This window comes from Pongo pygmaeus, chromosome 3 (assembly GCF_028885625.2).
Source record: "Pongo pygmaeus isolate AG05252 chromosome 3, NHGRI_mPonPyg2-v2.0_pri, whole genome shotgun sequence".
In the NCBI taxonomy this organism is placed as follows: Eukaryota; Metazoa; Chordata; class Mammalia; order Primates; family Hominidae; genus Pongo; species Pongo pygmaeus.
The window spans coordinates 111,976,903-112,265,260 of NC_072376.2; the positions used below are offsets into that span (position 1 = coordinate 111,976,903).

The 288,358-nt window shown below is 38.1% G+C and overlaps 4 protein-coding genes across 8 annotated transcripts; 2 read left to right on the plus strand and 2 right to left on the minus strand.

The window, feature by feature from the left end:
• Positions 1 to 46,818: 46,818 nt before the first annotated feature.
• C3H4orf17 (chromosome 3 C4orf17 homolog) lies at positions 46,819 to 82,726 on the plus strand. The gene is made up of 9 exons (XM_054485413.1): positions 46,819 to 47,093; positions 48,800 to 49,019; positions 58,218 to 58,427; positions 60,237 to 60,301; positions 65,544 to 65,687; positions 78,148 to 78,229; positions 79,630 to 79,837; positions 80,833 to 80,876; positions 82,334 to 82,726. The coding sequence occupies exons 2-9, from the start codon at positions 48,893 to 48,895 to the stop codon at positions 82,540 to 82,542; spliced, it is 1,089 nt and encodes a 362-aa protein (XP_054341388.1). The 5' UTR covers positions 46,819 to 47,093; positions 48,800 to 48,892; the 3' UTR covers positions 82,543 to 82,726.
• A 4,394-nt stretch (positions 82,727 to 87,120) lies between these two features.
• Positions 87,121 to 104,403, minus strand: TRMT10A (tRNA methyltransferase 10A). 3 transcript variants are annotated; one of them, XM_054485414.2, is made up of 8 exons: positions 104,246 to 104,403; positions 99,540 to 99,747; positions 98,435 to 98,597; positions 97,738 to 97,809; positions 96,535 to 96,609; positions 94,176 to 94,325; positions 91,283 to 91,388; positions 87,121 to 89,752 (listed from the first exon to the last, which is right to left on the minus strand). In XM_054485414.2, exons 2-8 carry the CDS (start codon positions 99,722 to 99,724, stop codon positions 89,484 to 89,486), a joined length of 1,020 nt encoding a protein of 339 aa, XP_054341389.1. In that variant the 5' UTR covers positions 99,725 to 99,747; positions 104,246 to 104,403; the 3' UTR covers positions 87,121 to 89,483. The 3 variants fall into 3 exon arrangements, with proteins under 3 accessions (XP_054341389.1, XP_063519999.1, XP_054341390.1); XM_063663929.1 differs by having other exon boundaries at positions 99,540 to 99,736; positions 104,246 to 104,372; XM_054485415.2 differs by lacking the exon at positions 104,246 to 104,403 and adding an exon at positions 103,890 to 104,082.
• A 13-nt stretch (positions 104,404 to 104,416) lies between these two features.
• Positions 104,417 to 163,814, plus strand: MTTP (microsomal triglyceride transfer protein). Of its 3 annotated transcripts, none has more exons than XM_054485417.1 (18): positions 104,417 to 104,570; positions 122,035 to 122,222; positions 123,505 to 123,648; positions 129,432 to 129,539; positions 131,009 to 131,125; positions 131,421 to 131,560; positions 134,518 to 134,668; positions 136,848 to 137,005; positions 140,330 to 140,498; positions 141,367 to 141,474; positions 146,518 to 146,730; positions 148,526 to 148,737; positions 150,910 to 151,007; positions 151,096 to 151,217; positions 152,673 to 152,900; positions 158,737 to 158,861; positions 160,828 to 160,998; positions 162,482 to 163,808. In XM_054485417.1, the coding sequence occupies exons 1-18, from the start codon at positions 104,429 to 104,431 to the stop codon at positions 162,651 to 162,653; spliced, it is 2,766 nt and encodes a 921-aa protein (XP_054341392.1). In that variant the 5' UTR covers positions 104,417 to 104,428; the 3' UTR covers positions 162,654 to 163,808. The 3 variants fall into 3 exon arrangements, with proteins under 3 accessions (XP_054341392.1, XP_054341393.1, XP_054341394.1); XM_054485418.1 differs by lacking the exon at positions 104,417 to 104,570 and adding an exon at positions 115,165 to 115,311; XM_054485419.1 differs by lacking the exons at positions 104,417 to 104,570; positions 122,035 to 122,222 and adding an exon at positions 123,006 to 123,098 and having other exon boundaries at positions 162,482 to 163,814.
• Positions 163,815 to 176,334: 12,520 nt separating this feature from the next.
• Positions 176,335 to 197,625, minus strand: C3H4orf54 (chromosome 3 C4orf54 homolog). The gene is made up of 3 exons (XM_054485420.1): positions 197,292 to 197,625; positions 189,014 to 194,471; positions 176,335 to 181,007 (listed from the first exon to the last, which is right to left on the minus strand). The coding sequence occupies exon 2, from the start codon at positions 194,438 to 194,440 to the stop codon at positions 189,050 to 189,052; it is 5,391 nt and encodes a 1,796-aa protein (XP_054341395.1). The 5' UTR covers positions 194,441 to 194,471; positions 197,292 to 197,625; the 3' UTR covers positions 176,335 to 181,007; positions 189,014 to 189,049.
• Positions 197,626 to 288,358: the final 90,733 nt, after the last annotated feature.

A 288,358-nucleotide genomic window follows, 5' to 3' on the forward strand; every position in this document is an offset into this window, starting at 1 on the left:
TCGACCATACATATTTGGATTTATTTATTTCTAGGCTCTATGTTCTGTTCTATTGGTCTATGTGTCTGTTTTTATGCCTGTATCATGCTATTTGGGTTGCTATAGCTTTGTAGTATATTTTGAGGTCAGATCATGTGATACCTGTAGCTTTCTTTCTTTTGCTCAGGATTGCTTTGGCTATTGAGGGTTTTGTAGTTCTATACAAATTTTATAATTTTTTTCTATTTCTGTGAAGAATGGCATTGGTATTTTTGTAGGAATCGCATTGAATCTGTGGATTGCTTTGAGTAGTATGGTCATTTGAACAATGTTAATTCTGCTGATCTGTGAACATGGGATGTCTTTACAGTTGTTTGTATTCTTTTCAATTTCTTTAACTGTTTTATAGTTTGCCTTGTAGAGGTCTTTCACCTTCTTGGTTAAATTTATTTTTAAATATTTTATTTTATTTTTTGATGCTATTGTAAATGGGATTTTTTTTTCAGCTAGGTCATTATTTGTATATAGAATGTCACAAATTTTGTATGTTGATTTTATATCTTGCAACTTTACTAAATTCATTTATTATATTAATGGTTTTCTGGTGGAGCCTTTGGGGTTTTCTACATATAGGATCATGTCATCTGAAAATAGAGATAATTTTACTTCTTTGCTTCCAAATTGGATACCTTTTATTTCTTCTTCTTGTTTAAAAGTATTATCAATAAAAATTAATTAGTTTTCCCCCATTGATTAGGATGTTAGCTGGGAGTTTTTATAGATGACCTTTAAGTTGAGGAAGTTTCCTTTTATGTCTAAACCGTTAAGAGTTTTTATCAAGAAAAATCTCGAACTTTGTCAAATGCTGTATCTGCATCAATTGATAAGATCATTTGATTTTTGTCCTTCAGTCTGTTAATGTGATGTATTGCATTGATTGATTTCCATACGTTAAACCATCCTTGCATACCAGGAATAAATCCCCCTGTGTAGTTAGTTTTGGCTGTTTTGACTTTTAATCTTTATACTAGAGATGTACAAAGTACCATAACAGTACTGGCATATTCTGAATTTGACTATATATTTAATTTCACTAGTGAATTTTATATTTAATCTTTAATTTTCTAGTTATTGCATTATAAAAAGCAAAAAGGAACAGGTGAAATTAATCTCATTAACATATTTAATCTAACCAGGTATATCCAAAAATATTATTTCAACATGTAATTAAGATCAAAAAGTATGAATCAAATATTTTCCATTACACGTATAACACAACTTAATTGGGGCTAGCCATATTTCAAGTGTTTAATAGCCACATATGCCTAGTGGCTACCTCATTTGACAGTATGCTTCTATAGTTTCTATATTCTCTACATTTATATGATTTAAATTTTTATAATGAAAATTTATTCTTATATTACTTTTACAACTAAAAAATGAATAAGAAAGGAATAAAAATTAAAGAAACAAAAGTTTTTGCTGTACAATCTAAAAATAAATTTTTAAAAAACAGTAAATACTCATGGAGGAGTGTTAGAAAATAAAGACTAAAATAAATCAATCAAATTAGCTGTCCTCCTTATGCCCAGAAAAACCACATTTAGGCTTGGCACTATGGTTCACATCTGTAATCTCAGCACTTTGGTTGGCTAAGATGGGAGGACCACTTGAGCCCAGGAGCTTGAGACCAGCCTGGTCTCAAGACCCCGTCTAAAAAAAAAAAAAAAAAAAAAAATGGAAGAAAAGAAAATAAATCAGAAAAAACAGATTTAACATTTTGGAGAATTTTCTTTCAGGCCTTTTCCAATAAGGTATATAATATATATAGTACCCTTTATTTTAAGGAATTTTCTCTCTTCCATTTATAGGAACATGTTGCATCTGTTGATGATTAAATACCCTTGGGTGTCCTGGCTATTGAAAAATGATTATAAAAGCTTTAGTGGCTGAAAGAAAATTATGATGAAGTCTAGAAGAGACTCCTCTGACTAGAAGAGATTTGGAAACTATATGTGAACATGTAGCCACTTTTGCTTTTCTCTTTTATTTTTAAGACAGCCAAAATGTGTGTGTGTGTGGGGGTGTGTGTGTGTGTTTGTCTGTGTGTTAACCTTCAAACAATTCACCCCACCAAAATGTTTTAAGCCTTGATTTTATGTTCATCCTTGGACTGCTGATGGGTTATTTCCCTTTGTTTTAATTCTTGGAGGTGTGGTAGTGGAGGCTGCTTAAACCACTGTGTTGGCACATCTTGGAGATGGGAGTTGGTGAGGAATTCTCTTGACACTGAGTGCAGCCAGGCGTGAAGATGAATGGTACTCACAGTGGCTAAAATCTCTCCTTCACATTTTACTGTTTTGTGTTTTGTTAGTTTTGTTTTTTAAACTTTTTAAAAATACTTTTCATGAGGTAAAATAGCAATCTGGGTTTTGGAAAAACATCAATTATGTACGGCTATGTTCACATTTATACTAGAAATTATTGTCTTCTTATCTCCTTACCTCCAAAAAGGGAGCCTTTCTATTTATTTTTCCAAAAAAGGGCAGCATTGGATCAAATGAAATGTGTTCCAAAAGGAGCTATTCCATTAATCATACATTTTCCATAATTCTTATTGCAGGATTTCAGGGCAGTCAACTTGTTTAAGGGCAGAGAATGAAAAAGAGAGACGTTTTCTTATAAAGACAGCATTTAAATATGGAGTCAGATTTGCTTCTGCTTAGCAATCCCTGGCAAAACCACTCTCCTCCCACTAGTTAAAATGATCTCTTTTTATCACAATCTGTCCATTAAAATGACACCCTTTTGTGAGAAAATTACTTACAAATAAAAATAAATGTTCTGTGCACCTAAAAGATCCCCATGAAGTTTCAATAACTGGGTTTAAGTGCAGGGGAAAGCACTTCAACAAAGAATCAAAAGGCAAAATAAACCCTAGAGATAAGGCTCAGTGATGAATAGCAGTGCTGGAGATTAACTGAATATGTGCTGGAAGTCTCATTTTGCTTTTGCTTTGCTGACTGCTGCATTTTCCAACCAACTCAAAGAGCAATGAAGAGAACTCTTTTTCTTGACTGAACTCTATGCAAGTAGGGAACGTTATTTGGTAGTAAGATGAAGGATGGAAATGACCATGTCATCTTACATGATTTCCTTCCTAATCATCAAGGAAGCAACACTAAGAAGAATCAGACTTATATTTAAGCTTTGGAAAGGCCAAATTTTTTAAAGTTTAGGAAAAATAGGTTAGAGCCCATGGCTATGTACTCAAGACAATAAGTTGTTTAAAAGGGGAGGAATATTTGAAGTATGAAATTCCGACAATGGATTCTGCAAATGATCTCTGTGAGGAAGAACAGGGATACACATGTAATGATTCCAACATGGCTGCACTAGAGCTCTTAAAACAGACTTCTCAAAGAAGAGAACAACAAATTAAAAGAGAGCCCTGCTATCCAGGATAATAAAATTGAGTCTTGGGACCTACAACAACAGTGTCTCAAAGCTAAAGACCAAAAGAATGACTTGAGACTTTCTTTTTTTAAAAAAAAGTTAAGGGCAAATAAGGAGGCTTTTAATGTGGTTAATGTTATAATGCTATGTCTTAAACAAGGAAAAAGGAAGAGAAAAGAGTAGATAGAGAAAGCAGAATTACTCAGGTCATTTTTCTTACATCTTTTCAATAAGGAAAACTCCGGTAGGTCGATCATGGGTAGACTAAACATTAAGAAACAAATGCTAATACAGGTCAAATGATGGTAAAATAGCAAGATGCAGGTTTGAATGCTGGCAAATTATATTCTGGGATACTAAAAGAACCTATCTTTGTGGTTGTGGATACATTGAGGAAGGAGAGAGCTATCTAAAGGGTGAAGATGAGAAATTGCCACTTTTCTGAAAGGGCAATGGCCGCCTTTTCTTGTGTGACATTTCCCCTCACTGGAAGTGTTAATGTAGCAACAGCAACGTGGGGATTCCCTGCTCTTACATAATGGCTGGATTAGATCATCTTAAAGGCCTCATCCCAACTCTGAGAGGCTATTAAAAGCCAGATTCCCAGCAACTGATGGGTTGCTGTATTACTCCATTCTCATGCTGCTAATAAATACATACCAAAGACTGGGTAATTTATAAAGGAAAGAGGTTTAATGGACTCACAGTTTCACATGGCTGGGAAGGCCTCACCATCATGGCGGAAAACAAAGGAAGAGCAAAGAGACGTCTTATATGGCACCAGGCAAAGAGAGAGCTTGTGCCAGGGAACTCCCCTTTATGAAACTATCAGATCTCATGACACTTATTCACTATCACCAGAACAGCCCAGGAAAGACTTGCCACCATGATTCAATTACCTCCCACTGGGTCTTTCCCATGACACATGGAATTATAGAAGCTAAAATTAAAGATGAGATTTGGGTGGGGGGACACAGCCAAATCATATTGGTTGCCCAACCATAAAATCTGCAATCTTAAAAATTACAGGGGAGAGTACACCTTCGTTTTAACAAGGCCTGTAACTTCAAATACCATGTTGTCACTCATTTCAATGAGCACCTGTCAGATAGGCTTCTCAAGATCCCTGGAACTGATAACATTCAGCAGCTCCCAGAGATATGGCCTTCTTAAATTTGTCTCTGTTGATGTCAATACCAATGATCCTGGAAGCACCAGCAGCTTTGCAACCCATAATAATAAAGAGACCGACTTCACCCAGGCCAAACACAACACAAGTTAGAAAGAATTTGACCTAAATTATCAGAAGACACAGATATCCAAAGGCAATGCGGCTGAGAAAATGAGTGGACCCCATTCCACTGGGAAAGGGAGGTGATGTTTCTGGTCAATTTGTCTTTTTAAATTATTAAATCTTCCAAATAACACTTTCCTTTGAAAGGAACTTGAGAGCTTTATATGATGTACTACCAATCTCTAGACAACAGAGGAAAAGATTTCTTATAGGAATGTCAGACACTAATATTAGAATTGTCAAAATTATGATTCCCCTAAGGGCTTGGAAAGCAGTTTCCAATTTTTCTTTTTTAGGTTGAAGACCAGATGAATAGCAGTAGCTGTAGATGTAACTTTCTCCCTTCGGGCATTATATTTACATGAAGGAAGCTGCAAAATTTTTATTTTACCCAGCCACTGTGATTCAGTTTTTGGCGTCTACTTATGAGGTCACCATGCATAAAAAACAGAAATATGTGGCTAAGAATTTCCTAGGAATGCACATAAAAATCTGTACTGACTGCATTTCCTTTAACCAAGGATACACATGTAATGATTCTAAATGATTCCATTCTAATGATTAGGCTAAACAATTCTAATAAAGTACGCATCCATAGAATCCATTTAGTAACTCTCATTTCTTATAAAGCCTTTATTCTCCTTTGAAATAACTGGAAGGGGGTAGGAAATGTGACTAAGGCTCATAAAAATGAGAAAGGGCAACAAAAGGTAGCTGAAGAACAAAAGGTACCTGAACCTACTTACCTTTGTTTAGAAGAGGACAACACTTAGGTTCCATTATTACACTAAAAAAAGCCAGTTAACTTATGCAATCTTCCTGAAAAGGGTGTTTTCTTAAAAAAATAACTTCTTGACTGAGAAGCCCTTGGCCCTTCAGGCAATTTCTGTTGAGACAGAAATGGTCAGCACCTTCAGTCATTAGTTCAATGTCACTTCTTTTGGGGGATTGTCTATTCATGGTAGTCAACTGAGCATACACAATGCGCAGTTACCAAGGCAGTTTATAAAGTTATGAATTTGTGTCAGACTTGAGAATTGCAAAAATCAGTAGTATTAGGGGGTTTTATTTCTTGATAGATTTATTTGGGCCTTTAAAATTTGGCCCCACATGTTTTAAGCAGAAATTCTTGTAGACAAAGGGCAAATGGAAGAGCTGTCTTCTTTCCCTTTCTGTTCTCCACTTTAAAATATCTCAGACTAGTATTTGAGGGTATTTAAATTTCCTAAACCAAAAGAGAAGACCAGCAAACTCTTTACTTTTCATATTCCAGTTTTCTTCAAAAAGCAAACTTTCTAAATGATAATCTCCTAAAAATACCAGTTAAGAACAGATGCTACCATTTTGCTAGTACTTTATGAGATAACTCCAAGAATCCTAATGAGTTGCTATCCCACTCTCAACACTTCCCTTTACTCCTGTTTTCCATGCATTCTTTTTTATATGCAAGAAAACAAAGAACAACACAATAAGTAAATGTAAAATACTAAGTGGTATAAACTAAGTTGTGTATTCTCAAATGTGCTAAGCAACAAGGAAGCCTGACTTGTAACATTATGTGTTTGTTCCTTCCTTTCATTTTGTGACAATTTATAAAACCATTAAACCTAGAATGGGGGAAAAGAAGGCAACCATAAAAGTTGAAAAATGGCAGTCTTGAGCATACATCCATACATCTCTTCCTCCTACCCCCCTTTCTTTTGTGCCTTGAGCTTTTTAAACAGGATGGCCTGAAGGAGGCATCACAGAGATGAGCTTGGTTTACTTCTTGTATACATTAAATGCAAGGGCCTATGATGGAGGCTTTAAAAGACTGTGATGGAAAAAAGCCAATCTAAATCCTTACCTTTGCATTATTTATTCCTCCCCTCTTCCTGCAAGTAATCCACAGCCTATCAAACATACTTTTTCTAGTGGAGCATCAGGATCAATTTTGAGAAATGCACTTTCTCTTAACACTGTGTATTCAGTGAAGGTGCTTGTGTTAGGGAGTTGGTAGATTGGTTTTCTTTTACAGGTAAATCTGGTGGTGTCATCAGCCATGGTTTCACAAATACCATCAAAGCTTAGTAAAGCAAACCATAAAAGCACGTATGAGAGATGAATGGAGGTATAGGATGAAATTTTAGTCAGTAATTAAAGAGACCTACTTGAATAGATTGCATATATTTCCTTTAGGGATCAAACGAGGGTCAGATTTTCCATACTGAAGGATGACTTTGTCTCCTGGAGAGAACAATGCAATCATTCATCAAAAATTCTCTCTGGAATGTTGAAAGGAGAAATATATACAAAAGACTACGATGTACTTCAATTAAAACCTCTCACAACACATGCCCAAGCTCACTTTTAACAAAGTTAGAAATCCTTTATCCTCCTGATTAAATTTATCAAAGAACTGGGTTTTGAGCCATGTACTTACTATTTCCTAGCTGTGGTAAGGCACTTGATTGTTCTGTCAGTGTTATCTAAAATGTACAGTTTCTCAAAAATTACAAGACATGCAAAAAAATAAAACCAGAAATTATGACCCATACACTGGAAAAAAAAGCAGGCGAAAGAAATTGCCTGTGAGAACAACCAGACATTGAATTTAACACACAAAGCCTTCAAAGTAGACATTATAAATATGATCAAAGAACTAAAGAAAACCATAATTAAATAAAAGAAGGTGGCTTAGTCTGTTTGTGCTGCTATAACAGAATACCTGAGACTGGGTAATTTATAAAGAACAGAAATTTATTTCTCACAGTTCTGGAGGCTGGGTAGTGCAAAATCAAGATGTGGGCATCTAATGTGGGCCTTTTTATTGCATTCTCACATGACAGAGTGTGGAAGGATAAGAGAGAATAAACCCACTTTTGCAAGCCCTTTTTATAGCAACATTAATTTATTCATGAGTGCTCCACCCTCATGACCTAATCATCTCCCAAAAGTTCTCACCTCCCAACACTGTAACATTGGGAATTAGGTTTCCAACACATGAATTTTGAAAAGGACACATTCAAACCATAGCATTTGACCTCTGGTCCCCTAAAATTCATGTCCCCCTCACGTACAAAATACATGCATTCCACCCTAATAGCCCCCAAAGTCTTAACTAGCTCCAGTGTTAAATTTTCCTCTACCGTGAGCCTGTGAGCAAACCAGCTATGCACTTCCAGAATACAATGGTGGGACAGCTATAGGAAGGACATTCCCATCCTAAAAAGGAGAGACAGTGAAAAAAAGAAGAGCAACAGGTCCCAAGTAGGTCCAAAACCCAACAAAGCAAACAACATTAGGTCTTAAGGCTTGAGAATAATCCTCTTTTACTCCATGTCCTATCTTCTAGACACACTGGGGTGAGGGTTGGGCCCCAAAGGCTTCAGACAGCCCTGCACCTATGGCTTTGCTGGGAACAGCTCATGCTTCAGCTCTCATTCATTGAAGTCACATACCTGAGGCTTTTTCAGGCTGATGCTGCATGCTGGTGGTTCTACAGTTCTGGCATCTCGGAAGCAGCCGCATTCCCACAGCTCCACTAGGCATTGTCCTAGTGGGGATTCTCTGTGGTTGCCCTGACATCACAGTTTTGCTTGACATTGCCCTAGTAGGGGCTATTTTCATCATCCTTTGAAACTGCCTACACACCCACTAGCATGTGGCAAGAATCAAAAGATGAGGATGTAGCAAAATAAGAGCTCTCCTATGCTGCTGGCGGGAACGTAAAACAGTATGGCAGTACTCAAACTACAAAACATAGAGTTACCCAGGAAAAATGGTAATGTATGTCCACACAAAATCTTGTACGTGAATATTCATAGAAGCATTATTTACAACAGCCAAAATGTAAAAAAAAATCCAAATCCTCATCAACTCATGATTGGATAAACAAAATGTGGTTTCCATTGGAAAATTATTCAGCCATAAAAAGAAATGAAATACTGATACATGTTACAGCATGAATGAACCTTCATGCTAAGTGAGAGAAGCCAGACAGACTACATATCATATGATTAAATGTATGCAAAATGTTCAGAATAGGCAAATCTACAGAGACAAAAAAGAAGATTATACATTTCTTAGGGCTTGGTCAGAGGGGGAGGAATGGGGGTAGCTAAAGAGTACAGAGTTTGTATTTAAGGTGACAAAAACGTTCTAAAGCTGACTATGGTGATGGTTGCACGTATTTGCAGATATACTAAAAATCATTGAATTGTACACTTTAAATGGGTGAATTGTATGGTGTGTGAAATACACATCAATAAAGTTCTTAATGAGTTCAATAAGTTAGTGGTAAAGATAGAAAGCATTTAACAGCTATCTCTTATTGGCACTTGGCAATTTTATACATTAGCCATAGTAGCTCATGAAATATTTTTTTCCTAAGAAGAGAACTAGGAGAACTCTCTTATTGTTTATTAAGAATCCTGAGAGGGAAAATATTTCTGTTACAATATTTACATCTTGATGATAACTGAGGAAACCGCTCAAGAGGTGAAATCTAGTTTTGAAACACAACACTGGGGACATTGGAGATGATGGGCCTGGGAAGAACTGGCGGTAGAGAGGCCATTTAGGGGCCCCCACCTCAGATCTCACCCAGTAGTCTTGTTACCTTCTGAGTGAGGCAAGGTTAAAATTAAGAAGAAGGAAGAAAAGCGAAGACAGTGCTTCAAAGAAAGAGAGGCCTTTTATACCCAAAGAGGAATAGAAATTTAACCTGTGAGACACATTGTCCCTAGTCAAGTGAATACTAGAACCTCAAATGGCCATGCCTCAGGTCACTTTAGCCAGACTTACTCACTTCACTCCATTTGTCAGAAACCCAAAAAGCTGACACCTCTAATTTTTAATTTCATCTCTATGATACTGGTAAAGTAAAATCTTATTAAATCACAGGGAATTTCTTCAACTTTCCGAAACTTGGTTGAAATTAGGATGGATCATTGAACCTCTATCTGACAAGCCACTTCTTTGGGGGAAGTTTTACTGGATGACCATGGAATTGAGTTACTATAGTAACTATGTCATATGGGTATAATAAGGGCTGTGTTATTTCAACTTCCAAGATTATCTGGCCTCAGTTTAGAGGGAAGAAATCTAATATTTTGACAACATCTGAAAGAAAAAACTATTAGAAGTAAAGAAAATATAGAGGATATTTCTGATTTAAGATGATAAACTGAGCTTACATGTCTAGCTCTTCTCCAAGAGCAAATGAATTTTTAAAATATCTATATATTAATATATATTAATTATATATATTTATATATAATATATATAAATATATGTACACACACATGTATCTCCACTGTAATGAAGACATAAGGAAGCTCTCATCAGACACCCTAAATATAACCTGGCCAAATTCAAGCTCCCTATAGTGCCTCAAAATCTATGCTTTCCATAGCCTTCTTTTCTGTAAATTGCAATCCCAATCTACTTACTAGGCTTTCTACCCAAACTTTGAAGTCATCCTTGATGCCATTATTTCTCACACCTTAGCAAGTTCTGTTGACTCTGTCTTCAAAATATACTTAGAATCCAATCACTTTTCACTACTTTCATACTATCATCCTGGTCCAAGCTATCATCACCTCTTGCGTTTACTGCTATAATAACATCCTAACTTGCCTCTTACTTCCACCTTTATGTCCTCCTCATCTCTTTTTTTCAATATGGCAGCTGAGTGTTCCTTTTAAACATATAAGAACACTTATCATCTTTACTCAAAATCCTTTACGAGTAAAAGTCCTTGCAGTGTACTACAGTGTTCTACTTCATGTCCATTTAAAACATACTATTTAATTAAATGAGGCTTTATGTGTATCTTCATTGTTTAAATTTGTATCTGTCATTTTCAATTTATTCTTTTTTAGTTTAACTTTTATTTTAAGTTCAGGGATACATATGCAGGTTTGTTAAATAGGTAAACTTGTGCCCTGGGGGTTTGTCATACTTATTATTTCTTCACCCTGGTATTAAGCCTAGCACTTGTTAGTTATTTTTACTGATCATCTCCTTCCTTCCACCCTCCACCCTGCAATGGGCAATTGAAGATACTTTTCAAAAGAAGACATACATGCAGCCAGCAATCATGAAAAAAACTCAACATCACTGATCATTAGAGAAATGCAAATCAAAACCACAGAGATACCATCTCGCACCAGACAGAATGACTGTTATTAAAAAGTCAAAAAATAACAGATTCTGGTGAGACTGTGAAGAAAAATGGATGCTTACACACTGTTGGTAGGAGTGTAAAATTAGTTTGACCACTGTGGAAGACAGTTTTTGTGATTCCTCAAATTCCTAAAGACAGAAATACCATTTGTTTCAGGAATCCCATTACTGGGTATATACGCGAAGGAATATAAATTGTTCTATTATAAAGACAGAGGCACACGTATGTTTACTGTAGCACTATTCACAATAGCAAAGACATGAAGTCAACCTAAGTCAATGGTAGACTGGATAAAGAAAATGTGTTACATGTATACCATGGAATACTGTGCAGCCATAAAAAAGAACAAGATCATGTCCTTTTCGGGGAACATGGATGGAGCTAGAGGCAATTATCCTTAGCAAAATAACTCAGGAACAGAGAACCAAATACCACATATTCTTTCTTATAAGGGGGAGCTAAATGATGAGAACACATGGACACATAGAGGGGAACAATACACGCTGGGGCCTAGCTTTCTTTTTATCTTGTTCACTCTCACCAGAATGTAAGTTCTGTGAGAGGAGAGATTTGGTTCTTTAATTTTTAAAAAAGATTCAGCAGAAAACTACTACTTAGCAGATAGCTGGCACTAAATAAACACTAGTCAAATCTATGATAGGATGAAGATGATACTGGAATTCCTCCTTCCAATCTGTAAACTGTCAGAAACCACCGCCCCCCAACACTATTTGACAAGTCTCTACTTTTGTGTTATTTTACCTGGTTTTACCTTTCTCACTCCTTTTCCAATACTCTCCACAATTCCAGCTGCTTCGTGTCCTAGAAGAAATGGATATTTAGTTTTTAATTTTCCATTAATTGCATAGTCATCTGTGCCACAAAAGCTGATGGCCAAAATCTGTGAGGAGATAAAACAAGAAAGATACACAAAATTCATTAGTATTTTATGAAGTAGGTAATATTTCTCTCAAGACAGTTCAAATAGAGTGACAGAATTTTATTTTTATTTTTTCTGGTTATAATCAATTATAAAAGTATAGAATTATATAAATAACGTTGTATCATTCATTTAAGTCAAAAGTTTAAAATGTATTAGCTCAATTTACTTGCCTATCCTAAAATACAATAGCAGGTAATCCTCAGTCCTTTGAGATCATTCTACTGGCTCTGCATTTATTTCATCAATCCCACCAAAATTGCATGCTGTTAATTTTTTCTATGTATGTTCTTGGATTATTTATTTAATCTCAATAAACTATACTACCTCATTAATATTGTTCAATAGCAGAGTTTATTCTTTTTTAAAATTTTTGTTTTGTTTTTGTAGAGACAGTGTCTTTTTTTGTTGCCCAGGCTGGTCTCAGACTCCTGGCCTCAAGCTGTCCTTGCACTTCAGCCTCCCAAAGTGCTGATATTACAGGCCAGAATTTATTCTTAACATGATATTTTAAAGAAACCGTTATAAACACAGAATGATCTTATAATAGTACAAACCCAGTTGTCTAAATGTTTTACAATATTCTATGGGAAAAACAGAAAATTCTTAATGCCAGAATATGATAGATTATAGCACTTCATTTTTTGTTTTGTTTTGTTTTTCTTAGTGGCAATTAACATTTTCTCCTTCCCAATAACCCTGCAGAATAGGACAATCTCCCAATGTTTGCTAGTTCTCCCAATTAATTGCTTATTATGCAATAATGGATAGAGTATGTAGTAGAGGAGAATTGGTGGATTGAGCATCCAGCTACTCAACATTTACCTTGTTCAGCTTGCAGACAGTGAACGGGCTGCCCTTGGTGACTCACTAGCAATTTTTTTTCTTCCTATCCCAAAAACCTAATGCTCTGCTGACCTAGTGGTCTTAGTTCCAAAGGGAAGAATGATTTCACCAGGAGACACGATTCCACTGAAGTGGAAATTAAGACTGCAATTCAGACACTTTGGTCTTTTATGCCTCCCTTCTTTAGGCAAAGAAGGGAGTTACTGTACTGGTTGGAGTGACTGATCCTGATTATCAAGGGGAAATTAGGCTACTATTGCATAATTAATTTAAAAAGAATGTGTCTTGAGTAGAGGAGATCCCTTAGAGCATCTTTCAGTACAAACATGTCCTGTGACTAAGGTCAATGGAAAACTACAATTCAATTCTGGCAGAACTACCAGATCCTTTAGGATGAAGGTTTGTGTCATTTTGCCAGGAGAAAACCATGACCAGCTGAAATACCTGCTGAGGGCAAAGGGAATACAGAAAGAGTAGTGGAATATGATAGTCATAAATACAAGCTACAATCATATGACCAGCTGTAGAAATGAGGACTATAGTTGTTATGAATATTCATATTTTGGAATGAGTCTGTTTATATATATATATGTATATATACATATATATGCCTATATAAAAATATTTTCCTTTGCACACTTATCTCTTTATCTTTTAAAATGTATTAATGATAGTCAATTTTCCATTACAGTATATAAGTTAGAGAAGATCAATGAGAAGAATGAACATCACTCAAGGACTTTGCATATTTTTTGGGGGAAAGTATTAGCACATTTTTTATTGTACACAGAATAGTTACATCTGTTAAGTGAAAATACAATTTTATTATTGTCCTTATTTTTTAAAAAACTTTTATTTTAGGTTCGGGGGTACATGTGGAGGTTTGTTATAAAGGCAAATCGCATATCACAGGGGTTTGGTGTACAGATTATTTCATCACCCAGGTAATAAGCATAGTACCTCATAGGTAGTTTTACAATCCTCTCCCTCCTCCCATCCTCCATCCTCAAATAGCCCCCAGTGCCTGTTGTTACCTTCTTTGTGTCCATATGTTCTCAGTGTTTAACTCCCACTTATAAGTAAGAACATGTGATATTTGGCTTTCTGTTTTGTGTTAGTTTGCTTAGGATAATGGCCTCCAACTCCATCCATGTTGCTACAAGGGACATGATGTCATTCTTTTTTTTATGGCTGTGTAGTATTTCATGGTACCACATTTCTTTATCCTGCCTACTATCAATGGGCATTTAAGTTGTTTCTGCATCTTTGATATTGTGAATAGTGCTGCTATGAATATACACATGCATGTGTCTTTATAGTAGCATAATTTCTCTTCCTTTAGGTGTATACCCAATAATGAGATTGTTGGGTTGAATGGTAATTCTGTTTTACGTTCTTTGAGAAATTGCTACACTGCTTTCCACAAGCATTGAACTAATTCACATTCTCACCAGCAGTGTGTAAGTGTCCCATTTTCTCTGCAACCTCGAGAGCATCTGTTATTTTTTCATATTTTAATAATAGCCATTCTGACTGGTGTGAGATGGTAATCTCGCTGAGGTTTGATTTGCATTTCTCCAATGATTAGTTATATTGAGCATTTTTAAATAAGCTTTTGGCCACATGTATGTCATATTTTGAGAAGGGTCTTGTGATGGTTAATACTGAGTGTCAACTTGATAGGATTGAAGGATGCAAAGTATTGACCCTGGGTGTGCCTGTGAGGGTGTTGCCAAAGGAGATTAACATTTGAGTCAGTGGGCTGGGAAAGGCAGACCCAGCCTTAATCTGGGTGGACACAATCTAATCAGCTGCCAGTGAGGCCAGAATAAAAGCAGGCAGAAGAACATGAAAAGGCTAAACTGGCTTAGCCTCCCAGCCTACATCTTCCTCCCATGCTGGATGCTTCCTGCCCTTGAACATCAGACTCCAGGTTCTTCAGCTTTGGGACTCAGACTAGCTTCCTTGCTCCTCAGCTTGCAGATGGCCTATGGTGGGACCTTGTGATCATGTGAGTTAATACTCCTTAACAAGCTCCCCTTTAGATATACATCTGTCCTATTAGTTCTGTCCCTTTAGAGAACCCTGACTAATACAGATCTGTTCATGTCATTTGCTCACTTTTTAATGAGATTGTTTGTTTTTTGCTTATACATTTGTTTAAATTCCTTATAAATTCTGGATATTAGACCGTTGTTGGATGCATAGTTTGCAAATATTTTTTCCCATTCTGTAGGTTGTCTGTTTATTCTGTTGATAATTTCTTTTGCTGTGCAGAAGATCTTAAGTTTAATTATATCCCATTTGTCAATTTTTGTTTTTGTTGCAATTACTTTTGGCATTATCATGAAATCTTTTCCGGGGCCTATGTGAAGAATGGCATTTCCTATGTTACATCCCAGAAATTTTTTTAGTTTTAAGTTTTACGTTTAAGTCTTTAATCCATCTTCAGTGGATTTTTGTATACAGTGCAAGGAAGGGGTCATCTCAGTCTTCTACATATGGCTAGCCAGTTATCTCAGCACTATTTATTGAATAGGGAGTCCTTTCCCCAATTTATAATTTTGTCAATTTTGTCAAAGATCAGATGGTTGTGGGTGTGTGGCATTATTGCTGGGATCTCTATTTTGTTCAATTGCTCTATGTATCTATTTTGGTAGCAGTATCATGCTGTTTTGGTTACTGTAGCCTTGTAGTATAATTTGAAAATGGGAATGAAGTCCAGCTTCTTCTTCATTTTTTTTTTTTTTGCTTAGAATTGCCTTGGTTATTTGGGTTCATTTTTGGTTCCATATGAATTTTAAAATAGTTTTTTCTAATTCTGTGAATAATGTCATTGGTAGTTTGATACGAATAGCATTGAATCTATAAATTGCTTTGGGCAGTATGGCCATTTTAACCGTGTTGATACTTCCATCCCATGAGCATGGAATAATTTTCCAATTGTTTGTGCTATCTCTAATTCCTTTCAGCAGTGTTTTGTAACTCTCATTGCAAAGATCTTTCACCCCCTGGTTAGCTGTATTCGTAGGTATTTTACTCTTTTGTGGTGATTGTGAATGGAATTGTTCTTGATTTAGCTATCAGCTTGGACGTTGTTTGTGTATAGAAATACTACTTAATTTTGTACATTGATTTTGAATCCTGAAAATTTGCTTGTTTATCAGATCTAGAGGCTTTTGGGCAGCAACTCTGGCATTCTCTAGGTATAGAATCATATTATCTACAAACAGATGATTTTGATTTTTCTCTTGCCTGATTACTCTGGCTAGGAATTCCAGTACTATGTTGAATAGAAGTGGTGAGATAGGGCGTCCTTGTCTTGTGCCAGTTCTCAAGGAGAATGCTTCCAGCTTTTGCCCATTCAGTGTGATGTCAGCTGTGGGTTTGTCATAGGTGACTCTCATTATTTTGAGTATGTTTCTTTAATGTCTAGTTTTTTGAGGGCTTTAAACATGAAGGGATCCTAATTTCTATTGAAAGACTTCTGCATCTACTGAGATACTCATGTGGGTTTTGGTTTTAGTTCTGTTTATGTGATGAATCACATTTACTGATTTGTGTTTGTTGAACCACCCTTACATGTCAGGAATAAAGCCTACTTGATTTTGATGGGTGAGTTTTTGATGTGCTGATGGATTTGGTTTGCCAGTACTTTGTTGAGGATTTTTTTATATCTATGTTCACCAAGGATATTGGCCTAAGGTTTTCTTTTTTTGCTGTGTCTGATAGCAGATTTTGGTATCAGAGTGATGCTGGCCTCATAGAATGAGTTAATGAGGAGTCCTTCTCCCTCAATTTTTGGAATAGTTTCAGCAGGAATGGTACCAGATATTTTTTGTACATCTGTTGCTGTGAAAGTATTCAGCTGTTAATTTATTTGGTCCTGGGCTTTTTCTGGTTGGTAGGTTTTTTTCCTTACTGATTCAATTTTGGAACTCATTATTGGTCTGTTCAGGGATTCAGCTTCTTCTGGTTCAATCTTGGGAGGTTTTATGTTTCTAGAAATTTATCTATTTCTTCTAGGTTTTCTAGTTTTTGTGCTTGTAGGTGTTTATAGTAGTCTCTGAGGGTTTTTGTATTTCTGTGGGATTTGGTGATAAAGTACCCTTTGCTATTTTGGATTGTGTTTATTTAAATCTCTCTTTTTTCTTTATTAGTCTAGCTAGAAGTCTCTCAATCTTACTTATTCTTTCAAAAAACAAACTCCTGGATTCATTGATCTTGTGTATGGTTTTTTGCATCTCCATTTCTTTCCATTCAGCTCTAATGTTGGTTACATGTTGTCTTCTGTAAGTTTGGGGGATAGTTTGCTCTTATTACTCAAGTTACTTTAGGTGTGACATTAAGTTGTTAATTTTAAATCTTTCTAACTTTTTGATATGGGCATTTAGTGCTGTAAACTTCCCTCTTAACACCACTTTAGTTATGCCCCAAAGATTCTTATATGTTGCATGTTTGTTCTCATTAGCTTCAAAGAATTTAATTTCTGTTTTAATTTTATTATTTACCTTAAAGCCATTCAGGAGCAGGTTGTTGAATTTCCATATAACTGTATTTTTAAAATTATTTTCTTAGTATTGATTTCAATTTTTATTTTACTGTGGTCTGAGAGCGAGTTTGGTATGATCTGGGTTTTTTTTGAATTTGCTAAGGATTGTTTTATGGCTATTTATGTAGTTAATTTTAGAGTATGTGCCATGTGCAGATGACAAGAATGTATACTCTGTTGTTTTTGGGTAGAGAGTTGTGTAGATATTTGTTAGGCCCATTTGGTCAAGTGTCGAGTTCAGATCCTGATTATCTTTGTTAGTTTTCTGCCTCATTGATCTGTCTAATACTGTCAGTGGGGTGTTGAAGTCTCCCACTATTATTCTGTGATTGTCTAAGACTCTTTGTAAGTCTCTAAGAACTTGCTTTATCAATCTGGGTGCTCCTGTCTTTGATGTATACTTATTTAGCATAGTTAGATCTTGTTGAATTGAACTCTTTACCATTATGTAATGCCCATTTTTGTCTCTTGTTATTTAGTTAAAGGCTGTTTTGACTGAAGTTAAAATAGCAACCTCTGCTTTTTGTTTATTTGCTTGTTTTCCATTTGCTTGGTAGATTTTTCTCCATCCTTTAACTTTGAGCCTATGGGTGTCATTGAATGTGAGACAGATCTCTTGAAGACAGCATACAGTTGGGCCTTGCATTTCTATCCAACTTACCACTCTGTGCCTTTTAATTAGGGCACTTAGCCCATTTACATTCAAGGTTAATATTGATATGTGTATATTTGATGCTGTAATCACATTATTAGCTGGTTATTATGCAGATTTGGTTGTGTGGTTGCTTCATAGTATCAATGGTCTGTAGACTTAAGTAAGTTTTTGTGGTAGCTGGTAATGGTCTTTTGTTTTTATATTTAGCACTCTCTTAAGGACCTCTTGTAAGGCAGGTCTGATGGTAACAAATTCCCTTAGCATTTGCTTGTTTGAAAAGGATTTTTATTTCTCCTTTGCTCACAGAACTTAGTTTGGCTAGATATGAAATTCATGGTTGGAGTTTCTTTTATTTAAGAATATTTAATATAGTCCCCCAATCTCTTCTGGTTTGTAGGTTTCTGCTGAAAATGTGCTGTTACCCTAATGGGTTTCCCTTTATAGGTGACCTGTTCCTTTTTTCCAGCTGCCTTTTATATATATATATTTTTCATGTCGATCTTGAAGAATCTGATGATTATATGTCCTGGGAATGGTATCTTATATAGTAACTTGCAGGGGTTCTCTGGATTTCCTGTATTAGAATGTTGGCCTTTCTAGTGAGGTTGGGGAAATTTTTGTGAATGATATCTTCAGACATGTTTTCCAACTTGCTTGTTTTCTCTCCCTCTCTTTCAAGGACACCAATGAGTCATACATTTGGCCTCTTTACATGATCTCATATTTCTTAGAGATTTCATTCATTCTTTTTTATTCTTTTAAATTTATTTTTGTCTAGCTGAGTTAGTTCAGAGAACCTATTTTTGAGCTGTGAGATTCTTTCCTCAGCTTGGTCTATTCTGCTGTTAATACTTGCAACTGTATTATAAAATTATTGTACTCTTTTTAAGCTGTATCAGATCAGTTTGGTTCTTTCTTATAAAGTCCATTTCATATTTCAGCTCCTGTATTATTTTATTGTAATCCTTCTATTTCTATGATTGAGTTTTGACTTTCTCCTGAATCTTGATGATCTTAGCTTTTATTCATATTCTGAATTTTATATCTGTCATTTCATCCATTTTAGTCTAATTAAGAAATTTTGCTGGGTGGCTAGTGTGGTCGTTTGGAGGAAATAAGACAATCTGGCTTTCTGAGTTGCCAGATTACAAGTTGCACTGGTTCTTTCTCATCTATGTGGGCTGATGTTCCTTTAACGATGGTGGAGTAATTTGAGTATAGTCAGTTAAGTTCTTTTCTGGATGTTTTCAGAGGGCTGAGGCTTTGTGTAGGGTCGTATTTGTAGCTGAATTCTTATCCTTGGTTTCATGTTGTGGGGGGCATATTAGTAAAATATTTTCATGTTGAAGTTTGGGCTGTGACCCAGTAGATGGTGCTTAAGTTTAATGGCCAGTAGGTAGGCTCTTGGTCAGCTACATTGCTCCTCTGTGTTTCCTCATGATTGCAACCATGCTCCCTCTCAGTATTCTGAAAGTGTGGGCTCCTTGCCCCATTGAGTTCTGGCTGCAGATATTGGCTTGGCACTCCTGGGCTGCACACCACAGCTGTGGGGTGAAGCTCAGGCTTTATGCTTACTCCCCAGCTTGGAGGCAGGAGGGGAAGAAATCTTGGCCGTCATTGTAGCAGAGAGCCTTTTACTTGTCTCTTGGGGCTCCACCAGAGAATTGCAGAGCCACTACCAATTGACATGATTGGCTTGGAGTGGGGTAGCTGTGTTGTGGGCTCAAGCCAAGATCCTCTGCCTGATGATAAACAAGGGGAGGAGGGGGATCATGAGGGAGAGAGACTGGCCTCTTCTTAGGGTAGTGGTAGCTTACTGGAGGTGTGGGTAAAGCTCACAGGATCTTTCTTCCTTCCCTAGCCCATGGGCAGTAGGGGTAGTGGCAAAGAGGCTTTCAGTTGCCTCTAGGAGGTCCACCTCAGAGAAATGCAGAGTCACTCATGTGCCTGAATGGCAGCTTTGCTAAGACTCCACAAACATTTTCATGTCAATCTGGAATCCTCAGAGTGAAGGGTAATAGAGTTAATGGAGGATTTTCTGAGCCTAGAGTCACAAAGGTTCATGGCATAAGTGTGGGTCCCTGGGAACTCTCACTCACCATTTCACCACAGTGGGAAGCCTCCCTTGGCTCCGCACCACTCCCAGGTCAAAGGTTGTCCTGTCTTGCTCTTCTCCATTCCCTGTGGGTTGCATTGCTTTCTTGATGATTACCAGTGTGTCCACCTGGATGATCCAATTGAAGAGTTAGTGTTGACTCACCATTCTTTCTTCTCTCCATGAGAGTGGTGTACACTAGCTTCCCTCAGTCAGCTATCTTGGTGGGAATTTATTGTTGTCATTTTAAGATTATGTACAATTTAAGATGTGTGTGAATGCCATGCTGATGGGAATGTACTATGATGGTTAGTTTTATGTGTCACCTTGGCCAGGCTATAGTGCCCAGCTATTCAATTAAAGTAGGTGCTACGATCTGAGCATGCCCCTCAAAGTATACATTTTGGAAACTTAGCTTAATCCTCAATGCAATAGTACTGGGAAGTGAGATCTTTTAGAGGTGATTAGACCATGAGGGCTCTGCCCTCATGAATGGATTAATGCCATTATTGTGAATGTAGGTTAGTTACTATGTGGGTGGTCTGTTGATAAATTCAGCCCCCTTTTCTCTGTTCTGTGCTTGCTTCTGCCTTCTACCTTTGGATGACCCTCATTAGATGTGGGCACCATGCTTTTGGACTTCCCAGCCTCCAGAACTGTGAGCCAAATAAACTTTTATTGCTCATAAATTACCTAGTTGGTGGTATTCTGTTATAGCAGCAGAAAATGGGCTAAGACACAAGGTGTTGCTGTGAAAGTATTTTGTAGATGTGGTTTACATCTGCCATCACTTGACTTTAAGTAAAGGAGATGATCTTCAACAAAGTAGGTGGGACTCATCCACTCTGTTGAAAGGCCTTAAGAGTAAAACTGAGGTTTCCCTGGTGAAAAAGTAATTCCACCTGCAGACCATAGCATTGGCTCCTGCTCTAGAGTTGCTAGCATGCCAGTCTGCCTTACATATTTCTAACTTGCATAGTCAGATCTCACAATCATAAAGAGTGCATAATCAAATTACAAACAATAGCTTTTTTTATTAGGGATACCAATATACTGCAGGAATTTTATTAGAGTGATAAACAAACATTAACTGAGTTCATGCCGAGACCAGCTCACCCACATTTGGCACCACTTGCCAAGACCAACTCAGTCGAGGAGACTCTAACCCAACAGCACTAGAGGAATTAAAGACACACACACAGAAATATAGAGGTGTGGAGTGGGAAATCAGGGGTCTCACAGCCTTCAGAGCTGAGAACATTGAACAGAGATTTACCCACGTATTTATTGACAGCAAGCCAGTGATCCAGTGATAAGCATTGTTTCCATAGATTATAGATTAACTAAAAGTATTCCTTATGAGAAACAAAGGATGGGCCAAAATAAAGGAATGGGCTTTGGCTAGTTATCTGCAGCAGGAGCATGTCCTTAAGGCACAGATCATTCATGCTATTGTTTGTGGTTTAAGAACACCTTTAAGTGGTTTTACCCTCTGGGTGGGCGAGGTGTTCCTTGCCCTCATTCCGGTAAACCCACAACCTTCCAGTGTGGGCATCATGGCCATCATGAACATGTCACAGAGATTTTGTTTATGGCCAGTTTTGGAGACAGTTTATGGCCAGATTTTTGGGGCCTATTCCCAACATGTCCCCCTTCTTTGATTTGCAAAGTGATAAAAGCAAAAGCAGCTTTGCCACAGTGAGCTACTTCTCGCAGGAGTTGGGATCCATATCTGCAGACTATACAAAGACAAACAACACAGATTAAAAGCACAGTCATCATTGAAATCACAGAGCTTCCAAGTGTTTTTGTCCATTTTAATGGGTTAATAGCTGCTAATCTGTCTGCAGCTCCTTCAAGCACTCTGGTTCCTGGCATTAAGGTCAGGTGTGCCTGGGATGCTTTAAATATTTGTTCTTTTAATTTTGCAATATTCAAAAACAAGTTTGTAGAATGTCCTTCTAGATGCTTTTTTATTCTTTCCCAAATTTTGTTCTTATTAAGAGCTATTAATAGTTTCCATAAATCCTTGTGTTTAGCTCCTACAATGGGCCATATCATTTGAGGTTGAGGTGCCACTATACCACCATGGTTCCAGATAACAGGAACTCTTGCAGTACTTCTTACCATTTCTACCATCTGACCATTTTGTTCAGACCAGCTGAACATAGTATGACCGTGGCATGCAGTCTGAGAGGTGCAATTTAAGCTAAACATCCCCTTAGGGGACCAATTAATAATGTTTCCATAGGAATCATCATGCAGCACCTCTGCCTGTTCCGCAATGCAATTTTCCTAAACAAGTACGTTCATATTTTCTGGCCAGGTTCAATTTTGTTTACAAATAGGTTTTTGAGGGTGGTATGCCTCAATTATAGGAGCAGATTTATTATGGTAAATACTGAGATCAGAAAGCATGATTACAGAAAGAATGATTACATCCAGGCATTATTGCCAGCCAAGATTGATAAATATGCCCAATAAGTATAATTGTTCTCTGTGTCAGCCCTTGTTGAAGGAATACTCATGGCAATGATGATCACTGCTATCATAGCTACCGTTAAATTGCTTATTGTGACTGGTTGTCCTGCTTTCCTCAGGTTTTCTTCTGCCATCTGTGACAGCTTCTTGATCTTCTCCCGGTGGGTTGCTGTGTTCGATGAGTGTTGCTCATGACAGCTGGGGTCCTCCTCAGTGTCAGTCTCAATGTGGCTGCCACTGGGGGGATCCTCGGGATCCCCCAGAATCTCTTCCTCGGCAACTGGCTCATGATAAGGTTTTCAGGTGTCTTGATGGTATCCAAATATGCTGTTGATTTTGGCCTGGAGAAACACAAGCATAACCTCCACCCTAAGTAATTATATTACCTATTTCCCAACTTTTTGTTATTGGCTCTCTCCAGCAAACCAGTTGTTCTACTTCCATCTTTGCAGCTGGTTTCTGTAGATGCTGTTCAGCTGCTAATAACATCTGGCCTTTGGGCAGGCTCAAAAAATTTAAACTTAATAATGCTTGATTCAGTTGCATCTGCAGTGTTCCATAGTCACTGTTTTCTCGCCTCTGCTTTTGCAACTGCTGTTATAGGGAGAGATTTATTCTTTCCACTATGCCTTGTCCTTGAGAATTATATGGGATACCAGTGATTGCTTAATATTCCATATAGAGAAAAATGTAGCTAGAGATTGGCTGGTATAGCCTGGGGCATTATCTGTTTTAATGGAACCTGGAATGCCCATCACTGCAAAACACCATAAAAGGTGATGTTTAACACAGGCAGAAGATTCTCCTGATTGGCATGTAGCCCAGACAAAGTAAGAAAAGGTGTCCACACATATGTACATAAGCTAGTCTCCCAAATGAGGAAACATGTATGACATCCATTTGCCAAAGAGAATTATGTTCCAATCCTCAAGGATTAACTCCTCCTGTAAAAGATGAGGAATGTACCATTTGGCAAGTTGGGCATTGCTGGATAATAACTTTAGCTTCTTTCCAGGTAATGCTGTATCTGCGTTTGAGACCAGTGACATTAACATGGGTTAAATTGTGAAAATGTCTAGCATTAGATATTGCATTGGCAACTAGGTGATCAGTCACTTGATTCCCTTCAGTCAAAGGTCCTGGAAGAAGTGTATGAGCCCTAATGTGAGTGATATAAAAAGGGTTCATTTTACTCCTAACTGCTGTTTGCAATTGGGTAAATAAACTCATCAGTTGCTCATCTGTATGAAATCATAACTGAGCATTTTCAATTAACTGTGTGGAATTAACCATGTATGAAGAATCAGAAATCACATTAATAGGCATATCAAAAGCAGTCAATATCTCAATTACAGCTACAAGCTCCGTTTTTTGAGCTGAAGTATAGGGCGTCTGAAAAACTTTACCTTTTGAGCCAGAATAAGAAGCTTTACCATTACTAGACCCATCTGTAAAACAATGAAAACACTTAGCAGGCTGCAGATTATTTACCACAGGAATTGTAAATGCAAACCTGTTCACAGTCTTGCTCAGCTAAGGGAAACAGTCTTTTAAATCTATGACTATTAAAGGCCAATTTTAAGTCCTCTAAAGCCTCCAGTTTCTCTTTACTCAGTGGCCATTGTTCTATCTAAATTGGCTTATATGTTAACCATTTTAAAGTTATAGGTACTGGAGGCTTAACAATGGCCGTCATCAAAAATGATATCCTAAACCTTGGCGGGAACTTTGTCTTTCTGCTTGAAGCGGTTCTTTCAAACCTTGCAAATTTTTTCCTAGTCCCATACCAGGGACATACCCCATTTCATGCATCATATGCTGACTTTGAGGGCTATATAATTATTCAGGAATTAGAACTTATGCTCCCCATTGTTGTAATAAATCTCTCCCCCATGAATTTATAGGTACAGAAGTTATAATTGGTTGAATATTCCCAGGTAGTCCATCAGGCCCTTCACAATGCAAAATATAACTACTCTGATATACTTCAGGGGCTTTACCAACTCCATCTATGTTAAATTGAGTGGGTTGAATTGGCCACATGGACAGCCAGTGCTGTAGAGAAATGATTGCAATGTCTGCTCCTGTATCTACCAAACCTTTAAATTTCTTTCCCTGAATAGTTATTTCACAGGTAGGACATTTATCAGTAATTTGATTTACCCAATAAGCTGCTTTGCTTTGTTTATTTGTGCTTCCAAATCCTCCTGTTTGTTTAATTTCACTTTTCCCCATTTCTACATATGGCACAATCAGGAGCTGTGCTATGCACTCTCCTGGCTCTGCTTTCCAGGGAACAGAAGTAGATATAACAATTTGAATTTCCCCATTGTAATCTGAATCAATGACTCCTGTATGTATTTGTACCCCTTTTAAATTTAAAATAGACCTTCCTAAAAGTATCCTATGGTCCCTGCTGGCAAGGGTCCACAGACCCCTGTTGGGACCTTTTGTGGGGTTTCCCCAGGCAGAAGGCTCACAGCTTTTGTGCAACATAAATCTACTGCAGCACTACCAGCTGTGCTGGGGGACAGATATTGTATAGGCGTGAGTGAATGGCCTGAGCTGGAAATGCCCTGGTTTGGAATGGGGCCCAGGACGGGCCCCTCATGGCGTTTCCTGAAATCGGGTTCCCATCTTTACCAAACTTAGAGTGAAACTGATTAGCCCAGTGTTTTCCTTTTTTGTATTTTGGACATATTTCAGGCTCAGCAGTTTTCCTTTTTCCCCTATCCGGCAGCCTGACTCACTGATTTTTTAAAATTCTTTTTTAATATGACCATGCTTCCCATAGTTAAAAATAGATCCAGGAAACAGAGTATTTCCTTTATCCACTCTCATTCCTGCCATTGCCTGTGCCAACAAAGTAGCTTTATGTAGATTACCTCCAATACCATCACAGGCCTTGATATAATCAACTAAATGTGCTTTCCCTCTAATAGGTCACAGAGCAGCCTGGCAATTGGGATTAGCATTGTCAAATCTAATAACTGCAACACTATATCCTGAGTAGCCAAATCTGCAATCACATTTTTAAGAGGCTCTTGTAACCAAGCTATAAAATCCATGTACAGTTCTTTTGGTCCCTGCTTTACAGCACTAAAGGAAGGGTATGGTTCTCCGCTGAAGAGATTTTTTTCCAAGCTCTAATGCACATTCCTCTAAGCTGTTCTATGGCATCATTTTGCATGGCCACTTGTGCATCTAAACCAGCCCAGCCGCCGATCCCCAAAAGTTGGTCTGCAGTCATATTAATTTGAGGTTGGGCCTGGGGGTTGTGAGCAGCCTGAATGGAAGCTTCATCTGCCCACCAAGTTTTAAATTGTGGTAAGAACTAAGCAGGAGTTAGACAAGCTCGAGTAAGAGCGTCCCAGTCAGTAGTAATCATCTGACTGGAAACAGCAAAATTCTTTAAGAGTCCCATTACAAAAGGAGAGCCTGGTCCATACAGATTAATAGCTTGTTTAAATTCTTTGAGTAATTTAAAAGGAAAAGGCCCAAATGTAGTTATAATATTTCCCTGTTGATCTGGGGTTGTATTCTAACAGAGAACTGTCAAGCCTCTAAATTACCCTCTCGTCTAGCTTGCTGAATTCCTGCCTGAATAGAACTGAGAGTGGTCACTCGAGGCGCTGCTTGAACAGTCACTGGGGCAGCTACTTTTCACTCAGTGTCCTCCAGAAAAGAAAGATCTGGAGGGTCAGGACACTCTTTTTCTTCAAAATAATGAGGGAGTGCAGAAGGGTAGGGATGAAGCTCTTCCTCCTTTGCCACTTTAGCTTTAGCTGGCAAACAAACCTGCTCTGTCACCTCTTTCTTTCCTCCTCATCATCGGTGTGAAAAGGTTCCAAGATGGAATGAACCAGAGCCCACACTTGTCCCATTGTTACCCTGATGCTTCCGAGCTCCCCTTCTTACTCACCACGGGGATTGCTTAAGAGTACTTGTGTGTCCTCCAGCTTCTTCCACATTTTCCAACCATCTCTCTGGTGACCCTTCAACCCAGGTTCAAGCCCCCATATTGGGCACCACTTGCCAAGACCAGCTCAGCCAGGGAGACCCTAACCCAGTGGCACTAGAGAAATTAAAGACACACACACAGAAATATAGAGGTGTGGAGTGGGAAATCAGGGGTCTCACAGCCTTCAGGGCTGAGAACATTGAACAGAGATTTACCCACGTATTTATTGACAGCAAGCCAGTGATCCAGTGATAAGCATTGTTTCCATAGATTATAGATTAACTAAAAGTATTCCTTATGAGAAACAAAGGATGGGCCGAAATAAAGGAATGGGCTTTGGCTAGTTATCTGCAGCAGGAGCATGTCCTTAAGGCACAGATCACTCAAGCTATTGTTTGTGGTTTAAGAACACCTTTCGATGGGGGTGGAGTCAATATGGCCGAATAGGAACAGCTCCAGTCTATAGCTCCCAGTGTGAGTGATGCAGAAGATGGGTGATTTCTGCATTTCCAACTGAGGTACCAGGTTCATCTCACTGGGGAGTGCCAGACAGTGTGTGCAGGACAGTAGGTGCAGTGCACCATGCCAAAGCAGGGCGAGGCACCCGGGAAGCACAAGGAGTCAGGGAATTCCCTTTCCTAGTCAAAGGAAGGGGTGAGAGACGGCACCTGGAAAATTGGGTCACTCCCACCCTAATACTGTGCTTTTCCAACGGGCTTAACAAACGACCCACCAGGGGATTATATCCCGCACCTGGCTTAGAGGGTCCTACACCCATGGAGCCTTGCTCATTGCTAGCACAGCAGTCTGAGATCAAACTGCAAGGCTGCAGCAAGGCTGGGGGAGGGGCACCCGCCATTGCTAAGGCTTGAGTAGGTAAACAAAGCGGCTGGGAAGCTCGAACTGGGTGGAGCCCACCACAGCTCAAGGAGGCCTGCCTGCCTCTGTAGGCTCCATCTCTAGGGGCGGGGCACAGACAAACAAAAGACAGCAATAACCTCTGCAGAATTAAATGTCTCCATCTGACAGCTTTGAAGAGAGTAGTGGTTCTCCCAGCACACAGCTTGAGATCTGAGAATGGGCAGACTGCCTCCTCAAGTGGGTCCCTGACCCCCAAGTAGCCTAACTGGGAGGCACCCCCAAGTAGGGGCAGACTGACACCTCACATGGCTGGGTATTCCTCTGAGACAAAACTTCCAGAGGAACGATCAGGCAGCAGTTTTGCGGTTCACCAATATCTGCTGTTCTGCAGGCACTGCTGCTGATACCCAGGCAAACAGGGTCTGGAGTGGACCTCCAGTAAACTCCAACAGACCTACAGCTGAGGGTCCTGACTGTTAGAAGGAAAACTAACAGAAAGGACATCCACACCAGAAACCCATCTGTACATCACCATCATCAAAGACCAAAGGTAGATAAAACCACAAAGATGGGGAAAAAACAGCAGAAAAACTGGAAACTCTAAAAATCAGAGCACCTCTCCTCCTCCAAAGGAATGGAGCTCCTCACCAGCAATGGAACAAAGCTGGATGGAGAATGACTTTGATAAGTTGAGAGAGGAAGGCTTCAGAAGATCAAACTACTCTGAGCTAAAGGAGGAAGTTCGAACCAATGGCAAAGAAGTTAAAAACTTTGAAAAAAAAAATAGACGAATGGATAACTAGAATACCCAATGCAGAGAAGTCCTTAAAGGACATGATGGAGCTGAAAACCACAGCACGAGAACTACGTGATGAATGCACAAGCCTGAGTAACCAATGCGATCAACTGGAGGAAAGGATATCAGTGATGGAAGATTAAATGAATGAAATGAAGCATGAAGAGAAGTTTAGAGAATAAAGAATAAAAAGAAACAAACAAAGCCTCGAAGAAATATGGGACTATGTGAAAAGACCAAATCTACATCTAATTGCTGTACCTGAAAGTGATGGGGAGAATGGAACCAAGTTGGAAAACACTCTGCAGGATATTACCCAGGAGAACTTCCCCAATCTAGCAAGGAAGGCCAACATTCAAATTCAGGAAATACAGAGAATGCCACAAAGATACTCCTTGAGAAGAGCAACTCCAAGACACATAATTGTCAGATTCACCAAAGTTGAAATGAAGGAAAAAATGTTAAGGGCAGCCAGAGAGAAAGGTCGGGTTACCCACAAAGGGAAGCCCATCAGACTAAGAGCTGATCTCTCAGCAGAAACTCTACAAGCCAGAAGAGAGTGGGAGCCAATATTCAACATTCTTAAACAAAAGAATTTTCAACCCAGAATTTCATATCTAGCCAAACTAAGCTTCATAAGTGAAGGAGAAATAAAATACTTTACACACAAGCAAATGCTGACAGATTTTGCCACACTAGGCCTGCCTTACAAGAGCTCTTGAAGAAAGAGCTAAACATGGAAAGGAACAACTGGTACCAGCCACTGCAAAAACATGCCAAATTGTAAAGACCATCAAGGCTAGGAAGAAACTGCATCAACTAACGAGCAAAATAACCAGCTAACATCATAATGACAGGATCACATTCACACATAACAATACTAACCTTAAATGTAAAGGGAGTAAATGCTCCAATTAAAAGGCACAGACTGGCAAATTGGATAAAGAGTCAAGACCCATCAGTGTGCTGTATTCAGGAGACCCATCTCACATGCAGAGACACACATAGGCTCAAAATAAAGGGATGGAGGAAGATCTACCAAGCAAATGGAAAACAAAAAAAGGCAGGGATTGCAATCCTAGTCTCAGATAAAACAGACTTTTAACCAACAAAGATCAAAAGAGACAAAGAAAGCCATTACATAATGGAAAAGGGATCAATTCAACAAGAAGAGCTAACTATCCTAAATATATATGCACCCAATACAGGAGCACCCAGATTCATAAAGCAAGTCCTGAGTGACCTACAAAGAGACTTAGACTCCCACACAATAATAATGGGAGACTTTAACACCCCACTGTCAACATTAGACAGATCAATGAGACAGAAAGTTAACAAGGATATCCAGGAATTGAACTCAGCTGTGCACCAAGTGGACCTAATACACATCTATAGAACTCTCCACCCCAAGTCAACAGAATATACATTCTTTTCAGCACCACACCATACCTATTCCAAAATTGACCACATAGTTGGAAGTAAAGCACTTCTCAGCAAATGTAAAAGAACAGAAATTGTAACAAACTGTCTCTCAGACCACAGTGCAATCAAACTAGAACTCAGGATTAAGAAACTCACTCAAAACCACTCAACTACATGGAGACTGAACAATTTGCTCCTGAATGACTACTGGGTACATAACGAAATGAAGACAGAAATAAAGATGTTCTTTGAAACCAACGAGAACAAAGACACAACATACCAGCATCTCTGGAACACGTTTAAAGCAGTGCGTAGAGGGAAATTTATAGCACTAAATGCCCACAAGAGAAAGCAGGAAAGATCTAAAATTGACACCCTAACATCACAATTAAAAGAACTAGAGAAGCAAGAGCAAACACATTCAAAAGCTAGTAGAAGGCAAGAAATAACTAAGATCAGAGCAGAACTGAAGTAAATAGAGACACAAAAAACCCTTCAAAAAAATCAATGAATCCAGGAGCTAGTTTATTGAAAAGATCAACAAAATTGATAGACCACTAGCAAGACTAATAAAGAAGAGAGAGAAGAATCAAATAGATGCAATAAAAAATGACAAAGGGGATATGACCACCAATCCCACAGAAATACAAACTACCATCAGAGAATACTATAAACACCTCTATGCAAATAAACTAGAAAATCTAGAAGAAATTGATAAATTCCTCGTCACATACACTCTCCCAAGACTAAACCAGGAGGATGTTGAATCTCTGAATAGATCAATAACAGGCTCTGAAATTGAGGCAATAATTAATAGCTTACTAACAAAAAAAAGTCCAGGACCAGATGGATTCACAGCTGAATTCTACCAGAGGTACAAAGAGAAGCTGGTACCATTCTTTCTGAAACTATTCCAATCAATAGAAAAAGAGGGAATCCTCCCTAACTCATTTTATGAGGCCAGCATCATCCTGATACCAAAGCCGGGCAGAGACACAACCAAAAAAGAGAATTTTAGACCAATATCCCTGATGAACATTGATGCAAAAATCGTCAATAAAATATGGCAAACCGAATCCAGCAACACATCAAAAAGCTTATCCATCATGATCAAGAGGGTTTCATCCCTGGGATGCAAGGCTGGTTCAACATATGAAGATCAATAAGTGGAATCCAGCATATAAACAGAACCAAAGACAAAAACCACATGATTATCTCAACAGATGCAGAAAAGTCCTTTGACAAAATTCAACAACTCTTCATGCTAAAAACTCTCAATAAATTAGTTACTGATGGGATGTATCTCAAAATAATAAGAGCTATCTATGACAAACCCACAGCCAATATCATACTGAATGGACAAAAACTGGAAGCATTCCCTTTGAAAACTGGCACAAGACAGGGATGCCCTCTCTCACCACTCCTATTCAACATACTGTTGGAAGTTCTGGCCAGGGCAATCAGTCAGGAGAAGGAAATAAAGGGCATTCAATTAGGAAAAGAGGAAGTCAAATTGTCCCTGTTTGCAGATGACATGATTGTATATCTAGAAAACCCCATTGTCTCAGCCCAAAATCTCCTTAAGCTGATAAGCAACTTCAGCAGTCTCAGCACACAAAATCAATGTGCAAAAATCACAAGCATTCTTTTACACCAATAACAGACAAATAGAGAGCCAAATAATGAGTGAACTCCCATTCACAATTGCTTCAAAGAGAATAAAATACCTAGGAATCCAACTTACAAGGGATGTGAAGGACCTCTTCAAGGAGAACAACAAACCACTGCTCAAGGAAATAAAAGAGGATACAAACAAATGGAAGAACATTCCATGCTCATGGGTAGGAAGAATCAATATCGTGAAAATGGCCATACTGCCCAAGGTAATTTATAGATTCAATGCCATCCCCATCAAGCTACCAATGACTTTCTTCACAGAATTGGAAAAAACTACTTTCAAGTTCATATGGAACCAAAAAAGAGCCCGCATTGCCAAGTCAATCCTAAGCCAAAAGAACAAAGCTGGAGGCATCACGCTACCTGACTTCAAACTATACTACAAGGCTACAGTAACCAAAACAGCATGGTACTGGTACCAAAACAGAGACATAGATCAATGGAACAGAACAGAGCCCTCAGAAATAATGCCATATATCTACAACCATCTGATCTTTGACAAACCTGACAAAAACAAGCAATGGGGAAAGGATTCCTTATTTAATAAATGGTGCTGGGAAAACTGGCTAGCCATGTGTAGAAAGCTGAAACTGGATCCCTTCCTTACACCTTGTACAAAAATTAATTCAAGATGGATTAAAGACTTACATGTTAGACCTAAAACCATAAAAACCCTAGAAGAAAACCTAGGCAATACCATTCAGGACATAGGCATGGGGAAGAACTTCATGTCTAAAACACCAAAATCAATGGCCACAAAAGCCAAAATTGACAAAGGGAATCTAATTAAACTAAAGAGCTTCTGCACAGCAAAAGAAACCACCATCAGAGTGAACACGCAACCTACAGAATGGGAGAAAATTTTTGCAAACTACTCATCTGACAAAGGGCTAATATCCAGAATCTACAATGAACTCAAACAAATTTACAAGAAAAAAACAAACAACCCCACCAAAAAGTGGGCAAAGGATATGAACAGACACTTCTCAAAAGAAGACATATATGCAGCCAAAAAACACATGAAAAAATGCTCATCATCACTGGCCATCAGAGAAATGCAAATCAAAACCACAATGAGATACCATCTCACACCAGTTAGAATGGCGATCATTAAAAAGTCAGGAAATAACAGGTGCTGGAGAGGATGTGGAGAAATAGGAACACTTTGACTGTTGGTGGGACTGTAAACTAGTTCAACCATTGTGGAAGTCAGTGTGGCAATTCCTCAGGGATCTAGAACTAGAAATACCATTTGACGCAGCCATCCCATTACTGGGTGTATACCCAAAGGATTATAAATCATGCTGCTATAAAGACACATGCACACGTATGTTTATTGCGGCACTATTCACAGTAGCAAAGACTTGGAACAAACCCAAATGTCCATCAATGATAGACTGGATTAAGAAAATGTGGCACATACACACCATGGAATACTATGCAGCCATAAAAAATGATGAGTTCATGTCCTTTGTAGGGACATGGATGAGGCTGGAAACCATCATTCTCAGCAAAGAATCGCAAGGACAAAAAACCAAACACCACATGTTCTCACTCATAGGTGGGAATTGAACAATGAGAACACATGGACACAGGAAGGGGAACATCACACACCGGGGATTGTTGTGGGGTGAGGGGAGAGGGGAGGGATAGCATTAGGAGATATACCTAATGCTAAATGACAAGTTAATGGGTGCAGCACACCAACATGGCACATGTATATGTATGTAACAAACCTGCACATTGTGCACATGTACCCTAAAACTTAAAGTATTAAAAAAAAAAAAAAAAGAATGCCTTTAAGCCGTTTTCCACCCTGGGTGGGCCAGGTGTTCCTTGCCCTCATTCCAGTAAACCCACAACCTTCCAGCGTGGGTGCCATGGCCATCATGAAGATGTCACAGCGCTACAGAGATTTTGTTTATGGCCAGTTTTGGAGGCAGTTTATGGCCAGATTTTGGGGGCTTATTCCCAACAAGTTCAGCCATGGAACCAAAGGTATTATTTAAGCGGAAAGTTTTAAGAGGCCATTCTGTACGTTTTCACGGTGCTGGGGTATAGGTGCCTCATGGTCCAGCCTAGTCCTCAGATATGCAGTATGCACTGTGTCTCTACTCGAATCTCATGATTCTTGAGATGGACAACTCAGCTCCTCAATAAAAATGGGTATGTTTCGTTCCCACACCACAAGTGCCTTGCATTTAATAACTGGAAGGCATCAAAAGAAAATGAATGGTATTATCATGTGGGTTCATGTTAGTTTATGGGTAGGCTGATTAAACTACAGCAAGCTCCTATGATAAAATACATTATATTCACACAGATTTTACCACACAATGTAGAAGAATCTTATAATGTGGAGTCTGTCTTTGATCTACAATGAAGATACACCTTAAGCAGAGAATAGGTTTGAAAATCAGAACCATCCTTGAAATTCTTTTAAATCATTCATAAATTATAGCGTTCAGATACTCAGTTTCTCAGTTTATTAAGAGCTAGTTTTCTACCAGCTTTTAAACGGATTTTCTATTTCTTCATTTGGGCACAAGATCATGAAGTTAACTTCTATTTATGATCATGCTACAAAAAAAATGATTGATCTTTAAACACCAGAACCAAGGAATGAAGCAAGAGGATCTCCCCATGGGAGCTGCAAGGTAACTGAGATCTGCTCAGTGAAAAACAGATTCATATCTCTCCCGTCACTCTCACTCCAGGGCCAATGTTCATTAGCAGAAGGGCCGCCAAATTGCCCCATCTATCTATAGTGTCAGTTTTCTCATCCAGGTCCCTTTACTACTCACCCACACTCTCAACACCTGTAGCTAAAACTGATTGAATGCTCATATAATGCTACTCCCCTATGTCACACTACTAGTAAATTATAGGCAACCTCTATCAAATATGATAAAAGTGACCTAGAAGATATTTTGATTCAAAACTAACAGTAATCAACAGTGAGAAAGAGGCCAAGGGCTCCCTTTTATAACTGCTCATACCTTTTTGATTCTTCTTTCCAAGTCCATAATCTATGTTCTATTCTTGTTCATAAGTGGTTGTCAACTAAGCCTTCCCATAGAGTAACTAATAATTAAAAGGATAACTAAAATGGTTTAAGGTTAAAAGGCTACCAGGAGTGCTTACGTTTCCTTTCCTCTGATTTCATGTCTTTGCAGGGATCTGAATAAATATAAATTCGATACATGCTACTTGTGAACAGTTATCTACTTTATCCTTAGAAAAATATTTGATTCAAAAGAATCAACCAGTGGTAAATATTGCTATATATTAAGTAAGAGTTTTCTCTGTGCCAGTCATTGAATACTATCTCTTTCAGTCTTCATGGGTTCCTTATCCAACAGGTTTTATTATCCTGTATCTAGTGAAGATCTAACCCAAAGAGGATTTACATAATTTTATAAGACCAGACATTTAGTACAAAGCAGAGGCAGGATTCAAATTCAAGATTGTCTAATTATAAGGTCTATGCTCTTAATCATTAACCATGCTTCCCTCACAGCTTTACTGTGCTCTGCAGCCAAGCCTGTTGAGTTGTTATATCATCTGCCACCTCTAATCAAATTCAGCATGTCATAGTAACATCAAACTTTCCATATTGCTTTGTCATTTGCAGAGCACTTTTACATCCATTATTAATTTGGCTGATGCTTAAATCAATCCACAGGAATCTGAACAATTACTCCCTCTGTGGAACAGAGGCTGGGAATAGAATATGAGTGTTAGTTCAATAAGCCTTAGTTGGAATTTCAACTCTGACAAGGTCTGTGTGACCTTCGATAAGTCCCTGGATTTGTCTAGGTCATAGGTGTCTTGTATGTAAGCTAGTATATTAAATAAAATGATGTGTATATTCTATGTACTTGGTTTTGTCATTGCCAATAGTAGTATTCAGGAAATATTTAAGTGACCAGATACACTTCTTCTGTAGTTTCCTATTCCAAAGAGCAGATAACATGTAAATTTATCACACCAATTTTACTACTAGGTGTCTACCTAAGAGAAATGAAAACATACTTTTCCACACAAAAACTGGCACAAAAATGTTCATAACAGTTTTATTAATCATAATCAAAAACTGGAAACAATTCAAATATTCATCAACTGGTATATGAATAAACAAATTGTGGTGCATCCCAGCAGTGGAATACTACTCAGCAATAAAAGGGAGATAACTACTATATAATCAGCATCACAGATGAATCTCCAAAATAGTGTGAAAATATAAGAAGCCATATCCAAAAGTTACAAACCATTTGTGTAATATTCTCAAAAATGTAAAATCATGTGAACAGAAGAGATTAGTGGTTGTCTTTGTCGGTTAGGGCTACTATAACAAAACGCCATAAATGGAGTAGTTTATAAGCAACAGAAATTAATTTCTCACAGTTCTGGAGGCTGGGAAGTCTAAGATCAAGGTGCTAGCAGATTCATTGTGTAGTGATGGCTTACTTTCTGCTTCACAGTTGATGTCTTCTTGCTGTGCCTTCACTTGGTGGAAGGGACAAGGGATCTCTCTGGGGTTTTTTTATAAGGGGACTAATCCATTTACATTTTAATCACATTTCAAAGGCCCCATCTTTTAACATGATCACCTTGGGGGTTAGAATTTCAACATATGAATGTTAGCAGAGCACAAACATTCAGTCCTAGCAGTGGTTGCACAGTCATAGACATGAGGGAAGGGAACTTACTGCCAAGGAAAGGGAGGGAAATTTGTGTTAAAGGACACATTCTATATCTTGATTGTAGTGGTATTATATGACTGAATACATTTGTCAAAACTCATTATTGAACTGTGCACTTATAAAAAGATGAGTTTTATGTGCAAATTATATTTCAGATAAATAAGTAAAAAATTTAAATCTATAATTCACAATGAGATACCACTAATCACCACCTAAACTATCTAAAATTTAAAAAGACTTATAATACCAACTGTTTGTAAGGATATGGAAAAACCAGAAACCTCTTACACCACTAACAGGAACATCAATTGATACTACTGGATTGAAAAACTTTTGACCTTATCTACTAAATTGAAGATACGCAACCTATGACTTAGCAATCCATTTCTAAATATGTGTCCACTTAAAATGCATGCACAACATTTTCATAGAAATATTATTCATGACAGCCAAATTTATACACAATCCAAATGTCCATCAACATGAGAATGGATAAATACATAAATTATGGCATATTCTATAATGGGATACTATGCAGAAATGAAAATCAACTAAAACTGCCCCCAACAGCCGGGGTAAATTTTACAAATATAAGGTTGAGTTAAAGAAGTCAGACACAATACAGTAAGAAAAAGAGGAGAAGCATTTAGGGATCCCACTCCCTGTTCTGTCTGGCCACAATATAATTGGAAGAGGCACTTCCTAAACTCTCCCACATGATTAGAGAACAGTAATGATATTACTGAGTACCTGTCCTGGTGTTCAAGGAACAGTTCCTAGCCTCCCTGTTTGGTGTTTGTACTCTGCCTGTTCTCTCAAGATCTACTTCAACTCTTCCTACGTTGTCAAACTCCGTTTTAGAGGTAAGCACATTTTCTTGGTCTATTGCAAACCCCAAATTGGCTACAGCATTCTACACATTTTCCCTTTAATTTGGCCTTATTGACTGTGCTCTGACCTAAACTCAGGTGCTCAGGTTCCCTTCCCAGACCTGCAGCCCCCACAGAGCCTATTGACTTCCTTCTATAGACTATGGGAGGAAAAGTTTATAATATTTATAGTGGCCCTGTGTTGAGCAGGCTATGCACTAAGAACTTTACAAACACTGGCTTCTCTGCAGCCAATGCAATGAAATAGGTCCTCTCAGATCCTTCTTTTATTGATAATAAAACAGATGTACAGTGGCCAAGCGCTCAAGTCAAAGGTCACATGTAACTGGCAGAGTCAAAGCTCCAATGTCTCACTCTGATGGCCCTGCTCTTTACTGTATAGGATTCTTAGCATGAGGAGAAAGCTGTGAGTAACAAAAAACCCTGCGCTACTCTCAGGAGGTACTTTCAGAGCTGCATTCAGACAGCATTATCAATTCTTCCCACCAGAGCAGAATCCGGATGCGTGGGTCTGGCAGCAGTTCAGTGTGCACTTGTTACCGGTAAGAGCACTGGATTTGGAATCTGGTTAACCTCGGTTTAATGCATTTGCTATCAGGGCAAATTACTTCACCTCTTTGAGTGCCCGTTTCCTAATCTCTACAATGTAGATAATAGCTGCTTCATAAATATTTTAAAAATTAGATGTTATGATGGAGGTAAAAGGTTTCACACAGATTAAGCACCATGAGTAACAACTATTTGCTGTGGGTTCCATTTCTATCGGCTCTGGGGCAACGGTCTAAGGGGCACACAGATCCAGCAACCACATCTACACTCTCCTTGCTTTCTCTCTCTTTGTCCACTACTAACTGGCTCTTCTGGATCTCAGTCTCTGCTCTACCTCTATTTCTGTCATTGTCAGTTCTTTTTCTTTCTCTTCCATTCTTTCATTAAGGCCTTTCCCTTTCTTCCTGCTTCAAAATTGACCCCTCTCCCACTGCCCTGCCTATCTCAGAATTCTCCCATCTTTCTCCTTTTATCAGAGTCTTCTTTAGGACGTTCCCTTTTCGGACCTCAACTAACTGACATGCAGTATGTGCAGTGCTGTCGTGTGTAGATCACAGCGAGGAATACGAAGGTGTGTAAGACGCAGGGCCTGGTATTCAGAGGCTCACTATCTAGTGTGAGAAAGAACACATGCACGACACACATCAGCCTGTGTCAGCCTGTCCCATCCACTCCTAGGGTTCAATGCCCTCCTCAAGCAATCCCTTCTCTCCTTTCACCTAGTTATCCAGGTTTAATGCCATTTTCCCCAGCCTTTTCCCATTTTGTCACATGACTATTCAGAACAAACTGGTCCTATGTCACAACAAGTCTTTGTCCTTTCCAAGATCTTAACTAGCTATTCCAATGAGCTAATTTTCCATAGTGTGCTCAAGATAGACGGTTAAATGTGAGGACCCAGGTTCTTTTGTATTTGACTGTGATGTAAAAAAAAAAATCCCCCTTGAGGATGTGACTTTAATGTTTTTAGTTTAGGGTAACCTAGTTCAGCTCTGAGTGCTTTCAAGGGTGGAGACTCTAAATGAGTTCGTTGGTTATATACAGTCTTGTGGCTTCTTAGATGCTGGTTGTAATAGTAATGTGCTTAGTTCGTGTGCAGGTTCACTGTCTCCTGTGGGGTTGGAAGGGCAGAGGTCTCTTGAAGCTCATCTCATTGTCCAGTGGTAGGTACTTTGTTTATTTATTTTCCCCCAGCATTTTACTTACTGGGTTGAAAAGTTCAGGCTTCAGGCCAGGAGGGGAGGTAACCATGGGTTAAAACCAGCTGTGGTTAACGCAGGTTGGCAAACTCAATACCCAATGGTAGGCAGAGGTCCCAGCCTTGACAGAGACAGCTGGGGGAGCTCTTTGTGAAATGCACTAAGGTTTTTTCAGGGGAAGGGAGGGAGCCACCTCAGCTCCCCTGCCAGTTCAGCAGGAAGGCAATCCACTTCACAGTCACACTCCTGATGCAGTGTCACGGCTATTCAGATCAGGCAGGCACCTCTTTTCATTTTCAGGAATGCTGATGTTCCATGTAGAGAGGGATTATGACTCTACCCCTCATGCAAGCCTGCACCTGGAAGGCACTCCCCTTGTGAGGTTGCAGACACCCTGAAGTGTTCCAGAAAGGCTGTCAACAGGCGCATCCATGCCGAGCTCCTGTGGGACGAGCCCCAGTTGTATCTGCAGTAGTGGATGAGGGGGAAAAGAAGTCCCATTCTCCAAGACCCTTCAGGAGCACCAGGACTGCCTCATTGCTGGAGTGGAGCTGTAGATTTTCTCCACCTAGCCCAGCACTGCACCTCTGCCTCTGCTGAAAGAAACTTCCCACAACTAGAAAATTCTAGAACTCAAGGCCTACCATCTGGATTTTTTTTTTTTTTTTTTTGTCCCAAGAGGTGCTCCCTTGATGTGGTGCACTTCCTCTTCCCCTAGGAGTAGGAGTCCCTTAGAGCCAGACTACTATGAATGTTGCTGCTCTTCCGGGTCTAGCTGCCCAGTGGGGCTGCCACACTCCAGAGTGGTGTTGGGGAATGTCTATAAGGGGTCCAGTGATGTGATCTGTATTCAAGGTGCCCAGCAGTGGGTATCAGCGCAGCTCTGAAAAGGGTGGCAGGGGAGTGACATAGAGTTTGTGAGATTCCTTGAATACAAGTTGCCTTACTGTATTGTTGGCTTTCTCAAATGTCAGTTGTATTAGTAAGGAACCGGTCGTGTGGACAGACTCAGGACCTCTTGGTTAGCCAGGATGATACAGGCAATGGTGATAGCTGAGGTTACACACAAATTTTCTCCATTTTGCACACTGTTATTGTGCCTGTAGAGACTATAATGAACTGTGGCACTTGGCCTCCAGCCAGGAGGTGGCGCTTGCAAGAGAACACCAGCTGCAGTGGTAGCAGTGGGATTTGAGTTTGCCTTATGTTATCCAGAAGATGTACTCTGGTGACTCAGGAAATGGATGAGGCCACACAGAACCCACAAAAGTTTTTATCCTTTGTTGAAGCTGTCAGGGTGGTTGGAAGGGCAACAGCAAGTGGGAGCTGGGTCAGGCAAGTCTGTGCTCGGGCCCTCCACATGTGAGCAAAAGCAGTGGCCTCACTGAGGATTATAGAGCAGTTCTCTGGCTACCAGGGTAATGTTCCAGGGAAGAGCACAGTTGCCTCTGCTGTACAGAAGAGTCCACGTGGAGAGTGGAGAGTAGCAGGTGGCAGTAAGCACCACGCAGCTCCCACTCACTGGGCAAGGCCAGTCTCACACTTGCAGCATTCCACTAGCAGCATTCCACTAGCAGCAGCTAGCTAGGTTCCACACAGTCTGTGCTCAGAACTCAAAAGTGCCCCAGGCCATATTTCTTCCCACAAGGAGACAGCAACCATGGCTTTCAGGCCATGCCTCTCCTCGTTTGCCTGTGAAGCAGGGGCGCCCAGCTCCTGTGCCTGTGGCTGCAGCACACTTCCCACTCAACCCTCAGTTCTGGCCAAGGGGGTTTGTCTCCACTGTATATCATGAATCTCAGATGGCAGCTTCTTTCTACCTGTGACTGCCACCTGAATTAGCTGGTAGATTTTGGCAAAGTCCCCTGTGAGGTAGGATCGGGAATGGCTTCCCTCCACCCCTGCTGGAGACTGAAAATGAATATAAAGGCTGTCCTAATGTCAATTCTTCTCATATACTCCCCACCACTCACTAAGTCAGCTCCAGCACTGGGTAGAGTTAAGGCCTTCCCCCATGGCCTGAATTGCCAGGTTTCCCAGTGGGAGTGTATGTTACAGAGGTAGTCTATCCCCTTTCACACACTCTGGGGACTTAACAGTTTTCTAGTTGGCTCACAGTGTAAGCTACAGCCCAATGCTTCTTTCAAATAGTCTGTGGCTTTCAATTTTCTTATTACGTTCCTGTGTTTGCTTCTTGGAAGAAAGTTCACGTATGAATCTCTACACACTATTTTGTCTTTCCAAGTGGGAGAGGCATGCTAACAATGCCTCCAATCGGATATCTTGGGGAAAAATAACAAACTCTCCGAGCACTTCGAATATATCATCCCACTCCTTCCTAGTCTGCAAGTTTCTACTGGAAAATCTGCTGATGGACTTAGGGAGGCTGCATTGTACATCATGAGTCACTTTTTTTTTGCTGCCTTCAGTATTCTCTTTCACATTTGAAAATTTGATTATATTGTGTCTTGGTGTGGATTTGCTTAGGTTTATACTGTTTGGGATCTTTTGAGCTTCATTCATCTGGATGACTATTTTCCTCTCCAGATTTAGAAGTTTTCAACCAACCTTCCTTCTTTGTTTTGCCACTTTGTTTCTTCATTCTGTTTTCTCCCTTCCTTCCTCCCTTCCTCCCTCCCTTCCTCCCTTCCTCCCCTCTTTCCTTTCTTTCTCTCTTTCTTTCTTTCTCTCTGTTTTCTCTCTCCCTTTCTTTCTCTTTCTTTTTCCCTTCCTTCCTTCCTTCTTTTTTTTTCTCTTTTCTTTCTTTTTTCTCTCTCTTTCTCTCTCTCTTTCTCTTTCTTTTCCTTTTTCTTTCTCATTTTCTTTCTTTCTTTCTTTCTTTCTTTTCTCTCTTTCTTTCTTTCCTTTCTTTCTTTCTTTCTTTCTTTTCTCTCTTCTCTTTCTTTCTTTCTTTCTTTTTCTTTCTTTCTTTCTTTCCCTCTTTCTTTCTTCTTTCTTTCTTGATGAGATCTTGCTATGTTGACTGGACTGGAGTGCAGTGGCTCCTCACAGACATAATCATAGCACACTACAGCCCTGGGCTCAAGCCATTCTCCTGTCTCAGCCTCCTGTGTCCTGGGACTAGAGGCATCCACTGCCACACCTGGCTCAATCATTATTCTTCTGCCTCTTTCTTTTTCACTTCTCCATCTGGGACATTCATAATTCATATATTAATTTGCTTGATGGTGTTTCATAAGTCCCTTTGTCTTTCTTCACTCTTTTTCATTCTTTTTACCTTTGTTCCTATGACTGGATACTTTTAACATTTTTTTTATTTTTTTGAATTAGGGTCTTACTCTGTTACCCAGGCTGGAGTACAGTGGCACAATCTTGGCTCACTGCAGCCTCCACCTCTCAGGCTCAAGCAATTCTCCCACCTCCTTCCCACCCAGGAGCTGGGATCACAGGGGCACCACCATGCCTGGCTAATTTTTTGTATTTTTGGTAGAGACAGGATTTCACCATGTTGCCGAGGATGATCTCAAACTCCTGAACTCAGGAGATCCAGCTGCCTCAACCTTCCAAAGTGTTGGGGTTATAGATATGAGCCACCATGCCCAGCCTGACTGGATAATTTTAAATGACATGTATTCAAAAATTACTGAGCCTTTCTTCTGCTTGATCTAGTCTGCCATTGAGTCCCTCTAGTAAAATTTTCAGTTCAATTATTATATTCTTTATCTTTAGAATTTCTGTTTGGTTCTTTTTTATAGTTTTTAAGTTGACATTCTCATTTTGTTTATGTTTTATTTTTCTGGTTTCATTTAGTTGTTTATCTGCATTGCCATATATAACTAATTGAGTTTCTATGAAATGATTATTTTGAATTGTCAGGCAATTCACAGATCTCTCTTTTCTTAAGACCAGTTGCTAGTGCTTTTCTTTCTTCTTTGTTTGTGTCATATTTCTGCAACTCATTATATTTCTTGTAGCTTTGTGTTGGTGTCTGTATATTTGAAGAAATAGCCACCTCTCCCATTCATTAGGCCTGGGTTCAACATGGAAAGCCCTTCACCAATCAGCCTAGCTAGAGATTTTGGGAGCCTCTCATTTTTTTTCTAGGGATATGTATACTTCACTTCCCTCCTTTCCTCCTGGGGAAGATGTTTAAGGGTTATGTATCTTTTCCCAATCTTGCAGAATTGTGCCAGCTGCGGTGAGCTACTCACCTCTTTTCCTTATTCTTGACTTCCCCTAGGAATTTAAACTATTCTGATTCTCTCAGTGTTCTGAGCGAGGCATGGCAGAAAGAAGTCCCTTGGGCACTGTGCCAAAATGCCAGGAATGATGAATATATGCTCCACTCTCTTTTTTACTCGTGAATGGAGCATCCACAAGCTGAGGCAATTACTCCCAGCTCAGAGCTGTGCCAACTTGGGGGAGGGGCTGATGGTAAAGTAAAATTGCTCTTCTAACTCATTTCAGTGTGGCCAATATCAGTATTTTTGCTCATCTGGGGGTACTTCTTAACTGCAATCTGAAATATGTGCAAAGATATTTTGCTCTGCATATCATTGTTAACTTATCATTGTTAAGTATTTCATTGTTTCTATAGGGAGATGAGGGCTTAAAACTTCCTGTTCCATCATCTTTTGATATCAAGGAATTATAAATTTCAAAGGTAGTTTTGTTGTATTTTTATTTTTTTGTGTCTGAAAATAATATTCTTCTACCTCACAGAAGAAAACAAAATCAAATCATAGTGCCAGAAGAGACTCTAGAGATAATCTTAATCCATCTAATTATATAACTTCTGAGAAGAACAGAAAAGTCAATGTTATCAGCAAGCGAATGTTATAAGCCACAGGACTCCTATGCCTGCCAAAAGAGGCTCTCAGATGATCATATGGGGTTGGTTATGACTGGACAATAACAAGGTAAGCAACTGGGCTTAGGAGTTTTGCTACAGTGCTCTTCTAACAAGAAACTATATTTTCTTTTTTAAAAATGTTATTGTAGCGACAGGGTCTTCCTATGTTGCTCAGGCTGATCTTGACCTCCTGGCTTCAAACAATCCTCCCACCTCAGTCTTCCAAAACACTGAGATTACAGGTATAAGCCACCATGCCTGGCCTGAAGCTTTATATTTCCTACCTATCCAATGTGAGCCCAGATTTTACCCCATGAAGAGAACTCTAAGGGTGTATTCACCTTTTTTGAAGAGCTTCTCTTTAATTCTTTTGAAGTTTTGAGTTACTCATATTCTTAGAGGAAGGTATGAATAACAGGAAGTCTTTGGAAAAGGCTGGGTGAGAACTGTCAAAAGGCTGCAATCAAGGTATGTGCTGTGGCTTGGGTCTTCTTCTGAGGTCTTCTCCCAAGCTGTCATGGTTTGCAGGTTCATTTCCTCTCAGCTTTAGAACTTGTAATGCCTTGTTTCTTTAAGGTAAGCAAGAGAGCATCTCTGATAGTGGGGAAGGCCTAAATCTTCTTTTAAAGGGCTTATTTGATTAGGTTGGGCCAGGTCAAAATAATCTCCTTTTGATTAACAGACATTGATAAACTCAAAGTCATTCTGATTAGGGACTTTATATCTGTAAAATCTCTTCATCTTTGCCAGAAAATGCAACCTAATTGCAGGAGTGACATTTATCACATTAACAGGTCTACACACACTTCAGAGAAGGCGATAACACAGAGTATGTATACCATGGGGAGGAAATCTTGGCGGCCATTGTAGAATTCTTTCTATGATACTTATGTCAGCATTTTTGTTGTGCTCTGGAGATCACAGAGTGAAAAGTACTGTTTTCTGTGATTGTAGATATTTGTTACAAATTCGAGACTGAACCATATGCTTTCAAAATTGACAGAACAGAATATAGGGTGGTCAAGGCACCAGATGAAATTAAATTTTATTCTTCCATTATGTTAAATTAGCATCTTTTCCTATCAGAAATCACTTACATTGCTTTCTCATATGTTAATCAGACACCTGTGGCATTTTTATAGTAAATGCAAAGTGAGGATTTTAGGTGATCAAAATGAATAGGCCTAACTAGTTCACAGCTCTGAAATGTGGCCACACTGCTTATTCATGGAGAGAACAGACCTTACAGGGTATCCTTCATATTTACACTTGTATACGTCAGCTTGTGCTGCCATTACAGAATACAATAGACTGAGTGGCTTCAACAACACAAATTTATATGTTCAAAGTTCTGGAGGCTGAATGTCCAAGATCAAGGTACTGGCAGGCTTAGTTTTTGGTAAAGCCTTGTCTTAGTCAAATTGGGCTGCTATAACAAAATACCCTAGACTGGGCAGCTTAGAAACAATAGAAACTTATTTCTTACAGTTATGGAAGCTGGTAAGGTTAAGAACAAGGCACTGGCAGATTGAATGTCTGCTGAGGGGCCACTTTCTGGTGATAGATGTCCCTTTCTTGCTTTGTCCTAACATGGCCAGCTCACGCAAGGAGACAGAGAGGGCTCTGGTGTTTCTTTCTTTTCATATAAGGACACCAGTCCTATAAGATTAGGGTCCAACCCTTATAACCTTATTTAAACTTAATCATCTCCTTGAGGGCCGCATCTGTAAACACAGTCACATTAGGGGTTAGAGATTAAGATACAAATTTGTTGGGGGACACAACTCAGTCCATAACAATTTTCAAAATATCTGTGGGCAATGAAAAACCTGTGAATTTCCTGCTTATCATGACCCCAGATAATGTTTAAAAATCACTAATTACCATTCATAAATATATGCACATATTCCAAAAAAACTTTCCATCTATTTTCTTTGCTAAAATAATAGAATGTCCAAGGCAACAAGGATACCTGTGCTACCCTGAGTGCAGCAGAGCAACCTCTATCTTTTTGATTCTGACAAAATTAATGCAAACAAACCAGTTGTATCATTTTTTCCTAGTAATGAGACAGGAAAATTCCCCATGGGGCTTCATAAACGGAAAATAACATAGTTACATAGCCAAGTACGTGTTTATCTCTAGTGGCCCTCTCTAAGGGAAAGCACAGCACACAGTGTAGACTTCTCCTACCCAGAGTTAGGTATTAATGTCAGGATCTGTGGTTGAGATTGCTTTTTATAACCCAATATACACTTTCTCCATCTCTTGTTAGAGCCCCTGTTTTAGAATGGGGTGTCAATGTGCCCTGTTAAGAAACTACATTTTCTATCCTTCCTTGTAGCTATAAATGGTCAATGCAACCTAGATTATTGTCTGAGACTCATGAGAAGGCTCTTACAAAGAGAGCAGATAGCTAGCATGTGCCCTTGTCAGCCCTTACCTCCCCAACCTTCCTCTTGTTTCCTGCTTGGAGTACAGATTTGATATGTGTAAATATAGCAGCCATCTTGGATGACTGGAACTTCAGGAACCATCTTGAACAAGGGATAATTTCAAAAATGGAAGCCTAATATTAAGAAAGATGGACCTAAAACATAGATGAAGCCGAGGTCCATAATGATGCTTCATAAAGTTTCCGTACCAACCCTAGACGGCTGAACTCTTTCATGTGAGGAAGTAACACATGTCTATCTTACTTAAAACACTATTTCTGCTCTCTGTTATTAGCTGTGTAAAAAAGTTTCTCAACTGATACAAAGTGAAAACTAAAAATCTCAGAATACAAAAAATTACCTTAGAAAGTCAATTAGATCTCCCATAAAATTCCCCATAAACTGCAGTAAAACAGGGAGGCATAAGGCATAAGAATGGGTTATAGGCAAAGGCAATTAAGCCTTTAATTCTTGGGCCAGTCAAGAAAATAGACAAATTAGGTTATATCCTTGCATTGTTTTAAGCTAGTATTTGCCTTTCAGAAATTGTCTGTATTGCTCTTAGAGATTGTAATTCAGAAATTCAAAATCCTATGTATTCTGAAAAGTCTTGTGAAGCACCGCATGTACGTGTGTGTGTTTCTCTATGACTTCTAATTAACATTTCAATATTTTTTCATGGCCGTTGAACAAGTCATCAGCACAGACATCCTGACTACCAGAGCAGTATATTCCATTCACAATTATTAGAAACTCCTTAAAAGCATGTATACCTTCTCCCCGTTGGTTTTGGATTAAGCTATGTTTGGTTATATCATAACTGTTCTTTAAGCAGAATTGTGGGAAAAACTATAAATTTGATTTATATTGTTCTCTGTTTTATTTTTCTTCTTTTTCTTTCTCTTGCATTGGATTTAATTCTATTATATGTCCAAAATTGAGGAAAGCCATTTGTGGCCACATGGTTTTGTCAAGTGGGTAACTGGAGGTCTGAGAAGAATAGTGGGTGAGAGGTTCTAGAACTTAGATTTTTCTAAGGAATGTTACCACGTTGCTAAGCTATGTAACGTATCTTAACAACCAGGGAACCACACAGGCTCCTTGGAGTAAGAGCGTGAGAAACTGGATGAAGACAGCTGTATTCTTTTGGAAGCGTTTGAGATTGGTCTGTCTCTACCAACTAAAAACTTCTAGCTTAAGTGCAGAGATTTAAGGAGATCAACAAAAATTCAGTCTAGACGTAGTATGAGGCTGGGAGGGTATCCACAGACTTGAGTTCTTGTCAGCAAGATCGCCTGCTTTTAATATTGTCCTCAGGTATAATTTTAAATTCATCATTAGAATAATGTTCTACAATTTTAGGTATGATTTAGTTAATAGTCCTAAAGTTTATTCTTTTTTCAAGAGTATGTAAAAGCCAAATAAGTCTGTTTTAAGAAAACGAAATACACATTGTTTTCTTGTTAACTTTTTTTTTTCAAAATTTAAAGTGTATCATTACCCTTTAATCTAAGAGAATTGATGTGGGACAGACACATATAGAATAACTGAATAATATCAGCTAACATTTGTCAATTTCATCAGGTTATAGATAAACAGACTGAAATCTAGACAATAAAACAATTAATCTGTGGTCACTTTGCTGGTTAATGGCAAATCTGGGACCATGAATCCTATCTTTAAATTTCTGGTTTAATGTCTTTTTCACTCTCCAAATTGTCTGTGTACTCTTTTCCCCTCAATACAAGTAAAAAGCAAATTTACTGGCTTAATTGTACAAAAGGTCCCACACCAAAAGAATAAGTCTAAAGTGTGATTTAAACAAAGAGGTTAGAACTAGCTCCTCACTGTGATATTCATAAACAGCAATATGAAAATATACTTTTTATTGCTAGATATTTTCTGCATTTAATGTCTACATATATTTTACCCAACCTAGGATAATTTTAGTATTTATATATATCAAACTGAAGTTCCTGAAAACCAGATGTTCTGTGGCAACAAGTCTGGGAATTTATACACCATACAGTCTAAGTATATAGCATGAAACACTTAAACATAGATTGCTTTGGTCTAAAAAGATAGTCAACGATGTAAAAGCATCCATCCCAACAAAATCCTGAGATCAATTTCTAGAATGTGAACATTTTTTGACACTGCAAATTATTCTAACCCAAAAAGTATCTGCCATGGTTATAAATAAAATGTGCATTTCCCAATTCTGCTATGATGAATAAGATTTCCATGTAAGATAGAAAAAATACAACAGGCACTAGAAAATCATCCTTCTTAGATTTCAAAAATATACTATTTTCAAGAAAGTTTAAATAATGACTTTCTATGTTCTTAATCCAGAAATGTTCTTTCTCACATGGTTGTGAATTCACCAAGATACATAACATTATCTTTAATCTCCCAGGTCTACAACACCGTAGGTGTCTAAAAATGTTAACTGTTACTCAATATTGCAAACAACAACATGGCAAAGGTTCTCTGCTTTATCATCTCCAGATACATCACTCTTTTGGATTTTTTTCGTTCTTTGGGTTTTACCATTCTCTCTGAAGATTATATACATTTTAAGATGCTGGGTTTTAAAAGTACAATATGAAGGGACTTAACTTAAAATTAAGTCAATGTGAAGTGCATTTGTGAGTATTGTATAAAAGTCATCATTTAAATTTACTATATCAAAATTGATAATCATGTAATACTTTTTTTGTTGGTAAGTCAACCAAGTGAGCTCAAATGAAATTAAAAACAATATACTTTATACTTTTTACAAATATAATATAAATATTTCAAAATAAAACACTTTGATTTTCCCCTAGGTAAATGTTTTATGATCCACCCATGCCTATACTTTTCAATGTTTACAAAAATTTGGTCTGAAAACAAAATAGCCTCACACTGCTGTAACAGGAGAAACAATTTAGTTCAAGCAAACAAGATGGAGAAATGTTTGATATATAAGAAAGTGACAAGAAACTCTTGTCAGAATGTTTGTCATTTTGTGATTTTAGGGTCTGAGCACATCTGGAAGTGAGGTCAATCAAGTTAGACTCCAAAAACTTTTGTGACAGCAGTGAAGAGGGGAAAATAAACACGCCACAAATATGAACCTCAACCCCCCGACATCTGCTCTTCAGATCGAGGGCAAAGGCAGCCATATTATGGCTAGAAATGTAAACTGCTTTCTAGTCAGGCACACCCCTCATCCCAGAAGAGTCTGCCACATCAAAGGTAAGGTGACTTAAGGTCCTAGTATGTGTCTCTATTCTCTACACTTGGACTATTTGATAATTCTGGCAGGTAAACACAACGCTGCTATTCAAAATATTTAACCACTGGAGAGGTATGGGCATTGACTAGATGCCAGCACTGGAGTGAGAGCAGAGGCCTGCAGTCCCTCTCTGTGTTGGACAGTAACCCTTAAATTGCTCGATTGTTAGGACAGGGGCCTGGAGAGGGGCCAAAGTGGCCAGGAAAATGGGGACCACTCAGGGAGCTCAGGGCAGCCTTGACCAATTGATATAAAAATATTTCAGTATTTTAACAATCCACACATCCATGCTAGCATCTGCTTGCTAAATATCATCTCTAAGGAAGCATATGTTTTACTCTTGCTTCCTTCCCTTCTGTTTTGTCTTTTCTCCCTCCCTCCTTGCCTCCTGCCCTCATTCCCTCCCTTCCTTCCTCCCTTTCTTCTCTTTACTTCCTCTCTCTCTTCCTACCTTTTTCTTTAACTTTATACAATAGAATTACTTAAAATTAGACATTAATAACAGCATTTCCCTTTTGAGGGAGGCAGTCCAATTGAGGTTGGATTGAAGAATTTTAAAAGTATACAGTTTTTAAACACATCTTGCATTCTGAGATGTTTTGAGAGGTACAAAGAGAAAAGGGTCCTGATGTTTTGAGAGGTACATTTCTCAAGGTTATGAAATATATGGAAAACAAGCAGAATTGTTTGGACTTCATAGGGTGAACCAGCCAATTCACCTAGGATGGGGTGACTGTGTGATACCACCCCCAACAAAGTAGCATATCAACACTGGCTATTGGGTGTAATCTAAATAGACCCTCACACCCATTCCTGAGATTCTTATCCCCAAGAGAAATGCTGCCATAGTGAGCTCCAGCAGATCGAAATGTGTCATATTCCTGAGGTCACAGAAAAAGTGATATTAAAAACCAGTGTCATTTGGCTTAGGCAAATAATTCATGACTAAGACCACAAAAGCAAATGCAACAAAAACAAAAATAAATAAATAAATGGAATCTAATTAAACTAAAAAGCTTCTCCACAGCAAAAGAAACAATCAGCAAACAGACAACCTGCAGAGTGGGAGAAAATATTTGCAAACTATGCATCCGACAAAGGACTAATATCCAGAATCGGTAAGGATCTCAAACAAATCAGCAAGAAAAAAACAAATAATCCCATCAAAAAGTGGGCAAGTAACATGAATACAAAATTCTCAAAAGAAGATCTACAAACAACCAGCAAATGTGAAAATAATGCTCAATATCACTAATTATCAGGGAAATGCAAATTAAAAAACAATGAGATATCACCTTACTCCTGTAAGAACGGCCATAATTAAGTCAAAAAACAATAGATGTTGGTGTGGATATGGTGAAAAGGGAACACTTTTACATTTATGGTGGAAGTGTAAACTAGTATACAACCACTGTGGAAAAACAGTATGTAGATTCCTTAAAGAATTAAAGCTAGAACTGCCATTCAATCCAGCAATCCCACTACTGGGTATCTTCTCAAAGGAAAATAAGTCATTATATGAAAAAGACACATGTGCATGCATATTTATACCAGAAGAGTTCACAATTACAAAGATATGGAACCAACCTAAGCGCTCATTAACCAAGTGGATTAAAACAATGTGGTATATATACACCATTGAACACTACTCAGCCATAAAAAGGAATGAAATAATGTCTTTTGCAGCAACTTGGATGGAGCTGGAGGCCATTATTCTAAGTGAAGTAACTCAGGAATGGAAAAACAAAGATCATATGCTCTCACTTACAAGTGGGAGCTAAGCTAGAGGATGCAAAGGCATAAGAATGATATAATGGACTTAGGGACTCAGTGGGAAGGTTAAAAAGGGGGTGAGGATAAAGGACTACATACTGGGTTCAGCGTACACTGCTTGGGTGATGGGTGCACCAAAATTTCAGAAATCACCACTAAAGAACTTATCCAGTAATAAATCATTCTGTTATAAAGACACCTGAACCTGTATGTTCACTGCAGCACTATTCACAGCAGCAAAGACATGGAATCAACCTAAATGCCCATCAATGATAGGCTGGATAAAGAAAATGTGGTACATATACACCATGGAATACTCTGCAGCCATAAAAAGAATGAGATCATGTCCTTTGTAGGGATATGGATGGAGCTGGAAGCCATTATCTTCAGCGAACTAATGCAGGAACAGGAAACCAAATATCACATGTTCTCCTTTGTAAGTGGGAGCTAAATGATGAGAACACAGGGACACATAGAGGGGAACAACACACACTGGGGCCATTCAGAGGGTGGAGATTGGGAGGAGGGAGAGTGTCAGGAAAAATAACTAGGCTTACCACCTGGATGATGAAATAATCTGTACAACAAGCCCCCATGACACAAGTGTACCTATCTATGTAACAAACCTGCAGTTGTACTCCTGAACTTAAAATAAAAGTTAAAAAAAGAACTTATCCATGTAACCAACAATCACCTGTGTCCAAAAACATTGAAATAAAAATAAAAATTAATTATTAAAAAAATTAAAAATAAAAAAACAATGTCATGATACAAATAAACCAAACTTTATTGAAAAAAAGGGCAGATCCTGGAGATAGAGAAGAGAATTAGGAGGCTGTTGCACCTATGCAGATACGTGAGGACAAACATCCCTGCTATGCTCTTGGCAGCAGGACCAAGCAATGGCAGAATATGAGGCTAGAGAGAGTTTGTAGGGAAGAAATGAAAAGGTCCTAGTAACTGATTAGTATAGAAGGTGAAGAGGAACAAATCACATATCCTTTGCACCTTTCTCCACCCGTAGTTATTATAACTAAAAAATGATGAAACAGGAAAGCTGAAAGGGAGAAGGTGAAGTCATTTCATTCAGCAGATATTTATTCAATTTCGAACATATAAGAAACTTTGTTCTAGATGTGGGAGACAGACCAAAGTTTCTGAGGGAGGAAAAAAATGTCCCTACCCTCATGGAGCTCACATTCTTGTCAGACAGTAAAATCAATTCAGTGGTATACATACTGCATGTGTAGTAACATCAGGCATCCAAATGGAAATGAGCTGCCCACAGTCCCAAACCTAGAATAGAAATCTATGTCTGAGTCTCAAATAGGAACTTAGGAGTAGAGATGCACATTGGGAATCATCAGCATAGAAATGATATTTAAAGGCATGAATACTGATCATCTGTTTACTCATTCAGCCATCTATATGTTTATTCATTCATTCAACAAACATTTATTTGGAATGAAAATACAGCCAAGAGCTTGCCCTCAGGAGCTGGACTATCTGGCTGGTCAAGCCACTCTGTAAAATGACATTAGTAACAACAATATCTACATCAGGGTTAAGTATACAAACAAGGAAGGCAAAGAGAACAGCGAAAGAATATTAGGAAACTTTGTAGAAGAAGCTCCATAGGCCTGTTATGGAGCATGTGGGGAGGAGGGAAGGGATAATGGGAAGTTGGGGTGGAGAAGTGGATAAGAGGCCAGATTTAGGCAGGCTCTGGATATCATGCTAGGGAATTTATATTTCTTCACAATCAAAATAAATGTCTACATTCATGGTTTTTACTTCCTCTCCTCGGAGCTACTCTTCAGCCCACCGAAGCCTGGCCTTTTCATCCACCATTCCGCATAGGCTGGGCTTGCTAAGGTTACCAATATCCTTCAGTTAGACGAATCCAATGCAAAGAGGATCTATTGGCTCAAGTAACTGGAAAGTCCATCAGGGAGGTGGGCTTTAGGTTTGATTTGATGGCTCGCTTAAACAACCTGCTTTTTAAAAGCTCTTCTCTCTGTCTTCCACAATTCCAGACTCAACCTAGAGCTGGCTTGCTCCTCTCCTAGTGGCAAGATAGCTACATCAGTTCTTAGTTTCACATCTGCATGCCGCTCTGACTTCTTTCCCAGCAGATTTCAGCAAAATTCTCTTTACATTTTCATTTCACTAGCACACACTAGGTCTCATGATATCCTTGAATGAATCCTCATGGACAGGGAAGTGGCGTGCACAGATTAGTAGGCCATGGTTCAAATAACCAATCACTACAGCAAGGGGAATGGGTTCAATCTTCCCCAGAACATATGGCTGCAGGAGCTGCAGGGGCTGCAGAGTGGTAGATAAGGGGAGGATAATGAAGCAAAATAACCTGGGTACTGTTGTAAAGGAAAGATAGAAACAGGTCCTGGGCAGAACTGACAGATATCCACTACACTGCAATCCTCATCTTGACCCCTTAGCTGCATTTGGCACAGCTAACCACCCCTCCCTTCCTCTCTCTCTTTCTTTCTTCACCTTTAAAAAAATGTAGATTCTGTAACAATATATGCTTCAGTTGTTTTTCCTATACCTCTGTGCCTTCTCCTTCCTAGCTTAATTTTTGTTCTTCAGTAAATGCTGGAGTCCCTCACTGCTCAGTCCTTGGCTGTTTTCTCTTTTTAATCTGCACTGGGATGCTAGGCAAATACGTTCATTCACAAGTTTCAAATACCCTCTATAGACCAAATATTTTTCAAGTATGTATCTCAGACTCAGACACCTCTTCAAAAGTTTAGACCTGTATATTCAACTGTCTACTTGCAAGGCACGGAATGCCTCATGGGCACCTTGAACTGTGCTCTTCAAAACTGAACTCTTGATCTTCCTTCAAAAGCAAGGTCCCCCAACCAGTGTATCCTAACAAATAAATGGTGTTGTAAATTTGAAGTCTGTAAAATTGAAGTTCTTCTTTAACTCCTCTCCCTCATTCTCTGCCCCTCCCAATACTTCACTTGATCTTGTCATTTTCCTTCTAAATATTTTGTAAATTAAGCCACTTCTCTCCATGGCTACTGTCACAGCTCCATTCTAGGCCACTATTATCTCCTGCTTTGACTGCTACTTTGCAATTTGTAGCCCTCATAGCAGCTTTACTTCCACTCTTGCCCTCTCTCCAGTCTATGCTCCATAGAACAACCAGAAAGATCATATTAAAATATAAATTTGACTGTTTAGGCCAGGTTCAGTAGCTCACACCTGCAATCCCAACACTTTGGGAAGCCAAAGTGGGAGGATCGCTTGAGGTGGGGAGTTGGTGGTGCACCTGTAGTTCTAGCTACTCAGAAGCTGAGATAGGAGGATCACTTGAGCCCCGAGTTCAAGGCTGCTATGAGCCATGATTGTGCCACTGCACTCCAGCTTGGGTGACAAGCAAGACTCTGTCTCTTTAAAAAAAAAATATATATATATAGAGAGAGAGAGACAGAGAGAGAGAGAGACTGTTTATCCTACACAAAATCCTTTGGAGGCTTCCCATGCATTTAGGATAAAGTGGTTAATTTTGACATAGGCTAAAATGTTCCCTATTATGTGGCCTCATCTCCTATCAACTCCCTCCCCCATTATGCATATGCCACAGTGGACTTGTCTAAGTTGCTTGAACATGTCACAAGCCCTTTCCCACCTCCGTCTGGATTTCCACACATACTCTTCCCTCTAATTATAAACCTCCCCTCATTATTTGTGGTTCCTCATTTTGGTTTAAATATCATTTCAGAGAGACTTTTCAGGCTTCACATCCTCAATCTAAATTAGATTTTCTTATGGTATTTTTTCATAGTACTGTATATTTTTCTTTAAAGTAATTGTCTTAGTTAGACTCTGAGGTGGAGATTTGTGTGAAGGAGCTTTATTTGGAAGTGCTTTTGGGAACAACACTGATAAGAAAGCAGTAAGTGAAGGAAGAAGAACTGGGTAGAAGGGGAAGTGGAACTGCGGATACAATAGGGACCTCAGCCAGTTGCACAAGGAGCAGTGGAGCTGGGATATCCCTTCAGAGGTGTCTCAATTCCAGGTAAGGGGGCCAGGCCTTTGTAATTCCCACCAACCAGTCACTATATACAAGAGCTCTCACTGTGTACAAGAGCTCCCTTCAGCCGAGAGCAATTCCTGGAGAGGGACTCAGAATGAGCCATAAGTAACTGACATATGTGGAGCTGGGGAGCTGAGAGCCTAGGTGCTGAAGGCATGATCTAGGTAGGTGGTGGATGTACTACAGCAATTACCACACCTTATGATGTGGTAATAGTTATTTTCTTCATTATTTGAATAGTTTCAGAAATTCTCCACTAAGCTGTGAGCTCCATGAAGGTGTGTCTGTTTTGTTCATGATTTACCTCAACTTCCTAAGGAGTAGTGGCCACAAGTGAGGTGCTAGATAAATTATTGTGGGAGGAAAGGAGTTTAAATTGCATGCAGATAAAATTGTAGAGTTATTGACAGATTTTAAATAGGATTTACATTCTACATCAGCAGTCTCACAGTTCTGTGTCCCTGAGCAATTGATTTCTTTCAAAAAATCATTCTAGCTGCATTGTAGAAAGTGGAAGATGAGCAGGACCTCACTAGACATTGGGAGATCAGTTAGAAGACTGATTCAGTCATCAAAGTGGGAAGGAATGAGGGACAGGCCAGGGCAGAGAGAGGAGCAGAGAAGGTTGAACTTGGGGTAGAGTGAGGAAAGCCCAGCTAAGCAGCACAGAAAGAACCAGCAGAGGGAAACAAATTCAAGGAAAACGGCTAGGTGACGAGCAAAGTCATATTCCTAAAGGAGATTAGGAAAATGAAGGCCAAGGGGAAGCAAACGGATGTCACTGTAAAGAAGTCATAGATGGCCTTGGAATACATTGTCTTGGCCAAACCTGAGGGCACAGTTTTTCACAACCTACATGTGGGAAAAAACCCCAAAACCCACATTTAATTTTTTTTTTTTTTTTTTTTTTGAGACGGAGTCTCGCTCTTTCGCCCAGGCCGGACTGCAGTGGCGCTATCTCGGCTCACTGCAAGCTCCGCCTTCTGGGTTCATGGCATTCTCCTGCCTCAGCCTCCCGAGTAGCTGGGACTACAGGTGCCCACCACCGTGCCCAGCTAATTTTTTTTTTCTGTATTTTTAGTAGAGACGGGGTTTCACTGTGTTAGCCACGATGGTCTTGATCTCCTGACCTCGTGATCTGCTCACCTTGGCCTCCCAAAGTGCTGGGATTACAGGCGTGAGCCACCACGCCCAGTCAACCCACATTTAATTTTTAATTGAAACTGTTTTTTTTCCTATGAAAAACAAATAGTATTAAATTGAATAATTTTTTTCTGGCTTTATATACTTTAAAGCACTTTATATACTTTAAAGCACTTGATATACCTCTTCTATATTTTATTTCACATTCTGCTTCAAATTTTCTTATCATATACTATAAAACTATTGGCAGGCAAGGGACTAATTTTTATGTCTTCAACTCTCTTCTAATGCCTGCCACAAAGCCATGCTCATAGTAATATATGTTCAATTGAAAGAAAATTTTCAATTCCAACATTATTTGTCTGCCTTAGAAATCTAGCAAATTTTAACACTAACTTCTTGGTGGGGGGGAATCTTTGATTAACATTTGGTCACATTTACAAACTTTGTTAATACCTTTGAAAGCTTTAAGTGGCACTTACTCATTAAATATACTTGATTTTTAAAAAGATTTTATGTACTTAACAAATTCTCACTAAGCTGTAAATAACTCCTGTAAGTTAAATAAATTATACTTGTGGATAGATTATTTAAGCCATTTCTTTACTGTTTACCAACTTAATAATATTTTCATAGTGTTCTACTTAAAATCAGAAATGTAAAATCATTTTAACATTTTAAACTGTAATTCCAAAGCTAATTTGTTAGATATTCTAATATTCCAAATTAGCTAATAAGCATTAGCTTAAATGTGTATTTAAGATGTAGATGGGGCCAGGCACGGTGGCTCAGGCCTGTAATCTCAGCACTTTGGGAGGCTGAAGTAGGCGGATTACAAGGTCAGGAGTTCGAGACCAGCCTGTCCAACATGGTGAAACCCCACCTCTACTAAAGATACAAAAAATTAGACGAGCGTGGTGGTGCACATCTGTAATCCCAGCTACTCAGGAGGCTGAGTCAGGATAATTGCTTGAACCTGGAAGGGGGAGGTGGCAGTGAGCGGAGATTGCGCCATTTCACTCCAGCCTGGGCGACAGGGAGAGACTCTGTCTTCAAAAAAAAAAAAAAAATTGTGGCCATTGCATATTGTGTATTTAAGATCTATATCTTAAATAATTTAATCTTACGTTCTAATGCAGCTCAGAAAAGCAATGTGCAAACAGATGTATTATGATATGTGATAAATGCTGTGGAAAAAATAAAAGCACATAAGGGGACAGAGAGTGATTGGGCACATTTCAGACAGAGTTGCCAGCAAAGATGATTTTGATGTTATGTGAGAAGACAATTAAGAATGAGGTGAACCAGTGGTACTGGAGAGAGATTTGGAAAAATGAGCAAGTGTAGAAAACATTATCCAGAAGCTTGCCTGGCAATTTCTGGGAAGACAACACAGCCATCTCTTACTACCTGTCATAACTCATTGATTAACAGAAAGCAATGCCCAGCACACCCCCATTTCCTAAGCTGTCCAATTCCACATGACTTAGCATTGATATTGTAAAGAGAACCTGTCTATAACTTATTATTTGAACCAAATCCTATATTTGAGCCAAAAGCGAATAGTTATTTTTAGGAGAGTGACTGAACCCAGAAATCTCATATGAGGAAGGAGTTCCTTTCATACCAATTTCTCCTTCCTCCTTCTGTCACAGTCCACCTTATCCTGTCTCCTATTTCCAGCTCCTACAGCTCTTTACCTTCTGCCAGGACAAAGGGGGAGCCAGTGTATCTCTTCTGGAAGACCTAGTTACATTGAGGCATTCTGGATGCTTTAAAAAATTTAAATCTGACATTCATGAAGAGAGGTAACACAAACCCTCTTAGTCATTATCAAGCTTTGGGAAGTGAGAGATTTGTCTGGGATAGAAGAAAGTCTACTCCACTTGAATCCCAGAACAAGATGGACGATGTGGTCTGGCTCTCAAGACTGACAAAATGGCAGGAGAGTTTAAGGAAACATGTAATTGGCTACACTGACTTTCAAAGAATGTCTACCTTGCACTGGTTCATAATACAAATTTTTTTTGGTTTATACAATTTGAAGTCCAACATTTTGCATAGATTTAATGATATTTGGTTGGGAAACTGTTGATCATTCAAAGAAAACCTTTCAAACATCTAATCTGGTTGTTTGATCTGTCTCTTTTTTTAATCTTTACTCACCTAGGCTTGAATAACATTCCAATCTGTACTGTGAATGATGATGAGAATGCTTTTGGAACATTGTGGGGAGTTGGCCAGTCTAACCACTTAGAGAAGAACAGGATACCATTTGCCAAGTGCAGTTACCCACCCAGCACTGCAGTCCAGGAGAGCCCTGTAAGAGGAGTGTCGCCAGCCCTAAACAGTGCCAAAGTGCCTCCACGGCCTCATTCTGGTGAGTTGAGTTACAACTGATGAAATGTTTCCTTACGCCTCCTGCAAACAAGGGTGTGGGGAGTCTGTATGATGCTAAAATAGCTGCAGTGGTTTTTACATCAAGTTTCCTCACTGTGAGGAACATACATTTTGTTACATAATTTTTTTTCACTCTTCTAATCTCATTTCAGTAGCACAGTGATGTCAAAAATGTTATTACCATTATTATTAATAGTGCCTAAGACATATTTGGTGTGGTCCTAGTCTTCAATCCCTACAAAACTAGCTAAAAGATGCCAGAAATGAATGTTGTTCCAACATTGATAGGGAAACTATGTCAGACGAAAATCGAGTCCAGGAAACGCAGTAAGAATGAAATTGCATGTTTACATTGTCCTCATGAGACTGTCGTCTCCTTAAGGTCAGGCCCTGTGTTATTGCTTTCTGTGTTTTTGCCATCCTTCCTTTCTCCCCAGGTCCCAGCACAGTGCCTGGTCCTTAGTAAACAATTGAATTAATTTTTACTGATTTGAAGGAAAAAGGCATTGATCAAAAGTAAAGTGTGGAAAAATCCAAAGAGCAAGGTAAAATAGAAGAAAGGAATTCTGCATGGTAGAAATTATATCCAGTTCTCTTTTTCTTGCCCCATACAATTTACATGCTATTACTAAAACTGTCAGGATACATGAAAATTATTATGGCATAATGTAGTAAAATATATCTCTAAAGATAGCAATAAGAGTGGTCAATTATAGAGTACTCACTATGTGGACATATACCATTCTAAAGTCTTCATACTTAATTCATTTCATCCTTTCAAGAATTTCTCTTCCCTCCCTTCTGCTACCAATGAAGAGTTGAAGCCCACTTATTTTCCCTTATTTCTTGTGTCCCTTTTTATACTGTAGAACCTAGAAACTTAAAAACTACATTTGCAAGAAAGAGGCCTTTGATGGGAATCAGGTGTCACCACCTAATAAGATTTCTATAGCAGATGTGGGAAAAGCTCATCTTTTTCTTTTATCTATAAATTAATGTAAAGGGAAATTAAGTAAAACTTTAAGTGGTTTTAGGGTAACTTAGGGGGATTTAGTTATATGACTGAGTATGAAATGGGTAGGGTTGAGAGGCTGATAAAAGAAGAAAGAAAATAAACAATGTAATTGTAATTCAGCACAAACCATCTTTCTGTCTAAAGGTCAAATAACAAAAAAATTCTCTTTAATTAGATAAAGTGACATTTATATGGACAGGAAACAGAGAAAAATATGTCTTACACTAAAATATATACTTTTTTTTTTTTTTTTGAGACAGAGTCTTGCTCTGTCGCCCAGCCTGGAGTGCAGTGGCACAATCTCCACTCACTGCAAGCTCCACCTCCCGGGTTCACGCCATTCTCCTGCCTCAGCCTCCCAAGTAGCTGGGACTACAGGCACCCGCCACCACACCCGGCTAATTTTTTTGTATTTTTTAGTGGAGACGGGATTTCACCGTGTTAGCCAGGATGGTCTCGATCTGACCTCATGATCCGCCTGCCTCGGCTTCCCTAAAATATATACTTTTTAAATCAGTTTAACCAGATCAAGAAAGCATTTGCCGTGTGTTTTTATATCATCATCTTGGGCATAGAACTAGTTTTTAAATGCAAATACTTTATGTTATTATAATGCCATTTACCTGCAAATTTCCTAATATTTATAAACAGATTCCTGAATTGACCTTAAAGTCAGAAATACTCTCATCTATTTCAGCAATTGACACATATATCATGTGATATAAATTCTTTTTCAGTTTAATCTAAATACATTTTTCCTCAATTTTATTTCAGAGCCCAGTAGAAAAATTAAAGAGTGCTTCAAAACTTCCAGTGAGAATCCCTTAGTAATTAAAAAGGTAAGGAACAGCTATTTACCACTATCTATTTAGTTTGACTTCTATGAGTCCCTCTCCTTTTCTTAACATACCTTTCCGAAAAGTCACCATGTTTCACAATATTTTTACAGCTTTAGTAAAGTCTAATTAACATAATATAAGATACACATATTCAAAATGCACAATTTAATGAGCTTTGACAAATACACACCTGGGAAACTACCACTGCAGTCAAGAGAATGCACGTCCTCATCACTCCCAAAAGTTTTCTCACGATTCTGGCCCTCCCACAGGCAAATCTTTGTCTGCTTTCTGTCACTAAACATTAGCATGGACTTTTTTGGATTTTATAAAAATAAAGTCATATGGTGAGTTCTCTTTCTAAAATCTGGTTTCTTTAACTCAGCATGATTATTTTAAGATTCATCCATGTTTTTATGTGCATCAATAGTTCATTCCTTTTTATTGCTGAGTAGTATTCAATTGTATGGTTATCCTACAGTGTGTTGATCTAGTTACCTGTTGAGGGACATTTAGGTCGTTCCCAATTTCTGGCAAAGCTAATATGAACATTTGTGTACAAGTCTTTGTTTGGATATATACTTTCTTTTCTCTTGGATAATTCCTATGAGTGAAATAACTGTGTCTTATAGTAGTTGTATGTTTAAGTTTCTAAGAAATAGCCAAATTGTTTTCCAAAATGATTGTCCCATTTTACATTCCCACCAGCAGTGTATGAATTTTTTTCCTCCATGTCTTCCCCAAGCTTAGAATGGTCAGTCTTTTTATTTTTAGCCAACCTAGTGGGTATGTAGTAGTATCTTATTGTGGTTTTAATTTGCATTTTCCTCATGATGTTGACATCTTTTCCAATTCTTACTTGCCATGTATATATCTTTTTATGGGAAATATATTGTTAGATCTTTTGTCCACTTCTTAAACTGGGTTGTTGGCGGGGCGCAGTGGCTCACACCTGTAATCCCAGCACTTTGGGAGGCCGAGGCAGGCAGATCATGAGGTCAGGAGATCGAGACCATCCTGGCCAACATGGTGTAACCCCGTCTCTACTAAAATACAAAAAAAATTAGTCGGGCGTGGTGGTATGCACCTGTAGTCCCAGCTATTGGGAGGCTGAGGCAGGGGAATTGCTTGAATTCGGGAGGTGGAGGAGGTTGCAGTGAGCCGAGATGGTGCCACTGCACTGCAGCCTGGTGACAGAGCAAGATTCCGTTTCAAAAATAATAAAAATTGGTTGTTGACTTTTTAATTATAATGTTGTAAAAGTTCTTCATATATTCTAGATTAAATCTTTTGTTACATGCATGTTTTTGCAAATATTTTCTTCCAGTCTGAGGATGTTCTTTTTTTGATAAGTGTCTTTAAAAAATTTATAATTTTTTCCATCATAGTTTCACATCTGCATGCTGTTTATCTCTGTATTGTGCTTTATTGCTATGGCTAGAACCTCTAGTACAATGTTGAATAGAAATGATGAGGGCAGACATCCTTGCCTTGTACCTGATCGTAGGAGGAAAGCATTCAGACTTTCACCATTAAATATTATGTTCATTTACTTTATTAGTGGATGACCTTTATATGGCTGAGAAAGTTCCCTTCCATTCCTCGTGTGCTAAGAGTTTTAACAGAAATGGGGAGAGATGTATTTTGCCAAATGCTGTTTCAGTATCTAGCTGAGATGATCAAATGATGTTTCTTTTTTAGTCTGTTAATATAGTAAATTACATTGGCTAAGTTTCAAATTTGAACCAACCTTGCATATCCAGTAAAAACCTCACTTGGTCATGATGTATTATCATTGTCATACACTAAAATTTCATTAAAAATTTTTAGCATTCTTGTGTCTATGAGGAATATTTGTTTGTAGTTTTCTTATAAAGTCTTTTTCTGGTTTTAATATCAGCATAATGCTGGCTTTAGAGAATAAGTTGGGAATTCCTGTTTAATAGTCTGGAAGATTTTATGTAGAATGGACATTAATTCTTCCTTAAAAGTTTAGTAGAAATCTTCAGTAAAATATTAGGCTAGATATCTCCTTTGAGTCAAGGTTTTTAACTACAAATTCAATTTCTTTTTTTTTTTTTTTATAGATATAGGCTATTTGGGTTGTCTATTTCTTCTTTAGCCAGCATTGGTAGTTTGTATTTTGCAAAGAATATGTCCATTTCATCTAAGTTGTTGACTTACTGATATAAAGTTTTTAAAAATATTCCGTTTATTATTTTATAATGTTTAATGTTTGTTCTCTCATTCCTGATTTTGGCAATTTGTGTCTTGTTTTTTTCCTGATGTGTCTAGCTAGAGGTTTGTGAGTTTTATTGATCATTTTAAAGAATCAGTATTCCATTTCATTGAGTATCTCTATTGTTTTGCTTTTGTGTTTCCATTTCATTGACTTTGGCTCCTATCTTTATAGAAGGTAAAATCTTAGGTCATTGATTTGAGACTTTTTTTTTCTAATATAAGCATTTATTATTACATTTTTCCTATAAGCATTACTTTGGCTGCATCCCCCAATTTTACTGTGTTGAATTTTGATTTTCGTTATGTTCAAAATACTTCCTAATATCGTTTTTAATTTCTTCTTTCACCCATGGGTTACTTAAAATCATATTATTTACTTTCTAAATATTTGGGGGATTTTCCAGATATCTTTATGTTATTAATTCCCACTTAATCCCATTGTAGTCAGAGAACACACTTTGTATACTTTGTAATGTTTTAAATTTATTGAGACTTGTTATATGGCCTAGAATAGTGTTGACTTTAATAAATTTTTCATCTACCCATGAAACAAACATTCACTCTGCTGTTGTTTGGTAGAACGCAATATAAATATCAATTAGGTCAAGTTAGGTGATACTGTTGTTCAAGTCTTCTACAGCAGCAGCTCCCAAACTTTTTCGGAAGACTATTTTTCTACAGACCTGTGGTGGGGTGGGGGAAATGGTTTCAGGATGAAATTATTCCACCTCAGATCATCAGGTGTTCCATTCTCATAAGGAGCACACAACCTACATCCCTTGCATGCGCAGTTCACAAGAGGGTTTGCACTCCTGTGAGAATCCAATGCCGCTGCTGATCTGACAGGAGGCAGAACTCAGGCGGTAGTGCTCACTTGCCCCTCCCACTGCTCACATTCTGTTGTGCAGCAGGTTGTGGTCCAGGGATTTGGGGACCCTCGTTCTATAGCCTTACTGATTGGCTACTTTTTCTGCCAATTATTGAGGGAGAGGTGTTGAAATCACTGATTATAATTGTGGATTTTTAAATTTATCTTTCCATTTCTACCAGTTTTTAATCATGTATTTTGAAGCTCTCTTATTAGGCATAAAACTGTTTAGGTTTGCTATGTCTTCTTGATAAAACGACCTTTTTATCATGATGAAGTTACTCTCTTCATCCCTGACACTATTCTTTGCTTTGAAATCTATTTTTTATAAAACTGTTCAGATTTTCTATTTCTCCTTGAATCAGTTTTTGGTAATATATTCTTTTCTGAAAGTTGTTTATTCAGTCTAAATTCAGATTTATTGACAAAGTTATTCATAATATCCTTATATTCTTTTAAAAATATCTGCTGGTTCTGTAAGAAGTACCCTTTTACATATTAGTTGTGTTAATTTGTGTCTTTGCTTTTCTCAATGAAAAGAAGTTTATAATTTTCAACAAAAGTTTATTCAGTAAGTTTATTGATTTTATTAGTATATCAAAGAATTGATTTTCATGATTTTTTGATTCTCTATGTTGTATATTTTCTATTTTATTAATTTCTGCTGTTGTTAGTTTTCTCTTTCTATTACATACTTTATCTTATTGCTGTTTTTCTAACTCATTTTATCTTTCTAATATATGTATTTTAAAGCTATAAATTCCCTGCTGAAGATTGCTTTAGCCACTCTCACAATTTTTGTATATACCATTTTCACTGAGTTCAGTGTATTTTCTAATTCTCATTATTATTTCTTCTTTGACTCATGACTCAATTGCTGGACTTTATTTGTGTGACATATACAAGATTGGGTAATTTATAAGGAAAAGAGGTTTAATTGACTCACAGTTCTGCCTGGCTAGGGTGGAGTCAGGAAACTTACAATCATAGCAGAAGGCAAAACTGGCATGTCTTACATGGCAGCAGGCAAGAAAAGCGAGAGCCAAGTAAAGGGGGAGGCCACTTATAAAAACCATCAGATCTCATGAGAACTCACTTTCATGGGAACAGTATGGGGGAACCTGACCCCATGATTCAATTAACTCCACCAGGTCCTGCCCTTGACACATGGGGATTATCACAATTCAAGGTGAGATTTGGGAGGGGACACAGAGCCAACCATATCAGTTGATGAGAAAAAAAACTGGATTTGTTATACATCATCTCACATAAAGTCAGTTTCTAAGAGCTATCAACAACATTAAGGACTTACTGTGTTATTATTTTTCCATAACGAAGTCTGTATAATAAACTTAAAAAAAGAATGCCTCAAATATAATGTAGATTTATTTTTGCTAAACATAAAGTTAAATATTGTTTTATCAATTCCAATCATCAAAATCCCAGGTTGTTGACTCATTTAGGCACTAGGTTCTATGTGTTGTTATAAATCAGTCACTTCTGAAGGGTAGAAAGCCTTTCCTGGAACAGACCCATGGATCTAAGGCTTCTGTAACTCTTCATGGACTTAAAGCTCCCAGAACCTTTTAATTTTTAAAAATTGCAAACAGTGTACTTACCTCCCAGAATGGGAAAATAACCTTTCTATTTCCCTTCCAACTGATAATGGAAGAAATTTAGTTTGCCTTTCTAACTCTCAGCTGTTAGCTGTTACTTGGAGCAAGGAAGTAGCAATTTGCATCATGCAGTTGCTTCACAGACAAAGCATAAAACCTCTCAGCTGTCTTTTCCTGGCCATAAAAGAGAAATCTTCCCAACTTAACAGCAAATTTCATGTGTCATGAGTTGGCTGTTATCTGGAACTGCAATATAAAAGGTTATACATTGCATATTACAAATTTGTTATCTTGTTATTTAGCCAAGAGTTTAAAATGATTTCATCAAAAGTTAATATCACTATTTGTTTTGTCTCCAAATATAAATATTTGATAGCTTAAGATAAAACTAACCTTTTTTTACTTTCATGTATCTCTCTTATTATCCACAATATTTCCAATTCATTTTACATTGAATTTTCATAGAAAATATAGGTGGATGCAAATGTATATTGGTTATATTATACCTTTGATTTAGGAAGAAATTAATGCCAAAAGATCACCATCACCTCCAAAGGCATGCTCTACTCCTGGCTCCTGTTCTTCAGGGATGATGAGTACCAAGAATGATGTGAAAGCAAACACCATTTGCATACCAAACTATCTGGATCAGGAAATAAAAGTAAGTATCAGGTTTATCAAATCCTTAACTTGGAAACAGCATGATATACAAAAAAATTTATACCACTAACATCCTTAAAACTCTTAAATGATTCCTTACTGATAACTGAATTGATTTAAGACTGCTTAGCCTGAAATCCAAGGCATACTCCTATTTTCATTTCCAGTCTTACCTTTCCCTGGAATCTTGCCACTCTCAGATAAACACAATTATTGATTCAGATGTAATGAAAAGCTTGTTGTTTATCTCACATACCCAGCCCTATTCTTTCCATCTTTCGTTATCATCTTTCTAATACTTGAGAGACACTACTCTTAATGTCTTGCCGCAATCTATACATTTACTTCTCATATTTTAAAGCATAGATTCCTCCAATCAACATTCATCTCTTCCTCTTTTCTTTGCAAAACTATGTCTTCAAACTTTCTCTGTCTGGGGTTATAAACTTAGTTATATTAATAGTAATATGTCATACCAGCTTCCTGAAAGGCCCTCCCCAGCCACAGTTATTTCTGAGAATGATATAAAATCAAGAATACATCAGTCAGCTGATATTTGTCATCTGCCATTTTTTTTCCTTCTTTTAATCTCTTTGGTAACCTCCATATTGAACTACCGTTAAGTCCCACTACAATGAACTAAGGGTTAAAAGATTGTAAGATGCCTCTAACTGGAATTTTAAGTAATCAGTGTCTGTAGTTACAATTACAAATAACAGAGCATGTTGTAGAGATGGTTATTGAATAAGCCTAACAAAGAAGTATTTTAAAAGTAGAGCACAGACTATGATAGTGACATTAGTGTAATAATTTATGCTGATAATTAAACTTGAGAAGGAGAACAAAAGGAAATGTATAGAAAGGAGAGTATCTACATATTTGACTTATGCTTATACATTATTTCCTGATGATTCTGGCTAAGACTTTATATTATACAGAGTCTTCAGAATCACTGTTTCACCTGCTACACTCTGGCCACTTTGATCTTTCTAAAATTTTCTCATTCTCACCTTAAGAGCTTTCCTCTAAGAATTATCTTTCTCTTTATTGGCTCAGTGATCACCTGCCATTAAGGTCTCAGTTTAAGTATTGCTTACTCAGAAATACTTTCTCTAACCATCCAATCTAAAGTAGCTAACCAGTCACTCTATATCCCATTACCCTTGGTAATTTTTTGCATAAATATGCTATATATGTATGTTCAGACTTATTTATTTAGTTCAATATTTTCTCTCTCTCCTCTCCCTACTCCCACTAAAATTTAAATCATATAAGATCTCACACTTGTCTGCCTTTGCTACTGCTTAATCTTCAGTGCCTAAGTGAGTGCTAGACACCTAGTAATTGTTAGATAAGTATTTGTTGGATATTGAATAAATAAATTAAAAGGAAAAGTGAACTCAAAATCAAAAGCACAACTGTAGAAAATCAGCTAAATACATAGTTCTCAACTCAAATAATCCATAAAATGAATGCAGTTTTAGTAAGACTGTCATTCTTCCTTGGGCATATGAATAGAACAGCATGATCCTATAGAGCTGGCTTTCTGGGCATCTATGAAAGAGCCCTCCTCTCAAAAGCATCTTCTATCTTACAAAAATCAACTTAACTGGACATTGGTTGATATAAAACACACTAAAATATAAACTCTTTGAAGGCAGGGATCTTGTCTGCCTTGTTCACAACTGATTTCTTAGCACTCACCACTTCGCTTTAAAAATATTAACTGGCACACAGACAATGGCATTTTGCCAAATAGTTGTTGACTATTTGCTAAATAAATGAACAGAGAGGGAATAAAGTGATAAAGTAGTTTTTATCAAGATTTTTTTGGCTTGTATAAAAGAGCCCTGGAAATACTGCTCATCTTGGAGGCATTCTATTCTTCCATGTTTCCTACAAAAAAAATGTGGAATATTTTCTAATTTCCTACTATCCGTTGAGTAACTCTAAATGGGCTGTGAAATCAGGAAATGTTTTTGCAGGGGTATGTGTGAAAAGGTATGCAGTTTCATGATTATTACTTTAAAAGGAAAGAGAAACATAACTCCATGTCTATTATCTATTAGCACCATGTTTTAAGCCTTCCTTCCAAAGATCTTTATAGACATAACACCAAAATGTCTTCCAAACTCTTATAAACTGTTGGTGGGACTATAAATTAGTTCAGCCCTGTGGAAAGCAGTTTGGAGAGTTCTCTAGGAACTATAAATAGAATTGCCATTCAAACCAGCAATCCCATTACTGGGTATATACCCAAAGGAAAATAAATTGTTCTAAAAGATAAAAAGACACCTGCACTGGCATGTTTATCACAGCAATACTCACAATAGCAAAGACATGGAATCAACCTCAGTGCCCATCAGTGATGAATTGAATAAAGAAAATGTGGTACATATACACCATGGAATACTACACAGCCATAAAATATGGAATAATACATTTTGCAGCAACATGGATCCAGCTAGAGGTCATTATTCTAAGTCAATGAATACAGAAACAGAAAACCAAATACTGCATATTCTCACCGGTAAATGGGAGCTAAACACTGGGTACATGTAGACATAAAGATGAGAACAATAGACACTGGAAACTCCAAAAGGTAGGAGGAAGGAAGGAAAGCAAAGAATGAAAAACTATCAGGAACTCTCTTCACTATTTGCGTGATGTAGTCAACGAAGCCCAAAGCTCAGCATTATTCGGTATATCCATGTAACAAACGTGCACATGTACCCGCTGAGTCTCAAATTTAAAAAGAAGAGTCGACCAAACACATCCATTTATTCTGTAAATATTTAATGTCAAGCTACAAAATACTAGAGTATGATACAATCAATTTCTTCATTCATAGAGGTTATGAAATAATAGTGCAGCTGTTATAGGAATATGTACCAGGAGACTTTGTAGCTCGGAGAGCCTTCAAGGAGAAAGGGACATAAAGAATATTTAGGATATAATTAGAAGATAAAGAGAAGTATGGAAGAGATCTTTCCCAGTCAATTGACCTTCGTATCTTAAGACTAAGGAGTGAGAGCATTGCTTATTTAAAACAACGAACAACAATTAATATGATTGATGCAGACAGTGCTTGGAGAAAGTGGCAAGAGATGGGGCGGGGGACTTAAGAACAGACTGGATAATGTAGTACTTTATAAGTCCTATCAAGGTGTCCAGATTTCATCCCAAGGGGTGTGGGAAGCCAATAAAGAATTTTAAGCACTAAATGATACTGAATTACTTTGTAAGTATAAGAATTACATAGTTAGAACTGTACTTTAGAAAAATCACTCTGGATACAATATGCAGATTAATTTGGGGAGATAAGGGGTGACAAAGTTGCAAACAAGGGACTCTGGTTCGAAAATGATAGATTAGGCTGGACCCTTAACCTCCTGCTGTAAAAAACTATATAATTCAGCAAAATATATACAGAAACGATTTTCAGGTACTGGGCAACAGACACTACAGATTGGACCATTGAGAGAAGAGAAACAATTGGGGTTATTTCCATGTTCAACCCAGACTTCTGCCTGGGGCACATGCCTAATCATGGCACAGAGAAGTGGAGCCTGAACAGAGAGCAGCAGTTTCACTAGGTACAGAAAACAGAGTTTAGTATTTGGGGATGCTGAGGTGGCTGGAACTTGCAAAGTAAGATCTGAAGAAGATAAATCTGTGCAGAGAATGAGCTCCAGAAATTTAGGGGTACCATTAAGTGTTCAGTCCAATATGAAGCCTCACATGTACAGGGCGATTCTGAGACCTGGCAAGGAGAGCTAATGGAAGGTATCACAGAGCTTAGAGTTGCTGGAGTTCTAAGAAACCTTGAAAAGACCTCGCCAGAGTGAAGATACCTTGCGGAACATACCAGGACTTCAATTCAGACCACAGAAAAGTTACACCTTAAAAATAGCCCTGCAATAGAGGCTACTCTAGGCTAGATTCTCAAATCCTAAAATAAAATTTCAAGACATCAAGTTCACTTGCCAATATATTAATTACGTTCAAGAACCAAACACTATTTTTTCCCTCAACTTTTATTTTAAGTTCCGGGATAGATGTGCAGGATGTGCAGGTTTGTTACACAGGTAAACGTATGCTCTGGTGGTTTGCTGCACAGATCATCCCATCACCCAAGTATTATGCCAAGCATCCATTAGCTATTCTTCCTGATGCTCTCCCTCTCCCCCAACCCCCCCCGACAGGTCCCAGTGTGTGTTGTTCCCCACCATATGTCCGTGTGTTCTCATTGTTCAGCTCCCACTTATAAGTGAGAACATGTGGTGTTTGGTTTTCTGTTCCTTCATTAGTTGCTGAGGATAATAGCTTCCACCTCCATCTATGTCCTTGCAAAAGACATGATCTTGTTCCTTTTTATGGCTGCATAGTATTCCATGGTGTATATGTATCACATTTTCTTTATCCAGTCTATCATTGATGGGCATTTAGGTTGATTCCATGACTTTGCTATTGTGAATAGTGCTGCAGTGAACATATGCATGCATATATCTTTATAACAAAATAATTTATATTCCTTTGGGTATATACCCAGTAATGAGATTGCTGGGTCAAATGGTATTTCTGCCTCTAGATCACTGAGGAATCACCACACTGTCTTCCACAATGGTTGAACTAATTTATACTCCCACCAACAGTGTAAAATTGTTCCTTTTTCTCCACAACTTTGCCAGCATCTATTGTCTTTTGACTTTTTAATAATCACAATTGTGACTGGTGTGAGATGGTATCTCATTGTGGTTTTGATTTGCATTTCTCTAATGCATTTAGCCCATTTACATTTAAGGTTAGTATTGCTATGTGTGAATTTGATCCTGTCACCATGAATGCTAGCTGGTTATTTTGCAGACTTGTTTATGTGGTTGCTTCATAGTGTCACTGGTCTGTGTTCTTAGCTGTGTTTTTGTAGTGGCTGGTAAAAGTTTTCCTTTCCATATTTAGTGCTTCCTTCAGGAGCAAGGCAGGCCTAGTGGTGACAATTCCCTCGGCATTTGCTTGTCTAAAAAGGATCTTATTTATCCTTCTCTTATGGAACTCAGTTTGGCCAGATGTGAAATTCTGGGTTGGAAACTCTTTTCTTTAAGAATGTCGAATATGGGCTCCCAATTTCTTCTGGCTTGTAGGGTTTCCACTGAGAGATCTGGTGTTAGTCTGATGGACTTCCCCTTGTAGGTGACCTGGCCTTTCTCTCTGGCTGCCCTTAATGTTTTTTCTTTCGTTTTGACCTTAGAAAATCTGATGATGATGTATCTTAGGGTGGATCTTCTCATGGAGTATCTTACCAGGGTTCTCCAGATTTCCTGAATTTGAATGTTGGCCTGTCTTGCTAGTTTGGGGAAGTTCTCCTAGATGATATCCTGAAGTATGTTTTCCAACTTGGTTCCATTCTCCTCATCTCTTTCAGGTATTCTAATCAGTTGTTAAGTTCAATCTTTTTACATAATCCCACATTTCTCGGAGGTTTTGCTTATTTCTTTTCATTCTTCTGTCTCTATTTTTGTCTGCCTGTCTTATTTCAGAAAGATATGCTTCAAGTTCTAAGATTCTTTCCTCCACTTGGTCTTTTCTGCTATGAATACTTATAATTACATTGTGAAGTTCTTGTGTTGTGTTTTTCAGCTCCATCAGGTCAGTTATGTTCCTCTCTAAACTGGCTATTCTTGTTATCAGCTTATGTATTATTTTATCATGATTCTTAGCTTCTTTACATTAGGTTACAACATGCTCCTTTAGCTTAGCAAAGTTTGTTATTACCCACCTTCTGAAGCCTACTTCTCTCATTCAGCCATCTAAGCCTCAGCCCAGTTCTGTGCCCTTGCTTGAGATGTGTTGCAGTCATTTAGAGGAGAAGCAGCACCCTGGCTTTTTGAGTTTTCAGCATTTTTGCATTGATTCTTATTCATCTTTGTGGGCTTATCTACCTTCAATCTTTGAGGTTGCTGACCTTTAAATGGGATTTTTGTGGCATCTTTGTTGTTGTTGTTTTCTGTTTGTTTGTTTTTCTTCTAACAGTCAGGCCACTCTTCTGTAGGGCTGCTGCAGTTTGCTGGGGGTCTGCTCCAGACCCTGGTTGCTTTGAGTTTTCCCATACCTAGAGGTATCACCAGTGAAAGCTGCAAGACAGCAAAGGTGTCTGCTTGCTCCTTCCTCTGGGATCTCCATCCTAGGGGGTTACTGAGCTGTTGCTGTCTCGAATGCTCCTATAGGAGGTGTGTAGAGGCTTCTATTGTGAGGTATTACCGGATCAGGAGGAATGGGATCAGGGACCTACTTAAAGAAGCAGACTGGCTGCTTTTGGGAAGAGCAGGTATGCTGCATTGGGGGGAACTCTTCCTTGTCCAGACCTGAACTCTCCAGTGCTGGCAGGCTGGAATGGCTGAGCCAACTGAAATGCAGAGACAACAGCTGCCTCTCCCCCAAGGGGCTCTGTCCCAGGGGGAGATCAGAGCCCTGTGTGTATGACCCTAGCTAGAGTTGCTGAAATTCCCACAGGGAGGCCCCACCCAGTGAGGAGGAATGGATCAGGATCCCACTTAAAAAAGCAGTCTGGGCATGATCTGGCACAGCAGCTGTGCTGTGTTGTGGGGGACTCCTCCTTGTCCAGATGGCCTGCACTCCTGGAGCCAGCAGGCTAGAACAGCTGAGTTGACCAAAACACAGATATGCTGGCTGCCCCTTCCCCTGGGAACTTGGTCCCATCACAGGCAGTCTCCAGCCTGTTCCCACTGGCTGGCTGGAATTCCAAGCCAGTGGGTCTTAACTTGTGAGATGCCCTGTAAGTCGGGCAAACAGAATGACACTGCTTAGCTCCATGGATTCAGTCCTCTTCCTAGGGATATGTACAGATGGATTTCCTGCCTTGCCAGGATTCCTGAGCTGGAGTATATAAAACTCTCAGGTTTCTGTGTGTGCCTGAGTGGCTATTCTGCTGAGACTCCACACAGCTCTGTGTTTCAGGCCCAGGACCCTGTGGCGTGGGCTCATGAGGGCACCTCCTGATCCACAGGTTGCAAAATATAGACTCTCCACAATGTAGCATATATAAAGTCGCTAAAATAATAGTTATTAGACATGCAAAGAATAGCAAACTACAACCCATAAGCAGAAGAAAAAAAAAGAATTGATAATAACAGACACAGAAATGGCACAGATGTGGAAATTAGTAGAAAAGGCTGTAAAAGAGATTGTTTTTAAAGATTTTCAAGGATTTCTAGGAAAAAAAAAGACACACTGAGTGAATAGATGAGGCATCTCTCAAGAGAAATGGAAATTAAAAAGAGACCAAAAGGAAATTTTAGAATTGAGAAATACAGCTATGCACTGCATAACAATGTTTCCACCAATAACAGATCATAAATATGACAGTGGTACCATAAGTATGTAATATGGTATCTTTACTGTACCTTTTCTATGTTTAGATATGGTTATATACACAAATACTTACCAATGTGTTACAATTGCCTACAGTGTTTAGTACAGTAACACGCTGTACAGGTTTGTAGCCCAGGAACAATAGGCTATACCATATAGCCTAGGTGTGTAGTAGGCTGTATCATCTAGGTTTGTGTAAGCACACTCTATGATGTTCACACAATGACAGGATCATTAATGATGCATTTCTCAAAACATGTTCTTGTCATTAAGTAATGCATGACTGTACAATATTTGAAATCAAAATTTCACTGGATGTGATTAGCAGCACACTTGGCACTGCAGAAAAAAAACATATAAGTGGAGTTAAAGAGAGGGCAATAAAAAATCCAAATTAAAGTAAAAAGACTTAAAAAATGTAAACAAAACCTTATTGACCTGTGAGAATACATTGGGTGGTCTAACATATGTGCAATTGGAGTCTCAGAGGAAGAGGAAAGAGAGATTAGAGCATAAAAGTTATTTGAAGAGCTAATATCTAATATTTTTCCAATTTTGACGAAACCTTACAAAACCCAAGAAAGATAAACACAGAAGTTACATCTGGGCACATCATAATAAAGTTGCAGAAAACCAAAGAGAATATCTTGAAATCAGCAAGAGAAAAAAGACGTATTACATATGCAGTCATGCATCACTTAATGACAGGAATACATTCTGAGAAATGTGTCAGACAGTTTCATTGTTGTATAAACATCACAGAGTGTACTTACATGAACCTAGATGTTACAGCTACTACACACCTAGGCCATATGGTATAGCCTATTGCTCCTAGGCTATAAACCTATATAGCATTTTACTATACTGAATACTGTAGAAATTGTAGCACAATGGTAAGTATTTGTGTATCTAAACAGGAAAAGCTACAGTAAAAATACAATATGACAATCTTATTGGACCGCCATCATATATGTGGTCCACTGTTGACTGAAACATTGTTATATGGTGCATGACTGTAATGATAAAAATGACAGCTGACTTCTCACTGGAAATATGCAAGCCATAAGACAATGAAATGACACTTTAAGGCTCTTAAATTTTTTTTAAAAAGCTGACATTTTATAGTTCTGTCATTCGGAAGTAAAGGAAGAGGTGAGAGGGAGATAAGTGTGGTTATAAAGAAAACAGAGTGGTAAAATGTAAAACAATAACACAAAGTTCGGGTGAGAGATAAATGGAAGTATAACTCATAAGGTTCTTACATTATACATTAAGTGGTATAATATTAATTCAAGGAACACTATATTAGGTTAAGGATGCATATTTTAATCCCTTGAACAACAAAAAAAGTATAGCTAAAAAGCCAATGGAGAGGATAAAGTGGAATACTAAAATACACTTGATTAATCCAAAAGGAGGCAGAGATAAGAATAAGGGGAACAGTAAGAGAAGGAAAAAATAAAAAACAAATAGCAATACGGTACACTCAAAACTATGCAAAAGGACAAATAGACTAAAAACTCCAAGAAAAAGATAAGGATTGATAGGTTAGATAATAATTTTTAACAAGGGCCATTGTTTCAGCTTCTTTAAATGTTTGGAGTTGATAGTGAACATATTTAGAATTATTTATTTTAATACAGATGTGCAGAGTAAATGGTAACTCCTTCATTTCAAATGTTAAGTAATCAGCAAACAAATAATTTAACATCTCTTTTAAGGGAAAAATATGAATAAACAATGTCAGATAGTTCATGCCTAGGTTTTCAATTTTAAAAAAAAGTTTGGACAAACATAGGGATAGAAGTCTCCTATTCCAGAACCTGGCAAAACCAGTTTTCTTTGACCAGAGACGACAGTTTCTTAGAAATCCAGTTCATTGCCATTCAAACCTCGAATCCCAGGACTGGTTTGGGTAGTTTCTTCTGGTAATGTGCATTAATACCACCGATTTTTTCCCCTGTGACCACTCCTTACAGAGATTCGAAGTCACTAAATCCTGCCAGACCTGACCTTTTACCACTCGGGAGGGCAAATATATTGTTAAAGAGGGCTCAACCATGTTCTTTGCACACTCCATTTCAAGCCACAACACACAAAAACTGAGGATGGATCCTTGACTCTGATTTCTAATTGAATAGGTCCAATGACCAGGGAGCTCCCCGCTAGTGGGAGTAATTGAAAAAGTTCCATTTCAAGTTTCAGGAATTTCCCCATGTGTTAAAATTTGCACTCATCCTTACAGCACATAGACTTGTGAGTATAGAATAATGCCAATAAAGATGAGAAGATATGAATCATATACATTATGCCATTTCATGAAATATGTTCAGGACAGGCACTCAGAACTCAAGGTCAGGAACCATTTTGGAAAATATGATTGTTAGAATGAGAATTGCAAAGTCCTGCAAAGACAGGGTGTCAGGACAACTTTTATGGTAGGTACCAAGGCTGGAATCCCCAGAATCTTTGCTGGACAATGGTGGATATCTCTGATGCTGAGCACCTATCCTCTGAAGTTGGAAGAGAAGTTTTCAATTCCAGAAGCCTTCCTGGTAGTCTGCTCTGAGTTTTTGCCAACCAAGATGATACAGAGAACCCTACATGTAATTTTTCAGTTACTCCTATGGCAAAAGAAACATGGGGTTGCCTTGAGGAATTAAGGTTTCTCTGCCCCTAGAAATCATGAGATCATTGACAAAAAGTATTTGGAGGGATTCCAAAGAGTGAGTTCAATAAACTTCCACAGGTGGAATCACAGAGAGAATCTACGCATTGGATACTTTTCCATTTCTCCAGATCTGATCAAGACTCGATTTGTGACCCTTTGGAAAAGCTATAACGTCTCTAACACTCAAGAAGCCTGGTTTACAGGCATAGTCATCCCTGCCCCAAGCTGCAGAAATAAATGTTTTTCTCAAGGGATTGGAAGCTACTGTGTTCATTGTGCATCTGCGTAGGTTTCTGTAACAGAGAATGCAGGAGATTTCCCAGGAAGACATATTCTACATCCTCTCACTAAAAGGATAATTATATTCTCTAGGATGTTGTCGATCAATTAGTGATGTATGACAGAAGAAGCTAGGAGTGATGTGCAATCACTATATTGATGAAAAATCTATAGAGGCAGAGTGGCTTGGAAAATACTGTGAGGCTTTTTTTCTATTTTCGCCACAGTTGTTGATTTGTTGTGAAATTAGGAGCAAATCTAACTTTCTCTCTTTAGGATATGTCATTATCAAAGACAGAAATCTTAACATAATAACAAAGTTCAATACAGGGCAGTTGATTTTTCAGCCCTTTAATTTTGCTTCTCTATCTTCAGCATCTAGATCAATGACTAACACAAATATTTGTTAAATTAATAATAATTTAAGACTTCAGGCAGAAATACTAAGAGAATAAATGTTGCAGTAGTTCAAACCAGATTTGATGTTGCTTTAGGCAATGGGGATGAAGACAAAAGGAGTGATTTAAGAAATATTTAGAAGGTAGACTTTACTGAATTTGTTTAACATTATGTTTTAGAAAAGGGCAAGGGAGTTGTCCAGGATGAATCTCAGCATCTAGTTTGGACAATTTAATGTATGTTGGCGCTGTTCATTGAGATAGGGGAACCAGGAGGAAAAGTAAGTTTGGAGCACGTTTTAGGAAGAGAAATGTGGGTTTTGTTTTATATATTTTATGCCCAAAATATCTATAGTATAGCTAAGTGAATACATCTGGTAGGCAGATGGATATATAGCACTGAAGTTCAGGAGACAGATATGAGTATCAGATATGTCTAAATTCTAACAGCAGACACAATTAAGACTCAGTCTGGAAACTTCATTACCTGCGCTTATTTAACACATTGTACTTTTATTTTAATGCTTATTATAGTCAATTTTTATGAGAATTATTCCATATTTCTATCTCTACTGTCACCTACATTTAAGCCTGTAGCTCCAGAGTTTTTTTTAAAAAATCTCAAGGAAGCATTCTGAATAAATACAGGGAATTATATTCCTATCCCATTGGGCCAATTGCTGTGTTCAGGAAACTGAGGTACAATAACTCCAGCCCAGATCACATCCCTCTGTCTCAGACTATGTAGAGGAGCAGGGCAGATGGGGTCAGTTCTGTGACTGATGGATTCTCATTAGAACCCTATGGTACAGTGGGAAGGATAAATTCACCAAAAGTATGTTCCTACTAGAAGATGTTGGTACTGAACAGAAAAACAAGACAAATGTTGGGATTCACTCAGGATGGTGGCAGAAATATTAAAGGGAAATATTAGGGAAAGTTATAGGGAATAGTCACGAACCTTTTGGAAGGCCAAAAGGTTACACAGCTTGTAATAATTGAACAGGCTGGAGGCAGCCCGTTCTTACCTCAGAACATTAGGTCACAGGGTAAATACTAGGGACAATAGAGGCTTCCCCAGTTGTCTGTTTACCCCACCTGCATTAACTAACCTTTGACCCAGATGGCCTTCTTGGTAGGAGGCTGACTAGGGATATTGCCCCCTAATGGTATTTACCTTAGACCTCGGTACCTGAGCTTTAATCATTCCTAGAACTACTCTCTTAACCATGTTAATTATCTGCAAGTGTGTTTACTCAAAGCTTCTGTTGTTAATTGTATATCAAATAAATGCCTGGAGTGCGAGCTGCTCAGGGCCAACCACAGTGACAAACCTCTCTTGGTGCGCAGGCGGTTGGACACTCAGCTGGACTGGCAAAACAGAATATCTGTGTGTCAGTGTATGTTTTATTCATCTGTCGTTTAGGTCAGGGTCTGCAGGCAGACCCCCACAGCTAATGCCCTCTTGTGAGGAGCAGTACCTCAGACAAACACACTCCATAGCCTACCCTAAACTGTTAATTGTACTGGAAATGTTGTTTTCACTAAGATTCTACTGTGTGCTATTTGAAATTGAGCTCGTGAGTTAAAAATCCCAATTGACTAAATTGCACATCATATACAAAGTGGTATTTGGGAAGATGGGATTCTGGAGAAGGTAAAGGAAAACTGATAAGCCTTGTACTATTTATTTGCTCATATGTAACTCTAATGTTCTCTGTCAGATCCTGGCAAAGCTCTGTGGCATTTTGCATACTGATTCTCTGGCAGAAGTTTTACAGTGGCTGCTTCATGCAACTTCAAAAGGTGCGATTAAGATACAAATTTTAAAACACCGAGCTCAATTTATTGTCAGAAACTGGGAATATGCCAATATCTAAAGTTTTGTACCTTGGATTTGCAAAGATAATGTTGCAATATTATTTCCGCAATGTTTCAGTATCAGGATAATTGCTGTTCTGCATATCCAGCTGCATGCATGTGGGTCATTCAATGAACCCAAAATTCAGTATGCTTTAAATTGAACTCATGTGGGTGCCATGAAACACTTGTGTCCAAAGGCGGTCTTATTCTCAGCTAGAGTTGGTTTATGCTCCTCCAGAGTCCACACACCCAGAGGCCTCCCTGAGCACATCCTCTGGCCTGTTGTTAACTCTGAACACAAAGCTTATTTCTTTCCTTTGGTAAGCAAAACAGTAGAACAGCTATCCAACCTGTAACAGCTCTGCCAGTTGCCCAGCAAAACCATCAACTCAGTCATCTCCTAACCTCTTTTGGGCCCTTCCTGGCCTGTTCCATGAAAACACATGCCATTCCCAATTGGGACAATGATAAATGGCAGAGAGCAGCTATCCTCAAATGTAGTTGATCATCAGACTGACTGAGGCAAAATCTCTGCAGTGGGACTTGAGAATTTGTGTTTCTGACAGGTTCCCAGGTGATGCTGATAATGCTGGTCTCAGCACTACTCTTTGAGAATCACTGCACTGATCAATGCTAGGAAGTACCAATGTGTAAGGAACAGTCTAATGTTTTAACGTAGGAAGCATTCTGGAAATATTACCTTGCCCCAGGAATTCAATACTACTTTTTAGGCAATTGAGAAGTGTTTAGAGGCAATGGGTCTTTAGTTACCTTCCAATTATTTTTCCTTTTTAAGAATGTAACATTTAATAAACTATACAAGTAATAAATCCTTATTGTTGGGAGAAAGAACAGATGAACCAGAAAGAAAAAAAGAGATGAGACAGAACAAAAAGAATCAATAAAATTACCACAGACATCATTTCAGTGAATACTTTGGTGTATATCTTCCTTGATATGCTTGTAACTATTTATTACCTATTAGTCTGTATTTTAATGGAATCATGTTACCCTTCTTATTTTTGTATAGGTATCCTTATATCTTTGGCAGCAGCCTGTAAGACTGGCTACTGTACTCAATATTTTAAAACTATTCCACTGCTATTCAGGGACAAGTGCCTCAGTGAGTTAACTACTCTGGGCACTCTACAGTATCACAGTTCAACACAAACTATATTAAAATGAACCAACTTTTCTGCAGAAGTCTTTACTCCCACATAGGTAACTATCTAGAAAATAGATAACCAGTCTTTCATACTCAGGAGCTGGATATTCCTGTGTTTCCAGACAACATGATAATTGCAACCTTCACTCCTCCCACCTGTTTTTGTCTTTTAAACCAGAAAAAGAGTGGGTCTCAGCTTTGATTCATTCTGAGCTTGCCGAGATAAACCTGTTGACTCATCACAGCAGAAACACCTCAATGGAACCAGCAGCAGAGAGTGGGAAACCACCCACAGTTAAATCACCACCCACAGTTAAATTGCCCCCAAATTTTACCGCAAAATCAAAAGTGCTGACCAGAGATACAGAAGGGCATCAACCAACCAGGTAATTAGATATAATGGCCCCCTAGAGGGAGGGCCTATGGCACATGAAGACTTTGAATTCTCTTGTTATTTATCTTTCAAAATGTTAAACAGGAGGTTCTAAAGTTCCGCTTTATTCAGTAAGTGACTGCAATATATATTTGCTTTCATTTTCATATATGTAATATAAAAATTGTTCTCAATTCTATTGTTTAGAACATTTTGGCAGAAACTATGTCTTTCTTATCTGGTAACCTTTCTTTTTAAGAAAAATTATTTTTCCACTAAGGGAAAAGCAAGAGTGACTACCTAGAAATCTAAGATAATAAAGGTTTTTATAGTTTAACTAAAAATAGATACAATTAAGGAAATCAAAATTGTATTGTTACAGTTATTGTATATTTTGTTAAATGTGTATCACACAGGTTTCACTTTTTTGTGTAGAACAATGCAAGATTAAAATAAATTGCTTCACTTAATTTTCTCTGATTTACTCCTGGGGCCCCCTAGAGAGAAAAATAACTACTAAAATAATTGAAATTATTGCAGGAGAAATTTTTCTTAAATGCTGTTATTTCAATAACAGAAGAAAAATATATATTTATGTAGAATCATGGTGAAAGAATGTGTGGTAGGATGTTATTTAAGCTCGGAGAGAAAATCTTGTTGCTTTAAAAGTTGAGTAAAGCTTAAAGTTAGAGGAAAAATACATTTTTGAAAATATAAATATGTCACTTTAAAAAGCATTAAGACAAAAAAATTGTATTACTAATTGTCCCTATCTTAAAGTTTCCATAAAATCAGAAACTGGAAGATAGTAAGAGTTAATCTCTACCTTAATGACTAACATATGATACAACAGTTAAATATTTACTCAAAGAAGAATTTTTCATTGGGAAGTAAATTTAATCATATTTAAGATACATATACACTGAACTTATTGATGACAGTGTAGTCTATAGAAAATACTTTTTTGTATCTGTGAAATTCACTTTTGTCTTTCTCCAACTGATCTAGAGTGTCAAGTCAAGGATCTGAAGAAAACAAGGAAGTACCAAAAGGTTAAGTACAGTTTTTGGTAATTATTGAGTTGGTATAAAGAAACCAGTAAGTACTAATGACTCAGGGAACAGATTTTAAGGATCAGTGCTTTTAAAAAAACAGAAAAATACAATAGTAATTTCCAGATCAATTCTTGAGAGAGCATCTGCTTACTTTCTCATAAAGATAAATTTACCTTTGTTTTGAAAGGCAAAGTGCCTGATCATGGACAGACACTCTTTGAGAAGCAAGACAGCAGGACAACAGGAACTATAGGTTTGGTTATAGCAATTCAGTGAAAAGGGAAACCCTGCATTGACCTAACAAAAGGACAATGATCTCAGAGTTTTGGTTCTTCACAGCTTAATGGAGTTAAATAAGTTCACTGGAGACAAAGTCAACCAGAGAGAAGAGTAAAATGGCAATCAGCCACAAGCAGGTGACTTACAAGACAGCTGAAATACAATTGAAAAGAGCAGTTTTGTGTTCCACCAGAAGCCCAGCTCCAGTCTGTAGGGGAACCAGGGAGAATCAAGAATTGTGGAAAGTCCTACCTTGGTCCAAAATAGCCCAAACAAAGTATCCTTGTATGTTTGGCAGTTTCTAGCTTTAAAACAAGCAGAACATTCACGACTACAGAGCAACAACTACGAAGTGTATCTACAAGCTTTATACAAAAATGTGTCTTGTCATTTCTACAAGTTCCCTTTATACCAGGAATGATATATAATCAATTAGAGCTTACTGGGGTCACCCTAGACCCCAGCAAGTTCCACTGTGATTAACCAAACCCAAAAGAGACACTATCTGCTAACAGCCAATAATAAGTATAGTTTAAAAATTACAAAGTGCTCCCTTACTTAGACTCCAAGGACAGCCTATTGTATCCGGCCTCTCCTACCAAACTCCTCACCCTGGGACTATAACATCATGACAGTGATGGTTTCTATTATTCAACTTTATGTCTTACCTGTAAGGCTCACACATATTTTATCATTTAGATATTTGGAACTTTTTTGTATAAGAATTCCCAAGTCATGCCCCTTTCTCTCCATTGCCAATATTTAGCATCTCCTTACATCCCTATTCCTGCTTGGGTGCAACTATGTAGGTCTTATGAGCACAATTAACTTGTTTTAGCCTGCTTGTCTCTTCTCTTGTTGCATCTATCAGGACCATAGATCTTCCTTCTTTCTCTCACTGTCACTCTTACCTATAACCAACTCTATGCAATCAAAATCATGTTTACTTTTGAGAGTGAAGGAACATATCCTGCATGTTACAGAACAAATAACTCATTAAAGATGAGCATGTGGTGAAAAAAAAGAAAAGGAATATATTCTTTCGTGAATTTTGGGTGTATCTGATTCACCTAAACTTCATATAGTTTTTTATAGATAATTTACTACTAAAACATGGAGAAGGTGTATTCAGTGTCTCAATTATGGTTGTATTTAGATTTTTTTCTCCATTTCAGAGGCTGAGCACAAGCCTCCACTACTTATAAGAAGAAATAATATGAAAATACCTGTTGCAGAATATTTCAGCCAACCAAAGTCTCCTCCCAGGCCTAACACTCAGGAGAGTAGATCAGCAAAACCAGTGTCAGCAAGGAGTATACAAGAATACAACCTCTGTCCCCAAAGAGCATGTTATCCTTCAACACACCAGAGGCAGAAGTTCTAGACTGGGTGAATTCTTTCATGAATATGAGCTTCACATTTACATAATCGAATTATTTTTCAAATGAATATTTTTGGTATAGAGGAATCAAGTGGTCCTCTTTATGGTGGCGCATGTAAATCTAAAAATACCTGTATGTAATGCTACAAATAAATATTACTGGAAATGATATTTCCATTTGTAGTTAATACGATGTGTAAAAGAAATATGTTTATTTATATACTATGTTTCCAGTCTTGCACTATTAGTACATGAGCATAGAGCCCTGATACTAGAAAAATCATCCATAATCAGAATTAGCAGTTACAGTTTGACACCCACCCCAAACTCTGTTAGAGGGGGAAAAAAACACAAAGAACAAAAAACAAAACACCACCATCACCGCAAAAACAAACAAACCCAACAACAGAATTTTAACATGTGAGATGATTTTTATCATCTAGTGTCTCACTGTTGTTGAACTATTATGAAAAAATGCTCCCCTCCCCTCCAAAAAGAAAACATATACATATTGTTTCTAACTCATAAGCCAGAAAGAAACTAGTTTTCAGTCAGTACTAATGGTGGATATTAACATTTCATATTGAATTTTTTGTGTTTTTAAAAGAAACCACTTGGCTGGGCATCGTGGCTCATGCCTGTAATCCCAGCACTTTGGGAGGCCGAGGTGGGCGGATCACGAGGTCAGGAGATTGAGACCATGGTGAAACCCTGTCTCTACTAAAAATACAAATATTAGCCAGGTGCGGTAGTGGGTGCCTGTAGTCCCAGCTACTTGGGAGGCTGAGGCAGGAGAATGGCATGAACTTGGGAGGCAGAGCTTGCAGTGAACCGAGATCGTACCACTGTACTCCAGCTTGGGTGACAGAGCGAGACTCCGTCTCAAAAAAAAAAAAAAAGAAACCACTCTTGGGCCACAGATATGATTCTTTGAGCATGTTGCTGCAGTCTATCTACCAATAAGCCAATCCTTTATTTAGAATGTTCGCACTGATGTTCATCAGAGATATTATAAATTCAGTGTGTGGTGTGTGCATATGCATGCATGTCTATACATTAAATTTTAATGATAACATACTATGTGTCAGGAATCATTCTAAACACTTTAGATATAATAACTTATTTAATTTTCACAAAAACTATCTGAGGTAACTTCTCTTATTTTTCTCATTATTTAAAATAAGAAAGCTGAGGCACAGATTTGAACTCATGGGGATGGGATAAGTTGTAACAAATGCTATCATTCAAATACAATTATTTCCCATGTGAGAGTCTAAAGTGTGTGTTTCAAAGATAACTTTGCTTTACTTGGTGATTTAGAGGCCCAGGATCTTTCCATCTTGTGGCTCAACCATCACCTAAGGCTCCATTGTCAACTGTACCATGCTGGCAAAAGAAAAAATGAGAGTAAAGTATTAGTTTCCTATTGCTGATGTAACAAATTACCACAAACTTTGTGACTTAATGCAACACGAATGTATTCTCTCACAATTCTGCAGGCAGAGGTCTGAAACGGGTCTTACTGGGCTAAAATCAAGGTATGGCAGGACTGCATTCCTTTCCTAGGCTCTAGGGGACTATTTGTTTCCTTACCTGTTCCATTTTCTAGAGGCTATCTATACTCCTTGCTTCATGGGTCTCTTTCATCTTCAAAGTCAGCAATGGCCAGTCAAGTTGTTCTCATAACAAATCACTCTGATGCTGACTCTTTTGCCTCCATCTTCCACTTTTGGGACTTTCTGATTGCATCGGGCCTGTTATCCAGCTTATCCAAGATAATCTCCTTCATTTAAGGTCAGCTGATTAGCAATTTAATTCTATCTTCAACCTTAAATTCCCCCTTACCACGTAACTTAACATATTCAAAGGTTCTGGGAATTAGGATCTTTGAACGGACATTATTATGCCTTCCACAAGGAGGATATATCTGCTTAAAGTCTTTGCCTTGAAATGGTAAACATCACTTCTAGTTACATTCCATGGTTGAAGATTAGTATAGCTGAAAGGGAAACTGATTAAAAACTCTTGAGTGGGAATCATATTCCAATTACAGCTATGTCCTATGTTAACAAAAATTAGCTTTTGGTGGACAGTCAACTTTCTCTGACACAAAGATTTCATGGCTGGCTCAAGGTATGGCTAGAATCTGTGTGCTGAAGCACTAGGTGCTAGTGATACATAACAAGATTATGCTCAACTCATAAAATTAATAAAGTGCACTCTCTCTCACTTTTCTGTTATGAAGATGTTACAATGGCATTGCCAATTCTTTTTCATTAAAAATTTGCTAACATTCATCTATCAGACCACATAGGTTTTGTTTTGGGGGTCGTAGCTTTTTGACAATTTTATTTCTCCTGTGGTAACTGGTCTATTTATATTTTCTGTATTTTTGGAGAGGAGGATCAATTTTGGAACTTCATATTTTCCCAGAAAACTATCCATTTCATCCAGGTTTCCAAATTTATTTTCATAGAATTGAGATTTATCTCATAATTCATCTAAATTTGTTTATTCTGCAATCTTATTTTTGTGTATTTGTAATTTTTTTCTTGATCCAGTTAGCTAATATTTTTCACATTTTGCTACCATTTTCAAAAAACAACAGATCTTGGATTTATTCATATGTCCAACCATTTTCCTATTTCTATTTTGTATCTCTTTTCATTTTTTATTAAGTTCTATTTTTTATTTCTTCAGGTTCATTATTGTTCTAATGCCTTGAGTCAAATCTTTTTAATATGTTTATATTCAGTTATTCTCATTAGCATAAATTTTTTAAGTGATGAATTTTCCTCTAATCACAGCTTTAGCTAGATCTATAGATCTGATATGTAGTGTTTTTATTATCTCTATTTTCAAAATATTACATAATTTCAGATTTGGTTTCCTCTTTTACCTTTCCCCTTTTATAAGCACTTGAGAAAAAAATTTTAAAATAAGGCTTTCATCCCATCTCACCAAGTTTATTTTCCAGTTTAATGTATTGTTATCAGAGAAATTGCCTATATTTTTACTTCTCGAAAATTTTCCTTGTGGTCTAATATAGTTACTTTTATGAATACAAGTTGCATTTTTTTAGCCTACAAAATTTGATATCACTATTTGTATTAATTATAGCATGTACATTTTCCACATACTCATCTTTTGTCTACTTACATTGTCATAGGTTGAGAAGTATGAGTTAAAGACTCCTTATACTGATGTATTGTTTCATGTAATTCCCAAAGGCTGTCAATGACTTCGAATACTATGTTACCTGATACACAGATATTCATAATGGTTAGATCTTTACTAAGGACTGCCTTCTTGACAATTATAACATGTCCTCCTCCTTTTCTTTATTTGTAATGTGCTGGACCTTATCTAATGTTAAGATTGTGACTTCTGACTTCGTTTTATCAGCCTGGTATGGCTTTTTCTATTTTTTATTTCCAATATTGCTGAGTAGCTTTAAATACAGCATATATTTCTTTTATAAATCCAATCTGGAAGATTTTTGGACCATTTAAATTTGCTGATAGGCCATATAGATTTTGTCGTGCGATTGTGTTTTATGTTAGCATTGTTTTTGTTGCTTTTACAAATGTTTCACTAAATGATCTGTAATTTCCTTGTTTTGTTTAGTGAGTGTTCATTTGGTAATTTAGAAAGTTTACATTTTAAAAATCTTATCTAAGCCTGGGTTCCTCAGAAAGTACAGCCTGAAACAAAAGCCCATATATTATTACCATTTTAGGACAGGCAATGTCAAAAAGACTGAGAAACAAGGGAAATAAGGCAAGAAATGAGAAAGCCAATACAAGCATTATCATTAGCTACTGCTTGACAATTGTTTGCTCAAGCAAGCTCTGAGAGAGAGAGTAAATGGAATAACATTTCCATTTTACATATAAAAACACTGAGACCTAACAAAGTTATTCAACTCATCCAAAGTCTCATCACCAACAGTGGCAGTGGCAAGGCTTATGCTTAGTCCAGTTCCCTACTGTTTCCATTGATTCTGTCAGTATACCACCTTTTGATTCTGTCACTGCTTGTCTTCTTCACATTTATTAGATGACTACTGTATTTCTCTGGTAATGAGACAGGGAAACAGAGATAAATACTTGGATGCTAACTGAAATCAAAGTTTAATGACTACTAAATGCCTTTACTGCCCTGAATTCCTGAATTCAAATCTCTGCCATTCTCTTTTCTTTTTTTCTTTATCTCATTTTACACCTGTTGTCTGTATACTTTCTCAGGGCTCTATGGACAATTCTTGCGTTTTATCTATATCATTTCTGTGACCTTTTCTGTCTATAAAGTCAAATAGTATGTCACTTTGCTTTACAATTGCCAGTCACTGGTGGATTTCATCATTGTTCATTTACCTCCCAAAAGATGTTTATTCAGTAGAATTACTTTCTTTTCTCATTTTTGATTTTTCCATTCTGAGCATTTTCAAATGCTGTAATGTCAACAGCACTAAACTCTGGAGAATCAGAATGAAGAATGGTTCTTCTCTTAAGAATGAGCTTGCTTTATGATGACTGTAGGTTATTAAAGAAATTAAATGTGAGGAAATTCTGTATTTCAGCAGACATATATTTTTTGATGTGTTTATTTAGGTAGTTTAATTCCCCACTTTTATTATGTTCTAATACAAGTAACTTTAATATTTACTGAAGTTTTAACAAATAAAGAACCTAAATAAACCAAAACAATGTTGACAGAAAAATATACATTCAAATGAGCAAAAAGCTTAATGTTTTTAAAACCAAATTTTTAAATACCTCAGAAACTAGTTATATCAAAAGAGGTAGTAATCTTCGCCTTCTTGCCACCAACATCCTAGATAAGATATGGGCCTGTAGTGGGTAGAATTGTGTCCCCCAAAAGATATGTCAAATCCTAACACATGGTACCCTGTAAATGTGACCTTATTTGGAGACAGGGTCTTTGCGGATGCAGTCAAGATGAGGTCATATTGGATCATGGTGAACTCTAACCCAGTGCTGGTCTCCCTAGAAAAAGAGTTTAGACACGGATACAAACATAGAAGACAAGGTAGAAGACCACTTAACAACAAAACTGAGATTCGAGTCAAGCCACTATAGGCTAAGGAACAGTAGGGATTGCTGGCAACCACCAAAAGCCTAGGAAGTATTCTTTGCTAGGGCCTAAGGAGGAAGCATGGCACTGGGACATTGTGAATCTGGACATTTAGTCTCTGGAACTGTTAAGAGAATAAATTTCTGTTGTTTAAAGCCACCCAGTTTGTGGTAACTTGTTATAGCACATCTAGGAAACTAATACAGATTTTCTTATAATTAATAAAAATTAAACTTTTATTTGGAATGATTTCCCCCTTTCATAATTAAACAGTGCCCTATTTTAGTAAAAGGCATAATATTTCATGCTAATAAACCAATTTACTCAGAAAAACATGAACCTTTGAAAAAATACAACTTAAGACATAAGCTTTGTTATTTTCAAATTGTAGGGCTTGTCTTTACTTACATATCTTGCCTATAGACCTTACCTTAAAATAGGTAACTATAATAGATTACTAAGAACAAAGTAACAAAAATAGACAGTAAATATCAGTACTAAATCCAATAAACTTTGTTGTGTATATATATGTTAGTATGTAACATATATAGTATGTTATGTACTTTTTAAATATAACTTTTATATATTAAAAGAAGACAAAAGAACAGCAACTTATTTTACCCAAACTCAATAAAGGCTACTGAAATCTTTTAGCTGTGACAGAGACCAATCATTTTACCTTAAACATTTAACTGCATGTACAATCACTGATAGGAAACTAAAACAGTTCCCTTTTACACTATTCTTTCTTGCCAATGTTCCCATACAAACGTTAAGGATTTTTGTACTTAATAAAATTCAAATTGTTCTTAGTGTGTTTAACACAACCATTCACACAAGTAATACAGATATATGGCAAATCAATCATGCTATCATCAATTAATAACTGAGAACCATACATGATGAGGATAGTTATATATTTACATGCATATTATCACATGTGCATTTGATTTATAGAAACATACATTAGTATGCATATTCTTATAGAAGAGGAGGCAGATGCACCTATAAACTTTATTCATCTTAAGAGCCAACAAATTAAAAAAAAATATGGAAAAAAAAACCACAGCTGCTAAGAGCTGTTCCATTTTAAATGCAGGTAAAGACAAAATTGATCTTTCAATAGCAACAGCCTTATAAAATAATTTAGTCTGCAAAATTCAATTTTATAATTGAAGTAACTTATCACCATTGTAAGAATTAAGAAAATGCATTAAAGAGATTCTCAACTCTTCAGTAATTACTCCAGAACCATAAAAAGGCATCACAAAGAAGGAACAGATATGCGCTCCATAGTCCAAAAGAAATGAATTATTAAGTCTATCAAACTGATACTTCTTCCTAAAATTACTACATTCTTTCAAGTAACTAATTTAAACATAAAAGCTGCAAATAGAGGGTAACCTACCATACACAACATTCTGATAGATTGACAGTATATTTATGAATATGTGCCCTCACAGATATATAGGCAATAGATCATAAAGATGCTGATGTGACTATAAAATTAAAAAACTGAAAGGTCAGAAGGCACATTCTAAAGAATATAAAATGAAATAAAATGAAAATATACTAATATAGTAAAATTATCTATAAACTACTATTTGAGGCTTTAAAAACAAAAACAAAAAAATCACATACACATTTAAATCTTCTTATGCAAAATCAAAAAATATTTCCTTACAAAGTTTAAAGGGCTTTTTAAATTATTATTTAGGTCCAAAAAAAAGTTTTTAAAAATCACAACAGAAATAAGAGAAAATAAAATGTTCTTCCAATTTCAATATTCTATATAGCACCTCACTTTCTCCTAATTTTTCCTTAAACTAAAAGGAAACCAGGTATCATTAGTGTGGCAGAGAGTTCACTGTAGATTCAGTGTGATTTTCCTTATCCTGCTTTTCTTCACGTGGTGAATCTAGTTCATTTCTGCTATATTCGTCCTCACTGGAATCACTGTCCGATCCACCTTCCTCCATCCTGAGAGACTGATTGTCATTAGAAGCACTTTCATAGGCTTTGTCTGTGGGAACAGCTCCTTTCCGTTGGGGCAAGATAGTAAAAAATGCTTCTTGCCAGTCTCTTGTTTCCAGGTATTCCAGAATAATTTCAAACACTGCAATAAAGACAAACTCTGTACATTTCTTAGCCAAGTTCATCACAATGCTGCACAATGTCTTTTAAAATACATTGCCTTTGTGTTAAGAGTGCTAGTTTGTCCTAATAACTACTTTGTTCTTATTTCTTCTTTCTATTGTCTGTCAAGCCCGATTTGCCCCAAGGTACTTAAGCCTATTACCTCCTATCTAGCTTTTTCTCAGTTCAGTTCTTAAGCACTCAGAAATTTACCAGTATCCCATGTCAATTATAATCAATAAATATCTTTTCAGTTTCTCTCCTACTCTTTTTTAGCCCCTTCACATCTTTATCCTTTACATGCTAACAACCTAGTTAGCATTCACTTAACTTTCTTCATGTTTCCTGTAAAGAGCCACTTACACTAGGACCTCCTTGCCTGGCTTTTTTCTTTTTTCTTTTCACATTGGTTGTAGTAAAGAGTATCAATATTGTCTCCAGGGTACTCTCACATCAGCATACTGCTGAAGGGCTAACCTGAATTACTTTGTGGAAAAAGTAATTTCTACTATATATCAAAGGTTTTAGAGGCAATTCATTTGTTGAATCGATAATTTCATTTTTATAACTCCCTAGAACCTGCTATATAGAAAGTAGCGCATAAAAAGTTTAATAAGTAGTTGTGTATTGACTAAAAACTCGGCTTAAAATTTTTTTTAAAGCAAAGTCCAGGCAAAGACCAGTACAAGGATGTCTACTTCAATGTTATTTGCAACAGCAAAAAGAAAAAAACACAATTCAATCATAGTAGAATGGTTAAATTACTGTATATTCAAATGATGCACTAGTACATAGCCATTAACAACCATTTTTTAAATTTATTTATTTGAGACAAGGTCTCACTCTGCCACCCAAGCTGGAGTGCAGTGGCACAAACATGGCTCACTGCAGCCTCCACCTCCTGAGCTCAGGTGATCCTCCCATCTCACCCTCCTGAATAGCTAGGACTACAAGCACCCACCATCATGCCCAGCTAATTTTTGTATTTTTTGTAGAGATGAAGTTTCACCACGTAGCCCAGGCTGTGTTTGAACTCCTGGGCTTAAGTGATCTGTCTGCCTCGGTCTCTCAAAGTGCTAGGATTAGGATTACAGGTGTGAGCCACTGTGCCTGGTCACCATTAACAATCATTCAATGACATGAAAAAATAAAGTAATAAAGGAGAGAAAATATCCCAGATTCACAACATTGTATGTAATATAGTAAAAATCCGATTATGTAATAAATAATAATATATATACATAGGAAAAGAACTAGAAGTCAACACCAAAAAGTTAACACCAAGTATCTCTGTGTAGTAAGACACAGCTAATTTTTTAATATTTTCATACATTTTCAAAATTTTCTAATACACATTATTTCTGTTACTTAAACAAATTATAAATTATTACTTTTTACAATTTTGTCTCCAGGAAGGTGTAATACTTTCTACTTGTTCAAATACTAAATGTAATACTCTTTCTCAGAATCTTTGCTCAGGTATATTTTCAGTTTATCCCTTACAGCTTACCATGATTAACTGCCAAAACTTTTCGACTATTCATCTTCACAAAATTTCCAAGCGGGAGCTGTGCATGATTGATTCCATAATCTGACGCTTGTTTATATGTGAGTCCCTAAAACAAAGACACTATGACTTCGACAAGAACATTAAATTATTTAAAGTTTCTGTAATAGTATAAATAATTTTTAGATAAGATTTATAGTTCAGAGAATTTATAGTTCAGAGAATATTATCTGAATGGGGGGTATGTGTGTGTTTTACTGCTCATTTGGAAACATTCTCTTGACAATAAGTATAGTCAATGTGCAGAGCATTTGTTTTAAGCTCCTCAAGTTACAAATGAGGAAACCAAAGACATTATGTTTCCTGCCGAGTTACAAAGCTCCTCAGTGGCAGAATCACAAGAAAAATCTGGCTCACATATCTCCTAACTGAAATATCTTTTCCGCATTCTACCCTGCCTTTATCTCAGTTTAAAATACAGTCCTGCACTGCATAACACAGTTTCAGGCAACGACAGATTTCATACACAGTGGTAGTCCCATAAGGTTATAATGGAGCTAAAACATTCCTGTCACCTAGTGACTTTGGAGCTGTTGGAACATCATACTGCAACACATTACTCATGTGTTTGTGGTGATGCTGGCAGAAACAAACCTGCTCATCACATAAAAGTACAGCACATACAATTACGTACAGTACATAACACCTGATAATGATAATAAATATGTTACCTGTTATGTATTTACTATACTTTTTATCGTTAGAGTGTACTCCTTCTACTCCTAAAAAAAAATAATAATTACATATAAAACAGCCTCACGCAGGTCCTTCAGGAGGCATTCCAGAAGAAGGCACTGTTATCACAGGAGATGACAGCTCCATGCATGTCATTACCCCTAAAGACCTTTCAGTGGACTAAGATGTAGAGGTAGAAGACAGTGATTTTGATGATCCCGACTCTATGTAGGCCTAGGCTAATGTGTGTGTTTGTGTCTTAGTTTTTAACAAAAAAGTTTAAAAAGTTAAAAAAAAAAAAAGAGGAAAAAAATTTTTTTAATTTTAAAAAGTTAAAAAATTAAGAATAGAAAGAAGCCTATGGAATAAGGATATATGAAGAAAATATTTTTGTACAGCTGTATAATGTGTTTATGTTTTAAGCTAAATGTTATTACAAGAGTCCAACAGTTTAAAAAATTAAGTTTCTAAAGTAAAAATGTTACAGTAAGCTAAGGTTAATTCATTATTGAAGAAAAAATTTTAAATAAATTTAGTATAGCATAAGTGTACAGTATTTATAAAGTCTACAGCAGTGTACAGTAATATCCAGGTCTTCACATTTATTTGCCACTCACTTACTGACTCACCTAGAACAACTTGCAGTTGTGCAGGCACCACTCATGGTAAGTGCCCTATACATGTATACCACGTATACCTGTATTTTAAAAATCTTTTATATCATCTATGTTTAAATATGTTTAGAAACACAAAGACCTTTATGTTACAATTGTCTACACTATTCAGTACAGTAACATTCTGTATAGGTTTGTAGCCTAGGAGCAATAGGCTATGCCATACAGCCTATGTGTAGGAGGCTATACCATCTAGGTTTCTGTAAGCACACTCTATAATACTGATATCACTTAATGACGTAATTCTCAGAACATATCCCCATCATTAAGCAACGTATGGCTGAACTTAAACTGAATTCCTATAGAAGCACCATCATTCTTCCCATAAATGTAAAAAAAAAATTACATTTCAATTAGTAACACTACTTTGCACAAATGGCAAAGACGAATTAAATGAAAACTTGAATTGAGAAATTTTAAATAACTGACTATAAGTTTTATTTTTCCTCGTCAATTAAAAAAACGCAGAATATGAATTTCATGTCTTCTCAAAATTAAAATCCTTGAAGCCTATGTCCAACCAGAACTGAAATGGTCAAAAAACAGAGTACAGGAGAAAGAAAAGCTCAGTTTCTCAATTGATGGTTTGCAAACTTGGTGGGGGGGCAAATAATAATAGATTGAAGCAGGTGCTTTTGAAAACAAAATTGTTTTAGTTCAGAGAAACATAAACATGAGAAAAAGTGTGGTTCTATATAAATAACAAAATAGAATTTTTCCACTAAGAAAAAAACAAAAAGGCTAAAAGATCATTCTGATAAAATTCCCTATGATGCAATAGAGCAGCAACTGTCCAATTGGTAGCCATGTGTGACTACTTAAATTTAAATTGATTATAATTTTAAAAATTCAGTTCTTCAGTCATACTGTACACATTTCAAGTGCTCAATAGCCACAGAGCTAACATACTGGACAAGCAGATATGAAGAATTTTGCATGCTGCAATGTAGCCGGTGAAGTACAAAATGACATTTTCTTTTAGAAAGTGCATTTCTGTAATTTTTCATCCAAATAAAGGTATGGATGGGAAGACAGAAAAGTACAAATGAAAGATAATAGAAAAAACATCCCATGAAAATAACATATTTAAAAACTAGTTTAAGTTCCAATGGCTTAGCAATTGATTAGCAGCAGAATCTTCTATCACTAAAGCATAGATAGCATTTAAGCATGTGGACTCCAGAGCAATCGGCCTGGTTTCAAATAGCTGCTTTGTCACCTACTACTGTTGATTTTAGACTTAATTTCTCTGTGCCGTGAATTCCTTACCTGTGGAATGTAGATAATAATAGCACTAATCTCACTGGGTTGAGTGAAGATTAAGCAAGCTAATATATGTGAAATACTTTGCTTAGCTCAAAAGGTGACTGACATATAGTAGGCACTCAATAAAGATGAGCTATCATTAGTATTATTGTTACTTTCAGGAAATGGTGATATATCAATTTTAAGAACAAGCAAAAGCAAAAATAAAAATTTAATAGTACCTTGTGATGGTTGTGATCTACTAATCCTCCAATCACATAGGCCTTTGATTCATCTAATTCCTTCAGTATATTAGGTGAATCTGATGTAAGGTAAATCAGGTCTTCTTTTTTTATGAGTTCACTATAGTGCTCTGGTTTGATATGGATATCCTTTAAGACAACAGGGAAAGAGGGTACTAATTAATAAGACCTTATGAAAGTTGGCTAAAAATGATTACTCTCTTTTCCCAAAACAAATCCATTCAAAAACATATGAAACAAAGTTTGAGATAATATAATTACAATGCATTATTTTGAATTGACTACATCAATTTCTTATGTCTCACACTTTGATCATTTAAATAGCCTCTTAATTTTATTTCCTCCTTGTTGGTCTCAGACCCCTCCAACCTACTTCCACACACTGATAGCAGGCTCATTTTCTAAAAACACTATTTTCAATGTTTTATCTTTTTCTGCGGGATAAAATCTAAACTCCTTAATATAAAAACTCTTTCCTGAATATGACAATAATCTACTTTTCCAACGTTATTTCCGTTCCAACAAAACAAACGCATTTTTACTGCCATGTATTTGCTCACATTGTTCTACGACCAAAGAATGCCTTCTCCAATTACTTCCTCTCCATCTACATGAATCATGAAACGGAAATAGCTGGCTACGTGCGGTGGCTCATGCTTATAATCCCAGCACTTTGGAAGGCTGAGGCAGGTGGATCACAAGGTCAGGAGTTCGAGACCAGCCTGGCCAACATGGTGAAATCCTGTCTCTACTAAAAATACAAAAATTAGCTGGGCGTGGTGGCGGGCGCCTGTAATCCCAGCTACTCGGGAGGCTGAGGCTGGAGAATTGTTTGAATCCCGGAGGCAGAGGTTGCAGTGAGCCGATCGTGCCATTGCACTCCAGCCTGGGTGACAGTGCAAGAGACTATGTCTCAAAAAAAAAAAAAAAAAAAGAAAGAAAGAAAAGGAAATAGCTTATAGATTTAATTAATTCCATGTATCTGTTTCTACAAAGAGACACACATTTGAAAACTTCTTCACCAAAATTGTCAGGTCACAGGTACAAAATTGAACAATAGCTGGCAGTCATGATTTTGTAAGCCACACTGATTGCATAAAAGATGTATCACCAGGTTCAGATGACACTTATCCATAATTTTTAATGAAACCAAGAGTGAAGCAAAAGAACTCTCTCCTAAAATGTATAATTAATAAACAGCCAGTTTTCTGGAAAATGTTGTATTACAAATTTAATAAAGGCCCCAAGAGGAACCTGATTAATTAGAGACCAATGAATCTCAAGTCTCTCTGGAAAGGTGATGGTATAAATGATAAATTTAACAAGCCGCAAAATAACTGAAAACATGCCTCTTTTAATTTATTACACTATTTCTTAGAAAAATGGGCACAAATATAGGATTTGGTAAATATATTGTACTTAAAAACTTAAAAGCCTTTGAAAATGTTTCATATCATAGGCTATTAATAAAATAAATGCCTTCATTATGGAATTAGTGAGTGTGAAAGGGAAAGTGTGTCACTGAGAGAACTGACTTTGAGAAAGAAAAAAGGTATAGGGATAACCCAGTACTTCCCTAAATAGGATCAAGTTCCTCAGGGACTGGTACCAAAGCCAATCTATTTAGTCACCTTTACCAATGACAGAGAACAATTTGCTCCAGTAGAAAAAATTGTGAGGCCACATAGGCAATTTTAAATATTCTAGTATCCAAATTTTAAAAAGTGAAAATAGGTGAAATTAATTTTAACAATTTATTTTATTAATACAGTATACCCAAAATTTTATCCTTTGAACATATACTAAATATTTTAAAAATTACCTAGGAGATATTCACATTCTTTCTCTTTTGTGGTACTGAGTCTTTGAAATCCAGTATGTATTTCACATTCATAGCACATCTCAATTCACAATTCAGACTGTCACATTTCAAGTTCAATAGCCACATGCGGTTAGTGGCCAGCACAGAGTAACAAGAAACAGAATGCAGGCACACTTCCAAAATTTAGAGTGACTTCATTTTTATAGGTAACATATAACGTATAGCTAGTATGCTAGGGAGAAATGATATAAAGGCCCTTAAAATTATTTCTTTTTAAAAATACGTTTTAAAAGTTGACCATAAAATAGGGAAGATTTAATGAGAACAAATAAAAGCTACCAGATGTCTCACTCCCTCCTTCAGCATCTCCGATTTGTAATCTTAGACTTAGGTTCAGAGATTACATCTGGAGATTGTTGTACTAAGTAGCATTATATAGAATTTAGGTACAAAATGTAGACCTTTAGAAACATAAAAATACTTGGAATTATGTGAGAGTTTATCTGTTTTAATTACCTTCCAGTTGACCCATCCTTTGTCATTTTCATCCATGTTCTTTTTCAGCTGGCCTCCGTGGCTTGTCAAGTAAAACTGATAAAAGATTTGTAAGTATAGAAAAAGAGAACAAATGACCATTTAAGTCTAATATTTTATTTCTCTCATCTACTCATCTGACGATCAATGAAACACAAAATATATTTATTCTCATTTATCTAGAAAAAAAAAATTTGTGACATGCTTTGAGCATACAATAAACTGTGGTAGAAATAGTATGTTTTGTGTGCATGTTTCATAACCCAGTAGCTGCAGTATCCCATTTACATTTTCATCCCAAGTAGTTATAACATGCCTGTACCTTAATCATCACTTGTCTGCAAACTCCCTGCTTCCATGTCAAGTTCCCACTCCTCTTTTTTTTTAAAATAATACAAAGTCTTCATAATTTTTCTTTGATTCTAAACCTTGATACCTATTTAAGTTTGAATCAAGGGTGAGAAGGGGTCTACTACAGATAAAAATGGGGATAAAAGGACTATCATAGAAGTGTGATATGAGACTATAAAACAAAAAGTACAAAATACAAAAATATAAAATTACTATCATTTGGTAAAAACAAAATTATCTAACCAAAATATACGAATAGTTCCTGGTTCTTAACATCAGTGAGCCAGTACTAATTTTTAGGTCACCTAGAATTCCAACAGAAAGATGTTATTCTTAACAGTGGCCAAATAGTCTCCAAAATCACTCCCTCATCTCAGCTTAAAAAAGACCTGTTAAAACTCTCAGTGACCCAAAAGAAAACTAAAAACCTTTAAGTAGACAAAACCTATACAACAGATACCATGACATATATCAAGCGGTGGCAGCCACAGCTTCTGCCTCTCTGTCCAATCTCTCTCCCACACTAGAAGTAATTGTAAACTGATAAACTGGCATAAAAATATATGTATGTCCCATAATGAAGATATCAACTACAGGCAATGAAAAGGCCAATTTGTATAAGACTGATGATTACCGGAAAGAGTGTGTCTAAGATAACATATTAAAAGATGTTTAAAATATTTTGCTTTATTTCTGTCAAAAAAATTTTTTTTTCACATAGACATTAAACAAGATTACTTGTAAGACTACTGCAAAGACTGTAGGAATTATCTGTCTTTTGCCACAAAAGATATAAAAGAAAACTAGAGTCTGCTTTAAAATCTTCAGACATACCTGTACAGGATGCAGTGCCCGTCGGTTTTCTGCATAACATCGTTGAATCTGCTTATGAAGTTTCTTAATGTCCTATTACAGAGTTTAATTTTTAAAGCAAAGTTATTAAAATTGTCTATGGCCATTCTATGATCTTAAAGGAATGGAATAAGCAGAAGGGATGACTATATACGTACAATTTTTCTAATACATTCTGATAAATGTTATTTGATTTCCTTACATACTAACAAAATTACTGTAAGTTAATGCTCTGTAAGTGACCCATTATTTCATATTTTGTATTTATTTAAAATGCTAGTTCATGAAAATGGCTACTCTCTTAAGAGACAACAACAAGACTTTTAGAGCCATAATATTACTATTTTCATGTTTTACCAACAACACTGGTAAAACCCCACAGATCTTTATGATTAATAAGTAGTTAATTTAGTTCTGTCATCTAGACTATGAAGTGTGTGTTTGTCTCTCTTTCCTGTCTGCACACATACTGACACACACACATACACACACATATAAATATACATATTTATTATATCAATGCAATTTGCTAGCTAATTTAACTTAGGAGAAAGAAAGTTTGAAAAAGTTAAGATTCATTTCAATACACAAATGTATATAAAAGGGATACTGCATACTAAAACAAAAATGATTCGACCTAATTCACATACAAGATTTTTCTGACAATGATTCATGATACCTTTAATACCATCAAGTCATCAAAACTACAGTCAATAATAAGGCGAAGGGTGCTATGAACAACATCTCTTCGAACACGTTTTCTGTCATTTCCATCTGAGTTCGATTCCATTTGACATTGTCGCTCTAATTTTTTCCTCTTGCGTTTTTCTTTTCGCTTTTGTCTAAAATTAGTAATTGGAATAACATTTTGTTATTGTGTATTCAGTTATTTACAAGACTCTTCTAAATAAACAATTACTTTTAAAAATCATCAGGTTAAATCATAAGAAACTGTCACTTCTGTGACCATTCAAAAATGGTCAAGTATTAGCAGTTTTATACAATCCATCTAAAAGCTTCAGATAGGAAGGAAATGAGCTTCCAAAAATGATCTAAAGCTTTCTATCTAAATCCTAACTATACTATCTGAATAGTTTCATTTGTTATTGGTATCATACTATCCCTAACCTTATAAATACTGAGTTTGAGTTATGATGAATTTTATTTTCATAATTCACCTATTTGATTTTTAAGCCATATTTATAAGGTATAGAAAAAAGCAAAATAAAATTGTTCATTAAAAAAATTACATACTTTTTCTCTAATTTACACCAACTACAGTTTATTTTCTCTCCATAAATTTTGGCATTTATTATAATGACAAATTTAGCCAAACTGCTTTCACCAAAACCTGCAACGGTTCTTGTGGCAAAATCAATGTTAGGCCAAAACTTGATCTTTCTGAGTTGGCTGTTTTTATTCCATAACTAGCACATGGAAACTAATTACATCCCTTATCTAAGTCAGCTGTTTCAAAAATTGTGCTGCTACTCATAATAAGGTTCTGCATTAGAAAAAGTGTTGAGTGCAAGATCATCAACAGTGCTAAAAGAAACCCCAACAATTTTAAAAAATAGTTTTAACAGCCAGTTGGCAGTGTTAGCTAACAATATACATTGTTAGCTTCAATTTTTTTCTCTTGCATTTTTCTTTACGCTTTTGTCTAAAATTAGTAATTGAATTTTAAGTAACACAATTACATTTAATATGCCAAAGGGCTATGCAAGGTCTAACATTCCATATCTCTAAATAGGAAGAGAGCATATACATTTTGAAACACATACTTGCGGAGTTCCCGTTGCTCTTCCCATTGTTTCTGTTTTATTAGTTTTTTCATTTGTCGTTTAGATATTGGTTCACACCCTTCACCTAATCTTGGCTTCTGGCTCTCCTCTTGATCTTCATTTATGCCTTGCTTTTTGTCAACATTAGAAGTTTCAATAAATGCTGGCAACATTTCAGATGACATTATTTGGTGCCTCTGAAAAATAACTTTTGACATGAACAGATAATTTACAAGCACAAAAAAGTTAAAAAACTCAAATAATCAATATGACTAAAGTTAAACCATAAAATAATAGAAATAAAACTTTAGACAAATAAATGTCATTTATTTGTAAATATCATTTAAATACCATTGAATATCAATTAAATATTCAGCAATGCTAGTAAAGGTCTAAAGAAATGGAGTGTTTCATATACTACTGGTGGTCATGGTATAATTTTTCCAGAAGGCAACACATATATATGTTTTAAGAGCTTCAAAATCTCTATTTAGACACCCTTTGACCCAGTAATTTATTTCCTTAAATTTCTGTAAATAAATCAGAAATGCACACAAAAATGTGCACAAGAGTATATGCAATGCAGTGTTATTTTTAACAGTGAAAAGTTAGAAACCTCCTGAATGTCAGTGAAAGGAAACTAAACAATTATGGTTAATCTATAACATGGGCAAGGAATATTAAGCAGCCAGTAAAACTTACATATCCAAAATTATTTAATGATAAGGGGAAACGGTTATACATTAAGCAAAATCAAAGAAAACAATATATACATTACGACCAACTTTTTAAAAAAGGTATACACACACACGTTTAATTCTTACCCATGGTTTTCTGCATTTTCTAAAGTTATATAATGAAAATACAGTTTTTAATAAAACAAAAAATTTTAATGAGATGAAAAGCATCTTTTCTATAGTCTTTAATGCTGTAGAATGAGGGAAACTACAAAAAGAACTGATTTTTAAAACTGAAATCAATAACCAAGAAATAAATTCACTTGATACAAATTAAAAATAGGGCAATCAAAATGACTTTAAAATAAATTTGGCTGAAATATTTCAGAGAGGTCATAAGGGAATAAGAAGTATAAGAACAAAACAGAAAATTGTGATATAAAAGCAGGCTTTACTAAAAAGCAAAACAAGAATCCGTGACAAAGAATCCGTGAAAACTAGGAAATGAAGACATAAAAAGTTCAATAGAAGAGACAAACTCCAGATTACTTGGAGTCCCAAGAAGTAACTGATGACTTAGAAGAAAATCTAACTCAGGATGCAGACAAAAATAGAACAGAAAAATAATATGGAGGAGCAGTAAAGACTTGGATAACAGAATAAGAGAGATACAGGAAAAAAAGGTAATTAGAGATAAACATATAGCCTCGAATGCATTCATTAATTTTTTTTTAAAAAGCTAGAAAGTAAGGTAAGCATTCAATTTGAGAAACTGGAGGTGGGGAAACAGAATAAGCCTAAAAAGGCTAGATGGAAAAAAATTTAAAAATATGCATTTTGATCCCCTGGATCACTTTTATTTTCCTTTCTTTCAATATACATTAAATAAAATTCAGCTATGCAGGTATCCAAAACAATACCGAGTGGAGGAAACTTAAAAGCACAATTAAAATTGACAGGAAACAAATTGCTCTCTTCATGAAATAATAATATTCCAAGAGAGCACATTTCTGTTTATCAGTGGCATCATTTTCAGTTAGTTCTCTATTTTATTCAAAAACGGCATGTGTTGATTAGCTCTATGTGAAGTTTTTTTTTTTTTTTTTTTTTTTCTGGAGAGAGTCTCGCTCTGTCGCCCAGGCTGGAGTACAGTGGCGCGATCTCTGCTCACTGCAACCTCCGCCTCCCGGGTTCAGGCGATTCTACTGCCTCAGCCTTCTGAGTAACTGGGATTACAAGTGCGCGCCACAACGCCTGGCTAATTTTTGTATTTTTAGTAGAGAAGGGGTTTCACCACGTTGGTCAGGCTGGTCTCGAACTCCTGACCTCGTGATCCGCCTGCTTCGGCCTCCTGAAGTGCTGGGATTACAGGCGTGAACCACCAGGCCCGGCCCACGTGAAGACTTTTTAAAGAGCAATGTAATGTTTTACAGCTCATGTACACCAGGGGGAGCATTTGCCTTTCCTAAGAAGTCTTAAGTTAAATTTAATATGACCTGTCATAGTACAGTAATGTTTCAATCTCTCAAATACAAGGAAAGGTCATGAGATGGTCAACATCTTCATCATCATCACCATCATCATCATCATCATCATCATCATCTTTTTTAAAACTATTCGTAATTAAGAAAACGACTGTACTAAGTGAAGTTTTTAGGCTTTAAATAAGCCGGGTGCACTGAGACAAATGGAATGCAACAAAAATGATGCTAACTTGATATCTTATAAATTATTCCGTATAGTATACTTTACAAAGATATCTACCAAGTCGCACTGTCTACACTATACAATAAGTATAATGTATATCTACACTGCACTATGTACTAGCGTGTTCAGATTACCTGTTAAGCAAAACAGCATTTTCTTAGGTATACTTGCTTTCTAATTGTTTTAGTTTGGGCAATAATTTATAAAATTCCATGGCAGAGTTTTTCATTCCTTTCTCACACGCAGTGATGCTCACAGTACATTTTCATTCATTCAACCAAGTTCAACAAATGTTCAAGAACGTATTTTACAGTAACTATAAAAATATTTGTGTGAGGTCGGGCGCAGTGGCTCATGCCTGTAATCCCAACACTTTGGGAGGCTGAGGTGGGCGGATCACCTGAGGTCAGGAGTTCAAGACCAACATGGCGATACCTCGTCTCTACTAAAAATACAAAAATTAGCCAGGCATGGTGGTGGACGCCTGTAATCCCAGCTACTCGGGAGGCTGAGGCAGAAGAATCGCTTGAACTGGGGAGGCAGAGGTTGCAGTGTGCCATGATCGCAGCACTGCACTCCAACTAGGGCAACAGAATAAGACTCCGTCTCCAAAAAAAAAAAAAAAAAAAAAAAATTTTACATATATGTGTGTGTGTGGGTGTGTGTGAAATTTTACTTCTGCATAAAATTTTAAAAATTTGTGGGGTTCATTCGCAGACATAGGTTATCAGGTGGGCTTACAAACTATCTCGCTTTGTAAGGCAAGGATACATCCTACATCAATGAGTACCAAAAGAAAAAAAAAGTTTTTAAAAACTGCATTAAGTTATGGATTGGGATAAAATAAATAACCGTCGTAATTTATGACAGTCTCCCTTTCAGAAAAATCTCAACCAATGTGGGAATAATGCAGATTGGAAATAATGACAGCGATAGCAAAGGAATGCCTTTTTTTTTTTTTTTTGAGAGGTAGTCTTGCTAGGTCGCCCAGGCTGGAGCGCAGTGGCGCAATCTCGGCTCACCGCAACCTCCGCCTCCCGGGTTCAAGCGAGTCTCCTGCCTCAGCCTCCCAAGTAGCTGGGACTACAGGTGCGCGCTACCACGCCCAGCTAATTTTTGTTATTTTTAGTAGAGACGGGGTTTCACCACGTTGGCTTGGATAAACTCCATCTCTTGACCTCGTGATCCACTCGCCTCGGCCTCCCAAAGTGCTGGGATTACAGGCGTGAGCCACCGTGCCCGGCCTTTCTTGTTTGTTTGAGACGGAGTTTCGCTCTTGTTGCCCAGGCTGGAGTGCAATGGCGCAATCTCGGCTGATTGCAACCTCCGCCTTCCGGGTTCAAGCAGCCCCCCCCCTCAGTAGCTGGGATTACTGGCATGCGTCACCACGCCCGGCTAATTTTGTATTTTCAGTAGAGACGGGGTTTCACCATGTTGGTCAAGCTGGTCCCGAACTCCTGACCTCAGGTGATCCACCGGCCTTGCCCTCCCAAAGTGCGGGGATTATAGAGGTGAGTCACCGCGCCCGGCCAGGAATGCCCTTTTTAAAGACATGCGGACTAAACGTGGAGCAGCGAAAAGCCCTTTGTTCACTTCAGTTGTCAAGCCTTTTGGGCAGAGGGTTGGGAATGGAAGGGGCAGAGGAAATTCTTTCAGAAAGTGACAAGTAATGTGTCGCCATCCTCTTCATATCTGTAGAAAAATTCCCAAATTTAAAGTATTTCAGTGAAATCAAGTAACACTTCGATCTTTTTAAAACTGTCCTCAGCTCACAGAACCTAGAGCAACTTCCCCTCGGGCTCTCTACATTTCAGAGTTCAGCGACGTCAGCCTTTTGCAGGAAAAATAAGGTAAAGCAGCTTTAAAGAGGTAAAGCCCACGGTCTCTAGCCACGAAGTGGCAGGGCCATAACACACTTTCCGGCCCTTTAGAGTACGGATTTCCCACTGATTCTTTGCAAACTCACTTTTCACATACTACGGGCCGATGGCAACCCCAAAACACACGCCGACGGAAAGCGCCCCACCACGGGGGCGGAGCCTCGCCCACTATCCCTTCTAGGCTCCCAGCCAGCAAACGCATTTCAGAGACGGTATTAAGCTGTCGCTGGCGAACCAGGGAGCAGCTGGGTAGGCCGCGGGGGACGCCTGTCATCGACGTCATTTCCTTCAGCAAGAGCGCCGCAGGCAACCACTTCCACACCACTGCTCCCCTCTCCCCCGGAAGCCCTTGTTGCTACTCGGGGGCTGCATGGCACGCGCCCCTTTGCGCCCAGAGAATACCATAGTGCAGGGGAACGCCAACCAGTGCCAGGGCACTTACCGAGCTGAAGAGTTGATAGGGAAGTGAAATCTCAGAAAGAAAGCCTTTCTGGGTTGGCCTGGTTACCGCTCACGCTTCCTTCCACAGAAACTTCAATTCCCAGAGGCAGGGGCGGTAGTTACACAGTGGAGGCTACGGCGGTTGCGTCTTACGTCATCGAACTGCGCCCATTTCGAACCCGCAATGGAAGAAAGGGGAGGGGTTTATGCGGGGCGGGGTCTGGAGTTAGGGTTTTGGGAGTGGGAGGTAGTTACAGTGATGTCTGTTTTTTCCCGTTCAAGAATTAAGTGTGTACCTGCAGACGTGTATTCATTCATATATTCTTGTGAGTACTGGATGAAGGAATTAAGATAGTCCCACTGTTAAAAATGAAAAACAACGAAGAAAGGCTCCTAATTTTTCTGTGTTGAAAATGAGAGAAAATCATCTCTTGCCTGTATTATTTTTAATTTATACAGAAAATTACCATATCACATGATTTTACATAACTCAAGTGGAAAATTAAATTCAAAAAGTGAGTCAGATTCACAATAAAATGCATTTAAATTTAGAATCTGTAAGGCCTTTTTATGGCTGAAGTAAAACAGCCATAGCTTTACTCTTTATTCATTCCTTGAGCTATTTTTCCTATGCTGTTTTGCAAAACATCAGATGACATTTCATTGTTTATAATACTTGACCTTATATAATCTTTTTGCTATATATAGACCGTGTCAACTGAGAGAGAAATGAAATACAATCCCGTAGATTGTCGTTTTCTATTTAGTTTTTTTCTCCTCTACTTCTAATAGGTGATTATTGCAGAATTTGAAGATAAGAATGAGGTTTGCATCTTGAATAGAAGACTAGCTTCTCATATGGAAAGAATTTTGAAGTAAATTATCCTTGATGCTTGAAGATATTTGAAGATGTTTAAAGGCTTCAGTGAATAGAAAATTAAATCCAGAATTTGAGGTTCTCTAAAAGAGCCGAAATTTCTTTGACTTTAGTTACAAAACTAAAGTCACTCTTGCCATAAGCCCTTAAATTTTACTTGAAACACTGTGTCAGCTATAACACTCTTGTGAGTCCCTCTTCTGTTTCTTCCTCATCTCAAACCTAAAAGATCTTTGTTAACTGAGCACTAGCAAAAAAGTCTGGATCCACTTCTGATCTGTTAGTAGGGCATCTTTTTTCAGCTGCCTCCATATGAGGGCAAAGAGTAGCTGAGGGAGGATTAGTAATTGGATATGTAGCCCTTCACATGTAGGTCATTAAATTCAGGCTGGCAAAGTGATGTGCCAAATCTTTCCACAGCTGTTCAGTTGCTCCTATGGGATCTGTTTTATAAATAATTGTACAGTTTTTTCAGATTTAATACCTGGCATCCTTAGATATTTTAAACAAAGTTTTAAAGCAAAAAAAAAAACTTCATATTCTAATAATGAAGTCAATAAATTTTCTTTTAACATAGACATTTAACTTTGTAGTCATTTGGGGCAAAATTTAAAATGATTCTATTATTAATCCAAAGTAAGCACCAAAAGAGCACCAGCAAAAGTCAATTTAATAAAAAATTGAAACATATAGAAAGTTTAAGGAGGTGAAATCATGTGAAACAATATTTTCATTGATTTGTAAAATTTATGTATTTATTTATTTGACACATATATCGAGTTCTGTGCGTTTTGTCTTAGTATTGGTGATACAGAAATGACAAAATCATGCTCTCTGTGCTTAAGGAATCCTTATAATCTAATAGGGGAGCCAGCAGTAAATAAATACCATACAACATGTACTTGAGATGCTTGTACTTTGAAAGAAGCAACTAAATGCTCCTTGAGGCAGAGGACATATTTTTGGTGATTAAATACTTTTGTTTCATCTTGGAAAGTAAGTAGGAGTTGTACAGGTGTCAGAAAAGTAAAGAAGTTTAAGATATTGGGAACAGTGAAAGCAGACCTAAGCGTGTCACAGTTTTGAACATGACTGAAAAGCTGTGGATAGAAGGAGGAAGGAGGAGGAGATAATAACCCTAAGGGCTTCTCTAACTTGGACAACTGTAGGAATACAATAACATTAACCGGGTCATTTAGGGAATACTGGAAGAAAAATAGGTTTTGAGGCCGGGCGTGGTGGCTCACGCCTGTAATCCCAGCACTTTGGGAGGCCTAGGCTGGCGGATCACGAGGTCAGGAGATCAAGACCATCCTGGCTAAAATGGTGAAACCCCGTCTCTACTAAAAATACAAAAAATTAGCCGCGCGTGGTGGCAGGCGCCTGTAGTCCCAGCTACTCCGGAGGCTGAGGCAGGAGAATGGCGTGAACCCGGGAGGCGGAGCTTGCAGTGAGGCGAGATCGTGCCACTGCACTCCAGGCTGGGTGACAGAATGATACTCCGTCTCAAAAAAAAGAAAGAAAAGAAAAATAAGTTTTGAAAAAATAGTTTTGTTTTAAAATATGTGGATTCTGGGGAGTCTGCAGGACATCTGAGTAGAAACAGATTTTAAAAAGAATGAGCACATACTTGTAGTTTAAGCCAATATAAGAGGTTGTACTCAAAGAGATACTACTCCATGGGTTACAAATGCATAGTATCTATGGGGACTGGAAGGTAGCAAATGAGAGAAGCGTCTAGAAGGAAAGTATCACAAACCCGAGAGTGCATTTCCTCTTTAATCAGGGTACAAGTTCCAGGAGAGAATATGGGCCTAATGGCACCAGATCTCATTTTTTTAAGAACAGCCGTAAATATGAAATCTGATTTTAAAGTGTTGGCAGCTATTTTGTTTGTTTTAAAATACTGAGCAGACTAAATAAAATATGTCTGTGGGCTATATACAGACAGTTGGCAACCAGTTTGTTAAATTGGGCCCTAGTTTGTAGAATAAGAAGGAGGCTACAGACAGAACTAGAACTTTAGGACATAAAAATACAGTAATAACTATGATTATGAACCCCTCCATAAGTTTGATTTCAAAACATTGGGCAATCATTACAAATTCCATTATTTTAAGTTTAATTCTAAGTCTTAACGATACTCTTCAGCAAGTTGGAAGTAAGGAGATGTGGAAATAGAATAACACTTGTGAGTACTTTAATTTCAGGCTAGGAAAGCCAAAAAGAAACCCATTTTTAAACATGACTTGAAAGGTAGCTACAAGGAAGAATCGACCACTCATCTATAATCATTTCAACCTGCATTTCGACTGACGCCAAAAATACAGAAAAAAAAACTTTAAAATGTATTTGTACATTTACATACTTATACATACATATTACTCGTATCCTCCCAAGTAATATATGAATATTGAAGACTCTGGGAAGGTGATTAGACAGGCAGTGTAGAACTTCCTGAATCTCCTCATAAAAACAGGTAAAGCATCTAGGATAGAAAATAACAAAATCCCAGAAGATAGCTATAACATAACTAGGTGAAAAGGAATCCCTAAAACCTCAAAATATGAACAGGAAGGAGCAAACCCAACTTAATGTCAGCAACTGTGTAGGAGGGAATGGTGGGAAAACAACAGATCATCTGAAGACCCTCAGAATGAGAAGGCCCCAAAACTGCCAACAAATAATCACTAAAAAACAGAGGAAGCCAATGTGAGGTCGGCGTCAAAACTGGCAGGTTGTTCAGCAGACTCTAAGCTCAGCTAAGTGTAAAGGAATGAGCAGGAGGGTCTGAAGCTGCTGGAGGGATGTGAGGCCTGTAAATTCTCGAAACCAACAAACTGGAGCTCCGTTCTTGAACATAGCCCAACACTAGGGAGAAACTGCTGAAAGTAGAATCCAAATTGAACAGAACAGAGACAGTAGAGGCCAACAAAAAAGCAGATGCAGATAAAAGTGGGAGAGTAGAGAGGAGACAGATCTCAGAAAATATAAAGTCACATGTGTGTCATTTTATGAAATATTAGAAAAGGAACCTCTAGAGCCATGAAACTGGAAAAGATATTCTACCCAATCCTCCCTCTTAAAAATACAGAATAACTTAATTAGCCTAAAAATATACCACAGAAAAGGATCATGGTTGAATTTCATTTAAATTTGCTATAATAGAAAAGAGAATATGAAACAAAAAAAAAAGTGGATGAAAACTATAATGGAATATTTCAAAACAGAGAGCAAGTTTTAAATAATAGAAAATATTAAAGAACCACATAAAAATGAAAATGATTCAAAAATGAATATTTGAAGATGAATAACAGAACTCAGACAATAATAAGAAATATAGAAAGCACACATATATATTCACCATTGTACTGGAAGTTCTAACCAGTGCAATAAGATTTGAAAAGAAAATAAAAGGAAGGAAGAAATAAAACCATTTGTAGATGACTGAATGTCTGTCTAGAAAATCCCCAAAAATATACCAAAAAAAGACGCTCACTAAACTAATAAGCAATTATAGTAAGGTCACATGACATAAGGTTAACATGCAAAAGTCAATTGCCTTCCTATATAGCAGCAGTGCAGAACTGGAACTTGAAATTAAAAAGAAACAACCCCTCCAAAATGAAATAGGTATAAATCTAACAAAATTTGAGCAGAATCTACATGAAGAAGTTGCAAAACTCTGATGAAAGAAGTCAAAGAAGATCTAAATAAATGGAGAGATATGTGTTCATAGATTGAGAGACTTGATGCTGTAAAAATGAGCACACCTAGTGTCCAGATCTTGGTTTCTAGTACAATTCTTCAATAAAGGAAACCAGAGATTCTTGGAGAAATGACTGATTCTAAGATTGGAATAAAAATGCACGAGATGAGCTGGGAGCATCTTGCAGTGCCAGATAATAAGGAGATGCTAAAAACCAAAACCAAACCAGAACCCAAACAAAACACATTTATGGGGTATGTCAAAGGAACACGGGGCCAACTGAAGGAACTCCCAGTGGCTAAAGATAGAACAATTGTAGCAACAAAGAAGGATTCAACCTTAACCCAAAGTATAAATTAAATATCCACAAGTCCTTATTGATATAGTGATTAAATAAATCAGTGGGAAATTAAAGACAAATTTCCCATGTGGAATTCAAATAATTTATGTAGCTACTCCACCCTCGAGGAAGAACATAACTCCTCACTCCATAAATGTGGGATGTACATAGCATTTCCTTCCAAAGAGTGCACTATGAAAAAAAGGGTGAAGAAAAACAATTAAATTTACAATGGAGAAATCTGACAACATTGCTGAGCCAGGTGATCAAAGTCAATGTAAATAGAGATAAATCATGTTGATATTATGTACCTCTGATGTAATGTGGTATCAAGAGAATAGCACTTTGCCTCTGTGGTCTTCCTCCTCCAAACTTACAACCTCAGTCAAATCATGAGCAAAATATCACAAAAATTCAGTAGAGGAGTATCTTGCGAAGTATCTGACCATTTCTCCTCAGAGCTATTACAGCCAAGAGGAGCCTAAAGATATTTGAGAACTAAATGTAATGTACCCTGGATGGGAGATTGGAAAAGAAAAAAAGAATTAGGTAAAAACAAAAGTAACCTAAATAAAGTATGAATTTTAGTTAATAATATATTAATATTGGTTTATTAATAATAAGAAATCAACTACACTAATGTAAGTTATTAGCAGAAGTAACTGTGCAGGCTATATGGGAAATCTTTGTATTATTTTATCAATTTTTCTGTAAATCTAAAACTGTTATAAACAATAAACCTATTTTAAAGTAACATATACATTATACAATGTGAGAAAATATAACAGCAAAAAAAGTAAATGCAATCACAAACTATATTCCGTCTCTCAGAGATAATAATTATTAAGGTGTTCAGTGAATATTGTTCTAATCCTTTTTCTGTGCTCATATGTATGTATATTGTTTAAACAAGAAATCTCAAACCATATCTACATCTGCTGTTTCGCAGACTGCTTCCTTTACTTACTAAGATATGGTAAATATACTATATTTACATGTTTACATATTTACATATACCAAACTATACAAAATACACACTTATATAGTATTATTTTAAAATGGCTTCATGGAATTCTGTTGAATCGATACACCATAATTTATTGAACTATTTTTGTCATTAAACAAACATAGTATCCAAATTTTCAGTATACCACAAAGTTCCTTGTGACACCATTTTTAATGTTTTTTTTTGTGCACTTTATGCTCAACTCCACAAGACACTATTATTAAGAGCCAGTATGTTTCTCCACCATACTTTCTTTGCTCTTCATCCCTTCTTGCATCTCAGATTTTATCTGGGGTCAATTTTTTTCTAATTGAAGCAGATTTTTAAAGATGTCATTTGGAGGAGTCCTTTACTGGTAAATTTTCAGTTTTAATTTTTCTGGAAAATCTCTATTTCAAGTTTATACTTAAAAGACATCTTTACAGAATATATATAGAATACTTAATTCACAAGTATTTTCTCTCAGCACATTGAAAACAACATTCTAATGTCTCCTAATTTTCATTGATACTGTTAATAATTTAGTAGTTGTCTGCTTCTCTTTCTCCTAGAAAATAATCTGTCCTCTCTATCTAGTTCCTTTAAATATCTTCTCTCTCTCTTTGATATTCTGCAGTTTAATTATGATGTATCTACTTTTGTGTATGTGTGTTTTAAAAATTATCCTGCTTAGGACTTATTAAGCCTCATGAATCTGTGGATTGGTATCTGTGATAGGCAGATAATGGCTCCCCAAAGATGTTAAATGTCTTAATCTCCAGAACCTGTGATATTCTAAGTTAAGGTTGTAGATGAAGTTAAAGTTACCAATCCACAGACCTCAGGGTAAAAAGATTATCCTGGATTATTGAGGCAGGCCCAGTATAATCACAAGGATTCATAAAACGGAAGAGGGAGACAGAAGAGATGGTCAGAGTGATATGAAGTAAAAAGGATTCAGCTTACTCTTGCTGGATTTGTAAATGCAGTAAGGGACCACAAGTCAAGGAATGCAGGTAGCTTCTAGAAGCTAGAAAAGGTAAGGAAACAAATTCTCCCCTAAAGCCTCCAGAAAGGGATACACCTGCCAATACTTTCATTTTATCCCTGTGAGACCAGTGTTAGACTTCTGACCTCCAAGAGTATAAGCCAATAAATCTGCTGTTTTAAGCCACTAAGTTTTGTGGTAATTTGTTATGGTAGCTATGGAGAACTGATACAGTGCCTTTCAATAGTTCTTGGAAATTCTTCAAATATATTCCCCAAATATTGCCTTTGCACCACTCACTCTATCCTCTATATCTCTTGACCTCTCTTTAACATTTTTTATTTTCTTATTTTGGTAATTATTTAAAACAATTGGCTTCTTGTTCCACTTCAAATAAATTCATATTTTTATACCTACATATTAAGAATTAGTTCATAAATGTAATTGTTGTATCGTATATACTTTAAAAGGAAAATTGCATTTATACTTGGATACTATTTTATTTTAGGTTTTGAAATTTCTTTTTTTAAATGTCCAATAAATTTATTCTTATCAAAATTAAAATCTTATTATATTTACAGTAGTCTACTAAAAGAGTTTCCATCAATTCTCTCCTTTAAATGCTAGCAATTCAGTTTTGTGTGGTCAAAGATAATTTAGAATCCTTTTATGGTAACTGATATGATACAAAGGATTTTTTTGGTTGTCAAATTTGTATGTGTGTATATATGTATAGGGGCTAGAAAATTTGGTTAATGACTCTATTTTGGAAAAATGAATGTTCTTTTTGGAGTCTTAGATTCCCAGTGTTTCAAACCAGGTTTGCTTTTGATAAGGAATTCAATGAATCTTTATTTTCTTGTAGAGAATTTTTAAACAATACGTTTCAAAATATTGTATGTATTCCTATATAATTTTGCCTTGGAATAAAAAAAGTCATCACATTAAGAATTTTTTTAAGAAATTTTTTCAAGATTCTTTCAAAATGCTAACTCCCTCATTGATTTGAAATACTTTTAGATTTTAAACTATTATGACCATGTAGGAATAACTTAAAGTGTCCTTCTAAATTTTTTTTTCATTAATGTCATGCTTCTTTCTAAGAACAAAGTGTTTCAATGTTATAAACAGACTGTTTTTTCACATAGCTTTCATACATCCTGACTTTCTATATCTAGTAGGGTAATACATTTCCTTCCAACCTTTAGTGGGGTGAAGTTCATTTGTCTTCTAATCTAAGAAAATACGTAACTGCTGACAACCTCTGACACTCAACAGAAACACAACTGTACTTTGGAATTAATCATCCATCTTTATTTCATAGTCTCCTTATTTATCAATGCAAATGGAAGTATAGCAAATATTTCACAGTGTCATGTACTACCAAAGGAATTTCATTGCAATAGCATTGTTTTGAAATGCATCATTTGATTTTGATCTAACTATCATAGATCAGTTTTACCCCTGTATATTCAGCCTGAATGTCTAACCACAAATTCACAAAAATCAAGGGCTCTGTTAGTTTTCATACAAAATTGTGATGACTTATTGGAAAGACAGTCCCAATTAACAATTGCATGTCATCTGTAAGAAATCAATTTTTTTCTCACTTCCCACCTGTAATTTTTTTTAAGCAAAGAATTATACTTGGGTCTAGGTTTCAAGGTTTATTTTTCTGTAGTCCTAATATCACTTCAGTAAATTAATCTGAGACTCATTTTTCTAATATGTCAAATGACTGTTGTAAGGATTACTATAAAAACGTAAGGTGATTAACAAAGTATGTAATGGTTCCATAGATGGCAGCTCTTGTTTTTTTTACTGTGCTTTGCTTCTGCCCTGCTTCACATGTTATGTAAAATAGCTGGTGAGTTTTAGGAGGTAGTGCTCACATACTTGCACAGTGTTTGCTGTGCTTGATCAACAGTAACAGAAGAGAATACTTCTTCGATACACAGAGTTTGCTGAATTTGGAAAGGCTTTGGCATTCTTATGTCATCTGTAATGAAACAATCTCAAGAAGTCTTTTCTAAAATGTCCTTGTAAAAAGAAAAAAAGTTATGTTTATATTTTATAAAAGGATGATGTTATTTATAACCAGCAGAAGCAGCCTTATTTGAACATCTTATGTTGAAATCGCTACTTAAAACAGTGACCCATAGGAGCTTTCTAGTGGAAATCAAATGCTCAAATGAAATAGAATTTAGTTTGTTAGGCAATAGTGATATGTCTTTTATTGGTTGGACTCTGGAAAACACTTGACAACGAGTAGTACTTTACCCGAAGGACACGTATCATGCACCACATAGTCTAACCACAAACATTAAAGGTCTTGTAACTGTGAGCCTCAAATGAAAATACATAAGGACAGCTCTCATACAATCAAATACAATACAAACTAGCTTTTAATTTAAATAAATACGTAAGTAAAGTTCAAGTGACTATAATGATTTTATATCCCTATGTATGTATGTATCACAGAAATTGTGGCAAACTGTAGAAATCTATTCAAATGGAAAGTAACAAAGCACTTTCACATTGCCTTGTATTCAAAATCCCTACTCTTCATAAAAACTTACATTTCTTTAACAAAGCTACTTTTCTGTTTAACTCCTGGAAAACTTCGTATTTATAACTTAAGGGGGTTTCTCCAACCAAACAATTTATTTTTGCTAGGTACTATAGCTATATTTTTTATACAAAATTTGTGATAGCAAATGAAATTCTAATCCCACTAGAAGAACAATTTTCATGTTTCGATCTTCATATAAAGATATAATTCAAGAGGAAATATGCTTAACTTTGTAGATTTTTACATTTTAAATTGCATTGTGTCCGTATCAAGTCTACTATCTTTTACCTAGATTGTCTGGAAGATTTAAGCTCAAGGTTAGGGTTTGAGAAAAGGATTTTGAGAGTGACCAGGGTAGATTTAGTAATTCCTTTTATACTAAAATATGGCCATAAATATTTTTAAATACATTCAAATAGCCCTTTGCTAGCACATTTTTCCATTCTTTGCCAAAACATTCCCACAGGCGGCTTAAGTCACCTCATTTTGATAGGTTTAGTAGGTTTAGCAGGCTTTATGTGCTCTAGTAGGGTTAGTAGGTTTTGTTCATATCAGGTCTCTCTCATGGGAGTTTCCAGGGACAAAGATTGCTTCAGTTAGTATGGCCTTAGCCATACTAGGGTATTTGCTTTAATGCTACAGAAGTTTTCTAATTAATATTCTGTAGCAAAAGAACTAAGATCTGGAATTCCCCCTCTTAATCTCTTCCTAGAAATGAGATTCAGAAAGGACAGGACTGCATCCAGCCTGTTTGGGGACTCAGACAAATGTGTGTTGTCACAGACACAAATAGAGGTCTACTATGAAATACTCAATTGGCTTGCCAGTGTGCTAACGACAGACAATGCTGATTTGCTCCAGCCTCATACAGTTTCACACATAAGGACAATCATCTATGTTTCATGAAAGTTCTATCTACTTTAACATTATTTTGAAGTGATTGGTGGTGGTATGACTTAACAGTTTAAATTTAAATCCTAAAATTCAGTGTTAATTTTTTATAATAGCATACAAATATTATAAAAATTCAAAGATGTCCATACAAGAAATATTAAAATTTGGTTAGGTTTAGCTGAGTTTGAGAATCCTTACTACCCTCCCACATAGTATCGTAATGTGAATATAGGCAGTTTCTATTACAGGCATAATGATGATTATGTATTAAGCAGAAAGGAGTATCACCACCAGTTTTTTTCTTTGAATGCCCCTTAGTACTTCTGCATTTATAGGATGGTAGACTGGTTTGGTTTAGCTCTCAAAAGTGAAAACATTTAAAGTTTCCTCACTGGGTGAAAAAAAATTAAAAAGAGTGAGAGACTGAAAACTGCAGCCCACCTACGTTTAATCATTAATAGTGAGCCCTTCAGTGAACTTAGGTCCTGATTTTGGAGTTTGGAGTCTGACCTTCCCCAAAGATAAACATGATTGTTGCAGGTTCTGAAGAGGGTCACTCCCTCACTGGCTGCCATTGAAAGAGTCCACTTCTCAGTGACTCCTAGCTGGGCACTGGATGCAGTTGAGGTTCGCTGGTCAATATGATTCTTCTTGCTGTGCTTTTTCTCTGCTTCATTTCCTCATATTCAGCATCTGTTAAAGGTAAGTTTGTGTTGCCTTTTGCTAAACTTTAATTTCCATCTTTGGAGTTGGAGGCAGATACGTGCGTGTGTGTGTGTTTGTGTGAGTGAATAGTTAAAGAGTTTCTAACTAAACTATCTTCAAAACCATGTAACTTTGGAATGTTTGTGAAAGCATGGCTGAGTTGAAATGAAAACCAAATTCAAATCCCTACGAACGTTAAGAAAACAGATATTTCTTTTAGTTTCAGTTCTTCAGACCAGTGTGTTCTTGATTCAATTTCTCATTCATGGTCTGTTTTTAAAAGAAGGCAAAAAGATACCCACTATTGTTACCTGCTGCTGTTGGTCATGCTGAATGCAGCTCCTTCATTTGAATTGTAAATGAGGATTTTTTAAAAAAACCCAGTTCTTAAATTTTCTTTTAGTTGCTTAGCAATGTGACCTCAAGAAGAATTAGACCCAATGAAAAAGGCATTTGATTTGCCAAAGAATTATGAATGAAATGGCACAACATGTATTTAATTCTGTTACAATTAAAAAATGATAGAATTCATAGTGAATTAAAGAAAATTAAATTTCCTGATATAGATTAAAGAAATAAGACATTATCTTTGGAAAAATAATGTTGCTGCTTACAGTTTCTATTTTAAGATGAAATTAATTTTAAAAATACATATGAATTAATACCATTGAAAAGGCAAGAGAAAAAACAAACACTTTATGAGGAATGGTTTCATAAAACTGTTGTGAAGTGTATTAATATAGAATCATGTTTCAGATCAGCTAGATTATAAACATCGGTTTTCCAAATGCTGTATTATGTAAAATGATCGCTTTTTAGTTTCTTAGGAAGACACACTGTTAAAAACCAATTGATATAACAACTTAGCATTATAGGGACCAATTTTAAAACCATGTACTCTAAGTAATTGATAGAAAACAATTCACTTATAAACTTCTAAAACCTGTTAGGGATAAATGTGGCTTTTGATATTAAAGTAAAGTTTGCCTCAGGATTTTTTGCGTAGAAAATTTCCACATGAGGAAAAAAACCTAATCTTCATTATTGGAGCAATAGAGGGCTAAATTTAAACCAGTTCACCTCAGCAAATCACACTGTAGGTTCTTGAATGAAAGAAAATATTTTCACCAATTTCTAAATATTTACTATTTAAACATACAGTTCTTACTTGGACAAAAGAAATTTTTTAACGAGAAAAAGATTTATAAATTATATCTGACTGAGAGTGTTATATAGAGAACTTACTATTTCATCTGCCAAATAAACTGTTGAGTAGTCAAAATATGTGTGATTTAAATACCATAGTATCAAACCTAATACCATAAGTATTTTGAGAAAAATAATTGAGACATGGTACTTATCATGAGCTTCTCCTGTTTTCCCATTTTGTAAACTAGAAAATCGGGTGACCTCATGTTTTCAAATATACTTATAAAAGATTTAAATATACACTAGACAATGGCATAATTGGGAAATGGCATAAATGAGAAAATGTGGTTTAGAATATTATAGGTAGCTACAGTTTATTGTAAACAAGCTTAGTAGTAAATCTAGATTTTTAAAGCTTGAAACATATATAATTTAGGGGCCACTTTTGAGAAAAGATTACAAAAATATCTTACTGTTGCAAAGGTTACTGAAAAAGATATGGCATGTGGATACATTGCTAGGGTCCACTTCTGGAGTCTTTGGAAGGATCCTGGGCAAGAGAGCTTAAGCTTCATCAGCATCATGGTACGTTGCTTATGCTGATATCATAAATTAAAAGTGTACAACTTGAGAGCTTCTTTACTTAGCTGGAATAACTTTTTGCATTATGGTACCATGATTTAATTATAGATTCTTTGCCCTTGTAACAACTGACATTAATTAGCAAACAACTTGTGAAGAGTTTACCTTAAAATCAGTCCATTTAAAATTTGGGGATCCCATGCCTCATTGCCTCAAAACTCATCTCTAAATTACCAATGCAACTGTTTGGTAAATCCTCAGATCTGGGTGGATGTTGAGGGCAGGTTAGAATCTAAAGAAAATTGAGGCTGGGTGTGGTGGCTTATGCCTGTGATCCCAGCACTTTGAGAGGCCAAGGTGGGTAGATCACCTGAGGTTGGGAGTTCGAGACCAGCCTGACCAACATGGAGAAACCCCATCTCTATTAAAAACACAAAATTAGCCAGGCGTGGTAGCGCATGCGTGTAATCCCAGCTACTCAGGAGGCTGAGGCAGGAGAATCGCTTGAAACTGGGAGGTGGAGGTTGCAGTGAACTGAGATCACACCATTGCACTCCAGCCTGGGCAACAAGAGCGAAACTCTGTTTCAAAAGAAAAAAAAAAAAAAAGAAAGGAAGGAAGGAAGGAAGAAAAAAAGGAAAATTGAATGGCAGATTGGAATCTGAAGAGGGTATTAGGATTAGGATAAAAGAGCACATCTATATGATTTGCTGTGTGAACTTTCTAAAGACTCAAGTTTTCCCTACTTTTTCTTGATTATACTTGGTCAGGGTTGAACTATTTTCAGCGCCTTCTCTGTGTTTTCCTTATATAGTATTTTTACCTTCTATTTAATTTTGTCACCTTTAAACCTGTACACTTCCTTCATTTCCAGGCTTTCTCTCAATCCCTCACCCCACCCTTACTTTTTAGTCAATTTTTATTAATCATCTTCCAGTTCTTTTTTGTTCTTACCCTTCATCCTCTTTTTTAACTTCTGACCCTTTAGTTTTCTGTTGGGTTCATAAATGCCATTACCTATCACCCTCGTCATCACTGCTTGTCTCTTCAAACCTCACCAATAACTCAGCTCTGCTTTGTCTTCTTGGCTAACCAGTTATCATAAATGCCATTACCTATCACCCTCGTCATCACTGCTTGTCTCTTCAAACCTCACCAATAACTCAGCTCTGCTTTGTCTTCTTGGCTAACCAGTTATCAGTGATTGTACTCATATAAATCTGACAAAGGAGTATTTAAAAAATATTTCTTGAAGATTCAAAACTCACAGTTTTGTTGCTTTTAAGTCACTTAAAAATTCTAAATGCACTTGAAGGGCAAATGAAAGAGATTCTGACTTTTTTGGCTAATATTAATTTCTGTTTTGGTTTTATCTAACAACAGTTATAAAAAAATATTCTTATACATACTCTGAAGAGCACTATCCTACAAAAGGAATTAGGTCAACAATATAAATGGGACATGCCCCAATGCCCAGTGTTGCCAGATCTCTGCAAAACACAAACAGAGAAATACTTATCAAAAAGGAAAGTATAAGAGGATGACACTCTAGCACAGTCCACCTTATTTGAACCATTTTAGGCTTTATCTCCTGTTGAAAGAGGTAGGAAACAGTTTGGAGGAATAAAGGGCCCATTCTTTTCTGTGCTTTAACATTTCCTACTTATAGTCAAAAATTGATTTATTATATGGCCAGTAAAGTAGAGGTAAGAAAACAAGTGAATAACATAATAGTTTGGAAGGCTTTGGAATTTAGGAAAGGTTACCTTCCTACAAATATTTCGTAGTTATTTTAACCAGAAGACACCTTAATATAGTCCACAAAACTTGGATTTTGGTAAATTTAAACATCAAATCTGCATTATATTTGCTATGTTGGGTTGAACTTGGAGTCAGCTTCTATCTGCTGTCGCACAATGCTTACTTTTCAGAATTGCTCTGAGGATTAGATAAGACAACATGTATTTCCTTTATACCCTATGTGGAATTTGATAGATGTCATAAAAAGAAGGCCTGACTGAAATATTTTTCCTGACCAGAAAGCCAGTATTTGAACCCGCTATAGAGTCCCCAGTTAAAATGCAGAAGAGATAGAGATAAGAGGGAATCCCAGCCTTCATCCCCTTCAAGGTTTTTCCTGACTCTCTTTGCCTTCTGTGTCTCACACCTCAGCTTCTGCCTGACTTGGTGCTTGGACACAGCTTGGTTTTGTGTATACACATTTAGATCCTTTCATGCTTCCTTCTCCTGGCTCTTCTTGATTCCTATGAAAATCCTCATCCCTTTTCTTTAAAGCTTCGACAGATTATGTGACTTCACTACCCAAAATTCTATGGCAGCGTCCCATCTCACTCAAACTCCCCAAATCTTCCTGCCACCCATAGGTACCTCCTTGACCTCATCTCCTTCACTGTGTCTTTTACTTACTCATTTCCAGCCTCTTTGGTCTCCCTGCTCTTCCTCCATTACACCTGCAGGAGCCCTCCTCAGGGCCTTTGCACTTTCTTTGCACTACTTTCCTCTGTGAGGGGAAGGGGTAGAAAGGGTAGGACTTGGGGGAGGGGATGCCCTTCCCACAGATATGCATGTGGCTCACCGAAAACCTTTGTCCAAAATGTCACCTTTCCACAGAGGTTTTTCTCTCAGCATCTCCATTCCCTTTCCTGCTTCAGTTTTCTTTATGAGCACTTCTAACATACTATGTAACTTGCTTATGTACTCATTTTTTCTATTGCCCTTCTCCATCGCATTTAAATGTAAATTCCAATTTACATTTACAAAGGGTAGAAAATTTACAAAGGGTATTAAATTTACAAAAGGTAGAAACTTTGTCTGCTGGTCGGTTGCGGTGGCTCACACCTGTAATCCCAGCACTTTGGGAGGGTGAGGTGGGTGGATTGCTTGAGCTCAGGAGTTCAAGACCAGCCTGGCCAACAAGGCAAAACCCTGTCTCTACAAAAATACAAAAATTAACTGGGCTTAGTGGCGTGAGTCTGTGGTCCCAACTACTCAGAAGGCTGAGATGGGAGGATCACTTGAGCCTGGAGATGAAGGTTGCAGTGAGCCGAGATCGCACGACTGCACTCCAGCCTGGGTGACAGAGTGGGACCCTGTCTCAAAAAAAAAAAAAAAAAAGTAAAGAAAGAAGAAGAAACTTTCTCTGCCTTTCTCTGCTTGTTAACTGGTGTAGTCCCAGAGCCTTAAAAAGTAGTTACTATTCAACAGGTACTCACTATATTCTAGTTGAATGAATGAATAAATTTCTAGCTCACTGCCTAGGAATGGAAAATAATTCAACCTATAGTTTTAGAGATATGTAGTATAGATAAGAGCATCATCTTTAGAGACAGACAGCCTGGATTAAAATCATATCTCCAGCCAGATGTGGTAGCTCACATCTATATCACTTTGGGAGGCCGAGGTGGGTGGATTACCTGAGGTGAGGAGTTCAAGACCAGCCTGGCTAACATGGTGAAACCCCGTCTCTACTAAAAATACAAAAATTAGCCGGGCATGGTGGCACACGCCTGTATTCCTAGCTACTCAGGAGGCTGAGGCAGGAGAATTGCTTGAGCGTGGGAGATGGAGGTTGCAGTGAACTGAAATGGTGCCACTGCACTCTAGCCTGGCTGACAGAGTGACACTCTGTCTCAAAAAAAAAAAAAAAAAAAGACTCATGTCTCTATGATGAATTACCTGAGTGACCTTAGGTAAATTATATAGTTTCTGTGTCCCCTCAGTCTCTTCATCTATAAAGGACTAATAATAGTGCCTACCTCATTAGATTTTTGTGAGGATTAAATAAATTAATACCATAACATGCAGATGATGGATTTTTGACCACCATTTCCTCTGGGCAAGTATGTGCTGTCGTAGGTAGAGGAGACAGTGAACAGATTGTTACTGTGTAGGTGGGTAAGGCCTTTTCAGAGGTTTTCTTAATTTTTTGGCATTGCAAAGTAATTTTTGCTATCACCTTTCTCAGCTGCTTTGCTTCTTGTCTAGTCACCCCAAACCCCTTTTCTGTCACTCTCCCCATATGTATATTTCCTGAGAGAAAAAAAGATTATGGTTGCGTGTTATAGTAAACTGGGCAATGCAACCCCATTAGCATTGAGGAATAAGGTAAACTGAAGTCTTTTTTAACTATCTCCTGAGAGCCATAGATAGAAAATATACAAAAGAAAAAAGCTTTATGTGACCATACATTTTAAGTCATCTCTGGGAAAGACTTGCTCCTTGGCATTTCTTTGGGCTAGGTAAACTGTATTGGCTACTGTGTGAACTCATTCATACATCAGTTTTCTTGGCTCACAGTACAGATTTGTATACTATTTGATCTTTTTAAATTATCCCATGCCAACTTTAAGCCTGTACTAAGATTTCATATAGTAAAACATTATTTTATTTGGGCACATCTAATTTAAAGTTACATATGTGCAATGCTGAAATGTACCTTTGTACTAAAAGTTTGATAATTACATTAATAGAGTAAATTACACTGAAGAGATGTTTCTTAAATATCAAAAATATCCAAATTAAAGAACTTCCTTCTAACCACTAAAATTACCTTGGCATTGATCTGCTTGCATTTAAATAATACATTAATTATGAATGGCTCATATTAAATTTATAAACCAAATCCTGGTGGGTCCTCTACTTGAAATCATGTTCATATAATTAAGAGAAATACAATGGCATTTATACAAAAAAAACTCAAAATATCTATAGTTCAACCATGGCACTATCTGATAAGTCATTAGGAATACAAACTAAGTTTCTCTGAAATGGGAGCTTATTTGTTTGTTTTTTGTTTGTTTATCTATGTTTTTCAAGTCAATGATTTCAGCAGATGAAGTAGAACCTTGTTTCAATCAGCGAATATTTACCAAGCTTCCTGAGCCCCACTGTGGTAGAGAGATGCACTGATGGTGAGACAGCATGTTCCCTTACAATGAAAACTGGATATGTGTCATTATCTTTATGCAGGTCACACAACTGGTCTCTCATTAAATAATGACCGGCTGTACAAGCTCACGTACTCCACTGAAGTTCTTCTTGATCGGGGCAAAGGAAAACTGCAAGACAGCATGGGCTACCGCATTTCCTCCAACGTGGATGTGGCCTTACTATGGAGGAATCCTGATGGTGATGATGACCAATTGATCCAAATCACGGTGGGCATTTCCTACCAGATAAATGCATAGATTAGATGTCAGAAGTTTTTGAGAAGTGTACCATTGGGCAACACTTGTATTGGGTTCCTGGTTATACATCCATTTAGTTTCTTATCTATCACCAAAACAAGCAGTTCTATGTATTTAAAGGTTTTGCTGATGAAAAGTGAACTGATCTTTCCAAGTTATTGAAACAGACAGTAGAAGGTATATACTGGTAAACAACCACAATATGGTGTTCAATTCTATAGATCATATTAATAGGGACATTATACTAGAGTCTTTTCAAAATATTCTGGGAGAGAAGGGTCAATAATCCATGTTGTATGAAAAACAATTTAGACCACTCTGACTCAAGAGGAGATCCAGTTAGGAGGTTCCTGCATTCCTTGATACAACAGGTGGAATTACTGAAGAGAGAGTAAACCTAGTCTATGTTCTTCCTGAGGAAGGAAACAAGTACTCCCCTGAATAAGAGTGTTTGGTCAGTTAAAATGGTTTAGATTTATGTGTTGAGAAGGGAGGTCAAATTAGATGGTCTCTGGGGACTTTTCCAATTGTAATATATGGTGATTCCCTTATTTGCTTCTCCATAACCTAAAGATAATAGATTCCTTGAGTAAAGTCAGTTATTCTTCTACATCTTGGTGTGAAACAGGCACATAGGACAAAGTACTTGGAACAAGTAGTTGCTGGTGTCCTTTATATTGAGGTGTCATAGCAATACATTTACAAGTGATATTTGCTTCTTTGGATGTCTCTAATTGCTCTTGTGTTTTCCAGGTTAGATCAAAGCATCATCATCCATCTCTCTGAGCCATTTCTCAATACAACAGTAAACTATTCTCCAGAAAACATTATATTCCTCCTTATTCAGTAATTAGACTTTATTTGTATTTACACAGATGAGGTAGAATGGGGCAGGGGTCCTTTCCAACAAGTGGTAAAGAAAGTGAAGTGATCAGGCAGACAGCAACCAAACAAAACAAATGAAGAGTGGCAATGATAGGAAAGAACCACATTCAAGTCACAGTTATTTTAAGCCTAAAGTCACAGAATTCTTTAAGTATTGCTATTTTTTGCCTTATTAAAAAACCTAGTTTTTAAATACCTTGTCCATTCTTTTAAAGTGAGTGGCAAGGTCCTATAAATCATGAACTGAAAAATGGCAGAAGAAATTGTGGCCAACTCTGTCCGTTTCTTTATCATTTTATTTTCAGAGAGACTCTGATGAAGACAGACACAGGAAGTTTTTTTAACAGGTTTCTTTCTGTTACTCCAGATGAAGGATGTAAATGTTGAAAATGTGAATCAGCAGAGAGGAGAGAAGAGCATCTTCAAAGGAAAAAGTCCATCTAAAATCATGGGAAAGGAAAACTTGGAAGCTCTGCAAAGACCTATGCTCCTTCATCTAATCCATGGAAAGGTAAAGGGGCGTTTAGGTTCCACAACTTTTTCTCCAACTTCATATTTTTCTTCCCTTCAGTAGATATTATTTTGAGGTAATCACATTGTAACTACTTTTATGGTAAATGGAATTTATTCAAGAACTAAAGAACAGAGATTGTAAATTAAATGTTTCCAAACTAAATCAATGCCCTGGGTTCCCTTACATTTACTAGCCAATTTGTTTCCTATTTTTCTGGAAATCTTTATAGTAGAATCAAGTATTTATTTATTGATGAAAGGCATTATTAAAAGGTAAATTTCTCATCAAATTATAAGGGATTACAAACATAATGTAACAAAGCAAGTCATCAAAGCATGATTGGATGAATTCAGGAAAGGAGACAAATTATGAGACTGAAATGATCCAACTTAGATTAGTAATATTGATTTGTTATGAGATTATCGATATCTGGCTAAAGTACAAGGTTAAAGCTTTTAAAAGGGTATGACAAGTCTAGAGTTTTTTAAAGCCTTTAGAAATTATTTTAAAACTATGACATGGAAAAGCATTTTATATATTAAAATAATGATTGAACACTTTATAATATCCATTTGAAAATCTGTTTTAAAAATTCTATGTGTGCATTACTTATAGCTTGATTATAGTGAATTAAAATGGTCTTAATAAATTTGGAATTGAGAAACAATTGTGATAAGTTGATTATTAGGCATTACATATGTGTGTTTATGAAAATTACAGATAGTGTGTTGACATACATAAAAATGTGTCTAAAGATGAGAGCTCAATTTTAGGAACAAAAGCAGGAAAACAGAAAGGGAACATTAGAGTTATAATTCCATACATCTCTAAAATTTCACTTTCTAAATTCAAAATAAAGAAAAACTGATCTTTATATACTGATAAAGTAATACTTTATTTATTTTCAACTGAAGTATTTGAAAACAAATACTTTGGACATTTCATATATATATATTGCTAATCATGATGCACATTTTTATATGAAGTTCTAAAAAGGAACTCACAAGAAGAAATCTTGTGTTTTCACCTCGCCTACAACCAAATATGAATCACTATCTTCAAGAATGCTTTCTCTTCCTTCTCCACTTGTCAAAATACTTGCCATGTTTCTGACTGCTCACATGCCATTTCTGTCATAAAGTTCACACTCTTCCAGCCAGCTGGAAATAACCATCACTCTTTAGAATACTCTTAGCACTTTGCAGCTCACTCATGACCCTTATCACTTTCTTTTTGGCCATTTGTGTTCATTGCTAGATTATGGGTGTTGGATAGAAAAAATCCAATTCCTCTTTGTATTTCAGCCTCTTCCCCTCACCTCCATGCCCTTCCACTCCCTCCTTCCCCAAAGCACCCAGAATTATGCCTTGCATTGAATATTTTATGAAGCCTTCTCCGACATCTTTCCAAACCCCTGGGCCTATTTCTATCAAAGCGTTTATCACAGTGTATTGTCACTCTCCTTTTATGTCTTGGCTCTCCACATTCAGAATAAGTTTCTCATGGGCAGAGTTGTATCTGTCTATTCAGCACCTTGCTCATAGGGGAGACTGAATATAGATACTTCTAAAATAAAGGATAAACAAATAAGATTATATGGGGCTCAACTGAGTTGAACTTTGATAAAGGTTTTACTTATTGTTTACTTAATAATAGCTAAAACAAACTAAGCACTTACTGTGTGCTAGGTGCTGACTAAAGGCATTACACGAATTGTCTCTTTTATTCTTGTAATGGCCCTGAGCAGTAAGGGCTGCCTTATCAACCTCTTGTGATAGATGAAGAACCAAAGTTAAGAAAAGTTAGGAAATTTGCCTATGGTCATACAACTGGCAGGTGGTGGAGTTGGGATTTGAAATAGAGTCTACGCTCAAACTTCTATGTCAATTGTCTTCCAGCTGGAAAGTATTTGGAGAAATGCCTGCCTCTTTGGTTGACTTGTAGTGTTCCTTATTTACATCATGAGATCAGTTGACTTATTTGATTTTCTTATGGCTCAACTTTGTTAACAACATGAAATATTGTTATTTTCTTCTCTGAGCTTCCAATGTGGCAAGACACTTGAGTTCATAGATATTATTTGCATTTATAATCTTAATGACAACCAATCATTTTATAGCTCCTTTGGTAGCAGCTGAGTACAAAGTCTTCTGCTACACACATGAAAGGACTCAGTACCCTCACTGTTCAAAGGCTGGGATGGAACTGCCACATCATTATTTTAGTAACTGCAATGGGCCAATTCTAGAGGAGCTATGATTTGCGATGATTTACTGTAACCACAGGTTAAAGTACATCATCGTATCTTTCAAGTATATAATAAAATATTTGTTGGAAAAAAACTTAACAATGAGGACTAAGAAGCCAACAGGAAGTTTTGGCCATTTCACTGTCAGAAAGATCATTACTTAAATTATCATTTCAGTTTACTATGAGAGAAATTATGGACAGGCAGAGTAAGGCTATGGACAGGCTATTTTCTTAGAGAGCATTTTCTACCATAGGCTCAAATTAAGTTGTGCTCCCTGAAGTTTCTGAGATTTCAAGGATGCTCATCAGCATGTAATTTTTGTCCTTCCGGACCTCCCCCTGTCTCCCTTTCCCTTCTGAGGCTCTCATGTTTACATTTTAAAAGAGAGTCCATTAAAATACTTAGATACATATTCATTGCACATCTTCTTTTTTCCATGCCCACTCATCTTCCCTACATAAGTGGGCATGACTCTAGTTTTGTCTACAAATCATTAAGTTGTAAACGTGACAGTTATCTGATTAAGTTGATTAATGCTAACGAGTGAAAGATGCCTCAAGTTATACCATGGATTCTTTTTTTGGCCTGAAATGCTGCTCCAATTAACTGGATAATTACCAGATTTCCATTTCTGGTTTTGGCTTTGTGTTGATTAAATTAGCCACGTGGCTGCTGAGTCAGACCTTTATTTTGTATTGTTTCCAGGCATTGATTTGCTCTCTAAATCAGCATGGCTCTTGTACACACACTGAACTGCCACAAGAAATGCGACATCTTGAAAGTCCTTCTGAAATTTGTTGTATATTTCTTTACTTGTTTGTTCTCCAGTGTGTCATTTCCTAGACATGCTCTGTCTTAGATAGATATCAAAGATAAAATTACTAATCTTTGTTTGCTGGGATTCTTTTTATTATTTTTATTGTTTGGCCACTTAATGGAATTTAGTCTCCTCTTATTCTTAAAATAAATGTAAAGGAAGGTGGGGAGAAAGGCATCTTCTTCCTAAGGAAAAAACAATGTGAATGATGCCTACCTATTTCAAGAGGAAACCGGCCCCTCATATTTGGCTGGAAGAGGCACTGCACCACCTTCCCAGCCATTTTACCCAGTCTCCCTCTAGCTGTGGTTTCCTTGGGTTAAAGACTTCGTTTGTAACCAGGTCGTACCTGCTGCTGTTCTTTGGAAACTCTGAGTACTGTGAATTTAGATAAGAACCCTGTGCTCTTGGATGTTCAGAACTAATTTCATTCCTGAATGAAGTAATCAACTTTATGGCCTGAGTATAATAAAACGTACTCAGTTCCTGTTGTGAAATAATAAATTTAAGATTATTGCTGTGACAGCCATGTGGCTTGAACTGCAAAATTCTGATTTCAAATTATTATTTTTTAAATGATTGCAAGGCAGCTCAATTCTAACAGTTTTGACATTTAGCTGGTATGGATATCAGTACTATCTTCACTTTGGATCTCATCAGTCTACACTAAAGAAACAAAATTTAGGCCCTAGAAGTAGCAGTCACATAAAAGAAAAAGAGATGTGTTCATTTTTCTAGTTCTGGGGAAGCAATAAAAACTAATAGAAAGGATGAAAAAAACTTTTTTCTTTGTGTCTCACAGTTTATATCTATCATTCAGCCTGCCAGGAGGGAAAAAGGGCTCTAACACCATTTTCTAAGGGATCCAGAGGTCAAGATCAAAACTTGATCCATTACAGTGGGTCAGTAACAGATAAGCACTGAACCTTATGCACAGTCCAAAGATTAAATCCAAGAACTGGGTTTCCTTACCTTTTAGGTAAAACTTTAAAAATAGCTCAGGTACATTTTGTAGCCTGGAAGGAAAGTGACATAGTGGTGACAATACTGGTATTTTTCCCACTTAGGAGATCTTGCTTTCTAAAGTATTTAAGGTTCATACCAAAAAGACATGGGCCATATAGACATGTGTGCATTGCCACTGAGTGAACACTTCTGACTATTTTGGGGCAACCTAGTTATGAACTTCTAATGGTCATGATATCTGGAGATACACTTCCAAATATTTGAAAAGGAAATTACACTGTGATTATTAGAGGAAGGAGATACAGGTTACAAAATAGAACTTCAGAAACTCAGGCTTGGGTCTGAGATATTGCCAGTGATTTGTTTGAGAATATGACACTGTGAATTTTCAGACACTGAGGTCATTATTCCAGTTCCTTTCTAAGTAGGACAAACACTATTCCAACATTTATAGGTTAGTGCAGTCTAATGACTAAAACTGATTGCCAGATAAAGTACCTAGTAAATCTATCACTAGGCAGAGTATATGTAGGAAGTAAAAATAGAGATTTGAGACACTTGTTTGGATAATTCAGGAAAAGTATTCTCTTCTTCTAAGGCACAAGAGAGTTTTCATGTAGACTAAATTACTGAGCTTGGTATTATTTGGATTCATTGCATAGCTATTGAGCTTTATGTTTTACTTTAGAAGCTATGGTTGGTTTTAAAGAGTACTAGGAAGGCATTCAGGATATTTCTGGTAGAAATGCTCAGCTATAATTATCTTAGACCTTGGGAATTTTTACAGGGAACATGTATCTATCCTCTATTTCTAAATTGTGTGATGTGTATCAAGTCTACAGGGTGAAAACCAGCAAGGTGATTTCCATTAAATTCGCTTTGTACTTTTATCCTTGTTTCTTAAACATTAGTTAAATTATCAAAATGGCAAAAGACACTTATCATCTCTGTGCCTATAAATATCAAAGATGATAAAACAAAGCTAAGTGGCTTACTATTCCTGCCAAATCATAGTCACCCTCCTCATTTCAACCTCCTTTCTCTGCCTTTTGATGGAAACCTCAAAGCAGTGCCTGGGGCAGGTTATGCAGCAGTAGCAATCTCAACCTCAAATTTTCCTGCCTTCTGAATATATATGTATACACACACACACACACACACACACATATATATATATATATATATTTACCCAATACCAACATAAATGCTCTGGAGGGTGGAAAACATTGCCCCTGTGAAATGTTGACCATGGGTATTATGGCCATGCCTGGGGCCTTGCAATAGCCCATAAAGGCTGTGCCATCTCAGGAATCTCAAAGGTAGTGATTGCCATTTTTGTCCAAGAACCTTTTTATTTGCTATTATTTTAAACCTTAGTTGTTTTTTGTTTCAAGCACTGTTACAGGTAGAGAACATGCTGACATGTTCAAACAGAATGTTCATCATTTCTCTTCCCTGGGCCATCCTTGTTTTCATGAGGCTCCCAGCCTATATCAGTGCTCTTTCCTAATGCTGTGCCCATCATGCAAGAGCCTTCATTATCAGTCTCCCTAAACTTCATATTCTGATGGTCTCAGAGATTTAAATAGCTTCTTTTCACAAAAAGGAAATTCCAGATTTGGAGTGTCAGATCTCTTTCTCCCAGGATTAATACAGGTAAGAATCTGACCTTGCCTGACACTTATTTAAATCTGATAAATGATGCATTTTTGCTTCATTTGTGTTCTGTTCCCCTCTCCCCACCAGGTCAAAGAGTTCTACTCGTATCAAAATGAAGCAGTGGCCATAGAAAATATCAAGAGAGGCCTGGCTAGCCTATTTCAGACACAGTTAAGCTCTGGAACCACCAATGAGGTACTTACCAATATTATTAAGGATTCAGCATCTCAATAAAGTTTGTAAGGATTTCTACTTACACAATTTCAGTAGAAGAGTTACTACTAAGGTAATGCTCAGAAAAGGTGAGTTGTGTAGTGAAGTCGCATTTGCCTGTGAAACAATTGCCATTTATCCCAATGTTTTGTTAATTAATTACAAGGTAGAGAGAATTAGAAATATTTATACTAAAGGAGCTTCGTGGGGATCATTCCAGTGGTTCCCAGACATCACTGTGCATGACTGTACCATGGAGGGGCTTGTTACAAATATAGATTCCCTATATTCATCCCAGAGATTCTAATTCAGTAGATCGGAGAGGACCTGAACATCTTTTTTTTTTGAGATGGAATCTCACTCTGTGGCCCAGGCTGGAGTGCAATGGCACAATCTCGGCTCACTGCAACCTCTGCCTCCCAGGTTCAAGTGATTCTCCTGCCTCACCCTCCCAAGTAGCTGGGATTACAGGTGTGTGCCACCATGCCCAGCTTGTATTTTTAGTAGAGATAGTCTTTCACCATGTCGGCCAGGCTGGTATTGAACTCCTGACCTCAGATGATCCACCCGCCTTGGCCTCCCAAAGTGCTGGGATTACAAGCATGAGTCACCGCGCTTGGTCAAACATCTGTATTTTAACAGTCTTTGTGGATTATTTGGATGCATTGTCAATGTAGGGAACCACTGGTCTATACCAACACTGTTCATTTTGCAAAAGAAGAAACTAGAGAAGTTAGGTGGATCTTCCAGTATCATACCTGGAGTCAAGGCTGGAGTCCAAGTTTCTTAGACTGAATTCAACCAGCCTATGAGTGGGTCAAAAATCTGATGGTAGGGTTGGACCAAAAGAACGTTGGTTAGCTTGCTAGAAAAGAGACCTCTGCTTCTGTGATGCTGGCAGAGGCCCCAGGAAAAAGCTCAGAGAAGCTTGACAGAGTCTGTATTGGGATACATTTGCCTAAACTCAAACTGATGATGTAGCTAATGATGATTTGAGTTAATCCCACCGGATTTTAATTAATCCCACAGGATTTTAAGAATTTCTAATCATGTTCAGCTAGTTGAAGTTACACAAACACACACCACACACACACACAATCTAGATACAGGATTAACAATCAACTCCCTTGCCACAGAATTACCCATTTATCCGAAGTTTCAATTATTACTGGCCATTTGTCTAACTTTAATTGGATTTAGAGAGAAGTAGGAAATCCCACATTATTCGTGAAAAAAATGAGAAGGTGCTATTAAGACACTCAACCAAAGAGAATGGGAGGGAATCAACGAGCTACCAGAAACCTTGTTCTTGTCTTTGTATTTTATCATCCTGGGGGAGAAAAAAAGTCCCCTATGGCCTATTAGAGACCTCAATTTTCAAGCCACTTCTCATTAGAATTCAAATGGCCCACAAGGAATCCCAAGCATTATGCCCTTGCCTTTCTTTTTAGGTAGATATCTCTGGAAATTGTAAAGTGACCTACCAGGCTCATCAAGACAAAGTGATCAAAATTAAGGCCTTGGATTCATGCAAAATAGCGAGGTCTGGATTTACGACCCCAAATCAGGTATGATAGATGTCACTTTCTTTGAGGCATTCAAATAATTATATTTTGTAGAGATTAATGTAATAGAAAAATAAAGTAGAAATAGAATTTTGAAACATTTGTAATTTTCAGTTTAGGCTACAAATTCACACATATGTAATGAATAGACCCATTTCAATAAGTTGTAGGTGTTAGTAATGAGGGATGGGTGTAATGGGGAAGCTGTTTGTAGACTGAAAGACAGTTTGCTATTTGACTTGATTCGATAATTTAAACGATGATTACTTGTTGTAAAGATGGCTATTTATTTATTTAGGTCTTGGGTGTCAGTTCAAAAGCTACATCTGTCACCACCTATAAGATAGAAGACAGCTTTGTTATAGCTGTGCTTGCTGAAGAAACACACACTTTTGGACTGAATTTCCTACAAACCATTAAGGGGAAAATAGTATCAAAGTAAGATAATGCTAAAATTTTTATTTTCTTTGCTATTCTTTGTTATATTATTATACTTGATTTGTAAATAGATCTGTGTTTGTGTTTGTGTGTGTGTGTGTGTGTGTGTGTGTAGTCATGCATTGCTTAACAATGGGAATAAGTTCTGAGAAATGCATTGTTAGGCAATTTCATCACTGTGCAAACATCATAGAGTATACATACACAAACTTAGATGGCATAGCCTACACTACATTATATGGTATAGCCTATTGCTCCTAGGCTACAAACCTGTATAGCATATTGCTGTACTGCATACTGTAGACAATTAAACACAATGGCAAGTTTTTGCGTATCTAAACATAGAAAAAGTCAGCAAAAAAATACAGTATAAAAGATACTATGTAGGTGTACCTTTATTTATAAAAGGTACATAAATGAAATTTGCAGGGCTGAAAGTTGCTCTGGATGAATCACCAAATGAGCACTGAGTGAATGTCATAGACTAGGACATCACTATACACTACTGTAGACTTTATAAACACTGTACACTTATGCTACACTGAATTTCTAAAAAACTTTTTTCCTCCATCAAAAATTAACCTTAGCTTACTGTAACATTTTTACATTAAAAACTTTTTAATTTTTGTTAACTTTTGAACTGCTCTGTAATAACACATAGTTTAAAACACATTGTACAGATGTACAAAAATATTTTTTCTTTAAATCTGTATTCTATAAGCTTTTTTCTATTTTTAAATTTTTTATTTTTATTTTTTACTTTTAAAAATTTCTGGTTAAAAATTAAGACATAAACATATATATTAGCCTAGGCCTACACAAGGTCAGGATCATCAATATCACTGTCTTCCTTCAGTGGAAGGCACTTACAACCTCCAAATGTTGTCTCACTGAAAGGTCTTCAGGTGCAATAACATACATAGAACTGTCACTTCCTCTGATAACAATGCCTTCTTCTGGAATAGCTCCTGAAGAACCTGCCTGAGGCTGTCTTACAGTTAATTTTTTTAATAAGTAGAAGAAGTACACTCTAAAATAATAATAAAATGTATGGTATAATAAATACAGAAATCAGTAATAGTCATTTGTCATCATTATCAAGTATGTATTGTACATAACTGCATGTGCTATACTTTTATATAACAGTAGCACAGTAGGTGTGTTACCACCAGCATCGACAAAAACACGTGAGTAATGCTTTGCACTGTGATGATAGGACAGCTATGATGTCACTAGGCAAGAGGAATGTTTCAGCTTCATAGCCTTGTGGGACTACCTTCGTACATGGGTCCATCATTGACCAAAATGTCCTTGTGCAGCACATGACTGTATTTATTGTGCTTCCTCATTTCAACTGTGAGCTCCTTGAAAATAGTGATTATATCTTGTTCATCTTTATTTTTTACATCATCTACAACAAATCACGGCACGTGGTAAATAATTACTTTTTAAATAAAATTGTATGAAAAATCAATTATTTATTGAACAGGTTTTAAGTTTTAAGAAGACAAACTACTTGATTCATTCTAGTTCATTTTCTAATTTCTCTGTCAAATGTTTTTAATGTTAAGGTAAAGAAGTGGTAGCATTTGTAATTTTTCTCTTTAAGAGTTTTAAAAAATATATTGTTGTTAAAAAACATAAAAAGTTCCATAGTAAAGAGATGTGACAAAATTTTTGATATGACTTATGCAACTTAAATATTTAGGCCTGTTTATCATTTGAAGACCATTCTCTGGACAGAATTGTTCTAATAGGATTAAGAACTAGAATTTTAAATCTTAGAGTTTCTGTTATTTTCAGATTTTAATTCAGAAAACAATGTTTTCTAGCAGTGAATGTGTTATACCTTATGCCATTGCTTCTCAAAAAATTTCTCTGGAATAGCTCTAATATTAGCAACAAATAGATGCGAAATAGTAGTAAAAATGCCTCATTAAAATGCTTGAAATTTTATAGAAGTCTCATCTGGAATAGAATTTTGCATTCTACTTCATCTACTACTGGTATATCTATAGTGTGTTATTATATTTTCATATAAAATAAATATTTTAAATAACTTATCAGGCCTATGAGATTTCCATTGCTATGTAACAACCCCAGATTTAGTGGTATAAAATGCAACAATCACTGTACTGTTCTCTGTCATAATTTACAGGCTTGCCTTGGCCTTGCTAGGCATCTATTATGTAGCTTCAGACAGTCAAACTATTCAAAGGTTGTTCCCCCATGTATCTGGTGCATGGGCTGGAAAGACTCAAACATTTGAGGCTCCTCATGCAACTATCTTTATTTCCCTGTGGCCTCTCAGCATTGCAGCTTCATGTCAGACTTCTTATGTAGTAGCTCAAGGCTCTGAAGCACATGTACTGATAGTGTGCCAGAGAAAAGCTGAATTCTCTTTTAAGACATAGCCTTAGAGATCACACAGTGTTACTTTCAGTCTCCTCTATTAGTTGAGGCAGTCACAGAGTCCTACCCAGGTTCAAGGAGAGGGATGTAGACCCTACCTTTTGATGACAGACAGGTTCTGGAAGAGCATGTCAGACAAAAATATAGTTGAGACTATTTTTGGAAAATAAGATTTTCTAGCTGTCTTGGTTAATAAGTAACACGTGGTTGTATTGACGATACCATTTTCAGAAAGCTGGGCTAAATTCAAAAGAGCTGACATTGCATATCTTATTCATCATCCAGGCAATTTTTCTTCCCTGTATACTGTTGACGTAATATTTTGAAAATCCAAACTTAAATTTTCAAATCTTTTGATATAATTGTTGCTCCAGAAAGACTTCATAATGAGCTTTCAGTTACCTCTGGAGATATCACAGTTTGAAAGACATGGCTATATACAACTTGAATAAATTACTATCTTGTTTCCCAAAAGAATGGCAATTAGTATCTTGTTCACTCAAAAGAATGATTATAATATAGCATTTCCCTTTGGTATTATGCAGGCAGAAATTAGAGCTGAAGACAACCGAAGCAGGCCCAAGACTGATGTCTGGAAAGCAGGCTGCAGCCATAATCAAAGCAGTTGATTCAAAGTACACGGCCATTCCCATTGTGGGGCAGGTCTTCCAGAGCCAGTGTAAAGGATGTCCTTCTGTAAGTGCAGACAAATATGGGAATAATCATGACATCAGACTCTGTTTTCATTTTGTCTCCAGTGAAAGCATCAACTCATTCAATGAAGACAGTTTCTAAAGAACTACCAGCTACCACAGAGTTGTGATGACAACAGTCTCACAATATGCACCTGACATGGTGCATGACACATCAATAATTAACAAATAGTTACCATTCATTCCTCTCAAAAAGTGTTATAACTTAAGGGCAGCCTTTAATAAGTCACATCTAGAATTCAGGGAGGATAGAGGTCTTAATGAAGTTAGGGGGAAACATATGGTATCAAGAATGTGGACAAAGGCTGAACCTTGAAAGTTCTGTCACATAATAGTTATTTGTCCACAGGTGACATACTTTACTGGCCTCAGTGTTCTGATTATTGCTGCAAGGACTGAAAAAGGATACCAGGATCTTTGCGTAAATTAGGAAACATTTATTTACCCCAGTTTCCCCTACAATTCCTGTCAGAAATGCGATATCTCATCCCCGGGGCAAAGTGTAGATCATCTTGTAACATTTTTAATCCAACAAAGAAAATTTTCCTTTTATTGCATGAATCAGTTATGATATACATTCAGAGAAATGACTTACCATCTAGCATTTCCTTATCTGTAATCTCTTGTCAGAAGAGCAAACCATTGGCTTCATGCTCTGTGTGTAACTATAGGGAGATGCTCTTTCCTTCAATATTACTGGTGTTCAGAAAAGTGAAATCATCAAGATGTAATACCATAATTTGCTTAAAGTACAAGACAGTAATTGCTTATTGGTTTCTGAAATTGAGTTAGAGGAAAAACGAAACATTTTAACACAAAATCATCATTTTCAAACATTGTTTCTTCTTTTACCTGTTTTTTTTTCATATGTCATTTAATGTTCTAATGTAACTTTCTAATGCTGTATGAGATGGAAATTATTTAGGAAGGTGGCTAATAAAACTAATCTTTTCTTATGCTCTGCACTATTAATTTCTCTCCCATAGATATTAAACATTATGAACCATCTAAGATTTTTGATAATTATTTCTTAATTATTATAGAAAAGGATTTATTTATGTCGTTGAGGAATTTGCTTTTCCAAATTTGGAATTCCAAATTCCAAATTTGCTTTTGTAAATTCTATTTCAGCTCTTTAAAGTAAAACAAAAACAAAAACACCTGAATTCATATCGATATGCTCTCTGCCTTCAGAAATGACCCAGTAAATCTTTAGCTAAGTGCAGCTGGAATTTCACTTGGAATATCTTCTTAAGATTAGATAGCTAAAAGGCACTTGAAAAAGAGAAAAAAAAGGATCCATTGCCTATTAGAAGTAATGAATAATTTAAAAACTGGCAGCAAGTTATTACTATAGAGTTAGAGAGTTAGTAGTCACTGGTAGTATTTCATAAAACTAGGGGGGAAAGTAGTAAAGTATGAAAAATAAGTTCTTCAGTTAGTTTCAAAGCCAAGAGATGCTGTTAATTAGAACTATTTATTAGGTTGTTGCAAAAGTAATTGTGTTTTTTGCCATTACTTTTGTGACAACCTAATACTATTTTTAAAACTACAATAGAATAACTTAGTGTGTGTGAGAATTGCCTTTATCTAAATGCTACTCTAAAAAACATAGATATAAGAAATGAATAATTCAGACCTTAGTAACAGCAAAACATTGAATTTCGTACAAATAATAAAATAAAGAGACTACAGAGCTCACCGGAAAATTGATTTTCAGTGAGGTGCAGGTAAGTTAGAAACGTGATGCAATTCTTCAGCAGTTCTCATTATTTTATCTCTGAAATATTTTACTGTTAATTAAAGTTCTGCACTATTTAAATTGCACTATGTTAGTCAAAGCCTGGCCTCGGATACAATTCCCTTGGTGTAGCCATGAAATGACCTATATACCCAGAAACCAGTTAATTATTGCCCTAGGATCTTCAAGCTAAATATGAATAGACAAAAACAGTCCCCCTACAGAGCAATGGTACACAGAGTGGGTGGAAGTCCCAGGGGTATGATATGGGCAGGGAACTGTCATGTGTATTGAGGTAAGGTACAAAAAGCTGCTTTTGCTTCAGACACAAGGGACATTTTATTCCTGGGAGAACACCCTTTGTAAATGTGGATGTTCACAGTTATGAGTGGGGTATGAGCCTGCAGTTTATGTTTTGCAGCTCTCAGAGCACTGGCAGTCCACCAGAAAATACCTGCAGCCTGACAACCTCTCCAAGGCCGAGGCTGTCAGAAACTTCCTGGCCTTCATTCAGCACCTCAGGACTGCGAAGAAAGAAGAGATCCTTCAAATCCTAAAGATGGAAAACAAGGAAATATTGTAAGTTCCCCAACTTTTGTGTGGGGCTGTCTGTCAGAAACATTTCTGGATTGTTGGTTTTTTGAAGTAAGAAAGACCCCTTTTAAACCAACTTCCCTACCTCCAAAACAATTATTTTCTTGTACTATATTTTCATTCAACAGTTATGCCACAGTGCAGTAATTTAATGGTCACTTGACCAGAAATACAATAGCAGATTTTCAGCAGGGACTTGGAATAAACATGTTGTTGTGTTTTTGAGTTTAAATCAGGACTAGATTGGTACATAGATAAGTGAAGGCCGGGCTTCATCGTGACATCGTGGGGCATGTGCTGCCTCGCTGTTTTTGAAATTGTGTTCCTCATGCTGTTAATTGACACCTGAACAGACTTGAGTTCATTTAAAAGAAAACAACAAAAAAGGTTTGACTTCTTCAGTTGAAAATGTGATTTCACTAAACAGCCAGTTGAAACTATGTTTTATGTAGAAAAATTGAGAACTGAGGCGAATGGTGAAAAGAATCTGGAGAAAATAAATCCATACATTACTTAATATTTGGTGAAACTATGATCCATTTTACATGTGTAATAAACAGAGTTGACTTAATTCTTTCCCCAAAACATTGCATCTGTTTCTAAATAGAATGTATTTTTAGTCTATAATACAGAATTTGTGTATATATACAAATTGAGCTTATGATACCAATTATCCTAATTGATGATATAGAACAAGGCCCAATTAATTTGACAAACAGTGAAAAACAGTCTTTAACAAAAGTGGAAATTAGCCAAGTTACACACACGCACACAGCAGTAGCAGTCACTGAGTTCAAAGAACTGAATTCCCCAACAGGAGGAAAATTTCAGCTTTTTTCTGAAAAGTCTGTTTATGCTCAATTGCATTTACTTACTTGCCTTAAGGACATTAAAAAATCGATAGGAATTCCAAATGACTAATCAAATTTGGTTATTCTCTTCAAAAGTAAATAAATCAAAAATTGAAAAAGAAGCAAAATCATAAATTATCAGGCTCTGTTTTAATTACAGCATGTTAAAATATATTGGTAGAGGGACTTGTCTTAACATTATTTTTTATATTTTTAAGATTCTTTAAAAATTTTACCACTCTCAAAGTACATAGGCATTGTCTTAACATTAAAGGCAGACATTACTGAGAATAAAAGTGGAATAATTAGGTATTAATTTAGAATAGAGATTACACTAAACCTTATTAGCATTATCTGTATCCTAAAAATCTTAAGGCAGCAATAATTTGGAGGACTGCATGATGTATTTTCTAAATCATTATTTATACAATATTGAACCATATAACATGCAACAAACATGTAGTGTAGTGTAATAGAAAGGATACTAAGATGAACTAAAATCAGAAAATCTAGTTTAAATTCTGACCTCCAATAACAGTATACCCTTCAAGGAAGTCTTTTTTTTTTTTTTTTTTTGAGACAGTGTTTTGCTCTTGTTGCCCAGGCTGGAGTGCAATGGCGCAATCTTGGCTCACCACAACCTCCATCTTCAGGGTTCAAGCAATTCTCCTGCCTCAGCCTCCCGAGTAGCTGGGATTACAGGCATGTGCCACCACACCCAGCTAATTTTGTATTTTTAGTAGAGATGGGGTTTTTCCATGTTGGTCAGGGTGGTCTCAAACTCCCGACCTCAGGTGATCCACCCACCTCGGCCTCCCAAAGTGCTGGGATTACAGGCATGAGCCACCGCACATGGCCAAGGAAGTCTTTTATATTTGGCTTCTCTGAGCCTTACTTTCAACATCTGTAAAATAGGGATAATAATTCTTTCTACTTACTGTAGGATAGTGAGAGGCAGGGTGGTGGAATGTAACATTTCCCAAAGAGCCTATATGCTGTCTCCTGTAATTTGCAGGAAGATAACAGGTATGCAAAAAGGAAAAGATTCTGTGAGCAACTGAGTTTGTAAAACTGGATGAAACCTTGTTAATTTCTCTCTGTTGCAGAATTTTTTAGTATCTTTAATCAGATAATATTCTGGTAAGTTTTGAATATTTTCTAAAACACACGATCCTGAAAATCCCTTTTCTTAAAGCATTTTGTAAGACTAGTGTTAACATGGAAAACACTTTGAGAAACACCAATGTAATTAAGAAACCAGGGACCCCAGAGTCAGAAAAACCTAGGTTTCAATCCCAGCAATGCCATTTACCAGCTATGTGACCTTGAACAAATGACTAGGTATATCTGCGTCTGTTTCCTAGCATGTACAGGGGAATATTAATATTAAACTGACAGGGATGTTCAGTGGATTAAATGAGGTGGTAGTACTAATAACAGCTAATATTTATCAATCACTTACTATATGTCAAGCACTATTCTGAATGTTTTACAGAGATAACATAATTTAAACCTCCCAACAATCCTGAGGTAAATACTACTTTAGCTTCATTTTACAGATGAAGAACTTAAAGAGAGGTTAGACACATAAAATTTTTAGTACAGTGCTTGCACAATATAAACTCAATAAGTATTATGTCTTCTAGTTATCTAAGCTTAATTCACTAGTTTTTTGTTATGATTAAAATAGTACAAGTATATCATTTTTTAAAAGTATAAACTACTAAGCACATGTCATATGGTCTGGTGTGCTTATATAGATGTAGTATGTAATATTTACATACATGTGTTCATTAGTATGACAACTACTTTTAGAAGTTTTACCGTCCCAGGCTCAAAAAACCAAAGATTTTTGATGACTAGAATATATAACTAGAGTTTTCCTGTAGGGATTCCATTCTGTTCACACATATTCATTGTGGTTAAACATAGAACTATACTATGGTGTTTTTTTATTTTTAAAAAGAGGAAAACATTTCCCCTTGGATTTAAGGTTCAAGGATTTTCCATCAAACAATACTGCTTTAGTTCAATTAGGCACTTCTGAAATATGTGTGTTTGCAAAGCTAATTAAAGAAAGAGAATAAATCTGGGGACCCATAGCTTTTATGTATTACTCATATAGGAAAGAATTCGAACTTACTTTATAGTTGTATTTATATAATTTTTACTTACAAATCTCCAAATTATACTTGGCTTAGGTTAATATAGTAAAATTAGTTTGTATATTCTGAGTATACATTGTTTGAGTGAGAGAGAGGGGCGTTCAAGGAGAAAATTAAAATAAAATGGGGAGGGGTCTTTTTGAGAAAGTCTTAATCATTTTTTCATTTGTTCAAATTAAAAAAAAATCACTTCTTGAGAAAACTCAAACCAATAGAGACTCTGTGAATGGTAGAGATTTTTAAGTATTCCTTCCCCTAAACATTGATAACCATGATTATGCCTTTTTTTATAGACCTCAGCTGGTGGATGCTGTCACATCTGCTCAGACCTCAGACTCATTAGAAGCCATTTTGGACTTTTTGGATTTCAAAAGTGACACCAGCATTATCCTCCAGGAGAGGTTTCTCTATGCCTGTGGATTTGCTTCTCATCCCAATGAAGAACTCCTGAGAGCCCTCATTGTAAGTCAAATAGAAAATAAAGACCCTCAACTCCCATAAAACTTCTTAAGAATATTAACAGTAATTAAAACTTTCTTAGATCTGAATGAAGGCTATCAACTAGAGACTTCTGAGTATTCATATTCAAATTGGGGTATTTTCTATCCACTAATTATTAACTGTACAATAAATTATTTCAGTTAGTGCCTTATTCGCAATTTCAGTAAATGGTATTAACTATATGGAAATTTAAAGATTGTGTTCACCTATCATGTTATATAGCATAGGACAGAATTTCAGAGGGGAGAAATCTAGGTTAAGCTTCAGTAATCAATTTTACAAGATTTGTTTTGACTTCAGAAATTCTCATGATATTTAATACACCTACATTGAAGAGATACAGTTCTGCTGTTAAAGATTTATGTTGAAAACAAAAGCTAGACTTCTCTTGTGTCCAAGAATGTTATCTGTTTAATTGCACTTGTCTACCTATGATCTAGTGGAATAGTTCATAATCTTTACGGAAAATGTACCCATTGAGAATCTGATAAAAGTGATGAGGCCCCTTTCTACTCATACATAAAATTTTATAACCCTCCCCCCGACCTTTTTTTTTTTGTTTTGTTCATTGACCCCATGAATCCAATCCATAAACTTCCAGGGTTAAGAATTCCCTGTATCACAGGTTAAAAATCCCTGAAAAGGGCATTAACTCTTCAATTCAAAGCTAGATAGCAAATGTGTAAGTGTCTCAAAAGCAAAATTCTGAGTTTGCAATCTAGAAACATAAAAATACTTTCCCAAGTATGTATTTATTTTTTAACTAAAAGTGTTCCTTGGAAATATTTAAATGTCTTGGTAACCTATTTTATCCCTGTTTGGTTAATAGAGTAAGTTCAAAGGTTCTATTGGTAGCAGTGACATCAGAGAAACTGTTGTGATCATCATTGGGACACTTGTCAGAAAGTTGTGTCAGAATGAAGGCTGCAAACTCAAAGTAAGTGCAAATCCAATCTCATGTATTTCATCATTCTACACCGTCGTCCTATTTGATACTCACCATGCTGCCTACTATTGGCACTCCTAATTCTCTTTACTCTATTCTACTTACCTTATTTGCATAGCAATTTTTGCCATCTAACATATATTAAAATTCAGTCGTTTATTATGTTTATTGTATATTTCTATTTCACTAGAATGTAAGTTCCATGAAGAAATGGATCTCAGTTTTTTTCAACACCAATTGCTCACCAGTTCCTGGTACATAGATAATATTTAATAAAGACTTGCTAAAAAGTGAATAGTACAATAACCTCCCTACCCATATACTTTATTGAGTGCCCACTGTGTACTCAGTTTTAAATGGTGTGTATGATATACTTCTTGTTTTCAGAGAAATGTTAGACTCTAAGGCTATCTCCTAGAGTAGAACTTTGTATATAGTAAGTGTGGTTTCCAGTTTTAAGTTTTGATAGTAGGAATTTAGTTACTTCTAATCACAGAGAACTTTATATTTTATTTTCAATTTCATTTATCTAAAGCTTTTCCACTTGCCTGAGTGGATTATCAATTTTCACGTCTTTCTTATTAAAAAGCAAAAAGCAAAAACACTTTTTAAGTATAACTAAATATGTAAAACCAAAATAGATTAATGTCTAACACAGCCCATCTTTCTATAATGCAAATAAAGATGCTAAATATATAAAAACATAGTCTTTTTTTCTGTCCACATTATACAGCCAGTGTCCCATCAGCATTTTTTCTACCTCAGACAGCACTATATATCATTTTGCTTACTAAGTGCTTGCTATTAAAAATAGTAGGGAAAATGTTCTTGAAACCAAATGGTCCCAAAAGAGGCAAGCCAAAACTAGAATATACATTAAGTATGAAAAAGATCACTAAAAACCAGTAGTACTGAAAAGGCTTGAGTATTAACTTATTAAGTTCTGGCAGAAATTAAATTTATTATTTTTATATTAGGGAAGCATGACTTCTTATATTTTTCAATTTCCATAATTATTTGAGTAGTTGATTTACTTCAGCTATTTGTGTATTAAATATCTTGGCAAAAGATAAAACCCACATATCAAAAGATCTATTCAGCAGTATTTAATGAGCATCTACTGTGTACTAGGCATGATGCTAATCCTCAAATATAAAGATACATAAAATATTCTACCATCCTCAAAGAACTCCTAGTCTGTTTATCAAATATAAACAAATAAATAATATTGAAATATAAACAAAGTGCTCAGACAATACAGAAGATGCAGCAAAGTTTTCTGTTTGAGTGTGCTCGAGAAGTTTCCACCAAAATAACAATTTTTGCACTTAATCTAGAAGAGGTTTTTAAGTGAAGAGGTCAAAGTATGGAATGAAAGACATTCTAGGAGACATACAATAATGTATGAAAAGGCCCAAAGTCAAAATAGGCCTGGTATGCTTCGGAATAGTGAGAAATTCTGTGGGGTTGGAACATAAAATATGTATGTTTCTGGGGGCAGATAAGTGACAGTGGAGACACAGGAAAGATGGGAAAAAAGATGGAAGGTGAGCCAGATCTTCATTAATAACAAGCTAAGGAGTCTGGCCTTCATTCCACAGAAAGAAGAGAACAGTGAAGTCTTTAGGCAGATGAATGACATACTCAGATTTTTTATTAAGAAAGAAGCAAGATGTGTGGACTGATTGTTTACTGGATTAGAGTTAGTGAGATCTGACTGGAAGCATTTGCAATAACCTAGGCAAGAATTAGTAAAGGTCTGAATTAATGTAGGGGCAGAGGGCTGAGAGGAGATAGATTCAAGGGCCACTTTATTTAGTGACTGATAAGATGTGGAAAATGAGAAAGAGATAAGAATCCAGGTGACTCTAAAGCTTTCAGTTGAGGTTACCAGGTGTATGGTGATGCCAACCACTTAAGTAAGGTTTATACCGCCTGGTTTGGGGGTGGGAGGAGAGTAGAGCTATTAGTTTGTTTCGGCCATGTTAAGTTCAAAATCCTTTGGGTCACCAGGCTCAGTTGTCCGACAGGCAGGTGTCCACATTCACCTGAAGCTCAGGAGAGAAGTTATGGTCAGAAATAGAGAGTGGCTGAAACCTTGAAAGAGACTGGGGTTACCTAGGAAAGTCATGTAGCATAAGGAAACAGAGCAAAGCATCAAATTTAAAGTTCTTCTGATAATGGACAGCCTGGTTCTCATCACATCTTTAAAATTCTCTTGAAGGTAGCTGCAAACCATCTACTATCACTGGCATTCAATTTTGTTAATGTTTTTGAGCAAACATTTTTTTTTCATCTTTGAGGATAATGAGATTTGGCCATAGTGAATTTACTACAGAACAACTGTAGTAAAGGTTCAGTTTTTCTTTTGAATTTTCCGCTGTGAAACACTCATCTACCTTTTGCCCAAATCAAAGAGATATATGAAAAGAAGGAAAGAAAATTATGTATTGTATTAAATAAGCACAAATTTAAGGTAGCTACTGGGCACACTATATGCATGCTGTGTAAAAGGAACCTGCCATTCTGTATAGTTCTATAGCCTTTTAGAACTTACTAGCATAAAAGCTACTGTCCTGTGACAGTCTGAATGGCAGCTAGACAAGTGCACAACCAGTACTATGCCACATGTTTCATTTTTATGTTTGTCTTTTGCTTATGTTTTGACCTCCCGGCATCCTAATTCCTTATTTTCACTGAATTTGTACTTGAAAAATTTAAACCTACAGAAAAGTTGTAAGAATAGTACAATTCCATGAACACCCAGATATCTTTCATCTAGATTCATCAGTTAACGTATTTTCATCTTTGTTTTATCTCTTTCTGTCTAATTTTAGTTGAATAATTTGACAGTAAATTGCAGACATCTGACATTTTACCTCTAAATACTTTTACTTCTTATTACTTGAGTGCCATTGCAGCTAGTCTCTTACAATGAAAAAAATACATGTATTTACCAAATTGTGAGTTCCCACTGCTATCTCTAATTCTAATTCTAATTCAACACTACAGGGTTATTTTTTCCCTCATTTCATCATTATATTTTCCTTCTCCCACTGTGACAACTGTGGTTTTCGAGAACACCAATATATTGATTCACCTGCTCAATTCTAAAACATACACAATATATTTTTGGAATTGCTACACTGATATTACTACAGAAACAAACTAAGTAAAGTTCAAGACTTTTACATTCTTTTTGTCCTTAGAATATATTCCATCACATGTACACAAAGTTCTATGCTCAAAAGTTACTTGGATTAATTTTTTTTCATTCTCTTCTGTTTAGTCATATTATCAAGTTGATAGACATTTAGTTTCATTTGTTTCTGGTTAAATTGAATTTTGATAATTTTCCATCCTGTTGATTTAATTTTATTTCTTGAACATGTGAAATAGTAATGTGGTTCAAAAGGCAAAACTGTGTTTTAAAAGTATTAACAGAGAGGTCTCATCGCTTCTCGATGCTTTTCCCCCAATCTCACCTACTTCCTTTAGGTAAACAAAATCACTGATTAAAAAAAATTTTCTTTCTATGTTTCTTTTTGCAACAGTAAACAGATGTTCACACATTTACATACTTTTTTGCACAAAATATATCATTCTATACATACTCTTTTTGTATCTTACATTTTTCACTTAACAATATATCATGAAAATATTGCCTACATAGAGATCTTTTTCACTCCTTTTGACAACTGCCTAGTACTCCGTTGTGTCTATGGACTATGTTTTATTTAACATCTCCTGTGAATGGTCATGTAAGTGGCTTCCACTATTTTGCTATTACAAATAATACTGAAGTGAAAAATCTCAGGCACAGATTTTTGCTATGGTTGAGATGTAGCCTCAGGGATAGAGTTGCTGGTCAAAAAGCAGTTCTGTTTGTTTTTCTCACATTATCTTCCATAGGAATTGTACCATTTTAGGCTTTCATCAGCAATTTATGAAAAGGCCTATTTCCCCATAGTCTCACCTACAAAATATGTTAGCAAACTTTTGAATTTTTCACCAGTTTGATAGTTGAGAAATGTCACTTCTCTGATTAAGTGTGATGTTTAGCATCTTTCCTTCTGTTGGGAGCCTTTTGTTAATACTTCTCCACTCTTCCCCATATCATCCATTCTCCCCAACCCCATGTGTGTGTGTGTGTGTGTGTGTGTGTGTATGTGTGTGTGTGTTTGTGTGTGCTTGTAGCCTAATTTCAGAGATTATGAATCTTGTGGATGAATTAGATCTTGAAACCCTTCACTTAAAAAAAATTTTTTTCAGCCTAGACTCTGTCATCCAAAGAATCTTTATTTTAAACATGAAACTGAAGCCTCTAAAACATATGTAGTGGCAAATATAAGACCAGAACCCAGATGTCCCTATTTCTAATTTGCTTTCCCATTAAACTATTAACTTACACTCAATCCCCCTTTTTCTCAGACTAGGACAAAAGAACTTTTCTGATTATAGAACATATTTGAAAAGTACCTTATAGTAAAGTACCTACCACATAGGAGGTACTAAAGAAATATTTTTTGAACTATATTGCAGCACTAATTAAATTTGGAATTAAGTGAAAACAAGCACTTTTAAAACATTTAGAGCCAGATCTTATGGTTGAGCTCTAAGAGGTCTCACCCAAGTTCTTACTTAAGGAAAGGTGTATGGTGACACTAAGTCTCCATCTAATTGTTGCTTTAGCAATTCTGTGAATGAGCAGTTTTTTGAATAACCAGTCACAATGAAATTAAAAAGTGGCCTTATATATTCAAAATGTGTTCAAAACGAAATATGCCCATTGTTGATAATACTCGTTGCTTCTTAAGAATGTATTAGTATATGTATTTTTATTTTTAAAAAGCACAACACCTTTATCAGGCTTTACTTGTTTGCTTTTATTCCACTGTGTGCCTCAGTCAAGCAACCAATGCAAAACTTTGTAAAACTGTAGGTTGCTTTCTTGGACCCAAGAATAAAGGCAGTTTTGCCCAAGTCTTCTTCAATGTATGGTCATGCATATATCTAAGGTATATGATTTTTCAGGCAGTAGTGGAAGCTAAGAAGTTAATCCTGGGAGGACTTGAAAAAGCAGAGAAAAAAGAGGACACCAGGATGTATCTGCTGGCTTTGAAGAATGCCCTGCTTCCAGAAGGCATCCCAAGTCTTCTGAAGTATGCAGAAGCAGGAGAAGGGCCCATCAGCCACCTCGCTACCACTGCTCTCCAGAGATATGATCTCCCTTTCATAACTGATGAGGTAAAATCTCCAAGAATATTTGCAACATTTACAGAAGAAAAAAAAAAGCATACTGAACATGAGTCAAATGCAAATTCTGCTCAAGTCACTCTATATTTTCCCCAAATAGTCTTCTCTCCTGCTTAAAAATAACTCTTAAATTGCATTTGAGGCTATTCTAAATATCCTCACAGGGTAACGTCCTATATCCTGAAGCATAAATATTGAAGCATATTCTCTTATTTTAAGAAACAAATTCTTTTTTGAAATATATGTACTTTTATAAGTTTTAAGATGCTGTTACATTTTTCAATACTGAAATATCCTGGTTTAAGTATAACTTTGTTTGTTACTACAACTACATTTTTCAGGAAGCCATCTAAATTAAACCTTTGTTAGGGCAGAGAATGTCTATAAATCTCAAGATAAACCATCTGCCGAGAATGGTGTTTCCAGTTTGTAGCTAAGCACCTTCCCACCAGTTTTGTGTTGAAGTTGGTGGCTGCAAATCATGATGGTTAGGGGCACAGGCTTTTGAGAAAGACAGACCTACATATAAACTCTGGCTCTGTCCTTCCCTGGTTGTTTGTTCTTGGGTGACTTATTTAACATCTACATATCTGAGAGCAAAGCCAAGATTTGAGGGAGTTAGTAAAAGGTAAAGGGAAATGAAATTAAAGAAATATTTATAAATGCTTAATATAGATCCTTACACATTGAATATCTTTAGACAGTTCTAATAATCAATGAAGTTACTTGCTATGGAATGCAATTATTTTGGCATGTTTTCTTCGATGCTAATGTTTTGTTTAGAAAACAAAAGGATCCTAATGTAACCTACAGACTTTGGGTAATAATGAAGTGCCAGGTAGGTTTATTGAATGTAAGAGATGTGCCACTGAGGTGCAGGTTGTTGATACAAGGGGAGATTGTGCGTGTGTAGGGTTAAAATGTGTGTGGGAACTCTCTGTACTTTCCACTCAATTTTGCTGTGAACCTAAACTGCTCTTTAAAAAGTCTATTAATTAAAAAAAGAGAGATGGGAAGATTCTGAGGTACTTCATTGTAAGGAAACATTACTTCATATAACTACCTCCCCAGAGCCCCATTGCCATGTAGTATCCTTAAAATTCTATATTAGTTAGGTAACACCAGGTTATGCTGCAATAACAAATGTCCCTCAAAATCTCAGCAATTTGTTAAAAGTTTATTTCTCAGCCAGGCATGGCGGCTGACACCTGTAATCCCAACACTTTAGAAGGCCAAGGCAGATGGATCACGAGGTCAGGAATTTGAGACCAGACTGGCCAACATAGTGAAACCCCATCTCTACTAAAAATACAAAAATCAGCTGGGCATGGTGGCACACGCCTCTAGTCACAGCTACTTGGGAGGCTGAGGCAGGAGAATCACTTGAACCTGGGAGGCAGAGGTTGCAGTGAGCCGAGATTGTGCCACTGCACTCCAGCCTGGGCAACAAAGCGAGACTCTGCCTCAAAAAAAATGTTTATTTCTCATGCTATGCCTAATGTGCATAAGGAAGTATGTGGTCTGAAGTTCACTACAGTCATGGAAGAAAGAGATGGAGAAAGCCACCAGCTCTTAATGGCCTCAGCCTAGAAGTGATCCTCATAGATTCTGTCCATGGCCCATTAGCCAGAACTAGTCACATGGCCCCCACCAAATCACAAAGGAGTCTGGGAAATGTAGTAACACATGTATATTTTTATGAACACTCACTATTCCTGCTATTCCTGCTGAAATATCCATTAAAAAAAATCTAGATGTGCACTAAGTTTGAACATCTTATGAACAGGTGAAGAAGACCTTGAACAGAATATACCACCAAAACCGTAAAGTACACGAAAAGACTGTGCGCACTACTGCGGCTGCTATCATTTTAAATAACAATCCATCCTACATGGACGTCAAGAACATCCTGCTGTCTATTGGGGAGCTTCCCCAAGAAATGAATAAATACATGCTTGCCATTGTTCAAGACATCCTACGTTTTGAAATGCCTGCAAGGTATAATACATTGCACATGTCTCTCTGTGTATTCAAGCTTATTTGTGTGTTCATGGGGTACCCATGTAGCTAATAATAATGATGTGGTCATTATGCAGGGTTACATTGCATAAAACAAAAGAGTGCCAGATCTCCCATAATAGGGCTATTTAGGGGGCCAGATGAAACAACTTCACTTTGGCACTATGAGTCCATGAGTGGGAACTCTGGGTATAATTTTTACTAGGGATGTCTTGTTCAGTCTGGCAAGTGTATATTGCCAAATGTTTTAAAAGCTAACTGCATTTTCAACAGGATTTTAAAAATAAGTACAACAAAACAATGTAAATTCTTACCAAATGGTTTTCATTGTAACATTTCAAGTGTTAGGAATTTTTGAAGCCTCATTTATCACAGATCAAATAAATTTCCCATTTAAGTTTAAAATCTTAGGCACGGCCCACATTTTAAGATGATTCAAAATTTAAAGAGTGCAATCAGTAGAGTTCATCACTCTATAACTCTTGCTGAATTAACTTCCTTCCAGTTACCAAGTCTGTCCTCCCAAATGCAAAGTGGATCCCCCAAGGTGCCTCCTCCCTGGAATTAGAGTGTCAGAGAAGGAAGTTTCATTTTTCCTGAGTTACATGCAGAACACTACCCCCAGGAAAGATCAGATTTAAGCATTCACCACAGAGATTGGAAGGGTGGAAAATAAAGAGAAAGAAAATGAGAAAAGACAGCATTAAAAGGTTGAAAGAAAGAGAAACAAGGACTAAGACTGAAGGAAGACGTAAGAAACAGGGGTGTGAGTAGAACAGAGATAACAGCAAGACATTCAGGAAAGAGCAATGGAGCAGGTGAGCGAGCGAGAAAAGAAGCCAAATCTCTCTGCAGTCATGTATTTCTAGTTGAACGCATTTAGCTTCTCCATTTCTTTGTTTGCTTTTATGAGACCCTGTGAAGGAGATCCTGGGTGTACTTGCTGCCTTTGTCTTATGGCTCTAGCATTTCAGGGAACCGGAAAGAGGAGACAGTGGGGTAGAGAACAGACTAGAAATTGTGAGGAAAATATCACCAACGTTATGATTCAGAATCTCAAAGCCAAAAACATTAGAGTGGGGAGGAACACTAAAGGCTCCCTTGCTTGTTATCTGTCCACTGCAGGGCTGTAGTCTCCCAGCAGGTGGTATTCAGACTTTGCTTCCCTCTCCCGATGACAGGAAGCTCACCATCTTTGAGGGAACTTGTGCCAGTGTTGTTCAGAGACTCTCACCATTATGTCTTTGTATAACCTGGAATCTTCCTATTGGCTCTGGTTTTATCCCAGGAGCAAAGCAAAATACGTCTAGTCATTTATCCACAAGAAGACCCTTTGAATATCTGAGGATAGCTGTCATAACCCTCCTCATCTTTGCTTCTCTAGGCTAAAATCTTATAACCTAGTGATATTGGAGGGGAAACCTCTCAGGATGCCATTGCCTCCCCTCAATTATTTTCTACCTTAGACCTAGGACCAGATTTCTATAGTTGATTATTTTGATGTTTTGCTGTGTTGTCATAATGTTGCTATTACTGAAATGATTAATGTTATGTAATCAGAAATGAATATCTTAACACTAATTACTTAGACAAGATGGACGCAATGGGGTAAGGATTAAGACTTACTCCAGAGGAGACAATGATTTCTATATGGGTTTTACTGAGCTGTTTCTGTAATTGGAAACTTCACAGATGTAGAAGAAATACTGGAAATGTACTGTTGTATGTCATTAGTGAGAGAGACTATTAGGGAATGCAGAAAAACATTTAAAGAAATATCGTGCAATCTCCCCAGTTTGGCACAATTTTCCTTTAAGTGTATGCACTATTAAACAATAAAACCATGACGAATCAAAGAATTTTGCCATGCCTGAAACGTGTCTACTAGTCAACTTAAGCCACCTCAAAGCTGGACACCCTTGCCTTGCTGTCATTTTGATACCAAACTAAATTTCAAATATCTGAGTAATGAAGGGGCTAGCCCTAATCCTGATGCTACCACGCCAGCTGGCACCGCCCTGGCTCTTGGAAAGGCATGAAGAAAATTTGGCTTCCTCTTTTTTCCACTGAGGATTTTTTTTTTTCCAAATTTGACTTGGGAAACAGTCATTACAATGAATGTGCAGCTTTTTTTTCCCTCATATGTTGCAGCAAAATTGTCCGTCGAGTTCTGAAGGAAATGGTCGCTCACAATTATGACCGTTTCTCCAGGAGTGGATCTTCTTCTGCCTACACTGGCTACATAGAACGTATGTACACCAAAAAGAGGTTCTTCCGTACCCCACAACTTAGCATTGCTGGAACTGCTATTAAATTACAGTTATTGTGTGTCATCAGGTAGTCCCCGTTCGGCATCTACTTACAGCCTAGACATTCTCTACTCGGGTTCTGGCATTCTAAGGAGAAGTAACCTGAACATCTTTCAGTACATTGGGAAGGCTGGTCTTCACGGTAGTCAGGTAACTCACTTTTCATGGATTTTTCTTAATAAAGTATGCAAGAAATCAGGCTGAGGTAAAATAAAACATATATACTATGGGTAATGCTATAGAATGTATGAGTTAATGGTGGCTTCTGTCGTATTTTGCCCATGATTCCCTTATCTGTAAGAGGCTGTATGGTTTACAGTCACTCAGAGAAAGTTTCAAATATGAACTTGAAACCTAAGTAATTTGATCCATTGAACTTGACAAATGTCCATGTCTTTTCAAAGGTGCACATATTCACAAAACTGAAATTGTGCCAATATTTCTCACATAAACGTTTAAAAATAATATTTTATTTTTATTCACAGATATATTTCTTAGCCTCCTCTCACCTCCAAGTATTTAATTCTAGAATATGTTTTCCTTTTCTGGGTGTTTCTATGAAGAGATTGATTCCCATAATAAAACCCTTCATGATAGAATATGACACTCTAAAGAGTCAATCTATATTTCTCCAACACTGCTAGAAGAGAAAAGAATAAAATGTAGGCATTCAACAGCTGGCTGACTTACATCCCTTTAGTGTTATCCAAGTTGAGGTGATGGTCTATAAAGACTTCCTAATAATGACATGTACTTTCTTTTTGGTTTCTATGTACATCAAATTATAACCTTGTAAATACAGCCATTTAAGTTTTTAAAATGATCCAATGCTATAAAAACTTGAGTTTTTATCAATCTTATATTACTATACTTTTTGTTAGTTCTGTAGTCAGAATACTATGCCTTTCTGTCCTGAGGAATCACAATCTGTTTTCTGATATGTACTTTGAAATGCAAAACACCCAGGGGTTAAAGGGCTGGGTATGGAGGACAGAAAATATGTAGGATTCCTATTTGTTGTGGAAATAAGTGTGTTAGCCCCCTCATGGTGTTTATCGACTTTTTTTTTTTTTTTGGCTAGGGGGAAAAATTTGACATGGAATGGGGTGAGTCATGGCTTAGAGAATACCATGTCCTCACATAGCAGCAGCCTTAGAATGACTCCGCCAACACCTTTCCATCTACTTTTGGATGCTCTGTGAGACAGCTGATGCATTGCATATGACAGTCCTGGAAAGACTAAGAGTCTGTAGGATGACATTATAAAATAGAAAGCTCATGGTCTTCATAGTCAGACAGAAGGGGTATGGGTCCTGCCTCTGACATTTATTAGCTGAGTAAACTTGAGACTTTTTTTGCTTCATCTACAAAATGGGTAATATCATATGTACTTCAAAGAGTGGTTGTGAGAATTAAATGAAAAACTAACCCACCTTATATTCAGGCATAGAGGTTTTTGTCTGTTTTAGTTTTTGTTTTCAGCTGTTGCAAATATTTTAAGTTTTTGGCCCCTTGAGAAGTTCTAGCTGCAGCTCAGAAGCTTCACCATTATTTACAGAGCAGGCAGGGAGCTTGCGTCATGAACATTATATTGATTTTATCCAGGTGGTTATTGAAGCCCAAGGACTGGAAGCCTTAATCGCAGCCACCCCTGACGAGGGAGAGGAGAACCTTGACTCCTATGCTGGTATGTCAGCCATCCTCTTTGATGTTCAGCTCAGACCTGTCACCTTTTTCAATGGATACAGTGATTTGATGTCCAAAATGCTGTCAGCATCTGGCGACCCTGTCAGTGTGGTGAAAGGACTTATTCTGCTAATAGATCATTCTCAGGTAATTCGTTCAGTCTGTGAGTATTTATTGAGTCCCTAAAATATGCCAGGCACGTTTTAAATATGCTTAGTTCTTGGAGGATACAAGACAAAATTGTGCCCATCTTGGAGCTCATATTCCAAGCACTTGGCCCTCTTGGTATTGTTCCCCTTTCTCCTTTACTACAGATATGTTATAATTTTATTTATTAGATGATTAATAAGTGCCTTTAATTTGAGGCAAAGAGAAAATGTTGATGCTAACAGAAACAAGAAAGGTTAGGACACAACAGAATAGAGCTACCACTGTCTCCTCACTTGGCTTTCTCAGGCACGAGGGCTTAGGTGATATTTATCCTGAAGGCAGGAGCTGAACTATGTGGCCTTATAAGTCACTGATGACATTTGTAATGACAATGATGATGAAGATGCATACAGTGCATCATTTTGACCCTGCCAAATTAGCAGAGGCACAAGCAGCCACGGCCATGAGCCACATGCAAGAAATCATGAAGACTCTTTGCCCAAAATGCTCATGTACATAAAATCTTAGAAAGATGTGTTCATTCTTAGAGTATAGGAGTACTTTCATTCTCTAGAGCCACATTCTTCAAAATGGTTTTCAATTTTTTGTGGACCGAAATCTTATGATACTATACCAAAAAATGACAATACTATCTTTGGTGCAGTAAGATTTAAGTGGCCAAGATACTGTGGGATGGAGATGGTCTGCCTAATTAGATTTTCTGAAAAACGGAAGCGGGTTAATCTGAATAACCTTTGAGTTTGAATGTTTGGTGCTTAAAATTTTTCTTTAATAGTTTGATTTATTTTCTGCTTCACTAAGCATAGCAACATAAAAAATGATATATTTGCTAAATAAAATCTTATAAGGAATCAAAGTGATCACTGTGTACTCTAATTCATACTTATTATATTGAGAATATATAATGAGATTGAAATAAAAATTTACAGATGATTGGATTGACTTGTAAAGTTTACTTTATTGTTTTAATACATTAATGGATAATAGCCTACGTTTGAATTTTGCCTCCATAACCTTCTTGCTATGTGCTCTTGGGCAGTTACTTAATAGTCTTAAGCCACAATTTCATACTAGTAAAGTGAGGTACCTGGAACAGGTGGTCTGAAGATTTTATCAGCTTTTTTGTTTGCCAGATAATTTGAGGATTCTGATTTGTTAGGTTCTGGTTATGAAATCATAGATTTTAAGGGCTGGGAGATATCTTAGATATTAGACTGTATTAAAACTCCTCCAAAACCTCATTATTTGGGATTAAATAGTGTTAATTTTCTATCTTTCTTGTTCCTCATATCAGCTCAGGATAGCTGTATATAACAAAAACAAAAGCAATTTAGAGTGGCTTAACTAAATAGTTTCACCTTTATAGTGTAACAAACATTTGGAAGTAGGTGGTCCAGGGTTAATATGGAAACCTTAAGATATCATCAGAATCCCAGCTGCCTTCCTTCAGCTCAGCCATTCTTACTTGTGACTTTTGACCTCATGCTTGTCACCTTGTGATTATCAGATGGCTGCTCCACTTCCAGCACCACTTCCTCATTCCAAGAAGGAAGAAGGGAAGGATAAGAGGTCACAGAGTCTGACTCTTTTTCAAGAATTGTTTGGAATCCCTGTCTAGGTTTTGGACCAAAACGGTGTTACATGGCTATTTCTAGCTGAGAGGGAAGCTTTTGAACATAGTTTTTCAATGGGTGTCTGAACAAAATTGTTTTTGTCAATACAAATGTAGAAAGGACAAAGAGCAGTGTGTCTTGTATCCCTTAATCCTCAAGTCACACATGAAAAAAACAGTTCTCAAATTATATCAGAATTTTACATTGCACAATTCCAGTTTTAATGAAAGAATCATCTAAAGGCAGCATAAGTACTGAAAAGGTAGTCCACGTTTTAAGACACAGAGGACAGCTCAACACCACCTGTATGTGCTTAGCTACCCATAAACAATGCCTGAGGATTTGAATCGGGGTGTAAAACCACGAGGAGTAATCTAGACCTGGGTCAGCAAACTTGTTCTGTAAAGGGTAGAAAGTAAATATTTTACGCTTTGCAGGCCACATGGTCTCTGTTGCAGCCACTCAATTCTGTTACTGTAGAGTGAAGACAGCCATCAGCAATACATTAACAAATGGGTATGGCTGTGTTCCAATAAAATTTTATGTAGAAAAATAGCCAGTGGGCCAGACTTGCCTGCTGGCCATAGTTTGCCAATCCCTGATCTAGATTATCTTGTACAGTTTTTTATTCACTAAGCTAGGGCAGCTAAGGCAAGGCATATTCTATGAGAAAGATTGCCCCCTAGCTATTAAACATAGCCCAGTGTCTGTGTGTCAGGTTGGAATATTTGGCAGATCTGAGTTTATTATACAAATTAAGCTGTCTGAGGCCCCCTGGCTCTGCAGAGCACTCTAGTAATGCCATCCTAGCTTCAGAGGCACATACCACTCTAGGTCAAGTGCTGACACTGAAGGAAATGTTGGCAGTGGGCAGCCCATCACAGCCACCAGGGCAGATGGAATTACTCTGTGCTTGCTCACACTTTCTCTCTTCAGCTAATTGGATTACTCTTCAGAGAAAGATGTCTGATAAAGTCAGTTTAATAAGGGGATCCTCTTTAGCCAGTAAAGAACATATTTCCCTAAATGGAAGCAACAGGATGAGTTGTCAAAATGTCAGCATCTGAGCTATAAGAAACACTTATGGGACCAAGAGGATCAAAGCGGTCACATTAGCTACAAAGTTCTAATATCTTTTTCCTCTAGTTCATAGGAAAGAATCTAAATAAATATGCACTCTGGGCCAAACAAGGACATAAACTTATGCTCTCTCTCTCTCTCGTTTTTTTCTTTTTTGCAATATTTCTTAGAACAGGCTTTCTTGTACACCAGGAGACAAAAGAGAGGTATGAGTTTGTGATAGCCATGAATATTAGTAGAAAAGTCTTCACCCAGGCCAGGTGCAGTGGCTCACGCCTGTAATCCCAGCACTTTGGGTGGCCAAGGCAGGTGGATCCCTTGAGATCAGAAGTTTGAGACCAGGCTGGGCAACATGGTGAAACCCCAGATATACAAAAAATAAAAAAATTAGCTGGGCATAGTGGGGTATGCCTGTAGTCCCAGCTACTCAGGAGGCTGAGGTGGGGGTGAGAGGATTGCTTGAGCCCAGCAGGTTGAGGCTGGTGTGACCCATGATCACACCACTGCACTCCAGCCTGGGTGACAGAGCAAGACCCCATCTCAAAGAAAGAAAGAAAAGAAACGTCTTCACCCTAGAGACAATTGGAGTGTTTATTCTGCCTTCATGTGTAGCCTCTGAGCCTGATTTTTCCTTTCAATCTTAAGATATAATGCCTACCACGGAAGATTGGTATGAGGATTAAATGAGACACCAAAGCTTTGCAGAGCTTTGGGCACACAGTAGGTGCTCAAAACCCGTTAGTTCCAATTACTTTATACTGCTTAAAAATTAGCACCATGTGGCTTAGTCCCTTTCAAAAAGGAAAGAGTGCTTTGTTTTTCTGCAGGGGTCAGTGGTTTATTTTTATAAGGGGGCCCAAGAAAATTCCTCTTTGCACATGCATTCTTCTATTGTCCCTTTGTGTAAAGAAGGAGAATTTTCCCAGAAATCCAAGGCACTCCTCATAACCCACCTTGCAATGGAAATGCTCTCTCCCCACAAAAGGTGCATTGTCTAACAGCCATGAAATGGCCTTTTCCATGGCACTTGGTGTATTTTGCCTTCCATTTAATATATGGTTGGTGGGAAGGCCAAGATCCACATCACAGGCCTCTGCTGGACTGGGTGGATGAACAAGATTATAATTTTCAAATTAGGAAGAGAGAGAAAGACGCAAAGAAAGGAATACTTCTGAGGTGAGGCACACCATAGCTTTCATTTGGAAACAATCATGTTTGGAGTACACATACAGAACTCTCATATTTTGGTCCCATAGTTCACAGGCATAGGTGAAAATGTGGGCATGACTATTGTGTTTTCTTCAGGATAATTTGTGTCTATCACGTTAGTTATAATGCCTGAGACAACCCCTTCATCCCATGCAGTCATATTTTGTTCTATATCAAATGTCTCTTTAAGTATCCTTAGGGCTATCTCCTAATGTGTCCTGAGCATGGCACTGAGAATCTCATGCTTCCATCAAAGAGTGTCCTTCAGACTGAAAGTAGCTTCATGCCACAACCGTACTTTTTTAGTACACCTGGTTGTAAACCGAGTCCTTTGCCTGGGGTTTCCTGTGACCTTTTTTTGGAAAGTGAAGAGAACTCAGGGAGATCAACACAATCCTTGCTAGAAAGTGAAATCATGGCAGTTATAGCTGGCAAATGCATGGCTTGTTTGGTCTGAGTAGGGCAGTTACATAAAGAAGTTAGTCATTCTGCCAGTTGCCAGGAATTTAAGATCTTTGGAGGAATATCAAAATTAAGGATACTGAGTCTTTATCTCAAAATCATTATCACTTCCAACACTGTCCCCAGGCAATCTGATTCCAATCCAGCTAAAAAGTTTTGTGCCAACATCACCTCAACTAATGTACGTGAAAAAAAAAATGCAAGACTTAAAGGCTAAATGCAGGCAAACAGCACAAAACAATGGGCTTCAGACAACCACAGAATTACTCAGGATGGGCCATGTTTGTAAATAATTACTGTCCCTCTGAAAAATGCTATTGAGTTCACGTTGAACTTGATTGTTAACTCAGTGTAATTTCAAATGTCAAACAGCAGGGTATTAGGCTTAGTTAAATTGCTTTGCCTTCTTTTTCTAGTTGGATGTAGGCAATTCCTGGAACTTGTGTACAGTTGGCATCTCTGTAACCGCTGGTTCCTCATAAAATTCAACCAACCTCAGATCAAAAATATTTGGAAAAAAAACACCAAGCAATAAAATATAGCAAAACGACAGTATATATTCATACAATTTTTAAAATACAGCATAACAGCAACATAGCATTTACATTGTATTAGATATTATAAGTAATCTAGAGATGATTTAAAGTGTATGGGAGGATGGGTGTAGGTTACATGCAAATACTATGCCTTTTTATATAAGGGACTTGAGCACCCTTGGATTTTGTTATACTCAGGGCTGGGCAAAGGTAGTCCTATAACCAGTTCTCCTTGGATACTAACACACAAACACACTCCACTGGGAGTTTTAAATCTTGTCTGTTATTTTCTAGCAGGATGCAGTTGACTGTATTTGACACAGCACATAACTAGAGAAGTGCTGAAGGACCTCAAGAGACACCTGATCCAAACCTCCTCCCCTCTCTTCCCTGGACAAAAAGCCACAGCTAGATTTCTGATGGAGATGACTTCATTTTCTTTAGTTCAAAAGTTTCCAAATTTAGGTGGATCAGAATCATACAAGGTCTTGTTAAAACATAGACTGCTAGACTCCATCCTCAGAGTTTCTAATTTAGTAGGTGTGAAGGGGAGCTGATAATCTGTACTTCAAACCAGTTCCCAGGCAATGCTGATGCTGTTGTTCACAGAAACACACTTTGAGAACCATTGTTCCTTTCAAAGTGTAGCAATGATTGAAGGAAAACATCCTTCTTAATTGGCACCTCATCACTCTGGTACTTTAATTGACTAATTAATTTAGCAAATCAGCAGAGTCTACTTCTGGTGCTTAAAATTGGGACAGCATGTTTCCAAGCCTAGAGAAAGACTCCAACATCAACACAACTCAAATGGAATTATCTACAGCAGGAGGTCAAATGTGCCATTGGAAAGGGGGTTAACTAAATTGTACTTATTATTTTTATAACTATTATTATGCTTTTTTCTTCTAGGAACTTCAGTTGCAATCTGGACTAAAAGCCAATATAGAGGTCCAGGGTGGTCTAGCTATTGATATTTCAGGTGCAATGGAGTTTAGCTTGTGGTATCGTGAGTCTAAAACCCGAGTGAAAAATAGGTAAGTGTTTATGCATTATACATTTATGAATTACATATAAGACTATATGCAGAGAACTTCAGAAATATGTTTTTGGAATTAACCTTCTGACTTTTCAAAATCTATGCTTTCTATTTGTAATTATAAAATGATAGAGTTGGAAGTGATCATAGGAAACTATTCTGTCCATACCTTCTTAAGAGCAGGTCAGTACCTAATATGACTCAGCCAAGAATTTTCCTGCTTTTAAAGACGTACATAGACAGGATGCCCTGTGAATCAGATGGTTCATCTTCTTTTGGTATTCCACCAAGAGAAGAAATTTCACTTTAAGGTAAACTTTCCTCTTCTGTTGTCTTCAGTGGGGAAAAATAAAATAGATAATTTCATCTGTGCAGAAACTAACTACTAAATGTTAGGAGTCCTTAAGTCTTTTCATCAGCATTCCTTTATCTAAATAAAATACTCTAAGCTCCTTTAACTTTTCTAATCTACCTGTGAGATTTAATGAAAGTGTTTTACTTTGAACATAAAACAATGTCTGTGAACTAGTGTGAAGATGAAAATTATTAGTTTTCTGTTTGTTACAGAATTTTTAAAAAGGAAATAGAAATGCAACTAATTTTAATTTTTTGACATTTAAAAACACATTCAGGCAAAAGTGAGATACGTGATAAAATCAAATTTTTGATTCATCTTGAACTATGGATGAAGGAACTGAGAGCAATCAAACAGTAGCACATTTAATGTGAAGTGTGACCAACAGTGTTACTAAAAGGAACCACAGAATGCAAAATGACACTGGTCATCAAAGGGTTCACAATATAACTTAGGGCTTCCCACATAATCAGTCATCTTTCATCTCTTTCCAAAGTACTTTCTAGACAGAAGTTTTTCCAAATGAAATGGAATTGAATTCTTTGCAAAGAGAAATCAACAACAGCAACAACAACAAAAAGTAATTTGGATTTTTTTAAAAAGTACACAGTATCCTTAAGAATCTACCATTATCCATATTGTAACCAATCTGTCTTCCATTTCCACTTGTTCATTTGAAAAAATATCTTTTAAATCTTTGCTGAATATAGGACATCAGAAGGTACTCTAAGTGATTCAGGGATTAAAACGACCTCTGACCTATTTTTACACTGATCATAACAGCAGCAGGGGTTTTAATTTGCACAGCAAAAATTAGTATCCCTGTCAAAACATATGGGCATAGAACTCTGATTTAATTGTGAAAGTAATTTCTCACAGTTTGATATAAAGTCCACAATTCAATTACAGTAGAAGTAAGTCTTCTATTGAAATTATTTATCCTCTTCATTATTATCCAGGGCACATTCCCCAGCCAATGCAATCTGTTTATCCAGTTATCTAGAGCATCATTAAAGGACCCATCACATTTTTCCTCCTGGGACCTACTGTACATGCCCCACTGTAAGAATCATTTTTTGTAACACAATATTTTTTTCAAATATCTTGGCAATCAAGGGCTTACACCTCTAGAGACTCTTTGGAGAAGGTAATGAAATGGAATTAAAATAGCTGCCTAGAAGCCAACAGAGAGATAGTTAACAAAAAACTATAAGCATCGATTGTCTTCTTGGTGAGTTTAGACTCCATTGTAATATAACTTGGGTATTTCTGACCTGCTGAGAGACTGGGTTCCAAGAATGTTTTCATTTTGGTATTTGTTATGCCCATACAAAACAATGTAGTATCTTACAGACACTCCCCACATCTGCAGCTGAAGGCAGGGGAGAGCTCAGGGGAACGGCAAACCTTCCCTGCCCAATATCTGAGACTCACCAGGCCCTGGTTACCAGCAGAACTCTAAGCACATCCAGGTCACCTCTGAATCCCTTAAGTGTTTCCTTCCAGTCACTGGCATCATATGTTCAGACCCTGTTAAAGTTATAGCTGTTAGTCCAATTCCATTAAATATAATATGAACAGGTTTTTTCTTTTTTTCTCAAATGTTTAGGGTGACTGTGGTAATAACCACTGACATCACAGTGGACTCCTCTTTTGTGAAAGCTGGACTGGAAACCAGTACAGAAACAGAAGCAGGCCTGGAGTTTATCTCCACAGTGCAGTTTTCTCAGTACCCATTCTTAGTTTGCATGCAGATGGACAAGGATGAAGCTCCATTCAGGTAAGATGCAGCATTCAGGTCATGTTCCAGGACCGTACCCAGTGCACCAGGAACTTGCATTCAGTTTAGAACATTCAGTTTCAGAATTAAAAGGATTCTGTTTAATTCAGTTTCAGAATTAAAAGGTTTCTACTGTTTGGTAGAAACCCAGGGAAAGATGAATTTTCTTTAAATGAGTAGAAGAATAATTGATAAGGCCAAAAAAAGTCAGTTTCTGGGATACTAAAAAAATCTAATGACTAGTTCATTTGATTCTGGAGATAGTATCATATTCTAATCCAGAAACAATTTATCAAGGAAAGAAAGGCCTATGATTTACCATAGGAGTTGCCACATAGTTTCATAAAAAAAAATCAGATACACATTTACTGTCTGGTATCTTCACAATAAACTGCTGGACAAAAGATTTCAAATGAAACAGCTGGCAATCCATTTACCATCTTTAAGGGCCAAAATGAATTCGTAATTATTAAGTATTCCATATAGCAGCAACTTGACCCTGTTTAAATTTTGGCTCAAGTTTCAGAGTTTGGGATTCTGATTTTTTTTAAATAATGCTTTTGGTAAGATTGTTAGTGTTTTAAAATACAAAGATATAATTTCCATGTAACATTTATGCTGTGTCATTTGAATTTTGTAACCATTATTTGTAACAATACTATCACATAGAGCTAGAATGCCTTGGGTCTAGGTAGCACTGACCCTTTCATAATAGTTGAACTACGGTAACCATAAGGGTCATTTGTACAGTTAAAACAGCAAGCCACATCTTACATCATCTCCTTTTTTAAGTAGGCCAAAATTGAGCACCTTCATTATTTTCCTGACATTTCATGATTCATATTAAAAAATGCATCGATTATATAAAAGTAAACATGAGTAGTTTGTATTTTCACAGAATAAAAGATTGTGCATTATAGTTAAACTATTAAGCTGTCACTAACCTACATTAACTTATATCTAGAATAAACCTCCACAAATGCATTTTAAAATCCCCAACCTTCTAATGGTTGAAATGCAGTGACCACCAACCCACCCACATGATTAATTGGTTCCACATTTGCCTTGGGCCAGAGCTCTTAGAATGTTTCTCTGTCCACATTCTCTGCTTAAATCCAGCTGGGCTTGCCTGTTACTCAAAAGGAGAGTGCTCCCAAGGTAGGGCTTCTGGAATGAAGGGTGAGACACAGCATGGCCTGCAAAGCTTAACAGCATCACCAAAAAGCTGAAATGAATTTAGTCTTTCATTCTAGAAAAATGTATGGCAGGACTCCCATATCCCAGGCATTTGAAGTGTTTCTGTTGATGTAAAAAGAAATGAGAAGAAAATCACCCATTCATGGAGTAGCCTTTGACACTCATATCCTTTCTGAAATTGCTTTGGAACAAGAAACTTCAAGTATACACTCAGTAACTTGGCTGGAGAGGTATAGGGTGACTTAACTGTGTGTGTAATTCTGTTGTTGTTGCTGTTGTTGTACAGGCAATTTGAGAAAAAGTACGAAAGGCTGTCCACAGGCAGAAGTTATGTCTCCCAGAAAAGAAAAGAAAGCATATTAGCAGGATGTGAATTCCCGCTCCATCAAGAGAACTCGGAGATGTGCAAAGTGGTGTTTGCCCCTCAGCCGGATAGTACTTCCAGCGGATGGTTTTGAAACTGACCTGTGATATTTTGCTTGAATTTGTCTCCCCAAAAGGGACACAATGTGGCATGACTAAGTACTTGCTCTCTGAGAGCACAGCGTTTACATATTTACCTGTATTTAAGATTTTTGTAAAAAGCTACAAAAAACTGCAGTTTGATCAAATTTGGGTATACGCAGTATGGTACCCACAGTGTCATTCTGAATCATCATGTGACACTTTCAACAACGTTCTTAGTTTACTTATACCTCTCTCAAATCCCATTTGGTACAGTCAGAATAGTTATTCTCTAAGAGGAAACTAGTGTTTGTTAAAAACAAAAACAAAAACAAAACCACTCAAGGAGAACCCAATTTTGTTTCAACAATTTTTGATCAATATATATGAAGCCCTTGATAGGACTTCCTTAAGCATGATGGGAAAACCAAACATGTTCCCTAGTCAGAAAAAAAAAAAAAAGTAAGTAAGACACAAACAAACCATTTTTTTTTTCTCTGTTTTTGGAGTTGGGGGCCTGGGGAGAAGGGACAAGACTTTTAAAAGACTTTTGTTAGCCAACTTCAAGAATTAATATTTATGTCTCTGTTATTGTTAGTTTTAAGCCTTAAGGTAGAAGGCACATAGAAATAACATCTCATCTTTCTGCTGACCATTTTAGTGAGGTTGTTCCAAAGACATTCAGGTCTCTACCTCCAGCCCTGCAAAAATATTGGACTTAGCACAGAGGAATCAGGAAAATTAATTTCAGAAACTCCACTTGATTTTTCTTTTGCTGTGTCTTTTTGAGACTGTAATGTGGTACACTGTCCTCTAAGGGACATCTCATATATTAATCATTTTATCTCACCTTTTTGGGGGTGACAGCTCTAGTTCATTTAACTGTAATCTGCACAATAGCTAGGATGACTAAGAGAACATTGCTTCAGGAAACTGGTGGATTTGGATTTCCAAAATATGAAATAAGGAAAAAAAGTCTTTGTATGAATTAAAAGATCCATGTTGAACATTTGCAAATATTTATTAATAAACAGATGTGGTGATAAACCCAAAACAAATGACAGGTGCTTATTTTCCACTAAACACAGACACATGACATGAAAGTTTAGCTAGCCCACTATTTGTTGTAAATTAAAAACGAAGTGTGATAAAATAAATATGTAGAAATCGTATTGAATTCCTTTTGTCTTTCATTACTTCCAACACCATATTTCTCATTCCTGCCATTTTCTGAGCCTAGACACATACACAGCTAAGCCTCTGCAGCAATACAGGTCAGGCCAGTTTCTCTAGATGGGAGACCAGACCCATTTGAAAAATGGGCCACTGAAAATATCAGCAGTCAGAACCTCTTAAGGACCTGTGAGCTTGAAAACATGCCATAACCCCAGTTTTCATAAAGCTCTGGACTGGCCCCTTCACTGTCATGTTACTAAAAAGGAAGAAAGGAATCAGAAACTAAGGTGGTGGGTGGAACATGGTATGTGGTAGCATCAGCCTTGGGGAAACCACTCTGTAAAGATACTGACGTTGCAGGGAAAGTGAGTTGGTCTAGGGCACTAAGCTGAAGATGTTGTGGACTCAGGCCCTTCAGCCCTGTGAGGTTTAACAAATCACAGCCACCTCTGCAAAATGTAATCATTTACTTAACAGTGATGACTGTGGTGCCCTGAATGTTAGTGTTTTGCCATTTCCCAACTGTTTACCGGGCTGCTGAGCCAAGTATCTGCCCACCCAGTGGAGAATGGATGATCCTGAGCAACTCTAACATGCTCCAAAGAAACAAGAAAGCAGCAGCATAGGACAAACAGTAACTCCTTTGCAGATAAACAAGATAGAAAATGAAGAGGGGTAGAGTGATAGTCCACATTTGGAAATAAGATATTGGAGCCAGAAAAATAACTTTAAACCTCATTTGCAGTCCTCTAGTTCTGACTACTTCACCATTATAAATGTCAGCATACAGACACATTTGTCTTCTGAAAAGACATCTATTTCGGAATTGTATAGCCCCCTAATGTGAATCTCCAGGCCTCTGTCCAGTCAGATCTTTCCTGCAAGCCTTAAGATTAGCCTGGCTTCTTTTCTTCTGTGAAGTGTTATTGTCATTCCCTAGCTCATGTTGCAGTCCTGCCTGTGACAAGTTGCTCCCTGCTTCTCTAAACTGACCACCTTCAAGTAAGTATTAAAGCTAACACTTACTGAGTTCCTATTATATGTATTATATGTATTATAGGTATTTTGAAGCATTTTCCATACATTAATTTAATCTTCATAAAAACTATATTTAACAGGTAGCATTATTTCCATATGATAGATCAGCACTAAGAGAAATATAATATGAGTCACATAAGTAATTTGGAATTTCTAGTAGCCACATTAAAAATGTAAACCAAAACAGGCGAAGTAAACTGTAATAATATATTTTATTTAACCCAAAATATCCAAAGTATTATCGTATCAGTATGTAAGTAATATAAAAATTATTAATGGGAAGCTTTACTTTTGTGGGGAAGATTAGGTCTTCAAAATGTGGTATATATCTTGTATATAAAGTGCATTTCAGTTTGAATGAGACACATTTCAAGTGTTCAGTAGGTGCATGTGGCTAGAAGCTGTTGTATTGAATAGTACAATATTGGGCACAGAAGACATTTAATTTGCCCCACAGAAGACACTTTCTCACTTAGAAAGTGAAAGAACCAGGACTCAAATATAAATAGTTTCACCTCAGAACCTGCTCTCTCAACCCATTATAGGATGTTTCCCACATGCTTTTGGTTTTAAACATTTGCTGCCAAACGAATACAGACAGTAGGTTATGAAAATGAGAAACATGTGACAGTAGCAATAAAGCTAAGAGTTGTTGCCCTTTCTTTTTTTTTGAGACAGTCTTGCTCGGTCGCCCAGGCTGGAGTGCAGCGGTGCAATCTCGGCTCACCGCAACCTCTTCCTCCCAGGTTCACGCCATTCTCCCGCCTCAGCCTCTCGAGTAGCTGGGACTGCAGGCGCCCGCCATCATGCCTGGCTAATTTTTTGTATTTTTAGTAGAGACAGGGTCTCACCGTGTTAGCCAGGATTGTCTCGATCTCCTGACCTCATGATCTGCCCGCCTTGGCCTCCCAAAGTGCTGGGATTACTGGTGTAAGCCACCGCCCCTGGCGGAGTTGTTGCCCTTTCTCTGTGGTCGTTCAGTCTCCTCCTCTGATGGAATCAGAAGCCCACCATAATCAATTGTAGAACGTATCCATCATTCCAAAAAGAAACCTGTACCCTTTAGCTATCACTTCCAACGTACCCATCTCCCAGCCCTAGGAAATCACTAGCCTACTTTGTGTGCCTATAGATTCATTGTGGACAATTCATATAAATGCAATCATATATACTATGTAGTCTTTTGTGACTGGTTTCTTTCACTTAGCATTGTGTTTTCAAGTTTCGTACACGTTGTAGCACGTATGAGCACTTTATTCTTTTTTATGGTCAAATAATATTGCACTATACAGTTTTGCCATGTGTTTATCCATTCATTAGTTAATGGACATTTGGTTTGTTTCCACCTTCTGGATATTATGAATAATTCCGCTATGAACATTTGTGTACAAACTTTTTGGTGGGCATGTGTTTACATCTCTTTATACTTAGCAGTAGATTTGGTGACTCAAATGGTAACACTATATTTAACTTTTTGAGAACTGCCAGAATTTTCTCCAATGTGACTGAACCATTTTACATTCCCACCAGCAGTGTATAAGGGTTCTGATATTTCCACATTCTCACCAACACTTATTAATATCCTTCTTTTTGATTATAGTCATCCTAGTGGGTGTGAAATTATCACTATATTTTGAATAAATAAAAAAATGTATTTGGCTGGGTATGGTGGCCCACACCTGTAATCCCAGCACTTTGGGAGGCCAAAGTGAGATGATTGCTTGAGGACAGGAGTTTGAGACCAGCCTGAGTAACACAGGAAGACCCTCATCTCTACAAAAAAATAAAAATAAAAAATTAGCTGGGCTTGGTGGCACATGCCTGTAGTCCCAGCTACTCGGAGGCTGAGGTCAGGGGATTGCTCAAGCCCAGGATGTTGAGGCTGCAGTGAGTCATGATGGTGCTAATGCACTCTAGACTGAATGACAGAGTGAGACCCTATCTCAAAAAAGAAAAAAAAAAAAAAATGATTCAAGTCCTTGCCCTTTTTAAAATTGAATATTTTTCCTCTTATTTTTGAATTGTAAGAATTATTTATATATTTTCAGTATAAGTCCCTTATCACATACATAATTTGCAAAAATCTTCTCTCATTCTGTTGGTGTCTTCACTTTCTTGATAACGGCCTTTGAAGTACAAGAGTTTGTAATTTTGGTGAGATACAATTTATCTATACTTTTTCTTTTTGTTTGTTTGTTCTTTTGGTGTCATGTCTAAGAAACCATTGCCAAATCCAAAGTCACAAAGATTTAACCCTATGTTTTCTTTTAAGAACTTCATATTTTAGCTCTTAAATTAGTCCATCATGGTTAATTTTTTATATAGTAAGAAGTAGAGGATCAAAATTTATTCCTTTGTGTATGGATTTCCAGTTGTCCCATCATTGACTGTTGAAGAAACAACTCTGTCCCCATTGAATTATTTTGGCATCCACAAACATGAAGGCTCATTTCTGGACTGTTAGTTTTATTCCATTAATCTCTATGTTGATCTTTATGCTAGTACCACGCTGCCTTGATTACTGTTGCTTTGTAGTAAGTTTTGTACTTGTGAAGTATGAATCACATATTTTGTTCTTTTTAAAGATTGTTTTGGCAATTCTGAGTCCCTTATGTTTTCATATGAATTTTAGGATTAGCCTGTCAATTTCCACAAAGCCAGCTTGTATTCAAATGGAGATTGTGTTGAACCTGTGCATCAAAACTTAATTATATTGTCTCCAGGTCCATGAACACGAAACATCTTTTCATTTATGCACATCCTGAATTTCTTTCAACAGTGTTTTGTAATTTTCAGAGTATAAGCTTTGCACTTTTTTTGTTAAATTTCAGATGTTTTATTCTTTTTGATGCTATTCTGAACACATTTGTTTCATTTTTTGATTGTTCATTGCAAGTATATAAAAATATAGTTTATTTTTGTATAATATATTGCTCATGTAAAAAATTATGTTGCAACACTGCTGACCTCATTTATTCATTCTATATCTTTTGGTAATAGATTCTTTATAATTTTCTATGTAAAGAATAATGTCATTTTTGAATAGACATAGTTTTACTTCTTTCTTTCCCATCTGAATTTTTTTATTTTTTTATTTTCTTGACTAATTGTCCTGGCAAGAACCTCCAGCACAATCTTGAATAGAAGTGGTGACAGTGGACATAGCAAAGATGAAAATGCTGGTGAAAAATGTGGTGGTGGTGACAGCAGTGACAGACACTAATAACCACGGGACATGAAAGGAAGGCCCAAATCGTTTGGCAGTAGCTCTAGTTCTACTTTCACTAAGTAATATACAGTTGTTCCTCGGTATCTGTGGGGGCTTAGTTCCAGGACCCCTATGGGTACTAAAATCTGTGGATGCTCAATCCCTGATATAAAATGGCATAGTATTTGCATATAACCTACACACATGCTTGAGTATACTTTAAAGCATATCTAGATTACTTATAATACCTAATACAATGTCTAAACATCACTTCATCCACATGGCTTCAACTTAGTAGTCAATGTGGGGCAAATTCAAGTTTTGCTTTTTGAAACTTCATGAAATTTTTTTCCGTATATTTTTGATTCTCAGTTAGTTGAATCTATCCATAGATGGAGAACTCGTGAATATGAAGTATTGTAAATTCTGCTGTGCTTGAAAATTAATAAAAGCTTATTTGAATGTTTAAAACACTTTCAAGATTGTCTAGATGTCCGACCGCACAGAGAAGAGATACACAACTTGAGGTGCCTGTACCAGCACTAAGAATATGTTTGAGATTCAGATTGGTTGAAGCTTCAGTGTTCTTTGTCAACTTAGTCAACTTCCTCCCCTAGAAGGAAGGGGGGAGAGAAAGGGAATAGGACAGGGAGGCCTGGCTTAGAAATCCAGCTCCACTACCTGCTGGATCTTGGGTATGGGACTCAACCTATCTGCCATTTCCAAAATGGGTATTATAATCTTTATTTCACTGTGTTGTTTTAAGGATTCATGGAGATAATGCACGTAAAACATACTGCCCAGCACATACTTGGTAGCATTTGGTTAACGTTTTTAATTTTGGAGATGTAGTGAGCAATATCTTATAACTGATCAGTTTTAATAAAAAGGAGTTTGTTTGCACTTTATTTCTAACTTCTCCTTACAGGTAGTTGGAGAGCATAGTAGTAATTTTCTCTCTAACTCTCCAGAATTGGTGCAGAATGGCATGAAAACCTTTCCCATGCAGCATCCAGGAAGGTGGGAGGGAGGGGATTGCAGCAGTGAGGAGATTTGGAGTAAGATACTCCTGCATACGTGAAATCTCACCTCTTCTTCTTACTACTGCTACATAAACCTTCAAGCCTCTCAGCTTCTACATTGGGAAAATAAGCAGCACCTCATAGGTTGTTGTGAGGATGAAGTAAGGTAATAAGCAAGTTTCTGGCACATAACAAGCATTTAATAAGTACTCATTAATACTAACTTTTCACATGCAGTCTTATACAATTTCTGAGTAAAGCAACATTTTATGTTCTGACTCAATGGAGTGAATCTATTTTCTGGACATTCATTCATGAACATCATAAGTTTTGGAATGGCTTCCAGTTTTGTTTATTTATCATGAAAACACTACTTTCACATTATAAAAAATTATTCTTCCATTTTGTAAAAACATGACTTTCATCCATTTCTCTGCTTACCTAAATTGACCTGAGATTTCACTGATCCTTTCTTTACCATTTTTTTTTTTTTGCTTTTGTCCTCTGTAAATATGATAATTACCAAGAGGAAAAGAGTAAGTCTTTTCACTAGGGGGCATGGAATGAATCTAAAATTCATCCACAAAATAAGAAAGTTCTAGTAAAAAGTTTTTGGAGAAAATCTTAAGAGAACTCTACATCATAAGTAAAATGGATAGGATTTTTGAGAGGAAAGAAAATACCAGAAGACACCACTCCAGCTCAGTCATTCTTGTTTAGGACTTGAGCAGAATGTCGTATCTGTGTTTAAACTTCTACCTATTCTCAGTCTTCATCCTTAACATCAGTTTCTCCTTCCATGTCAAGGCCCCTATAAGAAATAGGGTTGTTACATGAAACTGAAACTGGGTAATTTGAGGAGAGCTCAAAAAACTCTATAAAGATGTGGGCAGGATATAGAAAAACCCACAAGGGATGATGTAGCTCCCTGAGGCTCCTAACAACAGGGATCCCGAAAAGTCAATGGAGGGAGTGATTATTGGCACCCATAGAGTATAAACTGTGTGGGGCTGTGGCCTTGGGTAGAGGGATGCAACCACCCTCACCATCTCCACTGGGTGGAAACTAGGGAAACTCTGTTTTCACTTTCTTTCATCTCTCTCTCTTCTGTTGATGGTATCCCTTAGCTGAATCAGCCAGGAGCCAGAGGGCAAGAGTGCACTATTAATCTAAACTGTATACAAAGCAGGTAGAAACAGTCAAGAGTAGTTTGGAGGGGAAAATGAAAGAAATCCAGCCAAGCTTATATGATGAGTCCTTCTCTACAACTTGTTAATTTATTTAATCATTTGTCTTATGCAATATGGAGCATCTATTAGAATCAAGAAATGTACTAGATTAAAAAAAAAGCAAGATATGCTGCTTTATCTCAAGAAACTAGGTGAAGTGAGGGAAGCAATACATGTAAAAATAGTTTAGTTCAATGATACAAATGTAAAAGAAACATATTCAAAATCCTAATGGAGCATAAAGAGAAAAATGATAAAGAAAACATCATCAAGGAGGTGATATTTGAATTAGGCTACATGGGTACTTTACCTCAACCCCAGCTGCTACTTAACCAACTGCTATTTTCCTTTAACTTTGTATCAGCTTCCATTACTGTCCACGACATCTAAGACCCCAGCATAGAGTCACGTCTGCTAGTCTTCAGCTTGAGTGTGCAGAGAAATAATCCGCAGCCTTACAGAGCCTGCTGTAAAAATTGCAATCCTATTTGATAAGAGTATAAAAGAATATGAATACTTAGATTGATAAAAATTCCACTGCTGGAGGTATATTAGCTAATCATTTACTTCCTATCTTGGGATTATAGTTAGTCTAGAATGACATTAGTAATCCTTTGCTACCTTCTTATTCATAAAAGCTTAATTTATTCATAGTTAACTGGAACATGATGTAAATCTGTAAACTATTTTCACCCTTCTATTTTTGATAGAAAGATTCCTGCCATAATCTTCTAGGATTACATGTAAAAGTGTGGACATTCTCTTTCCAGAATAGGCTTTAGTTATAAATTAACTGATTTCCTTTGTTAGTGAAAATGAGTCAATGCTATTTTGTTTGGGGGTACCTATCTTTTAAAAATACTTCTCCCACTCAATTTGCCTGAAGATTAACCATGTAAACAGTCATAGAATAAAATTTCAGGGTGCAATGAATCTTTCAAATTGCCAAGATACACAGAGATGCTTAAAGTTAGAGATGCTCTCATATATTCCTCAAATGGTAAAACTCCGTCTCTTCTCAAAATACAAAAACTAGCAGGGTGGTGGGCGCCTGCAATCCCAGCTACTCAGGAGGCTGAGACAAGAGAATCGTTTGGACCCAGGAGGTGGAGGTTGCCGTGAGCCAAGATTATGCCACTGCACTCCACACTCCAGCCTGATTGAGACTCCGTCAAAAAAAGAAAAAAAAAAACAAAAAACAGACATTCACTCTTCAATGAGATCTGAAGGAGTTATGGTAAATACAAAGCACTTGTTAGATGAACAGACAATTAACATTACTTAACATGCCTAAACAAAGTTTTCTCTACCTTTATTATTTAGCAAACATTTTATGTTACACTTGTTAAGTGCCATGTACTGCTCTATGCTCTTTACAGGCATTAAATCAGTTCCTTCTCATAACAACCCTACCAAGTAGGAACAATTATTACACACTCGATTTGTTTAGGAAGAATCAAAACACAGAGAGATTCAGTGACTTGTCCAATGTCTCACAGCTGGTGAAAGGCAGAGTCTGGATTTAATTCTGAAAGATTTAACTCTAGAGGAGTCTGCTACCTATGGCAAGATCAGGTCTGAGCTCCTAAGACTAGAATTCGATTCTCTCCTCACACTCAGATTCCACACTTCATTCCTGTCTCCTATGCATGACTCTTCATGAATATCACCTTTCCTGCCCCTGAAATATGCACTGTTCCAAACAGATCTTACCCTTAGCTGTTTGTTTCTCTGTTCTTGCCTTCCCCCTTACCTTCTGCCCAAACAAATCTTACCAAGCCCAGCTCCTATTACATTTCCTGCACATAGAATCTGCCAGCTGTGGAGACACCTGCTTCCAATGTATGCTTATTAAATATACAATCCAACTGGAAATTAACCAAACCAACTTAGGTGACTGCCTTTCTCTGTTGCCTTATGTCATTATTTTTTAGAAGTTTTACTTTAAGATTACTTATGTAAATATCTTTCTAAATAAAGTGTGAGCTTCTGAAGCTCAGCGCCATGTATGTATCCTCAGTATTCTCCATGCAGTGTATAGTCTGTGTTCAATGACCCCTGAGCTATTCCCTATGGATGCCAAGGGCATCCATAACTTAAACTGCTCTTCAGGATGTCCAAGGTGCCATTTGAAGTGGGCAGATTTCTGTTACAGCTTCCACAGCAAAGCAATTTACCCTCCCCTCATGCCCTGGTACTCTGACACTTACTTCAAAAGAAAAAAAAAAAGGTAAATGGTCAAAAAATAAAGGCTAGATCAATTGTATCAATATAAAAGGAAAACAATATTTTTTAAGAATTGTTTTTATGAAATGTTCACAAAAACCCTGAGACAGGCATTTATTGTCTCCATTGTTAAAAATCATTGAGGAAAATGAGGATTGGAGAGAAAATATCTCACTGGGGACTAGTACACTAATATAATGGGTCAAGAGCAGAGTTTTCTACTCAGGAATATCAGTCTTGCTGCCGTCCAGGAAGGTGACCAAACTGTGTTGCCAGGGCACAGTGTTCCAGAGCAGTGGTTCCCAAATTTGCATGAGAAGCACCTGGAGGGCTTGCTAAAATACAGATGGCAGCTTCTCCCCACTCCCTGGCCATTTCAGATTTAACAGGTGTAAGATGGTCTAAGGATTTGCATTGAAAACAGGTTAAGTTTCCCATGCTGTTGATATGGGGACCACACTTTGAGAGCCCTGCTCTAGAGAAACTTGACCCAGGAACAAAGAAAGACAATGACAATCATAAGACCACATAAGACCATTAGTCCATTGCTCTTTCCTGATGTCTGTAAAGTAGCAAGTGAGGGAAATGTCAAAGTAAAAGTTTATATAATACTTTCTGCAGTGAAATATGTATTTCTGCAAATCACAAGGAGCTGCTCATGCTTCCACCTTCAAGATAATTTGAAATAAGTGAAGTGCTAAAATATGAGGCTTCTAAATGCAGTGTTTGCATGGCAGCTCTCGTTAGCATAGAATATTTCTAAGGAACTGGTGATTTAGGTATGTGTGGGGATGGTGGAATTGGGAGATGGAGGGAGGAAGACATTTCAAAATCTCATGTGTCAAAATTTCTAAGAATGCTCATGCCCTTGTGTTTAGTAACTCTAATTAGAGGACTTTACCTCATGAAAATAATCAGAGATGCTTACAAAGATTTATGTTAAAAAATATTTATTGCAGCATCATTTTCATAGCTCCAAACTATAAATACTTTAAAATACAAGATTGATTAAACATATTATAATACAGCTATATGAGAAAAAAATAGAGCAGTTAAAAATCATTCCTCCAAGAATATTGGAAGACAAAGAGGTAGAATATTGGTGTAAGGAAAATGGATGTGCTGTGGTGAAGAATAGGCTGAGGCAGACATCCAGTCCAGCATGACTCAGTGAGTTTGGAGCAGAGGTGCACAACTCTGTTCATTGTGTAACCACGCCACATGAGGCGCATTAGGTGATCACCCACGTGAGTTCATGCTAGGCTTGGAGCCACTATTGTTTGTAAAAGGTATAATTATCCTGCTACCGCTGTACATATGGCTCGTGCCTGGACTCGCTCATGCCTAGAAAGAGTAAAGCCATGTCAAAACTGTCTACATTTCCTTGAGTGTTTTTCCAGCTCCCCCGCACTTGCCCACCGACTCCCCTTGGATCTCCATTAGAACCTGACAATTGGTGAATGAAGAGGTACAATATTATGAAGCAAAAAAAAGTAGACAACAAAATAGCATGTAAAATATCAAATACACTTATAAATATTTATTTTCTAGAGGCAATTTGTGCAGTGGGTCTCCAAGTAAAAATTTTTCCCCCTGCTTTCTAATTTTTAAAATATTGTAATTAAAATTTTTTTCAATGAATATGCATTATATTTTTAAATATAATGCATACAAGGAATCCCAATAAATGATTGAGTATTTTTAAGTACCCTGTATAACAGTGAATTTGAAGTTTTCAGAAGCAGAGGTGCTATAATGGGGAAGTGTATCATAGCAGTTAATGTTTCTTGAATGCTAACTGTAGGCTAGGAGTGATACATATTATCTCATAATTTTCTCATAATAATATATATGTCATAAATATAATATGTTATATTGTAATACTGTTAAATATATTGTGTTTGTGTATACTATATATATACACACACTATCGTATTTTATATACTATTAATAATAGTGCTATTACTAAACTTATTTCACAGAGATGATACTGATCTAAGAACTGACTTAAGAATTTCTTTTAAAAAAAACTGTTTAAAAACACCTCTTAATGAGTATGGTGCTTTTAAAACATGTCCCCCAGTTCTTTGGCACTCCACCCATTGAGAGGTAGAATTTATGTTCTGTCCATTGAATCTGGGTTCTGTGGTTTCCTGTCAAATACAGATGATGAAAGTGATGCTGTCAGTTTCTGAAATAGGTCTTAAGAAACTGGCACTGTCTGCCTCCTGTCTCTGGGGATACTTACTGTTATAACCCAGCCACCATATTCTGAGGAAGCCCAAGCAGCAAGATGCCCAAATGAAGAGGAATCAAGACCCTTTTCTCTTGGGCTTAGCTAAGCTTCCAGCTGACAGCTAGCCTCAACTTGTCAGTCATGTGAGTGTACCATCTTGAAAGTGGATTCTCCCATTCCTAGACTGATACTATGTGAATCACACCCAAATCTGCCATGCTGAGCCCTGCCTGAATTGCAGATTCATGAGCTAAGCAAATGATTTTTGTTATTTTTAGCCACTAAGTTTTGAGGTAGATTGTTTCTCAGCAGTACATAACTAGAACAATGGGCATGCTTGTTTATGAAAGTAAGATCTTCTGGATATACTGTAGTGGGTCTGCATCAGTAGGGATTCATTATATAGGTAAATTGCTTTATACAAGAAATTACAGAAACATGGAGGATGGGGATCCAGAAATCTAGGGAGCAGAGGAAGTGGAAGATGAAAAGAGAGGGCTCTAGCAATTAGGAGAGTGTCTGGAGCACAAATAAACTCAACAACCAGTGAAAATGATCTCGTGCCAGAGATGGCATGGGGCTATTTAAGAATAGGAATGCCAGTGGTTCAGGTTTAAGGTGTATGCTAATGCAGCTGCCTGCCATATGATGAACTACCTGCTAATCTCCATCTAGTTACAGCAAACCTTCAGCAAAATCCTGCCACACATACAGTCGCTGTTTCTGGAATACTCAGGATTGGGATTGGGTGAGTGTGCTGCAATGAACACTGGTGGGGTAACGCAGTGCAGAGAAAAATGGTGCATACTTGATGCAAAGTGGAGACTGCAGTTTGAGAATTGATTAGAAACAAAAGCCGGAAGCCAGAGGTGACTCAGAGGTGACATATAAGATCTGAAACTGCCCTTAATTTCCTTTCTTGCTCTATATTCCCCAACCACTAGACAGATGTGAGGAATCCTGGATGTCTGTCTTTGTGGAATATAGGTTCAAGTGTTTTGGGGCCTTAATCTTAAGGTTTATAGTGATCTCAATTGACTAGTGGATTATTTAAGGGACATGTTACAGCATTAATCTTCACTGTGCAGTAGGTTTCCAAAATGTATGTCTCTGATATGTAGTTTTTGAGAGGGATGACCACATTACTTTCTGGGGCCTCACTGTGGACTCTCAGGGACACATGTTGTCTGTGTTGCTCTTTGGTGTCAGTGGAGTGTCAGACACCTTGGTAGGTGTTCCTCACAATGCTACTTAATGAGCCAAGCTCAGATCAGACTCCTTAAGTTGGCCAAAATACTCTAGGTACAGGAAATAAAATACTCTGGGTACAGACAAAAATCAATACCAGAGTTCTGACCTCCAGAGCTGTAAGATCATAAATTTGTGTTGTCTTAAGCCACTAAATTTGTGGTCGTTTGTTACCACAGCAATAGAAAATTAATAGTACCTGGGTGTGAAATACTAATAGAGTATTTTAATTAAATGAAGGATTTAAAGTAGAAGAAAATAAAACTATCCATAGCTTGTTTTTTGAGTTAAAGTAAAGACAAACAATGCATGTTTTCTTTGAAGTAATTTTTACTGGGAAAAAAAAACAATAAAACATTTTTTTTTCCAAAACAGTCAAAATAAACGACCATTACACAAGATTGCACAATCATTTACAAATGCTAGCAATTAAAGGTAAGTAGCCTAGTCTCACAGAATCCTTGTCTAAATAGTTTACTCCATATTCAATGCACTGAAAATGTGATTCTCAGAGCTGTCGAGATTCAAAGTCCCCTTGGCTGGATTCAAAGTCCCCTTGGCCAAGCTCATTGCATTCTACAATTGAATCATATCAGACCTCAGGTAGGAACTTTTCCACCCAGATTTCTACGTTGAGAGCAGTTTAAAATTTCACATTCTTCCCATTTACCACCAGCTTTTTTCATAGTCCGGGGTACAACATTATCCAATATCCTTCCCCATTAGTCACACAATTTACTCTCCTTTTTTCCAACATAACTTCTACAGTGTTCACATTCTTTTCAACCACTGCTGTCTTTACTATACAATAGTATGATTTATGTGTAAATACAGAAACACACGTCTTCAAAGTGGGGATAAAAAGAAAGCATGACCTTCTATGGATACAGCTATGGTAGATTACTCAGGGAGTCCTGGGAAGGACTTTTTGCCATTAACGCTAGCCATAAAAAGCAATTATGAAACTTAAAAAAAGAAAAAGAAATCAAATCAGATGTGTGTGTGTGTTTTATTCTGCACCATTATGAATTAAACAGGAATAAATCTAATAATGCGTTCTAGTTGCAACACAAAATACTGAATGTTAACAGCTTACAAATGCTGCTCTGAACATTCAGTTCTCTTCTGAGACACAGGACATACAAAAGAGTTCAATTTTCAGACTCTTCCCCTGGGCCTAGTACTCACATGTGCCACAGACGGACATGTTTTTTTCCCCACAGGACCAGAGTCTGCAGTTCTGATTAGATTCAAGCTTAAGGCACCAATTAGCAAGTGCTACATGCTTTATTAATGATTTTATGCACCTGTGAGGTCTACTTAGGACCCAGAAGCTAGTTAAGAATATATAAGCAGTCTCTTGATAATATATATCTTATTTCTACATATATCTCCTTAGAAATTATGTGAAAGCCTAACATATTTTGCGAATTTGATTTTTATAAGCAGTTTTATCAAACAAACTTACACAAAAAATTTCCCCCTCAACAGTACTGATAAAATACAGGGCACCTTTTTCTTTCAAGTATTTGGGTGAAATAGCATACCCTGAGAATTTGGGGTGCAAAACTACACCTTGTAAACTGTAGAATGAAACTCCTCAAGCACCACATAAGAAAATGTATACCATGATAGTTTTTAAACACAAAGACTATTATTGAATGTTGTTTTCCCATGCACATATACATACTTATCATGAGATTATAGTCAATCTACTTAGGAATCAATACTGTCCTGTCCTGCAGTCCAAAGTATTATTTCAGGTAACGTGAGCATTCAATTTGTAGCAAACACAGACTTTGATTTCTATGAAGTATGAAAACAATTAAAATGTATCTTTTTAAGAGGCAAGGATGATAATGTCAAATTTGAAAATACGAAAAAGGAATCTATATCACCAGATATTTCCAGTGACATAAGGATGTATTAGAAATGCATGTCAATAGTTGAGATTTGTTACAAAGATATAAGGTGTAATTTGCTTTAGCTTATTTACTCCATGATAAATGGACATATAGAGAACCCATCTGCTATGTCATTACCTACATATCTGGGCCTTCACTTAATCCTGAGGGCAATTTCATTGAGTACTTTTTAAAAAAATACATTCTGGTGAATTAAATTTTTATATGGTTACAAACGTGTTCAGTTTTCCAGAAACGATTGAAATAGGACATATTTTAAATATGACCATTTTATCAACAAGTAACAAGTGGGTCTTCTGGAAAACTGAGCCACACATATAACCCTAAGAGGATATTATAAAAGCCAGACTCTGCAATTCTGATTAGATTCAAGTTCAAGGCACTATTTAGGAAATGTTTTACTAATGGTTTTATAGTAATAAAAAATAAAAGGGAAGTTCAGTAACTAAAGGGACATTATTAGGGTAATAGTTTTATGGGTCAGAAGGCTTCATAGACTCTTGTTTGATTCCACTTGAGTTATAAAAGGAAGGATATATCACTTCATTCAAATATTCATGCAACCTCAAGAAATGACAAAACAATAAAAATAAAGATTGAGATTTACCTCATGCCCCTGAAAATATTTTTTTCCCTATCACTGGAGGTAGTGAATGGCCTAGCAGCTTTGTATGATTTGGTGAAATAGAGAACCATAAAATTATCAATAGATGACATAATATTAATAGAACATTATTTAAAAGTTGCGTTTTTAACCACTTGGACATCACTGTGTCCTTGGCAACTTCCTAAAATGTGAAGGCTCTTGTATAGAACAAACAAATGAAAAGCTTTTTCTTTCTTTCCTTAGTTTGTGTCCTAATTTACCTCAGTGTGAGAATTCAAAACTCAAATCTGCTGGCAAGAAACACTGATACATAGATTAGGGGTCCCAAGCCCTCAACTCCACCACATTTTCTAGAGAAGGAGTTGTCTCTCTTTTGGAAGAGTTGGCGAGCAGTCACTATTCAACATGGCCACCGGTTTTTCCTGAAAGTCGCATTTGGCTTTAAACCAGTCTTAACAATTTTGGTACTATCCACCCAAATCCTGTATAGGTTTCACCAGGTATATTCAAATACTGCAGGTTTCTTGGTGCTGCTTTCAGTAAAATAAGTGTAAGATTTCTGAAAGGGGTTCTACTTTCTTGGGTCAATATTAAGTTACCTTATACCCAGCCAATCTCTCCTGAAAACGAGGAAGTTCTGATGCCATAAGATTTGTTCCTCAGTGGAGAAAACTTAAGTAAGTTCTGGGGGGAGTTGATTGATGTGCCTGGGTAAGAAGACCTCTATGATAAAGAAATATCTTTTTCTTGAATTTGGCACAAGGGCATCTTTTTTATACACAGAGACTATGTTTCATATTTCATGTCTCATAAAGTCTACAGCTTCATTTCATAGCTCATCAGCACAACAAGCAATTGAATCGTGATCAGAGCTGACTATTCCCGCCTCAAACCTCTCCCTATACCCAAGAGAACTTTTCTTCAGAGTAAGATCCCTTAAAGGAAGGCCCTGAAAGTGAAATTAAGTTTTTTTTAAGAGTCTGAGATGGGAAGCATAACTACAAAGTAATAAGATTATATAAATCATACAAAACTCAGTCTCCTAGTTTTTTACTCACACTTTTTGTCATGAGTAGCATAAAATTCTGTGGCTTATGAAGAAAATTTAAGCAGAAATCAAATATTGCTGATGTTTAAAATAATAATAGTGTGTTTAAAAAATTACCAGAATGCTTTATCTTTAAACAAATTGGTAAATAAAAGGAGATTCTTAAAAAAAAAAAATCCTGGGAAAACCTTCAAATTATTCCTTTAAAAAGTAATTAAGTAATATTTCAATGTAACATTTGCCAAGTATATATCGATACACTTATTATGACAAGCTAAATATTTATCTGTTCAATCAAGTCTTCCAGTCTTCAAGACTCCCTGTGAACACTCACTCAAATAGCCTTCAGAATTGGGTTACAGCTGAGACAGTATTAAATGTCGATAAAAGATTCCATGATTTGGATTCTTGACATCTCTTCAAACCTGCCTCATCCTCATAAGGAGCAAGTGCTGTAACTCTAGGTTACTGTTATTGGGATAGGGAGGCTAGGGCTGGAGTGAATCAGAGCCACTGAATTAGTGCCATATTCTACTCTACTGCCCCAAATGGGTCACTCTTTAGACTCCAAACAATCCATGAGAGACATGAGTATGCAACTATGGAGGGAATTATTGAAGAAAAGAAAAATGCTATGCACCCACAAAAATAATTGGATTCTTAAAGGAAAATTTTATACCTTTCTGAGACTAAGTACTTAATTTTAGATGCAATCATTGGCTTTCCAATATTTCAAGCCATTCTATTTTAAGGCAACAAATAGTGTCGTGGCATTGTACAAATGGGAAAATAAAATAAAGCACAAACATTAAAACCACCATTTTTCACAATCACATTTGAAATCATGCCAAACCTAATAAAAGAACATATAGAGCATAACCAAGAGAATGGGTAGGTTTGGCTGATATATGATTCAAAGAGCAGACCATCATATTGAAAACTTAAATATGTATTACAACTCAGCCAGCTAGTCTTGATATATTCCAAGAACCTATAAGGAGATTCATGATCCAAATTACTCATTTACTAGCTTGGTTTACAACAGAATCAATCCCATTCTGTTGCATGTTTTGAATGAACAATGGGAACAAAGGAATTGTTTGTCGAGTCACAAGTACAGGGGGGAGGGAGGTGAATAGAAAGCTTATATCCTGTGTTGAAGTATAAAAAGAAATAGTCATAAAGGGAAAAAAATGCAACCATTCAATCAACTTAATAAAATTAAAATAAAAACTGCCTTAAAAGGATTGTTCAGAAAAATATAGAAACTTACACACTTGGCTTATAAGAAGCAAAAATTAAGAATAACACATGTGGAAGAAGTTTTTCAGATGAATTAATTCTTAGTGCTATTACAATGCAAATTCCAGATTAAAGAAGAATACTCCATCTTTTTGTCTTGCTCCTATAAAATAAAAAAATTAAAAAAAAACATAGTCAAGGAAAAGATTTTTAGTTCTAAAAGCAAATTTCACTTTTACGAAACAAGAAAAATATTAAAATACATTTTATTTAACTGTTTGACTAATTTCAATGTTAATAATGAAGTTAACATTTTAAAATGTGCTTGGCAAATGTGTTTATGAACTTACTAAACATTATGCGAACTTCAAGAAATTGCCCCAAGTGGAACTTGAATCAAATCTAATCAACTCTTCAAAAATGACTTTAAAATTAAATGTTCCGTTTCATTGAAATCATTCATAGCAAAGATAAAATAATATAATCAATATGTTTCTAATATTAGCATGAAGAAATATTTAAGCTAAATGGAAACATTTGAAATTTAGTTATCAATCTTATTAAATGAGTAAACTCCATACTAAGAATTCTTGTAAAGCAAATGACCAGTACTTAAATTATGTGGAAATTCACATAGTACATTTTGTTCAAAATAAGATGTACTAGTGAGAACCTAACTTAGTTAAATCCATTCTAGAACAGGATTGACATGTTCAAAAGCTTATTGAAGGTTAGTCTTTTCTCTCTATCTCCATATAAGTTGTAGTATATCTACCAGAACTTTACCTAAGTAAGTTTTTTTTAACATTTGGGAGTTGATATTTGAACATAATATTATGAAAACAGAAATAGAGTGGCCTACAGGTAATATTTATTAGGGATTAAGAAGGCTCATGTGAAAAATAACCTCTAAGAAGTATCAAATAACAGCTATCTAGCCAATTATATGCACTCAGAGTAGCAAGGCAAGGAACATTTTAATTCTGTCATCTAGAAACAAACCTGTTTAAATATGTGTTTTAAAAAAGAAGTCAATAAGAATAATTTTTAAGCTTATACGTATATACTCCATGTTTATTTTATTGTGTTGTACTTTATATTGAGGAATGACCTGCAAGATGAACGGGACCATTGTGAATTTGGAGACCTCTCATTTGCTAAATGTAAGTTTTTCTACCTTAGGACATAAAAAGCAGCAATACGAAAAGAACATTTAATTACAAGAGGGAGAAAAGAAAATATGGGACTAAGAAGAATAATTTCAATGTGGATCCAAGGATTTGATAACAACTCTGGCTGAGTCCTATCACTTGGCAAGGTTTGAAAAGACTCCTTGAGCAGTGAGAAGACATTGAGGGGAGACAGAGAGAGAAAAGAAAGAAACAGTCGAGAGAGATTGCACTATAGGACGGTAATAGTCTGAGAAATGAAGGAGAAATCTGGTTATACAATTTGCTAGGATCGTATTTAGGGATTGATAGTGTAGATATTGCCTTTTTGGATAGTCACAGAATATCGCTTCTGCTTGTATTAATTTCAGAGGAATTTAGTTTGAAATTGAAAAGTAGTAAAGTTGCTCCCAATTCCTATTAAAGAAAAAGTAATAAAAATCGCCAATATAGCTACCCTGTTAGAGGTCTCACAAACATTTACTGCGGTAGAATGGATCATGAAGAAGTCAGTAAAGATGAAGGGATGACTACACTTTGTCACCAGGGAGTTTAACTGGATGACTTCCCGTGGTTTTAGGACCAGAACACATGACAGAGTTCAACAGGGATGCTGGGTCAGATTTTCCCTTTCTCCACGCCGGCCTGTGCCCAGACAGAGGGGAAAATCACCACACACAGCTGGCAAGCTACGTTCAGAGTTGTATAACATTCTGGAAGGCCTTGGGGGATACTAGAGTACCCTGACACACAGCCAACTGGCCTGCCCTGAGAGATCAGCCAGCTAGCTCAAAGAGGACTGCAGAGCTGTGGGCACTGCCTCCGGTTTGGGGAAATACAGAGTAATCCTGGGCACAGGTCCATGATGCTTACCCTGGGAGTCTGCATTGATAAGGGCTGATTTTCTGCTCTGGTGAGGGGCCCTGAGAAGATAAGGGGATTCTGAGGCATTTATGAGGATCTAGTTTCAAGGGAGCTTGAACGCTTACTACGAGCCATGTACTGTGTGCTATGTCTTCTGTCATGGTTTTATAATTCAGTCTTCACTACTCTCCTGAAGTGTACCCCATTTTACAGATGAGGAAAATGAGGCTCAGTGACAGCAAGTCACTTGCCTGGACTACACTGTGACTAGTAAGTAAGACTAGTTACTTAGACTAGTAAGTAACAGTATTAGAATCTGAGTTGGGGTTGCCTGACTTCAAGGCACACGTACTTGTGATTTAGTAAAAGCCACACAGCTTCCCTTCAACTAAAATGCTTTAATACACTGGCATCCAAGAAGATTTCACCCTTACCTTTACAGCCCACATTCTTCTGCTTTACATAAACAAAAATTCTCCCACCGCTGGGAGCCACAGCTCCTAGGAGTCCTTAAGCTGGCTCAGGTTTCTTTTTGGGGCATACAATGTTCTAAGGACAGCTAGTTTTTTAATCAAATGAAAAACACACATAGAGTTTCAGTACATGCTGAACACTGACAGATTCAGGGTCAGTTTCTTACCTTATTCCCTTTCCGTGCCCTTTCCACCAAGCCACAACACACACACACACACAGACACACACCCTCCACGGCAGTAAAATGGCCAGAAGATTCTATTTCCTCTGAATGAAACAGAAGTTTGGAAAATTAGCAGCAGGGCAGCCAGTCAAATTCCAACTGTGTTCTCTTTCCCCATCCACAAGGACTTTAATGTTTCATATAATTAACCCTTTAGCGGAATGATGTGGCCGAGAGGAAAAATGCAATGGCTGAAAAATTTTGGAGAAGTTAGGTAGTGGGAAAGCGACACAAAGAACAGATAAGGGAAGAGGGACAATTTGCAACAAAGAACTGAGACCAGAGAGCAGAGAATAAGACAAATAGATGAGCAAGGGGGTGATCTATAAGAGCACGGGCCACGGAGCTCCAAGTGCCTGGATTTCAATAGCTGTTGATCTGGGATAAGTTAATGTTTAATTTGTCAAACAGAGATTAAAAATAGTACCTACCTGTGTTAATAATTCAATGATGTTAAGTCTTGGTATATACTAAATGATTAATACATACTAGCTTTTACTTTTAATTTCTTATTAATTTTAGATAAGTTAAAAAAGAAAATATAAAGGTAATGGAATCATGAAGAAAGGTACAAAATAGTAAGCTAGAGGAAAGCCACAATGCAATTAAAGGGAAAGGGAGAAAAGAAAAGGCAAAAACAAACAAATACATTAAGAAGATAAAATAAAACAGAAGCTATATACAATAATTGGGAGAGGAAGTCACTACCAAGTTAGTGGGGAAAATAGAAATAAACTAATCAATTCATGAAGGTAACTATGGAATGAAGTGAAAATAAAACGTCTAGGTTATAGCCTGCAGATTAGCTACCTGGCCTGCGTGCACCGGAGCAGCAAATTTCCTGTCCTTCAGATGACTTGCCTGGGCTCCAAGTACAATGCTTTAAGAACATTCAGGTGAGGGAGCTGGAGGACTCATCCAGTCCTACCCTTTAAGCTGTCTAATCTATGGTAAAAACAAAAAACAAAACAAAACAAAACTACAAAAAAAGTGAGGAGAAGGGAAGAAGCAAGGTGGTGGAACGTTGAACTAAATCAAGTTGAAGTGAATGGAAAATGAGAAACCGCAATAAGGAACAAGTTGCAAAAAAAAAAAAAAAGCAAAGGACAGAAAATAAATTCTCAAGCAAATGGCAATGGAAAAAAGAGAGACTAGTGGGACAGACACCAGGAAGTAACTCCATCAAAGAAAAGTGACCTTAGGGAGAAAAGGAAAAGGAGAAATGGACAACAAGAAGAAGGCGCCTGTGCACCACTGAACTCCAGCCTGTGCAATGTAGTGTCCCCATCTCTAAAAAAGAAAAAGACTCTGGCATGGAATATTTAGGTTTTGAGTCCTGGTTCTGTGACTAAGGAAGGGTCACTTAACCTCTCTGAGTGCCAATTTCCTCTTGGAATTTCAATACAAAGAGACTGGGTTTGATGATCTAAGGACCAGTCTAGGAACCCGTTAGAATAATAAAACAGCTCTCCCTGAATCCAGCCCTTGCTCTTGCTACTTTAGTTGCTGATGCATGGGTCCCTATACAGGGGGTAGAAATAACTCTGAGGAAGTAAATAGAAAAGAAAGACCAACAATGCAGGAGCAACATGAAACACAGGGAGAAATGAAGAAACAAAGGCTTACAGTAAAAAAAAGAACATACAAATGAAACAAAATAATTGCAATTCTCTTAGGCTGATATCCACTACTTGTGCCAATGAAAGTTTTCTTTTGTTAATATTACACGTTTATTTTATCTTTATGCCCTTGTAAATGGTATTTAGCATCAAGTCCCAATTAAAATCTTAAAACAAAAATACAGCATCTAAGTGGATGGGCAGCAGAGCATGTCAGGAAGGGAAAAATATAGCCATGTTCCTCAAGTAACAGAAATCTAAAAAAAAAACTCATTAAAAAGTTGTCAAAGATCATGTGAAGAAGGAACATTAAAAACCAAAATAGGCAGACAAAAAGGCCTAACAACAAAAAAGAAAGTGGTGAAGTTTTGCAACTGGTGTGCCTAGTACACTGGTGTGTTGCAATTGGGTTACTGCTGTAGCCATCTGGGCAGTTGGGTCCCAGGGGGTACACAGCCTTGTCCCTTAACCACAATGTGAAATGAGAGTACTAAATAATAATAAAGTGAATAATATTATCTTTTTAGATGGGTTGTGGCATGGCAAAATCTGAGAATTACTGGTATATTGGCCACAGGATGAAGAGAAATGAATATAAATTTTTTTTAATAAAGGAACATTTATAAGAGAATAATCAGAAAAAGATAACAGCAGCTGTTTATGTCCAAATATATATGGGAAGGAAGAAAAGTGAAGCTCCCTATTGCAGTGTGGTGCTAAAAATAGATGATGAAATACTTATTATTTGAACTGGAAGGAATCTTAAAGGTTATGACAGTTCTTGAACACTTGTTTTGCAGTTTTGTGTGTACAAGTCTGTCTCCTGCTGGAGTGTAGGCCCCTAATTTGTGTTATCCATGTGTGGGTTTACGGCCCCAACAGGGAGTACACAGTGGCTCAAAGAATGTAGGCATGTAATTCATGCTTGTTGAATTAGTGCATTTTGTTGAAACATTCATTTTACAAATGCCCAGAGAGGCAAATGGAAACACAGATGGCTAATGGCCAAATGCCACCACAGAGCAGACCCCAGATGTCCTTGCTGCCAGTTCAGAGCTCATTACACCTCCTTTACTGTCCCTTTTTCGCTCCATGCATCACACCAAGGAACACAGGGTGGTCTGCAGGGAGCAAGGTGTGGCCCAGGAGTTAAGAGCTGGTTCTAAAGGTCCTGGTTCTCTCATTCTCTGGGGACCTCAGTAAAACCATTTCTTTCTAAGTCCCAGTTTTCTTCTCTGTGAAATACTGTGGTCAGATAAAATCATTTACACAAATTCTCATTTGAAAAGGGGACATAAACCTACCCTACCTCAAAGCAAATATCTGCAATAAGCCTGGTTTTTAAAGGAAATTTTGACCTGAAATTACCTTTCAAGATTTCTTACACTGACCATCTATATGAGCATCTTGAAATATCTGAACAGTACTTACAATTTTTCTACACAAGGAAAAGAATTACACACTTAAAAAAATCCATCTGGCTTTTCTTTGGAGGGTGGTATTGAATGTTCAAAAAGGTGAGTTTTGAAAAATTTTTAATTCATTATTTCAATTTGGCTAAGTCAACTTTTACCTGCATACAAAAAGCTAATCTTTAGTTGCCAACCAGATTTGGCCTTTCTGTCTATCCTTAGGGCTTTATTTACTAAAATAAAGATCGTGCTTTCAAAAAGGGAAAAATTTTCAAATATCACTATTCAAGTCCCAAACGCTAAAAACTCTAATGTATATCTGTGTCTACTGGAAAAAAACCCAAGTCTAATCTCTCTAGACTCAACAGACAGGGGAAAGGCCAAAGGCAGCTGCTTAAGAGGATACCGTGCAAGTGTGTGCCCCATCCTCCCTCCTCTCTTCCCTGTCCTCCCTTCCCCTTGCTTCTGCACCTCCACAGCTTGCACAGAGGCCTCATAGCATTAGTTGGTCCAAAATAGCCCTAGGTAAACACACCACCTGTCTAAGCGATTAAAGCACTTTTGCCTATAGGCTACTCTTTTCCTTCTGCGAAACTAATTCTCTAATTCTGAGTCTCCTACCCATGCATATTGAATATTTTTTTAATTTTCTACACTAAACAAAAGATGACTTATTTGTCTTTAATTTTATCCCTCCCCTCTTTATCTGTTATCATCACACAGTGTCTGTTGCAGACTCTTCCAGAAAAAGAATTTAAATAATGTATTTCTAGATTGCAGCTAAAATGAGGCTTGTGCTTTCAATTGAATTCTTAGAGAAAGATTTAAGGGTTTTTTAAACAGTGCCTAATATTGTCTTACAGTCCAATAAGTGTAATAATATTCAGTAACAATCCCTTAATTTGAACAAAATTTTTAGCTTGCAATACATTGTTATATCATCTGATATTTAGATACATGTTTAGGGTTAGATATTATTTATTGTCCCCACTAGAGATGACACATGAATGCTAAAAAGTTTGTCATGCCCAACATCACACAGCTGGTGAGAAGCTGTGTGGCTCCAAAATCCAATGATCCTAACTCCCGAATGAAGGCTCTTTCATTGCACAAAGCAACAATATTCCTGTTCCTTTTCAGTTATAACAGAGAAGAGAGAAATAACATATTTTTTATCATAGAAGCATAAAAGCATAAATAGCATTTCTCTTCTTTCCATCACATTTTTTTTTTTTTTTGGTTCAGAATATGATCTTACCAAAGACTGAAAGTCCTAGAAGCTTTTATAATATCACCCTTTCCCAATCTGAAGAGAACAGGAGTGTAAGGGGCAAGTTTGTCCCCACACAGTTCTGACACCTTTACGCTCCTATCTGAAGGTGTCTTTGCCCTGTCATGTGTTTGATCTGAAGTGTCCTGGTTTGAACAAGTAAAGCTCACTCTTCCTATCAAGTTCCATGTACTGTATTTCCAGGGATTCCTGTTTGGACATTTGGATTAACTTAGTTGTCAGGAATCTATTTACTCTGATTTCCTTTAGCTAGGGGTAGGTGTGGAAGTTGATTCTTTTCTGAAGAAAGAATGCAGACATGAAAATAACAGTCTTGAAGGGATTAGCAGCAAAGCATAATGTGTTCAGTCTGGACAGGACTGGATTAAACACAGCAACTCCATTCAAGCAAAGAGTAACTGCAGCTCCGGAATCCTCCCTCCCCCACAGAGATCAAAGTGTGTGTGTGTGTGTGTGTGTGTGTGTGTGTGTGTGTGTGTAAGATACATTAGAGACCTTGAACTCATCCTAAGAACATGTTCTGATTATCTGAAAACTGAAAAACAAGAGCTTAAAAAATACAGCCGCTTTGTATAAGCAATTTCAAAAGGAAGATACAAGAGGAGAAAGATTTTCTGTAGATTTTAGAAAATGTTCCTACAAGAAAACATCTGTCTTTACTTCTCCATACTTCTGGGGAGCAAACAGATTGAAGGGGTTTCCAATGACCTCCTGGGATGTTCAGTGCCTCCTGTCCCTGGGACTGTCATGACCAGAGTGAGGCTCACTCCACAAAATCCAAGCTGGGTTTTCATTTCTTTGCCCTGACTACGTTCACCACAGACTGAAGGAACAGACCCAAAGTTCACCTCCCTTCTACTCTCAGGTGGGAAAAAACACTCAGGAAATCTGAAAAGGTCAAAGAGCAAAGGCTGACCTTGGGGACTGAAGCCTAGAGAGAGGGGGAATCCTGGCAAAATTATCCCCTCTGTAAATTGGATGCAGTTTTGTTCTATTCTCTCAAAACATCCATTTCTAGAGACAGCCTCCTTTGTTGTAAATCTCTCACTTCAAACACAAACAAAAAAATATTGTTCTTACTCTCTTAAACCTGATTATCAAAGTGAAATTCACTTACCAGCAGTTTTTCATTCCGCTTCCTGGTGGCTGCTCATCATCTGTGTTCTACCACAAAGCTCATGGTGGTGCCATCAAAGGAAGGGGGAGCAATGATCCGTGGCCCCAGGGGCTGCGAACTAATGCTGATGACAGGCTTGCCATGCAGCTGAGCAAAGCCCTTGGCCCCTACGAGTTGGGATGTGGCTGTTGGGGCTGAGGAGGATGAGGAGGCTGGAGACTGACCAGAAGCCATGAAGTATGGGGCCTCAGTGAACGTTGCAGCTGCCTCTTTGCTGGAAGGCTCTGCCACCATTGGGGAGAGCTCACTGCCTCCTGGAGTGCGAGCAATTGGTGTGGGCTGCAGGGCATTGGTGGGCAGCACGGTAGGCAGAAACCCAGGGTAAATCATGTAGGTGGGTCCATAAGCCCCGGGACTCAGGGCCAAGGGAGGCACAGGGATGGACATGGGAGCCACAGCCTGCTGCTGGGAGGTCATGGGCACATCCACATACTGCCCTGTCTCAGGGTCAAACAGTCTCCGGGTCATGGGCTGTACTGGTGTGTCCACCAGATAGTACTGGCCCGTTGTCACATCCAGGAGCATCTTACGCTGGGTCTGTTGAGGCTGTGGCTGCTGGAAGGGGTCTGTGGGGACAGGAGCTGAGCCTGCAGGTGCTGGGGCAGGCATGCTGGGTGGGGAGAAGCAGAGGACCTGGGGCTGGGCCCCCTGTAGGGTGAAGGGCAGCAGCGGCTGGTGGTAGATGGTGGTGGGGGGATGCTCGGGGCTCTGTGGCCCTGGGGGGGCAGCTACTGTCTCCCGGTGGTTGTCAGGTTTGGTACGCCAAGCTGGTCGGCTGGTTCCACTAACCTGAGAGCCTTTGGAGCTACTGGGGACCTGACTGCGGGCACTCAGCGGGGGTAAACTACAGAGAGTGGCAGCTGAAGAGTTGGGGTGCCCCTCCCTGGAAGCTCCAGGCCTGCTAAGAAGCTCCCCTGCAGCAGAGCTTCCTTTAAGAGGGATGGTCAGGTAATTCTCACAGTCACTGTTGCTCTTCTCCAAATTGCTGCCACTTTTCCTGTTGGTCACCTCATCAGGAGGTGCCCGGGTGGCTGGAGAGATCTTGAGGGACCGGAGTCCCTGCGATTTGATGCCCTTAGCTGCTGAAGGACTCTCCGGAGAAGGCCCTTGTGGGAACTTGCCAGCGACACCCCCAGTTTTCTGGATGTTGCTGGCACTCACTGTGAACACGTTCCGGTTGCTGGGGAGTGGGGGGAGGGGCTGCAGGGGTTGGGTTCTCTCCACATCCTTGTGGACTGGGGGAACATAGAGAGATCGGGGTCTTTCCCTGGCCAGGTTCTCAAAGGCCGCTGCCCTGGCAGACACACTCTCAGCGCTGGGGTTGGAGTTTCTCCGCTGCAGACGTTCTATGGGGGCCCCTCGCAGGACCACACCAGCTTTGTTTCCTGTGCCCCGCTCTTCCACCTCACCCAGCCGTTTGGACAGCTTGTCGTGGTCTCCCTCAGCTCCCACTACCCCTTCCCTCTCCTCACTGGCAATGAGCGACAGCACGTGGCTGTCCATCATCATAGGCAAGGGGTCGCTTTTGCGCTTCCACTCATTCCTGTTGAAGCTGTACAGCTCTTCCATGGACCTCACGGCTGCAGTCAGCTTCTCCAGGGCATTCCGGGCTGGCTTTGTGGCTTTCCCTTCCTCCTTAACCTCCTCCTCCTTGAGCTTCTCTGGGGTCTTCTGGGTGGAAGCCTTGGAGACAATCTTGAGCACAGGCAGGTATGAGCCCTGCTCGGGCTTATTGGGGGCAATGGTAGCCACAGGCAGCCTGCCAGATGCCCTGTGAACCAAGACTGTCCCTTCTGGGGAGGAAGAATTCAAGACTCTGCTGCCGCCCCATTTGCCCATGCTCTCCCTGGGCTCTCGGTCCGTGCTGTCTTCCCTCTGGTTCACTACAGCCTGGCATGTAATCACCATGGGGGACAGGGATCCAGATCCGCCAGCTGCTGCAGACAGCTGCCTGGGTTTGGGTCCAGTCAGCCCCTGCTCTGGGGTAACACTGCCCTTGTCACTACTATCCCCTGACCCTTTAATTAGTTTCCTGACATCTCTCACCTGGTGGAGGGGGCCTTGAGCCTTGGACTTGTCTCTGATGTCTCTCACCTGGAAGTGGGGCACTTTTTCTAGGTTGTCCCCGCGGAAGAGTTTCTGCTGTGCCCTGCTGTTGTCCTCGATGGTCTTGAACAGGTTAGAGGCGCTGCCACCGGCCAGCTTGGGCGTGAGCAACTTGGCAATGTTGAAGTCTGAGCTCGGCTGCTGCACACTTCCCAGCCGGATCTTGATTTCGGGAGCCTTGGGTCTGATCACCGCTGTGGAGGTGGCCTGAGCAGCAGGGTACTTGGTGGCCTGCTTCCTCGGCTGCTTGTCCTTGGGTGTCTGCTGGATGTTGGGGACAAAGAGGCGAGACATGATGGTGTTCTTGCTGGCAGAAATCTCCCCGAGATCGGCCCGCCAGTCGCCTCCTTTGGGCAGCTTCAGCTTCCCTATAGGGACTTGTTCCTCCCGCTTCTCGGCCTCTTTCTCCTTCCATGACCGGAACGCACTGTTCTGACTGCGGAGGAAGATGCTCTTGACGGTCTCTGAGGCACTCTTTTTAATTTCACACACTTCTGTGTGTCCATCGGTGAAATTCCGGCCAGGGCCTGCGTTGCGCTCGCGAGGAGTACTGGCTTTGAAGATTGGGGATTTGGAGCCCGCCACGGACCCCTCCCCGCCCGCGTCGGACATGCTGACCACGGTGTACTCGGAGCCGGCCTCGGAGTGACGAGAGCTCTGCCTCTGCAGGCCCCTCTCTCCCTGCCTCTCGCTCCCGCGGGCACCCTCCGTCTCCTTGGAGGTGCCTGCGAGGTGGTGGGATGTATCTGTGACTTCTCCCCTCTCCATTTTGAACTCGTGTTCCCGCTGCATCTTCTTGGAAATGACGTTTTTGAGCAGACTGGAGGCGAACTTGGACTTCTGGGGGCCATCGGCGCGGGAGGCGGGCTTGCTGCCCTCGGAGGTCTCGGAGCCGTCGTCCGTGTATGCCGACCCGGGACCCTTGCCGGGGCCTTTGGTGGCCCTGCCGGGCCCGGGGACCGAGCTGGCTTTGCTCTCATTGCGTACATTCAGGGGCTCCAAAAGGGTGACGACACGGGAGCCTGTCTGGACCTGCTTCTGGAAACACAGGGGCGTCTCCACGTGTTTGATTTCCCCCTCGACTTTGCTGACCACGAACTCCAAAGCCTTGGTCTGAGACTTCTTGGACTGAATGTAGAGCTGGTCGGCAGTGGCCGGGGCCCCACTGCCCTTCCTCAGACCTGCAGCCACAGAGGCTGCGCTGCTCCTGAGGAGGCTCTGCTCCACCCTGGCCCCAACACCCCCACATTTTAAGTCCAGGAAAGTTGACCAGCGCCCAAAGCCCACTTCGGAGAGCGTGGTGGAGGACTCTCGGGAGCTGATGTTCAGAGCCTCAAAGTAGGGGTAAGCCAGGCTCCGGAAGGCCCGGGAGGTCAGGTTACGCACCTCTTTGTCCGCATCGTCCAGTTCGCTCACGGCACTGGAGGCTCCGCTGGAGTAGTCCACCAGCTCCTTCGCCCGGATGGCCCCGCACCTGGTTTGCAGGCGAGCAGGGACAGCAATGAATTTCTTTGCATGGTCCTGAGCCACTGCTGCAGCCGGGTTTTGCTTCAGCGAACTTGAATTGTTTTCAGCAGCTGTAGAGACGCGGAGGCTCATGTCGCCTTCATGCTTGGCAGCATAAATAATGTTTTGCTTTGCACGCACGTTGTTAGGCTCATTTATAGCCCGGGAAGCCGGTTTGATTGATAGGAGGATCTGGCTTGCTGCACTCCCACAGCTGCTTGCGGCGGCGGCTGCTGCCCCTGAAGCTGCCTCCGGGGTCTCGGGCAAGGGCTCAGTCAGGGGGGCAGTGCCAGGCCCAGTGGGTGGGGGAGTGGGGCCACTGTCAGAGGGGCCACTGCCCACTTCCGTGCTGCTGGTGTCGCGGCCACTGTGGCCTGCATTGGGGCGGGCCAGGTCGCTGCTGGTAGGGCTGGGCGTCCGGGTGGTGTTGGTGCTGGGAGTGGTGCTGAGGTAGCAGCTGTTGTCGTCGTCCTCTTCGGTCAGACTGGTGATGTCCCCTGGGGTCTCGTCGCTGCCACCAAAGGAAGCATACTCCACGAACGAGTAGATCACGTTGTTGTCCTCGAAATCCCAGCGGGAGGCCAGTCCCACGTCGAAATCCATGTCCTGTTCCACCTCACTCAGCTGGATCTCATGGGTGGTGATGTAGTGAGCCTCTTCGACTTTGGGGGGGTCCCTGCTGCCCTGGGACTTGGCAATAATGTCCCTGCACTCTGTTCCATCTACTGCCCCTCCTCCCCCTCCTCCTTTTCTTCCTCCCCCTCCTCCTGATATTTTCTCTCCTTCTCCTCCCACGGCCTGGCAACCTTCACTTTCGCCACTCTCACTCTCAAAGCCTAAGGATGAAGAGGAGGTGGCCAGAGCCCCTGTGGATGTGGTGGAGTCCTCCATTTTGGAAAGGCCATCCTCTTCTGCTTTGTTCATTGGGGAGGAGGATGAGGAAGATGAGAAGTTGCCACCCTCTTCAGAGGCGGAGTGCTGGGATCTAGAGAGTTCGGAGGAGGCAGGATTGTTCTGGGGGCTTGGAGTCTTGCACTTTCGACTGCTGGGTTCATCTTGGGCTTTCTCCTCTGGGCTCCTAGAGGCCCTCTGACCCCCAGGGCAGTGCCCCAGGGTAAGTTTCATGGTCCGGGGACTCTCCCTCTGGACTTCAGCTGAAGCACACATCTCCACATATTTCGCTTCTCGCTGGGAGGAGGCTGAAGGCTTGGGAAGTGGCCACAGCTGCTGCTTGAGCTCCTGGCTGTCTTGAGCACTGCTCACTCCGTCCCCCACCTCCGCCTGACTTGCTTTCCAATTCAGCTCAGGAGGGGCAGCTTCCATTATGAGCCCTTGCCCAGGTTTCAGCGACAGGAAGAGACAATGGTGAGCGCTGGGGAAGTCTTGGGTCCGTCTCCGGCCCCGGAGGGGCTGCAGAGTTGCCCGAAGCAGGGTCCCACGTATCTGGACTAGCCCCAAGGCTGTAGGCACCGCTGCCACTGCTGCCACCACCTCCCAGTTCTTCAGCCCCTGTGGCGGGGCCGCAGCAAGCCTGAGGGAGGTGGGAAGGCTCCTGGATGAGGTGGTGGAGGTGGTCTGTGGCTGGGGGGCTGCTGCTCTGGCCGAGACTGTGGCCAGTGTTCTGTAGCTGAGCTGTCCTGTCCAGTTGTTTGCCTTGCACCATCGGCAGCAGTGAGGAGTCTGAATGCCATCGGCCACGGAGGAAGCAGCATCTGTAGGTTGACCCCGGGACTCCCAGAAATGAAAGGAAAGCATGTGCTGTTTCTTGTGAAGCCTTGTCCCTTTCCTGGATGGGGCGAGAGAGGGTCACGTCATTCCAGAAATATTTTTAGTGTCCATTCCCTAGTCATATCGAAACCACACTTGAGGGTAGAAAGAAGAGGCTCTAATGAGATGAAAAGAGAAGGTTGGGGGTGGAGGAGGCATGTGGATTCTAATTCAAATCAGCCAAATGTTCTATGTAATCTGTTATAGTGATGTCTAGCAAGTATGAAATTATTCTTTCCTCACAGCCATCTTTTGCTCTCAAGTTTTTGATTAAATGGTTCCCCCCACTTGTTCTTAAATAAAATTCAAATTTTTCACGCATTTCAAATGAATTAAGGACACTCTGGAAATATTTCAAAGTCTCCCTGGTACATATGGTAGCCTTATATTTGCCTCAAAATCTATGCATTTCTTTTTCTTTAGAGAGCCAAATCAGATGAGTTTTGGTAGTAAAACTTTTCATAGGAATAGAATATTCCATCCCTCTTTCCTCAAAGTTACACTCTATGAAACACGACCTGTTTGGTTCAAAATAGAAGAATCTCTCCTAGAATCCCTACTGTGGTGACTCAAAGTATAAAAGGGCAATTTTCAAAGACCTAAACTTAACACTTTAAGCAAACTTTTCATTATAGTCACTAAAAAGGGTACATGGAGCCAAAATTGACACTACTTCAAATCCCTACAGTGCCTTAATCAATCTCAAAAAAGCTCCCTAAACTTGTAGAACCATGGCAAGACAATAAATCTCCAATTAAATATAGCCTGAGCTGCAGCCTCAAGATTCGGTTACGCTGGCTGAATTCCAGGCCTGCAGGGCACCGACTCAAAAAGCAAAAGAATAACAAATACACTTACCCTTCAAGAGTACAGTGCAGCTTGGAGGGAGATTCAGAGAGGAAATGTGACCCACTGGCATGCCCCATGGAAACGAAGCCAAAATCCCCGTTCACTGGCTCTGAGGTACCTCCATTTCAGACAATTTGGTAGTTGTGCAAGCAAATTTGCCAGTCAACTTAAGATGGGGGTCTGTGCTGGCCATCCTCAGAGCTGATTCCTTGGGTGCTATCGGTGGAGAACCATGATGCTTGATTTTGGTGAGATCTGACCCTTGTCACCTGCCAGGCCCAGTTCCACCACTATACATAGTCTATGTGTCACTTATGCCGATTGAATAAAGCACTATTTTAAACATCCACATTTGCAGGGAACAAAAATAACACCATCAACCATCCCCTTTCAATATGAATGCCACCTCCACACAGAAAAATGTTCTTTCCTCCGAATAGGCGTGTGAGTAGGTATGGAGTGGGAGCCCCTAACAACTGAAGCATCTACCTTCTCATACTTGGGCTATGGACAACACAGACCTGCCGTTATCCTCCCAACTCCTTTCTGCCCACACCATTGCCATTAAAAGTATGACTTAAGGCAAGACTAAAAATACCAAGAATCAGAATGCAGACATAAAGCCAGAGATCTAGGTTAAGAGAATAAAAGAGGAAAGGTAAAGGAAAGAAACAAACAAAGGAAGAGAATGAAAGAATAAAGAGAGAGAGAACTTGCTAAATGTGCAATCAACTTTTTGATTATAGAGAACCATGTTTTTTTTAATCTTAGTTTTTTTTTTTTTTTTCTTTTGAGACAGAGCCTCGCTCTGTTGCCTAGGCTGGTGTTCAGCGGCATGATCTTGCCTCAATGCAACCTCCGCCTCTCGGGTTCAAGCAATTCTCGTGCCTCAGCTTCCTTAGTAGCTGGGACCACAGGAGCACCCCACCACACCCAGCTAATTTTTGTATTTTTAGTAGAGATGGGGTTTCACCATGTTGGCCAGGCTGGTCTCGAACTTTTGACCTCAGGTGATCCACCTGTCTCGGCTTCCCAAAGTGCTGGGATTACAGGCGTGAGCCACAGTGCCCAGCTCTTAGATTTTAATGATAGTAATTACAATATTCACAGCTAAGACTTACATAGCATTTACTATGTGCCAAGAACTACTTGAAACATTTTTAAATGTGTGTGTATTAATTTATTTGATCCTCATAACAACTTGATGAGTTAAGTGTCATAATTGTTCTAATTCCTTATAGATGGAAAAGCTGAGGCAGAATGATGTTAAGAAATTATGTGACAGACTTCAAACCCAGGCAGTCTGGCTTCAGAGCTTGGACCTTAACCATTATGCTACACAGTGTTGCTGACTTCCATGCTCAAATACTCTACAGGGCACCCAGATTCACAATTAGAAGGAAGCCACTTATCCACTAGGCAATTTCATTTCATCTGCATGACCACAAATATACCACATAACTTGTTTTGTTTTTTCTGGTTTTTCATATAACAAAACTGTGTACACATTATGTACTCAGGGATTAAGGATCATAATCCTAGAAATGAAATGAAATAACATATAGTTGGCTCCTTCAGGCAAGCTGAGTATTTTCAATGTCCCATTTAAATTTTGCTTTGAGGCTAACCGTGTCTTGGAAATAAACTCTGAACACAGCCGTGAGCACTGTGGTGCATACATACTCCATAGTGGAATAGAAGGAAGAGTTTCTGCCCATCAAGGCGATTATAGTCTAAGGAGGAATTTTTCCAGCACTTTTCATATGGCCTTGTCTGTCATGACAACAGATTTCAGCTGAGTTTCTCTCTGCAGTTGGCACACTACAAAATTGGAAGGTCATATGCCCTAAGTGTAGGTTAAAATATAATTGCTTAATACCCAAAGTTCTGAAAACCTACCTGCAGCGTCTTGCTTCCTCCACAGAGCACAGCCCTAGTTAAAACTCCCCAAGAGGCAAAGAGAGAGCATCATTCTGACAGTAGTACTTACCTCCAAAGTATCTGTGTGGCTCCTTTACTGCTTTCTATCTAAATGAATGCCAGTGTAGGAAAAAATTTGAAGAGAAATCTTTTTCAAATGAAGTCAGTTTCCAGTCGGGTTTAATTCAAACCACAAATTCTTTTTAAAAGCCATGTGAGCTGAAAATTTTGAATAGAACAGACTCTATTAAAAGCAAAAAACAACTGATAAATAGAAAAACGATAAAGGCTAAAGTAAAACAATTAAGAACCCCAAACTGCTTTCCCTCTGGCATTTTCAGAGTTCTGGTGTAGTATATGTTACTATGAAAATGGATGTTGTCAGTTTTGTTGAAATAACTTGCAGTCATTGGGTAGCCATAGAGCCTTTTATTCCTTAATATGACTACAGTCATTTTTTTTAACAGATGAACTCAGTGATTGCCTACCTGATGTCAACTCTTGAGCAATTAACAGTGACTAATGTCACCAGCATTAAACCATATTAAGCAGGCATACTTGCTAGACCAGGCTAGGTACACTTAGTTGATAACTTTATATGGGAATTCAAAGAGTAACAAAGGCAATGACTCAGTATCATTATTTTTATCTCTGCAGAGAAAGTTTCTTAGCATTCCCTGAAAGTGTTGGAGATGATGGTATGTAAAAGAATGAAGGCCAGACTATCCACCAGTTGGTAAAAGGACACGGCTATATTTAGGGTCTCTGACAGTGGCATAATAGGATAAATAAATACGTTATTCAAAAGGAAGAACAGTTTATCAAAGGTAGACCACTAGACCAGAAATGAAGAGGGTCAAACTCAGACTCAAATAAGGAGTCAGAAAAAGGATTTACCAAACACAGACCTTCTCAGGATTTTCTGGGCTGTGGTGGGTGAGGGATATTCTCTGACTACCTGAAATTTTGTGTCAGGCTTTCCATAGACACTTGCACAGCTATTCACACACACTGCTGGAAAGGAGTCTCTTCTGCGGGCCACAGCTTAATACTCAGAGGGTGGCCAGCTGTTTCTCTTCCTGGCCAAGGTAGGCATGCAAAATAATTACATCTGAAGGAGAGGCACCGCATTATCTTTTTTTCCTGAGGGTGCCAAAGAGTGTTATTTATTTGTCTATTGGGGTAAATGCTTTACATATTTTTGCTCATTAGTCCTCTCAAACATACCATGAAAGAACAACTATTATTCCCATTTATAGATAAGAATTAGAGGCTGAGTGAAGACATGTGACCTGAACGACATTTTATAATCAGTAAGTGCTGGAGCCTTGATTAGAACCCAGCTCTGAGTGACTGGAGCTCACGCTAAGTTGTTGATTGAGCGTTCAGTCTATTTGGTGGAGGTCACAGGGTCATGCCCACTGCTGGCCAGTTAGCTGTTTCACAGCCTCCACCAGCTGCCTGCACACAGGAACAGTTGGTCACCATGGAGTCCAAGGAAATGGAGTGGCAGGATTAGTATAAAACTATCCCTGTGAATAGAAAAACGGCATGTACCATGAGGATGAACAAGTAGCACTATCTTCTTGTGCAAAGAAGAGCACGTTATTGTAGAATCATGCCATACACATTGTAGATGCAACCCCTTAGCTATGCCATTAAAACTTGGAAGGACAGGAAGAAACAATTCACCACCAGAAATAAAACCTTACTAACAGCCACTCAAGCCTGCACACAGAGGCCAGAGGTGATGTAAAAATGTTTGCTACTTTCCCCCTTGAGTCAGGTTGTATATCAAGGAGTCACTCCTCTCTGATCTCCCTCCCTTTCATTCTCCTTTCTGAATGGTCTCTTAGGCATTTGCCCTCCCTTTCCTCACTCCCATTGCCCTTCTTTTTCCTCTTAGTACCTGACTTGTTGTCCCAGATAGTAGTTTTCATCTGGCTTTCTCTTAAGGGAGTTGTGGAAGTTTTGGTGTTTCAGATTTTGCTGGATAATGGAAAATTATTCCTTCCAGACCAGCCTCAGAATGAAATATCGACAGGACAAACAAATCTTTCTCTATATCATACTGGCAACTTCAAGTAGCCTAAACCTAAATCTTGGTCCAATTTATCCAAGACCTCTGTCTGTTATCCTAGCATGAATGATATAGGACCCCGAAAAGTGAGTGGCCAAGGGTATCCTCCCCATTGTGGAGGGCAGGACAGAAGAGCTGCCTCATTAGGCTTTCAGAAGTTACTGTAAGTTTTTTCAGGTTGATGTTGAAACAGTGTTTCATTAACCAGCCAGCTCAGCTACCTGTCTATGAATCACATGAGTGACTTCTGTGATTTTTTTTTTTTTTAGAAATAATTTTTTTCACATTTTAATTCTTGGTATTGCATTTTTGGGGCTAAAACCATGTTTCTGTTTCTGTTTATTTTGGAAAATGTTTCTTCTCCCTACATATCTGATTTCAGACTTTAGCAGTTTCAAACACGAGCCTGTAAAGATACACTCAATATTTTATTTTTTAGCTTTCTATTTCTATGAATATTTTTGAAAATTATTTAAGATATCATGTCTTCGCTTTCTTTAAATCTCACATTCAAACCTTCACAAACCTCAAGTACTGAGATGCAAATTAGAGCAACTTTTTAGAGAACAATCTGACCTTTTATATCTATCATACAAAATGAGAAAGACTATGAAGGCCTAATATTATATGCATGAGGATGCTTGTTGTAGCGCATTATGATAGCAAAAAAAAAAAAAAAAAGGAAACCACCTAAATATCAATCAATAGAGAAATGATTGACTGATTACAGTGAATGCATGCTATGGAACATTGTGCAGACATTAATTCAAATGAACAGTTTTAACCTTGAAAGGATTTCCATGAAGAGAAAATTGAAGAATAAAATGTGTTAGTACCATTCCATTTCAAAAATAACAATAACAGGCCAGACGCGGTGGCTCATGCGTGTAATCCCAGCACTTTGAGAGGCCAAGGCGGGAGGACCACGAGGTCAGGAGATCGGGACCATCCTGGCTAACACGGTGAAACCTCGTCTCTACTAAAAATACAAAAAAAAAAAAAAAAATTCGCCGGGCATAGTGGCGGGCGCCTGTAGTCCCAGCAACTCGGGCGGCTGAGGCAAGAGAATGGCGTGAACCCGGGAGACGGAGCTTGCAGTGACCGGAGATCGCACCACTGCACTCCAGCCTGGGCAACAGTGCAGACTCCGTCTCAAAAAAAAAAACCAATAACAATAACAGTAACATCCATTTAAGTAAGCATAGAGTTCTATCAGCATGGAAAATATTATGGGAGTATAAATACAAAACTAACATTATTTTTGTATGTCTGGGAAGGTAGAATTCAACAAAGGGATGAGTGCATTATTACATTTTCCTTTAGGTAGCTCTGTGTTGTTTGAATTGTTAGAACAAATGTGCTTTTCTTTTATAATAGAAAAAATAATTTTATTTTGGAAAACTGTATTTTCTCTATAACTTTTCCTGAAGTTAAACCCAAACTAAGCTGAAGCTTAGGGTTAGAGCAAAGAACATTCACAATGAAGTAGATTAAAGACAGACATTTTAGCTTAACTTCCTTATTTTATCAGTACCGGAACAGAAGTTTAGAGAAGAGACTTGCCCAAGGTCACACAGCTATGAATAGTGGAGGAAGACTAAAATCCATTTCTCCTGACCCCAAATCAGTGTTTGCTCTTGTGTTGTTCAGACTTTGTCATCAGAGTGACCAGAAGGAGACTTAATTGCATTCCCAAAAAATTGCTGTATATTCCCTTAAAAAGCAAAAAATTTCATTGTGACATCATATTTTATCTTAAAAACTATGTGAATTTAATCAACAAACTACTGTCACATGTAACAACATGAATAAATCTCACAAACACATTTTTTTTTTTTTTTGAGACGGAGTCTCGCGCTGTCTCCCAGGCTGGAGTGCAGTGGCGCGATCTCGGCTCACTGCAAGCTCCACCTCCCGGGTTCACGCCATTCTCCTGCCTCAGCTTCCCTAGTAGCTGGGACTACAGGCGCCCGCCACTGCGCCCGGCTAATTTTTTGTATTTTTAGTAGAGATGGGGTTTCACCGTGTTAGCCAGGATGGTCTCCATCTCCTGACCTCGTGATCCGCCCGCCTCGGCCTCCAAAAGTGCTGGGATTTACAGGCGTGAGCCACCGCGCCCGGCCAGAAACATAATTTTAAGGAAAAGAAATCAGTGGCAAATAGAACGTACTACATGATTCTACTTATATAGAAATCTAAAACAAGACAATGTAATCAGTCATTAGTTAGAAATCAGGATAGTGGTTAATTTCAGTTACAGTGTGAGAGAGCACACTGCGGCTCTAGAGTGCTGATAATGTTGTATTTCTTCATCTGGGTGGCAGTTACATGGATGCATTCACTTTGTGAAAGTATATTGAGCTGTATCCTTATGATTGTGCACTTTTCTGAATAAATGTTATACAATATAGTCATTAAGAATTCATGGGATTTTTTACAATCATGTCTGTTTTCATATGTATATATTTCAAATCTTGAAATAAAGTTTATGGCTTATTAAAATATGCAATATTTATTTTGTCCTTCACATACCACTTGGTATACTGCAGAGTGCCTCCAGAGATGTCAACGCCCCTGGTGTGAGAAGCAGGGAGTCAGAGCCAACATTCAGGGCATGGGCAGTGCCACACTGCCTGAGTTTGAATAGTGACTCCACCATTCTTAGTCATGTAACCGAGGAATTGTAATTTAGCTTCCCTGTATCCCAAAAGGGTACACTTCAATAAGGTTGTGCGGATTAAGTTAGAGAATACAATTAATGCACTTAGTACAGAACCCGGCCCATAGTTAGCACTGAATAAATGCTAATGATTGGTAACTATTGCTATGCTATGGAGAAATTTTAACCCTTCTCCTACTACATGTGAGTCTCCGCCCCCTACCACACACACACCAGGACACCACACATTGCTTTGCATTTATCAGATGCTCAATATTTTTTAGCTGAATTGAATGCAATAATTCCCCATGGTCTGTAGAAGAAAATTCAATCTCCTTAGTTCTCCTTTAAGGTTGTCCCTCATTTCAGTTCCCACCTATTTTTCCAGTTTTAGTTTATTCACTGCTTTATATAAATCCCATGTCCCAAACGAAGTGTCTAAAACTATTCCCACAGATGCCTTGAATGTCTTTTTATCTCTGGAAGTTGCTTTGCACTCTCCCCATTTCCTGAAATATCCTTCCTCCTTCTCTGTACCTTCCATAATTTAACCAATCCTTTTAAGATTCAGACTAAATTTATCTCCCATGGCAATGCCTCTAATCCTTTTTTTGATTCAGAAAACCCTTTGAGGATTTCACAATTCACTCTTTTTTTAAAAAAATACGCACATGTATACAAACCATCTAGTTTCTGAAGTTTTACAATCCCCCTGAATCCTAGACCAGCCCCCATCTAGGGTTCCCCAGACTACCAACACCATCACAAAATGACTCTAATTCATGATACCCAAAGTAATTACTCTCTGGACTAATACATTTTGTTTCTTTTATGGACATTTGCTTTCATTTGTATGTGTTTTTCCTTTCACTTTGAATGTAAGTCTCTTGAGGATAAAGATATTGTCTTATACGTCTTTGTTTGTCAACAATGACGAGGCAATGTTCCTCTCACATAAGGAGCACGCAATAAAGAATTGCTGACTAATTGACCCCTGATCATCTATATTCTTTTCTCCGTTGATCTCATCCTGGCCCTTTGTTTTAAACATTTTGTGTTTACTGATAATTGCTAATTTTTATGCCTTTGCCTAAACAGTGTCCTCGATTCTAACTCACATATCCCATGGGCTACTTGACATTTTCGTGTGGATGCCTGACTGGCATTACAGAGGTCAACACATCAAAAAGTGAACTCATCATTGTTCATGTCAACCTTCCCCTCAGCAAACCTTATTTCTACCCTGGTCTTTTCCATTTTAATATGTGGCACTTTATCAATTTAGACCTGGTTCTTCCCTTTTACGGTGCTCCCATTTTTAAACAACGCTCTCAAATCAACCTCCAAAGTCTATACCAAACCCATTTCCTACTCTCCATCTTCAAAGTCACCACCATGGTCCAAGCCCTAACCATTCTTACAGGGCTCCAAGATGCCCTCCTGCTCCCTCCGTGCCCCTCTGCAATCCATTCTCCAGCAGGCAGAAATAGTTTTTTACAAATAGAAATTGGTTGCTACTCCCTGTCTTAAACCCCTTTCCATTTCATTTAGGTAAAGCCCAATCCCCTTACTTCAGGTTACAAGGACACACATTATCTGGTTTCCACCTGAACCTCCAGGGCTGCTCACATTAAGTTCCAGTCATAGGTTCCTCCCCCAGCAAACTCTTCTCTGCTTAGGGCTATCAACCGGCCTGAAAAACTCTTCCCCTTTCCCTTGGCTCTAAATGTCTGGCTCCTTCTTATCCCTCATATTTTAGCTTAATCATTTCTTCATGGAATCTTCTCTGACCACTGTATCCAAAGTGGGAGTCAGAATCACCATGTCCTATCCCATCACCCTGTACATTACCTTATTATTGAATTCTCTTTATAAAATTATTTTCCTGGTTTGTTGCCCATCTTTTCCACAAGAATCAAAACTGTATACAGGCAGGAATCATGTCTAACATATTTATTGTTTTAATTCTAACATCTAGGACAATACAAGCTTCACAAGGACAAAGATTTTCTTTTTTCTTTTTGTTCTTTTTATTTTTTCTCTTTTGTTCATGATATTGTCTTCAGTGCCCAAAAAAGGGCCTAGCACATAGTGACCATTAATACATCTTTATTAACTCTGTAATGACTGAACAATAGAAACTCAGCAAATGCTCTTTTATCTACATTATTGAATCAATAATTAAACAGTCTAATTATTATTTTTGGATAACTGGAGAGAAGCTAGCCAGATTATTTAGGAAAAAATCCTCCTTTATTGAATAGTTAAAAAAATTTATAATTAATGCATCAAAGCATTATGATCTATGGGTATTACTAACATGTTGTTTACAAGTAGTTGTATACAAACTCCTTAGAAACACTTAATTTTCAAAAGTTTGCAAAAATTTCCTCATCTTGTTTACATTATAAATTTGTTTAGTAAAATACTTTTTAAATTAAAGCAAAGATAAAATACTTAATATGCTGTTATTTAATGATGCAAATTCAGAATTAATAAATTCTGAAGTAATGATTTTAGTTTATAATTCAGCTCAAAAAGTGATGAGGCAAATCAAGAGTAGGTCTCTTTGGAGTCTGCTATAGCACTTCATTAAACCAGGCCAACAGAATTCTTCCATGTCTGTTGATCAGCCCGTATATCATGTAAGAGCCTCTGTGGTCAGAATAGCTCACTGAATACACAGTCTTTAAAAGGTCGGGGGTCATTAATCAAGAAAGACTGTTTACTTTAAGCTCAGAACATTGGCTGCTTTCTGCCAGCAGCCATGGGTGATGAAGGGTGCAGGGAGTTCTGACTTTCATGGCTGAATATCTGGGCTTAGTGGGATTACAAAGAAAGAGACATCAGCCAGATACATTTCAGGCCTGCAGACCCTTCTTATATTTATGAGAACATGTTTTCCTAGTAACAGTTTATTTTGCTGAAAACATTTAAATAAAAACCTCCAGAGACTTTTTAGAGAGGATGGTTTTTCATTCCTAGGCAAGTACCTGCCTGATTTAAATGTGGTATTATTTTAGTCCCTGAAACATATACCCCCTTCCATAAGACTTGAGTTGATCTCTGTACCTTTACCATGCACACAGCCTCTAAGAATAGAAATAGCTGCAGAGGGCTTTTCTGACTAACTCTGATAAGCCATCCTCTCTGTATGCCCTCAGCAGCTGAGGAAGCAAAATTGTGTGCAAGAAAATCATTTCTAACTCAACACAACACATTTCTAATACGATACCTTACAAAACACTCTCTCACCGATTTTGGAGTGTGTTCTCCCAGTTGAAAGATATTCTTACCTGGGTTTTCTCCCAATTGTCCTAGTGTAACTAAAGCAACTTCTGCACAATTCTGGATCAAATCTAACAGACAGATCAAATACACTCCTGAAACACTTTGACTTCTCCTCCTTCTCTATTCCAGGTGAATTGCAGTATCTGAAAGGGAGAAACACTACTTTATTAGCAAATAGATCTGAATTAATACTTGGAACCAGGAGACATCCATCCTTTCAGCCTTGTCACTCACTAACAGGGACATTTTAATTCACAGTGGAGTCTCAGGCTGCTATCTGGTTGGGCTTCTAAGACATGTTAAAATAAAAAGCAGGAAAGGTGAAAATTATCCTTAGAAATTCTTTAAATCACTCATAAGGTCTGATTTCAGGATTTTCAGTAAAAACCTGCATAACATAATACGTGAATACACATACTTGTATGCAATATATAAGTGCACATATTTATTCAGTATATAATAAAGAACATATATGCAAAATAACACTTGGCAACATTTTATTTCCAAGTTCCCCACCCCCACACACAGAGTGGTTGAATTTATATAAATCAAATGCACTTGAGTTCAAGAAAGTTCGCTATTTCAGAGGTTATATATACCTTTTGGCCTCTGAGTTCTATTCTGAAGTCTTACTTCCTGTTCTGTGTCTGAAACAAGTCCATTTGGAACCAGCTGTGCACCTTAGACATTGTTTCCGTGGAAACGCTTTCATAAATACTAATGGCCTTAATTAGACAAATCAAATAAACACAAGAAACACGTTTCTAGGAACCACTGACCCATATTATTAGCTAGAAAGACAGAATTTTTTATTTCCTAGCCATAGCCCTGATCTCTTCAAATTCCTGTTATTTGTTGCCTTTCTTGTATAAAATGATTCATTCATTTGGTTTACTTGTATTTTTTTTAAAAGCCATTAAATGTGTTTTCCATTTCTTTTGGTATTCAATCAAATTTAGGTTATGTGAAATGGCAGGAGTGAACACCCCCTGTATGTGTTTACAGTATTTGTGTTTATAATGGAGTGAAAGGGTCGGGGAATACTGGGCTTTACAGCTTCTGAGCAAAGTGTTTATATCTCTCAGAACGGACTTTTAGAGCACATGTTTATCCTTTTGCTGTGAATGGACATTTTCTTACTTAGTTCTAGGTTTGCAGAACTACACTTTTTAAAAGTTCAGCTTCCATGGCTACTGGCATGAAGAAGACAATGCCAATGACTCAATTGCTTAGGCCACAGCACTGTAGAGAGAATAAGAATGATCTCTCCTGTGTCTGGAAGTGGAGAAGGTAGAATATTCTTAGTGAGACATCAGGTGACCCTGTAAAATATAGCAATAGCTGATAGAGTCAGATTTAGGATTGAACAAGATAATACATGTGAATTGCTTAAAACAGTGAGCCCATCATTGTTGTTTGTTGCTATCATTTCTATTGCAGTCTCATCACAAAGGACATCCTAGCAATGAGTTTTGATCTTTTGGGGACCATCTAGTAAAGTTTTCATAACTTACTGACCCCAGATACTCCAAAGACACATAAAAGGCTGGGTAGAGTTCTCCTCTAATGCTAGATATTCATTTAGAAACAAGATTCAGCAAAGCATTTATTTTGTAGCCTTTGTTGGGAAGTGGATTTGTGGTTCACCACTTGGAGCATGAGTAGAAATCTGTAAGAAGAATTACTCTGTAAGTCATTTAGCTCAATCCACTTACTTTAAAAGACAAGAAAATTGAGACTAAGAGAAGCACCAAATACTTGTCATGTCAGTGATAATAAGTAGGTCTTCTTTTCTCATTTGTTAAACTCCATGGGGAAAGGAAATCCAAACTCACATTTAACTATGAGATTGAAACACACTAAAATTTTGTTAAAGAAAGTGAACTCTATGTAGCTTTTAAAATTAATCCTACTATTGAGATTTAACTAACCTCACAAGGTTTTCAGACTCTTGGCCAAAGGATATGGTTGTACATCTCTACAAAGAGTTGAATAGTTGAACAATTTATGCATTTCATTATCTCTTTACTATCAAGTAAACGAACTGCAGAAAAAGCAATCAATAGGAATCTAAATAATGACCAAAATTAAACTTACAGATAAAATTGTCCTTTAATTGACTCAATAGTATGTGCTTTTATCATGATAATACCTGCAACATGCCTTCTTTATCATGGGCTATGGAAAACAGTGAAGAAGCTAGGGAGTTATGTTGCCAAATTAAATAATGATTATTAAAGATGTAATTATACATGTTCAAGAAGAAAATACAGGGCAATAAACTGAAAACACCATAATATAGAAATGCAAAGTCTCTATCTTTTACCTCATAAAGAATTTATCTACAGGTTAAAAACAAGGAGATTTCTTCCCTTTCCATCATCCTCATCATCATGTCAACATTATCCTCATCATCATCATATCATCATCATTGGTACAATTTAATGAGTGGTTGTTATGAGCTAGCAATATGCTGTTTTACACACACACACACACACACACACACACACACACATATATATATTTTTTTGAGACAGGGTCTCACTCTGCCTCCTAGGCTGGAGTGCAGTGGCGCGATCTCAGCTCACTGCAAACTCCACCTCCCAGGTTCATGCAATTCTCCTCTCTCAGCCTCCCAAGTAGCTGGGACTACAGGCGTCCGCCACCACGCCCAGCTAATTTTTTTTTTGTATTTTTAGTAGAGACGGGCTTTCACTGTGTTAACCAGGATGGTCTCGATCTCCTGACCTCGTGATCCACCTGTCTCAGCCTCCCAAAGTGCTGGGATTACAGGTGTGAGCCACCGTGCCTAGCCTACATATATTATTGTTTTGGTCCTTTGACACTGAGGCTGGGATCACCCCCAAAAGCAGTGTCAGGGGAATTCCTACAAGGTGGTGTCCCCACACCAAGCTGAGATGGAGCTGGTTGGGATTCCAAAGAAAGAAGCAGTAAACGCCAAGGTAATCGGCCAGAAGCATTTATTAGGGGAACCTAATTACAGAGTGCTGCATTAATCCTTGTGACAGACAGTGAGAGAAAAAGGATATTTTACTTAGGTATGTCTGCAGAGAGGAGGTCAGGGTACAGAGTTTATATGAGGGTTTAAAAATTTTTGCTCAAGGCTGGAGCCAGTTCCTCTCAGTGTTTTGGGCAACAACCTAGAGACCTTTATCAGTGTCTATGAATGTTCAAGGCCCCAGTTTGGCTTCAGGCCTGCTGGGAAAAACTTGCAGCTGGCTAGGTCACAAAATGGTCAAGGCACTCTGTGATTTTCAGTAAGGACACAGGAAGAAAGCAGGAGGAACTAGGGGATCCTGCAATTATCTAATTAATCCTCATGTTAGTCTTTCACGTTAGGTGTTTATTATAATCATGATTCAGACAAGAAAACAGAGGCCCATCTTTCTTTAGGTCATACTGGTAATGAATAGCAGGACTGCGATTTAAACTAAAGTTTGTTGATTCCAAGACCCAACTTTTGAATCATCAAGTGCTATTGTTAAAATTTGGTAAATATCAAGGTAAAGAAATAAAATTTCCAGAATTCTGAAAAAATTTTCAAATGGAAATTAAATTGTACACAGAGATACTAAATAAACAAAGTCAATTATTTTATTAGCACTCTAGAATTTGAGAGAAGATAGTACCTTCAAAAGTTTCCATACAACACTCTATTTGTAATCTATTGCTGCATAACACATTATGCCACAATTTAGTGGCTTAAAGTTTTTACTATCTCACATAGTTTCTGTGAGTCAGAAACTTGGAAGCAACTTAGCTAGTGTGTTCTGGTTCAGAATCTCTCATGAGGTTGCAGTCAAGATGTGGGACAGGGTTCAAGATATACAAAGGCTTAACTGGGGCTGGAGAATTCACTTCCAGATTCACTCATACACTGGCAAGAAATTTTAGTTCCTTGTTGGCTGTTGGTAGAAGACCTCAGTTCCTCACCATGTGGGCCTCTCCACAGGGCTGTTTTGAATGGCTTCCTAACATGGCAGCTGGCTTTCCCAGAGCGAGTGATCCAAGAAAGAGAGAGAGCAAGACAGAATCCATGTCACCTTTTATAACCTAGTTTTGGAAGTCACTTCCATTATATTGTGGAAGAGGACTACAGAAGAGTGGGAATACTGGAAGGAAGAAATCACTGGGGCCATCTTGGAGGCTGGCTGTCATCATTTTTATCAAAGTGTCAAAGAGCTTACCATCACAATTTTCCATCATTGTTAACTTAAGTAAATGGTCAATTTTACACAGTTGTTATTAGGATGACTTACATAACCACTACGGCCATTCTAAAGTGCCACTACTGTGCTTATTTTTAGGAAGGCATCATAAAATATTTGGACTAAAGAATACAGACAAAGAGAAATTAGTTTTCTCCCTGGATAGTGTCTTTTAGCACTCATTATTCAACAACTCTTTATTCTTAGCCCCTCATCCCCTTAATTTTCAAGGAAATTTAAATACTAGATCTACCATCATGCTGACATTATAGCCAGGTCTTGGTATTGAATGGAGCCACAACAAACATAAGGATCAGCATAAGCTCCTGAAGAATACCCTATATCATATTTCTTTTGATGAAAAGTATTAGGAACCCTCCTGACCTTCTTTTCTAGCTTTCAGCAGACCCTAGCATATAGTGTTGCAAATATGATGAATATAAGACCTGTTCTTGATAACAAAAACTTAGTGGAAGTTCTCATATGGGATGATCTTAGAAGTAGAAAGTGCCAAAGAATTCAAAAGAATTCAGAAGAAGATAGGTTTCCAGGAGATAAAACTCTCCATTAAAAAAACTAGGCCTTGTGGCCAGGTAAAGACATGAAATATCCTAGTTTCATGGAAAGGTAGAGAAATTGTTACAGCCAGGTTGGTGAATCTGCCTTAGGGAAAATGAAACAGACTGGGTTGAAGGGAAAAAAGAAACTTGGTTTAGGATCTATGTACCAGGAAGACTTGCCAGCAATCCAATTTACAGTAAGCTCTTTGACACTTGTCTCTGGTCCCTTCTAAAGCCACAAAAAATCCAGTAGCAACAAGCCATGAAGATAAGGGTCAGCAAGAGCTAGAAGAGATTTGTATTTGACACATCTGAAGGCAATGTGGCTGGGGCAGATAGTCATTATTTAAAGGAAGTAAAGTTGTAACCACGGAGATGGGGCCAAGCACCAAGTACAAACCTGATAGGAAGATAGAAACAAAAAAAACCAGTAAGGCAGGATGGCCGATTAGAAGCAGCGGTAGTCTGCAGAACTCACAGAAAGGAATGAAAGTGGCAAGTAAATTTAGCATGTTCAACTGAAATATCAGGATTCTCACACTGGGACTGACTAGGCAAACAGCTCTGCCCACAGAGAATGAAGAAAAGCAGGGTGGGGCGACGGCCCATGCAGGAGCAGCACAGAGCCAAAGGAACCCACACCCCAGCCAAGAGAAGCAGTGAGTGATTGTGTGATCCCACCCTGGAAACCATGCTTCTCCCATGAATCTTTGCAACCAGGATATCCCCTTGTAAGCCCATGCCACCAGGGCCTTGGTTCCAACACACAGAGCTGTGTGGAGTCCCAGCAGAGCAGCCACTCAGGCACGCACAGAGACCAAGGAGTTTTGCATATTCTGCCCCAGGATTCCCAGCAAGATGGGAGATCCATCCATACATACCCCTAGGAGAGGGGCTGAATCCAGGGAGCCAAACAGCATTGTTTTTCAGGCCCCATAAATTAAGAGCCATTGGTTTCTGTCTTAAACCCATTCCACAGCACCTCATAAGGTAAGAGCCACTGCCTTGGAATTCCAGCCAGCCGGCAGCAACAGGCTAGAGTCTGCCTGAGAAGGACTGTGTTCTAAGGGGGAGGTAAAGCTACAATCTCTGTGGATCCATTGACTCAGCTGTTCCAGCCTGCCAGTTCTGAAGAGTTCAGACGATGCAGATGAGGAAGGGTCCCCCACAACACAACACAGCTGCACTACCAAAAAGCAGCCAGATTGCTTCTTTAAGTGGGTCCCTATTCCCATTCCTCCTGACTGGGTAAGACCTCCTGATGGGGGTCTCCAACCACCTCCTACACGTGTAGTTCAGGCTGGCAACAGGTCAGTACCCACCTAGGATGAACCTTCCAGAGGAAGGAGCAGGCTGTCATCTTTGCTATTTTGTACACTTCACTGGTGATACCTCCAGGTAAGGGAAAAACCAAGGAAACTAGGATCTGGAGCACACCCCCAGCAAACCACAGAAGTTCTATGAAAGAGTAGCCTGACTGTTAAAGAAAAACAAACAGAAAAGAAGAACATCATCAACAAAAAGAAACTCCAAAAAACCCCATTTAAAGGTCAGCAACCTCAAAGATTGAAGGTAGATAAGCCCACAAAGATGAAAAAGAATCAATGCCAAAATGCTGAAAACTCAAAAAGCCAGAGTGCCTCGTGTCCTCCAAATGATTGCAACACCTGTCCAGCAAAGACAGAACTGGGCTGAGGCTGAGATGGCTGAAATGACAGAAGTAGACTTCAGAAAGTGGGTAATAAGGAACTTCACTGAGCTAAAGGAGTATCTTGTCACCCAGTGCAAAGAAGCTAAGAATCATGATAAGACAATACAGGAGGTGATAGCTAGAATACCCAGTTTAGAGATGAGCATGACCGACCTTATGAAGTTGAAAAATACAATGCAAGAACTTCACAATGCAATCACAAATATCAATAGCAGAATAGACCAGGTGGAAGAAAGAATTCCAGAGCTTGAAGACTATCTTGCTGAAAAAAGGCAGACAAGAATAGAGAAAAAATAATGAAAAGGAAGAATAAAACCTCTGAGAAACATGAGATTACATCAAAAGATGAAACCTGTGACTGATTGGGGTACCTGAAAGAGAGGGAGAGAATGGAACCAAGTTGGAAAATATACTTTAGTATATCATCCAGGAGAACTTTTCCAACCTAGCAAGACAGGCCAACATACAAATTTAGAAAATCCAGAGAACCCTAGTAAGATACTCCATGAGAAGATCAATCCCAAGACACACAATCATCAGATTCTCCAAGGTCAAAATGAAAGAAAATATGTTAAGGGAATCCAGAGAGAAAGGCCAGGTCACCTATAAAAGAAAGCCCATCAGACTAACAGCAGACCTCTCAGTGGGAACCCTACAAGCCAGAAGAGATTGGGGTGCAATATTCAACATTATTAAAGAAAACAATTTCCAACCCAGAATTTCATATCCAGCTAAACTAAGCCTCATACGTGAAGGAGAAATAAGATCCTTTTCAGACAAGCAAATGCTGAGGAAATTCATCACCACCAGGCCTGCCTTGCAAGAGCTCCTGAAGGAAGCACTAAATATGGAAAGGAAAAACTGTTACCAGCCACTGAAAAAATACACTGAATTACACAGACCAGTTTCACTATGAAGCAAACTCATAAACAAGTCTAAAAAATAACCAGCTAGCATCATGATGACAGGATCAAATCCACACATAATAATACTAACCTTAAATGTAAATGGGCTAAATGCCACAATTAAAAGACACAGAATGGCAAGCTGGATAATGAGTCAAGATCCATAGGTATGCTGTGGTCAAAAGACCCATCTCACATGCAAAGACACATATAGGTTCAAAATGAGAGGATGGAGGAAAATTTACCAAGCGAATGGAAAACAGAATAAAGTAGGGGTTGCAATTCTAGTTTTTTACAAAACAGACTTTAAACCAACAAAGATCAAACAAGACAAAGAAAGGCATTATATAATGCCTTTCAACAAGAAGAGCTAAGTATCCTAAATATATGTGCACCCAATACAGGAGCACAAATTCATAAAGCAAATTCTTACAGACTTACAAAGAGACTTAAACTCCCACACAATAATAGTGAGAGACTTTAAAATTCCACTGACAATATTAGACAGATCATGGAGACAGAAAATTGACAAAGATATTCAGGACGTGAACTCAGCTCTGGATCAAGTGGACCTGATAGATATCAAAGAACTCTCCACCCAAAATCAACAGAATATACATTCTTCTCTTTGCAACATGGGAATTACTGTAAAATTAATCACATAATCAGAAGTAAAACACTCCTCAGCAAATGCAAAAGAACTGAAGTCATAACAGTCTCTCAGATCACAGAACAATCAAATCAGAACTCAAGATTAAGAAATTTACTCAAAATCACACAACTGCATGGAAATTGAACAACCTGCTTCTGAATGACTACTGGGTAAATAATGAAATTAAGGCAGAGATCAAGGAGTTCTTTGAGACTAATGAGAACAAAGAGATAATGTACCAGAATATCTGGGATGCAGCTAAAGCAGTGTTAAGAGGGAAATTTATAGCACCAAATTTCCACATCAAAAAGCTAGAAAGATCTCAAGTTAACACCTTAATGTCACAACTAAAAGAACTAGAGAGCCAAGAGAAAACAAACCCCAAAACTAGCAGAAGACAAGAAATAACCAAAATCAGAGCTGAGCTAAAGGAGATAGAGACACAAAAAAAACCTTCAAAAAATCAATGAATTTAGAAGTTGTTTTTTGGGAAAAAAAAATAATAAGACCACTAGCTAGACTAATAAAAAAGAAAAGAGAGAAGAATCAAATAAACACAATCAAATGATAAGGGGGATATCACCACTGACCCCACAGAAATATAAACAACCATCAGAGAATACTGTAAATACCTTTATGTAGATAAACTAGAAAATCTAGACAACATAGATAAATTCCTAGACACATACACCCTCCCAAGACTGAACCAAGAAGAAATGGAATCCCTGAACAGACCAATAATGAGTTCTGAAATTTATATGTTAATAAATATCCTACCAACCAAAAAAAGCCCAGAATCAGATGGATGCACAGCTGAATTCTACAGAGGTACAAAGAAGTGCTGGCACAATTTCTACTGAAACTACTCCAGATAATTGAAAAGGAGAGACTCCTCCCTAACTTGTTCTATGCCATCTTCATCCTGATACCAAAACCAGGCAGAGATACAACAAAAAACAAAATATTCAGTCCAATAGCCTTAATGAACATTGATGCAAAATACTCAACAAAATACTGACAGACCAAATCCAACAGCACATCAAAAAGCTTATCCAACACCATCAAGTTGGCTTCTTCATTGGGATGCAAGTTTGGTTCAACATGCACAAATCAATAAATATGATTCATCACACAAACAAAACCAATGACAATAACCACATGATTATCTCAATAGATGCAGAAAAGGCCTTCAATAAAATTCAACATTCCTTCATGTTAAAAACTCTCAATAAACTAAGTATTCAAAAAACATACTTCAAAATAATAAGAGCCATATATGACAAACCCACAGCCAATATCATACTGAATGGGCAAAAGCTGGAAGCATTCCCCTCAAAAACCAGCACAAGGCAAGGATACCCTCGCTCACTACTTCTATTCAACATAGTTTTGGAAGTTCTGGCCAGGGAAATCAGGTAAGAGAAAGAAATAAAGAGTATTCATAGTGTTGAAAGTTCTGGTCAGGGCAATTAGGCAGGAGAAGGAAATAAAGGGTATTCAATTAGGAAAAGAGGAAATCAGATTGTCCCTGTTTGCAGACAACATGATTGTATATCTAGAAAACCCTATTGTCTCAGCCCAAAATCTCCTTAAGCTGATAAGCAACTTCAGCAAAGTCTCAGGATACAAAATCAATGTACAAAAATCACAAGCATTCTTATACACCAATAACAGACAAACAGAGAGCCAAATCATGAGTGAACTCCCATTCACAATTGCTTCAAAGAAAATAAAATACTTAGGAATCCAACTTACAAAGGGCATGAAGGACCTCTTCAAGGAGAACTATAAACCACTGCTCAATGAAATAAAAGAGGATACAAAGAAATGGAAGAACATTCCATGCTCATGGGTAGGAAGAATCAATATCGTGAAAATGGCCATACTGCCCAAGGTAATTTAGAGATTCAATGCCATCCCCGTCAAGTTACCAATGACTTTCTTCACAGAATTGGAAAAAACTACTTTCAAGTTTACATGGAAGCAAAAAAGAGCCCGCATCGCCAAGTCAATCCTAAGCCAAAAGAACAAAGCTGGAGGCATCACGCTACCTGACTTCAAACTATACTACAAGTCTACAGTAACCAAAACAGCATGGTACTGGTACCAAAACAGAGATATAGATCAATGGAACAGAACAGAGCCCTCAGAAATAACGCCACATATCTACAACTATCTGATCTTTGACAAACCTGAGAAAAACAAGCAATGGGGAAAGGATTCCCTATTTAATAAATAGTGCTGGGAAAACTGGCTAGCCATATGTAGAAAGCTGAAATTGGATCCCTTCCTTACACCTTATACAAAAATTAATTCAATATGGATTAAAGACTTAAAGGTTAGACCAAAAACCATAAAAACCCTAGAAGAAAACCTAGGCATTACCATTCAGAACATAGGCATGGGCAAGGACTTCATGTCTAAAACACCAAAAGCAATGGCAACAAAAGCCAAAATTGACAAATGGGATCCAATTAAACTAAAGAGCTTCTGCACAGCAAAAGAAACTACCATCAGAGTGAACAGGCAACCTACAAAATGGGAGAAAATTTTCGCAACCTCCTCATCTGACAAAGGGCTAATATCCAGAATCTACAATGAACTCAAACAAATTTACAAAAAAAAAAAAAAAAAAAACAACCCAATCAAAAAGTGGGCAAAGGATATGAACAGACACTTCTCAAAAGAAGACATTTATGCGGCCGAAAGACACATGAAAAAATGCTCATCATCACTGGCCATCAGAGAAATGCAAATCAAAACCACAATGAGATACCATCTCACACCAGTTAGAATGGCAATCATTAAAAAGTCAGGAAACAACAGGTGCTGGAGAGGATGTGGAGAAATAGGAACACTTTTACACCGTTGGTGGGACTGTAAACTAGTTCAACCACTGTGGAAGTCAGTGTGACAATTCCTCAGGGATCTAGAACTAGAAATACCACTTGACCCAGCCATTCCATTACTGGGTATATACCCAAAGGAATATAAATCTTGCTGCTATAAAGACACGTGCACACGTATGTTTATTGCGGCACTATTCACAATAGCAAAGACTTGGAACCAACCCAAATGTCCAACAATGATAGACTGGATTAAGAAAATGTGGCACATATACCCCATGGAATACTATGCAGCCATAAAAAATGATGAGTTCATGTCCTTTGTGGGGACATGGATGAAACTGGAAATCATCATTCTCAGTAAACTATCGCAAGGACAAAAAACCAAACACCGCATGTTCTCACTCATAGATGGGAATTGAACAATGAGAACACATGGACACAGGAAGGGGAACATCACACTCTGGGGACTGTTGTGGGGTGGGGGGAGGGGGGAGGGATAGCATTAGGAGATATACGTAATGCTAAATGACGAGTTAATGGGTGCAGCACACCAGCATGGCACATGTATACATATGTAACTAACCTGCACATTGTGCACATGTACCCTAAAACTTAAAGTATAATTAAAAAAAAGAAAGAGTATTCAAATAGGAAGAGAAGAAGTCAAATTATCTCTGTTTGCAGATGGCATAATCCTATATCTAGAAAACTCCATCATCTTGGCCCAAAAGCCTCTTAAGCTGATAAGCAACTTCAGCCAAGTCTCAGATACAAAATCAATTTGCAAAAATCACTAACATCCATATACACCAACAACAGACAAGCAAAGATCCAAATCATGAATGAACTCCCATTCTCAATTGCTGCAAAGAGAATAAAATACCCAGGAATACAGCTAACAAGGGAAGCGAAGAACCTCTCCAAGGAGAACTACAAACCACTGCCCAAAGAAATCAGAGGACACAAACAAATAGAAAAACATTCCATGCTCATGGGTAAGAAGAATCAATATCATGAAAATGGCCATACTGCCCAAAGTAATTTATAGATTCAATATTATTCCTGTTAAACCACCATTGACATTCTTCACAGAATTAGAAAAATCTATTTTAATATTCAAATGCAACCAAAAAAGAGCCCAAATAGCCAAGAAAATGCTAAGCAATAGGAGCAAAGGTGGAGGCATTATGCTATCCAATTTCAAACTGTACTACAAGGCTACAGTAATGAAAACAGCATGGTGCTGGTACAAGAACAGACACATAAACCAATTTAACAGAATCGAGAACTAAGAAATAAGACCTCGCACTTACAACCATCTGATATTCAACAAACCTGATAAAAACCAGCAATGGGAAAATGATTTCCTATTTAATAAATGGTGCTGGGATAACTGGCTAGCCATATGAAGAATATTGAAACTGTACCCTTTCCTTATACCATATACGAAAATCAACTCAAGAAGGATTAAAGACTTAAATGTAAAACCCAAAACTCTGGAAACTCTACAAGAAAATATAGGCAATACCGTTCAGGACATAGGAACAGGAAAAGATTTCATGACAAAAACACCAAAAGCAATTGCAACAAAAGCAAAAACTGACAAATGGGATCTAATGCTTCTGCACAGCCAAATAAACTACCATAAGAGTGAACTGACAACCTACAGAATGGGAGAAAAATTTTGCAATCTATCCATCTGACAAAGGTCTAATATCCAAAGACTACAAGGAACTTCAGCAAATTTACAAGAAAAAAAATCAACCCATTAAAAAGCGGGCAAAGGACATGAACAGACACTTCTCAAAAGAAGACATACATGAGACCACAAACATATGAAAAAAGCTCAACATCACTGCTCATTAGAGAAATGCAAATCAAAACCACAATAAGATACCTTTTCACTACAGTCAGAATGGCTATTAATAAAAAGTCAAAAACAGCAGATGATGGCAAGGTTGTGGAGAAAAAAGAATGCTTATACACTGTTGGTGGGAGGGTAAATAAGTTCAGCTATTGTAGAAGACAGTGTGGCAATTTCTCAAAGATCTGCAAGCATAAATACCATTTGACCCAGCAATCCCATTACTGAGTATATACCCAAAGGATTATAGATCATTCTATTATAAAGATATATGCACATGTATGTTCACTGCAGCACTATTTACAGTAACAAAAACATGGAATCAACTTAAATGTAAATCAGCGACAGATTGGATAAAGAAAATGTGGTACATAACACCATGGAATACCATGCAGCCATGAAAAGGAATGAGATCATGCCCTTTTCAGGGACATGGATGGAGCTGGAAGCCATTATCCTCAGAAAACTAACACAGGAACAGAAAAGCAAACACTGCATGTTCTCACTTATAAGTGGGAGCTGAATGATGACAATACAGGGACACATGGTTGGGGATACCGCATACAGGAGTCTATTGGGGGAGTGGGGAGAGGGAGAGCATCAGGAAGAATAGCTAATGGATGCTGGGCTTCATACCCGGGTGATGGCATAATCTGCACAGCAAACCACCATGACACACCTTTACCTATGTAACAAATCTGCATATCCTGCAAATGTACCCCTGAACTTAAAATATAAGTTGAAGAAGAAAAAAAAAGAAAACAGCAAGGTGAATAGGAGGATCAGATGCAGGGCAAAAATAGGAAAAGGTTGGGAATATGGCTCTAAAGCAGAAATTGTGAATGATTTACTCCAATCAGGATTTACCTTGACCACTCTACCAAAATTGCTCTTGTAAAATTTACCAATGAGTCCCTGGATTTAACAATTATGTTGATAAAATACAAAGGGCAGTTCACTGCTTTTTTCATCAGCATTTGACAGGGGTGTCCATTTTCTCCTCTTTGTTTATAACTTTCATTATTTGGTTTGCAGGCAACTACATTGCCTGGGTATTCTTCCTACCTTGATCATTGGTCCTTCTCAGCCTTTTGGGCTTGTTCCTTTCCCAGCACGTGATCTTCTTTTCTTCTCACTGTATACATACTAACTTTGTGATCTCACCCAGGCTCATGACTCAGTACAATTTAGACACCAATGATTTCCAAATGAATATCACCATTCTCACCTCTCCCACAAACTCAGGTTTCTGTCTCTGCTGGGGTGTCTAAACTTAATATGCCCCAAATTAATCTCCTTGTCTTATCCCCAAGCCTGTTTTACCTATAGCCTTTTCCATTTCAGTGGATGGCAACTCCATTCTTCCAGACGCTCAGGCCAAAAACCTTGGTGTCATCACCAACTCCTTCCATTCTCACCTCACAGCCAATTCATCAGCAAATCCTATTGGCTCTGCTTTCACAATATATCCAGACTCTCACTGCTTCACCCAGCTTCCTCTGCTTATTTCTCTGTTTTCAGCCTCTTTCTTCTCTCTCCTGGTTGCTGATATAGTCTCTCAAGCATGCTCCATTTCAGCATTTTCTCCTATAGTCTATTCTCAAGTCAGCCAGGTTGTTTCATTTTAAAGTATAAATCAGAGCATTTCTTTCCTCTGCTCTAAACCCATTTCCCATCAAGTAAAGCCAGATATCTTGTAATACCCCGACCCTTCATGAGATGACTTTATTTCTTTCTCCCTTGATTCCTGTTCCAGCCACAATGACCTCTTTGCTGTTTTTGAAAATACTTTTGTCATTTGTATCGGCTATTCCCTCTGCCTATAACGCTCTTCCCCAATCACTCACATGGCTAACCCCTTCAGGTCTATGCTTAAAGACCAATGCCTCAGTGCAGTCTACCTTGACCACTCTTTTTAAACACTTTAACCTCCTCCCACTCCACTATTTCTGATCCACTTTCATATTTTTAAAAAATAATAATACTTTCTAACATACTATAAATTTTAGTTTATATTTATCTATTATGTTTTTTCATGGTAAGATTATCTCCCACTGCCAGGGAATTAGTTCAACAAGGGCAGAGTTTTCTGTTTTGTTTACTGGTATATTCCAAGTGTCTAGTAGAGTGCCTGACATATAGTAGGCACTCTATAAACACGTGTTTAAGAAATAAATACTTTATATATTAAAGGATTGAATCTTAACACTCTGGGGAGAAAAGTCTTCTATAGAAGGATGATGGGTGAAGCAAGAAGCCCTGTCAGAAGCCTAATGCTCCAGTTCTGGTGAAGTCTGTTGGAGCTCTGACCAGGTGGTAGGAGCTGTGCAATCTTGTGTGTGGCCCAACCCCCTTGTCTGAACAGAGCTGACCTCACCATTAGCAAGTGCTTTCTAAGTCCTCACTTAGTCCTGGTCTCACTTCCAACACTTGTTAGATAATATTTCCTTAAAGCCCAGCTCAAACATTAATATGCAAGTGAAGCCTTAATCAACTTCTCTCCACCTAGGCTGAATTTGTTGCTACCTTATTTTGTTTTCACATCTTGCCCATATCTTTCATATAATGCTCTTCACACTGCATGAAAATTAGGAGACATGTCTTTATATATTCATGATTTTGTGTTTCCCCTGCTAGATTGTGAGGTCCGTGAGTATAGGGAATATGTTTTATTGATCTTTCATCTTTGTAACTAAACTAAAATTAATGCCTGCCCATGATAAATGATCTACAAAAAAGTAACAATTTTAGATCAAGTTCAATAAATTTTATTTCAGGGAGATATTTTCTTGTCTTAAACAGTTTTAACTCAATCATATAATAACAACACAGGCAAGAGGATTCTTTCTTATAGATGTTGTCCATTTTTACAATTTTAAAATGGTTTTAAATGAGAATGACCACCATTCCTGCAATTAAAAAATTTTTAAATGCAGAAGAGTCAAAGAATAGTAGCTTGTTTTTTTTCTCTTTTGTTTTTGTTTCTTACCAGAAAAAAAGATTCAGAATTTTAGATTATCCCTTATTAAGTCTTGAGTTTCTGGCCTTGAAAGTTAAGCATGTCTTCAGCTCTAAACAAGCAGATTAAGCCAGTTGTGCTGGCAGCTTGAAGCATTTGGAAGCTGGCCAGAACTGCCAAAGAATTTTTTTTTTGCCCTTTTTATTCTCTTCCTTTCCACCAGGCTAGCTCAGGGAGTCCATTTGCAGAATTAATGAAAATCAATCCCTTTTTATGCAAACCTTCCTGAAACAGCAAGGCTATGTTTGGTCATAAGAGCAGAGGTTCGCGCAGTGGAAGCCCTGGTGGTGATTTCTCCCAGCTCAGGGCTTGCCAAAGTCGTCTCCACCTCATAGTGATGAAAGGCTGGATCAAATGGCTCTCAAAGCCAACCTCTATTAGACTTGCCTTTTCTAAAAATAGTGCACTTCAGTAAACACCATTGTAAATTTGCAGTTTACTTGCTGGGGAGTACATTGCCACCTCCACCAAAATTTCATGCATGCATGTATTTATTTATATCTTATTGGACCTTCTTTTATCAGCTAAAACCCCCAGCAAATTTATTTTTTTTAATCTGATATTTAATCAATTCCTGTTCAATGATTTGGAAAAAGTATGAATAAAAAGATCTCTGAATCAGAGCAGGTTGAATGAAAGAAGATTAACCAAAGATAAGATTGAAGTTTCTGCAGTTCTTGGAAAATGCCAACTGAAGTTGCAGAGACCCACTACCCTGTGTCCTCATGGACACTTTCACAGTCAAAAAAAGGATTGGGTCAATCAAATTAAGATAGTGCATTGCTTGCTACAAATTCTCCTGAGTGGTGTTTACAGATTATAAATATGTATCCTGTTTTATTGTCTGAAAGGATCCTAACAGTGGAGGTGCTGACCTTATTTTTGGTTTATGTTCACCTTTGATCCTGACAGAAACTAAATCTCTCTGTTCTGTAGCCAGCACCTGATCCTTGGACTTCTGTTCACCCTCACCTAAAAAAAGATAGTGGAGAAAAAGCACATCAAGTATGCAAAGCTCAGCACTGATTTAGGACAGGAACCAAGGAACATGATCTCCAGTGGAAGCCATGGGGATCACCAAGGGAGGATGTCATGGTTTGAGCTGACTTTAGCCCAAGAGGTCCCCATGCTGGTGGGAGAGATGTGGGAATCTGAATAACCACAAATGGGCAGAGTCTACTCTTTGTGGTATATTGGAGAGGTGACAGTATGAAACCAACTTCCCCCAAAATTAGGGTCAACTGCATTAGATTTTGTGCAGAGGAAACCTCAGAGTCACAGTGAATCATAGCCCCTTCCACCCATCGTTTTCAACACCTGTTATTTCTTTCGAAACTTGTTTGTTCTTCGCTGGAAAATTTCTATTTTATCAGTTATCAAGTCAGCTCAACAAATTAGGATAACAATTCTGGAAAACAAATCTTTCAATCTGAAGGCAGGTAGAAAAAAAAAGAAATAAGTGTTATATAATGCTAGCTAAAAATGAAAGAAGTGATAACAATAGGCAGAACAAAATAGGAGAGTTAAGAAGTCAAAATTTTGTGGATTTTTTTGTATTTTGCCCTTTTTCTTTTTCTCTTTTTGTGCCTATCAACTATTTGTATATTCTTCAGGTACTCAATTATTCCATCTTCAAAATGAATGAAAACTAGGGTTTTGTGCATTTATAAGATGAGAATCCCACTATAGAAAAATTCCCCTGCCAATTTTTTTACTTACAAAATATAAATGAGGACATGGTTTTCTTCTTTATAAGAGGATTCTTCAGTAGTTTTCTCAAAAATGAGAATTATTCAGGACAAAGCTTTTACAAATAGCTGCCAAACAGTGGAAAGAATAGAAAAATCTCAATTAATGTTCCAGCCACATTATTTATCAGTTCTGCCTTGTGGACTTGTCAGTTAACATTTTTGAGCTTCTGTTTTCTTTTATGTAAAACAGAGATAACAACACCTACTTCACAGACTTGTTAGTGATGAGATAATTTGTGTAGAAGCTCTTGGTTGAACAGACTCATTTATTTGTGAAGTCAGTGAACATTCAGCAAGCGTCTACTATGTGTCGGGTACATATATGTGTTAAGCACTGATAAAATCAACTAAGTGTGTGTACTTCCATCTGCAATTTTCCTCTCTTACAGACGTTCACCCTGGGTTACAACGCTTAATAAATGTTTAAATAAACTATAATTGCTACACAGTTTTAGAATGTCACCATGATAAAAACTATTTAAAAGTAAAATTTGGTTTCTATGTAGCATATCTACAACTTATCAGAAATATATCTACTGCGTACAGTAATGGGCAAGCACACATATTCATTTACTTCTTCACATATTTCAGATACCCATGGATTGTGAACAAAGGGCCTACTTCTAGAGTACTTACAAACTTTATTGGCTATGGTGAAGCAAAGGAAGGCGCATGTATCTCAGTCTTTCCCAGAAAGAGAATGCAAAGAAAAGGACTCTTGGTTTGGTGGAGCAGATCCTATGGAGGAGCCTAGCAATCTAGAGACTCTTCCACATTCTTCTCCAGTCCATATCCTGAGCCCCTGAATTGGGCACCATTGTGGAGTGTCCCTACTGGGACTAGTTTCCAAGCTGTGACACATTGATGGAAGTTTTCCCTCAGTCAGTTTTGATACAAAGGGCTTTATATTACCTTCTTATGGGGTCTTCCCCAGCTACCTGAGAACATGTTGCCATCGGCATTCCTCTCTTACCTCTCTTAGAACCTGTGTGGAGCAATAACTGTTTCAGTCTTACATTAGATCTTAGGGCTTATATACCTTGCATGACATTTCTCAAGAAGCTGTGTGGACTATCTTTGGAAATTTTTGTTTGCATAACCATAAGAAGAGTTGAAGCATTGCACAACTCAAAGAGGCTTCAAACACATTCTGGTCTATAATCATAGCACATTTTAAAGTTGTGGCCGGGCATGGTGGCTCACACCTGTAATCCCAGCACTTTGGGGGGCTGAGGTGGGTGGCTCACCTGAGGTCGGGAGTTAGAGACCAGCCTGACCAACATGGAGAAACCCCATCTCTACTAAAAATACAAACTTAGCCAGGTGTGGTGGCGCATGCTTGTAATCCCAGTTACTTGGGAGGCTGAGGCAGGAGAATCACTTGAAATCAGGAGGCAGAGGTTGTGGTGAGCCAAGATCGTGCCATCGCACTCCAGCCTGGGCAACAAGAGTGAAACTCCGTCTCAAAAAAAACATTTAAAAAATTTTAAAAATAAAGTTGTTTTAGTGCACAGCACATCTAGCCATACATGGCAACCCCAATAGGAAAACTAGAAGCTCTACAATATTCCCTAAAACTGAATCTGAAGCTTGATTACATGTGAAATCTACACTCTCTTTCAGGCCCCTGAAAATTGTTTTGGCCACTTTAATCTGGCTTTCTAGTCAGTTAGCATTGGAAAGTGTCCTAAGTATAGGCATGCTTAATATCTAGGAATCTATCTCCTCCTCTTTATTTGAATTATCACTGCCTTAGTTCAGGTCTCTATCATCTTTCCCCTGAGTTACTGTTATAGCCTCCTATCTGGTCTCCCTACCTCAATCTCTCCTTGTCCCCATTCATTTTCTAGTGTTGACAGGGTGACCCATCTAAATCACAATCTGATCATACCATTCCCCTGCTTGCTTTTAACTTTGATAACTTTCCACTCCCTTCAGAATAAAATCCAAACTCCTTAGCACAGTTATAAAACCCTTCATGATTCTGGCTTTTGTTCTTATCTTTTGCTTCTGTAATACCATGCTTGCTCAAGTCAAGTTAAGGGCTCTGCATTTGATATTCCCTCTGCCTAGAATTTCCGTTTCCCCTTCCATCTCTTTTAACTTACCAAGCCCAGCTTGGATATAACCTCCCCTGGGAGCAATTTGAAGACAATAAAAATACTTCTGGCTGGGGGTGGTGGCTCACACCTGTAATCCCAGCACTTTGGGAGGCCGAGGTGGGAGGATCACGAGGTCAGGAGATTGAGACCATCCTGGCCAACATGATGAAACTCTGTCTCTACTAAAATACAAAAAATTAGCTGGGCGTGGTGGTACATGCCTGTAGTCCCACCTACTCGGGAGGCCGAGGCAGGGCAATTGCTTGAACCTGGGAGGCGGAGATTGCAGTGAGCAGAGATTGTGCCACTGCCCTCTGGCCTGGTGACAGAGTGAGACTCCATGAAAAAAATAAAACCTCTTAGACCCACAGACTACTGAAAAGTAACGGTCTTGAAGAAAAGTTCAGAGAGAAGGAAATTCATGCCTGGTCAACCACACCCCTGATTCACAGGGGTCAGTCGCTTGTGGCAAGTTCAGTAAACTATATAGAGTAAGGACATGCTGAGCCAAGCTACTATTTTCCTTCCTAACCTCTAGGCCAAATGTCAGGGCTGACACCAAGGAGGTGGGCACTTGGGTAGTTGTAAGTGCCTCTGGGCTGCAACTCAGAGATAATCAGACGTCTAAAAGACCCCATGAGAGGCAGCTGCAAGTCACATGGTAAGTAAAAGATGGAAAATGCAACAAAAAAAGTATAAGCTCAGGAAGTAGAAAAACTGAGTTCTGGTCACAAGATCTTTAGATTCTAGTTTATCACTTTAAATGCAAAAGGACTGGACTCTGTCATAGGTTGTCATATTGTGCTTCATATAGCCTGGGACAGTTCTAGATGTTTCTCGAGGACCATCATGGGGGAATAAAGATGATGGATATAACTCCCCCAGAACAACTCCTCTCTTGATGGATATTCTGTTTTTCTGTGTAAGATTTCAACTGAAGAAAGGGTCATGCTGCTTAAAATGCATTGAAAATCTCTAAAAGAAAGTAATAAACAGCAGATCCTTGAACAAACATGTACATCACCTTCTCCCAGAGTTAAGTAAGATGTGCTGATAGATGCACTTGGTGGCTGATGGGGCACTGCTGTGGGCTGTTCCCACAGACAGCTACCCCCTCTAGTCCCTCCAATAGAGCCACTTACTGTCCAAGGATAAGTTGGACTTTGTCTTCAAGCCAGTAAATGCCAGTCGTACTTGTTATTTTGATTATATTGATTTAATTATATGTTACATAAGCCAGTGAAATAGAGTGAAAAGAGAGTACTTTTTTTAATATGGTTTGACTGTGTCCCCACCCAAATCTCAACTTGAATTGTATCTCCCAGAATTCCCATGTGTTGTGGGAGGGACTCAGGAGGTGATAATTGAATCATGGGGGCCGGTCTTTTCTGTGCTATTCTTGTGATAGTGAATAAGTCTCACAAGATCTGATGGGTTTATCAGGGGTTTCCACTTTTGCTTCTTCATTTTCTCTTGCTGCTACCATGTAAGAAGTGCCTTTCACCTCCCACCATCATTCTGAGGCCTCCTCAGCCATGTGGAACTGTAAGTCCAATTAAACATCTTTTTCTTCCCAGTCTCAGGTATGTCTTTATCAGCAGCACGAAAAGGGACTAATACAATAAATTGGTGCCAGTAGAGTGGAGTATCGCTGAAAAGATACCCGAAAATGTGGAAGCAACTTTGGAACTGGGTAACAGGCAGAGGTTGGAACAGTTTACAGTGCTCAGAAGAAGATAGGAAAAGGTGGGAAAGTTTGAAACCTCCTAGAGATTTGTTGAATGGCTTTGAGAAAATGCTAATAGTGATATGAACAATAAGGTCCAGGCTGAAGTGGTCTCAGATGGAGATGAGCAACTTGTTGGGAATGGGAGCAAAGGTGATTCTTGTTATGTTTTAGCAAAGAGACTGGCAGCATTTTGCCCCTGCCCTAGAGATTTGTGAAACTTTGAACCTGAAAGATGATTTAGGGTATCTGGAGGAAAAAATTTCTAAGCAGAAGAGCATTCAAGAGGTGACTTGGGTATTGTTAAATGCATTCTGTTTTAAATGGGAAACAGAGCATAAAAGTTCAGAAAATTTGTAACCTGATGGTACAGTAGAAAAGAAAAACCCATTTTTTGAGGAGAAATTCAAACCGGCTGCAGAAATTTGCATAAGTAGCAAGGAGCTTAATGTTAATACCCAAGACCACAGGAAAAATGGCTCCAGGCCATGTCAGAGACCTTCACAGCAGCTTCTCCCATCATAGGCCCTGAGGCCCAGGAGGAAAAAGTGGTCTCGTGGGTCAGGCCCAGGGTCCTTGTACTGTGTACGGCCTAGGGACTTGGTGCCCTGTGTCTCAGCCACTCCAGTCATGGCTGAAAGGGGCCAAAGTACACCTTGGGCTGTGGCTTCAGAGGGTGGAAGCCCCAGGCCTTGGCAGCTTCCGTGTGTCATTGAGCCTGCAAGTGCACAGAAGTCAAGAACTGAGGTTTGGGAATCTCTGCCTAGATTTCAGAAGAGGTATGGAAACACCTGGATGGCCAGGCAAAAGTTTGCTGCAGGGGCAAGACCCTCATGTAGAACCTCTGCTAGGGCAGTGTGGAAGGGAAATGTGGGGTCAGAGCCCCGACACAGAGTCCCTACAGGGGCACTGCCTAGTGGAGTTGTGAGAAGAGGGCCACGGCCTTCCAGAAGCTAGAATAGTAGATCTACCAACAGCTTGTACTGTGCACCTGGAAAAGCTGCAGACACTCAGTGCCAGCCCGTGAAAGCAGCCAGGAGGGAGGCTGTACCCTGCAAAGCCACAGGGACAGAGCTACCCAAAACCATGGGAATCTACCTCTTGCATCAGTGTGACCTGGATGTGGGACCTGGAGTCGTAGGAGATCATTTTGGAGCTTTAAATTTTGACTGACCTGCTGGATTTCAGACTTGCATGGGCCCTGTAATCCCTTTGTTTTGGCCAATTTCTCCTATTTGGAATGGCTGTATTTACCCAATACCTGTACCTCCATTGTATCTATGAAGTAACTAGCTTGTTTTTGATTTTACAGGCTCATAGACAGAAGGGACTTGCCTTGTTTCAGATGAGACTTTGGACTGGGGACTTTTGGGTTAATGCTGAAATGAGTTAAGACTTTGGGGGACTGTTGGGAAAGCATGATTGGTTTTGAAATGTGAGGACACAAGATTTGGAGGGGTCAGGAGTGGAGTGATCTGGTTTGACTGTGTCCCCACCCAAATCTCAACTTGAATTGTATCTCCCAGAATTCCCATGTCTTGTGGGAGGGACCCGCGGGAGGTAATTGAATCATGGGGGCCAGTCTTTTCCATGGTATTGTCATGATAGTGAATAAGTATCATAAGATATGATGGGTTTATGTTTAAAAAAAACACTTTTGCTTCTTCCTCATTTTCTCTTGCTGCCACCATGTAAGAAGTGCCTTTCGCCTCCCACCATGATTCTGAGGCCTCCCCAGCCATATGGAACTGTAAGTCCAATTAAACCTCTTTTTCTTCCCAGTCTCAGGTATGTCTTTATCAGCAGTGTGAAAATGGACTAATACATTTTTTCTATGAATACTAAGAAGTATTAGCATCAGAAAACTAATTACTAACAATGTTGCTGAGGAGTTATGTATGAATGAGTTAATTCTTTGGGGAAAGATTGTAAAAATCTAGATGGAAGCTACTCTCAGATTGTTTTATAACTATCTTGGAGTATTAATTCTACTTTAAAGAAATCTATAATGCATAATACATTAAGAAATTGTACAAAATACAAAAGTGACATTCACATAAAAGAGGCAACAACAGAACTCCAAACACCATGTTCACACCAAAATCATCATTGGATCTACATTAGACATTAGAAAATAAATAAACTTCTATAGTTTAAGATAAAATAAAATATTTAAACATAGGTACATATATCTGTATGATTCCCCACTTTGACTTTAAATTAACTGCAAGTGCTATCATCTAAGTTTATATGTGTGGAAGAAACAAATGAAAAAATATTTCTTGTGCAAAAATAAAACAACCCACAGTGTCAGCTTATAATCTGAGGTTCTGATGGCATTTTTTTTCTTCCAAACAGAGAAGACACTTCTATTAAAGTGAACACTGACTGGCCTTGCATATGTGCAGCTGTTGGGCTCAATAACCACTATAACACAGAAAACATGGTTGTTTCCAACTACAACAGCTGTTCCTGATTTTTAGTTTTTCTTAAGTTTCAGCAGAGACTGCAGTATGGTCATGGAAAAAAAAGTTGGACAAGAAGAAGAAAGATAGTCGGGGGTGTGGAGTGAATGATGTGACCTGGAGACTCTCTCTCTCACTAGTCAGTATATTTGTAGTGCAACAGGGCTTTGCTTGGCAAGCCCAATGTTACAAAGATTTATTGATTCTGCTTTCAACTGTGATCAGCCACTGAGTGACTTGTCTCATTTTTGGGGGTAGTATATGTCTACCATACAAAGTATTCTTTGTCTAGAAACTATTGTAACTGTTTACCACAAAATCAGTATTGCTACGGGTCAGTAGAAACGTGCCAACTAGGTGGGCATTGATCAAACAAGAGAAATATATTAGTTACTTGAAAGATTCACTATACTCTTTGGTGGAAGGTATAGCCATTATGAAAAGTGAATGGCATATAAAACAGTTTCGTGAAAGACTAATTTATTTTATAAGGAGTCTTTCTGACCTATAATTAAAGTACAACATTTAGCAAACAAATAAAGAGCTTAATGTTTTAAATTACATACAAGGCATGAGCCTCCTAAATGGCATCCTGTCACCTGGAGAATCCCAGGTGGAAAAGCAAACAGTGTATTCAAAACAAACATCTCCTGTATCTTATCACTCTCTGAAAAACAAACATCTCCTGTATCTTATCACTCTCCTGACCTCCTCACACCTCTTCCCTATGGCAGCCATTTTCTCAGTACAGATAAATTTCATGAATATTAAAATATCTTTTCTTTTTAATAACACAATTGAAATTACATTTTATGTACTGCTCTCCAACTTATTTTATGTCTCTCACTTTTGGGGGTCTTCTTCCCCCACCCAGCCTTATTAACGTACAACTGACAAAGAGAAATCATGTATATTCAAGTACACAATGTGATATTTTGATATATGCATACACTGTGAAATTATTACCACAATCAAGCTACTTAACATATCCATCACCTCACATAATTAGCTTTTTTTTTCTGGTGCTGAGAATATTTAAGATCTATTCTCTTAGAAAATTTAAAGTATGCCAAAAAATTAGCTGGGCGTGGTAGTGGGTGCTTGTAGTCCCAGCTACATGGGAGGCAGAGGCAGGAGAATGGCGTGAACCCAGGAGGTGGAGCTTGCAGTGAGCTGAGATCATGCCTCTGTGCTCCAGCCTGGGTGACAGAGTGACACTCCATCTCAAAAAAAAAGAAAGAAAATTTAAAGTATGCCATACAGTATTACTAACTATAGTCACCATGCTATACATTAGATCTCCAGAGCTTATCATCCTATATAGCCAAAGCTTTGTACCCTTCGAGCAACATCTCATTTCTCCTACTTCTTCCTACCCCTGGCAACCACCATTCTACTTTCTGCTTCTATGAGTTTGATGTTTTTAGATTCTACATATGAGATCATGCAATATTTGTCTTTATGTGCCTAACCTGTTTCATTTAGCATAATGTTCTCCAAGTTCATCCATATTGCAATTTCCTTCCTTTTAAAGCTCAATAATATTTCATTATATATACATGCCACGTTTTCTTTATTCATTCATCCTTTGATGGACACTTAAGTTTATTTTATATCTTAGCTACTGTGAATAATACTACAATGAACATGAGAATGTAGATATCTTTTCAAGATACTGATTTCAGGGCCGGGAACTGTGGCTCACGCCTGTTATCTCAGCAGTGTGTGAGGCCAAGGCAGGCAGATTGCTTGAGTCCAGGAGTTTGAAACCAGCCTCGGCAACACAGTGAGACCTTGACTCTGCAAAAAAAAAAAACAAAACAAACAAACAAAAAAACCAGCAAAAAGAAATACAAAAATTAGCCCAGCATGGTGTTAGGTACCTGTAATCCCAGCTATTCAGGAGGCTGAGGCAGGAGGATCACCTGAGCCCAGGAGGTGGAGGCTGCAGTGAGCCATGATCATGCCACTGCACTTCAGTCTGGGCAACAGAGCAAAACCCTGTCTCAATAATAATAATAATAAAAGAATACTGATTTCATTTCCTTTAGATATTTTAGATACAAACTCAGAAGTGAGATGGCTGGTTCATATGGTATTGCTGTCTACTCTCCCTTCAATTCTGTTTATATTTGCTTTATATATTTAGGTCCTCCAATGTTGGGTGAATATATATTTACAATTGTTACATCTTCTTGATAAATTGACCCCTTTATCATTATATAATGACCTTCTTTGTTTCTTGTGACAGTTTTTGACTTAAAGTCAATTTTGTCTGATATAAGTATAGCCACCCCTGCTTTCTTTTAGTTACAATTTTTATGAAATATTTTTTCCAACCCTGCACTTTCAGCCTAGGTGTGTATGTGTGTACTTAGGATGAAGTTGATTCTCTTTTAAGCAGCATATATTGGAATTTTGTTTTTATCCACTCAGCCACTCTATGTCTTTTTTTTTTTTTTTTTTTTTTGAGACAGAGTCTTGCTCTGTCACCCAGGCTGGAGGGCAGTGTCATGATCTTAACTCACTGCAACCTCCACCTCCGGGGTTCAGGTGATTCTCCTGCCTCAGCCTCCTGGGTAGCTGGGATTACAGGCACCCATCACCATGTCCAGCTAATTTTTGTATTTTTAGTAGAGTTGGGGTTTCACCACATTGACCAGGCTGGTCTCGAGCTCCTGATCTCAGGTGATCCGCCCACCTTGGCCTCCCAAAGTGCTAGGATTACAGGCATGAGCCACAGTGCCTGGCCTTATGTCTTTTAATTAGATATTTTAATTTGTTTACATTTGAAATAATTATTGACAAGTAAGAATTTACTGTTGTCTTTTGTTGATTGTTTTCTGATGATTTTGTAGTTCCTTTCTTCTTCTTCTCTTGATGTCTTTCTTTCTGATTTGATGACTTTGCAGTGTTATACTTATTCCTTGATCTTTTGTATACCTACTAGACATTTTTTTTGTCATTACCATGAAGCCTACATAAATTATCTCATAGTTAGGACAGCCTGCTTTAAGCTGATAACAACGTAACTGATAACAACTTAATTCTGATCACATAGAAAAACTCTATGCTTTAATTTCTCCTCCTCCCATATTCAGTGTTTTTGACATCACCATTTTGGATATGTCAAAATGGATATATGGATAATATAATCTTTTTATATTATCCATCCATTAACCAATATTGTAATAATAGTTATTTTTAATAGTTTTATGTTTCATACTAGAGGTCAAAGGAATTTACATACTACTATTACATTATTAGAGTATTCTGAATTTGACTATATTCTTATCTTTACAGTGAGTTTTATGCTTTTATATTGTTAGTTAGTATCCTTTTGTTTCAACCTGAAGAACTCACTTTAGTGTTTCTTGCAAGGCAGGTCTACTGGTAATGAACTCTCTTTGCTTTTGTTTGTCTATCTGTCTATTTCTGAAAGATAGCTCTCTTAAATATAGTATCCTTGGTTGGCAGAGGTTTTTTTTTTTTAATTTCAGCACTTTGAATATAACATTACACTTTCTCCTGGCCTGCAAAGTTTCTGCTGAGAAGTCCACTGATGGTTTTATGAGAGTTCCTTACTTGTGACTGGTCACTTCCCTCTTAATGCTTTCAAAATTCTCCCTTTGTAGTTAACTTTTGAGACTTTGATTTTAATGTGTCCCTGTGACTGTTTATTTATTTATCTGAGGTTCTTTAATTATTTGAGTTTGTGGATCTGGATGTTTATTTACCTCTTCACATTTGGAAAGTTTTCTGTAATTATTTCTTTAAATAGGCTTCTGCTCCCTTTCCCTTTCTTTGCTCCTTCTGAAACTTTCATAATTGGTTTGCTTGATGGTGTACTATAAGTTCTGTAGGCTTTATTCACTCTTTTTCATTTTCTTTTCTTTTTGTTTCTCTGTAATTTCTAGTGATGTATTTTTGAGCTCACTGATTCTTTCTTCTGCTTGACTGAGCCTACTGTTAAAGCATGCCATGGAGGTTTTTAGTTCAGTCATTGTGTTCTTCAGCTCCAGAATTTCTGATTGGTAATTGTTTATAGTTTCTATCTCTTGAACTTATCTTGTTCATGTATTATTTTTCTGATTTTATTTCATTGTCTGTGTTCTCTCGTAGCTAGGTGGAGCATCTTTAAGACAATTATTTTGAGTGCTTTGTCAGACAGTTCATGCATTCTCATTTTTTTAGGGTTGGTTTCTTGTGTTTTATTTTGTTCCTTTGGTGGTGCTGTGCTTCCCTGATTATTAATGATCCTTGTGTCTTTGTATTGGTGTCTACACATTTAAGAAGTAGACACCGTTTTCGGTATTTACAAACTAACTTCAACAGAGAAAGCTATTCTCCCATCACCTCGCCTAGAAATTCTAAGTGGGCCATCTAGTGGGGTCCATGTGTGTACTTCCTTTTGGTGTACTTAGGTGGACTGACCTCATACCAGGGTCTGCAGGGATGTGCCTGGATCCTGAGTCCAATGGGGTGGGGCTCATGATGGGTCCATAACAATTGGCCTGGAGTCTGTGTCTTCAGGGACAAGCCTAGAGACTGGGTCCACAAGGGTAAGCCTGAAATTTGTTTCCATAGGAGCTGACCTGGTGCTGGAGCATGACTTAAGTATGAGTCCACTAGGCTGGCCTGGTGCTGGGGCAGGCCTGGTACCTGAGTCCACGGAGATGGGCTTGGCACTTGGGTCCATGGGAGTGGGCCTGGTGCCAGGGTTAACTAGAGTTGATGGTGAAGTCAGGTGCTCACTTCACTCTTCTTCCCCTAGGTGGAGGGTATCTTTCTCTATACTGTGGTGCCCAGGTTTGTGGAGGAGTGATGCAGATAAGGTGAAACTGTTCTTTCTACCTTCTTTAGGGTGTCTTTTTTTATATCTATGCTCCACCCAAGTGCTGTAATATCTTATATGGATTCCTTAGCTCTTGTGAAGATGTTTTCATGCATGGATGGTTGTTCAAATTGGTGTTTCTGTGAAGGAATAAGTACTGAAAATTTCTCCTCCACTATCTTGCTGATATCACCCTCCTACACTCACTTTTAAGCTATACCACAGTGTACAATTCTATGCATTTACTAAAGCTTATTTAGTTAGATAGCTCATGTTTTATTTTATAATTGAACAAGGTCATAATGGAACAAAACCATTTAAAACAATATAGAATGATAAAACTTAAAAAAAAAAAACTTCTGACTATTTGGGAGGTACAATAGTTACTCTGAGGGGTGGGGAAGGGCCTGGCCTCTGAAGATTATCAATTTCTCTTGAGAGCAGAAATAGACCTGCTGGTGATGGGCTTTTCAATCTTTCATGAAATTCAGGGCTAGTTCTCAGGCTCAATGAGAAGGTGTTTAATTTCTCAAGGAACAATTCACAGAACAGAACTTTACTAATATCAGGAAATATTTCCCAACATTGTCATTACTGATCATAACTGATCTCTCCTAGTTTATAACACCTCTGCAAAGGTGTTAAGTAAGTTGGAGTCAGACTTTTCAAAAGTCAGTCTCTTCTGGTGTAGCAGGTGTCAAGCCATTACAAGGGCTCATTATTCCCTTAATCAATTTTTTTCCTTTATTTAGTACCGTGCTTACTGATTTGGGGTAGGCTGAGTGAGCTTAATGGAGTCTCCCAAACTGTAACAGTCAACTGGAGCACAGTTCTTAATGGGATAAAAATAGTCATGCTTCCCAGCTTCCAACCATACAGGTAGTTGCGGAGAGTTGCTGAGTTCCATAAAAAGGGCATTAACGTCTTCCAGCCTTGCTGACTTTGAAAAACCTGCCCCTCCTTGGGCTAGCTAATTCCCAGAGACAGTAAACAACTAGCCTGTGAGTGTCTTTTATATGTATGCTAACCAATTAAGGTTGCATACCCCCAACCACCTCCTCCACTGGGCTCTCACACTCAGGGCCACTATACCCCTTTCCTGATCACCCCAGGGCATGGCACCAGAAAACTAGAGACAGGTTTATGCCCTAGAGCCTGCTGAAATTACTCAAACTAGCCAATCCTAAATCTGCATACCCTGCCTGTTCTGTTCCTTCCCATGAAAACCACCATAATGGTTATTTCCCACATTTCCCACTAAATCTCTCTGCCTCCTGACTGACTCTGGTGTTTCTCCATGTCCCAGCCCCCAACCCAACCCCTAACTCAGCTTGGGTGTGGTGTGGCAGGCCCCCCTCCTCTGGGGATGTGTGAGTATAACAAACTAAATTTTTAATGACAGTGATCTCCTGATCTGCTGGCCCCACTATGCTTGAATAACAATAAAGCCTACATTTTCAAACAAATGGGTGGTACCTGCCAATTTGGCTTTACATGTTGTTCCTTGTATGCATTCACCCACAGCCTAGAGGCTTCAAGCAACCACTATTCCTCCTGCCAGGGAGCTTTTGCTCTTGCTGTTCCTCCGGCCAGAAGCAACCCTCTTTATCCTGAACCATTCCCCAGACCTAGGAAGCCTCTCCACACTTCAGATATCATCTCAATCATCTAAATCCTCAGAGACCTTCCCTGAGCCCCAGTCAATATTTGGCCCTTTGCCATTGTTCTAATGGCATTCTATTTTGTCTTTGTAGTGCCTAACATAGTCTGTGTTTGATTACCTGGGAGATTATTTAGTTAAGGTTTGGTTTCTCCTTTAAGATTGGAAATGCCAAGATAGCAGCAGCTGCATCTTTTTTTTTCTCATTATTTCATCCCTATTGCACTGTCTGGTACACGGCATGTGCTCCTTATTTGTGGATTGAAGGGATGGGTGAATCCCTTGGGGACTGTTGGAAATGAGAGAAGGAGTCTTTAAAGAGAACCTAAAGTTCAGCAGAAGAAAATTGGAAGAGATTCAGAGAAATATATTTTATTACTATTAAGATGGCCTCATTTTCCCCAGGCAGCTGAATCATAACAGATGACACAAAGTGTTAAATAAATCCAAGTACATATTTATGATGTATGATATGAAATATTATACAACCATTAAAAATTACATTTGCAGTCTAATTTTCTCATAAGTATGGCACAGTCATAAAAAGAAATACTACATAGTTACGTAAATTATACTGCAGATTTATGTTTACTAACATGGAAAAATGATCCTGATATATTGTTCATATTTTTAAAAAAGCAGATTACATTTACAGAACAATTTGTATAGGTTGATGTCGCTTTGCTTGAAATTGGTATAAGATTATAAACATGTGCTTATGATATACAAGGAACTGTGAAAAACATTTTACATTAACACGAAATATAACAGTCTTATAAGGAAATTACTATCATTAAGTCCATTTTAAAGAGAAATAATAGGAAGCTTTTAGAGGTTAGACATTTGCCTATAATTTAGAGCTAACTATATTAACAGTGATTAGTTATCTTTTAAAAATTTTATTTTTTAAACTTTATTTTCTAAATTTTCTGCAATTAACATAGGTTCGTTTTTATAATAAAATAATTTTCTTATTTACATGTTTAACTGACATTAAAACATTAAAATATTAATTTTGTAAATATTTTCACCTTTTATTAGATTCAAGGGATATAGGTGCAGGTTTATTACATGGGTATTTTGGGAGATGCTGAGATTTGGGGTACAAATGACTTCATCGTACAGGTGATATAGTAACCAATAGTTTTTCAACCCTTCCCCCTTTCCCTCCCTCCTGCTCTAGTAGTCCCCAGTGTCTGTTGTTGCTATTTTTATGTTCATGAGTACCCAATGTTTAGCTCCCACTTATAAGTGAGAACATTCAGTATTTGGTTTTCTGTTCCTGTGTTAATTTGCTTCAGAAAATAGCCTCTAGCTGCATCCATGTTACTGCAAAGCACATGATTTCATTCTTTTTTATGGCTGCATAATATTCCATGGGTTGAATGGTAGTTCTGTTTTAAATTCTTTGAGAAATATCTGAACTGCTTTCCACAGTGGCCAAACTAATTAACATTCCAAACAGCAGTGAATAGGCATTCCTTTTCTCCACAGCCTCACCAGCATCTGTTATTTTTTGACTTTTTAGTAACAGCCACTTTGACTTGTGTGAGATGGTATCTTAATGTGATTTTGCTCTCTTTGATGATTAGTGATGCATTTTTTTAATATGTTGGTTTTCATATGTTGGCTGCTTGTATGTCTTCTTTTGAGAAGTGTTTGGTTCATGTTCTTTGCCTACTTTTTAATGGTTTTTTTGTTGTTGTTTTTTGCTTTTTGAATTAAGTCCTTAAAGGTTCTGTATGTTAGACTTTTGTGAGATGCATGGATTGTGAGAAGCATAGATTGTGAATATTTTCTCCTACTCTGTAGGTTGTCTGTTTACTCTGTTAATAGTTTCTTTTGCTGTACAGGAGCCCTTCAGTTTAGTTAGGTCCAACTTGTCAATTTTTGCTTTTATTGCAATTGCTTTTGAAAACGTAGTCATAAATTCTTGGCCAAGGCCAATGTCCAGAATGATATTGCCTAGGTTTTCTTCTAGGACTTTTATAGTTTGAGATCTTACATTTACATTTTTAGTCTATCTTGAGTTAATTTTTTTATATGGTGAAAAGTAGAAGTCCAGTTTTCTTCTTCTGCCAATGACTAGCCAGCTATCCCAGTACCACTTACTGAATAGACAGTCCTTTCTCCATTGCTTATTTTTGTAGACTTTGTTGAAGATCAGATGGCTGCAGTTGTGCAGCTTTATTTCTGGGTTCTCTGTTAAGTTCCATTGTTCTATGTATCTGTTTTTGTACCAGTACCATGCTGTTTTGATTACTATAGCCTTATAGTTCAAAGTCACGTAATGTGAACTCTCCAGCTTTGTTCCATTTGCTTAGGGATGCTTTGGGTATTCAGACTTTATTCAGTTCCATATGAATTTTGCAATAGTCTTTTCTAATCTGTGAAAAATAATGTTGGTACTTTGGTAGGAAGAGCATTTAATCTGTAGATTGCTTTGGGCAGTATGGCCATTTAACAGTAAAATAATTGTTAACATTAACACTTAAAGTATATTTTATTAAAAAAATACTTTCATAAAATATTACTTATACAATGTAAAAACACAGTAGACTAAAGGCTATATATGGATAATTTTAATTATACTATTTTTAAATGAAGAGAGAATAGGAAATGGATGTCAATATTATAAATGAGACTTTTTTCTCTTTAGGCATTTTACATTTTCGAAATTTCTTACAATAACCTTGCAATATTTGCTGCCATTATCAAGCAATTTGCCAAAGTTGCCTACTGTAGAGCAGCTGGCATTGGTATACTTTCATTTCAGGCCAAATCCCTATAAAGTATCTGAGGCAACTGCAACTCTCATCTGACAATATCAAGCCTCTAAGAAAGAGATTTTTAAGGTTTTCTTCCTATAGCAAAACTAATTTTTATTTCAAGTCATCATTTTGCAAGAGGAGAACACCTTGACCTCAAATTTCATTCTCCTTTCTTCCCCAGATGACCTCTACCTTCACCCCTCCCTGCACCCACTTTCTAGGGATTAGCCACCACATTTTACTATGTCTCAAAATACCAGGGAAAAATTAATATATGTTAGTTCTTCAGAAATATTATTTTTCCTCACATCAGTGCTATAGAAACATTGATAACAGTCAAATCCCAAACCAAACTTACCTAGATTCACCCTTCTGAGTGATCGACACACTGGCCTTTGCTTGGTAGTACTAAGTCATAAAAATGCCACCCTCCTGTGACTTAAAGTCAGCCAGGTTGACATGATCTCTCTTTGATCGGGTTGAGGATTCATTGTCAAATGGCGATGGAATCCTCTTTACCTAGAAAGGGTGGTCATACCAGGTCATCCTGGACGGAACTAAAAGAGTACTTTGAGCCTAAGCTGGCAGCTGCTTTTGCCTATTAAGTAGTCTTTCTGCTCTAGAGCAGATGGTGTTGGCAATGCCACATAAGTCAGCCTGGAAAGACACAAACACATTTAGAAGTTGACTTTGACTTTCCATATTAAATTTCCTTTGAGTGTGTGTACATCTATCTATACACACACACACACAAACACACACACACAAATATAAACATATCACTAGTATTTTTGTGATGTTTAGTTTGCAGGCTGGCCTGTCGGTGTATTTTTAGTGTCTACTCAAACCAGTGCTTGGCACACACTGAGCACTCAATAGTTGTTTGTTGCATCAATGAATAAATAAACAGTAAATGAATTTACCTTTCCATAAAAGATGACTATTCACAGAAAATATGTCATAGCTATGACATGAGTCAGATGTATTTTATTTATAAAATGACACATGGGAATCTAAAGGGAAAAGAGTGTAACCAGCTGCTTTACTCAAAGTTCCAGAGTTGGAGTGGAGAAATCTGCTGCAGTGATTCCTCTGGAGTAGGAAATACTTAGGGTTATGCCACGCTGAGTGTGGAGAGGAGAGAGTTCTTTGTTTTGTCTTTGGTGCACCAGGTTCATACGAGAGTAGCACTTCTGAGCGGAGGCATGCTAGGACAATCAATGCCACCATAGAGGATCAGTCAAGCTCGGTTCTTGTTCACACTCAGGAAAACCTCAAACAGATTCATTTCCTGAATATCCGGGAACAGCCAGAGGTACACACATAGAGAGGTAGTAACTCTTCACGAGAGCTACTGAGTTTCTGGGATCTTCTGACCCTGGTGTTGGAGTAAGCCAGGAATTCAATCCCAATAGAGATCTGGTAATAAGATTGGGAATTTGAAACTTGGTGTCTGGCAATACCTTCTGTTTCCATTATCATAGTCATAATCATTAACTTTGCAATTATATTTATCTGAACACCTATAGACCAGGCACTATGCCACATACTTTTTTTCTCAATGTTACAAGCTCTCTGGAAGGTATTACTATCTGCATGTTACAAGGGAGAAAATGAACCCCAGAGAGGCAAAATAATGTTCTCAAGGGTTACTGGGAAAAGGCTCACCTTCTCATCTGAAAAATTCTTTAACTCCTGATTGCTTAGAGTTGCAGTTTTAATCTAGATTTTAAAGTGCCCTAGGAGGACCCCTCAGGAGCCATCTCAAGGAGAGGATCATTTGGCAAGTTTAAGGTTTCCTCCATGCAGCACACATTTTGATGAAGCATCTTTGATTTTGCCTATTTTCAATTGTAGTCAGCCATGTAATATTTAATCTGAAGGAAGGGCTCTGCTTTGATATTTGAAAAAATTCAGAAAAAGAAGGAAAGGGAATGAAGGGGAAAGAAAGAAGAGAGGGAAATATTGAAAAGCATTGGCTTAAAGAAAAAACATCTAAACTTCAAATTTTGGCATTTCTGGACCTTCAGAAACTTTTCCCAAGACACCATTCCTTATGTAACCACAATCCCTGTTCTTGAGCAGGCTTGATCCCATCAAACTGGACACAGTGCTGTTTCTTAACTATTCCTCATGTCTATTTGCCTCCACGTCTCTTCATTGCTTCCCCAAGCTTATGCTTTTTTTTTTTCTGCTGTCCATTTCTGGCTGCCTCACAGCCTCCACCTCCTGAAGACTTCACTAGTTTCCCCTGACTGGAAGCTATTTAGCATACTCTGAATGCACATAACACTTTACTTAATAATTTTTTGAGGTACTCAATAAGATAGCTATCATAGCCTTGGACAAGATGGCTGAATAGAAACAGCTCTTTTCTGCAGCTCCCAGTGAGACCAAAGCAGAAGGCAGGTGATTTCTGCATTTCCAACTGAGGTACCTGATTCATCTCATTGGGACTGGTTAGACAGTGAGTGCAGCCCACGGAGGACGACCAGAAGCAGGGTGGAACTTCGTCTTACCCCGGAAGTGCAAGGGGTCAAGGAACTCCCTCCTCTAGCCAAGGGAAGCTGTGAGGGACTGTGCTGTGAGGGATGGAGCTATCTGGCCCAGGTACTACACTGTTCTCATGGTCTTTGAAACCTACAGACCACAAGATTCCCTCGGGTGCCTACACCACCAGGGCCCTGGGATTCAAGCACAAAACTGGTGGCCATTTGGGCACATATTGAGCTAGCTGCACGAGTTTTTTTGTTTTGTTTTGCTTCGTTTTTTTGATAACCCAGTAGTGACTGGAATGCCAGCAAGAGACAACCGTTCACTCCTCTGGAAAGGGGGTTGAAGCCAGGGAGCCAAGAGGTCTAGCTCAGTGAATCCCATCCCCAAGGAGCCCAGAAAGCTGAGATCCATTGGCTTGAAATTCTCGCTGCCAACACAGCAGCCTGAAGTCAACCTGAGATGCTCGAGCTTGGTGGGGAGAGGGGCGTCCACCATTACTGAGGCTTGAATAGGCAGTTTTCCCCTCACAGTGTAAACAAAGGCGCCAGGAAGTTCGGACTGGGCAGAGCCCACCACAGCGTGCCATAGCCAGGCTGCCTCTCTAGATTCCTCCTCTCTGGGTAGGACATCTCGGAAAGAAAGGCAGCAGCCCCAGTTAGGGACTTATAGATAAAACTCTCATCTCCCTGGGACAGAGCACCTGGGGGAAGGGGTGGCTGTGGACGCAGCCTCAGCAGACTTAAACGTTCCTGCTTGCCAGCTCTGAAGAGAGCAGTGGATCCCCTAGCAAAGTGCTCGAGCTCAGCTAAGGGAAAGACCACCTCCTCAAGTGGATCCCTGATCCCCGTGCCTCCTGACTGGGAGACACCTCCCATCAGGGGCCAACAGACACCTCATACAGGAGAGCTCCGGCTGGCATCTGGTGGGTGCCCCTCTGGGATGAAGCTTCCAGAAGAAGGAACAGGCAGCAACCTTTGCTGTTCTGCAGCCTCTGCTGGTGATACCCAGGCAAACAGGGTCTGAAGTGGACCCTTAGCAAACTCCAGCAGACTGGCAGCAGAGGGGCCTCACTGTGAGAAGGAAAACTAACAATCAGAAAGCAATAGCATCAACATCAACAAAAATGACAACCATGCAAAAACTCCACCCAAAGGTCACCAACAGCAAAGACCAAAGATAGATAAATCCACGAAGATGAGAAAAAAACAGAGCAAAAACGCTGAAAATTCCAAAAACCAGAATGCCTCTTCTCCTCCAAAGGATCACAACTCCTTGCCAGCAAGGGAACAAGACTGGATGGAGAATGAGTTTGATGAATTGATAGAAGTAGGCTTCAGAAGGTGGGTAATAACAAACTCCTCCGAGCTAAAGGAGCATGTTCTAACCCAATGCAAGGAAGCTAAGAACCTTGATGACAGGTTAGAGGAATTGCTAGCTAGTATAACCAGTTTAGAGAAGACCATAAATGACCTGATTGAGCTGAAAAACACAGCATGAGAACTTCGTGAAGCACACACAAGTATCAATAGCCAAATTGATTCAAGTGGAAGAAACGATATCAGAGATTGAAGATTAACTTAATGAAATAAAGCATGAAGATGCAAGATTAGAGAAAAAAGAACGAAAAGGAATGAACAAAGCCTCCAAGAAATATGGAACTATGTGAAAAGACCAAACCTACATTTGATTGGTGTACCTGAAAGTGACGGGAAGAATGGAACCATGTTGGAAAACACTCTTCAGGGTATTATCCAGGCAAACTTCCCCAACCTAGCAAGACAGGCCAACATTCAAATTCAGGAAATACAGAGAACACAACAAAGATACTCCTCAAGAAGAGCAACCCCAAGACACATAATTGTCAGATTCACCAAGGTAGAAATGAAGAAAAAAATGTTAAGGGCAGCCTGAGAGAAAGGTCAGGTTACCCACAAAGGGAAGCCCATCAGACTAACAGCAGATCGCTCTGCAGAAACCCTGCAAGCCAGAAGAGAAGAATTTAACATACTTAAAGACAAGAATTTTCAACCCAGAATTTCATATTCAGCCAAACTAAGCTTCATAAGTGAAGGAGAAATAAAATCCTTTAAAGGCAAGCAAATGCTAAGGGATTATGTCACCACCAGGCCTGCCTTACAAGAGCTCCTGAAGGAAGCACCGAATATGGAAAGGAAAAATCGGTACCAGCCATGGCAAAAACAACCCAAAATGTAAAGACTGTCAACACTATGAAGAAACTGCATCAACTAATGGGCAAAATAACCAGCTAGCATTATAAAGACAGGATCAAATTCATACAGAGCAATATTAACCTTAAATGTAAACAGGCTAAATGCCCCAATTAAATGCACATATTGGAAAATTGGATAAATAGTCAAGACCCATCGGTGTCCTGTATTCAGGAGATGCATCTCACGTGAAAAGATACACATAGGCTCAAAATAAAGGGATGGAGAAGGATTTACCAAACAAATGGAAAACAAGAAAAAAGCAAGGGTTGCAATCCTAGTCTTTGATAAAACAGACTTTAAACCAACAAAGAGCAAAAAAGAAGAAGAAGGGCAGTACATAATGGTAAAGGAATCAATTCAACAAGAAGAGCTAACTATCCTAAATATATGTTCACCCAGTACAGGAGCACCCAGATTCACAAAGCAAGATCTTAGAGACCTACAAGGAGACTTAGACTCCCACACAATAATAGTGGGACACCCCACTGCCAGTATTAGACAGATCAATGAGACAGAAAATTAACAAGAATATTCAGGACTCGAACTCAGCTCTGGACCAAGCAGACCTAATAGACATCTACAGAACTCTCCACCCTAAATCAACAGAATATACGTTATTCTCAGCACCACATAGCACTTATTCTAAAATTGACCACATAATTGGAAGTAAAACACTCCTCAGCAAATGCAGAAGAACGGAAATCATAACAAACAGTCTTTCCAACCAAAGTGCAATAAAATTAGAACTCAGAGTTAAGAAACTCACTCAAAATGGCACAACTACATGGAAACTGAACAGCCTGCTCCCTGTATGACTACTGGGTAAATAACAAAATTAAGGCAGAAATAAATAAGTTATTTGAACCCAATGAGAACAAAGACACAATGTACCAGAATCTCTGGAACACAGCTAAAACAGTGTTTACAGGGAAATTTATAGCACTTAATGCCCGCAGGAGAAAGTGGGGAAGATCTAAAATCGACATTCTAACATCACAATTGAAAAAACTAGAGAAGCAAGAGCAAACAAATTCAACAGCTAGCAGAAGACAAGAAACAACTAAGATCAGAGCAGAACTTAAGGAAATAGAGACTCAAAAAACCCTTCAAGAAAAACAGTGAATCCAGGAGCTAGTTTTTTGAAAACATTAACAAAATAGACTGCTAGCCAGACTAATAAAGAAGAAAAGAGAGAAGAATCAAATGAATACAATAAAAAATGATAAAGGGGAGATCACCACTGATCCCACTGAAATACTAACTACCATCAGAGGATACTATAAACACCTCTACACAAATAAACCAGAAAATCTAGAAGAAATGGATAAATTCCTGAACACATACACCCTCCCAAGGCTAAACCAGGAAGAAGTCGAATCCCTAAATAGACCAATAACAAGTTCTGAAATTGAGGCAGTAATTAATAGCTTACCAACCAAAAAACACCCAGAACCAGACTGATTCACAGCCAAATTCTACCAGAGGTACAAAGAGGAGATGGTACCATTTTTTCTGAAACTATTCCAAATAATATAAAAAGTGGGACTCCTCCCTAACTCATTTAATGAGACCAGCATCATCCTGATACAAAAACCTGGCAGAGACAGCAAAAAAAGAAAATTTCAGGCCAATATCCCTGATCAACATAGATGCGAAAATCCTCAGTAAAATATTGGCAAACCAAATCCAGCAGTACATCAAAAAGCTTATCCACCACAATCAAGTCAGCTTCATCCCTCGGATGCAAGGCTAAGTCAAAATATGAAAATCAGTAAAGGTAATCCATCACATAAACAAAACCAATGACAAGAACCACGATTATCTCAATAGATGCAGAAAAGGCCTTTGATAAAATTCAACACCACTTCCTGCTAAAAACTCTCAATAAAATAGGTACTGAGAGAACATATCTCAAGATAAGAGCTATTTATGACAAACCCACAGCCCATATCATACTGAATGGGCTAAAGCTGGAAGCATTCCTTTTGAAAACTGGCACAAGACAAGGATGCCCTCTCTTACCACTCCTATTCAACATAGTATTGGAAGTTCTGGCCAGGGCAATCAGGCAAGAGAAAGAAATAAAGGGTATTCAAATAGAAAGAGAGGAAGTCAAATTATCTCTGTTCGCAGATGACATGATTATATATTTAGAAAACCCCATTCTCTCAGCCCAAAAACTCCTTAAGCTGATAAGCAACTTCAGCAAATTCTCAGGGTACAAAATCAATGTGCAAAAATCACAATCACTATACACCATTAACAGATGAACAGAGAGCCAAATCATGAGTGAACTCCCATTCACAATCACTACAAGAGAATAAAATACCTATTAATACAACTTACAAGGAATGTGAAGGACCTCTTCAAGGAGAACTACAAACCACTGCTCAAGGAAATAAGAGAGCAAACAAATGGAAAAACATTCCATGCTCACGGATAGGAAGAATCAATAATGTGAAAATGGCCATACTGCTCAAAGTAATTCACAGATTCAGTGCTACCCCCATCAAGCTACCATTGACTTTCTTCACAGAATTAGAAAAAACTACTTTAAATTTCATATGGAGCCAAAAAGTAGCCCGTATAGCCAAGACAATCCTAAGCAAAAAGAACCAAGCTGGAGACATCATGCTACTTAGCTTCAAACTATATTACAAGGCCACAGTAACCAAAACAGCATGGTACTGGTACCAAAACAGATATATAGACCAATGGCATAGAGCAGAGGCTTCAGAAATAACACCACACATCAACCATTTGATCTTTCACAAACCTGACAAAAACAAGCAATGGGGAAAGGATTACCTATTTAATAAGTGGTGTTGGGAAAACTGGCTAGCCATATGCAGAAAACTGAAACTGGACACCTTCCTTACACCTTATAAAAATTAACTTAAGATGAATTAAAGATTTAAATGTAACACCTAACACCATAAAAACCCTAGAGGAAAACCTAGGCAATACCATTCAGGACATAGACATGGGCAAAGACTTCATGACTAAAACATCAAAAGCAATGGCAACAAAGCCAAAATTGAAAAATGGGATCTAATTAAACTAAAGAGCTTCTGCACAGCAAAAGAAACTATCATCAGAGTAAACAGGCAACCTACAGAATGGGAGAAAATTTTTGCAATCTATCCATCTGACAAAGGGCTAATATCCGGAATCTACAATGAACTTAAACAAATTTACAAGAAAAAAACAAAAAGCTCCATCAAAAAGTGGGCAAAGGATACAAACAGGCACTTCTCAAAAGAAGATATTTATGTGGCCAACAAACATATGAAAAAAGCCCATCATCACTCGTCATTAGAGAAATGCAAATCAAAACCACAATGAGATAACATCTCACATCAGTTAGAATGGCGATTATTAAAAAATCAGGAAACAACAGATGCTGGAGAGGATGTGGAGAAATAGGAACACTTTTACATGTTGGTGGGAGTGTAAATTAGTTCAGCCACTGTAGAAGACAGTGTGGTGATTCCTCAAGGATATAGAACCAGAAATACCACTTGACCCAGCAATCCCATTACTGGGTATATACACAAAGGATTATAAATCATTCTTCTGTAAAGACACAGGCACATGTATGTTTATTGCAGCACTATTTACAATAACAAAGACTTGGAACCAACCCAAATGCCCATCAGTGATAGATTTGGTAAAGAAAAGGTGGCACATATACACCATGGAATACTATGCAGCCATAAAAAAGGATGAGTTCATGTCATTTGTAGGAACATGGATGAAGCTGGAAACCATCATTCTCAGCAAACTAACACAGGAACAGAAAAGCAAATGCCACATGTTCTCATTCATAAGTGGGTGTTGAACAGTGAGAACATATGGGCACAGGGAGGGGAACATTACACACTGGGGCATGTTGGGGGGCAGGGGTCAGGGGTCAGGATAGCATTAGGAGAAATATCTAATGTAGATGACAGGTTGATGGGTGCAGGAAACCACCATGGCACATGTATACCTATGTAACAAACCTGCACATTCTGCACATGTATCCTAGAACTTAAACTATATTTAAAAAGAGATGGCTATAATAAAAACAATGAAAAGCAAAAACAAAAAATAATAATTCATATGAAACTGGTTTTATACTCCCTTCAATCAATCACACTTTGGAGTTTGTATAAAATATATCTTATTTCCACACACAAAGATATTAACCAGAATAATGAACACTTACTTAGTTTCCTTGTTCAGATTATTTACTAAACGTCATTACAAAGACTGAAAAGCCAGGATGATTTCCTATTTGGTCTAGTTAATTTTAATTGTGTATGTAAATATGAATGTATGTTCATATGATAAATATTACATACCAAAATTAGTATGAGACGGATCCAATCAAGAACCAGTTTAATAACTGGACAAATTCGATGAAAAGACAAATTACCCCCGCCAAAACCAACTACGATCAAAATCAACACAAGTAGAAATCAAAAATCTTAATAACTCTTCATTTAATAAGGAAATTGAACTGCTAATTAGAAATCTTCCCAAACACACAAAAATCATGACTCAAATGGGCTTACTGATGAGTTCTCTTAAATCTGTAAACAAACAATAATACCAGTATTACATAAGCTTTTTCAGAAAATAGAGAATTACATTACAAATTTGCCAGCTTCCCAACTCATTTTTTGAGGATACCATACCCCGTTTCCAAAACTTGACAAAAATACTGCAAATAGAGAAAATTACAGAACAATACTTCTCAAGAATATTGGTGCAAAAATCCTAAATATATTTTCAACTGAAATTCAGCAATACGTAAAAAGCATAATACACTCTAAGTAAAGTGTAAGTTTAGTTTAACATTCAAAAATCAAGAATGCAACTCAGAATATTAACAAAATACAGGAGAAAAATCATATGATCATCTCCATACACACAGTAAAGCACTGCACAATAACCAATATCCATTCGTGACCAAAAAAATACAAAGCTCAGTAAACCAAGGTTAGAATTAATCTTTCTCGATTTGATAAAAAGGCATATATAACAAGAACCCACAGCCAACATTTTACTTAATAGCAAAAGTCTGAATATTTTCCTTCTAAGATTAAAAGCAACACAAGAATGTCCATTTATACCACTTCTCTTCAACATGTCATTGGGGGTCCCAGTCTGTGCAAAAAGGCGGTGGTACTCAGGAGGATGATTTTGCCCTGCAAGAGATTATTTTGCAATGCCAGGAGACATTTTTGGTTTTCACAACTCTGGGGAAAAGGAGATGTTACTGTTACCTAACGGGTAGAGGTCAGGTATGCTGTTAAACATTCTATGATGCACAGGACAGGCTCAAAATGTCAATAGCACTGAAGTTGAGAAACCCCCCAATAAGACAAGGAAAGGAAATAAAATAATATATAAATTGGAAAGAAAAAAGGAAAACCATATTTATCTTCCAGATGACATGATTTTTCATCTAGAAATCATGAAGAAATCTATTTTTATTTTTATTTGTTTACTTATTTATTTATTTTTGAAACAGGGTCTTGCTCTGTCACCCAGGCTGGAGTACAGTGGCACGATCTTGGCTCACTGCAACCTCCACCTCCCAGGTTCGAGCAATTCTCCTGCCTCAGCCTCCTGAGTAGCTGGGATTACAGGTGCATGCCACCACACTCGGCTAATTTTTGTATTCTTACTAAAGACAGAGTTCACTATGTTGGCCACGCTGGCCTCGAACTCCTGACCTCAGGTGATCTGCCCACCTTGGTCTCCCAAAATGCTGGGATTACAGATGTGAGCCACCGTGCCTGGCCAGAAATCTATTTTTAAAAACTACGGTACTAGAACTAGTGAGTGAATTTGTAAAGGTCATAGGAAATAAGATCAATAAACCAAAAAATTAACTTTATTTTTATGTACTTGCCGAAAACAATTGGAAAATATTTTTAAATTATAGCAACAAACATATAAAATATTTCAGAATGAATTTAATGAAAGATATAAAAGATCTCTATACTTAAAATTATAAACATTCCTGAAATAAATTTTAAAAATCTAAATGAATTTCAGGAGAGATATAGAATGTTCATGGATCAACAAACACAATACTGTTAAGAGGTCTATTCTTCCCAAATTGATCTATAGGTTAAACCCAGTCCCAATCAAAACACTGAAGCATTTTTATAAAAATCAACAATATGATTCTACAAAAAGTTGCAGCACTCACATTTTATTTCAAGACTTACGATAAAGTTACAGTAATTAAAATAATTTAGAATTATCATTAGTATACACAAAAATAGATAGGAAAGATTTAAGAGTTGGGAAATAAACCGTTATATACAGAGTCAGTTGATTTTCTATAAAGGTTTCAAGACAATTCAACAGGTGAAGAAAAATTGTTTAAACAAATGGAGCTGGAAAAACTAGAATAAATATATGGAAAAAAAATGAACCTCAACTTCAACCACATATTATACATAAAAATCAATTCAGGATGGATCACACACCTAAATGTAAAAGCAAAAATTATAAAGCTTCTAGGAAAAACATAAGAGAACATCTTTGGAACCTTGGGAGACAAAGATTTCTTAGAGGTGACACAAAAAGTACTAATTATATACAAAAAATAAATGAATTTGATTTCATTAAAATTTAAAACTTCTATTCATCAAGACACTATTAACAAAATGAAAAGGCAAACCATATATGGGAAAAATATTTACATACCCATAGCTAACAAAGAACTTGTACCCAGAATAAAAATACTAAAAAAAGAAAAGGCAGCCCAATTTAAAAGTGGGCAAAATATTTGAATGACAATTTACACCCAGAAAGGAGCTTTAATCCACAGGGAAAATTAGCACACACAAAAATAACTGTTAGCATTCCTCATCTCTATGGCCTTCTATAGGTTGAGTATCTCTTACCCAAAATGCTTAGAACCAGAAATGTTTCAGATTTTGATTTTTTTTTCAGATTGTAATACTTGCTTTATACATCCTAGTTGTTCACCCCAAATCAGAAAATCTAAAATTCAAAATGCTCCAGTGAGTATTTCCTTGGAGCATCATGTTAGCACTCAAAAATTTCAGATTTTGGAGCATTTCAGATTTTGGATTTGTGATGCGCAAGCTGTACCACTAGGAAGTCTCAAAATTTCACTATTGAAGAAAGATAGGTGATATTCTCTACATTATGAATGCAATCTAAGACATGAATCCTCTAAGCTTGGATGGTTTTTTTGAAGAGGTGAGAAAGACAAATTTTAAAATTACATTCTTAATGCAGGAGCCTTGAACATGGCAGATTAAGCACAAATATGTATTTCCTCCCCCAAACCCTATTAAAACAACAATAAAAGAATAAAAATATTCTAAAACCACAATTTAAAAAGAGAATAGACTACAGGAAATGTGAGGAAGAAGAAAATATAAACCTAAAGAAGAAAATATGTAGGATATCTTTAAAAATTGGAATAGGGAAGAATTTTTTAGACAAAAGTAATCCAAACCATGAAGGAAAAGATTAATGAGTTCAACCACATTAAATATAAGGACACTTTCTTTTCCCCTCCTTTATGATGTACTTTATGATGTACAATAATCTTTTGGAAGATGAGATGTTGGCTAGGCGGACTAAAGAAAGCTGAAATGTAAGCATCTAAGATGCAAAGGAAGATGCGCAAAAATAGCAAGCCATTTCATCCAGCAGCACCAAGGAGAGTCCCAAGCATTGGATGCACCAGTTACTGTGGAAGTTCATGGTGAGAAATATAGTGAGAAATGATAAAAGTATGTATAAAGAGCATGTAGATTCCCAGGTAGCCTCCCTACACCTCCTCATAGCTAAGTGACTACCTCTGCTCCAATCTAGCAAGGACTGGAAGGTGTATTCTCTAGAGAATCCAGGTAGTCTTTATGGCCAATGACAAAATTCCATTTTAAGCTTTCAAGCAAATTCAGAATTTAGAAAACTTGTATCTGCACAGTAAAGAAACAGTTTCCCAATACATAAAGACTTTTCTGATTAGTGGCTTTATTAAGAATGTGTTTATTTGATATTATACAATAAAAAGTGTCAAATTTGGAAGATCTGCATATCTCACTCAGTGAAGCAATATTTTCCAAATGAGCAATATGCCATGCAGAGAGCAACATACACATGCACACTTACATATGTATGAATATATTTATTTTTATGACCTCCATACATCAAAAACTTTGGGTTTTATATTAGCTTCCCCTGTTTTCTGTAACTGTAACTTTTTTCTCCAGCTTTGTGAAATCTCGCTCCCATTATTCTCAATCTGCTTTCATATTTGGTCAGTCCTCATATGAAAGCAATCTACTGACCTTGCCGGGCTGCTACGGAACTGGGTGTTCCTATCTCATAAAAGCACCCAACACCTTTGTGAGATGCTGCTGCCTTTGTAAGATGTGCCTTCCTTGCTCAGGCCCCTGGTCCCTATAGGTTTTGGGTAGCATTATTATGGAAGGACAGAAAGGAGGGAGGGGAAAAGAAAGTGTCCTTATATTTAATGTGGTTGAACTCATTAATCTTTTCCTTCATGGTTTGGATTACTTTTGTCTAAAAAATTCTTCCCTATTCCAATTTTTAAAGATATCCTACATATTTTCTTCTTTAGGTTTATATTTTCTTCTTCCTCACATAAATCTTTAGTCTACTTAGGACTGATTTTTGTTTGTGGTAGGCAGTAGGGATCCAATAATAATAATTTTGTAATGTGGATAACATTTGTTCCATTACCATTTATGGAGGTATATTTCTTTATTATAAAATATAATTTTTAAAATAGTAAAGTGAAAGTAATCTACTTTAGTTTGAAGAAGAACAGAAGAAGAGAGAACTTAAACCCTATTATATCATGTCTGAGCTTCAGTAGATCATATTGACTACTGTTCTGCTGAGGCTAAGACATGATGTAGAGCTGCATCTTCTGATACAGTTTGCTTCACGCCATAACGTTTCCTGAGAAGAAAATTCAAATGTTAAACCAAGGTGGGCAATTGTATTTCTGATAGAACTAAAGGATTATCTTGCTTGTGTTACCAAGAAGCTATAATATATTGAAGCAGAAGTTGGAGAACTACTCATGTAATTTTTCAGTAGAAGGCTTACACTCATCATTTGCATGTTATACATTTCCTCTGATTAATATTTCCCCTGATTAATATTATGCCTGCACAAATGCTCATGGCTGCCCTTTGACATAAATACTTGTCACAGCTGATACTGATGAACACAGAGTCATTTCTGACTAGCCAACTGGCTATGCTGACTCATCAGAATATAGATTCTCTAATCTTTTCTTAATAAGATAACATAGCAAATCCAGAATGTACTTTAATTAAAATAATTGCAAAAACATAAGAACCTACAGAAATAAATGTTTCATAAAAATACATAAATCTTAAAAGTTTACGGAATGCTTGCGAGTGAATTAAATTCCTATACACTTAGTGAAGTTTAATGTTTGAATGATACCAGCATCGTGTGCCAAAAATATAATGTAAAGATTAGGTCTAGGCTGGGAGCAGGGGCTCACACCTGTAATCCCAGCACTTTGGGAGGCCAAGGTGGACAGATCACTTGAGGTCAGGAGTTTATAACCAGCCTGGCCAACATGGTGAAATTCCATCTCTACTAAAAATACAAAAATTAGCTGGACGTGGTGGTACACACCTGTAATCCCAGCTACCCAGGAGGCTGAGGCAGGAGAATTGCTTGAACCCGGGAGGTGGAGGTTGCAGTGAGCGGAGATTGTGCCACTGCGCTCCATCCAGTCTGGGTGACAGAGCGAGGCTCCATCAAAAAAAAAAAAAAAAAAAAGAAAAAAGATCAGATGTATTCTAAAATAACTTCTTACTTTTCCTGGATCATGGTATGATGATTTCAATTGTTTACATTCTTTGAGCTGCAGTTTACATGTAGTACATTATTTTAAAAACATCCTATTGAGACATACTAGTGTGTCTTGTGGACCAGAAAAACCACTTTCAAAATAGAGACTATGGGCTCTTTCTGATATTAAGCTTAGGGAGTAATTGATACTTTGAATTTGTCAGTTACTAGCTCTTTTCCCTTGATGTAAACCGTGTCTGTTGTGCTTATAGTCAGTGTATAATAGTTTTGCTGTTGCTAAATAGTGCGGGTAAAGGATACTAGAAAATGACATTTCAGAGTTTCTTCAGGGATGAGTCACCTAGAACAACATGGGGCAATCAGTAGACCTGCTGACATAAGTTTGGTTACTCATTGAGAGTCTCCTTGTTCTGAAAATGAGCTAAGATTTAAAGGCATCTTTTAGAGAGGAAATAGGAACTTAGGGAACCCATATGGACAATTCCAAAACGAAAAGACAGACATTCTGTTTCTCATAGTCAGAAGTAACTGATAGAGATTTGAAATGAGAATGGATGGAATTTGTCATCAGAGACAGATAAATAATGATAAGATTTGGCCCTGATGCCAATTTGGCATAGTAGATGAGGAAGTTGAGCTTATTTTGAGGGTGAAATGAATTTTAGTTTCTCACTAGCTAGTAAACATGTAGTATCAAGTAAATTATACAAGCTGGAGTGAAATGAATGAGGGCATAAGGCTGAATATTTTGGGCCCCAATGCCATAGAGCCAACCGTGAATGAAGTCAGTGAGATGGTGATGGCTCAAGACAGAAAGCTTGAGAACACTTTGAGAAATGGCTTTCTTCCTGAGGGACAGTGAGTAGGGCAGAAATGAGGACACAGTGACTGAGCACCCTGGGACTCTGAGAATCAATTCTGGATGAGACTGTTACCATAATTTTAACAGCATGAATCCACATCTATTTAATCTAGTAAACGTAGACAGGGTGTGAACAAGAAGGAACTAAGGTGGAGTAATGCTTTCTAGCTAAGATACATGTGGTTAGGTTTAGTCAGGTGAGGTGAGGTTTAGTCAGGTAAGGTGAAAAAAGCTGTGCTTTCTGTGCCATCCAATTCTATGCTAGAGTCAAAGACTAACGTGCTCAGGTGAAGTAAGAGTAATTTTCCTACCTTGGTGTCAGCATGGTTGGGATGATAGGTGCAGTGTGTGAGTAAGGATGTGGTGTGCAGATGACAGGGGCCATTCTAGCTAAGGATGCTGGAAAGACGGTGGTAGGGCAAAGCAAAAAGATGAGCAAAGCAAAAAGGTAAAGCAAAGCAAAAAAGTGGGACAGAATCAGGGCAGCTAAGGATTGTAAACCTTATCCAGCCTGGAATTTTTCTCTGCAGATATGTCAACTATATTTTTTATGGTCGTTTGGCAGCTGGTGAGAAGTTTTAAACCTGCAGAGGTTATTAGTGATTACCTTTGCCATCGCTGAGTAATGATGAATAGAGCATTTACATAAGCTGCAGCTTTGTGCACGCAGCAGTGGCCCTCAATATTACTCTGCTTCTCAAACCTACAGCAAGATTTAGAAAAGGTATAAGAATGGATTTAACTTATGATAGAAATCTCAAAACAGGGCCATACCTTGTGCAGAGTACTAAGTGGTACAGAATGGAAACAGCAAGCCCTTCTTAATTGCCCCAAGCTTGCTAGGGTCTCTTTCTCAGTTCTTAGTTTTTGAAGAAATAATTTTTCCTGGGCTTGTTTTCTGAACCGAATACCTGGATTTGGGCTTTTGAAAACAAAACTCTTTTTCCCCCAATTCCAGTCATTCCCAATCCCCTTTCCTACTTCCCATGCCCACACACCTCTCTATAGCTGGAACACACACACACACACGTGCGCACGCACGCGCACACACACATACACACACACATCCATTACCTGCCCTGTGCTTCTGAGTGTTGACCCATCTGGCTCTCATAGCAGAATGCCACAGCCCTGTCTTTATTCCTAGATCTACTGTATCTGGGTCTTCCTTGGATAAACTCACAATACCAATTGCTTTCAGAAATGAGTTGACAACTACTGTCATTCATACTTGTTTATACGCCCTGGCATCTATACTCAGCACCAAAGAAAGACGTGAAAGGAATGTCCACTCCATGGTATATCATCTCTTTTCTGGTCAGAAAGGACCTCTAGGCTGATTAAGTTTCTTTCCTTCAAGTTTGATAAGATCTTGAGACAAGCAAATCACACTCAGGAAATAAAAATTTGTACATTGAAATACTTGTTATCAGCACACTGAGAGAAATACCACTGCCAGGAAGAGTAAACTCTAATTTTAACTGGTCTGCAGGTTGTATTTCCCATTAGAAAAACTATTTGTAAAAAAGAACAGTTATTTGTCTAGTGACTACAAAGCTAAAAATTAAGAGAATTAGGTTGCTGTGGGATTAAGACAGAGTATAGCAACTTCCCTTTGCCTCTGGAACTCATCTTCCTGTAATCTAGATTAGTTGTGTGCCACAAAATAGGAGTTCTCATCTCCATGGGCAATGGAGATTAGATCATAAAACTGCAACCCTTAAGCCTAGTGACCTTCTGTTATTGAAATTATGCTTGTTTCTCTGACTACTCCTCTACCGATTTAACTACAGTGAAGTAATTTGAAGATTTAAGCATAACAATTTTGCTTTGGAAATAAGACTATATGACAGATAGATAATCATATAGTGCCCGAAAGTTATTAGGTGCTCAGAAAATATGAGAAATAAATGACGAATAAGGGAATACAAGTAATTCAAGATTAACTAAATATCTTGAAGAACTTTATGAAAAATGGAATTGGAAGTAGCCATTATTTGTTTCAAATTCCTTTGAAAAGAAAGTAGTTTATAGCATTATGAATTAATAACAATTATTTATATGTGAAGGACTATTCAGTAAGGTGAAAGAATGCCATGTTGTTCATTTGGAATCTGATTTGTAAGATTCTCTTCAAGAAAACCCAGTAGTAACAAGGCAGGAATAAAAGTCTGCCAAATCAGATTGAGCACTTACTTAAAGCTTCTCATTTCCAGATATACCGGGAAAAGGAGCTCTTGGAAACAAGGAAAAAAGTAGAGAATACATGGAGTGTACACATACACCTTTTGAATGAAATGATACTTTATGCATAAACTGCCATGCTTTGAACCATGTGATGGTGTTACAATGAGCACAGCTAATTGCCTCAAAACAGGCTTTTGAGCCAAAAGCAGCCATCTGTAGTCTGGCCTGCAGTTCACCAGTTGGCTGGAGCCATAACAATGCATAATAAGGATGCTCACTAGGCGCTCAATACATATTGCAGTCAGATTTTCTATCTCTTTGAGAGTTTAGCTCTAGGAGAAATGCAGTTAGTGGAGAAGAAGAGAACCTGAAGGAGGCAGGAATAAGGCAGCAAACAGAAGCCTTGGCACCACAAGGATGACAGGGTATTTTCTATGGCAGCTGGAGAGATAAGAGCAGTAAGGATAAAATGCTGAGTCACCGCAATGCTGGAACACCGGAGAGTCAACGATGTGCCCTGTTGATGTATTGAAACCACCTTGGCAAAAGTATGACAGTGAGAGAAATCTGACGTGGCTGACTCCATTTTGCTTCTAGCAGGCTGGTTCTCTTCACTCATTCCTGGGCATAGGCCAAGCTAACTTTGGGAGAAATTTAATTTATAGCTTACATAATAATAGACCTTTCTAAAAACTAAACTGTTCTTGTAAAGCTTAATGAAAAGGCACCAGGTTAGGAGGATGAGAGGGGCTTGATTTCTAAATAATTATCAGTCATTATTCTGGAGGTCATAATATTTGCAACTTCCCCTATTAGTCTTGAAAATAACATAACTATTGTAGAACAAAGATTGGCCTCTTGAGGTGTCTTTTCAGGTTTTTGCGTTTCTGACAACCAGATGGCACCACCTAGACGTGCCAACCAGTCCTGTGGCCCCGACCCTAGAACTGACTCAGCACAAGAGGAAAGCTTTGATTCTCTATGATTTCAACTCTGACCCAACCAATCAGCATGCTTCCTACCCTATCCTCCTGTCCACAAAACTATCTTTGAAAAATCTCTAACCTCTGAGCCTTCAGGGATTCATTTGAGTAATAACTCAGTCTCCCACATGGCATAGCTGGCCTTATGTCAATTAAACTCTCTCTTTACTGCAATGCCATGGTCTTGGTGAGTTGATTTTGTCTGTGCAGTAAGCAGGAAGAACCCATCAGGCAGTTACAGGAGTGTGGAAATAAACAAAGACCAACCAAATGAGAAAAGCAAATGTTATTTATTCTGAGCTTGCTATAGCAAAAGAGTCTGCATCATCCCTTGAGTTTTGGCAGAGATTTAAAGGCAGGCAAAGAAGTGGGAAAGCTTTACAATGGAAAAAAGGGAAGGCTTCAGGCATGCACTGATTGGAGGCTAACCAATTAGGTGGGCTAACCAGAATCAGGTTGGTTGTCCTATGTGATTAGTTAGGGGTATATATTCTGCTTTCTCTGGTCCTAGGTTGGAAGCAGAGATCAAAATTAGCGATGCTGTCAATTATTGGGGACTATTGCTATAGCAGTTACTGTTTAGCTTCCTGGATCATCACTACAGATAGCAATCTGGCTTCCTGCAGGTCTGACTTACAGCAGGATGGCTTCTTGTGTTGCTCATTTTAGATAAGGAGCTGGTTTCCTGGGCAGGTTGCTACAAGTTGTGGATCAAAGTTCTATTTTTATATATGGTCTGGACATTGTCCATTTGCATATCAGTCTCTCGGGAGTCTCTATTGTTTGTATTCAAATTGATCACCTAGTCCTTCATAGGCCTGGCTCTCTGATCACTAAGATGGTTTCTTTTCTTTTCTGCTTCTAAAACCATTTCTGTTTATAGACTAAGACTATCTCAGCTTTAGAAACTCTCATACCCCAGGAAAGTCTTCAGTTCCAGGCAAACTGGGATGGTTGGTTATCCTGCCAGTATATATCCTTTCCATAGCCCTAATTAACTGGGTTAACAAGCAAAGCATTGATGGTTTTTAAGAACTCATCCTGTTCAATATTCTCTGTTCCTAGAAAAATTAAAAAGTCTAACTAACAGAAGGAAAAAGTAAAGTCCTTGTTTTTAATAAGCAGAGTAGTAATGATAGGGATAGGAGGCAGGGAAATTTTGGGCAGAAGGGGGCAGGTCCCTAGCAAGGGCTCCACCTGTGAGCCTGGAACCACAGCCCAAAGTGAGAACATACATTCCTGTTTTCCTGCTCAAATGTTGCCTTTTCCAAAACCACCCATGGCCTGCCCTGCCCCACATGCTATGTCCATAAAAACCACAGGTTCCACCAGCAGAAGAGAGGAGAACAATGGATGTCGGAGGCTATAATTAGAGAGAAGCGGCTTGACTTCAGAGGGACAGCTTGATGGCGTAACTTCAGAGAGGAGTCCAGCTGGAGACAGCCAGACTCCAAGAGAAAATTACCTTCCTGCTCCATCCCTTTTTCATCTCCCCTTCCCGCTGAGTGCCACTTTCATTGGTAATAAGATTTACCATCCTTCAAATTTGAAGATTTACCATCCTTCAAATCCTCCACATTTACCATCCTTCAGATTTGTTCATGTGACCTCATTCCTCCTGGATACTGGATGAGAACTCGGGTGCGGGTGCAAAAGACTGTCACATTGACCCTCCACTGAGGTGTTAACACTTAAGCTGTCCACAGGTGGCAAAGCTAAAAGGACATTGACTGTAACACGCTTCTGGGGCTTCAGGGTTTGCAGGCACCCCCACTAGATGCTGCCACAGGGCCTATACAGAGTTCATTCCTGCCAACAGCCAAAAGCACTCAAGTAGAAAAGCACTCTTTTCTACTTGCTCACTTGCATGTTCCCTTCTGTAAGGAGTTGAGCACAGCGGGTTTGAGTGAGTGGAGTTTGCCACTGCCAGCACTGAAGCAGCCAGCTAGTTCCCATGCTCACACTCTAGTTCCAGCCCACAAAGGGGTCAGGGAAATTTTCCTGCTTCACTAAAAACTATATTTGCTTATCGATTTATTTAATATTATTTGCATATCAGTGCTGCACAAGGAATCAGGAGGCCTGCATTGGCTGCCAACCAGCTATGTAACCTTGGGTAAATTGCAAAGGAGTGTTGGGGCACAGAAAACAATACCCCAAAGTGTGGTGCTTTGGCATGCTGAGTACTTTGAACTAAAGAAGAACCAAGGTCTCTGATCCTCTTCTGCCCTCCTATCTCTCATTCCTCTTTCTCCTCCAAGTGCAGGGAGGGACCTTCCCTGAAGTTTGCTTATTTGACTAAGGGAAGTTCCTCCCAAAAGAATGTAATTGTCATGAGCTCATGCCCTAAAAGTCCATCAAACAGGAAAGATTAACTCATAGGAAAGAAGACTAAAGGTCACTGTATCCACCTATACTGTCACCTGAGAGACTACCTGCATAACAAAACACCTTTGCTCACCATACATTTCCTCCCCTCACCCTTTCACAGCTTGTGTTGACACCTCACATGAAGAAGTCCTAAGCCTCTATTTCTTTCTGTAGTTCAAAATGCCTTTTATAGCCTGGCATGATGGCATGCACCTGTAGTCCCAGCTACTCAGGAGACTGAGGCAGGAGGATCACTTGAGCCCAGGAGTTTGAGGCAGCAGTGAGAGCTATTATCACACCTCTACACTTCAGCCTGGGTGACAGAGCAAGACCCTGTCTCTTAAAAACAAATTGCTATTTAAACTTCAAGCATCTGGCCCTTCTTTGAGTGTTATATTTTGTGAGGCTCCTGGGCATTTGCATGTAATAAATTTGTATGCTTTTCCTCTTGTAAATCTGTCTACTGTCAGTTTATTCCAGAGATGCAAATTATCAAAACATCAGAGTAGAAGGAAAGTTCCCTTCACTCCTACAGGAGCATAACAGTAATTTTTCCATTTTCTGGAGACAATGTACAGACATGGTTTTGAGAATTCATTCTCTATAGATTTGAGAACATTAATGAACTTTTTTAGCTCAACTTTTCTCATTTGTAAAATGGAGATTCTAATAATCTAGCTTTTCAAGTCATTGTAAGAAGTATATGAAATAATGTATATAAAACAATTATCCCATTGCCTGAAATGTAGTAGGCTTAGAAAAATTTATGTATTTGCAAATTTATTTTGCTTGCTAATACCTCCTGTTTGAAACTAAGTTATGTACCTCTGTATTAGTCCATTTTCACACTGCTGATAAAGACATACCCAAGACTGGGTAATTTACAAAAGAGAGAAGTTTAATGGACTCACAGTTCCATGTGGCTGGGGAGGCCTCACCATCATGGCAGAAGGTGAAAGAAACATCTCAATGGTGGCAGACAAGAGAAGAGAAATTGTGCAGGGAAACTCCCCTTTATAAAACCATCAGATCTCATGAGACTTACTCACTATCCCAAGAATAGCACAGGAAAGATCTGCCCCCATGATCCAATTACCTCCCACCAGGTCCCTCACATGACACATGGGAATTGTGGGAGCTACAATTCAAAATGAGATTTGAGTGGGGACACAGCCAAACCATACCAACCTGCAAACTCATATAAGTCCTAACCTCAGAATTTACTATATTTAAAGATAGGGTCTTTAAGAGGTAATTAAGTTAAAATGAGGTCATCAGGGTGGGCCCTAATCCAACATGTCTGATATCCTTGTAAGAAAAGATTAGGACACAGAAGGAAGAAAATGTGAAGCCACAGGGATAACATGGCCATCCACAATGTAGTCAGGAAGAGAGGTTTCAGAAGAAATCAACCCTGCAGACACCTTGATCTCAGACTTCTAGCCTCCAGAATTATGAGAAAATAAATTTTTCTTATTTAAATTACTTAGTCTGTGGTACTTTGTTATGGAGTCCCTAGCAAACTAAACCTCTTAAAGATAATAACATTCTAATTTAAATAAACAATTAACTTGGGCTAGAGTAGCAACATAGTACGATCTGCTAATCAGCTGATTATTGTTTGATCTATATCTGATTTTCATATATAAACAAGGAAATTTCATACCAAGTGTTTCTATTTAAGGCCAGGCATGGTGGCTCATGCCTGTAATCCCAGCACTTTGGGAGGCTAAGGCAGACAGATCACCTGAGATCAGGTGTTCGAGACCAGCCTGGCCAACATGGTGAAACCCCTTTTCTACTGAAAATACAAAAATTAGCTGGGCATGGTGGTGCGCGCATGAAGTCCCAACTACTTGGGAGGCTGAGGCAGGAGAATTGCTTGAACCCAGGAGGTGGTGGCTGCAGTTAGATTATGCCACTGCACTCCAGCCTGGGTAACAGAGGAGACTGCATCTCAAAAAAAAAAAAAAAAAGTTTCTATTTAAGAGATCTCCTCTGTATCAAGCAATACTTGAATATCCCAGAATTAATGGGTTTTTTAAATGACTGATATTACATTATTTTTGAGGTCTACAAATCTTTAAATTACCTATTTGTAATATTTCTATTTTTCATATACATGTGATTCCTAATTTCAATAAACAAGAAAATAGGTGTTGCAGAAAGCTGTCTATAACCTCCATGAAAAAAAAAATAGAATGCTCTTTGAGCCAGCCAAACAGGAAAAATGCCTCTTAGAAGAAATGGTTGTTGCAAAGAAGGATTTCTTTCTGCTTCCCCATCTGCCACCCTCAGTTTCCTTGCATATGCCCTGGCCCCTGGGTACAGTTAGGAATATTTAGGTGCTAAGGAGCTCCATCATTAATGGTCACATAGGAAAGGACATTCACCAAGGAAACTACTGGAAGGGACCAAGGGAGGCTGTCGTCCTTAATCTGTCATACCTATAATAGAATAGTTTTTGACCGAGTTAAGGGAGGGTAGGACGAAATGTCCTTTCATCTTAATTGTCTGATAACATTTGGGCACAGGTTATGTATAAATGCTTAACTGGTTTTGAGAGACACTGAGGTTGCTCCATTTCCTACATTCCCAGAGGAGAGTGTGAGCTACTCTCACTAGGGAACAAAGCATCAGCCTGGCTTGTGTATAAATTTTCCATGAAGAGGCAAAAAGCAGTGCAAGAAAACACACACACACACACACACACACACAATGAAACAGGCAGTTGTGCCATGCTAAGTTGCAACCCACAACTAAATTAAAGTAACACCACAGTAAATACGCTATAAAACAGTAAGCACATTCTCTCAAGCCAAAGACGTGCTAAATTTGGATACCTCTATGTGGAACACAAATCAGAGCTTTGAAAAATGAAAAAACACAACTTGAAACATCCAAGCTGACTGGGGTTTAAAAAACAAACAGCAACACAGAGTATCTGGGAGGGAATAAAATATCTAACTATTCTACACAGAGTGCCAAGGCATCTTGTCTGTACTATCATTTTAAGCTCCAATTGGGTCAGTCATCTACAACCATATCATGTGCTTTGATTGACTACAGTTTGGATATTTGGTCTCCTGTAACATCAACCTCCATGTGACTTCTGAGCTAGATTATCTCTGCTCCCCTGATGTTAGTCAGGGAAAAGAGATTAGAGTGGAGGTTGGAGGGGGCATGAATTCTTTCTTAGACTGTCACAGAAGCAGCTGTTCTCTCCTAGCAGGGGCAAAGCTTCAGTCTGAAGATTTTGGTCACATTGCTTTTTACCTACTTTCCAACTTTGCAAATGTAAATTCTATAAACATCTGGGCATTTTGCATTATGAAGAAAATTGCTAGATCCTTGACTTAATTTTTAAATATCCTTTTAAGTATTTTGAAATCATTTAAGCAGACTATAATCTGAGAATCCTTAGTTTGGAAAATGTTTTGCTTTCCAAGGGACCGAATGGCACTTCCCAACTCATGATTACAAATTTAGGGGAAGGTTGCCTGTGACTCTCAACTTTCTCCATCAAAGGTCAAGGGAAAAGAGAGTTATATCTTTAGTCTTTGGAAAGTTTCATCAGTCTGCAAAATCCTTTTCACATTCCTTAGGATTGTGGCAGTGATGTGCCTAATGACTACTTCAACAGGCTTAGTAACCATCTTTAAGGGTATGGTTTTAATTCAAATTCAAACTTTTACTCTCCCAAACACAGATTTCTTTCATACTCAGCATTTCTTTCTTGCCTAGTGCTAATATAATTATTTTAATAAATTAAATGCAAAAGGATACAATTTTCAACCACTTCCTTCTACTTGATAAAGTCCTACTCTACCCCAAGGCCCAACTCAGATCTTTCTAACAACCCTAGAGAATACTTTTCCAAATGAGTTTAGTTCCATCATCATCTTACAGCATCATGCTTGTCCACTGTCATAACACTCACCGTATCAGCAATCTCTCACCACTGAATTATAAACTGCTTGAGGAGAGAAGCAGTGTATAATTCCTCTCTGTATTCTCAGGAACAAGCACAGTCCTTGGAATACAGTTGATGCATCATAAACCTTGTTGAAGTGAATTGTCAAGGTTTCATTGAAGTCAAGACATCATCGGACACCTCTGTTATATGAAAACTCATCTGTGATTAAGGTGCTAAATAATGAAGTCTCTCCCAAGACAATAATAATGAGTCATGTACCTTTTTGGGGATGCTTTCTATGAAGTTATAGACATGATGTCAGATCTGAAACATGGTGAGGACAGTTGCCCTTGGAATTCATAAACATAATTGAGGAAAGAGCTAATGTCAAGGTCCTTGTAAGTTTGAGAGCTATAATACTATTATAAGAATGACTAGAATCACATTAAATACCTTATTCTGAGTTTCCTCTCTCTCTGTTTCATAGAGTGAGGCAAGGATGAAGTAGAACTGAATCAGTTATTTGCTTTTTATGCTTATCTTTATGCCCATGAAACTTTCTTGGGTACGCTTTCTTAGTCACATGTAACATCCCAAAATGGCTAATCATTTCAGGATAAGTGCTCTGACTTTGATCGTGCTTTGTCTTACCATCTTAGGGCCTCATTTAATACATATGTGTAACTTACTATTTGCCAAGTACAACAAATTCTGGAATTGTAGCAGTCATGAGTTACTATTTAGTTACCCAACATTCATTCCTCTTCCCCCAGCTTCCTTATTCATATTTTTCAAAGTAACAATGTACCTGACTAAAAATCTCAACTTCCTAGACTCTCTCAGAGTTGGAGGGGTGATACCATTGCAGACAATAAAATAAACTGCAAGTTTCTGGGAAATAACCCTCATGAATGTAAGCCATTCTTGGGACAGCTGTGTTATTTGACGCTGAATGAATATCTGGTAAGATGGCACAGGCAATCCTAAGAACTGTTGAATTGTGGCAGTCAGAAGAATAGCAGGGCTTAAATGTTGTTGCCTCATATCCTGAGCCTTTTATTTCTAGGCCAATCTGAAATCTTCCCAGTGGGTGGATGAATGAGAAGAATTGAGGAAATACACCTTCCCCTGTCTCAGGGAAGGAAGAGGATTATGGGCCCGCATTATTACCTTTAGGTCTGAGACACAGTGTGGGTGTTGGTTATAAGGGAGTTTGTATGCTAATGAATGCTTTTGGAGCTTGCATTCTCTGGAGGGGGTAAAGAAGTAAGGTTATAAGTGAAGGATCAATTCCTGTGATGCTACGAAACTCCTCCTGAGCAACAATCTGGCACTTCGAAGGGAGGCAACAAGATCCGTATAGAAGGACACAGAGACTTTTTCTCTCTCTGTAAATCCTTATTTCCTTACAGAAATTGCTATTCTACTGCCCTCTAGGAGAAGGCTGTCCAGGACAAGAATTTCCTTGTTAACAAAAATTATGGCCAAAAAACAAAACAGTAGCAGAGATATTAAAGAAGTATCTGGTTTGGGGAGCTGGGAGGATGATCCTAAATTAATAGAAATTGAAAGGAGATATATGACTGCATTTTTGGCCTCTCTTTTGCTGTCATCCCAGCCCTTAGGTCATGTTTTATGTTCAAGGCATTGTGATCATCATTCACCTTTGACTGGAAGAGCAAAGTCACTCCTAGTGGACATGGGTAAATATAGTAAGACACTTGAAATGCAGTGCCCTTGAGAAGCCAGTTTCTTCTATAAGGAGCAACTTCATCTCAATAACAAACAGACAATAAAGGGACCTCCAGCTGGCCTGATGGGTGTTTTGGAACTCAAACAGCTGCTCCGGATGTATCATTCCCACCTTTCACAGCCTTTCAGCGGAAATACTTATTGGCTCACTCAGAGGATAGAAAATCTTTCCAATTAGGCAAGTTGGTGTAAAGGCCTGAGGTGGGAGCTCGCAATGCTTCCCAGAGGAGCCCACCTTGAATGGTAGCCTGAGTTCATGCTGAATGCAAGGACAGAGCTGTACACAACAGAGGCCTTTAGTCACAGACATGGGACGGGGTGCCTTGGATGGGTCTTGCTTATTTTTTCTGTACTATTCCATATCTAGTATTGGATTCTTTAATTTCTGCAAACCAGCACTTATGAGGAAAAAACACAAATTCTCCCTAGGCAGGCAGTTGTAAGTGTGTGTGTATGTGTGCATATGTGTGTATGCATGTATCTATATATTTGGTGGGAGGGAAGAAAAAGCCAAAGTCTCCTTCTCCCTGGAGACTGATTATTTGTAATTATTCAAGACATTTATAAGTAAATATATTTATAATATTGTTTGAATGGCTCAAACATAAGAAGTAGAAGAGATGTACTAAAATTAAAAGTGTGTCTTATAAAATGAACTAACTTAGTTTAAAGAACAGCTAAGTTTAAAGAGCAGCTTTTTTTTCTCTATCACCTGCCTACCAGGCCCCAGCCAACATGACTTGCCAAGGCCAGTGACTCAGCAGAGCGTGCATTCAGCAGCTACTGAATGACAGCCTTGGAACAGTTACTGCAAGTCTCTCCACTCCTATGAGCAGTATAGTGACCAATGAGGCACAGATCTTTGCTCTTACTGTTTTCATCTTGAAATGCATACCCACTGCTGTGTGCACTTTCTGCACATTTCTACATTGCCTCAGTGTTATAAAACAATGCAGTAAAGGGCTGTTCTAGAGGCTGCCTGAAGTCTTCTGTCTCAAGCCAGCTATTTCCTTATCTGACTTGGCATTTAGAACAGCTGGACGGCTCTGATAAATGTGTCTTAGAGCTGTGGTACGTTGCTTTACAATATGATTAAGTAAAAGCATATTCTTTCTCTTGCATTGACTTTCTGTGTGCCCTGAACTGAAATTAATCCAATCAGTAAAATCCTGATGCAGCAAGTGATAAACCCCGAGGCTTACTACTGTTACTGAGAAAGCCCAAACTCAGCTCCCTTGACACCCTTGAGAGAGTTTACCCTTTACCTGGAAGCCATGAATTTCTCTCCTTGTTGAAAAGCATGCAATTGCCATTAGATGGAGCTCAATGAAAGAAAAAATAGAGGATGGGCTTTTTCTGGGTTAGAAAGAGGTTTTTCCTGGAAAGCCTATTGGAATTGTTAAAGGGGCAGTCTCAGTCTAGTGTGTGTTTTGGAGTTAGCCTCCATATAAACCCATCAGACAGCTCTGTCCATGCACATCCATAAGCATTAACATCACTAAAACTAGTAAATATGAGATATAAGGCCCCAGAAAATTATATAAAAAGCCAACAGGATAAGCTAATTTATATTGTATTAGAGTTTAGAGCCCAGATTTCCTCATAATTTGTAAAATGAGATTTATCTAGTGTGTTTTTATTTCCCTCCTCCTCAATCACCCCCACCACCAGGAGGCTTGGTGTTCATACATGAAGAACGCTAGTCAAAGAGATGTATGGCCTGGGAAAAGAAAGGTAACCTAGTATTCATGTTGGAATGAAATTTCCAGTCTGGCTTTGTGCAAGGATGGACATGATGGCTGAGCCAACTACTGCAGCCAAGCAAGATTGTTCCCTATTGCTTTATGGCTGGGATCAAATCAGAACATGGGTGGTCCTGTGTAACAGGAAAAATGTATGTCTTATGGGCAAAAGCCAATGCTTGTATTGTAACCATTTATATGTCATTAAGTGACACTAGGAATTTTCGAAGGACATTTCACTGAAGAACTTCTGCATGCTGAGATTTTATACTATCATGAGATCAAAACATCAAGGGAAAGAAAACATAAATAAATAACTTCACTGCATTTATTTATGTTCATATTAAACCATAGAAAAAGATTTGTAAACTATAAACAATGAAGATACCTGGATTTAAAAATTGTATTTGGCTCTATAAACTGATTTGCATCAATAAGTTTTTAAAAGAAAGCTTTTTTCTCCTTTTTCAATGTGTGTATACATATGATTCTTCCAGCAACGCAGGGACTGCCCATTTGTCCTTTTCTTCCACCCCATATATATCACCTGACACAGCAGAAGATATCTGCCTTTGAAACATTTGTTTGTAAATCAAAATATATTTTAATTGCGTTGGAATGGTCTTTATTACACTGTTGGGAGTAACTTCACAAGCAAAACGTCTTTTAAGGAGTGAATAATGAAGCCATAGTAAGTCTTTTACTATAAATAGGAGTTTATATGCTAAATGTGCATAAAGCCAAATAGTCCACAGAGTCATAAATTGTGGTACCCTCTTACATATATGACAGACATCCCCAGACTAGCCAATTAGCTCATGCATTCCAGAAAGATGTACCAGACATCCTCAAAGACTCATGCTTGGGAACTTAAGGAACCAGAGGGAACTCTGGCAAAGTAAAACCATCTGTTTTCATTCGATAGACCTCAGTTGAGGATCTCACTCACCTTTGCTCCTCACATCCTGATTCTCATTCTGAAAACAACTATCTATCTGGCTTTGAGTCTATATTCAAAAACACATGCTTTTGCTCACGTCCTGATTCTCACTTGGAAAACAACTATCTACCTGGCTTTGAGTCTATATCCAAAAGCAAAGGTGGTGACATATCAGGAAACAATGGACTTCCTACTGAGCCTCCAGGAGGATATTTCCTCCCAAACGATAAAGGAAGAAATTTCAAGGGGAAGGAGGGCAAGGTAGAAGGAGAGGAAGACAATACAGCATAGAATGTTGTGTATTAGCCCGTGATTCAACATTAGACTCATCAGTAAGTGCCTGTGTGGGAGGTTAATTTAGATTTCTATTTCTGCATTTAACCTCTTTTAAAAAGAAAAAAATGTTGACTCCTCCAGACTCAGTGACAAACTGGGGAGAAAAAGAAGAGGATCAATGATGGTATTGGGTTCCTGACTTGGATTACAAATGGATGGTGGTGGTGTTACAGAAAAGGAGTCCCAATCCAGACCCCAAGAGAGGGTTCTCAGCTCTCACACAAAAAGAATTCAGGGCGAGTTCACAGTGCAAAGTGAAAGCAAGTTTATTAACAAAGTAAAGGGATAAAAGAATGGCTACTCCACAGACAGAGCAACCCTAAGGGCTACTTGTTGCCCATTTTTATGGTTACTTCTTGATGATATGCTAAATAAGGAGTGGATTATTCATGCCTTCCCTTTTTAGACCATATAGGGTAACTTCCTGACATTACTATGGCATTTGTAAACTGTTTTGGTGCTGGAGGGAGTGTAGCAGTGAGGGCAACCAGAGGTCACTCTCATCACCACTTTGGTTTTGGTGGATTTTGGCCAGCTCCTTTATTGCAACCCGTTTTATCAGCAAGGTCTTTATGACCTGTATTTTGTGCTGAACTCCTATCTCATCCTGTGACTTGGAATGCCTTACCTGTCTGGGAATGCAGCCCAGTAGGTTTCAGCCTCATTTTACCCAGCTCCTATTTAAGATAGAGTTGTTCTGGTTCACATGCCTCTGACATTTCTCCCCTCCCTTTTATAAGAGAACTCTTAATCCTAAGGGTTGCGGAGGGATGACGGTCCATCTTCTGTAACTTCTTCAGGCTGAATAGGGGCAATGATATTTCTGCCTAACTATCAGGGGTCCTTTTCATTCAGGGTAGAGAGGAGCTCAGTCAGAAAGCATCAATATGGTAAGGTCCATTCATAACTCTTGAGTTTCAACAAAAGGCGATATCTGCAAGATTAATAAGTGTATAATTTAAGAAAACATTCAGTAAGCTTGTCCCATATTCCTACACTAAGAGTGTAACAGCAATATATTCCACAAAAGCAAATCAAAATAAGTAATGTTATTCCAGGTAAATTAAATTAGAAGGCTTTTCATGAGCTGGGCAACTGCTGGAACTAAGCTGATACAGAGTTGTTAGCTGATTGTAATGTGTCCAGGATTAGAATACTGATCCGATTTTTACATTACCCATCCCTCTTGTTTCTTCTGAGCAGCAGTCAGAGATCACTGATTGGTTTACAGGTATAAGCAGGGTCAGCCTAAATGCAGAAACAAACTTAAAAACAATAATGAGACTAGAATTTAATAACAAGCGTACCATAGTTTTTGAAACATAGTATTTCTCGCTCCAGTTTCCCAGTTTTACTAAAGACAAATTATAGTACGACTGATTTGCTTTATTATACTTGGCCTGATTATTTGTATAAAATGCAGGAAGAATAATTATTTTTCACATAGGCTTTTTAATTATCTTTGATGGAACTCTGTTTCATAAGGAATCTCAGATCAGACTTTTTAAAAGCTGAGCCCTGCCAAATACCTATGAGTTGGGTAAATTCCTCTCCTTTTGAGGAGATAACTTGTGGCTCCCAGACCTGTGAGAATGTTACATTCTTTACTTACCATATATTAGAAACTCTCTACAAGGATTGTTGTAGGCAAGGTATGAGGCCACTTCCCCAAGGGGTTTTTAGTGGCTCTGTAAGTCAAGTTAAATTCTCTAAAGGGAAACACACTATTCCAGTCAAGGCCTTGGCAAAATAACCAATTTCTCCAATTGTGTCCTGTTACAAAGGAAAACAGACTCTCATTCCACCTATGCAAATAACTATATTGCCATAAGTTAAGAATACTCACAACTAGTTTCTAAATTCTGGAGAAATCAGGTAGAGAGAAATAAATATGCTCCAAATTTTGTTCATAGGAGTACACTCAACTGTTAAAAGCTGTAAATAGCGCAAAATAAGTTTCCTTAACTCTGAAAAACAAAACAAAGGATCAGCAATGTTTTAAGCAAAGTTAAAAAGACTAAACTTCTTCAGTTTAGGCCATGTAGTTAACTTCTGTTTGATGGTTATGAACATTTCAGTTCTCTGTGAGAGTTCTGAAAGTTTTTTCTTTTATTCTGATGTCACAATCTCCAAAATTATCAGAAAACCTGCATTTCTTTCTTTGTTTTTTTTGAGATGGAGTTTTGCTCTTGTTGCCCAGGCTGGAATGCAATGGCACAATCTCGGCTCACCACAACTTCCGCCTCCCAAGTTCAAGTGATTCTCCTGCCTCAGCCTCCCAAGTAGCTGGGATTATAGGCATGTGCTACCACACCCAGCTAATTTTTGTATTTCTGGTAGAGATGGGTTTTCTCCACGTTGGTTAGGCTAGTCTCGAACTCCCCACCTCAGGTGATCCACCCACCTCAGCCTCCCAAAATGCTGGGATTACAGGTGTGAGCCATCACACCCAGCCAGCAAACCTGTGTTTAAGAACACCTGCAAGAGTTCTATAGTTGATTACATAAACCACCTTCTAAAGAGGATTAAAACAAGACAACAATTGTCTGTGGATGATAAAAAGTTCTAGCCACAATTGATAAGGAAATTTAATTACTTCTGTGACACACAAAATTTTACATAATAATTATAATTATTAATAACATACACTAATTCATATTAGAATTATAGGAGTTTCCCATAACTTTGAAACATATACCAATAACACTTTTATGCAAATATAGTCCAAAGAAGCAAAACACTATTTCACATTTGATAATGCTTCCTGTGTGATTTTATACCAAATAAGCCAAATTTCACCTTTACATTAATGTGCTATTAATGTTAATCCCAATTTTTAATAAAACCTTATAGACATATTTAATCAATTTTAATGTTTAACTACAAGGTAATACTCTTATAAACCTTTTATAACCCTTTACATTTTTGTGAAACAGCAGATTAATGCTCTAAGAAAAATCTGTTGTGCTTCTATTCCAATGTTTAATTTACAGAAAAATTGAATAATACCCTTTTAACTTTAGCCAATACGTTCACACACAGAATGTCTTACAATTAATTTTTATAAATCTTCCACAACTTGTTTAAACCTTTCGATTTTTTTTTACTTAAAACAATCCTTTAACACTTTATTCTAGGCTGAAAAAAATCCACATTCCTACAACTTCTTATAATCTTTCACCAAAAATACCTTTTACTTCCTTTTCACACCTTTCATGTAAAATTGTTTCTTTAGTAGTTTTAATTACATGTTATAATGTTAAGTCTTAGCAACTTCTATTTTTGGTGAAAACCTTGGTAAATTTGAGATTTTAATTATGTACTAGATGTGGAGCCTAGCCTAGGACACACCAGGCAGAAGTGCATTTAACAGCTGGCTCTCCAGCATAGCTAGGGGCCGTGGCTAACTCCACATATCCCAGGCCTTACCTTACTTAAGCAGGCAAGTTTTACAGTAAGAGTCATAGTGGCATTTTATGAAGCATTGAGGTGGCCTAACAACCTTTGAAATGTACATTTCTCACATAAATTTCCTTGCACAAATGCTTTCATGACTTACACAGACCATCTGAGATATTCTTGAACATTCTGACTTGCCCTAAACATTCCTCATGTTAAACAACCAGTCATTTTACTTTAAGACAAGAATTTACCATACAAGATCCTTTCTTATATAAAATCTCTTTCTTTATAATCTTCCTTGTATAGTTAGGGGGCATGGCTAATTCCACATGTCCCCAGGCCTTATCTAGAATCTAATGGCTGTAAGGTAGGTAAATTGAACAGTTTTCAAAAGTCAAAGAAACCGTGTGACCTTGAAGCAGTTAGCAAATCTGATATCTGACCTTAATTTAGACCAAATATCTCCATTTTCAAGGCATTTTATATTACCAATAATCTTTAAAACTGTCTTTTCCTAAAGATTACTAAAGTCATGTGAAGAAAAAGGCATTAAAATTCCCATTTTTCTGACAAACTATTTGATTTAAGCAGTTAGTTTTCTAAGCCGATTAGTTAGAGCTCTCTTATATATAAACATACAACACATATAAATACATAGGCAGACAGAAGATTCAGCACTTGTACGATTTTTCTTTTGCCAGTTTCTTAATTAGATGACTGGCTTCAGGGTGGAGCCCATAGAGGAACAGGGCCAGAAAAGCATGCCTTTCTAGGGCCAAATAAGCAGCAAATAAACAGCTGAAGGCAAAGACAGATCCCCAGAATTAAGAGTGCCATTTTTTACTGGTTCCTGGATCCCCCAAAGGAGGGAAATACTATGGGAGAAGACAGAGCAGTGCTTCTACTCTGCATTTCATTGCAAGGCAACCCAAATCCAATTAGCCCATTTTGTAATTAGCCCAACCTTCATGGGATTCCCATCTCCCAGTCTGGGTGGAGGTGTTTCCTTATCTTCCAGGTGGACAAGAGCATGCTTCTTTGATCCAAGTGTGCAAAGATTTGGTCAAGTATCCCTCCATAACTACTATCAGCCATCCCTTAAAGTATATTTCCTACCTAGTTATTACACACCAAAACTCTCTCATAATGTGAAGTAATTTCTGATACCCCCAAAACTCAAAACCATCAGATAACACAATGCAAAACAGAACAGAAACCTTTGAGAGGGATCTATCTGCTTTTAATTTCTAGGGTTTCATGAGGAAAACAGAAGTTTTTTTTCCCAAAACGGGGTGCCTCCTCTGTTTTTCCCAAGGAGCCCCAGGCTACCAGAAGTTATTTTAGGGCCTCTCATGTGTGCATGAAGAGTGTCAAGGGCCTCTCATGTGTGCATGAAGAGTGTCTCAGTCGACTGAGAAGAAAAAAACCTTTTCCCAGAAAAACAAGTTCCAAGAAGAGAATAATATAAAGGCCTTTTAAATATATCTATAGCTTGTTCATCCACTTTTAATTAAGCTGAGTTTTAACCATAGTGCTCATTAAAAAAATCCTTTCAGATCTTAGCTGGGCGTGGTGGCTCATGCCTGTAATCCCAGCACTTTGGGAGGCCGAGACGGGCAGATCATGAGGTCACGAGATTGAGACCATTCTGGCTAACATGGTGAAACCACATCTCTACTAAATATACAAAAAATTAGCCGGGCATGGTGGTGGATGCCTGTAGTCCCAGCTACTCGGGAGGCTGAGGCGGGAGCATGGCATGAACTCGGGAAGGGGAGCTTGCACTCCAGCCTGGATGACAGAGCGAGACTCCATCTCAAACAAACAAACAAAAAAATCCTTTCAGATCTCTTATTACCCGACTTTATCCATGCCAAGCAGCCAATATTTCTAGCTTCTGAACTTTACCAAAGGTAACCTCCTAGGTGCTTAGAGAAAGGAAAATTTAAGACAGTCCACGGAGGAGAAGAGAATAGACAAGGTCACTCAGATACTAAACCAGAAATGACTTATTTTGTAGGTGGGGACTCGAACACCGGACAGCCACAGGAGAAGTCTAGAGTAGTTAATTTTGAGCTTGAAAATGTTTTTAACTATTTAATATGATTTTTAGAGCTAACTATGACATGAACCTTAAAACTCCTGTTGCCTGAAGGCGGAGACCAAAAGAAAGCACCACCACATGGTTAAAAGATCAAGCTCCCAAGGACATAAAACAAGGTGAGGACTTCATCCAGTTTTTTTCTTTGTTTTAGGGACCTGAAGCCAAGTTTGTTACTGAGCAGCTTGCTGGGTCATCTTGAAAAGCGGGTTTACAGGTGTTCTAAGCCCATGTTTTATCCTAAAGATAAACAAATTCATAGCACAAAATACACCAGCTTAAGACTAGACTTAGAATTCTCAGATGGGCACAGTGGCTTATGCCTATAATCCCAGCACTTTGGGAGGCTGAGGTGGGCAGATCACCTGAAGTCGGGAGTTCGAGACCAGCCTGACCAACATAGAGAAACCCCATCTCTACTAAAAATACAAAATTAACTGGGCTTGGTGGCTACTTGGGAGGCTGAGGCAGGAGAATCGCTTGAACCTGGGAGGTGGGGGTTGCACTCCAGCCTGGGCAACAAGAGCGAAGCTCTGTCTCAAAAAATAAAATAACTCTTTTTTGCATTAATCTAAACTTCACATGGGAGATAAATACTGATTTTTTTTTGAACCATCTATTCAACTGTTTGCACAGAGAGAGAGAAGCCAGAAATCTGATGGGTAAGAAATTCTTACCCTTTTCCCTGCATGTCAGGCTTCTAGGTTCCCTTTTCCTGAGTAGCCCTAGTGATCCAGCTTGTAGCAGCATTGCCCTGGGGGCCAAGTCATATCATAAAGGAAAATTATTTTTTTTTCATTCTGGCCAGAGCAAAATACATGTGATAAAACATAGACATTAGCCACTCTGCTTAGCACCCAATATCAAACTGGCAAGGCTTAAATTTGCCCTCAGATGGGCCCCGTCATCTTTAATCCAACCTCTGACTAGGAGTTTCAACACATGGTCTCTGGGAAAGATGGTCACCCTAAGTAATAGAAAAGATGAGAAAGGGAAAGGAGAGAAAGACAAGCATTGCCTGTGGCAAGTGGGGAAGGCAAAATTCTCAGGGTGGCCAGAGAAAGATCCACCCACTGCAGTGACACTGAAAATTTCAGGAGGCTGCTGTTGTGAAGGGATTTTTTTCCAGCAGTTTCATTAGCTCTCAAGTTTCTCCTTTTGGTAGAGAAAAAAGCTCCCTGTGTCCCACGATCCTGTACATGCCTAACCCTGCCACCCACGGCCATCAGCAAAGAGTTCAAGGCAGATTAATCCAAAGAGAATAGAAGTTAACATCCCATAGTGCCAAACTTACTCTCAGCCAAGAGGGACTTTACTGAGAGGGGCCTCTAACCCCCTAAATCTAAGGGACTCTAACCCTCCTAAGTCAGGCCTCTAACCTGAGGTTGGTCAAGCTTCTTTGCGTTTTATTAAGAGGGGCCTCTAACCGACTCTGTTGTAGGAGAGACTCTAACTCCCCTAAGTTGGGCCTCTAACCCAGTCTCATTCTTTATCTGGGTACCCCACCATTTACCCAAAGTCATCCAATCAGTTCTCCAGTCTATTTCCTTTGGGTCAGAAGTGGCCTCAGTATTGTGCCTTTTGTGATTTGAGAGAAAGATGTTACTGGACCCCACCACTTACCCAAAGTTAGCCTTTGGGTAGGGGGTTTCTGCAGTGTAGTATTGGGGGAACCAGCCCCCAGTATTTCAAAGTAGGTTCTTTTCTATTTTCCCTAAGTGTTGGCTGGTCTGAGAAATAAAGGGAAAGAGTACAAAAAAGAGAAATTTCACAGCTGGCTCTCCGGGGGTGACATCATGTGTCAGCAGGTTCCATGATGCCCCCGAGCCCCAAAACCAGCAAGTTTTTATTAGCAATTTTCAAAGGGGAGGGAGTGTATGAATAGGGTGTGGGTCACAGGGATCACATGCTTCAAAAGGCAATAAAATATCACAAGGCAAATGGGGGCAGAGCAAGATCACAAGGCCAGGGCGAAATTAGAATTGCTGATGAGGTTTCATGTGCCACTGTGCACGCATTGTCATTGATAAACATCTTAACAGGAAACGGAGTTCGAGAGCAGACATCTGGTCTGACTACAATTTGCCAGGCTGGAATTTCCTAATCCTAGCAAGCGCTGAGGGAGACCAGGGCGTATTTCATCCCTTATCTTCAACTGCATGAGACAGACACTCCCGGAGTGGCCATTTTAGAGGCTTCCCTCTGGGAATGCATTCTTTTCCCAGGGCTGTTCCTTGTGGAGAAAAAGAATTCAGCGATATTTCTCCTATTCGCTTTTGCTAGAAGAGAAATATGACTGTTCCGCCTGGCCCTGCAGGCCAGTCAGACCTTATGGTTATCTCCCTTGTTCCCTGAAAATCGCTGTTATCCTGTTCTTTTAGGATGGCCAGATTTCGTATTGTTCAAACACATGTTTTACAAATAATTTGTACAGGTAATGCAATCATCACAGGGTCCTGAGGCAACATATATCTTCAGCTTACAAAGATGACAGGATTAAGAGATTAAAGTAAAGACAGGCATAGGAAATTACAAGAGTATCAACCGGGAAAGTGATAAATGTCCATGAAATCTTCACAATTTATGTTCAGAGACTGCAGTAAAGACAGGCGTAAGAAATTATAAAAGTATTAATTTGGGGAACTAATAAATGTCCACAAAATCTTCACAATTTATGTCCTTCCACTGTGGCTTCAGCTGGTCCCTCCATTCAGGGTCCCTGACTTCCCACAACAGTATAGTCACTTCCGTGCTTGTCAGAAAGATGTCACAGGACCCCAACACTTACCCAAAGGTAGCCACTGGGTCAGGATTTCTGCACTATATAGTCTCTTTGTAGTCGCCAGAAATATGTTACAGGAAAGGGGTCCCAATCTAGACCCCAAGAGAGGGTTCTTGGATCTCGTACAAGAAAGAATTCAGGGTGAGTCCACAGGGCAAAGTGAAACTAAATTTTTTAAGAAATTAAAGGGATAAAAGAATGCCTACTCCATAGACAGAGCAGCCCTGAGGACTGCTTGTTGCCCATTTTTATGGTTACTTCTTGATGATATGCTAAACAAGGGGTGGATTATTCATGCCTTCCCTTTTTAGACCATATAGGGTAGCTTCCTGATGTTACCATGGCATTTGTAAGCTGTCATGGCACTGGTGGGAGCATAGCAGTGAGGACAACCAGAGGTCGCTTTCGTGCCATTTTGTCTTTGGTGGCTTTTGGCTGGCTCCTTTATTGCAACCTGTTTCATCAGCAAGGTCTTTATGACCTGTATTTTGTGTTGACCTCCTATCTCATCCTGTGACTTAAAATGCCTTAACCATCTGGGAACGCAGCCCAGGAGGTTTCAGCCTCATTTTACCCAGCTCCTATTTAAGATGGAATTAGTCTGGTTCATACACCTCTGACAGTGTTGTTCACTGAAATCAGGGTAGACACTTCTGCAACTTCAGTGCTAGGTTGATAAATGTGAAATATGTCTGTCTGTCTATGTTTGGTAAAAGGCAGTGTTATAAAGAATAGTGGTACTACTGCTTTATGTAAACATAAAGCAGTTGTCAAAGTGTTTTCACAAACACCATCTCATTTGATATCCACAGCATCCCCATGAAATAATTTAGTTGGTTATCAATAGTCCCACTTTAGAGATAAGAATACTGAGGCCTCAAATGTTTAAATAATTTTCCAAAGGTCACAAAGGAGGTATTAGGGTGAGGCTTGAACTTTGGTCTTCTGACTCTAAATCTTGAGACCACTGAATTTAGTACTTAATTATTCTCCTTAACTTCATGAATGTTAGGTTGCTATTTTCTAATTAGAGTATATAGTCTCTGAAGAAAAGGATAATAGTATATATTTTTGTCTTGGAGTTTCTTGATCTTGACACTGTTTACCTTTTGTGTCAGGGTAACATTTTGTTACTTTTTTGCATTATAAAGTGTTTAGTAGAAACCCTGGCCTCTACCCACTAAATGGTAGTAAAACATGCCAAGTTGTGACAACCAAATATGTCTCTAGTCATTGTCAAATATTTCCTGAAGGGCAAATTTGCCCCTGGTTGAAAATTGCTGATTTAGTCCTTCTACCATACCGGGCACATAGGAGATGGCTGTAAATTTCTGGAGAATTAATGAAATGTTTTTAATAGAAACTTGTTAAACAATGAAGTTGAACTGAAGGGTAAGATGAAGGACTTTGCCTTTTTAGCATTTGTAACAGTGTGTAACAAGTCAGGGAAGTCTGCGCTGATTAGTGAAATAATGTTATAGGAACAGATTTGGGAAGAGAAGAGAGGGACGTGTTTCTTTTAAAGTAGATATGTGCCCAATTTTGCATGTACTTCCACACCAAAACAGTGAGCCTTGATGAAGGACACACTCATGTGTATTTCACTTGTTTAGAAATCCTAGCCACTGAGGAAGAGCTCATTAAAGGGCTCTGAGTAGAAGGAGCCTGGGACTTGAGCACCTGGGGACTGGAGTCTATTTCTATCTCTGCTACTAACCAAGTAGTAAACCTTTGGCAGGTCACTGCACTTTTCTGGACTGAGTCCTCATTCATAAAATGAGAAGGTTGGAATATATTGTATCTTAGGTACTTTCTAAATCAAATATTTATTTATGATTTTATGATATAGGTTCTCAATCCCATATTTGAAAACCTTGGGATTGCATGTCACATGTTACTGAATTCATGCTTTTCATATTCTTTCAAAGGTAATAAATTGCACAAGCTCTTTTTAAATAATATTTCCAATAGGAGCAACAACCCCAAATTATTTCTTCTGTAAAATGATGGCTATTCACCTTCAATTGGATAAAGATTATTAACAGCCTTGCATCGGTTCAGGTTAGATTTTGTTGCCAAATTAGTTTGTCACAAAAGCAAACAAAATCTTTTCATTTTCAGACCAGTAGACTTCAGCATTATAGATATGTAATTGTGTACATGTACTCAGTTTTGATTATTGATAATTGATTAGGAAGCCCTGTTGTAAATAAAGTCTGCTAAATAAATGTAGGGTATACTTTTTTTCTAGCCCTATGGAAGGTAAACTTTTATTTTATTTTTTAAAATCTTATCTTAATACTTATCTCTTGGTTCCCAATTTTAAAGCTGCCACAATAGCCATTCTCTCAGACCTTGATTTTTATTCCAATATTTCATCATTATGCAAAACGTTTTTATCCCAGCAACATGAGTATATGGGAAAATATGAATAAAAATGAAAATCAAAAGAATTATTTCTTTTTCTTAATAAAAAAGCGTGTAATAAATTTCATGAAAGCAGTAATAAAATGAAAATTTATCAAAAACCTAACACACAAGCAATTCAAGAAATAAAAGGTTATTGTTTGTTTTATTCTATTTTAATTCAGGTCATATTAACCTGCCCTTTGGTCAAGTGAAAAAAAATATTCAGTAAATGTTTGCAGACAATGCTACCAGAAAGCTTGTTGTTCCTGGCCAGCACAGATGTCAAGTTCTCAGGTTGAACTAAAGTTTTACTCCTGTAGGTCTCAATTCCCCAAGGTGCTATTAATAGTGCTGCCAACCATGGCACTTTCCTTCACTCCCTCAGCACTTTCTGTCACAGACTAATAATACTCCACAACAGAAAAACACCATTGGACTAAGTATGTCAAAAGGCTTCACCAAATAGAAAATGTATGTTCATTTTTCTGAAAAAGAAACCAAGGCCCTTGGGGAAGCAGCAGTTATTAATAAAGTCATACAGTCTTTCCACTAGTAGCTAGGAGCACAATAGAATTGCCTTGACCCTCTGTGAACAGCAAAGTGTAAAACTAAAGCTTTAGATATTCCAAGACACAGAGAAATTGAGAGAGAGAGAGAGAGAAGAGATTGGGTGAGGGACAGAGGAGTAAGGGAAGAGGTTGTAATTGGTGTTGGTTATGGAAATCTGCCAGGAAATATATAGCAGTTTAGTTGTCTATTTTGTCTTATTCATTGCTCTAATAATGATAATATATCTAATATCATAAGAGTAGCAATAATTATTATTATAAATGTCAAGGACTGTGCTAGGTCTGGGGAGTAAAATGATGAACAAGACATTTGAAGTTTACAGATTTTGTTATTATTACAATTGACACATAATAACTGTATATATTTATGGGGTACAGAGTGATATTTTGATACATGTATACATGTATACAATGTGTAGCGATGGAACCAGAGTAATTTGCATACCCATTCCCTCAAACATTTATCGTTTCTTTATGTTGGTAACATTCAAAATCCTCTCTTCTAGCTATTTGAAAATATACAATGAGTTATGGTTAACTGCAGTCATCCTACAGTACTATTAGAATACTAGAACTTATTCTTCCAATCTGGCTGTAACTGTGTATCCATTAGCCCACTTTTCTCTATCCTCCCTACCCCCATTCTTGCAAGCCTCTAGGAACTACAGACTGGTGTTATAAATCAATAATAAACAAGTAAGAAAAAGTATGTAATTTTAGATAATGATAAACGCTGCAAAGGAAATCAACCATGTAATCAAATCACACAACTTGTGTAGAATACTTTCAGTGGGATTCTCTGGGAAGACCTTTCTGGAAGGTGGGAGTTAAACTGCAACCTGAAGGAGGAGAATGAGTAAGTCACAGGAGGCACTCTCACTGCCAAAGCCAGAGATAAGCGTTTGGAAGGTGGTTAGAAAAGGAAGGAGGCAGGGTGATGAAGTTAGAGCCAGGACTGCAGGGTCTGAGAAATCACAGGAAGGTGTCTGTTTCAGAGGAAGAGCAATGAAAATGGACTGAAGATTTAAGCAAAGGAGAGCTCACTTGGTTCATGGTTTTAAGTAAATATGCCAGCTGCCTTGTGGAGAATGAATTGGGAAGGGGGAAGAGCAGAAGTAAGAGCACTGGTAAGAAGGCTGATTTGGATGAGGATGTTGCAAGACTATGAGAATGTGCTCAGCAGGTATCAGTCTGAGACATTAAGACTAAGGACTAATCAACGAGAAGATGGGATGACCTTCTTATGTCATCTTCCTTGAAGCTTATAATTTTTATAAGCTTTGCATGTGTGTTTCTATTTCCAACTTGCCATTTCTATACGATTCTTAAAAACTATGTTTATTTCATGGTGTGGATCATTTTTAAAATAATCCAAATATAGATAAGACATCCACAAAGACCATATTGTTAGAGTGGTAAGCATTCACACTGACAGCAGAGGAACAATTCCTCTTTAACTTGTCCAAATCCTGCAGAATATTAAGGACTTAAATTCTATTTTCTTTCAACCTTTATCTTCTAGGTTAAAAAATTCTAATATCTATCCTGATATGAATTCCCATTATTATTGTACCAATGTTAGGCCCTCCTACAACTCTTTTTTTCCAGGTTGGCTAGTGGATTTTCTGGAGGTGTAGAATTAGTATTGCTTTTGAAGCCACACATAGGTATTATGTTTCATTTTGTTTCTTTTGGAGCCAAATTTTACCTTGTCATATGTATTATGTTTAAATGGGCCAACAATTTGATTCAGATAGGAACTATGGGGAGCGAGGGGGACACCTTTTGGGGTGTGCGTGTTTGTCTGTGTGTGTGTAAACTTCTTGGTCGGGTTTTCATATGTCTTAGTGAACATTCATCAGCCTGTTAAGACTGCTTTCATGGTTGGCTGAGTGGTCTCGATGCCACTGATGAAATGACGATTGATAAGACATTTAATTAGTTATATATTGTTATGTAACAAATTTCCAAACCTAGCAACTTATAACAACAATAAACATTTCTTATTGCACAGTTTCTATTGATCAGGAGTTCAGGAGTCACTTGGCTGGTTGGTTGTTGCAGTCAAGATGCCTGCCAGGGCTGCAGTCATAAGTTTGAACAAGGCTAAAAGATCTGCTTCCAGAATGTCTCATTCACATGTTCACAAACTGAAACTGGCTCTTGGCAAGAAGCCACAGTTCCTTCCAAGGGTGGCTTGGGAATCCTCATGACATGGCAGCTGGCTTCCCCCAAAGACAGGAATCCAAGAGAGAGTGAGGTATAAGCCACAACATCTTTTATGACCTAACCTTGGAAGCCATATTTCATCATTTCTGCAATTTCCGGTTGATTACAGGATGTAATTGAATGTACATGCAGGCAAAAATATCAGGAAGTGAAAACCACTGGGAACCATCTTTGAAGTAGTCTACATCCTGTCTACAGGATGCAAACCAGAATAGGAAAGAGTAGATCGTAAAGGAGCAGGTGTGGAAGAAGACACACCTTATGGCAGGGAAACCAATTGCTTCTCCTTTGGGGAAGTCCCACTGATCAGATGCATTATCTGAAAGGTATAGCCACAAATGCCAGTGCTGGAATGTAGAGAGCCAAGCAAAGTATTATAAGGGTATGAATCGGGCATCAGAACATAGCATCCTTTCAAGCCAGAACAAGAGGTATTTTGATTCAGATGGGCACTTAGCCAGCATCTGGAAAAACATTATTCATTGTTCACTTATTTAGTACATGTTTACTGAACAACAACTGTGCACTGGCCACTAAGGATCTAAGGGGAAGATGAACACCCTGTCATTAGGAAGCTTAAAACCTAGGAGGGACTATGTAGAGGCAAAAAGGTAATGACGCTATCATGTAGTGAGCTCTGTGATTGCAGAACTACAGAATGGTTCAGATGTCACAGGAGGAACATTTGGCCAAATATTGAGAGGGGCTAAAGGAGGAAGAGACATTAGAGCCAAAATTTAAGAAAGAGTTACCAAGGGAAAGATGAGGAGACAGGGAGTGTTCCAAACCAGAGATAACACACGGAACAAGAATAACCCTGAATCAAGAAAGAAGGAGTCCTTCTATAGCAACTAAAAAAAAAGTGTGTCTGGAGCTAAGCATGCAACATTGAGGAAATCAAGAAGTGAAAATAGAGTACAAATCCAGTGACAGAATTCCAGATGGAGTTTAGGGGCAGGACCACAATCCTGGAAGGGAGGGCATGCTGAAGGGAAAGAAAGGCAAGCCCAGCCCTGCAGGCACAGGGATTCTTGGGAATTCACCAGACAGGAACTGTGAGGCTGGGACAGACATCTGGTGGGAGGTAGGCTGGCTCAGTCAAATCTAAGATGGGATGTCTCTTATGACCATTTATTTCAGAAATGGTCACCCGTGTGAGAGTGCTGGGGCAGAGAGGACTGGGAGTGTGCCAGGAAGGGACCCTGTGATATGGGATGATACATGATCAGAAGAAATGAGCCAGTGGACGCATCCCCAAACAAGAGTGTCAAGAGAATAATGTAGAAATGGAGAGCTACGGGGAAGGTAATTTTGAAGCTAAATGTGCAGACTCTGGACAGACATTCTTTCGTGAAGAACCCTGAGCTTCTTGACAGGAGAACAGATCCTTATAAGCTGCCCAAGACCAGACAAGATAAATAAAGGGAATTAATCTGTTAGAAATTAATGTCTCAGGAATATGCAGAAAAGTACTTATGAACCCCAGAACCTAAGGTTACAGCAGAGCTGGGATAGTTACACTGGATGCTGTTACTTCAATTAAATCAGAGATCTCAGCCGGGCACAGTAGCTCACGCCTGTAATCCCGGTACTTTGGGAGGCCAAGGTGGGCAAATCACGAGGTCAGGAGATCAAGACCATCCTGGCCAACATGGTGAAATCCCATCTCTACTAAAATACAAAAATTAGCTGGGCGTGGTAGTGGGTGCCTGTAATCCCAGCTATTTGGGAGGCTAAGGCAGGAGAATCACTTCAACTCAGGAGGCGGAGGCTGCAGTGAGCCGAGATCGTACCAGTGCACTCCAGCCTGGCAACAGAGTGAGACTCTGTCTCAAAAAAAAAAAAAAAAAAAAAAAAAAATCAGAAATCTCCATGGGCTCAGCTTTCAATTTTCAAGAGGGGCTCATCAATGGTCCTTGCAATGGGAGAAAATAGGCAAGACCTGGTATCCTATGATTCTTGACTCTTGGCCAATTTGAGATTGTGCACTATTTCATGCAGTGGTTCTTAAACTTTAGTATGTATTAGAATAATACTGAAATTCTTGCTAAAATTCTGATTTCTAGGGACCACCTACAGGCTGTCTGATTCAGTAGGTCAGGAGCAGAGCTCAGATATAGGTATTTTAAGAAGACTTGCAGGTGATTCTGAGACCAAAAAGTTGGCAGATCACACTTTGAAAACACTTGTTTAGAACTTAAAATTTGGCATAGGGGTGATTAGAAGTATGGGCTCTGCAGCCAGGCTGCCTATCAATGCCCAACTCTGTCACTTCCCATGATCTCCAAGAAGGCCAATAATTTGTGCCTCAGTTTTTTCAGCTGTAAAAGGGGGTCATAATACCCACCTGACTGGTTTATGGCAAATATTAAACAAGTTAGTAAGTATAAAATACAGTACCTGGCACAGTTTGGGTACTCAGCAATTATCAACTGCAAAGAAATACCAGTGTTGCTTGAAAAAATGTTTAGTGAAATTTACATGTGTAATTCTAACATTACACATGTAGCCTTGTGGATTTTCGCAGTGCTATAGATTCATGGTAAAACAAAGAAGAAAAATTATCTCAACATCCATTTCTATCTCAAACAATCTTTCACATACTTCACTGTTAGTGTCTGCCCTTCCTGAATCCCTTAAACACGGAAGAATTATTTGAAAATGTTAACATGGTAGAAAGTTAGATACAATATTGGAAATGTTGACCAAATGGTGGCAAAGATGACCGTCATCCATGTTACAGGGTTCTTGCCTGTCAGCTCTTGGAGGGTGGTGTACATGATGGCCACTGATGGGGTCCCATTTATCCACCCACCCACCTACCCATTGTACTAGTCCATCCACAATATCAACTTCTCACAGCACATTCTTCACTGGGCACTTAGGTAGACATAATGACAAGGCCCTGACCTCTGAGTTGGTACAGGGAAAACAAGGATGGCAACTTCGACCCCTATAATTATCAGCTATTCTCTCTATAAGAATGTAAGACAGGAAATACTCTCCCCATTTTTACGAATGAGGAAGCTAGAGCCCAAAAATTTACATGGCTCATAAAATAAGAAAGTTATGATTCAATCCCAGGTCTTTTCCCCCACTTACTACTCTTTCTGTACAACAAAAGGAGAGACTATTAAAAATAAAGTTCAGGCTGGGCACAGTGGCTCACACCTGTAATCTCAGCACTTTGGGAGGCCGAGGCCAGTGGATCATGAGGTCAGGAGTTTGAGAAAAGCCTGGCCAAAGTGACGAAACCCCATCTCTACTAAAAATACAAAAAATTAGCCAGGCGTTGTGGCGGGTGCTTGTAATCCCAGCTACTCAGGAGGCTGAGGCAGGAGAATCACTTGACCCTGGGAGGTGGAGGTTGCAGTGAGACGAGATCATGCCATTGCAGTCCACCAGGGCGAAAGAGCAAGACTCCATCTCTAAGTAAGTAAGAAGTAAGTAAATAAATAAATAATAAATAAATAAATAAAGTTCAAGCTAGAGATTGGAGTAGGACTTAGAGAAAGAGAGAGGAGGAAAGCAATAGACTAATGATGCACATGAAGAGTAAGCTAGTGGCTTCCAAGTCTAAATGTTTAGGTACCTCATTTGGGGGATATTTTAATGACACAATGAAGACATTAACTATTGTACACATATGATGATTTGAGCTGTACAAATACACAGAAGTAAACTTTATGGAAGCTGTTGAAATAATCATAGTAACATGATTCAAGTGGGGTTATTCAATGGTTGTAAGGAGACACTGAGAAAGGGTATTTTCATACTTACTTTTGAAAATACATAGGAGAACCATATCAGAGTAGTTCCATCTATTGAGCACCTACTCTGTAGTAGGAATTCTAAGTAGGTTGTCTCATATAATACTGAAAACAACTAAGAGAGGTAGGAATTGGCTTCCACATTAACAAAAGAGTAACTGAGCTTCAGCATAGTTTGCCCAGAGGGGCAGGACTCGTAAGTGATGGAAGAGTCACTATTTGAACTCAGGTCTGATTCCAGTCTGCATGCTCTTGATTTTACACCAGCTGCCACAAGTTAATGGACCCAAAACAACTCTCATTCCTTTCTCTCCTGATTCTTTAATGCTAAGTCTGCTAAAACCTATTCTCATCACTTGACATTTCTCCCAAATCTGCTTCTCATGTGTTTCATCCTTCTGTGAGTCCCTCGGCAATCATCCCAATCAGCCAGGCTTGACTCCTTTCTTCCAATCATCCTCCCCATCCAATCTGTTTGCAAGTCCTGGCAATTCTAATTCTGTCTTCATTTTCATGCCATTCCCCTCGCTCCTTGCCAACAGGAACCACCTACTGCAATTCCTCACTATCTCCAGCTTGCTAGGTTGAAAGAACCAATAAAATGACCTCCAGTGATCCCCGCCTGCTGTTATTTACACCTTGTGGAATCAGTTCCCCTTGAGTGTGGACCAGGCTTGGCAACTTGCTTCACATGTGGCACATGTGATGGTATATTGCTTCCAAGATTAGGTAACCAAAAGACTCTGGTTTCCATCTTGCTACCTACCCCCTCTCTTGCTGTCTTGCTTCTCTGTTGGAAGCTGGCTGCCACGTTATGAGCTGCCCTATGGAAAGGCTCACAGGGAGGAACCGAGGCAGTCTCCGGTGAATGGTCATTGAGGAGCTTAGGCTGCCAGTCCAACAGCCCTTGAGGAGCTGAATCCTGCCAATAACTACCCCCAGATTTCTGACCTACAGAAACTGTGAGATAACAAATGCTTGTTTAAAACTGCTAAATTTTAGATAATTTGTTATGCAGCAATAGATAACTCATATGTTTTTAAATGGATATTCTCAAATCCAGAATTTCCATTTTTCTGCTGCCACATTAAACTTCTAGAAATACAGTTCTGTTTATGTCATTCCTACGTTCAACAACCTTCAAAGGCTTTCCATTTGCCTTTAGAAAATATCTAAGCTTCTCAGCTTGACAATGATGATGCTTTATCACCAATTCCCAACATATCCGGGTGTTAGTCCGTTTTCACACTGCTGATAAAGACATACCCAGGACTGGGTAATATATAAAGGAAAAGAGGTTCAATGGACTCACAGTTCCACGTGGCTGGGGAGGCCTCACAATCCTCATGGAAGGCAAAAGGTACATCTTAAATGGCAGCAGACAAAGAGAGAATGAGAATGAGAGCCAAGTGAAAGCTGAAACTCTTACAGAACCATCAGATCTCGTAAGACTTATTCACAACCATGGGAACAGTATGGGGGAAACCACTTCCATGATTCACTTATCTCCCACTGGGTCCCTCCCACAACACATGGGAATTATGGAAGCTACAATTCAAGATGAGATTTGGGTGGTGATACACCAAACTGTATCAATTAGTTAATAATTAAGAATTATTTGATAGTTGAAGGCAATAATGTATAAATCAGATATCAACTGAGGCCACACTGTTCCCTTGGGGACTAAATAAGATTGGCTCCAACCACAGATATACATTTTGTAAAAAATTCAACACCCTTACCAAGGTTTTTATCAATTCCTGGTGGGTTTATGTTCTCACACTCACCTCTAGCTTTTTTTGCTTTTGCTGAATTAAATCAGTGTATAGATGATCTCTCTATCCCACATGTGCTACTATTCCACATAATGTCAGCCCAGATGTAGAACTCAGTCCCTTTCCTTGACACCCACACAACCACACACATACACATTTCATATAAGATTGTTATGTAGATTTTACCAGATTTTGAGGATTTTCTTTGCAGCTCAAATAACTTAAACTGAATATTAGACATCACTGTTAAAATATTTTTGAAGGTGAAAAAATAGTATGAATTCATTTTGATCTGTATTTGCATAAAGAAACACTGGAAAGATACCATAAAAACTAAAAAAGAAATTATCTATGGAGGAAAGGGGTGGAATGAGGTGGATAGGGACAAAATTTGCACTAGGACATTATGCTATATTTCTCAGTATTGTTTTGATTTATGAACCATGTAAATGTATTTTTTGAGAAATTCAAAATTAAAAAGTAAAATTTAAAAATTTAAAAATTATTTAGACCCCCCCCCATTAGAATAATAATTCCTCTCCTTCTCCTTCTCCTTCTTTTTCTTCTTCTTCTTCTTTTTTGAGATGGGGTCTGTCTCTGTCACCCAGGCTGGAGTGAGTGGCACAACCATGGCTCACTGCAGCCTCAACCTCCTGGGCTCAGTGATCCTCCTGCCTCTGCTTCCCAACTAATTGGGACTACAGGCATGTGCCACCATATCCAGCTAATTTTGTAGAGATGGGATCTCACTATGTTGCCCTGGCTGATCTAGAACTCCTGAGCTCAAGTGATTCCTCTGCCTTCACCTCTCAAAGTGCTGGGATTACAGGCATGAGCCACCTCATGCTGCTGGATTCTTAATTCTCACTCTCCCCTCCCATTTCTCCTCCTTATCTCTATTTAGGGTTAAGTCCTTTCCTGCTCCAATCCAGATTTTTCTCACTTCCAATTTAGTTAAACTCTATTTTGTCCTTACTCTCAAATTTGGCTCTAAGCCTTTGCACATTAGAACCTCATAAATATGCTTATATAAACAATGTCCAAAGAGAAACCTAGCAGTGGTACTTTTAAATGTAATTCCTGCCTCACCCTCCCATCCCCTGGATACAGAATAAGAGGGGTCTAGTGAGAAATAGTTGTTGATAAAGTTGTGATAGCACAGAGAAGTTGGAAGGGAGAAAATCTAATAGGTAAGAAAAAAGAATATCAAAGGCAAACTGTGCTTAATGGAGAACTTTGCTTGGGGCCAACCTGATTGTGTTCTCCAACCTTCTCCTGACATTTTTGTTG

What these genes read in the sequence shown, in the direction of transcription:
- C3H4orf17 (XM_054485413.1), top strand. Translation starts at nt 48,893, where the DNA reads ATGAACCTCAACCCCCCGACATCTGCTCTTCAGATCGAGGGCAAAGGC. An exon ending in ATCCCTTAGTAATTAAAAAG is followed by an intron (nt 60,302 to 65,543) that starts GTAAGGAACAGC and finishes CCTTTGATTTAG; the next exon opens with GAAGAAATTAATGCCAAAAG. An exon ending in ATCTGGATCAGGAAATAAAA is followed by an intron (nt 65,688 to 78,147) that starts GTAAGTATCAGG and finishes GTTCTCTGTCAG; the next exon opens with ATCCTGGCAAAGCTCTGTGG.
- TRMT10A (XM_054485414.2), bottom strand. Translation starts at nt 99,724, where the DNA reads ATGTCATCTGAAATGTTGCCAGCATTTATTGAAACTTCTAATGTTGAC. An exon ending in GGGCACTGCATCCTGTACAG is followed by an intron (nt 96,610 to 97,737) that starts GTATGTCTGAAG and finishes ATCTTTTATCAG; the next exon opens with TTTTACTTGACAAGCCACGG. An exon ending in TAGATCACAACCATCACAAG is followed by an intron (nt 91,389 to 94,175) that starts GTACTATTAAAT and finishes TCTTTGTTTTAG; the next exon opens with GGACTCACATATAAACAAGC.
- MTTP (XM_054485417.1), top strand. Translation starts at nt 104,429, where the DNA reads ATGGAAGAAAGGGGAGGGGTTTATGCGGGGCGGGGTCTGGAGTTAGGG. An exon ending in AAGGGGAAAATAGTATCAAA is followed by an intron (nt 131,561 to 134,517) that starts GTAAGATAATGC and finishes GGTATTATGCAG; the next exon opens with GCAGAAATTAGAGCTGAAGA. An exon ending in TGCTAATAGATCATTCTCAG is followed by an intron (nt 152,901 to 158,736) that starts GTAATTCGTTCA and finishes TTTTTCTTCTAG; the next exon opens with GAACTTCAGTTGCAATCTGG.
- C3H4orf54 (XM_054485420.1), bottom strand. Translation starts at nt 194,440, where the DNA reads ATGCTTTCCTTTCATTTCTGGGAGTCCCGGGGTCAACCTACAGATGCT.